Here is a 285,518-nt window from a genome sequence, read left to right on the forward strand (position 1 = left end):
TACCAGGCACCGTGCTAAGGGCACAGTGAATGAATCACTTTATTTAATCTTCACAAAGTGAAGTGGGTACTGTCCCCATTTTACAGAAGAGGAAACTGAGGCCCCAGGAGGTGAGATGACTTGCCCAGAGTCACTCAGCTGGGAACGGGCAGAGCCTGCGTTTGGGCCAGACGGTCTGATGGCAAAAGCAGCAGCGTGAGGCAGTGAGTAGGAAGGAGAGTGCTGACTTCTGGTAGACGTTCGGCCAATGGTGGTTATTGTTATTGATCCCACATGGCTATTCAGGATCAAACTCCTGACCCTCAAAAGATAGCTCTGGACTCTCTTTTCCCCTTTTAAATTTAAAGAGGGTGGAAGGAAAGCACCAGACTTGGGAGACCAAAGTTCAGACCCCGTCTCTATGTCTCATTCACTGCGCGACCTATACTGCTCACTGCCCCTCCCCCAGCCTGTTTTCCCCATCTGTAAAATGAAGACACTCATTTCCCACCTGCCACCAAGGATCAGATGTGTACAAAGGAGTTTGCTGCCCTGCATGAGCTGACTTGTGTCCTCCCCAAAAAGACACATCGAGTCCCAACACCCGGTGCCTCAGAATGTGACCTTTTTGCGAAATAGGGTCATTCCAGAGAAGGTCAAGGCAAAACAAGGTCTTAGGGTGGGCCCTATGCACTAAGACTGAGGTCCTTAGAAAAGGGGAAGTTTGCACACAGGGACAGGCAGGCACGGAGGGACACAGGGAGAACGCCCCCTGTAGGTTGGAGTTATGCTGCCCCAGCTGACGCACGTGCGTCAGAGGCAGTCAGAGCCTGGAAGAGGTGAGGCAAGGTGCCCCCCTGCAGGTGGCAGAGGGAGCACGGCCTGCTGACACTCGGATTTGGGTCTCTGGCCTCCGGAACTGTGAGAGAATACATTTCCGTTGTAAGCCACCCAGTTAGTGGTGCTTTGTTAAGGCAGCTGCAGGAAACGAATACACCTGTGACATAACATCCACAACGCCCATCAGTATTTCTGGGGATACAACCCCCCCCCCACATTGACCCCGTGAAGAGACGGAGGCCCAGCGAGGTGCAGTCAGCAGCCCCATCACACATCAAGGGGGCGTCGTGCCAGGACTCCAACGCAGGTCACCGCAACCCAAAGTCAGTCTGCTCTGACCCAGAGCAGGGCCCGAGGCTGGGTGAACCCAGGACTGCCCAGGAACCAGGGCCCAGATCTTCAGCTTTGCTCTTGGCCCTGGCCCCCTCCCTGTCCTCTGGCGGTTGCCCTGTCCTGCCTGTTTCCAGGCTGCTGGCTCATTGAGAGGGTTAGCTGGACACGCAAGCACACAGCACACAAGGGTCCAGTGGAAAACAAAGGCAGGTGGGACAGAGGCAGACACTACAGTTGGAGCAAGCCTCGTCACAGAAACCAACCAAGCAGGAATAACAAATTATTTTTAGACTGAAAGCGGGAGGCATGTGAAACTAGGGAGGGTCTGCAGCAGCAAGGTGTACTAATGCATAGAAACGGAAAGTTCAGGCCATTGCTGGGCAAGAACAATTGAGGGACTCAATCAGGTGGCAACACAGGTAGATACAGAGCAGGCTTGTAGCACGTATACACCCCTAGACCGACTAGCTTCCTGGGCAGCTTACTGGGCTCCCCTCCCCGTGTGGGGAGTCTGAATCTGCTTGTAAAAAATTTTCCACACTTTTTTTTTAATATATTTTATTGATTTTTTACAGAGAGGAAGGGAGAGAGACAGAGAGTCAGAAACATCGATCAGCCGCCTCCTGCACATCTCCCACCGGGGATGTGCCCGCAACCCAGGCACATGCCCCTGACCGGAATCGAACCTGGGACCCCTCAGTCCGCAGGCCGACGCTCCACCCACTGAGCCAAACCGGCCTCGGCATCCACACTTTTTCATAAATCTTCTGGTCTGAGGAGCTCATTCTTGGGCGTTGGGAGACACGACCCCGGGGGGAAAATAGACCTCGGCTCACCGTTCCGGTTATCATCATGGCTGGGGTTACTGGAACCCATAGAGTATCTCTGGCCTCATGGCATTTGTAGGGGAGGGGGGCAGTGGTGGCTTATCGGTCTCAGAGCCAGAGATTTGGGTTCAAGTTCTGACTCCATCACTGTCTGGTTATGTGACTTGAATGAGTCACCATCCCTCTCTCTGAGCCTTAGTTTCCTTGTCTGTGAAGTGGGACCATGACTGGAGCTCTGCCTTCCTTGTAGGTGGCTGTGAGAGTCCAGCAAGGGCAGAAGCTCAGGGGGGGCTGTAAGTGGGGACTGTTCCAGGCAGGGCTGAGGCCTAGGGCCAACAGGGCACCGTGTCCCAAACACTGGCTGATTGTTCTGATCTAACCAAGAGCAGAAGGCAGGTGGGCCAGGTTTGGGAAAATTCTAAAAGATCTAACTTCCCTCTTTAGCTCCCTTGACCGTGGCCATCTCTCAGCCCCAGGGTTACCATGGGGACAGGGAGATGGATTAGGACAATCACGATCATAATTTATCAAGTACTTGGTCTGTGCCTTGGTTTCGTTGTAAGGTAATTTTCACAACAGCTCTGCATAGTAGGTGACGCTGGTCCCGTTTTATAAATGAGGACACAGGCTCAGAGCGATGAAGTGACTTGCCTCAGGTCACACAGCCAGGCCAGGGCAAGGCCAGGTTTTGAGTCCCGGCCTAACTCAACACTCCAGCCTTCTCCCTCTTTCATAGCTGCTCCCCCGCACCATTTCAAACCTGACATGTGGTGGGAACCAAGGTGGGGCCCAGGGAGGGGAGGGGACTTGTCTAAGGTCACACAGAAGGGCAGGGGCCAGACCTCAGGGTAGAGGCAATCACACAATTAGCAAACCCCAAATTCAGGTCTGGAGCTTTCCCTGCCCTCCTGGTGTGGAGGAAGCCATGGTGCCATCAGGCAGCACCACAGGGCTGGCCGGAGGCACAGGCATTGTGGTCCAGGCTGGTGGTTGGTCTCTAAGAGCAGAAGGACTCCTGCTTAAAGCACGGAGCCACGGGGGGGCTCGGTCAGGGGAGGCCTGTGCTGGGCCCGGGAGCCCGCCAGCGGCTCTGGCCCAGGGGACTGCCTCTGAGCGTGGCCTTCAGCCCAGCCCTGCTGAGTCACCCCTGGGGAAGCCGAGGCCCTGTGCATCCTCGCTTCCACTTCCCGAGAAACATCAGGAGAGAATGTCTCGAATGCTGCTTTATTGCAATAAGTTTGTCGATTCAGCTCATTACATTTAATTAGAATTATTTAATTAGAATCTTAATAAAAGAGTAAAGCGGGAGGCGGCTGAGGCGTGGAGGTAAGGAAATCCGTGCTGAGCGTGTGAAGTGGACCCAGCTGTAGAGGCGGGTGGTGGAGGGGCTGCCACGACATTTGCCTGGAAGTTTGGGGAAAGGGGTCTGCAGGTGCCAGGATCGCCAGGGCCCAGGGCTGGGCTCTTACCCCCCCATTCTTTACCAGGTGGCCCCTATGTGCCTTCTGGGCCCTGGGTTGAGGACATTGGGCATATGGAGGTGAATGGGATCTATTTCCTGCCCTCAAGGGAAACAGACAAGAAGCTGATAGTTATAACATCTAGTGCCAGAGGCTGTGATGGAGGAGGCAGAGGGCACGGTGCCAGACACAGCCCAGCTAACCTGGCCTGGGGTGAGCAAGGCCTTCGGGGACAGAGGTGCCTGCAGTGACACCTCAGCATGGAGTTGGAGTTAGATGAGGAGGAAAGGGCTCCGTGGGTTTGGAGGGAAGGCGATGAGTCGAGGTGCCTGTGGGGCAGGGTGGAGTGAGGTACAGTGCAAGGACCTGGAGCCCGGTGGCTGGTTCCCTGTCCCAGCACCACCAGCGTGGGCTCTGGCGAGTCATGCCAACTCTCTGAGCCTCATCTTCCTCCTGTGTGAGTGGGGGCAGCAATGGACCCCCTCATGGGGCTGTTGTGTGTTTAGATGAGCTGACACAGTCAAGCACTTGCAACAGCGGCTGGTATGTGGTCAGTGCGATGTGCGTTAGCTATTAGGACTATTGCTCTATCCCCCAAGTGGAGATGTCCAGTGGGTGGTCAGTTACACAAGTCTGGGCGGGGACTAGTTCTGGTAGTGGTCAGTGAGACCACAGTGTGAGTGGGCACCCAAGAGAGTATGGGGGGCACATCACCTCTATTCCTCTTTCCTCATTCTCTGAAAGACTTGTTTTGTTCAGAGATCTGCCTCCCACAGAGTCCTTGCTCTTCAGGGCAGCTGGCCACACAGCCCGGCCCCAGTGGGATTCAGCCAGTCAGTTTAGGGCATCCCTGCCCCCACCCAGTGCGGGGGTCCCCTGAGGCTGGAGAGTGACCTGGTTCCCCAGTCAGGGGAGAGCTTCTCCTCCACCCCGCCCCCCAAACCTCCCTCTTTATTCCGGACGCCCTCTCCCCACTGCCTGCATTCACAATGAAGCAGGTGCCCCATCACCACCCCTTAGGGAACCAGACTTAGCGTGAAGCCCATGGTGTGTGGGTGGTATACCATCTCTCCAATTACAAAACAAAAACAGCACTGGTTTGTAGCATTTACTGATTTCCACGCTGTAAACATCCCCTCCATGGCCAATTTCAAGCTGCCGACACGCGCGTCACTGCACATGGAGACCGGATGCACACCATCGGCTCTGGCAAGCCAGTGTGAGCGGCTCCAGCACCCCTGGATGAGGCCAGCCCGGAGGATGCCGGACGAGTGAGAAGAGCACCAGCCCCCTGACAGCAGTGGGAGCTGCGGGGAGCCGGGCCATGCCAGGAGCCGCCTGCCCTGGACCTCCCCTCTCGCGGAGTTTTCTGTTGCTGGCAGCCGAATGCGTCCCACGTGCTGCAGGCATGCAGAGCGACAGGAGAAGAGGGCCCAGACCAGCCTTGACGAGCTGTCAGCTGTCATGCAGCGAGCAGAGGGAGAGGCGGCTGTGAGCCCACTGCCATGGCGATCTGGCGATGCGACGATCAGACTTCGCGTTTGGTTTTCCACAAACTTAATCCTGCTGCGGTGACCGATAAGAGAATTTTCAGCCCAGCTATAGAAAGTTCCTCAGCTCCAGTCTATGCCTTCAGCCAAGAATATAGTGATTGAAGCTTGTTATTCTTTCCCTTGTAATTGTCCAGTGTCACAGAAGCAGCCGCCCCATCTTTGAAATCTTCCTGCCATTCGTGTGTTCAGTGGCAGTGGCAACTCAGGCCTCAGAGTGTTGCCTTCAATGGCACTTTTTCCAGATGGCCATAGGCCATCGTGTAATTAATTAATTTAATGTAATTAGCGGTTTCCCCCCTACATACTGCAGGCTGCTAGAGTCTCATCCTTAGGTACGAGCTGGATTCTCACACCCTTCAGCCCTAACTAGGCCGGATCGCTGCTTCCCCCATTTCTTTCTGGGCGTCTTGTCCGAAACCCACCCGCTCAGCTCAGTTTCCAAACCAATCAGGTCTCCTGGTGGAAAACAATGGAAACGGATGCTCAGTGATTTAAGCAGAACAGGAATTTATTGGCAGGACACCAAGGAGCTTGCAGAATCGATTAGAGAACAGGATCAGGGAAGGGGCAGACGTGGAAGGGGGCTGGCATGAGGTCCCTCTAACGAGAAAGGGGGGGAGTGCTGATCAGGAAAAAAATCAAAACAGCAATGTTCTCCTTGGCGAGGCACCGTGCTAACATTTACCTGCATTGTCTCAGTTTCCTCTCTGCAATGATCTTTTCTCAAATCCGTTTTACAGCTGGGGAAACAAGATCTGAGTTTCATCAGGAACAACCCCAGGTGTGTGAGGTCCTGGGAGGGTCAGGCTGGGTCCCATGGATGCTGGACAGCTCCGAGCAGGTGTTTGGAGAGGTTGCCTCTCAGTCTAGGCCAGCCTTGGCCTTTGGGCCTCGCAGAGGCGGGAAGAGCCTGCCCAATCAGCACTTACTAATTCTAGACACCACCGCTGTCCCCCTGCTTGGGACAGGTCCCGGACCAGGAGGGCACCATCCCGGGGACTGGCAGCCACAGCTGAGCCAGAGAGCTTCTCACCAAAAGCAACCGGTGTAACAGGACTGAGCTTTCTGTGAGGCCTCAGCACCCGTCCATCTGTCCTGACCCTGGCTGCAGCCCACAGCCTCCGATGGGGCCCTGCTGTGGAAACAGAGATGCCGGGTTCCGAGATACAGAGGTGTGAGCCCTCCGCCCACATCTGGAGAGAGGAGAGGGCATGTGAAAAAGAGAGAGAAACCGACCAAAGCCCAAGCATTGGCATGGGGGCCTCCTACTGGACCAGGTCTCCCCGGTCAGACTGGGAGTTCCTGAAATCGGAGGGGGTCCCCCTCCTTAGCACGGAGGCACGGAGGCTCCTTCGAGTAGAGTGACATCTCTTCCGATGGGTCCAGAGGTCCTGTGTGCGAGGCTGTGCTCCCCACCTCACACTGGGGCTGCTAAAGGCGTCTCTTTCCTCAGATCGGGGCACCTAAGGGCAGGCAGAGCATCCTAGGTCAGTGCGGCAGGCGCCACACAGGGGGAGGCGTGGGACTAGCAGAGCTGACGGAACCTGATGACACTGAAGGGGAAATTGAGATCCAGAGGGGGCAGGGACCTGCTGAGTTCATCCCTGACCAGGACAGTCTCCCAGGACCCCCACCTCCCAGCCAGGAGGAATTGGGGTGACAGGGCGAGGTGTGGCCTTAGAAATGCAGCTCCCAGAGCCAGGCCGGAGGAGGCAGCCCTGCGGGGACCCCACTGCCAACCTGACCTTTGCAAGAGCCTTTGTTGTTCTGTCCCGGATGTCTGAATCCTTGGCCAGGCTTCCAGGCGATTGCCTCATCCTGCTAGGCTGACAGATGTGCACAGCTGGCAGAGGGGCTCTCTGTGGAATCCAGCCCAGCCCAACATGGGCCTGGGCCGTAGGAGGTTGACACCTCAGTTCGAGTCCTGGCCTCCACTCTTACCTGTTTGTGCGGCTCTGGGCAGGGCCATGGCTTCCCTGGGCCTCAGTTTCCTTTTCTCTCTAACGAGGAAGTTCTTCATTCTTTTGTCAGCCATTGACACGTGATGTGTCCGGCTTTGTGCTGAGCACAGTGTGAGCCAGTCCCAGCAGCCAGCCTGCAACAAGTTGACGCTCCATGCGGAGCCGACATCTGTAGCCAGTTTGCTGAGCCCTCTGAGTGCAGGGTCTTAACAGGGAACAGTTTCATTTTGCGGATTCACATCCCTGAGCCCCAGCCCATGTCTTAACCTTGACTCGGGCTCCAGGCTGCGATCGATCCTTGCCTTGGCTCCACTCTAAGCCCTGATCATAGTCCCAGACTGAGTCCTCGCCTTGTTCTAAAACTGAGCCCCTTTTTCTACACTATTCTTTGACCCTGGTTCCAGGTGGGTCCTTACTATAGATTAAGCTCTAAACCTACCCGCCAACTAAATCTTGACTCTGGTCAGAAATTCAGTCATGATCCGGCTCTAATTCAGTGCAGACCTCCATCCTTGACTGAACTGTGACTGTGGCCACAGGCTGACCGCTAATTTCCAAACAACCAACCAACCCTTGACCTGAAACCTAACCCAGCGGGAGCCCAGGGCCCTTCAAACGGCAGAATGTGTGCCAGAACCAGAAGGAATGCTAGTGCTTCATCGGGCAGAGCTGTGGGACCTGCAGGAAGCACGCAGGGGCACGGAGGGTGCGAGCGGCCGTTTCAAAGAAGAGAGCACAGTGGCCAATGCCTGGTATCCAGACTGTGAGGGGGCATGGAAGGACCCCGGGTCAGAGTTCATAGCTGTGGTTCTCATCCAGGCTCCCTTATTTACTGAAACCTGGCTTTGGATGAGTCCATTGTCTTGTTGCGGTTGTTTCTTTATCTTAAAATGCTTTCCTCCGGGGTTATGTGGCTCCTGAGAGTGACCTTTGCTCTGTTGCATCTAGGTCTTATATACTGTTCCCCTTGGCTCGACCACTGTTCTTTCCTTGTCCACCCTGCATCCCCAACGCAAGACACGCCTTCCTCTAGGTCTAGAGCACCGGTTCTCAACCTGGGGGTCGAACGACCCTTCCACAGGGGTCGCCTAAGACCATCGGAAAACACATATATAATTACATATTGTCTTTGTGATTAATCACTATGCTTTAATTATGTTCAATTTGTAACAATGAGAATACATCCTGCATATCAGATATTTACATTATGATTCATAACAGTAGCAAAATTACAGTTATGAAGTAGCAACGAAAATAATTTTGTGGTTGGGGGTCACCACAACATGAGGAACTGTATGAAAGGGTCGCGGTGTTAGGAAGGTTGAGAACCACTGGTCTAGAGTCTAGGAAGCCTCCCTGTAGCTCCTCGGGTGGACATTGGGGCGTCACCCAGATCTCCCTTCAGTGGAAGTCTTGGTGCCCCAGGTCTGCAGGCAGCCTTCACCCTGCAGCTGTCACCCCTCAGGGCTGCCCACATCCAGTGACCGACTGGTGAGTGATGGCGGGGAAGAGAACCAAAGACCCAGCCTTCTCCAACCAATTCAGGACAACTCTGAAGGGCTCTCCTAGCTCCGCAGGGCCAGCTGCGGCTGTCATTGGACCTGTACAGGGGCCTCCCCTCTCCCCACTCAGCTTCCTGCCCCTCCATTCCACAGGTGTCGATCTCAGAACACCCCTAAAACCACCTGCATGCTGACCTCCGTCTCAGATTCTGCCTCCAGAGTACCCAGCCGTGACGACATTCCCAGTCCAAGTCATAGGTTACTCCCATGCACTTGCTCATCTTTTTGTAACGTTCCTAATGACTTGGGGTACTTCCTTGTTTCCTGCCTACTTCCACTAGATTTATCATGCAAGGGGACGTGGACACACAGCACCAGCACGGGACACAGAAAGATGACAGGGTGAGGGTGGGGTGGGGTGGAGGAGGACTTAGAAGCAGAGAAGCAGTGGAGTGTCTGCAGTCCCTGGACTCCCGTCATCCTCATGAGCTCTCAGCCTGGCCAACGTGTCCTCCCACGGCCGGTGCCCCAGCAGAGGAGCCCGCCTCAGCCAGTGGGCTGGCTGTGCCCCAGGCTCCAGCAGGAAGGACCCACCCACGCTGCCGGCCGAAGAGAGGAGACAAGCAATTTCTCTAAGTAACAAGAAATTTATCAAGGGATGTCTGGGCGTGGGCGACACCAGGGAGCGTGCTTACTGAAGCCCAGGGCCGCACCCCGAGGACTCGGGAAGAGCTTTGAAGCATTTCTGTGCACGGGAACGCTGAGGTCCGCCAGAGCCGATGTCGGCTGGCTGTTCCCCACAGGCTGGCCTGGCCCAGCCCAGCCAGTTCTCTGCTAAGCTACCAAAGGCAAGCGGGGGAGGGGGGGTGCGCCTCCAGGGCCCTCCAGACTTGTCTTTCATCAAAAATATATGCTTCATGAGGGTAGGAGCTGAGCCTGCCTTGTTCCCTGCTCAATAAATTATGTGTGCTATGGATAAATAAACGAAAAGATCAAAAGATAAGGGCTAAAAAATCAATTTACAAATCTGAAACATTATGCAAGGCAGGGGATAATTGGGGAGACATGCTTCTTCTAGAAGTTATTCCTTACCAAGGGCCAAAAAAAAAAAAAAAGCTATTAATAGACCCGATTAATAAACATCAGCCAAGGTAAATGTTAACAGGAAGCACCTCTGCAAACGTTGGCAGTCTCTTAGGCAGGGCTGGGGCAAGCGGGCCGGCAGGCGAGCCTCCTCCCTCCTGTTTGCACACAGCACATTCTCAATCATAGGGGAGCCCCCTTCCCAAACCCCAGAGCAGGGGCGGGCACAGCCCCGGCTTTCTGCTTTCCAGAAGCTCCCCCGGGACCAGCCACCCCACCCCTCAGATGTTCCTTGTCCTGAGACCTTTCACTTGCAGGTCTGTCACTCTCAGAGTCTTCTGGGCTTGTCAACATTTGCTGTAGCTTCATCCTGTTTATTTGCTGGGCAGCGTTATGCCCCGCCCCCGGCCTTTTCACACAGGCGAACTCATCTTTGCTTAACATGATGCAGCTGCTAAACGGAGTGGGCTCCGGAGTCCGTCTGCCAGAGTTCAAATTCCAGGTCGCTCACTGCTTACTGGCTGCGTGCTCTTGGGCAAATTGCTGAATCTCTCTGGGCCTCAGCTTCCTCGCCTGTAAAAGGGAGATATAAAATAATAGGGAGATCAGAGAAGATACTTGTGCTAGGATCTGAAGAAAGAGGGGGAGAAGGGGAGAGGGAAAAGAGTCGTGGGGAGAGGGAACAGCACGTACAGAGGCCCTGTGGCAAGAGGAAGCAGAGAAATTACGAGGGACTGAGAGAGGGCCCAGGGCGGTGGAGCTACCGCAGCATGGCTTGCTCAGCGTCTTTCGTGTATTAGAGACACCAAGAAGCTAGACTTCTAAGTCAAAGTGTCCAGAGGTGATGTAGGTTCTATTAACCAGGTGCAACATGGACATAGCCTTGCAAGGCAAAGATCCTGATATTCAGGCAAGCAGAGTCATGGGGATATTTTAAAAAAATTTTAAATCCTCACCCAAGGACATGCTTAGAGAGAGGGAGAGAGGAAAAGAGAGAGAGAGAGAGAGAGAGAGAGAAACATTGACGGGTTGCCTTCTGTATGTGCCCCTCCTGGGAATCGAACCAGAACCTTTTGGTGCACAGGACAACACTTAACCACCTGAGCCATACCTGCTGGGACAGATTTGTTGTTGTTGTTGTTGTTTTGTTTTGTTTTGTTTTTTTTCCACCAGCCCCTTTGCTGTCTAAAGAGATTCAGATAGAAAAGCCTGCTTCAGGAAGGTTCCGGAACCTTAGCATGACCACCTTAGTACATGTGAATTAAGTGCGTCAGACAAGAGGATCCCAGCAAAAATCTGTTCCACGCGATCCCCCGTTGTCCCATTGTTTCTGGGGAGCCCTGCAAGAATTTGTTTCCCAAACATTTGCTCTTTCTCATCTACCTGTGTGCTGCCTACCTCCCCCGCCTTAGTCTAAAATGACACATGTACCTCATTTTGCCGAAGGGTCTTGGGACTTTTCATGTTTATGTGAATTCCCCATGCGCATACTAATAATTTGATTTTCTGCTGTTCCTCTGCTGTACGTTGCATACACTATTCAACCAGCCAGGAGAGCTAACAGGGGAAGAGGAAAGTTCCCCCAGCTCAACCCTTGACTCCTGGTGATAATTCAGGCAGATTCATGGTTTTCTGGTTCCTTTTGGTCAAAATAACAGTTTCATTTTGGTAATTAAAATTCACTTTCAGGAGGTAGGAAGTCCATTCTGACCCAATGAAATGTAAAATTTTGATTCACATCCAAGTTCAAAGTGCAAACAAATCCCTCCTCCAATGAACACTTGCTAAGTGCCAGGCCAGTGCTGGGGCAGATGAGTTGCCGGGTAAACGACAGACAGCCGCATTAACTTGGAACTCCAGGTGAATGATTGCTAATCTGTTACTATATGTATGTCCCTAATATTGCATGGAGCATACTTAAGAGTACAAGGTATTGGTTGTGTATCTGTAATTCGGATGTAGCTGGACTTCCTGTATTTTTATTCCCTGGTCCACGGTACTGGAATGCGCTGGCCCTGGCCCTGGGGGAGTATGAGCACTCCCTACCTCTGCTAAAGGCATTTGACGCTAGGTCAGTGGTTCTCAACCTTCCTAATGCCGCGACCCTTTCATACAGTTCCTCATGTGGTGACCCCCAACCATGAAATTATTTTTGTTGCTACTTCATAACTGTCATTTTGCTACTGTTATGAATCGTAATGTAAATATCTGATATGCAGGATGTATTTTCATTGTTACAAATTGAACATAATGAAAGCATAGTGATTAATCACAAAAACAATATGTAATTATATATGTGTTTTCTGATAGTCTTAGGCGACCCCTGTGAAAGGGTCCTTTGACCCCCAAAGGGGTCGCGACCCACAGGTTGAGAACCGCTGCTCTAGGCGAACACACAGGTCCGGGAACACCTCCCCCCTACACGATCTATAGAGCTGACCATCAGCAGGTGACATTTGAGCCACGCTCCTTTGTCCACCCGACGCCCGCCCGGCCTCCTTTTCTGGCTTTGATCTTTGGAAGCTTTTGCTTCTTTCCAAATGGCTGGGAAAGCTCATGCCTCTGAGAGGGTTGAAGCCGCATCAGCCAGCACTGGAGGTGACAGCTGATTAGGAGGCGGAGTTTCTGAGAACAAGATTCAGTGGTGATTTCCTGGAAGGGGGTGCAACCTCAAGGATCCTGGGCCCAGCTACAGGCTGAGCAGGATGCCCCCACACCCCTCTGAGCAAGGGCTGAAGAGAAAGCATCAGGCACAGGGCCTGCAGAGGCCGTTGTCTGCCTGGTGGAGGAGGAGGAGGCACAGAGAGAGCGGGGGCTGGGGAGGCTACAGAGTGTGGATTTGGGGCAAGGCCCAGTGCCCCCGTCTTAAAGTGGGCAGTTGGAGCAAACGCCTGTGTGGGGCTGCCCACCAGACCTCCCTGTCTCAGTCCCCTCTAACTCGCCATGCAGGCTGGCCTTCCTGCTGGGTCCTACAGCCTCCCTCCCACAGCTCCTGCTCTGTTTCTGAGTCTGCCTCCCCCCGTCCCACGCCCCCCCCCACACACACACATACCTGGGGCCCCAGGAGGAATTGCCTCTCTCACACCTGTCCTCAGGCCCAGGCCCCACCCTGGTTTTCTACCCAGAGGTGGTAACTGAGTACAGGGGAAGGCAGGAAGAGCAGGGACCCACTCCTGTTTTCAGTTCCCCCTCACCTTGACCTATAGATCATCGCTGAGCCTTTGGGGTGGGGGGTGGGGTTCTAAAGTATAAATCCGGTTACTTCTAGCTTTCCCCATTGGTGATACAGGGTTCAACTAAACTTCAGGATTCTCGGTTCCCCTAAGTTACAACCCACTGACTTGCATCTCTGCCTTTCCAGTCTTGTTATAGTTATTCGCTCGCCCGTGCTAATTGCCCTTGTGGCTTTATGCCGTTAGAAAAACCTCTTTCGCCTCACGTTGGTGGAGCACCAGGAGAGAGCAGAGCTTGGTGTGTGCGCTCGCTGTCTTCTTTAGCCAGGATTTACAGGCAGCCTCATTTAATCTCCACAGCATACCAAGGGGCCAGCATTATTATTCTCATTTCCCAAACGAGCAGACTGAGCTTAGGGAGGATGTCCATTGAGCTAATCAGTGGCAGGCCTGGCACCGCCGGGGCCTCCGTCTTTCACACGATCCCCCTCACACAGCTCTCCCCGCGAAGCTCAGAGAAGCTGTGCCCTCCTCTCCTCCACAGAAGCTGGTGTCCATGTGGTCAAACCCCACAAGGCCAGGAGGACGCCTTGGGGTGATCGCGCCTTTCTCTCTGAATATGTCCTCTGACCTGCTTTCTGTGGAACCAAAGGCAGGTGGAGAGCAATAAACTACTGTCAAATGCAATGGCCATCAGAAATGACCTTACCGTCCAGCAGGACTGGGCTGGGTGAATACAGTATGGTATATCCATTTGAAAAATACTTTGGGCTGTCAGAATGATGAAGTAGAAGAATATTTAGTTTCCTGGGGAAAAGCTCCTGACATATTGGTAAATTAAAGATACACATTTCCCCAGGAGTAGGTGCAGTGTAATCTCATTTTAACAATAACACACATACATAATCACAAATTGATAAGAAAATAATTAATATTTACCTGCAACCCGTAATCCTGTTGTATAGGTCCCAAGTCAACATCCCAAGTCAAAAGGAATTCCGTCTTCCCCAGGGTATGAGATCAAGTTGTACTTAATGCCTTAGTCTCACCCTCCTCCCACCCCATCCTCCATCCCTCAGGACCCGGAAGCCTGCAGTTCAGACCTTTTGAAGAAAGTGTAGGATGTCTCTCCTTTCCCCCTCCCCCCAGTCAACCTGCGACTGGCATCTAGTGGATAGTAGTCAAAGATGCTATTGAAGACCTTACAATGCACAGAACGGCTGCCCCCTCCTACCCCCCTACACACACACAACAAAGCATTGTCCAGCCCCAAATGTCAACAGCGCCAAGGGTGAGAAACCCTGGCTTAAGGCCAAGGCTTTGAAGTCCGAGAGGCCTGGGTTTGCATCCTGGCCTTGCCACACATTGGCTGCTTGACCTTGGCCAACTTATCTGATCTCTCAGAGCCTCGATTTCTTCACCTGTCAAATGGGGTCAATAGTAAATACACTCCTCATAGAGATGACGTGAGAATTAAACGAGATAACTGGCTATAAAGAGCCTGAAGGAAATGTTACACTCATCCTCCCAGTGAGCAGGGACTGGGTTCGACTTATTATTGGGATCTACCTCCCAAACCTGAGTCCTCTATGCTGGAATACTGTGGGTACTGAGAACATTTTAAATATCCATACTTTTCTCTTTATTTTCAGCCTAGACCTCTTAAAAGCTCTCCCCCCCCCCTTTTTTTAATTTGAGAGCGTGGAGGTGAGCGAATTGGCTAGAGGGAGGGAAATGGCAGCTAGTTGTAATGCAGGAAGGAACCCCCACTGCAGACTAAATGAGGAGAAATGGATCTGAAGTCTAGCCACAGCCTGTTTTAGGGAACACGGGATTTCCTTTTCTCAAGATCCGTGGGCCAAAGATAAAGATCTATTTATTCAGGATGCCTCAGGACAATGTGTTTCAAAATGAGGGTCATTTCCATGACAGCCTTGCTGCCCAGTTCCATAGCCACTAGCCACACAGGGGCTTCCGGCGCACTTGGGACGCGGCTGGTCTGAATTAGGAGGCGCTGTAAATGTAAAGTGGACCCTAGACCAGTGATGGCGAACCTATGACACGCGTGTCAGAGGTGACACGCAAACTCATTTTTTTGGTTGATTTTCTTTGTTAAATGGCATTTAAGTATATAAAATAAATATCAAAAATATAAGTCTTTGTTTTACTATGGTTGCAAATATTAAAAAATTTCTATATGTGACACGGCACCAGAGTTAAGTTAGGGTTTTTCAAAATGCTGACGCGCCGAGCTCAAAAGGTTCGCCATCACTGCCCTAGACCATGAAGATTGAGTATGCAAAAAAAAAAAAAAAAAAGTAACCTATCTTATAACTGGCTTTTAAGTTGAAGGCGTTTTTAAAGCCCCGTGGTCTCAGTGGCTTGACACAACTTGTATTAATTTCTCACGTAAGCTCCTCCATGCACTGCAGATGTGCAGAAGGTTCTGCTCGTCATAGTCACACAGGGGCCCTGGCCGCTGCCATCTCAATCCCTGTCAGTCACCGTGCTAGAAAGGAAGCTAGAGCTCTGGAGGATAGGCACTGGCAACTGAATGCTCTGGACTAGAAATGATGTCATTTCTGCTGGCAGCTCATTGGCCAGAATGAGTCACTTGGCTCTCTACTCAACCATGAGGGGGCGGGGCCACCCTGTCATGGGCCCCAAAGGCAGAGTTCCAGAAGCATTTGGCAAACAGTACAAAGGACTAGCTCGGTTTCTATCAGCTTTTTTGTTTTTTAAAAATACATATAATAGGATATTAGAGAAAAGTAGGATGGAATAAAATAGGAAATACATCAGGGGGCATCACAAAAACTGTTAAATCATGATTGAGTCTCAATAAATGTATGTGGAATGATGAAAATTATATTTTAACAGGGATCATAGCCACAAGGAACATGTTTCCTTTGCATTAATGCCAACAAAGTTACCCTACCCACTGGTTATCTCATTTAGGGTATTATGGGCACCCTTTATGGATGAAGAAACTGGCTCAGGCCGGTGAGTGATGTACCCATGTCACCCAATCAAATGGCGAGCTGGACTTGGGACAATAGGATAACTGAAACTCCCTCTTCAAGCTTCAATCTTTCTTCTCTTTCATTAATCAACCTGGAATCTTAAATTTGTTGGTTTTCTGTTTCTATATATATATATATATATATATATATATATATATATATATATATATTTGATTTCAAAGAGGAAGAGAGAGGGAGAGAGAGATAAAAACATCAATGATGAGAGAGAATTGTTGATCGGCTCCCTTCTGCATGCCCCCCACTGGGGATTGAGCCGGCAACCCAGGCATGCCTTGACCTCCTGGCTCATAGGTCAACGCTCAATCACTGAGTCATGGTGGCAAGGCTGCTGCTTTTTTGTTTTTTGAAATTAAAACTTATATTTTATTTATTTTAATAATTCTTTATTGTTGAAAGTATTACATATGTCCTTTCTCCCCCCCTCATTGATGCCCTCCAGCCTGCCTTCACCCTCCGCCCCCGCCCCAGGTCTTCACTACCCTGTTGTTTTTGGCCATGGGCTTTGCATATATGCATTCAAGGTCTTTGGTTTATTACCTCCCACTCACTGCCCCTCCCCCCCACCTTCCCTCCAAGATTCCACACACTGTCCCTTGCTTCCATGCCTCTGGATCCATTCTGTTCATCTGTTTGTTTTGTTACTTAGATTTCACATACAAGTGAGATTATGTGGTACTTGTCTTTCTCTGACTGACTGTCTCAAAGTGCTTCTTTTAATAACACTAACATTTGTCATATACTGAGTTTAGTAATAACATTATTGCTATTTTTATAGCCGAGGAAATGGGGGCTTAAACAGATGCAGTGACTTGCCCAGGGTTACACAGCCACCAAAAGGCAGGTCTGTGAGATTCAAGGCTCTGCCCACATTGCTCCTTTGAACCTCTGGCTTATGGATCTGGTTCTAGGAAATACTTGGATGGCATCAAGAATAAGGTTTGAGGGAATTTCCCACAATTGTTTGGTCCATGTGGTCTTCACCCAGCAACACCTGCCTGATGCCTTGGGCCCTTCTCACCAGCCTAATCCCCAGAGGGCAGACGCTCGGAGACCCTGCATAGAAGTTGGAGCTTCCATAGCCCATGCACATTAACAAACAGACCCACCAACAACCCAAAACCTCTTGCTATTAGCAAGTAGGACCAGATGACTAAATTATGCCAGGGTTACATTTCGAAGATACAATTTTATTTCTTGCTTTAGGGGGAATTGATGTAAGCTCTTAGAAATGTACTTTTATGAGATTCAAACTTTATGTGCCCTTTAAAATGTACCAGCACCGTAAATAATAATAACTAACATTTAGTTCATGCTTTGCAGGCACTCTGCTAGAACATTAACATGGGTTATTTCATTCAGTCCTCACCGTGTCAGCTAGGTCAGTGTGGCCTAGGACTGTGGGGGTGAGAAGAACCTTGACCCCTTAGTATACTTGAGGTAGTGGCCGCAGCTGGGACTCTCAAGTCCTGAGACCCAGCAGCCTGCTCTGCCACTACTGCAAGTTACTGATTTATACGCTCTGATCCTGAGATCCCACATCTGCAATAGTCTACCATTCAGCTGGATGATCTAGAGCAGTGGTTCTCAACGTTGGCTGCACATTAGAATCACCTGGGAATCTTTTTAAAATCCTGATTTCTGGGCCTCATCCTCCAGAAGTTCTGTTTCTTTGTTACTAATGTGGTGGCCCCGCCCAAGAGGTTCTGGGTTGGCAGGAGGTGCTCACTCTTACACCCCTGTCCTTGGTAGCTTCCTTGCCTGCTGCTGCTGTTGTAGCCCCACCCCATAACAAAGAAACAGAATTTCCGGAGGATGTGGCCCAGAAATCAGGGTTTTAAAAAGATTCCCAGGTGATTCTAATGTGCAGCCAAGGTTGAGAACCACTGATCTAGAAACTTCTGGGGAGGAGGGGCTTCCCCGAGTCGTGCTGAGCCTGGTGCTTACCACACCAGGACTTCATAAACACCATTATTATTGTTATCGAGACAGGGAGCATGTCCTCAGACATGAAAGATCAGTGTGTGCAGCCTGACAAATGAGAGTTCTCATAGGGACGATGGACAGAGTGCTTGAAATTGGAGCTTCCCTGGAAACTGAGTTACAAAGTTTTAGTTCAGATTGTTAGCTTGCTTGCCATTAAGAAATGAGGCAACACTGATTCTTCGATTAGATTGGTTCACATTTCCCCCAGTGCTCACTGCCTACAGACTCTGCGCGAAGACATTTACCTTTAGTCCCCATAACACCGTATGTGGTGGAAACTGTGACCATCCCCATTTCACAGATGGAAGGCTGGAGCTTCAAGAGGCGAGCAATTTGCCCAGGATCTCACTGCTGGTAGGGGATTGAGTCAAGACTCAAAGCGGGGACACTGGGGGTCCTCATTATTATCACCTTGCTTACCCTCCTCCAGCATCTGAGGACTTAGGTTTGGGGTGGGGTAGATCCAGAATAGTAAGTCAAACCCAGCCCCTGCTCACTGGGAGGATGAGTGTAACATTTGCTTCAGGCACTTTAATAGCCAGTTATCTCATTTAATTCTCACATCATCTTTATGAAGAGTGTGTTACTATTGACCCCATTTGACAGATGAAGAAATCAAGGCTCTGAGAGGTCAGATAAATTGGCCAAGGTCAAGTAGACGATTATGTGGCAAAGCCAGGCTGCAAACCCAGGCCTCTCAGACTTCAAAGCCTTGGCCTTAAGCCAGGGTTTCTCACCCTTGGCGCTGTTGACATCTGGGGCTGGACCATTCTTTGTTGTGGGGGGTGGGCTGTTCTGTGCGTTGTAAGATGCTTAATAGCATCTTTGACTGCTATCCACTAGATGCCAGTAGCACTCCTTCCCCAACTGTGACAACCAAAATCATCTCGAGACATGGCCAAATGTTCCCTGGGGGCTACATGGCTCCTGGTGGGGAACTCTGGCTCCTGGTTGACCAGGCCACCTCTGATGCAAGTCTGGGACTCTGGCAAAGAAGAATTGAAAGGAAACTTTCATGGTCTTTTAAGTGTCTGAGGGCAGGTGTTCTGGGCCCTGTAATCCTGAAATCAGCCTCAGTGCACAGAAAGGTATTGACTGCAGCCACTGGAGTGGGCCTAGCACAGCCGCGGGGCCTTTTATCTGGGGACTGACCTGGCGTGCTCTCAGCCAGCAGGTTCTGTCATCAGTGTCTCTCCTGCCTGGGGTTGAATTTGTCTGGAGGCCATTAAGGAAGCTGCCTGATGATTATCTCTTGGCTCGACCTTGGCTTCATTTCTAGTCTTTGATGCTAAATGGGACTAATGACCATTTGAGATTCAAATTCTGCACCGTCTAGCGCCTTCTGGGCAGACAGGAAGCCCTGCCTGGTTCGCTGCTCCCATCTCAACAAATGCCACGGCCCCCAGGTGAGTTAGAGACCTGGGAATCACTGCAGATGTCTCCCTCTATCAACATCTAATATCAAGCCATTACCAAGTCCTATCAATTTTGGATTCTAAGTCTGATTTGGATCTTGTGGTCCTGTCCAGCCTCACTTCCCCCGTCCAAGACCTACCACAGACTTGCAATACCCTTGGAAGGGCACCCACTTCATTCATGCCTGCTTTCCATTCTGTTTCCCACTGTAGCTAGAGTAGCCTTTTTAAAAATGTTAATATGAATCCACCCACCCACCTACCCCTGCACACATTCCTACTCCTGCCCGAAATCATCAGTGACATCTCCTGTCTTTCTCCATCATTCTCTCTACTGGCTTGTCTGTTCTCAAAAGCACCATGTTCCTCCCACCTCAGGGCCTTTGCATATGCTGTCCTCTCTGTCTGAGTGTTCTGACTACCCCTCTTTGCTCATCCTTAGGGGAAGTCTTCCCTGACACTGCTGGCTCAACCCGAGTCAGGGTCCAGATCCATTGCTACATATGATTATAGCAGCATTTCTTTCTCCTTCCTTTCTCTTTTCTCAGCTCGCATACTTATTTGAGGGTTGCTTATTTATTTTAACTCCTCTTCCCCATGAAACTGTAAGCTCCACAATGGGAATAATGTGTCTATTTTTGCTCACCATTATATCCCTAACGCCTACTATATTACATGGAATGTAGCAGGTCCTTTATACATACTTGTGGAATGACTGAATGAGCTCATACAATCCAACAAGCCTGTGATAATTTCGCCTGAGGCTAGTGACCTCTTTCTGCCATGCCCTTTGACAGCACCTGCTGTTGTTGCATCAAAAGATGCAGAGCAATAGACTCTGAAAGACAGAAGCGGGTCTGGAGCCTGACCACCTGGGTTCAGACTCCTCCCTCTGCCACTTCTCAACTGTGCGACATTAGACAAGTTCCATAATATCTCTGTGTTTTAGTTTCCTCTTCTGTAAAATGTTGGCAATAATAGTACCTGTCTATGGGTGGTTGTAAAGATCAAATAAGTGAGCTTCTATAACATGCTTTTATAAGGGCTTGCCACACAGTGAATGCCCCATTAATCATACCTATTATCAATACTAGAGGCCCGGTGCACGAATTTGTGCATGAGTGGGGCCCCTCGGCCTGGCCAGCGATCGGGGCTGATCAGAGCCTGCCGGCTGCAGGGGAAGGACTGCAAGAGGTTGGATATGGGATCACACAGACCACCAGGGGGCAGCTCCTGTGTTGAGCGTCTGCCCCCTGGTGGTCAGTGCACGTCATAGCTACTGGCCAGTTGTCCCGTAGTAAGAGTCCCTTAGGCTTTTATATATATAGATTACTAACAGAAAAAGAATAGGTTCTGGGACAAGTCTGGTTTTCTCTCATATTTACAAATTATTCCCTGTGTGACTTTGGACAGGTCATATCATACCCCTGAGCCTCAGTTTCCCTGTTGGTTAAAATGAGATCTCAAGGCCTACTTCAGAGAGGACCATTGTGAAGGTTGGATAGGATGAGAGTGAAGGACTTAGCCAGTGCCGAGTTCCTGGAATTCCCTTTCTAATGGGCTGAATTGGTCCTTGTTGCCTTTCAGACAAACATTCCCTGAAGATAGGCTTCATGCCTGCCATATTTAGGCTGATATGCCAAGCCCCTCTGTACCTGGCACATAATAAGTGTTCAATAAACAGTTCTCCACTAAAAGAATGAGTGAATCAGCAATGACAGGGACCATGCCTTGCTCATCTTTGTGTCCTCTCAAGACTAATGCAATACCTAGCATCTAATTTCAATAAATGTTTGTGGCCAGGATAAATAGATTTTTGAAATAGCTTTCATTTCTGTGCCCAATCCCACTTGATTTTCTAAATTAAACTGAGAAAGATACTTGTTAATTGACTCTCAATATGTCTAAGCCTTAGTATTCTTATCTGTAAAATGAGGCTATTAATAGTATCTACCTCATAAGATTGTCTTGAAAAGCAAATGAAGCAATATGTAATTGATACATAGAAAAGGTTAGTTCACTATTATTCTCTATCCTGAGCCTCAGTTTCCTCACCTGTGAAATGGGCATCCATCCATTCTTTCGTTCATTACTCAACAAACACAGTACCCATGTGCAAGACATTGTAGTTAACATCTAGGGCAGTTAGAGAGCTGAACAAGCCATGGTCCCTGCCGTGCAGACCTCAGTGTCTGCTATGGGACAGCATATCAATAGTAAAAAATCCAGTGAGAAAAGAGTGATGGTATGTGTAAGGTCTCTGGGGGCTAGAGGTTCGAGGGTGGGGGTGGGGGGTGGGATAGGGACCTCCAGAATTTCAGTGAGCTTGCTGGGGAGATTGTAAAGGTTATGGTATCACCAACTCAGTGTACTCACCAAATGACATTGGTTGGAAATGGAGTTGTCCCTGCTGGGCTCTGGTTTTTGTAGCCTGAGTCTGTGGAGGGCATGTCAGTCTTACTGCAGCCCCACGTTCTTTAAAAATTTTTTTTAAAAAAATACATATTTGTATTGGTTTCAGAGAGGAAGGGAGAGGGAGAGATAGATAGAAGCATCAATGATGAGAGAGAATCATTGAGTGGCTGCCTCCTGCATGCCTCCTACTGGGAATAAGCCCACAACCCAAGCATGTGCCCTGAATGGGAATCTAACTGTTATCTCCTGGTTCATAGTTGACGCTCAACCATTGAGCCACAACAGCCAGCCAGCAGCCCCATTTGATATCCTGGTTCGCCAGCATACCACAGACCTGTCCAGTGAGCATCGTTCAAACAGACATATCCTTCTGTGACTCAGCCTTGCCTTCCTCCCATTCTCCTGGGTCCTACCTTCTCAGGGGACTGAATAGTGATCCCTTTACTCTTTCATCATGGAATGTGGGGTACTTTCAAGGAAAGCTGGGTTCCTCCCTGGTTCTCCAGAGACAAGGCTGCCACTTCTGGAGGTCAGACCCAGTGAGGAGAGGTTTAGGCATGGGAATCAGGAGAGGCCAGGCCAGGTTTCCAACTGGATCACATCCTTGTCTCTGATGATTCCAGGGAACTGACTCCTGCCAATCAAACTCGGCAAAGACGGAAACATCTGAATTAGAATTTGTGGGGTTAGAAAAAACTGTTCAACCCCCTGGCCAAGTTATTTGTACCTGTTACCCAGACCAGCTTTTATTTTCAACTGAAAGAGATTCACATGGCAAGGGTATTTAAATATCAGGGGAGGGTCTGCTGTCAATGGCCTGGCCAGAGGTTCAAGGATGTCTGAGTCCCAAGAGCCCATCCATAGCAGGCCTCAGGGAAGAAGCAAGATTTAGGAGGTGAGAGTCTGCCTGGGCCAATTCTTCTGTCGGGAAAGGCCTCCCTGCAGTATTCTCTGTCTCGTCAACGCTGCATTTCATTTTAAATTGCAGCTGAAAGCAGATATTTTCCCTCTTGCCTATTACACCTCTTAATTTGTCTCTCCCTCTGCTGTTATTTGTCTCTATAGAGTGTTTTGCATGAAAGACCCACACAGCACAATGTTGCTTTGCCCTGGGTTAGGCTTAACAGGAAGGAAAGACACAGAGAGACTTAAGTCCAAGGAGGAAGGAGTGACGGCCTTGAGGTGGAGACACACATCTGGGCAGTGTGCACATGTGCTTGGACCTATGTGTTGCGCATCTGTGGGTATGTGAATGCACGTGTCAGTAGTTGTACTCATATGTCTATGTCTATGTCTATGTCTATGTATGCTTTGGTATAATCACTTGATGTCCACACCTAAATTGTTATGTTTGTGTGCAAATACACACACACACACACACACACGTGCTTGTAATCTATGCATAGGAACAAACCAATGCACATAAACACACACAGGCATCCAGGTACCCATGCACGCGTGTGTGGTCTTCTGTGCACATGACCAGGTAGGTCTCTTCCTTGCCCTTCTACCGCTGCGGTTAGCACCTCTCCCTGCCCCACCCTGGGGTCCTGGCCCGGCTTGGGGCTGAGGGAAAAGGCAGGCAGAGCAGTGGTCTGCAGGAGTCCAGTCTACACACGGCCTTCACCCGGCCCCACAGCAGCCACAGCTCCCGGCGTGGCCACCCCTTGCTCACAGCCGGCCACAGCAGCACCACCGCAGCTTCTGCGGAAGCTCTGGGGTCCCCGGGCAGGCCCCCAGCACCCTGCCAACCGGGACTGACCCTGAGGGGCGAGAGAGGTCACCTAAGGCTGGCCAGAGCCCTCCCGACCAGCCAGACCTCCTGCCCCCAGGGACCAACCACCCAGTGGTGGGGCGAAGCGGGGCGGTCTCGGTCGCTTCCAGGCCAGCGGACGCTGGGCACTAACCAATGGGCGACCGGGGATCCCTCCGAGGCAGCCAATGACCTCGCTGCGCTCGCCCCCGCCCCCGCCAGCCCCGCGCCGCTGGACCGTTGGTGCCGGGGGATGTGGGGTGTGCACGGCGCCGGCCACGGGAGGGGCGTGGCGTGGCTTGGAGGCCGGTCCCGCTCCCGCCCTCGCCGAGGCCCGCGCTCCCTGCCCCAGACTCGAGGCCCGCGGCCGGGCTGCGGCGCCGCGGCCGAGGTGGACCGTGGGCGCGCGCAGTGGGCGTGGCCGGAGGGCGTGGGCCGGAGGGAGGCGGGGCCTGGGCGCCGTCTCTGTGACAGCCGGGCTGCGGCGGCGGAGGCGGCGGGCTGGCCGTGCGCTCGCGTGGGGCGCAGGCTCGGCAGCGGCGGCTCAGCCTGCGGCGCGGCGGCTCGTGTGGAGCGGCCGCGGCTGGCACGCCAGCTGCAGCGGGGGAGGCGCGCTCCGCGGAGCCGGCGGGGACCGGGAACAGGTGATCCCCGCGGGAACCCGGCGCCCTCCCGAGTTGGCGGGGCGAGAGCCCCCACTCCCGGGCGCCGCTGCGGCCGCCGGACGGCGCCGGGCTCTGGACCTGGGCCCGGGCAGCCCCCGCCCGGCGGGCTCCGAAGTGTCGCCCCCGCGCCCGGCGCCGTCCGCGGAGGGCAAAGTTGTGGCCGCGCGCCGAGAGCCGCGCCGCGCGCTGTCGCCACCTGGCTGGTCGGCGCTCGGGGCGCCGCTGACCCTCCGGCCTCGCCCCGGGTTCGTGCTCTCGGGAAACTGCTTCTGAGGCTGAAACTTCGGACCGAGGGGCTCGGCGTGGGGACCAGGCCTGCGGGCGCCTCTGCGTCGACAGCGGGCACCGCGGACGGCATGTGACGGCCCCGGCGGCGGCCGCAGCGCGGGAAGGCGCGGGCCCGTGGGCTCCGGTCGCGGAGCGGGGGGCTGCGCGGCGCGAGGGGGCGGCGGCGGGCGGCGGCCCTCGCGGGCCCGGGCCCTGGGCCGTGCTGCCCGGCTCGCCCGGGCCCCGCCGAGGCCGCGGCGCCCCCGCCCCGGCGCGGGAAGACTCGCTCCAAACTCCCCGAACTTCCTTCGGAGGCGGCCCCGGCCAGAGACACGCGGCGCCCCCGCCCGGCGGCGCCCCTCGACGACCGCCCCGGCCGCCAAGTGCCGGGACTCGGAGCCCCGGGGCCGGCGGGAGCGGACGGTCGCCAGCCCCGCGCCCGGCCACGATGCTCGGGAGGAAAGTGCCCGGCTTCGCCCCGGCCTCGCCGTGGGCGCTGCGGCTGCCGCAGAAGTTCCTGTTCCTGCTCTTCCTCTCGGGCCTCTTCACGCTGTGCTTCGGGGCCCTCTTCCTGCTGCCCCACTCCTCTCGCTTCAAGCGCTTCTTCCTGGCCCCCCGGGCCCGGCAGCCGGGCCTGGAGGCGGTGCCCGAAGTCCCGGGGCTCCCCCTGGCCGGAGCGCGGGAGTCACCCCCCAACCCGGCCCCCGCCGCGCCGGCCCCGGGGGAGGAGGACCCCAGCAGCCTCGCCAGCCCCCGGCGGAGGAAGGGGTGGCCGCGGCGGACCCAGCCCACCCGGCCGCGGGAGGAGGCCACGGTGCCCCGCGGCGGAGGCGGCAGCCGCGGGGAGGGCCCCCAGGAGGGGAGCCCCCCGTTCAGCTTTGACTTCCACGCGTTCCGGAGCCGCCTGCGCCACCCGGTCCTGGGGACCCGGACCCGCGGCAGCGAGGAGTCTCAGAGCCTGGTTCAAACCCAGCGGGAGAAAATCAAGGAGGTAAGGACTCTCCTCCCCCCAAAAAGAGAAGATCCTCCTGGGCTTCCATCCACTTCCCGGCCCGTCGTCACGCCCGGTCCCTGGTCGGCTCTGGACTCGCCTGGCGCCCCCTGCACCCTCCTCTCTCCTCCCAAACTGCCCGCCTTGGGTCCCCTCAGTGATCCCTACCCCTGACCAGTGGCAGCTGAACCTTTGGACCGCCCCCCTCGCCCCCCCCCTCCCCTCCGGTCTTTCCAGCCCAGGCCCCAGCCCAGGTGGCTCCCTCCTGCCTGTAGAGTTGCTGGTAGAGTTTTGTGCGGTATCCGGTCAGGTTCTTTCATGGACATCCTATCTTCCTGCAGGAGTCAAGGACCCTGTTCTTTCTCACTGGAAATCCCGACTTCCCCAAACGCCTGTAGGATCTGCTACCTGGAAACCCAGGGTTTGGGGGGGCATTTGGTGCCCTGCAAATCTTTTGCAATCCCGTCAGTAACCTACAAACCAGAGTGTGTTGTGCATTCTTGCTAACTGCTGCTGCTATTGAGCCTTGGAACAGTTGCACATCATTGTATGTGATGCAGGAAGAAATGATCAGTAAGACCACGCTCCAGGATTGTTGGCTTAATGAAGCCGTTCTTGGACTTGTTCCCTTATAGGGATTGTACTAGGGGAGTGGTTGAGAAGGATCACTTTGATCGGAATCTTAGTCTTAGTTTAAGAAGCCACAAGCAAACGCAGCCTCACCAGGGCTTGAAGACCGTTGCCAAGCTGCCACTGGTACCTAAATAGTCTGCTCCGCCACTGTTAGAGCTGCCAGTGGGAGGTTTTTGCCCAGCAATGCATAGGGGGCTGCGGTGACACCCCAGGCCACCAGGGGGCCTTGGGCAAGCGGTGGGCCAGGGTCTTCTCCCTAGAAAGGAGAGGATAACACCCCCCCTCGCCCCCGTTCTGCTGTGATTTCCAGGGGGAGCAGGCAGCGAGGCCAGGACCTGCGGTGCTGAGACCTACTCAGCCAGTGGAGAGCCTAGTTGTCCCCCTCTCCTTGTCCAGACTATCCTCCCCAACGCCCACCTTTCCCCGACTCCTTCCTCTGCTGCTACTCAGCTCTTGCGCTCTAAGCCCTGTTTGGAGACTGTCTTCATTAGTATTCGCAGGACATTTTGTGACATCAAGATAGAAAGCCACAAAGATGAGCCGTTGTGTGTGTGTGTGTGTGTGTGTGTGTGCACTCTCAGCTTCCAAATTCTTGTTGAAATCTCAAAGGTGTATTAAAGGCTGGGACTTGCAGTAGTTAAGGAGGGGTTAAGAAACTTGTCCAATACTCACCTGGACCACATGCAGCCCCCTTTCTCAAAGCTGCCTCTGAGTTTCTGCCCTTTCAGACCTCCCCAAGAGGGCAGTAACCCCAGGGAAATGACATATAAGCTGCATGGATGCAATTTTTCATGGGGTGTCCAGAGCTGCCAGAGATTTTCAAAGGATTAACTATTAACTACCGTCCTCTTCAGAAGAGGTGCTTTCTGCATTTGTGTCTGGATGTGTGACCCATTTCTGAAAGCCCGGGGTTGGGAGTCATGGTGGCCTGGCTAGTGAGGACCTGGTTTTGCCCCTCTATACAAAGACAGCCTCCCTTGCGGGCAGAGGCTGTGGGCGTGACTTGCAGCAGCAGCTGGGGGTGGGTGGGAGTTGGGAGGTGCAGGGACTATGCTTCGCAGGTGGGTGTAAAATAACATGATGGGTGGAGGTCCATGTTGGGTGCCACATGTCTGGATCTTTCTATGTGGCATCTCTGTGTGCCCCAGTAGTAGCTGGAGGCCTACTTGCATTTGCCTGAAGTTGATGTTCAGTGAGCCCTCTCTTACTATCTTGAAGACCTTAAGCTCCTCAGAATGGAGGGGCCTGGACTATAGACACTATTATGTTTGGAAGCCTATTGCCTCTTCAGACTTCCTGAGTTTGGGCTCTCCCCGGGTCCCCACCCTTCCAAACAACCTGAATAATGTGGGGCTGAGTTTTTGGTTTGGCTCTTAACCCAGAGTGACCTTGTTCCCTGGTGTCCTGCCTGATGGGAATGCATGTGACTATTGCTGGAGAATGTCTTTATTTCCTCCTCATTTAAATTTCTATCTGTGCCATGCCCAGGGGTGGATCATTTCAGAAAGGTGCCTGTTTTCATAAAAGGTACTGTAGATTTTCTCTCTGGCTAGTTTATTTCCAGACATGGATTGATTAGACCCCAGGAGCAGAGGGGGAGCTAGCATCAGATAAAAAGGGCTCTGTTCTTATGAGGGTTTTTTTTTTAAGTGAAAGTAAACATCAAGAGAGTCAGAGAGGGTGATAAATGAGAGTAAATGAAGACTGGACACTGGGCTCTAGATCGATGAACTGTATTTATAAATATTCTGGTTTGAAAGATGGACATGGGCACAAGGTCTGTGCTGATAAGTTGGGTTGGAGCTGCATGCTCTGGTACATGCATCAGGAAACAATCTGTCACGCAAACCAACTATTTCTCCTTACTTTGCGATTTTGGAACCTTAGAGGAGGCAATGTGCTGTAAAGGGGAGACCCAGAGAACTTGGGGTTTGACAGTTTAGCTCAGCTGTCAGCTGTCTGACTCTGGGCAAGTCACTTCAGCTCCTTCCCGGACCTTATTTTTCCTTCTGTGAAATGGGGTGAGGGAGGGGACAATAGGCTGGCCACATACACTCTTGCTTCCGGACCTAGCCTCTAAGTAGACTGCCAGTCTTCTCTCTTAGCAGATGGGCTTTCCCCAGCTCAGTATTCAACATGTCTTAGTTCCATGAAGTCAGGGACAGAAGAGTGTTGCTGTTGATGGTGGTGGTGTTTATGTTGTATCCCTAACACCTAGTCGAGAGTAGATATTTATAGATTTGATTAAGTTAATTATTCCTGTCACCCATAACTTGAGGTTAAAGGTGAGATTGAACAGTGGCAGATCCTCAGCTTGGGATCATGAAGAGTAAAGGGTTGGCGAAAATGTAAAACGGCTTGCTAGCTGTCTTTCCTTTCAGATCTGATGGTAATCTAGGAAATTATTGTTAAAATTAGTATAGAGACCTCAGCTATAGGTGGGTTCCTGATGAATTTAAGTTCAACAGACTCTTCTTCTCACTCTTGACAAGAATTGGGGTTATATAGCTTGTCAGGGTTACATCCCAATGAAGGGATTCAAACTCTCTTGGCCCCTATTAATGAGGATTGGTGGCTGATCTGGGGAGCCTCAGTTGTCCCTTCCAGTGAAGGGGGCTTTTGTTAAAGGGAACTGAGCAGCCTGGGACAGTGAGTATTGGAGTGGGGCTGCCCTTAGCCCTATGAAGAATATGGGTTAAATTTCAGCCTCGTTCCCATCCCCTCTATCCTTACACACCACTGTATGTGGCAGTCCCACTAAGAATCCAACCTGTGTTCATGCCCTAGCCACACTATCACCCCAACCTAAGAGGAAAATCCCTATTTATCACTGTGCCTCAGTTTTCATGGTAAAATGAACAGACTGGCATTTAGAGGATTCTTATCTCTCCATCACTCCCACCTTTTTACTGTTTTGTTTATGGATCTGCCTAAGCACCTGGAGTAGGGTATGGTACCTAGTTGGCTCAGATACTTGAAAGAGTGGCTACAGCAAAAATCTGTAAACTAGCAGTTAAGGTTACTGGTGGCAGAGGCTGGCCCTTCTTCCTAAGGTTCTTGATTCTGAGACTCAGAGTAGGGGGCCACAGCCAGATTTGGGGCTTCTAAAAGACTCAAGAGATCTTATAGAAGTGCAGTAATTTTCCAAGTCCAAGTTTAACTCAAAGGGAGTGGGGAGGGGGCAGCCATGAGTGAAATCTTTCATGCCTGGATAGCAGGCATCTGCGGGATGCCCGAGTCTCCCTGGAATGCCTGCAACTTGGCAGGGAGCGCCCGGGCTCTTGCCGTCCGTGCCTGCTGCGTTAAGCCTCCAGGATATTGCTGGTTATGATATGTGGCTATGTCTGAGTAAGTCATCTTGGCAAATGATCTTTGCTCCCCATTAATGGGCTGGTTCGTTAGTCATGTGTGGTTTCTCTGTATGTCTGATTTATCACCGCCAGTGTCAGGGACAGGTAGGAAAATTAAAAGGCTTTGTGTTCTTTGTAGCATGTGAATCTGAGCCTGTGAGATGTTAGGATAATTAATACTAGGAACGCCTCAGATTTAAATAGCTTTCCTTTGAAGAGCTCTGTTTAAAGTGCAGATCCATCGAATGCTGGATGGATCCCTCCCCTGTCCTTCAGTTTCACTCTTGTCCTGCTCTATGATACATTTAATATAGATAGGAAGAGTGGCCTATAATAACTGGAAAGGTCCCCTGGGAGGCCCTTGCATCCTAAGCTCATTCACATGCCTTATCCTTCCTCCTTAGAGCTGAGTACTGCAAGGAAAGCTTAGAACTCGTCCCCTTAACAACTTAACACCTGCAGGTTGGGTGGATCTCACTTTCATTTTGAGTTGCACCATCCCTTGGGGGAATTAGGAGCAGACATTCCAGGAGCAATTGCTTCTTGGGCCTCAGATCCCTAACTTTCTTTAGTGTTTGGTTTAGAAACAAGTAATACAATGACTTTTAAAAGTCAGCTGCTTATTTCACATTGTAGTTAGCAGGGGGGTAAGAATATAGATCCCCCTGCAGTTTTCAGAGTGACTGATTTACATCCAAGCTCAAGAAATGCCTTTTCTCTAGCTTTTCCCGAAGACTGATCCATTACTCCACCAAAAATAAATATTGTGATAGGTATCAGGCATACTTTGCTCGAAGGGACTTACATCTTTTCTCTTATTGAAAAAAAACTAAATCAGGCGTGCAGATTGGAAGGGCCTGTGTAGGGAAGCTGTTTGGTATCTAGGTGGGCACCCAGCCTTGAGGTGGTGCCTCTGGCTGGGGGAGGGTGCCTGCCTCTGCATCCTAAGTTGAGTCTGTGTTAAGGGAGGAGGTGGGAGCTTTAGGAAATTCTCTCCCTACCTTGCTTTCATAGGTCAGGTCAGGAAAGCCTTAGCAAGGAAATGATGGGCAGGATTCAGGAGAGTAGTTGCCTCAGGTGAATTCATGGGCATTTATTACATTTCTTTAAAAGAAGGGCCATGCACAGGGCTGGGATGAATGTCATAAACCAAGGATTATTATTATTCCAGTCCTGTACACCTGCAGTCCAAACAAACAAACAAAAAAAAACCAAACCCACAAAAAACAGGCTCATCACACAATAAGCCCTGGCTCTTGATTTCCCATTACCCTGGGGCCAAGGCCTTATGCACAAGTGTTTGCATAATTTGGGGAAATTTCAGCTTTCTTAGTTCTGTATTTTCATGGCAGGTGATGGTAGGAAACAAATTGGATACTTCTCAAAGACTCAAAATTCACCCTCACTCAGCTCAGGGGACTAGTTAATAGGTGAGGCAGCATACTTGGTTCTCTCTCTCTCTCTCTCTCTAATCCTCAGCCAAGGATATTTTTCCATTAATTTTTAGAGAGAGAGAAGACAGAGAGAAGACAGAGAAATAATGATGTGAGAGAAACACATCAATTGGTTGCCTCTTGCAAGGGCCTTGACCAGGGCCCAGGCTGGGGAAGGAGCCTGCAACTGAGGTACGCACCCTTGACGGGAATCAAACCCGGGACCCTTCGGTCCACAGGCCAACACTCTGTCCACTGAGCCAAACCGGCTAGGGCTATCCTTGGTCCTTTTAAATGCAGAGATCATTGTACGCTACACTTGCTTTTTGGTGTCTCCGTTCCTGGAGAGCAGGAGCTGTAGAGATCACAGGGCCTTAGTGTGCTGGCCCGGCTGAAGCTGTTTCTCCCCCGAGAAAGCTGTTTTTGAAGATTTGGGTTGAGAGCTCCGCAAACTCAGCAGCAGAACAGCTAGACTACAGGGGTCTGAGTATGTCTCTTAACTCTGCCTTTTCATTAATTAAAGACCAGGCAGTTGTCCATCTGTGTTAGCCCAGCACTGTTAGTGGTCACTTTTACCAAGGAAACTTTGATATATGATTAGTGTCCTCCTTAATAGATAAGCAATATTTATGCTCTTATCTGGAATGTTCTGGGAGTCAGCTGCTCCACAGGTGAAACTTATAGGCAAACAGTTTTCACTCCATAGCAACCATTTTTGCTGACTGAAGAAGAGATTTTGCTCCTCTCCTTCCATCTCTGCCATGACGCGGTGGTCACATAAAATCCACTGTGCAATACAGCAATGTTTGTAGGGCCTGATGCGGTGCATAGGTAAGACTGTTAGCCTCTCAGTGCCTGTCCCTTGTGTTCTCATCTTTTTTTTTTTTTTTTTACAACAATCCTGTGATACAGGTACCATCTATTTATTTAAGTATAAGTTACATATAGCAAACTGCACAGGTCCTAAATAAACAGTTTGGTAAGTTTTAACAAATACAGAAAGCCATATAAACCACTCCCCTGTCAAGATATGGAGCATTTCCACCACCTCAGAAGGTTCCCTCTGCTCCCTCCCAGTCAGTCCCCTATCATCCACCCCCAACCACTGTTTTGATTTGTCACCAGAGATTAGTTTCACCTGTTCTAGAACTCCAGCTAAATGGAATAGCACAATACATATATGCCTTTTTGTATGAGGCTTCTCTCATGCATGTGATCAGTACTTCATTCCTTTTTACTGTGGAGATGTATCCTGTTGTATAAATATACCACAATTTGTTCATCTATTGACCTGTTGTTAGACTTCTTGGTTGTTTCCAGTGTTTGGCTATTATGAATAAGCTGCTATGAACATTGTATGTACAAGTCTTTGTGTAGGCATGTTTTCCTTTCTTTTGTGTAGTTATGTATTTTTAACTTTAAAAGAAACTGGGACACTTTCCCCAAGTAGTTAGACCATTTTATATTCCCACCAACAATGTGTGTATGAGGGTTTTGTGTCTTCAGTAACACTAAGTATTGTCCACCTTTTTAAGTTTAGCTATTCTGTGTGTTGTGTACTGATATTTCATGGTGATTTAAATTTTTGTTTCCCTGTTAATTATTGATAGTGAACATCTTTTCATGTGTTTTATTTGCCATTTCCGTATCTTCCTTTTATGTGCCTATTAAAATATATTGCCCTTTTTTGTTAAAAAAAAAAGCTCTGTTTATCATCTTATTGAATTCTAGAAATTCTTTACATATTCTAGATGTAAGTTCTTTGTTAGGTATATATGTATTTGCTCTCCTTCTATGGTTTATCTTTCCATTTTCTTAATGGTGTAACTCAGAGAGCAGAAGTTTTAAATTTTAATGAAGTCTAATGTATCAATATTTTTTATGGTGATTGTTTCTGTGTGTACTTAAAAAAATAGCTTTGCCTACCCTAAGGTCATGAAGATTGTCTCTTTTTAATTCTACAAGCTTGATCATATTAGTTTTTACAGTTACGTCTCTCATCTACTTCAAATTAATTTTTCTGTATGGTGTGAGGTAGGAGTTGCAGTTCATTATTTTCCACTTTAGATGGTCCAGTTGCTTAGTATTGTTTTCTTTTCCCCATTGAATTGCTTTGATGTCCTGTTAGATTAATTGACCATATATACATGTAGTACTGTTTCAGGACTCTTCTGTTCTATTGATTTATCTTAATGCCAATTCATACTATTTTCATGCTGGAGCTTTAGTAAGTGTTAAGAACTTAAGGTCATCTGATTCCTCCATCTTTGAACTTATTTTTCAAAATAGATTTGGCTATTACATAGGTCCTTTACATTTCTGCATATATTTGAGAACAAGCTAATCAGTTTCTGTGAAAATTCCTGTTAGGACTTTGGATTTTCCTTGAATTTATAAATCAACTTGGGGAGAATTGATATCTTAACAGTATTGGGTCCATGAATGTAGTATCTCTGTTAATTTAGATTTTCTTTAATTTCTCTGAACATGTTTTGTAGTTTTTAATGTAGACGGCTTGAATATCTTTTATTAGCCATATCTCTAAGTATTTTATATTTTTTATGCTGTTGTAAATGGTATTCTTTAAATTTTTATTTTTCAATTGTTTGTTGTTAGTATGTAGAAATACAGTAGATTGTTTTGTACATTGACTTTTCATCATGTGACCTTATTGAATTCATTTATTAATTTTTAAATATTTTTAGGATCTTTTATGCATATACTCATATTGTCTGCGAGTCAAGACAGTTTACCTTTTCCTTTCCAATGGCTATGCCTTTCATTTATTTTTCTTGCTTCATTGCACTGACTAGGCCAGGGGTCCTCAAACTACGGCCCGCTGGCCACATGCAAATACAAATATTGTATTTGTTCCCGTTTTGTTTTTTTACTTCAAAATAAGATATGTGCAGTGTGCATAGGAATTTGTTCATAGTTTTTTTTTTAACTATAGTCCGGCCCTCTAACCGTCTGAGGGACAGTGAACTGGCCCCCTGTTTAAAAAGTTTGAGGACCCCTGGACTAGGCTGTCCAGTTCAATGTTAAATAGATGTGAGAATTGACATCTTTGCCTTGTTCTTGATAGCAAGGGAAAAATGTCTTTCATCACTAAGTATGACGTTAGGTACAGGTTTTGATAGATGCCTTTTATCAGATTGAGGAAGCCCCCTTCTATTGCTAGTTTGCTGTGAGTTTTTATCAGGAATAGGGTTGAATTTTTTCAAATGCTTTTTTCCCTGTATTTATGTAGATGATCATCATATAATTTTCTTCTTTAGTTCTGTTATTATTGTGATTATAATGATTTTAACAGAATGTTAAGCCCAACATGCATTTGATTTTCTAGTATTTGATATTTTTGCTGGATATAGAATTTTAAGTTGACTTTTTTTCTTTTTATTTTTACGTAAAAGACCCATTGATTTGTAACTTGCATTGTTTCTGATGAGAGGTTAGGATATATTTCCTTGTGTGTAATCTTTCCCCCTTTCTTTCAATGCTGTTAAGATTTTCTCTTTATCTTTATTCTTCAATAATTTGACTATGTTGTGCTTAAGTGTGGATATCATTGTTTATCCTTCTTGGGGTTTGTTGAGTTTCTTTGGGTAATATTTTTTTCATCAAGTTTGGAAACATTTTGCCCATATTTCTTTTTTTTTCCCCATAAAGAAGAAATTGCATGATTTTTATTAATATATTCAATTTTCTCACTGTTACTAACAGAGCAAACCCAAAGTTTTTAGTATAACAATTATGTCCTTCCATCATTGATTGAGGTTTCTGTTTCATCTTTATTATATATATATATCCTATATAATAAAAGCCTAATATGCTAAGTGTCTGGCTGTTGGGTTGGCCGTTCAACCAATTAAAGCATAATATGCTAATGATATGCTAAGGCCGCTCAACTGCTGTTATGACGTGCACTGACCACCAGGGGGCAGATGCTCCAACCAGTAGGTTAGCTTGCTGCTGGGATCCAGCCAATTGGGATTGAGCAAGACAGGCTGGACACACCCTGGAGCCCTCCCGTGTCCCTCCCTGACCCCGATTGTGCACCGGTGGGGTCCCTTGGCCTGGCCTGCATGTCTTGTAATCTGGGACCCCTCGGGGGATGTCAGAGAGCCAGTTTTGGCCTGATCCCACAGGCCAGGCCAAGGGACCCCACTGGTGCACAAATTCGTGCACCGGGCCTCTAGAGTGTGTGTGTGTGTGTGTGTGTGTGTGTGTGTGCGCGCGCGCGTATGTGTGTATTTAATCTTTACTGTTGAGGTTATTACAGATGCCCCTCTTTTTTCCCCCCATTGCTTCGATTCTGGCCCCATCCCAGACCTTCCCCACCCTATTGTCTGTGTCCATAGGTAATGTATATATTCATATAAGATCTTTGTTTAATCTCTTCCTGCCCCCCAACCTCCTTCCCTCTGAGAATCATCAGTCTGTTCCATTTTCATGCCTCTGATTCTATTTTATTCACCAGTTTATTCTGTTCATTAGATTTCTTAGTCATTTATTTTGATTTTTAGATTCAATTGTTGATAGGTATGTATTTGTCGCTATTTTGTTGTTTATATTTTTGATCTTTTTATTCTTCATCCTATTCTTACAGAATATCCTTTAACATTTCATATAATCCTGGTTTGGTGGTGATGAACTCCTTTACCTTTTTCTTGTCTGTGAAGCTCTTTATCTGACTTTCAATTCTAAATGATAGCTTTTCTGGGTAGAGTAATCTTGGTTTTTGGTCCTTGCTATTCATCATTTTGACTATTTCTTGTCACTCCCTTTTGGCCTGCATAGTTTTTGTTGAGAAATCAGCTGACAGTCGTATGGGCATTCCCTTGCTTTTCTCTTGCTGCTTTTAAGACTCTCTCTTTGTCTTTACCCCTTGGTATTTTAATTATGATTTGTCTTGGGGTGGTCCTCTTTGGGTTCCTCTTGTTTGGGACTCTCTGTGCTTCCTGGACTTGTACTAGTAAGTCTATTTCTTTCACCAGGTAGGGGAAGTTTTCTGTCATTATTTCTTCAAATAGGTTTTCAATATCTTTCTCTTCTTCTGGCACCCCAATAATGTGAATGTTGGTATGCTTGAAGTTGTCCCAGAGGCTCCTTACATTATCTTCATATTTTTGGATTCTTATTTCTTTTGCTCTTCTGGTTGGGTTGTTTTTTGCTTCCTCATATTTCAAATTGTCGATTTGATTCTCAGAATTCTCTACTCTACTATTGAATGCCTGTATATTATTTTTTATTTCAGTCAGTGTATGCTTAATTTCTGACTGGTTCTTTCCATTTTTTTTGGAGGTTTTTAGAGGATTCTTGAATAACCTTATAACCGTGGTTTTGAACTCTATATCCAGTAGTTTGCTTTCTTCCATTTCTTTCATTTATGACATGTTTCTTTGTCTCCGCATTTTGGCTGCTTCCCTGTGTTTGTTTCTATGTATTGGGTAGAACTACTATGTCTCCTTGAGTTGGTAGAGTGGCCTTGTGTAGTAGGTGTTCTGTAGGGCCCAGTGGCTCAACCTCCCCAGTCACCTGAGCTGGGAGCTCTAGGTGCATCCCTTTGTGGGCTGTGAGCACAGTTTTGTTGTAGTTGAGACTTGATTGCTGTTGGTGTCACTGGGAGGAATTGACCTCCAGGCCAATTTGCTGTGAGGACTAGCTGTGACTACAGTGGGAGAGCTGCTGTGTAGGAGACACCCCTATGGAGCAGAACTTGCCTCAGTGGGGCTTTGGTGCTCACTGAGTCTGCCCCTTGAATGTGTCTCTTATGGTTGTATAGAGTTGTAATCTGCTATGGTCTGACACTGACCACTGGGTACACTGGCTTTTGGGTCTCCAGGGAGGTCCAAAGTCAGCCACTGCCTGGGCCCACCCAGCAGGATCTACAGAGAGATCTGCAGATTCTTCCCCTTTGTATTAGGTTTGGAAGTGCCCAGGCAAGGCCCAGCTATGAAGCAAGGCAGGCTGGTGCTAGTGCCGGATCTTGGGCCTTTTATTGATAGGTCTGGGGCTCCCTGATCCAGCTGCAGCTTGTTTGCCAGATTTTAGCCTGAGCAGGAACAGGCCATTGATATGAAAAAGCTGCTGCACACAGGTTGGTTGGGGTTGTAAATTGGATGAGGCAGGGTCTTAGGGAATCATCAGGACAGAGCAAACAGAAATGGCTGCCAGTCAGCCCTGTGACCTGGGAGGTCCCAGCATAGGAACAATGATCCCTGAGAACACCTCAGTCTGGGAGAAAACTGCCCCAAGTTCCTGCCCTGATGTCAGACAATCCAGTTCTTCCTCGTATGTGTCTGTGTCTTCCAAAGCCTTACCCTGGTGCTCGAAGTGGAACCTGGTAAGTTCTGTTTGTGGTGCCGGCCTTTTAAGAGGAACAGCTAGGTCTCCAGCAGCCTCTGTGTCACTGAGCGCCAAACAGCACTGGTTTTTACAGCTTGTAGTTACGGGAACTTCTCTTCCCAGCTCTAAGACCCTGGGCTGGGGGTTTGGTGTGGGGCTGGGACCCTTGCTCCTCACAGGCGGCCTCTGTAGAGACGATCTTCCTCCTGATTGAAAAAGCGACACATGTGGGTGTCGGACCAGCCCGTTCTGTGCCTCTGCACCTCCTACTAGTCTCAGTGTGCTGTCTTCTTTACCTCTCTAGTTTTAAGACTTCCATTCAGCCAGCTTCCGGCTCTGGATGATGGTTTCTGTATTTTGGTTGTAATTTTGATGTGGTTGTGGAAGGCAGTGAGTACAGGCATTACCTATGCAGCCATCTTGGTTCCTCTCCTGCCCATATTTCTTTAATACATTTTCTTACCCCAATCTAGCTCCTTTTCTTTTAGAACTCCAGTTACATATAAGTTAGATTTCTTAATATTTTCCTAGAGGTCACTGAGTCTCTATTCATTTTCTTTTCAGTCTTTCTTTCTCTCTGTGCTTTGGTGTAGATAATTTATATTAACCCACCTTCTAGTTTACTGAACTTTTCTTCTGTAGTGTCCAATCTGTTATTAAGCTCGCATCCAGTGAATTTTTTATTTCAAGTAATTTTTTTACTTCTAGAATTTTAATTTAGACCTTTTCTTTATGTTTTTGTTTCTCCAATATTCCCTCTCTATTCACTCATTGTTTTCAAAAAGTCTTTTCTATTTCCAACATCTTTGTCATCATCGGGTCTGTCCCTATTGACCATTTATCTCCTGGTTATTGCTCACGTTTTCCTACATGTGTCTACTCAGTTTTTAAATTTTATGACAAACATTGTGAATACTACTTTTTTTTAGATTCTAAATTGTCTTCTTTTAAGCAGTTTTTCTTCCCCTTTATGCCAGGCTATCAGCTGTCAGTGCTTTTAGCTGACAGGATACCTGCCTTTTGCTGCTTTATTCCCTACTCTTCCGATTTTGCTATTTTCTAATCTGCAGTTAGCTAGGAAACCATTCAATCTAGCTTGTTAGCATTATGTAAAGTACAAATAAGCAGACTTGAGTAGGTCTCTGAGGACTCCTGAATCAAGTGCAGGAACTTTAATGTACATATTTTAGTGTAGTTTAGATATTTAAAGATTCGTATTCATTTTTGGTAATTGGTATTAGATGCATGAAATACACTTTTGTGTTGAAACCATGCCCTGAATAGAGACAGTAGTTCTCAAAAGGGCTCCTAATTTCTGGTTGATGTCAACTTAAGTTATGTGTGCATATTTTTGCTTTTCTGCTTTTAGATGTTGGAAGAAATATTTGTTGATATTTGTGATGTTCCAGCAGCCTCCATTAGTGTGACTTTCCTCTTAGGATTTTTTTAATGCATCTAATATTTTCTCTGGCTCTTTGCCTTAAGTCTAATGACAGCATTTTAAAATTTGGTTTGTAAATCCTCACATTAAAAAAAGTACTGTTTGAGTAGGCCAAATAGCCGAATTATTGATCAGAAGGAAGCTAAATGTACATGGCTAAAGGATTTCCAAGGTGCATCTGTGAGATTTGATCCCGTATTTCCCCTTGTTCAGGAAAGCTCGGAATGAAATACATGTAGTATATTTTTGAAAAGGCTACCTTTAATTGCTTTTGTCTCATTGGGGTATGTGGGAGTTGAGAAAAAGTTATGTCTCTTACTTAAGATCCTTCTCCCCATTTGCATTCCTAGAATGAGCCTCTCAGAGGTTAATCCTACATTTTACCAAGTAAATGCTGGTTTCCTGGGAAGACATTTTGGCATCTTTTTGTTTTTCTGTACTTGTGTCCTTAACCTAAATTAGCAAGTCTTCCTCTTTTCCAACTCTTCCCGAAGACACTCTTCATGTCTTGTCCGTGTCATACCTGACAGAGTTCAGGTGTAGTCTTGGTTTTTAATTATAAGAATCATGGGAAAAGAAGACTTTAGTGTCTTGCTTTCAGAACTGGATCTTTTAGAGAACAGCCTATCAAATACAAGCAAGCTTGCTACTTTAGATGATAAGGAAACCCTCTATAAGAAAGGTTCATATATTGACAGAAAAATAGAAGCTTGGTCAGTTTCAGATACAGGCTTTCCTGGGTGTATAATATTATGTAAGGGGTAGAGACTTCACACTGCTGTCTCTCAAAGGTGGTCTTGTGTAACAGCCTCCCTATTTTCATTCTAGAAAGCCTATGTCTAATTATCCATCTTTAAGTAGTGACGAATGGCACCTGAGTGGCAAGAGTCCAGATGGGACTGAGGGAGACAAGCAATGTTAGACATTTCCTGTGATTAGGCTGGATTAGATCGAAGCATAATAAGATTTTCTGTGCTCTGAGTAAAGTGCTCTTAAACTTGGCACCAGTGGGAGCAGAATTCCAGTTTGTCAGCCATGGAATTTGAAGTCTTCTTGCATGTTAGAAGAAGGGTTTCGGGCTCTTTCGCCTCTGTATCACCCATTGTCTTTTAAATCCCCAGGAGAATCTCTAGGGGGCCTGCTTTGGAAGGAGTGGGGCCTGGGTTGGCCTGATGCCCACCCCCGTATGACAAATCAGATCAGTAATTCCTCCTGTGTGTGGTATTCGTAGTAGAGCCCTAGGTTCCCATTAAGAATTTAGCTGATCCCCACAACAGCCTCTGGCCTACAGGGCACGTACTATAATTCCATTTTATAGTGAACAGAACAAAGACCTTGAAAGGGAAGTGACTGGCTCCAGTCCCTGCCAGTTTAAATTGTGATGCACTGACTTAAACCTCTTCTCCTGACGCTTAGGTTGACATTCTTTCTGTTACATCATCTGAAAGCTAATGAGTGATAATTAGAGGAAGAGTTCACTTTGGGATGGAATAAAGCAGATATTTTCGGAGTCTTGGTAGATATTCAAAAGAACTGGTCTCATTAATCTTTAGAACAGGGATTTTAATCTTCATTGCAATCTGGAACCCCCTAGGATAGTGGTTGGCAAATTGCAGCTTGGCAAATGGCAGCTCACGAGCCACATGCGGCTCTTTGGCCCCTTGAGTGTGGCTCTTCCACAAAATACCGACTTCTGCGCATGGGCCACGAAGTTTCAATTGCACTGTACGTGCGCGCCCGTACGTGATATTTTGTGGAAGAGCCACACTCAAGGGGCCAAAGAGCCTCATGTGGCTTGTGAGCCGCTGTTTGCCGACCACGGCCCTAGGAGATCTTAGTAAATACTGAGGCCCCAGTTCCTCCCCACAGAGAGTCTGATTTAATTGGTCTGGGGTGAAGCCTAAGCATTAGAATTTTTAAAACCTTCCGAGGTGGTTCTATCGTGCACCATTAGACTCATCTATGCCAGTGCTGTCTTCACCTGGGCTGTATCTCCTTTCTGGCTAGATTTCCCTTTTGCCCACTTATGGAAGAGGTTGGACATTTTCTATATTTATTAAGACCTCAACCAGGATTGGGAAGAAAAAAATGAGCTGGAGAAAAGACTCCATTAAAATTGAGTTTTCTCTACAATAAAAACAACCCAAAATACTCAAACACCTGGAAGCTGAGTAGCATGCTATTAAATATTGATTGGGTTACCAATGAAATCAAAGAAGAAATTCGAAACATCCTGGAAACTAATGACAATGAAAACACAACAATCCAAAACCTATGGGACACAATGAAAGCAGTCCTGAGAGGGAAGTTTATAGCTCTACAGGCCTATCTCAAAAAACAAGAAAAAATGGTAGTAAATCATCTAACTCTACAACTCAAAGAATTAGAAAGAGAGCAACAAGAAAACCCCAGAGTGAGCAGAAGGAAGGAGATAATAAAGATTAGAGCAGAAATAAATGACATAGAGACCAAAAAAACAATACAGAAAATCAATGAAACCAAGAGCTGGTTCTTTGAAAGGATAAACAAGATTGACAAACCTCTAGCCAGACTCACCAAGAAGCAAAGAGAGAGGACCCAAATAAACAAAATCAGAAACGATAGAGGCGAAATAACAACAGACCCCACAGAAATACAAATGATTGTTAAAAAATACTATGGACAGCTCTACTCCAACAAACTAGACAACCTGGAGGAAATGGACAAATTCCTAGAAAAATACAACATTCCAAAACTCAATCAGGAAGAATCTAAAAATCTCAACAGGCCAATAACTATGGAAGAAATTGAAGCAGTCATCAAAAAGCTTCCAGCAAACAAAAGCCCAGGACCAGACGGCTTCACAGGGGAGTTTTACCAAACATTCAAGGAAGAACTAAAACCTATCCTCCTCAGACTACTACAAAAAATTCAAGAGGAAGGAACACTTCCAAGCTCATTCTATGAAGCCAGCATCACCCTAATACCAAAACCAGGTAAAGACAACACAATGAAAGAGAATTACAGGCCAATATCCCTCATGAACATAGATGCCAAAATCCTCAACAAAATCTTAGCAAATCGGATCCAGCAGTACATCAGAAAGATCATACACCATGACCAAGTAGGATTTATCCCAGGGATGCAAGGATGGTACAATATTCGCAAATCAATAAACGTGATACATCACATAAACAAATTGAAAGAAAAAAACCACATGGTCATATCAATTGATGCAGAAAAAGCATTTGACAAAATTCAACACCCATTTTTGATAAAAGCTCTCAGCAAGGTGGGAGTAGAAGGATCATACCTCAACATAATAAAAGCCATATATGACAGGCCCACAGCCAACATCATACTCAATGGACAAAAACTAACACCATTTCCCCTAAGAACAGGAACAAGACAGGGATGCCCCCTCTCACCACTCCTGTTCAACATAGTACTGGAAGTGTTAGCCATTGCAATTCGGCAAGAAGAAGAAATAAAAGGCATCCAAATTGGAAAAGAGGAAGTAAAACTGTCCTTATTTGCAGACGACATGATATTATACATACAAAACCCTAGAGACTCCATCAAAAAGCTACTGGACTTAATACATGAATTTGGCAATGTAGCAGGATACAAAATTAACCCCAAGAAATCCGAGGCATTTCTATACACCAATAGTGAACTTTCAGAAAGAGAGATTATAAAAACAATCCCGTTTACCATCGCACCAAAAAAATTAAGCTACCTAGGAATAAACTTAACTAAAGAGGTAAAAGACCTCTACTCAGAAAACTACAGGACGTTGAAAAAAGATATAGAGGAAGACATAAACAGATGGAAGAACATACCGTGTTCATGGATTGGTAGAATCAACATCATTAAAATGTCCATACTACCCAAAGCAATCTATAAATTCAACGCACTTCCCATTAAAATACCAACGGCATACTTCAGAGATCTAGAACGAACTCTCCAAAAATTCATCTGGAATAAAAAAAGACCTCGAATAGCTGCAGCAATCCTGAAAAAGACCAAAGTAGGTGGGATCTCAATACCAGATATCAAGATGTATTACAAAGCCACTGTTCTCAAAACTGCCTGGTACTGGCACAAGAATAGGCATATAGATCAATGGAATAGAATAGAGAGCCCAGAAATCGGCCCGAACCAATATGCTCAATTAATATTTGACAAAGGAGGCAAGAACATACAATGGAGCCAAGATAGTCTCTTCAATAAATGGTGCTGGGAAAATTGGACAGATATATGCAAGAAAATGAAACTAGACCACCAACTTACACCATACACAAAAATAAACTCAAAATGGATAAAGGACTTAAATGTACGACAGGAAACTATAAAAATTCTAGAAGAATCCAAAGGCAACAAAATCTCAGACATATGCCGAAGCAATTTCTTCACTGATACAGCTCCTAGGGCACTTGAAACTAAAGAGAAAATGAACAAATGGGACTACATCAAAATAAAAAGCTTCTGCACAGCAAAAGAAACCATCAACAAAACAACGAGAAAACCCACTGTGTGGGAAAACATATTTGCCAATGTCATATCCGATAAGGGCCTAATCTCCAAAATTTATAGGGAACTCATACAACTTAACAAAAGGAAGATAAACAATCCAATCAAAAAATGGGCAAAGGACCTAAATAGACACCTTTCAAAAGAGGACATTCAGAAAGCCAAGAGACATATGAAAACATGCTCAAAGTCACTAATCATCCGAGAGATGCAAATCAAAACAACAATGAGGTACCATCTCACACCTGTCAGACTGGCTATCATCAACAAATCAACAAACGACAAGTGCTGGAGAGGATGTGGAGAAAAAGGAACACTTGTGCACTGCTGGTGGGAATGCAGACTGGTGCAGCCACTATGGAAGACAGTATGGAGTTTCCTTAAAAAACTGAAAATGGAACTCCCATTTGACCCTGTGATCCCACTTCTAGGAATATATCCCAAGAAACCAGAAACACCAATCAGAAAGGATATATGCACCCCTATGTTCATAGCAGCACAATTCACCATAGCTAAGATCTGGAAACAGCCTAAGTGCCCATCAGTAGATGAATGGATTAGAAAACTGTGGTACATCTACACGATGGAATACTATGCTGCTCTAAAAAGGAAGGAACTCTTACCATTTGCAACGTCATGGATGGAACTGGAGAGCATTATGCTAAGTGAAATAAGCCAGTCAATGAAGGAAAAATACCACATGATCTCACTCATTCATGGATAATAGAGACCATTATAAACTTTTGAACAATAATAGATACAGAGGCAGAGCTGCCTCAAACAGATTGTCAAACTGCAGCAGGAAGGCCGGGGAGGGTTGCGGGGCAGGAGGTAGGGGGGTAAGAGATCAACTAAAGGACTTGTATGCATGCATAGAAGCATAACCAGTGGACATAAGACATTGGGGGATAGGGGAGGCTAGGGGACTGTCTAGGGCGGGGGGATAAAAATGGACACATATGTAATACCCTTTGTAATACTTTAAGCAATAAAAAAAAAAAAAAAAAAAAAAAAAAAAAGAAAAAAAAAAAAAAAAAAAACAAAACAAAAAAAAAAAAAAAAAAAAAAATAAAATTGAGTTTTCTAAAGTTAAGAGCACATGCTGTTAACATGATCAACAAAAGCCATGAATTTATTAAAACTGTAAGAAAAATATGGAAAACAACAACTAATTGAGCCCCAGTTTTACACTGAAAGCTATATGAGCTGAAGGAATAGCAAAGAAACCTCTGGCTTTAAGACATTTCATAGTGTAAAATTGTCGTGTGTCTGAGTCATTCCCACCACATACACATGTATGGAGGGAGAAGAACATTGGTTAGCTGCATAAATATTTGCCTGTTCCACCTAAATCTCTTTTGGGGAAGCAGGTGGGGCATAAACATCTGAAATGAAAATAGGTGCTTGCCCAGAAGTAGATTTCCCAAAAGGCCGTCACCCTCCCTCCCGTGGCTGCTGCCTCTGCTGCATTCAGGCTAACAGAGCAGCCTTTTCACATTGCTGCTTGGGCCTTAAAATCGAATAACAGGTGCTCAGGAAAAAAGGAGATATTGAAGGAGTAGAAGAGCCAAACCCAGTCCCCGGTGTTCAGATTCACAGCAGCTGCAATCATATCATCTCCACCTTGCCAGGAGCCACATGTGACTTAACCTGAGAATTGCTGTCCTGGGTTGATCAGATCAAATCTATCCAGGCCACTTCCGGGGGAAGCTGCAGAAGGTGAGAATACACTGTATGTGAGCGTGAGTGTCCTCCCCGCAGTTTAGTGATGGTCCCCTTGAGAGCTGTTTCCATGTGAGAAACCTTTGAATTCTCAACCAGTGCCAAGTTGCAATCTTTCTTCAATCTGTCCCCACTACTTCTAGCAAATTCTTTGGCTGATGTGGACTATAGAACAAGTCCTTTTTATCCTAAACTTATTTCATTCCAGCTTACAGGGCGTGGGCATTTAGAACTAATGGAGAGTCAGACTTCAGAGAAGAAATTTCCTTCTGTCGTTCAATCTTATGTTCGAGTGAGCTCACTCAGAGGCGCTGGCTGCAGGAGCAGTGACGAGGATGGAGCCTGGCAGATGGCTGTGGCTGCGGCTTCCTGCAGGCCTGTGTGGGGAGATGATTGTTTGTATATTGGTTTTCATTTATGTGTTGGTCTTATTTTCATCTTCCTAAGGTACCCAGATGCTATGGTGATAGATTGGTTGGAAACGACTCATTTGTCAGGGTTCCATGGGGGACGTGGCTTTCCTTCCCGTGTGCAGTGGAGTCTAAAATGTTTAATTAGATGCTGAGGCATTTCTGCAAGGGTCCATTTCTGCCAGTTCTCCCAGGTGGGTGCCAGTCCTTAGGTTGGAGAGGGTTTGGGGCTTTTCTGAGCCAAACCTTCTCTCCCCTCATTTCTGTCTTGATATAATCCTCATCCACCTCCTTTTAGCTGCTGGGGTTTTGTTCTCTATCATTTTTGTTCTAGCAACTGCCTTCATGTGACTGCCAGAATTTGCAGAGCTGATGCATGTTGGAAATCTAGTTGTCAAACAGGTTCAAACCAGACTTTATGAAATAATGTAGTTGAACTGATATGTAGTGAGAGGAATATTAACAACCTGCTGCTTATCTGTCTCATCCCAGTTCAACTTTTCCAGAGAACTTACCTTGCTCTGACTGTGTGCCAGGCAGTGCCCTGGAGGCCGAGGGTACAGAGATGGGGCTTCTGCCCTCAACGAGTGCAACATTGAGTCAGGGTGTGACAGACGCGTACGCAGTGTACAACGTGTGCACAGTTGTGACACCATGAAGGTGCCAAAATAAAGGAGTGAACAAAGGGCTGGGGAGTCATGTCAACGTGATGTGAGCTTTGGGGAAAGGATGGCATTTCAGGCAAATGTGGAGAGTAGTGGGGCAGCGGGCTTGCAAAAAAAGCAAGGAGTTCCATGTGCTGGGTCTGGGGAGGTGTCAGAGGGTGGGTGTGGGAGGGGAAGTTTGAAATGGCTAAGGTTTCCACCTGGGGTACATAGAGACATCAGGAATTGGGAACAGGGAGAAATCCAGGGAAGGGGACAAGAGTTGAATTCTAGACAAGATAAAAATGATGCGCTTGCAAAATCTAGGTGGTTGGAAATGTGGGTGTGGGGCTGATGGGGTGCTGGCACAGGAGATGCAGATTTAAAGTTGTCATATGGTGTGCCAGGGGTTGAGGCTTGAGCACAAAGCTATCCGAGGAAAACCTGGGCTGAAAGGCACAGGGTCACAGCCGTCAGGACAAGGGAGACTGGGTGGCAGAGGGACCAAGAGAGCCTGCCCACTCATCTTTTCCTGTCACCAGCTGGTCTGTCACACCTGGCTGCCCATGGAGCCCAGTGAGCAGTTCTCAGCCTAGAGGTTTGTCAATCTTGTTTATCCTTTCAAAGAACCAGCTCTTGGTTTCATTGATTTTCTGTATTGTTTTTTTGGTCTCTATGTCATTTATTTCTGCTCTAATCTTTATTATCTCCTTCCTTCTGCTCACTCTGGGGTTTTCTTGTTGCTCTCTTTCTAATTCTTTGAGTTGTAGAGTTAGATGATTTACTACCATTTTTTCTTGTTTGTTGAGATAGGCCTGTAGAGCTATAAACTTCCCTCTCAGGACTGCTTTCATTGTGTCCCATAGGTTTTGGATTGTTGTGTTTTCATTGTCATTAGTTTCCAGGATGTTTCGAATTTCTTCTTTGATTTCATTGGTAACCCAATCAATATTTAATAGCATGCTATTCAGCTTCCAGGTGTTTGAGTATTTTGGGTTGTTTTTATTGTAGTTTATTTCTAATATTATGCCATCGTGGTCTGCGAAGACGCTTTTTATGATTTCAATTTTCTTGAATTTGGGGATACTTTGCTTGTGACCCAATATATGGTCTATTTTTGAATATGTCCTATGAGCATTTGAGTAGAATGTATATTCCCTGGCTTTCGGGTGAAGTGTTCTGAAGATGTCTATTAAGTCCATCTGATCTAGTGAGTCATTTAGGATTGCTGTATCTTTGCTGATTATTTGTCTAGAGGACTTATCCAGTGCTGTCAGTGGTGTATTAAAGTCCCCTACTATGATTGTATTGTTGTCGATGTCTCCTTTGATATCTTCCAGGAGTTTTTTTATGAATTTGGGTGCTCCTGCATTGGGTGCATATATGTTTACCAGGATTATATCTTCTTGTTGTATTGATCCCTTTAGTATTATGAAGTGGCCTTCCTTATCTCTTGTTATGGCCTTCACTTTGAGGTCTATTTTGTCCGATATAAGTATTGCTACCCCAGCTTTCTTTTCCTTTCCATTTGCCTGAAAGATATTTTTCCATCCTTTCACTTTCAGTCTGTGTGAGTCCCTTCTAATGAGGTGGGTTTCTTGTAGACAGCAGATGTATGGGTCATGTTTTTTTATCCATTCAGCCACTCGATGTCTTTTGTTTGGAGCATTTAGTCCGTTTACGTTTAAAGTTATTATTGAAAGGTACTTGTTTGTAGGCATTTCTGTTTTTGTGTGGCTGTTTTCTTTCTGAGCTTTTTATTTCTTATTTTTATACCAGTCCCTTTAGCATTCCTTGCATTGCTGGCTTGGTGGTGATAAACTCCCTTAGCCTTTTTTTGTCTGTGAAGCTTCTTATTTCCCCTTCAAGTTTGAATGATAGCCTTGCTGGATAGAGTATTCTTGGATTCAGTCCTTTGCTTTGCATCACTTTGTAAATTTCCGTCCATTCTTTTCTGGCCTGATGTGTTTCTGTTGAGAAATCATTTGACAATCTAATGGGAGATCCCTTGTATGTAACTTTCCGTCTCTCTCTTGCAGCCTGTAAGATTCTCTCTTTGTCCTGAACATTTGCCATGGTAATTATGATGTGTCTTGGTGTGGGTCTTTTTGGGTTCACCTTGTTTGGGACTCTCTGGGCTTGTGTGACTTTTTTCTTCCCCACCTCAGGGAAGTTTTCTGATATTATTTCTTCTAATAGGTTTTCTAATCCTTGTTCATCCTTCTGTTGTTCTGGTACCCCTATTATTCGTATGTTGTTTCGTTTCATGTTGTCCCAAAGCTCCCTTAGGCTCTCCTCCTGTCTTTTCATTTTTTTCTCCAATTGCAGTACATTTTGGGTGTGTTTTGCTTCCTTGTCTTCTAAATCACTAATTCGGTCCTCCGCTTCTCCTAGTCTACTGTTGATACTTTCAATGGAGTTTTTCATTGCAGCTATATCACTCTTCATATCTTCTTGGGTCTTACTTAAGTTGTTGATTTTTTCATCTGTTTCTTCTAGCTTCTTCCATATGTTATCGATTTTTTCATCTGTTTCTTCTAGCTTCTTCCATATGTTATCGATTTTTTCATCTGTTTCTTCTTGCTTCTTGCTGAGGTTGTCGATTTTTTCCTCCATCCGGTTTATGCACTCTAGGACCCTTATTCTGAATTCTTTTTCTGTCATGTTGCATGCCTCTGTATTACTTAGCTGCTTTTCTGGAGAGTCCTCCTTCTCTTTCCTTTGGGGGTTTCTTTGTCTAACCATGTTTGATCTCACTGACATATCTAGACGTTGAGTCGTTCAGTGGCTGCTCCCTTGGTGGCAGTGACTCCTTGGTCTGCGGTTCCTCTTCGGGCGGTTGCGGTAGCAGCTGCTCTTCAGTTGGCAGCAGCTCCTCTGGTGGGTGCTGTTCACAGCTGTGGTGGCTCTTCTGGCTGGTGGGGCGAGGTTTCATGTACAGCTGCTGTTCCTCAGCAGAGGGTGTGGTGCTCAGGAGGTTGCTGTTGCTTGGATCTGCTGTGTTGATTTAAAGGCACAAAATACAACACAACAAGGCACCACGTACCAGGCACTATACACAAATATATTCACGATATTAATAACCCCAAATAAAGGTGACCACCTGAATTAAGAGAATTAGGGGATAAGGAAGAAGGAAGAGAAAAAGAGAAAAGAGAAAAAAGAAAAGAAAATTAGGGACCAAAAAAAGGAGTGCAAAAATGAAATTGGGAAAAAGGAGGGGGGAAAGTAAAAGCGAGAAAAGAAAGGAAAAGAAAAAAAAGAGCGAAAAGAGAGAATGAAGTGGAAGAGGGGAAGAGACTTTTTATATGAGGAGAATACTCCTATAGAACAGCCATTAATCCCAACAAATTCCAGCAACAGCTCCCTGGAGATGAATGCAAACTAGAAACAACCAATAATATAACGATGAAAATAGAATGGAGAACACTAATCCCAAAATAAAATAAAGAGAAAATAAAATGGCACTTTAAAAAAAAATGGTAAAATGGTAGCAGTAATACTACTGGTTAAAAATAAGAAGGTAGTAATTAAAAGGGTAAAATCAGGTGATGGAAAAAAGAAGAAAAAAAAAAGAAGAAGAGGAAAAGAAAAAAAAAAGAAAAAAAAAAGAAAAAAAAATTGGTTTCTTAGTTAAAAGGTGAAAACAGAAAAAAAAAATATTGCAGTAGTGAAGGTCCTTCGGTTCTTCTATTCTTCAGTGTGGCTCGCCTTAGACCTGCCAGGTATTCAGGAGAGTGTTGAGTTTCCCTGCGATACACTGTTCCTCTGTGTTGTAAACCACAGTCCTTATTTTAAAGCAAGCCGCATTTGTTTCCCAGACTGCCTTATTTTGTGTTTAGCAAAGAGTCAGTTTGTGGGTCAGCCTCTGGGTGGCAGTGTTCTGGGGTTGGCCTCTGAGGCTACAGGGCCTCTCTGTCCAGTGGAAGTTCACTGCCCAGAGCTGGCTGCGTAAGAGTTACCAGTGCTGTGTTGTTGCTGGGATTGAAAATCCCTCTATAGGCCAGACCCTGTTAACTCCCAGGGACTGATCAGGTTATTTTAATCCTTGATCTCCTACAGGGTGGAATCTGGGTGTGGCTGTGCTCCTTGCCTGGGGGCTGGGGGGAGGAGTCTCACTCTCCGGAGAGAATGGCTGCCTCAGTCCTGGGCTCAGGGGTGTCTCAGCACTCAATTCGCTGCCACCTCTCCCGGCCCCCCTTCTCTCCTCAGTCTCTCCCCAGATTCCACTCCTCCGCACACTCTCCCTCTCTTCAGCACAGGTGAGTGTCTGTATCCGAAATGTCCCATGAACAGGGTTCAGTGAAAACAAACAAACAAACGCTGGCCGCGGAAACGGGGAAGGCTTGGTTTCTGTAAGCTTCTTCTCTTACCGGGACTGCATGGTCTGATCAGCTCTTCAGGCTGCCCCCTTTAGGCTCAGTCCTCTGTGATCACAGACCCAGCTCTCAATTCCCCCGGCAGCGCCAGGAATCCCGCGGTTCTCCTTTCCCCTGTTAGGGGCTGTGCCTGTCCCAAGGGATGCGGCTGTCTGCCACGCGGTCTCCCTCCGACTCTCTGGGCTCAGAGGTCTGGCAAACTTTCCTGCCCAAATCCCTGGTTTTTTTACCTTTCCAGGGGAGTTCTGCTCTTCCCGGCTGTAAACCGTCTCGCCAGCTGAGGAATTTCGCCAATTCGGGGTGGATGTTACTAGTTTCAGCTGCTCACTCCATTTGCTCAGGGACAGGACCTGGGACGCGTCTGCCTATACCGCCGCCATCTTCCTGAATCAGTTCTCAGCCTCATGCAAGCTTGCACCCAGTGCTTCTCCTGGGCTGCCCTGAGGTTCCACTCCTCCCAGATTCAGATTCTTTTGATCCAAATTCTTTAGTTTCCCTGCCCTGCTGGCATCAGGACAGAGAGTCTCTCTCCCCTTTGTTTCGTGATGGAATATCAGGGCTCACCATCAGACTTCTGCTAGGAAGAGCTGGGTGCTCTGAGCTGTTTGCTCTGACCGAGCGCCCAGGAGCAGTTTGAGGATGGTGTGTGACTTCTCCTGGCTGATGCTGAGTGAGCTCAGCCTTGTAGCTCGCTTTCTCCTTGCCCAGCAGACACGCAGAGCCACCCTCCAGCTCCTTCCAGGAAGTGGGATGTGTGCCTCCCCGGCCGGGCCACTCACTGCAGTTCACAAGCCAGCTCCCCCATCAGTGGAAGAGGGGCCACTGTGGTGGGAGAAGGCAGAGTTATCTTCATTGCTGTTGAGGAAAGGAAGAGATTGTGGAATGGTGAGGATGCACGTTGTCTTTTCCTAATGACCACAGCTCAGGCAGTGGCCACATAGATACCACTACGTCCTTCTTGGGTTGTGGCCAGAATACTCCACTCAAATGGGCAGATTCTTTTGAAACCAAGCCCCTGACCATCGAAGGAAGGGTCATTTGGCAGAGCCCCCCGCTGAAACTGCCATCTAAGGAGTGTCTAAGTGGCATTCTCACCCTGACCAACCTCCCGGATTCTTTCCTGCCCTCACCTGAGAAGCCACCTGCTTCCTGGCCCCATCCTGGAATCAGAAACCGACTCCTCAGCTGGGCTGTGTGTGTCTAGAAGAAATCCAGAAAGCTCTGGTGCCAAAGCAGTCCCATCTGTGGCAACCAGGTAGTCTTAGCTTTTTCTGTCTTGCCCAAACCATTCTGACTTCTCCTGTAGCGGTTTGAGCATCCTGAAGTCTGAATGTTTAAGCCTGCTCGCCCCCTGAGTAACTGGTGAAACGCTGAGTGCTGGTCAGTTCTGGTTTATTGTCAGAGAACTGAGAAGCATGTGGTGCTTTTCTTCCTTGTGGCCAATATGTGTCCAGCAACAGCCTGTGTGGGGTTTGCTAGCCTCCTTGAAGGGGTGCTGAGAGTTAAAATGAGTTCCTGTTCCTTCATCCACGCCCATCCTCACCCAGTCTTTTTGTTGGCAGAAGATCTTGTTGCAGTTCCCAGCTGTGTTGAGAAGTGTTTGACTTCCTGATGCTGTACACACTTGCTTCCCGCTCTGGGCCCGAGCTTTAGGTCCTCGGTACTCCTCTCCAGTTCTGGAGCTCTCGAGACTCCACAATCTCACAGGAGTTAAGGCTGCAGAGCCTGCTATGTGACGCGGTCAACTTTTAAAAACAATATGTCATTCAACCACTTAAAAGCATACAATTCAGTAGCAATAAGGATATTCATGATGGTATGTGACCATCACCACTGTTTGCTTCCCAAACCTTCTCATCACTCCCAACAAAAACCCTATAACCATGGAGCACCACTCCATCCCGACCCTCCAGCCCCTGGCAACCACTATTTTGCTTTCTAAAGTCTCTATGGATTTTTCTATTCTGAATATTTTACATTTATAAATGGAATCATATACTATGTAGCCTTATAACACTTTCAGGGTTCATTTCATGGCGTAGCATGTGTCAGTTTCATTTCTTTTTATGCCTCAATAATGTTCCATTGTTTCTCCATTAACCTGTTGATGGACATTTGGGATATTTCTACCTTTTGGCTATTATGAGTAATGCTGCTATGAACATTCATATATACTTTTTTGGGTGGATATATGTTTTCAGTTTTTTTAAGTACATACCTAGGAGTGAACTTGTTGGGCCACGTGGTATTTCTGTGTTTAACTTATTGAGGAACTACCCAACTTCCACAATGGCTGCTCCATCTTCCATTCTCATCATCACCCTCAAGGGCAGTGGTGACCTTTGGAGCCAAGTGTGTCAGCCTCACTGGCATAAGCCAACATAGTTATCTGGGGTGAGCCTCAGTGTAGGGTAGCTGGGACCCGTGAGGAATGAGCAAGGAGGGAACACAGGGCCTGGGAAGCTCTGGTGGAGCTCAGGACCCAGCCCTCAGGAGTGGTTGAACCTCTCCAGTTTGATGTGAAGTGTAGGGGCAGGTGACTAGTTTAAGGGCCATATGGTGAGCTTCGGAGGGCTGATCCAGGTGGTGCCTGTTGTGTGAAGTATTAGACCCTGAGCCTGAGATGGTGGCAGAGTGGCCTCACCCTAGGGAAGACTGGTTACCAGCAGAAAGAGGAGGCAGGTCCAAGCCCTGGCCACACAGGAGGCTGATGGGGGGCAGGGAGAAGGAGCGCTGTGATGCAGGGTGGGGGTACTTCCTTGGGCTCCAGTATGGAGGTGCCATGTCTTACCGCAAAGCACAGCCCCCCTCCTGATGCTAAGACAACTGCCTCAAATCTGGGGTTAGTTTCTGAATTGGCATGTGATTGAAATCTAAGCATGTATGGTCAAAACTATCTTTAAAGATCTCTCATTGCCAGGATCCAGGCCTTTGGAGGTTCAATAGCCAAATTGTAGCTTTTTGTGTTTGCTTTTCAGGGGTAGTTTCTCTTCCTGGAGCAGAGGAAGCCAAGGTCTTGTTTGAGTGGGAAAAGGGTAATAGGGAGAATAAAGAGATCGAGTGGCAGAGAGGTAGAATTGATTGTGTGTGAGTTAAATGTATACATAATGTGACTCCCCCCTCCTTCTCTCTGCTGTACTGATGGCTTGGGACCTAGAGTAGGTGTGGGGCTGGGGAAGACCAGAAAGGCTGACATCGGAGGCTCTGGGGCTGTGGCACATGCTGCAGGGATGTCCTCTCACCCTGTATCATATCACTCATGGGGAGATGGAGTCGGGCCATCATAAACCCACAGCAGGGTTGAGGTGGGTCCCTTCACTGGAACCAGCCTCTGGGAGCCCAGCCTGCATCTGGCAGAGGCCTCCTCCGGGGCAGGTGAGCCAAGTCAGTGCCGCCTTGTAAGCAGTGTTACAGTTTAACAGCATTACAGTTTAATAGTGATGTGCCTACACTCACTGCCTCCTTGGAGCATCTGGTAATCAGGAAGCATATTCCCAGTTTACAGATTGTGGCTTAGAAAAAGAGTGGCTTTCACAGTTCCATGATGAGGAAGAGACAGAACTAGCATACACACCTGGGACTTCTGACTCTAAATTCAGCATTCTTTTTATTGTGTTCCACTTCCTGGGGAAGCTGTGTGATGGTGCTAATCTTTTTCTACATTCTCTTTGTTGGAATGGATCAGAGTTTTGGGGTCATGAGGTGCTAAGAACCTGGGGAAGGATCAGGGTCATGTCTGATTCTTACACAGGTGGCTTTTGCTCTACCTGGGCTCTGGTCAGATGTGAGATGGAGCTGCTTTCTCTGGCTCTGCCAAGGCTACCTTGCCCCCCTCTGCACCCCCAACCTTTCCCCCCATCTGTCTGTGTCCCTTTCTGGGCAGCAGCCTCCCAAAGAGACAGGTCTCATCAGAAGTTGGCTGATATTTTGGGGTCGAGCCTTGGTTCTGATGAGGCAGAGTTAGCATCTCCTGCGGCAGCCCCAGCTTTCAGCAAATGGTAAATGCTACTTGAGGGCAACATTCAATTATGAAAATCTATTTCTCTTGCCACATTCAAAAAGTCTCCTAATGTGCCTTTGTGCACACACAAATTTAGTGACACATCACTAAATGTGTATGTGGTTGCCATGGAAATGTCTCTCTTCTAACATGGCATTCCAAAAGCAAAGAGGAGGGAAGTTTTCTTTGTAAAGAGAAGCAGAGCAGAACTTGGCTAATTGTCATCGCACTAATCCCCAAACTGTCACTCTTCCCTGACTACCTGTCTCCTACTTCCTGTCAACGGTGGAAGCCGAATCAGCCTGCTACTGTGCTTCCTTAGGAATTTCACAAGCGTTGTTCCTAACTTTTATGCCAGGCACGTACCAGGAAGGACCCCAGGACTCTCAATTTCAGTTTTCACCTGACTTAGTGCACCTTCCTGGACTGCCTGGCACTTGAGCCTCATACACACTCAAGTCTCAGAAGAACTCTTGGCACCAGGTCTTCTGAAGATGCTTCTGAAGATGCTCTGAGCCTCAGTTTTAGTCTTTGTGACAAATGCATGGTATGATGGTGTACACAGTGTGCTAATACTCAGGCACTTTTTGAATGTCAGAAATCCCAGACATGTTCCTGGTGGCGGTACGAATCTGCAGAGGGTGGGAAAGAGGGAGGACTTCAAAGGCCTCAGTCTGACTGAATGCCCTCTGTCACTCTGGCCCACGCTTGCCCCGTTTTCAGCTCTGCCCTATTGACTGTCTTGACTGAGCCTCTCTTGGGCAAAGAAGTCCTTGCATTTCTGGATTTTACCAGCACCTTCTGGGAGATCCTTGGTCCGTATTGGCTGATCCTATGCCTACGTCATTGGGCTGTACCAGCTTCCCTAGTCTTGGAGCTAGGTAGCTGTTTTTTGTGGTTCTGAAGTTCAAGTTGATGGGTCGTTTTGCTACTATAGTTCACCAGTGGCAAGCTCTGAGGCAGAAACCTTAGCATCTTGCCCTGAATACCTGCCCTGGGAACCTGTCATTTCTATTCTCAGTGGCTCTGCATTTCTCTGCAGGCCCCTTTGGCCTGTGAGATGCCCCTGTCATTTCATAGTCAAGAGATGGTTTGTGGGGGGTCAGAGGCCAGTTCGTCTCTAGGTGCATGTTTCTGTCCCTGGAGTACAACACATGGGTGGCTTCTAGGCTGGAGTGTCCCAGCACACTGGACTCCCTGCCTCCAAGGGGACTTTTGTGGTTCCTGGGGTTCTGAGAGCCTGCCTGCTGCTCTTCTCCAGCTGCTCTGCCTCTGATGGAAGCATCTGGTCCCTGACAGTGCCACAGGGTGAACTCCAGAGGTTAAGTGTATTCCAGCCTTATTGCTTTCAATGCTTTTAAAACTCTAGATGCTCCATCTTGTTCATGGCAGTACTGGCTCCTAAAACGATCTTTGGCCACAGGCCATGCCGAGTTGCCAATGGTGTGGGACAGAGCTTCTGACTCTCAGAGCAGAGGGTATAAATGCTGGTGGACCCCGTGTACACAGATCTGCATCCCTGGTGGGGTCCTGTGCGTCTCCACTTACCATGGGCATGAGGTGGGTCTTTTCTACCAGAAGACAGATTGTTCTTCTTCCTTTTATAAATCAGGTCCTCAGCATTGTTTCTTATCCAATATTTATTTATTCTGCCCTAAAGGAATGAATAAGGAGGCATCTGGCTCATTGCTGGGCTGTGACCTTGTGGAACAAGTATAAGTGACCCGAGAGCCAGAGAGCCGAGGGGATTCCAACTAGCAACTGTGTAGGAGTTTGGAGCCTTTTATTTCCAAATCAGTGCCCAGTGCTCACCATACTGAGGCCTCTCGGAGACCTGTCAGCCTCTGCAAGCAACCACCGCTCCAGGCTACTTCCGTGTAGTTGCTGCTTCTGAGGTTGTACTGAGCTTATTTTCAGGTCTGTGTTGAGAGCTCATGACCTGCCCCGAGAGAGACTAAGTCCGACATTGCCTGCTTGACTGTGTTTTCTCAATGGCATAACCCAGGTCTCCCCTGCAGCCAGGAACAGGGGCTTTTTAACAACAGGAAACTCTATTTGGGACAATATAGAAGTTATCTCTGACATAATCATGTTCTGATTTCTCTCTCTGCCATTTTAGACGCTGATAAATCTGCCACACTTGGATGTATAAATAGCTGTTAGGAGAGCTGGCTGTCCCTTTTTGCTCTTGGCTTGTGCCAGTAAATGTCAATTTAGTCCTTATAGAAGAAAAATAATGGGGATTTGGTTGTTTTTCTAATCCACAAACCCTATAATTCTAACCTGGAAAATCTGGCTCTCCTATTTCAAATCAGTTTTAATGGCAAAGGCTAACAGAGGCTTTATTGTTCTTATCTGAGCTTATTTTTAAACTTTTTTCATTTGTTTGTTCAACAAATAAGAACCCCTCAAAGGAGAACTGGAGGAGACTGGCTTAAGAGAAAGAGAGTACATGACCAAGAAAGAGTTGGGTGAGGAGCTCGGTTCTGGAGAGATTCCCACCTGCTGTACACTCAGAACGGTGTTCACCAACTAGTGGACAAACTTTCTAGAAATCAATGAATGCCAAGAACCAGGGGCTGCCGGGCGGGCCACTGCTGAGCCCTGGAGTGCCAGTTGGAAACCCCCTCCCATTCTTTCTTGTGTCCCAGACGGGAAGTGCAGACTAGCTCTTGCTGGGGACTTCTGATGGTAACCGGGCCCACCTGGCCAGAAAGACAAACTGCCATGTTTGAGAGGAAGAGGGTTCTTGGTTCTTCACACCTGGCCCTGAGCTCGCTTAGCTTTTCAGCTGTACCTTAAGCCTCTCCCAGCTCACTGCCCTGTTCCTGGGGCTGGAGGGTTGCTTCAGGCTGCTCATGGTCCTGTATGAGCTGGACAGATTCCTGCTCCCATTCTGCCTGTGTCATTGTGAGCAGCTTCCCAGCGGGTGGGAAAAGACAGCCATGCCCAGCTATGTGACAAGACTCCACAAAGCAGTGACCTGCCCTTCTGTGTCCGTGGAGCTGTGACCCAAGGAACTCCATTTCTCCAAGTAAGATGCTCTCTGCAGGGAGAGACTAATGTGTGCGCCTCTCTCTGGCTCCTGTCACCGAGCAGGTCACACAGAATTAACGTGCTCCTCCTTTAACCACAAACTGATGCTCCTGGCCTGTTCGTGGGCATTCTAATCCCCGCCCTGGCGGAGGCCTGAGGTCAGCCGTCAGAAAGAAAGTCTCCCTGGGGAAAATGTGTGCTTTCTATCAGGCTTCTTTCAGGCATTTCCTCAGACTCCTGGGTGTGGGATTTAGAAAAGCAATGAAGTGTGTTCTATCTGAGGGGTGTTAGCAACACGGTCCCATATCAGTGTCACGGGGTCCTGAGTGGGAGGGAAGCCCCTGCAGCCTGCCAGCCACAGTGGCTTTAGACCAACCTGAGCAAGGATGGCTGAATAGTTTAGGGACTCAGCGGGCCTGTCCTGCTTCCCAGCAATGGTACCCAAGCCAAGTGCTTCGTTTTTCCAATTTCCCCCTTCATAGTAGCTCCCGACTGCTAGGAGTCTGACCAGCTGACCGCCAGGCCTCCAGGCCCTTCCCAAGGACAATGGTAGACACTCTACTCCTAGACTCCCAGATGAGGATCCTTTGCCCCAAGTGTCAGGGCTGGAAGGCTGTGTGGTCCCCGTCAGAGGCCTCCCTGACCGGAGGTCCAGGCAGGGCCCGTGACTCCTGCCACAGGAGGGCTGCCACCTTCCTGGCTGCTGTTGGGAAACAAATGGCTTCTCTAAGGGACACGGGGACTCCTGCGAGTACTATTTGCTGTCAAAGAAGAATACTCAGTGTGGTGAGATTGCGCTCTCCTGGGAAGTGAGACTCTGCTAATGTGTTCTCAACTTCTGTTCCAGCTGGCGCCAGCTGTTCCTGCCCCACCAGCTGGAAGGCCTCTAGCACCCACATGGGCACGGGGCTGAGCTGGTGGCAGCACTTGGCATGTGGATGTTTAGCAAAGATTGCTGCTGCCTCCAGTCATGCCATCTTTCCCCCCTACCTTAGTGGGTTTTTTGAGCTGGGGCCAGAGCCCCACAAGGCACTGTCATGAGGTTGTCTCCTCCTACAGTAGAGCTTGGGTGCACAGACATGCAGGATGAACAGGGGCCTCAAACAAGTTACTTAACTGCTGCCTCAGTTTCCTTCTCTGCACAATAGGTGATAACCTTGGGGTTAGAGTATTCATAAATTACTTAGCATAGTTCCTAGCACATAGAAGGTATTTAATCATTACTAGCTTCTATTGGAACATCTCTGCTGAGACCCCTAAACATTTCCTAGCACTGCTGGTCATGGCCCATCTCTCCAAGGGTTCCTTATAGGAAACCATCCTTTTGTGTTGTGATGTGACTGTGTGCCCCTAATTCAAATGCCTTCTAATCAGCTGTCCTGTCACCCCACCTTGGATGCTCTGCAGACTCCCTGATTTTTCTAAACCCTCTTGCATCTAGGAGGTGTCAGTATTCTGGGCTGAGGGGCCATGTTGGAGAGGGTATTGGTCTTAAGCTACTTTCCCCAGAATTAGGCTGCTCTTGCTGGCCTCAGCTTCCCTCAGCCTGACTTTTGCAGGAAACTTGCTGAGTGGCCCAACTGTTTCCTAGGGGTCAAGGCATGTTTGGGAGGACAATACAGGGGACTGCACTCTCTGAAATCTCCTGTCTTTTCAACTGGGGTAACTTTGCCCCCCCCCCCCCCGGGGACGGAGACATTGGCAATGTCCAGAGACATTTTGGGGTGTCACAACTAGGAATGCTATTGGCATCTAGTGGGTAGAGGCCAAGGATGCTGCTAAACATTGACAATGCACAGGATAGTCCCCTACAATGAAGAATTATCCAGCCCAAAATGTCAATAGTGATGAGGTTTAGAAACCCTGATCTATTCCTGGTTGACAGGGAGACAAGTTTGGGAACTCTAAGAATTGTAGGAGCTACGCCACCCAGATAATCAGCCTGAGCCCTTCATTCATTCCTGCCCCCCCCCCTGCCCAAAACCTAGAACTACTTATCTCTTACAAATGTGCTGTGCAACTGTAGACAAATTAATTAACCCCTCTGAGCCTTGTGTACAGTGATACTGGGGGTTGCCTTTCTAGATGAGGGTCTATCAAAGACTTCAAGTCTAGAGATTGTTGTCTTAGGAGACACTGTTATTTGGATTCATGAGGCACCTGACTCCTTCCAGAGGGTAAGGCTTTGTAAAAGAAAAGCAGTTCTGACTTTATGTTTTTGGGGGGAGTGTTGAGTTGGATCCAGTCTCTGAGTTAAGGAAGTTATGACCCACAGTTTGGGTGGACCTCTCCACCCTGCCCCCAGCTCTCCCAGGTCCCAGGACCTAGCCATTGCCGAAGCAGTTTTTCTCTTCTGCAAATAATTGTCCTTTCTTCATGCTTAGTGGAGCTTTCACCATAATCCGTGTATGGCCGCATTGGGAAGACTGACTTTATGGCAGCTGCTATGGAACGTAATCTGCTCACATTTAGGTTGTAAATTTTCCGTGGTTCCACAGTGCTGTGGACTTCACCGGAACACATGCTGTTCTCTGAAAATTGACGTGGCTTAGAACAAAGCAAGGCCTTATTGGTTTGAAATAAACATCTTGTGAGCTCGGCTATTTTAAAATAGAAACAAAACGTAGTGCCTATCTCTGATTGAGGGCTCCAGCCTGCTTCATCCCCAAAGGTTGTGGATTAAGGAATTCATTTACTGTGTGACCTTGGATCAGTCCTTTAGCATCTTCAGGTCTGAGTTTTATATGTAAAATATGGGGCCCAAACTAGTTCCATTCCTGCTGCAGCCTCTCACTCAGCTCCTGGAGGTTATGGAACTTGGGGAGGGAATCTGTTACCTGTGACTGCTCTTTCAGAGCAAAAATCACCCCTCTAATAAGTGTGGGCAGTGCTCTTGCCTCATCTCCATAATTACAATTCTCAGGTGCTCTCAAGAAACCAATCATGCCTGGCCGGTGTGGCTCAGTGGTTGAGTGTCAACCTATGAACCAGGTCACGGTTGGATTCACGGTTGGGTTCAGGGTACATGCCCTGGGTTGCGGGCTTGATCCCTAGTGGGGGACATACAAGAGGCAGCTGATTAATGATTCTCTCATCGTTGATGTTTCTATCTCTCTCTACCTCTTCCTTCCTCTCTGAAATCAATAAAAATATATTCAAAAAGAAAAAAGAAACCAATAACTAGTTTAGCTACACCAAATGGGCAACACTTATAGTTTAAATCTCTTTTCTTGGCTTCAAAGGAGTGAGCCAAGTTTGACAACTATAAATGGAAAACTGTCCTCTGGCCCTTGGGGACAGAAGATGATCGACTTGTGGGGCAGAGTGTAGCAGATTAGAAGGCAGGCTCTTCCTCTTGCATCCTTCCTCCACTCCTGGTTTCTCTCCTCGGGTCTATTGTTGGCCTCTACCAAGGGTACTGACTTCTAAGTCTGTTGGCTAAAATCTCTTCCTTTTACAGACTGTCTAGAAGAAGCCACTTTTCCCTCAGGGAATTGTGCCAGTGGTTAATAGGATAACGTCAGGAAGTTCACTCTTACCCTGAAACCTCAATTTTTCCTGTTGCAGTTTGACTTAAAGGAAAAAATCGCATCCTCGAGCCTGACAGTGTGAAATAGCTCCCCTGAGGCTGGGGTGGCCGGGGAGCCCGGGGCCTAGACTGGGGTCCTCAGGAGCTGCTTCCTCTTGGGGTGGGGTATCTGCAAATGGATTGTGTGCAAAGGACTCTCTACAAAGCTGATGTGGGTCTTAGGTTGACTCATCATGTCCTTTTAAAGACATCTTTTCATAATACGGCTTACAGGTACATTTGGCACCTTCTCCAGGGTTAGCGATTTGCTGGTTTTAGTAGTGATTTGCCAAAGTGTTAGCTGAAACACTTGCCTCAGTTTTATAGGGTCAGCTTCATATTTGGAACAAATAAGCATGAGTATTAAATTCCTTTTGGGTCTCTACCTTCTGCAGGCAATTCTGTGTGTGTTTCTCTGCTGTCCAGCTGTGCTTATGCCTGCCTAGTTGTAGTGGTTCTTTTGTGGGTGCTGTTAGAAGTAGAAAATTAAAGGACAAGACATTTTTTGATCATGCCCACACTGGCATCTTGCTCTCTTGTTTAGGTTCCTTGGCCAGGGAGGAGCCAGAGATGAGACAGGGGTTGAGATAGACCAGCTTGGGTTGTAACTAGGCAGAGGAAAGGTCTGAAATCTGGATGTAAAATGGATCCCAGGGCCTCAACCTTCTAAGCAAGAACCTGTCAGTGTCATGAAACTCTCTAGGAGTGAAGAACTTTCATTCTGAGAAAGCCACTCTCAATATTTGCCTTTTTCCAGAGATTGGAGAGAAGGAGGGACAGAGGTTATATGGATGGGGGTGAGGGTGTTTTTTTTTGGGGGGGGGGGCGCTTGAAAAATAGGAACAAAGCCATGAAGCAAGGCCCCGAGGCTCTAACTTCCTTTTTCAGTCAGAGTTGCTCACCTTCTAGTGAATCATCCATACACACAGCAATTTATGGTCTTCATTATTCTTTAGCAAGAAATAATTTCCTACTCATCTGTCACTTTGAGACTAAGGGCCTTACACTTCCTGTGCTGAGAATATAGTAGCTCTTTGTACATCAATTCTATTTATGTCCCATTTGGGGGCTTGGGGATGCCCTTTGACAAACATACAAAAAAGAGATTTAATACAGCAAGAGCCATAGAAAAACGAGAAGGCAGAACCAGGGAACTCAGTGACCTAACGTTAGACCCTGTTACCCACAGAGCTTTGGCCTCGGTAAGTTATCACCGGCCCCCACCCCGTCTTCCTTTTATATGTTATTCTTACTAGAATAAAAACATCCATGTAGCTTGCACAGCAAATCACTGCCCTGTAGTAGAGTCAGGGTAATGAACTCTAGGCCATGGCCTGCCTCTGGTTTTCGAAAACTACCTTCCAATTTAGGAAAGAATCTGCTCACATCGACAAACAAAATAAATTCTGGTATGTTTTTGTTATTTCATTTTTGTCTTAGTTTTTTTTTTTTTTTTAAATCCTCACCCCCGGAGTGAGGATATTATTTTCATTGATTTTTAGAGAGAGTGGAAGGGAGAGGGAAGGGGGTGAAAGAGAGAAACATTGATGTAAGAGAGACAGACACATTAATCTGGGGGGCAAGAATCAAACCTGTGATCCTCCAGTGTGCAGGCCTACACTCTAACCACTGAGCAGTGCCGGCCAGGGCCATTTTTGTCTTACTTTTTAAGATAAATGAAAATATCAACCAGTGCTCATGTGGGAACTACACCTTTGCCAGGACACCACTAGGTACAGCTTTGCTGCATGGCCCATCTGTGTTACCACTTCAGTGCCTTGACTGGCATGCCCAATTCCCCTTTCACTCACTGACTCATTTATTTAACAAATAAGTATTGAGTGTATATTATGTGCCAGGCACCAGAGATGCAGCAGGGGACAAAATAGACAGTAAGCATAATCAATATGTCAACCCCATCGTTTGCATTTTCAACCTCTTCCCTCCTTTGAGGCACAGGTGCCCCCTCCTCTCTCTGTGTCTTGATCATCCCCACCAAGGGCGAGCTCTGCCTCCACTGTGGTCACATCTGTCAGCTCTGCATTGATGGGGCTGAACCTGGGCTCAGCTCGAGGACAGAGCCTGAGCAGAGTCCTGTGTGCATGGCTTGGAGCTTGAATGAAGGCCCAGGATTGAATATTAAAGTAGTTTTGTGGAAGAAAGCCAGTAAGAGGGAAGCAAAGTCACAGTTTCTTTAGAGTTTGTGAAAATGGGATGCACCCTCTCAATCTAATGATTTGTTAGCTTTTCTCTGTGCTATGAGCTTGGAGGGCATCTAAACTGAGATCTTTGCACCTGAAAGGGCTTAAAAATATTTAATATAAGAAATATTACAGAGTAGCCTGCTGATTCACTCATCTATTTGTTCAGCAAATACAAATGCCTACCCGGAGCCAGGGGCTTGCAAGCTGTATGAGCTGCCAACCCAAATTATCCATGGTCTCTCCCTGTGAGGGATTTTCAGACTCATGGGGCAGTTTATAATCCAGATTGCTGGCCAGTGAGCAGAAGCCTTCCCTGTCTCTTTGGAATCAGGCCCCATGGGTAGTCTTTCTCTTCTTTCTCTGTTCTCCCCCTGCCTAGCATTAATCTCAGTGTGTACTTACATGTCTCTGTCCATGTTAGATGAATGTCTGTCTCTCTCACAAGAATGTTGGATCCAAAGGGCAGGGACCCGTGTCTGTCTTGTTGACAGGGTACAAATAGGCACTCACTCAGGAGAAACTTGTCGAATAAGCAAAAGGAGGGAGGAACAAGCATGGAGGGGGGAGATTGATGTGGGTGAGAGGCCCAAAGGGCATTGGAGGAAGAGGCTTGAGCTAGAAGAATGAGTCTTCATTCTTTGAGTTGGGCCAGGTGAAGCCAAACTCATGCACTTGTCAAAGTCCCGCCCAAGCATCACCTTTGTTGCATAGCTTTGTCTTATCGCTTCTCTGTGGCTAGATCTCTGGGACAGAACACAGCAATTTGCATTAAAGCTTTATGTGATTCTTAACCTTTCTTGAGTCACAGATTCCTGTGTTAATCAGATAAAAGCTATAAACCCTCTTCCCCAGACTAATGCTCATGGTGTGCACATGTGTGCACAAAAAAACACAGTTTTCCTTTAATTTCAAAGGATTCATAGGCTCCCCTTCCAACCAAAAACCCCAAATCAAGAACCCTGCTTTTAAAAATGTCACCTTGACATAGGCATGCATCCTGTTCCTCTGTAGCCCCAGTCTCAAGCATGGTTCTGGCATACAGGCAGTACTTAATGTGGAATAGTGGGTGGATGAATAGAAGGATGGATGGGTAGATGATTATGTTAAGAAGTGCCCTGATTTGCTATGACTTGTTTAGAATTGAGCTAATAATTCCATTGAGGTCATCAGGGGGAGACTTCAGCTTTGAGCAGAGAATGTAGCACTCTTTATACCACTGCTCTGTCCTTGCCCTAGGAGTGTGGTTCTGCCTACACCAGGGAGGCCCACCAATTCAATTTTCCAAATAAAAACTTAGGACATTGTGTCTGACATTGATAATGGGACAGAATATTTGAAATTTGGCCTATCTCAGAAAATCAGAGGTCGTGTGATTCTAAAGGAATATAACCTAGCCCTGGGGCCAATTGGCTTGCTCTTAAAGCTTCTTTAAACCCAGAAGGGGATGATCAGGGACTAGGCTGCACTCCCCATAGAGACCAGGTTAGTCCTCCAACTCTGGGTGGAGGGAACCAGCATGGCAGGCCATCTGTCCTCCAGATTCTTCTCCATGGTCCTGTGTTGAATAAGTGATCCCTAGAAGTACCTCTAAATGTTGCCCATCTTTTGCTCATTACTGTCCCACCCCCCAAAAGGCAGTATAAATCCCTGGCTTTAAAAATGTTCAACTCTAGAAGCTTGAACATTTCTGGCTTCTATTTTAATCCCTATTTTTCACATTAGGGCATTTGACAATGTTGATTTTTAGACATCAGAATAGTTGAAAACTATAGGGTAAAAAACCCCACAGTACTATCGTTTGCTTGTAAAACAGTTGTCAAGGGAATGGATTTTGCAAAAACACTTCCTCCCGGAGAGCTCTCTTTCCATGTATCCCCACATTGAACATTATTGGCCTGCGTGATATTGATAGGCAAAGGTACCGTTGGCAGGTAATTTGTCTAGCCAACATCTCATCATGAACTGAAGCCCTTGCTGGCACATTCTCAGGTCAGCAGCTGATGGTAGACGAAGTTCAAGTTCAATTTATAGTGCATCTGAAATGTTCTTGGACTTACAGGAATGACGGAAGAGTTCTTGGCCTTGGCTATAGACTGGGGAATAGGATTCTGTAAATTCTATTAGCAGACCATGGAGGTGCCTGATAAATGGAGCTGATATTGCAAAACATTGGTCAATTAAAAGAAAAGGTGAAGGCTCCTGGGGCAGGGGCTGTGACTCAAGGTGCTCACATAAGGAGATACTTATCTCATGATGAGTGTGCTGGAGCCCAGGCCCCAGCCAGTGGTACTTGAAGAATTCGTCACCGTTAGACATGCCAATGTATATATGTGCTGCTCAGTTGTGGTCAGACCTTGCAAGTGAGGCTGGCGGGTTTAATTATCACTGGAAAGAGCTTAGTCAAGGAAGTGCTGCCCCAGTTAAAGTTATGGCCACTGACGCTGACAGGTTAATACAGACCTCTCTAGTCCCATAGAAGTGCAAGGTCCATGTGTAGACAGGAGAGTTGCTGACAAAGAGGCAGAGAGATGGCTGTGTCTCCATTATTCCCATTTGTGTGGGGGTCTATTGTATTTGCAGTAATCTTTAATTATAAAAGCTATTACCATGGGATGGACTATCAATGTTATTCGTTTTTGTCATGTTGCCTGGTAACATCCCTTGGTGCCCAAGACACACGTTTCTGTAGTTACAGGCTGAAGAAGTGAAACCTTTCTTAGCCATTTTACCATCACAATATTATAAAAAGCTATTTTGAGAGATAGTTGAGTCCTATCTGGGTGGGTGAAAAATGGACCTGATGACAGCCTGAGTCTTTAAAATTCTTTAAAGACTTTTTTAAAGTTCCCATTTTCTGGAGACTGAATAGGAGAACCCCACTGCACCACTGGAGCTCCCCAAGGGCAGGGACCAAGGCTTAGTCTATCTTTTTAAAAAATTTTAGAGAGGGAGGGAGAGGGAGAGAGAAACATCTATGTGAGAGCAAAACATCAATTGGCTGCCTCCTGAGCCCACAACCTAGGAATCGAATCAGCAATATTTCAGTGCACAGTACAGCGCCCAACCAACTAAGCCACATTGGCCAGGGCCTAAGACTTCTTTTGAACCAGAGTAGTTCTTTGTGATGCAACATTCCCCAGTAGCAAGACAGAAAAAAACAAAACACACAAAACAAAAACAAAAACCCCTACTTCTAAACAGTTGACTGCATTCTGCTCTCCTCTTTAGGATAACATTCTGCCCCATTACAGACCGATCTCTACTGCGGGGCCCATTCTGCACACCCTTACAGACTGCATGAGAAGGAAGAAGTTGTGAATCTTTAGGTTTTTGATGATTTCCAACCTCAGAACTGTTCACCAATGGAGAAAATAGGAGATCAGATATTTCAAGTAGACTCTATTTGCACTCCTGTGAAGTCAGGTTATCTCCATCACCCTGCTGGTTCTGAAAATGCCCCATTAGTGGAAGAAATGGTGTCAGAGTTATCACCAGAAATACTCAAAATCATTCTCTTTAAAGGTCACACTGGTGGAATTTTCAGATAACACTTGGCATTGCTATTTTTCTTTTAAGTTGGAGGCAGCTGCTCTGGGCATAGGGAGAGGTCATCTGTTGGGTTTCAGATCTCTAAGGCTTAGCCCCCCAAACGTGGTTATCATGGTTATCGTTGAAAGATAATTACATTCTACATTTTCATGCTGAACTCTTGATATGGACTGATTGGCATATTTAAATCTCATCTCCTAGGCATTTTCTAATCATCATAGCCTCATTGGGGGGAAAAACACCTAATCAAGTAGCTGTTTAGAGATGCTTTGCATTTAAAAATTTTGCTGGGTTTATCTGATTTTCCTCTGGTTCTTTCCCTGACCTCAAGAAAGTTTAAACCTCTAATGGTTAAATAGCCACAGTGAACCACTCAGGAACTGTTTTTGCATTTACATTCTCTGTCTCTTTCGCATCATTTCCACCCCTGACCCCCTTTCATCACCCTGAATGAAGCTTTCTCACTTAGTGACTTCCCAGCCATGAGGGGGCTATGGAATTCCAGCGAATGAGGCTCAGCCTTTTTTTTTTTTCACTGTAAGTGGTTCCCGCCAGGTCTGGAATCGGATCTGAGAGTGAACAGTGATTCACATCTTTTTCAGGTTCATAAATGGGACACCAAGTCCACAGTAAAAGTAAGAGGACTTCCTTCCTCTTGCCCAGAAAAAGACAGACACAAAGAGCAACTTCTCAGTGCTGCAGGTTGAGTCGAAGCAACCTCCTTAGAAAAGGCGCCTGAGACTTGATGTTATTTTATTAACAGTAGCTGGAGAAGACCCCACCCCGCCAGCTGAACTGATATCATTTTATGCAATGTTTTCTCAGCATTGTGCTCAGAATTGAGAAAACAGGATGGTTTTCTTCCTTATACATGGCTGTCAGTGACAGAAATTTCACCAAGGCCTTTCTTTTGTCGGGAATGTCTGAAAGGGCCTGTCTTTGAGATTTATGAAAGAGCCCCAGTGAGCCACCACCACCCATAGCTGTACCTCAAAAGCAAGACAGGGAAGAGAAATTGTGCGAAAGCTCCATCACCTGTCATAGCCATCAGTCTGTCTGTCTGCCTTCTGTGAAAGGGTCTGTTTTGTCGGCTCTGCGGGAGCTGCCACCTTCCTGCCATAGGTTCACAGGCCCCAGCAGGAAGCTCAGATCTGGTGGCAGCTTCGTAAAGAGAAAATCCTGATTCCATTAGAAGCCACAGCAGCGGAGCTGGGGCTGGGAAATTCAGTTCTTTGGGAGTGGGATGTGTGCATTTGAGGGAGGTGGGAGGGGAAAGCAGAAAATCAAGCCAGGCCTGTCTGAGCTTTGATTCTGATCATTCAAACAATTCAAAAATCTGTGACACTTGAGCATCCGAGTCCTCTCTCTCCCTCTCTCTCTCTCTCTCTCTCTCTCTCTCTCTCTCTCTCTCTCTCTCTCTCTCCTAGTCTGTCCCATTCATTAGAGCCTTTTTGGTTTTCTTAGTTAATTATTCTGTGGTATTCTATTTCAGGGTTTTGGAATCAAATTACTTGAAATTTTACTCTCTCCAGTGTGATTAGGTGATCTTTGATAATAGAGCTGTAGAAATCCTTTCAAGATCATAGCACTTCAGCTCAGCACCACCAAGGCACGTGCCCCATGAAATTCAGTCTTATAGGAATGGGAAATCTCCCTCAGCCCGTGATTATGAAGCCAGAATATCTCTGCACATCGTCCATTTCCACAGACCTAGAAAAAATGAAAAGAAAACCTATGCTGAACTGTCTGATCAATGCAAAGTCAAGGAGCTTACAGGATGGCAGCTACTTGGCTTCCTAGGGCCAATGAGCTCCAAGACCTGAGTCACTTTAACAGTTTTTGTGGGGCTGAAGCGGGTCTGTTTGCTGCTTTGAATTCTCTCTTCTGGTGTGAATGGGTAACCTTATCAGTGGATTTTGTAAGCCTTTCTAGCCAAAAACAAAACAAAACAAAAACCAAAATATGTACTTTGAAATCTCTGCTGATGGGCACCTAGGAGGAATGAAGAGAAAAGTCAAATGTGTTTCTCAGTTACATGTGAGAAACAGAAGGAGCTTTTATTTCAGATACTAATTAAGATCTCAGTGCAGATGTTCTCTTGGAGGCCTTCCTTGGTCACCTCCACCCACTGTCATCCCGTATCCGCTTCCCTTGCTTGATTTTTCTTCGTAGAGCTTGTCACCATTCAGTTACCCTGCTCATTTGTTTCTTTCTTATTGTCTGTCTCCCACAGGAGGGAACACCAGCAATGAAGGCAGGTACTGCCTGTCTTATTTACTGCTGTAGGTACCAGAACATGGGGTACCAGTGAATGCTCAATATATATTTTCTTTTTTAAAATATATTTTTATTGATTTCAGGGAGGAAGGAAGAGGGAGAGAGATAGAAACATCAATGATGAGAGAGATGCCTCCTGCATGCCCCACACTGGGGATGAAGCCCGCAACCAGGGGCATATGGCCTGATCGGGAATCGAACCGTGACCTCCTGGTTCATAGGTCGACGCTCAACCACTGAACCATACCAGCTTGCTTTAATACATATTTTCTGAATGGATTTCAGATGAGGGGAGGTTGAGGAAAGAACAAAAAGAGGCAAAGGTTGGAACCAGACCTGGGTTTGAATCTAAACCTTCCACTTATTGGTTGTATGCCCTTGGAATAGTTTCAGAACCTCTCTTAACCTCAGTATCCTTATCTATAAAATGGGCATAATACCTGCTTCCCAGAGTAGCAATGGAGGATTAAATGAGATGTATGTGATGAACTCTGACACAGGGGCTGCTACATGGAGATGCTCTGTGGCTCATTCTCCAAGCTTTGATTGACACAAGTTTACTGGACAGGAGATAGGGCCTTTTCCTGCCCATGAGTGTCCAGAAATGGAATCTCCAAGGATTCTGTACCCAGAGCTGGTTCCTCAGAGATAGTGATGCTGACTGGAAAACGAGGCTCCTGTCAGCCTGAAACCTTTGTTCTCATCCTCAGCCAAGGGCTTCCCTGTGAACCCCAAAGGCCCAAAACAGGACACCCAGGCCGCTGACAGTCTAGAACAGCCGTGGGCAAACTACGGCCTGCGGGCCGGATCCGGCCCGTTTGAAATGAATAAAACTAAAAAAAAAAAAAAGACCATACCCTTTTATGTAATGATGTTTACTTTGAATTTATATTAGTTCACACAAGCACTCCATCCATGCTTTTGTTCTGGCCCTCTGGTCCAGTTTAAGAACCCACTGTGGCCCTCGAGTCAAAAAGTTTGCCCACCCCTAGTCTAGAAAGTGATTATCAAGTCTGACCTTCCATATTTCAAATAGCATTGCCTCCCTGGGAAACCTGGCAACAGAAATTACTCCTCTCCATGGTCCACTCAAGGTCTCTCTACCTCTTACTTTGGTATTTTCCTTGTTTTCACTTAAACCTGTGTTTATTTGTTTGTTCTCCTTAATTCTTGATGTTTAGGCAAAAGAACTGATTCTGCCTCTTTCTCATTTCCAGAGGCTCCAGGCTCAGCTGGGGCAGCTTTAAAGCAGGTCATCCATTCCTTCTAGCAGACTGAGCCTCTGGGAACAGGGAATTTGGACATGTCTTGTTTTCCAAGAGATGCAGAACCTCAGGATGGGCCAGTTGGCCCAGGCACAAGGCAGCAGCCGGTTCTCGTTTTGAGTCTCGGAGTGCCATGTGCTGTCCATAGGTGCTGGGTTGATGTTTTGTTCGTGCATTCATTAGACAGCGAAGCAGCCTGGTGGGATGGAAAGGATACCACAGGCTTTTGAATCTGCCAGACCCCAGCTTCAAACACTGGCCCATCCACTTGCCGGCTGCATAGCCCCACAAGTTGGGGAAAAGAGGCTTGGGAGGCAGTGTGCTGCCACAGTGAGAGTGCAGGTTCCCGACCCTCCTCCTGCATCCGTTGCCTGGCTCTGCCACCAATTGGTTCTGTGTCCTTTGCAGGTTATTTAACCCTCCAGGACTTGACTGCTTCATCCAGTAAAATAGGGGTAAGAATGGTAACCTGCCATGAGAAGTTTGGTGCAGGGCTTGGCTCAGTGCTCGGCGCACAGTAACTGCTCAACAGATGTCCACTACTGGATAACAGAGGAAACACACGTAGCCATTAATATACTATTTGACTTCCTCTGTTTGGCCAGGCTCTGTGCCAGGGGTTGGGTTGCAGAGACGAATAGGTCACAGAGCTAAAGGACACGGGAGGCAGACATGAAAGGAATTATCCTGCAGAAGGTTTAAGTATTATTGATGGAATCTTCGAGTAGAATGGTACCATCTTCTCTGGGCTCCAAGGAGGACCACCAGGGAATGTAGACGATGCTGATTCCGATCCTCCAGAATATCGGGATTTCCTGTGCACAGAAAGGGCTGTGGTGGAATGAAAGGCGCATGGGAGCTGTGGTCATTTATTCATTCAGTTTTTCGTTGGCAAATGCAAGGGCCTCAGGTGATAGTTAGTGTCCTATTGCTACAGTAACAAGTCACACAGACTGTGACTTAAAACAACATACATTTATTCTCTTATAGTTTTGAAGGTCAGAAGTCCAAAATGGGTCTCACTGGTTTAAAATCAAGGAGGACCTTCCACTTTGCAGTCAGGGAACCGATCTCAGTGCAGTGACAGAGCTCGAATTTGCTTGCGATTTTCTTCACCAGCTTCTTTTGTCCATTTGCGAACTCCATACCAAGATCCTAAAGATTCTCAGTAGGAAAGTGTCTCATCCGTTCTTGCTACCCCCTGTGGCCTCACAGTTGGAGCTGTTCCTTTGTTGAGCCTTTGGTAAATCCCTGTTGAGGCAAAGCCACTGGGCAGTGTGTTTCTGTCCCAGGCATCGCCATTTTCTCATGGTCCTCACAGCAGAAGATGGGGGTGGGGGGCAGGGGAGAGAGGGGACAGGGAGACTCCCCCTCTGTTGGGAATTTATTCAGCATATTTTCATGGAGGGCTTCTAAATGCGAGGCACTCTGCTAAGTGCTGGGGAACAATAGTGAGCAATGTAGTCTACATTCTGGTGGGGGAAATAGGTACTAATGAATCAATCACACAATTAATATAAAATTCTGACTTTAATATTCCCCCGTAATAGGGGCATTCAAATGACCTAGGAGGCCAGGCTTCACTAGGACATGGCAGCTAAGCCAAGATCTGAAAGATAAGTACTATTTGCCAGGCCAAACGAGGAGTGACGGATGGTTCAGGGAGTGGGGCTACGGTGTTAAGAGGCCCTGTAGCAGCAGGAGGAGTGGATTTTTGAGGAACTGAGAATGGAGCTAGTGGGCTGGGACAGAGACGGGGAGGACAAGCTGAGGCTGGAGGCATGAGTGGTGGGGCTCTGCAGCTCTTGGTGGGCTTTAATGAGTTTGATCTTTATAACTGATGAAAGTGTGTGAGTGTGTGCTGGGGGGGTGGGGTAAGATATGAATAAATTTGCATTTCAAATAATCTCCCGGACTCCTCCAAATCATTTACAGGCTGCTGCAGGAGTCCCATGGAGAAATGCCAGGGGCTTGGGTTAGAGTGCAGGGAGAAATGGATGGAAAGATACTTAGTAGGTAAATTATCTAGCAACCATCTTATGGCTGCCTTTTATTGAGCACTTATTATGTACCAGCTGCTGTGCTACACATTTCACATATGTTATCTTATTTACTCTCAGGGCTATTGTAAGGATTAAATGTTCCTGTCCTCCTTTTACAGATAAGGAAACTGAGTCTCAGAGAGGTTAGGTCACTCATTCAAGGCCACATAGCCAATAGGTCGCAGAGCCCTACAGCAGTGTCTAACTTTATTTTCTTATTGATCCTCACCAGAGGATATTTTTCCATTGATTGTATTTTATTTTATTTTTTTAGAGAGAGAGTGGAAGGGAGAGACAGAGAGAGAAACATCAATGTGAGAGAGGCACATCAATTGGTTGCCTTCCGTAAGTGCCCTGACGGGGCCAGGGACAGAGCCTGCAACCGAGGGACATGTCCTGGACCAGAATTGAACCTTCGACCCTTCGGTCTGAGGGCCGGTGCTCTAACCACTGAGGAAACCGGCTAGGGCAGCAGTGTCTAACCTTGATGTGCATTTGGGTCACCTGGGGATCTTGTTAAACTGCTGGCTCTCATTCTGCAGGTCTCAGGTGAGGCTCAGGATGCTGCATTTCTAATATGCTCCCTGGGTGTGCCCATCTGCTGGCCCCCAGACCACACTTTGAGTGGCAAAGGTCTGCCTGCCTCTAGGGCCCACACTAGCAACCATGGTGCCTCAGAACAGCTAGAGATGGGGTAAGATTTCCGAGACTGATCAAATCTGAATTTCCATAGGCAGGATGTGGGAGACCTTTGTGGACCTCAGCTCGGTAGGGAGTCATATCACATTTTCATTTTCTATATGTACCTTTTTCTTCTTTCTTTTTAATATACTTTATTGATTTGAGAGAGGAAAGGAAAGGGAGAGAGACAGAAACATCAATGATGAGAGAGAATCATCAATCAGTTGCCTCCTGCATGCCCCCCACTGGGGATCGAGCCCACAACCCGGGCATGTGCCTTGACCGGAATTGAACCTGGGACTCTTCAGTCCACAGGCCGATGCTCTATCCACTGAGCCAAACCAGTTAGGGCCCTACATATGCCTTTCAATAATTCATTGAAACCCGAAAGTGAGAGGGTTCTACTCCTCCCCCCACTCCCAGCATATAATCAAAGTCCATCTGCATCCAGCTTCTGAACTATAGATCGGGGGTTATGTCTCAGCAGGCACAAATAAGATCATTTTGTGGAGCACCCATAGATGGGGTGAATTAAGAAATCTAACAGATGATGTTCAGGTACCAAGCTGTCTGCTATTTCCCTGGGCTGTGCTAAAAGTGAAGGAAATATATCAACTCGATGTTCTGATCTCTCTATCTGTGTGGTCATTAGATCCCAGGATTATTAGAGACCAAATCCTTTCCCATTCTGCCCCTGCTAACAGGCCAGGTGTCTCTGCTGGGAGATGTAAATAAGGTGTGAGCACATCTTTAATGACTGGGGAAATCCATTTCCCTTCTTGGCAGCCTCTAGTTGTTGCAACTGTGGTTCTGGGCCAGACTTGATCTTGTCTGTGTGTTTGTTTTATGTTAAAAAGAGGAGCATAGCCCTATCTGGTTTGGCTCAGTGGATAGAGCGTCAGCCTGTGGACTGAAGGGTCCCGGGTTCAGTTCCAGTCAAGGGCATATATGTTGGTTGTCGGAAGGCAACCAATCGATGTGAAACTCTCACATCGATGTTTCTCTCTGTCTCTCCCCCTCCCTTCCACTCTCTTTAAAAATCAATGGGAAAATATCCTCAGGTGAGGATTAACAACAACAAAAAGAGCAGGCAATAAAAGGAGAATATCTCACTGTTTCCATGCTCACCTCCTTCCCCCCCCCCCCCCCAGGTGCCTACAGAGAACTTTCCAATGCAAACTTTCTATTAGTTTTCCCCTCTGGAGGTGGTCTGCGAATATCCCATTGCCTCCCTCCTCAAATGCAACCTTTCTCTCTTGGTTCCATTGTTCTGAGGCTCCCTGGCTGGGGTGGGCTTCTGTGCCTGGGCGACACACTGAATTCTAGTCACTTTTCTGCAGGAGAGAATCCTAGAGTTCCAAGACAGGTAGAAAGAGCATCTTAAATAAAATAATAATGTCTGCCTCACACTAGTAAACTATTTTTCACTTTAAGATTTCATGTCATTGTAATTTGTTCCGGTGGACAAGAAGAGCTTTCATTTGAGAAAGAACTGACAAGATGTCTTAGGACTCAGCTCCGATTGCTCTGCCTGTCTCCCCAGCATTGGAGCTTTGTTTGCTGCCTTCGCAGGACTTGGTGAAGGGAAGGCTTTGCAGGCTATTGTCAGGTGTTCTGTGAATCCATAAATCACAGACTGATGGAAGGAAGGGGCTTCCAGAGACCATCTAGAGCTGCCTTCTGTCTCTAGCATAGACATGTGCATACACAAATGATAGCAGCCTGTTGTGTAGTTCTAGAACCCAGTGGGAGCAGAGGTATAATTTCTCTTGGTATTTAGTCTCAGGTCTCTTGATTCTTACAGTCATATTCTTGATTCTGTCTCAAATTTCACGCCACAGCTCAGGCCGCCCTGGGCCCAGTCTGTTGCTTCACTGTCCTGGCCCATGGTTTGGAGACACCACCACTGTGCTAGTGACATCTGTGTCCTGGCCGCGACCAGTCACTTCCCCTGTGTGGGTCTCACACAGTCCTTGTACAGTGTGGCTCTGGGGCTAGATGATGTCTCTGGCACTCTCATTCTCTTTGACTCTGAGATTCTGGTTCTTGCTTCTACGTACGTTGTTTCCCTTGCTGATGGGCTTTCTCTCTCATCAAAACCCAGTTCTATCCCATCCACCCCATGGCCAGCCACCAAGCACTCCCTTCTGATTTAGGAGTAGCACCTTATCATTTATTCCTTATGTTTTTCACTTTAACAACATTTAGTTTTCACATTACAAACATTTCTAGATATTAACCATAGAAAACCTAGGTCAATAAGAAGAAAAAAAATAACTGCTGACAAACATAACCACTGTCAGCATTTTTGGTATATTTCCTTCCAGTCTTTTTTTTTTTTAATTTAATAAACGTATACATAGGCCAGTGAGTTTCATACTATATAGTTTAGTATCCTGCTTTTCCACTTAATATACAGTGAGCATTTTTTACATCCCTAACATTTGGAAACATCATTTTTTAAATTGATCTGAGAGAGAGAGAGACATCAATTGGTTGCCTCCTGTATGCACCTCAACCAAGGTTTGAACCCACAACCTGGGAATGTGCCCTGACTGGAAATCGAACCCACCACCTTTTGGTGCATGGGACGACACTCCAACCAACTGAGCCACACCGGCCAGAACTGGAAACATAATTTTTAATATCTGTTTAATACTTTACATCTCATATTTTATTTAGCCATTGCATGGTTATTTCTGAATGAGAGCAATACCTATCCTGTCAAGCCCACTGAACTATCCAGATAAAAAAAGATAAGCTTTTCTATGTGCCATCCTCTTCTTGTGCCCCTCGCAGTCCTACTTGGCCATCAGGACACTTGGGTACCCACAAAGCTCCCTTGAGATACAGGCTTACTCTTTTCTGAGCACCTCTGTTGCTCATAAGACCCTTCCCTCTGACCTGTTACTTATCCGGTGCCATGTATGGTTCACCTTGAGTCTCCCAGCCATATATTAAGCTCCAGAGCCAATTTTCTTGTGTGTTATTATATTCATTCAGCAAATATTTAATGAACACCAGTCGTATACCTGTGATGTCCCTGAGTGAGTTGCAGGGCTTGTGGCAATGAATAAGGGTAAGGGGACGGACCAAATAGTTGCAAGCATAAAAGCTTGGCTGCAGGTTGCCAAGGGACTGGGTATCAGGAATGTGGGGTAGGAGTAGGTCCTGACTTGGGCTTGGCTGGGGAGGAGGTCTTTCTGCAGAAGTGCCCTTTCAGCTGGGGTCTGGAGGAAGACAAGCAGTTGGCAGGGAAGTAGAGGGTGGGAATCGGAAGAGCACTCCCCACATAGCTGCAGTCCAAACTGCGGCCAAGCACAGACAGGACATCTGGTGAGTGCTGCTTTGGGTGCGTGAGAAAGAGAAATTAGGACTTCTTGGCTGGGGGTCTTTCCTGTTCCCTGCTCATCCAGTGCTTGGGCTGAGCCACTCACGACTCAAAGTAGAAGACCCAAGGTTTGCGGGTCTGTGTGTACTCTGTGTGTGTGTGTGCGCGCACGCATGCGATTGAGAGAAACTCTGATGGCCTTCTGAATCCAGTCCCCGGTGGCATGGGATCACTGGTGCCATCATTCCCCTTCATTGACGTGGATGGCTATGAGAACGGCCCATGTTCCGAACATCTCGGCATCCCTGCAGTGACAGCTTCTTTGAGAATATGTAGATACCCGTGATTTTCTTAATTACTCCTATACACCCACATCTCTCTCCCTCCCTTAAGCAGAGGGATATTGAGGATAGGGTACTGTCTTTCCCCCTCCAGACCTCTGCTCCTTTTTTCCTGCTGTCATTTATGTTTAACACCCTCCTGCTGCTCTTCCACCCACCACCGTCCTTCCCTCCCCTCACACTGACTTACTCAAGGGGCCCCGCATAAGAGAGACTGAGGGAGGAGACCAGACTTTCTCAAGCGCTCATACCCAGCAATTAGTTTCTGTATTGGCAATTCCAGATAAATAGAAAATAACAGAGGAATGGAACCAGGACCAAAGCCCATGCAAAGTGCTTGGCATGCATTATCATGACATTTACATGTGTGTCACGTGGGCCAGGCACAGGTTGGGGGAGGGGGAGTCAGGTCCGGTGGCCCAGGAGTTGAAAGAGCTAGAGTCCAGCCCTGCTGGCTGTGCCACCCTGAGCGTTTTCTGTTTGCGGGCCTCAGTTTCATCAACAGTGAAATGGAGAGGTACTAGGTTATTCTGCCATTTGATAGAGAGCACAGGTCGTAGATGTGTCACGGCTGCCCTCCTGGTCTGTGCAGCAAGCACAGCAGAAGTTACTGTCCTGATGTGCCTAGAAGAGATGGAGCTGCAGAACATAGAGGATGCAGGTGGAAATGTCCAGAAGGAGGGGGCCGAGGCAGGAAGGGAGGCCAGAGATAGAAGGAAAACAAAAGAAAGCCTGAAAGTGAGGTGACAAAAAATAAACACATATGCTAGATCAGTGGTTCTCAAGTGTGGCCCGTGGACCAGCAGTGTCACATGGGAACTTGTCAGAAAAACAAACTCTTGGGCCCACCCCAGGCTGCTGAATCAGAAACTCAGGAATGAGGCCCTTTTTACAAGCCCTCCAGGTGATTCTGGTGGGCGTTGAAGTTTGAGGACCTATAGGATGGATAGAAGGAGGGGTGGACAGAAGAGGCTAGGAGAACCAGATGGGTATGTTAAAGGCTGACCAACCAGTGTTTGTTGATCACTGGCATTTCATTTAAACCTTTCAGGATTGTGGTAAAGCAGACCTGTTATTCCCACTTCAAAGTTGAAGCAACTGAGGCTCAGAGATGTTTAGTCACTGGCCAAAGTCAAAGAGATAGTGACAGACATAGAATTCTTCCCACTATACCAAGCTGCTCCCCACCCATCTGTCCCTTAGCTCCCTGCCCTGGTTCCCTCCTCGGTCCCACAGTCACCCCAGAGCTCTGCTCTGCTCTCCTGCTCTGCAGCTGCCATGCAAAGGCAAAAAGGTGGCACCATAGAAGCAAATAAAGGAGACCCTGGGGAAGAGGGCTGAGCCCACTGTCACCTTGCATTCCTCCAGCTCAGTGCCAAATGCAGCCAGGGGGCCAAATTCCAGTGTAATGCTCCCAAGGAGCTGACATAGTTGCCTTCATGTAGTAACAGCTCACACACTCGGTGACAAAGTTGACAGATACTCACTGCTGCCTACGTGTGCCAAGCCCTGTGCTGGGTGCTGTGGGAGAACCTGAGGCAAGGTCCATGTAGTTTCTGACTTCAGGGAGTTTATAGTTCAGAGCCAGGAAAACGACAACAGTGACCAGCTGGGGTACCAGGGAGCCTGGGACAGCCAGGGTAGGTCCAGCCAAGTGTTGGAGGAGTTCAAAGAGACTCATGTAGGAACAGCACCAAGGCTTTGGGGACCGTCTTAATGCTTTGGAGCCAGAGGCATGAGTTCAATTCCCAGCACTGATTCACTGTGTAACGTGGGGCAAGTCACCTCATGTATGACCTGTCTCCTTTTCTACAGAATGGATTTCGCTATCCTTCGCTCGGGGATCATTCTATTTGATTATAACAGGCATCATTCAGTGAGTTGTTTCCTTCCTTCAGAGGATCGCCTGAGGCCAGAGCAAAGCAGAGGCGCCTTCCTGGACGAGGCGGGCCTCTGCGTTGGCTCCGGCTGTCTTCCCTAGGAAATCTGTGCCCAGGCTCTGGACATGTAGGGTTGTCCAAGGACAATGGCCTCTGGGCAGCTGTAACTAAGAATAAAATTATAGCGAGAGGAAGTCATTTTCCTCAATTTGGAAGATTATTTTTTGTGATCATGGTATCTCCCCTGCCAGGTAAGTATAGAAAGATTATTTTTTGAATGTGATTTCAAACCCTGTTGCAAAGGGCAAAGCTGGGAGGCCAGTCCGCACTCTTGGGAGTCGCCATGCTCATGTTGCCCACCTTTCCTTATAGATGATGCAGTTCGCCTGGCAGAGCTACAAGCGTTACGCGATGGGGAAAAACGAGCTCCAGCCCCTCACAAAGGACGGCTACCAGGGCAACATGTTCGGTGAGTGGCCGTCGGGGAGGCCCACTGCCCCCCTGGTGGCTGAGCTGAACTTATTCTTGTTGTTTTTTACCTCCTGAGCTGTGTCCCTATTTCTCCAAGTCTGGGTTCCTTCTGGACTGTTCAGGTTTCTGAGCCTTCTAGATCAAGGGCAACCCTTACTCTCCTCGCACACTTCTTTGTATGCCCTGATCACTTATTTCTTAGATCAAACAAACTTGGAAATGTAAGTGGGGACCGTGAGTGATGGAGACTCGTTTAACCCACCCTTCCAAGGATAGCTGTAAAACGACATTGGGTGTTTTCACAGAGAAACTGAACACATTTCCAATGAGATGGCCGCATACACTGCCTTTAGGTCCAGGGGGGTGTCTCTCGCTCTCTGACTCGGTGAAAATGTGAGGGAGTAGCACAGGTACTGCTATGTGTCGGTGACTTGTCTTTGGCCTGCGATCCTCCTAACCCAGCACCTCAAAAGCCTCCCTCAGCCAAAGAGACTGCAAGGTGCCTTATTGTGGGCAGGGCCTTGGGTTTCAAATTTAACACCCATCCAAGTTGCCAGCTCCCCTCTACGCAGGTCTCTTATGTGAAAAGATGCTGGAGGCAGCCTGACTCCCTTCTCCCCTGAGAGGCAAGAGCTAGCTGGGGCTGGAGTCGGGAAAATTCAGTACCTGTATTCCTCACCCCTTAGAGACATAGGCTCCTGAAATCGAGACCCAAAGAACCAAGTCAGATCACAAGTCCCAGGAAAATCTCAAAAGCAGGTTTACAAGGGGCAGCCCCCCAATGTATGGCCCTGGCAGAAGGACTTGTGTTATGGGAAAAGGGACCTCCCTGCCTTCCTCCCAGTGATTCTCAACCCGTGGGTCGCGACCCCTTTGGCGGTTGAACGACCCTTTCACAGGGGTCGCCTAAGACCATCCTGCATATCAGATATTCACATTACGATTCATAACAGTAGCAACATTACAGTTATGAAGTAGCAACAAAAATAATTTTATGGTTGGGTTACAACATGAGGAACTGTATTTAAAGGGCCAGAATGTTGAGAACCACTGCTTACCCATCCAGCTTCACAACTGTTTTGGCTGTTCAGACAATTCACTCCCCTTGTGAGGAGGGGGGGTGTATTTGAGTAGCTCCCCCACTCCCCAATTATTATAGGACTGTAGGGAATTGAGAATGTATCAAAAAAATGTAAAGCAGGCCAAAAAAATCTCTTTCTACCACATAGATGCAGCCTCTATTGACATCTTGGCTCGTATCCGTCCAATCTTTTCTTCTGTGTGCTTTTCTCTCCTTCTATATACAATTTTATGTCCTTTTTGCTTTCTTGACTTAATGTTATATCATAAGTATTTCCCTCACTCATTTAAATTTTTTCATAAAGAATGCTTTTAGTGGTTGCAATTATTGCCGGGATGTGCCATAATTCATTTAACCATCCACTAATGTTGGACAAAGGTTGTTTCCAATTTTTCGCTCTTAAAAATAATGCAGCAATTATCATCTTTGTGCATAAAATGTTGTCTTAGGATAAATGCCTAGAGAAGATTCCTGAGTGAGAGGGGAGGATGACAGATGTTTCTTTACTCTCAAATAGGCAATGTGTGGATTCCGGGTTAGGTGCACAGCTGCCTTGCCTGCCTAGAACACAGACTTTCCCCACAGCCCACATCCACACTGGGAAAGATGGCTGGTGTGGATCTCGGCTGTTGGAGCTTTGGCTTCTAGTTTAAGTCAGGGATGTGATCCAGGAGGCTTTTTCTCTCTTTCTTCCTAACCGTCTGCAGATTGTCAGGGAATTGGTGGGGGTTGGGGCAAGGCTATTGATTTCTGACCCTGCACAGCATGGGTGTAGCTATTAATCAGACTGTCAACCGGAGTAGAGGGAGCACCATGGGGAGCACTCTGGGAGGGATTAGGCTAAACCAAGTCCCATTTTGCAAAATTCCTCAAGGCCCCAGATGTAAACCTCAACCCTCCTGCCCCTTTCCAATCAGTGAGCATGGTGGGGAGTGGGAGCCTGGAATGGTGGAAAGACACTGGACCTGGAGTCAGAAGACCTGAGTACCAGTCCTCACTCTGCCTGAACTATCTGTGTGACTAAATTCAGGTCACAACCTCTCCGGGCCACTGTTCATTCCCTTCACACGGGGGCTGCTATGAAAGTGTGCCTGAAACTGCAAGTATTTGTAAGTGATTTACAATTTCCGTTGCAAGAAATGTGTTTGGCAGTTGCCCATGTGAGCCCATAGAGTAGTGGTTCTCAACCTTCTGGCGCTTTAAATACAGTTCCTCATGTTGTGACCCAATCATAAAATTATTTTCGTTGCTACTTCATAACTGTAATGTTGCTACTGTTATGAATCTTAATGGAAATATCTGATATGCAGGATGGTCTTAGGCGACCCCTGTGAAAGGGTCATTCGACCGCCAAAAGGGTCGTGACACACAGGTTGAGAACCACTGCCATAGAGCGTTCTGAGGTCCCATGGGTTATCTGTCTCCGAAGTGTGGCTTTGGCAGAGCCCTGGGTGCCTCAATACCCAGTGCCTACAGCAGTCCTGGCAGTGAGCAGAGCCTTCCTTCTGCAGTAGAAAACGAGCCACAGTGGGCCCGGCCCCTGGGAAAGGAGGGTGTGTAAGGACCCAGGCACCAGCCGGGAGAGCTGGGCTTGATTTACTCACTTTTTCACTCAACAGATGCTTATTGGGTGCCTTGCCCGATGCTGATTACTAGGGATATGGGGTAAATGGCACAGCAGAAACTCCACCAGTTCTGCCAAGACACACACTGGCAACCCCCCTGGATCCCTGGGATCCATCCAGGTGCTCTCAGAGCGAGGGACAAGTAGAAGGTGATCACAGGTGAGCACGTGAGCAGTCCTTCACTGGCTTTCCTAGTAGATTCTGTGCCTCAAACCAAACAGACCAGGGTTCAAATTCAGACTTCACAACTTCCTGGTGTGTGACCTTGGGCAAGCCATTTCTGTCTGAGCCTGAGTTTCTCTGTAAAGTAGAGCTAATAAAGACATCAACCCCCAGCCCAGGCCTGCCTGACACACAGCACCTGCTTAACCGGTAGGGTTATGATTACTGTTACCACAAATAGGTCTTGTGATGCAGAGAAGAGGGCTTAGGGGTAATCTAGGAGCCTGGGGGAGGCAAGTTTGGGGTAGACCCATGTGGGGCTTTGAAGCCAGGTGATTCCCAAAGATTAAAGGAGACGAACTGGCCTGAATTACACTGCTTGTCTTATCCCACTTCTTTTTCTGGACTCATGTGGGTGGCTGGGCAACATCATTCCTGGACCCTGGCTGTTGCCGTCATCAGTGACCTCCAATAAACTGGGTCCTTTGGGGAGTAATCAGCTGGTAGCAGTGCCCACCCTGCCCCACCTGGCTGATTCGATGTGCAGGGGACCCTGGGCTGCCCCTGGTGCTGTTTGGACACTTGCTCTTGCAGCCTCCTCTCCAGGCCTGCGGGGCCAGGAGGGCTGCATACGGGAAAGGGTAATGAGTTCACACCAGTGCCTGGCTTTGCAGGATTTACAGGAGCTGCAGCAAAGACATCAGATGACAGCCTGGTCTTCCTGTGTGGCATTGCACCAAATTGAATCCCCCTCCCAACCGATCATGTGCCCCTCCCTGAATATGTTCTTACTTTGTGTTAAGACCACTAGGTAAGGTGTCTCTCAAGCCAGTTCTTGTGTCCTAAGCAATTCAGCGTCAAAATGGCTTCCTTTTTACCAGCCTCCTGCTGAGCAGGCCCGGTCAGGAAATGTTCCCAAGACTCCAGAGGCTGTGAACAAAGAGGACACAGCATGCTGCTTACCTGGGCTCTGGCCCCTTTCCCTTTCCTCTGAGAGGTGGCCAGATGGGACAGTAAGTGTCCAGAGGGGGTGGAGAAGGTGGAAATAGCATGGACTGAGGACCCAGTGGGCCTGAGTGGAAGCTCTGAGTTGCCATTTAGCAGCTGAGTGGCCTCTGACTGCAGAGTGGGACAGAGGCCACTGCCTCCTGGGCTTGTGGTGACAATTAGAAGATGTGTACAGGGCCCACTCCCATGCCAGGCACAGAGCTGGCACTTGATGGCAGTGTTCTTATTACCATTAAGTCACAGAGGGGAGCCTGCCACTTGCAGAATGGAATCCAGGAGTGGAGAGTAGAGGCACCAGCCATAAGCAGCAGAGGCCCATCTTCCTCGCCTATAGGAAGGGGCTGCTGCTAGGATGTGGGGGAATTTCAAATAAGCTAAGTGAAGAGCATGGACTATTGGGGCCAGACAGCTTGGATTTGCATGCTGTTGTGCCACTTACTAGCTGTGTGATCTTGGGCAAGTTGTTTAACCTTTCTGGCCTTGGCATCCAGCTATAAAGTGGGGACAACAGTACCTACTCACAAGATTGTTTTAAGAACTAAATGAGTAAATACATGAGAAGTGCTCATATTTATGGCACATAGGCAGCAGCATTCTTCAAATGCAGCTGCTCTGAGGAGGATGTAAGGCTCTTGGGACAGTGTGCTTCTCCTGCTTTGACCAAGGTGTGCCCAAGCCCTCTGGACCCAGGGACCACATGAGGACTCCAGGATTTTGCCAGCCTGATCCCTCTTTCCATTCCCCCAGCCCTTGAGCGTCCATGGCAGAGATTGTGTATGGGCAGCCCACTGGTAGGCATTGTACCTCTCACCCCTTCATTTAAGCAGCTTACAATTGCATTTTTAACAGGAGAGAGGCAAAGGAAGATTAGGGTTCAAGGCCGTGAGATAAATCGGCCTCCTGCTAGCATTAGGGTTTCTGGGTGAGGAGTTAGTGACACCTCACACTGGGTGCCAGCTGCCAGCCTTGAAGCACTTAATGAGCATTCATGCTCCCAAGAAGCCAGAGCAATCTGTGAGAATTTCATCCTGCTTGGCAGTGGGGAAATCTTCCCAGGGCACAGAGTGCTAGGAGGTGGCCACTGAGAGGCCCTGCAAGGCAAGTCTGACTCCCTCATCTTAGAGTTGGGGTAATCAAGCTCAGAGAAGGGAAGGGTGGCACAGCATATTGATTCTAGGACTGGCACCACCCACTCTGAGATTGGTGAAATGTCCAAGGCCAGATTGTTGAAACATGGGCCTGTGGTCATGGCCAAGTCACCACCAGGAACTAGACAGTCTCAAAACTTGAGCAGGAGCAAGCTGTGGGGAAGTGTATGATTTGGGGGCCACGATGCTACCGCTCCCTGTACTGGGCACATCAGGCATTGTCGCTACACTCTCTTGTATTCTCCTCACAGCCCTTACCTATCTTATCCTCATTCCACAGATGAGGAAACGGAGACGTGGTGACTTTTGGGACTTGCTTGGTCACACAGTTATCAAGCAGGGACTTGATCACAGGTCTGTTGGATTCCAAAACCCAATTCAGCCACCATGCTGCCTGCCCCCAGCGATCACATACAGTGGCCATGGAGAAGGGAACTGGGCGGAGGGATGGCCTCAGGGTGAGTGGTATTGCATCTTTACTCCTCTGCCCTCCTGGGAGCCGGGTAAGATGTGTACTTCATGGCCAGGTTCTGCAGCCACCCATCTGTAGGCATCAGTATTTATTGGACATCTACTGAGTGTTCAGGGCTTGGAAAAAAGATTCAGGTTTCCCTCCTTTCTCCCAGCACAGGAAAATATTTTAACCCTGTCCAATAACCTAAAAACACCTCATGGAAAGCCGAGAGGTGCATGGATTTGGGAACCAGACAAGCCTGAGTTTGAATTCTGGCTCTGCCACTTACTAGTAATGTGGCCTGGGCAAGGTTCTTAACCTCTCTGCACTTCAGTTTCTCCATCTGTACAGTGAGGATAATACCTATTTCACCTAACAATTGTGAGGATTAGATAACGCGGATATTTGTAAACACCTGCCCATTTACACTCACTAGCTGTAAGCTGCTGCCATTGTTATATTTATTATAAAATAATTGTGAGAATAATTATATTCCAAGGAAAGGATCATAAGAGGCTTTTGGTAAGTTTTGTACAATGAAAGAATTGCCTCTTGCGGCCTCTGCCTGCCCCACGTCTTAGGTTTGGCTGGGGAAGGCTGGGCCCTGCTTTGCTCTCTCTTCCTATCATTCTCTTCGCTGCCTTGACCTCTTCCTCTGTCACAAAGTGCAGTTAGAATCGGACCCTGTAAGAGCAGCCATCCTGCCTGGTCAGCAGATGTGATCTCAGGCATCTTCTCTGTGGAGGACGGAGGTGCTTGCGTGGCCAAAAGCAACGCCCCCTCTCGAGCTGGCCCAGGATGACTCTGAGAGCCCCAAATTGGATTCTGCCTCTGCCCTGTGAATCCCTGATAGAACTGCCAACCAAATCCCTATTTCGAGGGATGATTTATGGCCCTGGGTGAGTTAAGAGGCAAAATGAACAGAGCATGATTTTCAGATCACGGGCTGGGAATGCTTGGCCTTGGCAGAGAGAAAAATCATCTTTGCCTTGTAAACGGAGCAAATATGATGTTGAAGAGGGAATAAATCCAGGCCCCAGGATGTCATTTTTACAATTGCTTTTTGGCGTGTGACTCAGTAGTGCCTTCTGCAAACTGTTCGCAGTCTGCTACACGTACATGCCAGTCTCACTGGGTCTTTTTGTGGGTGACAGTTTCTCTACCAGTGTGGCTGCCTGGGGAACTGCACACTTTGCCAGTTTGTGAAAACCACCTGCTTCCCCAATTTTCCTCAAATCTCCATGTTGTTTCCACGGATCTCTGACTTTGTTTCTAGGAGGCATCAGTTTTGACTTTGGATATATGCCCAGGTTCAAAGCCCCAGCATTTACCCACTGAATGAAATTGGGCAAGTCACCAAGTTCTCTGAACCTCAGTTTACTCACCTGTAAAAAGGGCAGGGGGCAGAGTTAGGTAGCCCCAGAACACTTTCTAGCACATAGTAAATCCTCACAGAACATGAGTTTGTGTGGTTTTTTTCTCTGCACACACACACATATCCTTCCTAATTTCCTTCCCTTCTCCCCTTTTATTGGGTAACAGCGTACTTTGACGCATCTGGCTGAAAATACTGCAACCTCTTTTTATGAGTTTTGTTTCATGAGCTCTTTTTCTTTTCTGAAGAAGAAAAACAAAACACCACGTGTCCACAGTCCTTGGGAAATCACTGCCAGGCCGTGGTGCACATTCCTGACCCAGGCCTCAAGTTTGTTTGGAGAAAGAGCTATCATCAGCCTTGGAAGTGGTGATGTTGCAATTCCTTGGATAGAATGGGTCAGTCTTAAGGGCAGCAGAAAAACCTTCCCGGGAGTCACATGTTTTTGGAGCCCTAGTTGCTCCATCTGGAGGCCAGAGACTGTCACATTGCAGAGCAAATGGATTAGAGGCACCTGGTCCCCAGCAGACGGGCCTTTAGCACAAGGAAGGGAACGGGATAAAACATGAGTCCCCCATATGGGAAGGAGAGGCAGAACTGGCAGTCACAGGTCAAATGCTGTCACCCAGGATGGTCTCCCTGTGGCCTTGAATGACACATCCATGAATCTTCAGCCACTTTCTGAAGACCAGGAGGTCCCCATGGGAGCACACTGGGGATTATCAAGCAAATCATTCACCTCCTAATTAGCCTGCTTATTTTCACACTCTGGTCCCGCTGACCACTCATGGCATGGTGCTCCACACCCTCCTGCCTCAAAGATTTTTTCCCCAAGCAGTTTCTAATTAAGATGCATCTTGGATGTTCTCTTTTACTTTTTGTTTAAAAGGCTTCCTACCAGCACAGAGCATAATTTATTTCTCTAGAAAATATAGTAGCAGGTTGTTGTAAAAAGAAAACTCGAGGTTAGGAGTCTTGGGTCCCCATCCCAGCACTGGCGCCAGCAGCCTCCTGAACCGGCGTCTTCCTTGGGGACTCGAACAAAGAGGACCATACTCTTGGCCCTCCCTGTCCTCTATGTGATTCCTGATTGATTTTTGTTGTTGGTTTTTCACCTCTGCGAGGCTATTTGGGCTGTGCTGGTTCTCCTGAACCTGAAATTTTAGTAGCAGGTCTTGTTCCTGTTGGGAAGGAGTGAGTCAGGGTATCTATTCCCAGAACAAGTTGCTGGGGATACATAAGATGATTCATATTGACACTGACATTCCCGGTGGCGACGTGTTCCCACCCACTTTCCATAGGCCTTTTCTCCCTTAGAAACAGGCTGAGCCCACAGCAGCCCCCTTTTCTTTGCATGGCATTGAGGCAAGCATTTGCCAAATTTCCCAGCAAACTCAGTGACAAATAGGTATGTGAATTCCCAAAATCTCAGACTGGCAGTGCCAGTTAGGTTCTTTGAAACCAGCTGGTCCAGTTGTCTGATGATGGGATAAAAGGCACTGAGAGGGACAGGGACTCGCAAAGGTCTGACAGCTAGGACTTGAACCCTGCTTTTTAACTTGAGCCTCTATCTTTTTCTTTTCCTTTTAATTACTTTTAAAAATTGAGATATAACTTTTAACTTGCAAACAGTAAAATGCAGAAATCTTAAGTGCACAGCAGAATGAATTTTACATACAGATTCATCCCCGTAACCAACCCGGCAGACAAGAGCATTTCTGTCACCACAGAAGGTTCCCTCAGACCTTCCTAGTCAGTAGCCCCCAAGAGTCACCACTGCTCTGACTTCTATCACCTTAGTTTTGTTTTATCTGCTTTAAAATTTCATATCATATTGTATATACTGTTTTATGGTTTACTTTTTTCACTCATAATTATATTCTAAACTGTAATTCATTTTTCAAGTTTACCCATCCTAGTCTTTCTGGACAGTTTTGTTTTCAGTATTTGGTAATTATGAGTAAAGCCGCTATAAACACTTTTATTGTTATTGTTTAAAATTTAGTGACTGGTTATTTTCATTAGCCCTCGGCCATTACTAATATACTTTCCATTCCTATATAGCTTTGTCTATTCTGAACATCTATAATAATAATCTATACTAATAAAAGAGTAATATGCTAAATAGACCGGACGTCCTTCCTGATAAAGCCAGGGCTGGAGGGAAGCCAGTGCCGGCAGCCAGGGGAAGGAAGGCCTACTCTTGTACAAATTTTCGTGCATCAGGCCTCTAGTTTCATATAAAAGGAATTATATCTGGCCTTTTGTGACTGCTTCTTTCACTTAGCATATGTTTCAAGGTTCATTCACATTGTAGCCAAGTATCAGGACTTCATTCCTCTTTATTGCCAAGTAATATTCCACTGTACGGATATACCACGTTTTATTTATCCATTCAGTAGTTTTGGACATTGGGATTGGATCTACTTTTTTTTGGCTATTATATATAACTAGAGGCCCAATACACGAAAATCATGCAGGGGCCTTGGTCCCGGCCCCCCGCCCGCTGCCGCTGCAGCCTCTCAGCCTCTGCCTGCCGCCGCCGTGGCCAGGGGGGCCTCTACTGCCTCTGCCGCAGACCCTGCCTGCTGCGGCTTTGTCTGGAAGGAAGGATGTCTGGAAGGATGTCTGGTCTAATTAGCATATTATGCTTTTATTATTATAGATGCTACTATGAATATTCATGTATAAGTTTTTATGTGGACATAGGTTTTCTCTTGGGCATTTGCCTAGGAATAGAATTGCTGGGTCACTTGGTAACACCATGTATATCCTTTTGAGGAACTGCTAGACTGTTTTCCAAAGTGGCTGCACATGCTTTTGAGAGTTATAAACACTTTTTGCACATGTTTTGGCAGAAATAAGCAATCATTTATGTGGAGACCCACTCAGGATTTGAATTGCTGGGTCATACTGTATTATAATATGTTGAGCTTAAGTTGAATGCTGCCAGTTTTCCAAAGTGAATAAACCGATCAGTAGTCCCACTAGCTGTGATGAGTTTTAGTTGCTCCATTATCCTTGCCAATGTTTGCTGTTGTCAGCATGCTTAATATTAGCCTCCTGCTGAATGCTGCCTCCCTCCTAATCAAACCTTCACCTCACCCCGTGTTCAAAGCTCCAGCTTCCTGGGCCTGTGCTCCCTGGAGCTGAGCTGCCCTGCACTGCCTGCTCAGTCCTGGTCTGGAGAGGGTCCCTGTTCTTCCTGCCTTAACTAAGTGTTGAGTCCCGGCTCCCAGGCCACCTGCTTCAAGTGCTCCTTGCAGAAGGAATGGTTGGCAATGTCTTCCTTCACTATCCCCACTCCACACTGTCTTCCCAGTGAAATAGGGTGGCCTCTATTTCCCAGCCCACCCCAGCTGAGATACACAGGCCCAAGAGGGCATGAACTGGAATTTCTCTAGTTTGGTTACTGTGCCTAGACAGGGGAGAAAATGTAGACCTGGGAGTCAGAAGACTTGAGTTCTCCAAATCTTGTTCTACCTATGACACTGGGTGAGTGTCATGTTTCCTTTCTGGGCCTCGATTTTCTCTCCTGTGGAATGGGGATGATGACACCTTCTCACAAGATTGTCACTGGGATCACATGAGAACATTTCTTTATCTGTCAAGGATTGTTCAGTGCCTACTGTGTGTCAGACACTGTTCTAGACACAGAGGAAGCAACAGGGATCCAGATGGACACCCACATGGGCCTCCCAGGCTAGTGGGGAAATGAAGGCATGAACTTACTTGTAACTTCAGTTAAGGCAGTGTGAATGCTGTGAGATACAAACTTACTGCATGGGCTCCTTAACTCATTCTGGGAGGGATTGGCTTCAAAAAGGTTGCCTGGGGAAGTGACCTCTACACTAGGGCCTGAAACATGAATGAAGAAGTATAAGAGGCCCTGGCTGGCTAGCTCAGTTGGTTAGAGCATCATCCCAATATGCCAGGGTTGCAGGTTCAATCCCTGGTCAGGGAAAATACAAGAATCAGCCAATGAATGCATAAGTAAGTGGAACAACAAATTGATGTTTCTTTCTCTTTAAAATTAATAAATAAAAACTATTTATAAAAAGATATAAACTTTTTTTTAAGAAGCACAAGAGAAGGGTGCACAGGCCTAGAGGGGTGATTGAGCAAAACCATGGCCCCTTGGGGTCTGAAAGATGTTTAGTGGGGCCGTGGTTGGTGTGGCTCAGTTGGTTGGGCATCATCCCATGCACTGAAAGGTTGCTGATTTGATTCCTGTTCAGGGCACATGGCCAGATTGGGGGCTCGATCCCTGGTAAGGCGTATGCTAATCAATGTTTCTTTCTCTCCCTCTAAATATCAATAAAATTTTTTTTAAAAGTGAAGTTTTCTCTGACTCATTATTCACCTTGGGCTCCCTTAAAAAAAAAATCTGTTTAGTGGGATGCAGGGGCAGGGGGCAGCATGGTAAGAGACCATCTGTGAGCACTGCTGGTATATAAATAGGGCCCCAGGAATGTAGCTCCCCAGTACTTTCTCCCCACCCCAGGCCCCAAGAACCAGGAGACCTGGCTTCTAATTGCTTCTTGGCCGTCTATCTGTTCTGTGACCCAGACAAGGCATGTCCCTCTCTGAGCTTCTCTCTCCACATACAGCGTGGGTGTCTGGCGTACGGTCTCTCATGTTACTTCTAGGTCCTAAAATAGGAGTGATTAGGCCACTTTTGGGTGTGTTTCTCCCTGGCTGGAGAGAGCCTGGTGCATCCGAGTGGGCAGCTAACTCAGTGATGGAGGCAGAGATGCCGCACTAGTCATGGTGGCACCACACAGGGTGAGGACCAAACTAGAACCACTTTTCTGGGGGGTGGGAGCCAGGACTTCATTCCCCCCACCCCATGGGGCCTCTCTGGCAGGCAGTTCGGATCCCTGCTCCACAGAGGGCTGCTCCACCAAGCATAAATGGTCGGATGAGAACCACACAGAGCTCAATGGGAATTGTTGAAAATTTCTGAAGAGAGCCTGGAGGAGAACAAAGAGACCCGGAAGTGTGTTGTCAGCACAATTTGGGGCTAATACTCAAGTTTGTTTTTCTTTTCATCAAGACTGCAAGGCGGGTTGAACTCCAAGGCTCTTGCTTTTTTTATTTTCAATCACTGGATAAAGCACAATTGCATTTTCTCCCCCAATAACTTTGAATTCTGGAAATAGACCATGTGGGGATAATTGCTGTTGTCTAATCCCACCGATGGCCAAGCAAATGATTAGGACGGGGAGGAAGGGAGCCACCGTGGCGGAGGCCGTCAGCCCGCTTCTTATCCAGCCGGCAGGGCTCAGCTCCCCAAATAATACTGTTCCCGAAATAGAAATCGCCCAGAAATGCATCTGCATATTGTTTTGCAACAAGTAACTGATAGCATGTGGGGACATGGAGCGTTTAAGTTATTTCTTAAGTTTTAATTTAATTCCACTACTTTGCATTGAGTACCTACTGTGTGCCAGATTCTGAGCTGGGTATGGAGCGGGAAAGAGGGTACAAAAATGAACAAAACACGATGAGCTCATTGGAGAGGAGACAGATAACATCTGGCTGTGCTGCCAGACAGCGCGCGTGCCTAAGACACACGTGCAGGAGAGACTGTGTCTCTCGGGACAGTTGCTGAGCTAGTTCCTGAGACTGTTTACCAAGTTTTCATAAAGTCCCCACATGTCATTGCAGGGGCGATCACAGAGATAGTGGCATTTGAGAGGCATCACATGGGAGAGGTTGGATTTTGACAAACATCAATGAAATGTTGTAGGTGGAGGGGCAGCACAGGCCGAGCCGAGGAGGTCAGGCTGGTGGAGTGTTTTCTCTCAGAGAGGGGGGTGCTTGGGGAGAGACAGAGGCTGCAGACCTGGAGTGAAGGGACTGAGCCTGAGCATCCGGCACCCAGCTAGGCACTCCCCAGCTGCCCTGCACCAGGCCAACATCTCCATTAGGCACAGTGCCCAGCGTTCACAAAAGTACTTTAATTTCTTTTAAAATCAGAAGAAAAATATGAATATAATAATGAACAGATAATAATGACTCCATCCTGAATTATATCCAACATCATATCAACGCAATTGTAAAAGATCGTTTTTAGTCTTTTTTATGGTGGTAGGGTCCATAGAAGTCAGAGGTCAGCCCTGCTCCTGCGTCCTCGTCCTCCTCGCCAGGTGAGGGGCCTAGCAGCCTATGACTGCTCAGACGTGAGGGGCAGGACTCCCTTCCTTCTCCTTGTGGTGCTTAAACTGGCAGATAGAGCCACCAGCAGCTCAGGTGCTTGGTCTCCGTTAGTGGCCGGTGGGAAGGGTGTCACCGCAGGTGCCAGCTGCTAGGACAGGCACCGTTTAGTGAGTTTCATTCATTCCTCACGGTGCCCTCTGAGGCAGGGGTTGTTATGACGAGGAAGCTGCGAGTCTGAGAGGAGGAGTAACTTGTCCGAGCCTGCAGAGTGGCCGTTCAAACCAGGCTTATCTACATCCAGAGCCCACAGTCCGGGTTCCTACCTTGTGCATCACTGGTGTGGCTTCGGGCCCAGGTGTTTTGGCGGGACCAGAGGTAACAGAGAATGGCAGAGCAGGGTCTTTGTGTGTATTGATTGAAAGGAGGCTGTGACGTTCTCTGCTGACCCTGCTCAGCCTTGGTCCATTGTCCCTCTCCCCTGCATTAGGCTGTAAAAACAAAGCCAGAGTTGTTACTTATCATCCCCAAACCAAGAAGGTAAAATCCCAAGCACCCCCGACAAGGCATGACCCTCTCCACGGTCTGAGGGGATGTCAGGGGACTGGGCTGGGAAATGCCATCTCTCCTGTTCTTCCCACTGTGACGTGGCTTCATCTGCAGGGCCAGAATTCCTGGGCCATGAATCACTCCCAGACCCAGACGTAAGTGCAAAAGCAGGTCCCTCGGCCAACAGCCAACGAGACCTACTGTCTAGGCTCCTCCAGGTTCCGAGGGTCAGGGCTGTGGCTCTGCCTCCTCCTTCAGGGTGCAAAGCTGGACAGCACCACAAAAATCATTTCTCCAGAAACATCCCAGAGTCTGCAGCTCAACTCACTGATAGGAGGAAGCAAAACCCCTGAGGGAGGATCCTGGTGATTTGAGGCAGTTACACCAACTGGTTAGGATCACAGGCTTTGGCACCGGGCTTCCTGGCCATCATTTCACCACTTTCTCACTGTGTGATCTTGGGCAATTGAATTAACCTCTCTGTGCTATCATTTTCTCCCATAGGGGAAAAAAAAAGGAATAACAATACCTACCTCATAGAGTGGTTGTGAGAATCCAATTAGTTAGTACATGTAAAGGCTTAGAGTAGTTCCGAGTATTAGAGCTGCTAATACCATCGTCTCCATCATCTGTTAATACTGTCAGAGCTGCCCAGAAGAGTTGTGTCCATCCCTGCTCTGCCAATGACTGCATGTGTGACCTTGGACATCACTCTTTCCCCACTCCTCCCTGGATGGTCTTGCTATCTATGAAATGAGTGGTTTGGACCAATCTGTGGCTCTTAACCAGGGGAAAGCATCAGAATTACCTGCAGAGCTTTTACAAACACAGACTTCTGGGTTCCACCCCATAAATTCTGATTCAATGGATCTGGAGCTTGCCCAGGATCTGTATTAAAAACAGAATCTCCATCAGTGGTTCTGATGCACAACACATTAGGAACCACAGGACCCTCCTCGTCTAAAGTCCATTGCTCCTGAAGTGATCAGGCCTGGGTTGGGGTCCCAGCAGGCTCCCAGGTCAGCAGGAAGGCTGTGTGGCCTGGAGAGCATCTGTATGGTGTGAGTGGGTGGAGTGTGTCCAGGGGTTTTCACTCAGCAGATGTTTGATGAACAAGCATTTGCAAATGGCAGCAGAACAGTTGTGAAATGGGGGTGCTTACTGGCACTTGGAACTTAGGGGCCAGCCCACCCGCAGGTAATCTTACCTAATAATAGACAAACATGGTAATTGACCATACCTTCGCTACGCCTCCCATTGACTAATCAGCAAGATATGCAAATTAACTGCCAACAAAGATGGCGGCCGGCAGCCACGGAGCTGGAGCAAGCAGGAGGCTTGCTTGCTCCAGTGATGAAGGAAGCCAGCCTGCCGCCGGCTCTGAGCTCCACTCAAAAAGCAACAAAGTTTCAATTATAGAAGGTAAATAAACCCAGATACCTGCTTCCAGTCACCATTGCCACGGAGCTGGAGCGAATAAAAAAACAAAACAAAAAGAAAGGCTGGGAGCTTCAGTTACCAGGGGGCTTGGTCAGTCTGAAAACAGCCATCAGCCCCTCACCCAGGCTGGCCAGGCACCCCAGTGGGGACCCCCGCCCTGAAGGGGGTTTGGGCAGCCTGAAAATAGCCATCAGCCCCTCACCCAGGCTGGCCAGGCACCCCAGCGGGGACCCCCACCCTGAAGGGGGTTTGGGAAGCCTGCAAACAGCCATTAGCCCTCACCCAGGCTGGCCAGGCACCCCAGCAGGATCCCCACCCTGATCCAGGACACCCTTCAGGGCAAACCAGTCGGCCCCCACCCATGCACCAGGCCTCTATTATATACAATAGCAGAATGACTGGGAATGACTGGTCACTATGACACACACTGACCACCAGGGGGCAGACATTCAATGCAGGAGCTTCCCCCTGGTGGTCAGTGCGCTCCCACAGGGGGAGCTCTGCTCAGCCACAAGCCAGGCTGACGGCTGCCAGTACAGTGGTGGTGGTGGGAGCCTCTCCTGCCTCCTCAGCAGCACTAAGGATATCTGACTGCAGCTTAGGCCTGCTCCCCGCTGGCAAGTGGACATCCCCCAAGGGCTCCCGGGCTACCAGAGTGATGTCTGACTGCCAGCTTAGGCCCGATCCCCCAGGGAGCAGGCCTAAGCCAGCAAGTGGACATCCTCCGAGGGGTCTCAGACTGCAAGAAGCCATAGGCCGGGCCGAGGGACACCCCCCCTCCCAAGTGCACAAATTTTTGTGCACCGGGCCTCTAGTGTAATATACTCTCCCTGTAACTTTGCACTGTTTCTGAAATGTGGCTGAGAAGGGCTGGTGGTGTGGATGTGTCAGCCCCACCTTCCTACATACCCAGAAAAAATATTTTGGATGCTTTTGATAAGAAAAGCTTCAAGGAGCTTTTTTATCATAAACTAGAGGCCCGGTGCATGAAATTCATGCACTGGGGGGAGAAGGGGTGTCCCTTAGCCCAGCCTGCACCCTCTCTAATCTGGGACCCCTCGAGGAATGTCCAACTGCCAGTTTAGGCCTGATCCCACAGGGGAGGGCAGTTGGGGGCAACCAGGCCTGCAGGGGAGGACAGTTGGGGGCATAAACCGGCAGTTGGACATCCCTCTCACAATCTGGGACTGCTGGCTCCCAACCTCTCACCTGCCTGCCTGCTGATTGGCCCTAATGGCTTCTGCCTGACAGCCTGATCACCCCCTACCCACTCCCCTGCCAGCCTGATCATGCCTAACTGCTCCCCTGCTGGCCCGGTTGCCCCTAAATGCCCTCCCCTGCAGGCCTGGTCCCCCCCAACTGCCCACCCTCCCCTGCAGGCCCAGTTTCCCCAACTGCCCTCCCCTGCCGTCTATCTTATGGCTGCCATCTTTGACCACATGGGGGCAGCCATCTTGTGTGAGGGTGTGATGGTCAATTTGCATATTACCTCTTTATTATATAGGATGGCCCATCTCCTTGGGACCTTCCTTCCCACCTTCCCCTGGCAGAGCTCATCCTGTTGCCCAGCCCACCTGCAGACCCCTGCCTGCCATTCTGACCTGGCTCCTTGCCACTTCAGCATATCTCTGCTCCCTTGTCTGACCAATAGGAGGGAAAGTAGGCAACTTTGGCCCCTTTGTCTCTCCTGAGGCTCAGTGGCAACAGCCTCTCCCTATCCCCTGTATCATCCTTCCTTCCTCCAGTCCTGTTCCTTTTGTGAGGTATGTTAAATTTGTGTTCCTCTCTTTGAAAAACAAGCTCTGTAGTAAAAACTGCTTCCTGAAGGCAGGCACCTCTTCTGACTGACCCTTACATCCCGTTCTGGCTCCAGCAGTCCAGATGCTGGAGGTGGGCAGGTGAATAAACCAAGCCGTTCCTGCCCTGAGTCCAGGGGTGGGGAGCCGAGACAAGCAGGCCGCTGGGCACGAGCTTGCTGAAGAAGCTCAGTAGTGACTATAGCTTACCCATCTAACCACTGCAATTTGGCATCTGTCTGAGGTGCTGGGTAAGCATCTTGTCAACTTCAACACAGCTGACAAAGTTATGACACGGAGATGTTTAGACTTCTCTGTTTCCCCCGACCTCCAGCTGAGCCTGTTAAAATGTCTCTCTTTCCAGAGAGCTGATTTATGCCCCCAAATTCCTCATCTCAGCGGGAAAGGTCTCTTTTTGGAGTCAAATAGAAATTTGCTGTCATCCTGATCCTCCGATGTTGAATTCCCCGGCGTGGAGGGCATGGTTCATATCTGGGTTGTTGCTGACTTTCAAGGTTGATGTCCCATGGGACGGGGCGATGGTGAAGGACATGTAAGGGTGCTGGAGACACTTTCATTTTGAAGCCACTCTTCACAGACACTAAACCTTGAAACGTGGATTTTCCCTCTTCTAAGGCTGCTGTTCGTCATGCCTCTTCTCAGTTGGAGAGTGATGAGTTTGAACAAATCCCTTTATTCGTGTTGGAATTATCTGAGTGTGAAAACCTTTTTCTACCCTTAAAATTACTTTATCTCTTTTTTTCCTTTAAAAAAATATTAAATGTAATATATGACCATTGTGGAGAAATTAGAAATTACAAGTAAGAACTAGAAAAAAGCCTCTGAAACCCCACCAGCCAGAGGTGGCCCATCGTTTCATGTGTCTCTCTAGATACATCCTGTGAAAATGAATAGATATAAACATGTATTTTTGCATCAATAGAATTATATGATAATACTGTCTTGTTTTACTTATCAGTATTTTGTGATTACCTTTTCAAGCTGTTAAATTCTAAACACCTATATTGTCAGACTTAATGGCTGTGTGGTATTCTGTTGTATGGATGGATTATATATGTATGTGTGTATGTATATGTATATATATTCACATATATATGTACACATTTTATATATTTTCTCATTCCTATTACTGCAAATTTATATTATTTTTGATTTTTTTTTTTACTGTTCTAACCAACGGTGAGATTAATTTCCTAATTCAGTTCACTAATCTTAATACTTATCCTAATGTTTTCTTAGGATAAATTTTTAGACCAGGACTAGCTAGCATGTCCAAGCATTTACCACATGCCACTCTGCCGAGTGCTTTAGATATATTATCTGTTAGAACTTACAAATGATTCTGTTCAGAAATGGCTGCATTTTACAGATGAAGCTACTGAGGGCCAGAGAGGTTATGTACCTTGGCCGGGTCACACAACCAGCAAATTGTAGAGTCAGGATTAGAACCCAAGCCCTTTAACCCAGAAGCTTCTGATACAAAAGGTTAGATCTGTTTCGCCTCCCACTGTGTGGTGTAAGGCTGCCTGTCCCCTACTCCTTCTCCAGCAGCTCTTTACTCAGTGATTGCCTGGCCTGAGACCTGGTCTCTCAAGTGTCCCCTCAGGCCCACAATTGCACAATGGGAGCACTTGTGCTGGGAGGATCTGAACATGCTCCTTGCAAACACTGGGCTCTCTGACTGCGGGATCCTTACAGGATACTCTGGGGAGAGTTGGGCATTCACAAGGCACCTGAACTCTCAGCAGGAAGTGCTGGGAAATGAAGGGTATGAGGGAGAGGCAGATTCCGGAATAAGGACTGTGGGCTGTGCTTGTGAGATACTGCTAGACTGGGCAAATCCAAGGTCAGAGCCAGAAGGTAAGACCTGTTTTGCAGGGACTTACCAGTGAACACTAGGACAGGCTTGTGGCCTGGAGGTGAGACCAGGACTCTCTTCTCATGACCTTCACTGGCCTGGCTCAGCAGCAGCAGCTCTGCCCTTCGAGGACAACAGAGGTCCCGCTGCCTTAGACCTTGGAGCTCTGCTGTGGAGCTGGGGCACGGAGTGTGACCAGCCCTGATATGTGGACATTACGAGGGAAAGCATCTCCGAGGATTCCACTTGGCAGGGAATGTATGTCTTGGCCCAGCAGAGGAGCTGGATGGGGAGGGCTTGCCCTCCACTCGGCCCAGTTTTCTCTTCCTGATTTATCCATAGATTGAGCTTGATGATCCAGACTCATATTCATTCAGCTAATCACGCGAGTTATTTCTGCAATTTAGGTCTTCAAATAAGTGCACTTGGTTGCTGAATATGTGATCAACCACAGATTTCTCATTCTTTAAAACCCAAGGAGCGGAAATGCCAACATAGAAAGCCATCGCACAAAGGCAGAGATTTCTGAAGCACTAAAATCAGGCTGTTCAATGACCTGGCCTCTGGACCTCCCATCATACTGCTTCTTGGCCCATCAGTGCTCCATGCAGAGGCAGGGGTGGGGAGCGTGGGGGGATACGGTGGGAAGGGGTGGCTGTTAATCTGTAAACCGCCCCCCCCCCCCGGGAAGTGGGGGGAATGACAATCAATAGATAATCTGCTCATATTCTCTTTACTTAACCAGAGCTGGGTGCCTCTGAAGTACTCTATCTTGAGAAAATGCATTTGAGAGCTTCCAAAGGGTATAGGCTGACTGGGAAAGCTACTGCAGGCTTTGAAGTTGGAAAGGTCAGCATCTGTTCTCCCTGCCCAGACGCTGTTCTTCTGCTATAACCTTGAACAATTTTACCTCTTCCTCCCTATGTCATCCTCACAGTCCTATCCAGCTGGGCCCCTGCTACAGCGAAGTAGTCACTAGACAAGACTTATCAGTTATTGATTCATTTGTCTATTCAATGAGCCATTGTTGAACTGCAGAGTTCCAAGTATTGGATTAGACACTGGAGATTTCAGAGAGAAATCAGACCTGGGCCCCCTTACATTGCTCGTAATCTCACAGGGAAGACAGCTGCAAACAGCTAAGATTCAGGTGGTGGGAGCAGAAGGGAGCAGGTCTCCAGCCCCTGTCCCAGGGCAGGAGCTCAGCTTCTGTTTCCTGTCCATGGGGGCCTGGGATGGATTGCGTCTGAAGTCTCAAACTGGCTATGGAGAAGCTGTTTCTGTTCATGTCTCTGTGAAGTGTTCAGATGCTGCAAACTGGAGTGGAGTGTTGATAGAAAAGGTGTTCCGAGAACTGGTGACAGCTCCACTGCCTACCTCAGTGGGAATCTTCCCATTCCCCGGGCCAGTAACACCCACAGCCCCAAAGCATGAAGGAGGTGAAGATCTCCTGCCAAAATAAGTATTTTGGGGCAAAATCCAAGAGCGTGGCCTGAGATAACAATTCGTACTGGAGCCATAATTCTGGGACCGCGCTTCTTCCTTCCAGACTGACAGTCTTTTATTTGACCTTAAAACTTATTGCTTTTAGCTTGGCAGGGGTGGCTCCATGTTGAGTGTTGACCTGTGAACCCAGAGGTCACGGTTCCATTCCCGGTCAGAGCACATGCCCAGATTGCGGGCTCAATCCCCAATGGGGGGTATGCAGGAGGCAGTCGATCAGATGATTCTCTCTCATCATTGATGTGTCTATCTCCCTCTCCCTTCCTCTCTGAAATTAATAAAAATATATTTTAAAAACATTGTTTTTAAAACAAACCTACTAGAATAACACAAGTGACTCATTTTTTTTCAAGGTGCTCCTTAAGAGGCTGGCTTACGAGTTCCCCGATGCCACCAGCCTCAAACAGCCCTACTCTCCCATCTGAGAGCTGCTTTCAGAAGTCAGCTCATGACCCACACGTTATTTTGTCCTACTGATTTCTTGTTACTCACGGACTGGGACCCCATTAACTCTGTTTCTAGAAAGTAGGTCTCTGCCTGCCATTGTGGAGATTCAAAACCTGGGTTTGAATTTTTTTGCTTTACCAATTGTTACTGTCATTACATTGGGCAAACCACTGAGCTTCCCTCATCTTGAAATGGGCACAATACCATCTAACCGGGGTGTGGTACCTAATGTGGTGCCGGGCGCACTAGAGTATTAACCCCTCTCTCCCTGTCTCTCTGTTCCCCACCCTGCCTTATTTACGAGAGGGCATGAGATGTTTAGTTGAAAGACGACTGGACTGAGCCAGGTAGGAAGACTATGTGATCCTAAGGAATTCACCTTCAGACCTCAGTTTCCTCATCTGTAAAATGGGAGATTATTTTCTAACTCTGGCCATACTCAAAGGTTAGGGTTAGAAGGATGAAACTAGAAGAATCATATGACAATATTTTTTAAATATAGAATGTTAGAAAACTACATATGTGATCTTAGAACCTGAGGTGGTGGTGAGTTCAATCCCAAGTTAGTACCAAAGGGCTGCTGCCTTGGAAAGTATTTGAGAAAGTCCCTGAAAAAATTACTCATTCAGTTCAAGCCGGGGCATAGGCACTTGCATCTTCCTGAGCCCAGGACCTGGGAATTCATAGGTCTGTCCAGATGAAACACAGCCAATGCCCACTGCCATGCAGGAGTCCAGGACCTGCTGAACTGAGTAACCCCAGGGCACTAAGCAAGGGAGAGCTGGAGGGGGTGGAAGATCATCTTGCCCCCACCAAACAGCATCTGTCCTAGTTAGCTGGGGCTGCTATATATAAAAATACCACAGATTCAGTGGCTTAAAGAACAAACAGTTATTTCTTACAATTCTAGAGGCTGGGAAGTCCAAGATCAAAGTACCAGCAGATTCATTGCCTGCTTGAGAGCTGGCTTCCTGGTTCAGAAATAACCATCTTCTTGCTGTGTTCTCACATAGCAGAAGGGGTGAGAGAGCCCTCTCTTTAAAAGGGCCCTAATCCCATTTATGAGGTTTTCACCCTTATGACCTCTAAAAGGCCTCACCTCCTAATACCATCACATTGGAAGTTAAGATTTCAACATATGAAAATTGATGGGACACAAAGATCCAGTCCATTGCAGCATCACCGTGTTCCAGGAGGGAACAGGTTTTCCTGCTTGAGAAATGAAAGGCAGGTATGGATGGCAATCCCTGTTGCTTCGGTTATTTCTAAGTTGGTGAGGCTTGGATTGTAGGTGATAATTCCTCCTCTCAAAGAGGAGGACACTCACCATAATTTTTTACAAGTTGGGAAAAGGCTACTGTGGTTTAAGTTTTATGGCAAGACACACGGTTTTAATATGTGGGTACCCAATGGCTTTCTAGGAGCATGATTCTAGATCTAGAACCTCATAGGTAGCAAGCTGGGAACTAGTGATGTACAGTTTGCTTCTTTACGACTGCTCAGCGACCTTCGAGTACCTGCTCCTGCCCTTTTGTTCAGAACTTGAGGGCTGATGACTTACAAAGATGAAAAAGGGGTTCTTGAAATAAGGTCAGCGTCCAGTATAGTTGAAAGAGCCCTGGGTGGGTGGTTCCCATACTTGGATTCTTGTCACTGGCAGATGTGTTTTTAGGGACTGTCTCTTCCCTGTATGGACCTCAGGGTACCCACCTGTTTGGAATGCTGAACTCAGTATATCCTGATGCTGTTGAACAAACCATCTCGAAATGTGACTGAAAACCATTTATTATTTCTCGTGAGTCTGTGGGTCTTGGCTGTGCTAACTCAAGTGTTTACAGTCAGCTGGTAGGTCACCTGGGGACCCATTGGTCTAGGACAGCCTTGCTTGGATGACTAGCTTTGCTACATGTAGACTTGGACTTCTTCTCACTGCAGAGACAGGTGGAAGCAGGCACAGCCTCTCAAGACCCAGGCTCAGAACTGCCACTGTCATTTCCTTCACATTTTGTTGGTCAAGCAAGTTAGAAGGCCAGACTAGACCTAGGAGTAAGGAGTAGATTCCAGGTCTTGATAGGAGCTGCTGCTAAGTCACGTTGCCAAAGTCATGGATACAGGGATGGGTGGAGAAACAGAAATATTTTTTCAAACCATCACACTGAGATTCCTTCCTACTCTAAAATCGGATAGCTCATGGATCAGAGTGAGAGAAAGAAGTTGAGGTTCCATCGTCTCAGGCCAAGGCTAGATATGCCTTTCCTGGAATTGGGATAAACTGACCAGGTTCCCAGTCGCTGTTGGTGCTGAGTTCAGCTCCAAATGGACAGAACTAAAGAACAGGTTTTCCCTCAGTACCTCACTCTGCGTTTATTGAGCACCAGGTAATGCGCTAAAGCCCTAAGGAGGCAGACTGGCCTCTGCTGGCAAGGCACCCTAACTCCTACAGGATCACAGACACAGAAGCATTATAATCAGCACACACAGGTGTTCATGGGGTCACGGAGAAGGCACTATCAGAGACCGCCCTATAGTTTGGCCTTCACGCTGAGGCAGATCCACAGGCCTCCTTTCAGAGGACTTACAAATTAGGAAGCCTTAGGGCCCAACAATTCCACTTAAACTCCCTGGCTCTGGAGTTAGCCCCATCCAAACCCTCCAGCCTGGGAAGCCAGGAAATAGGAAAAAGCACAAGGTGTCCAGAACCAGCGTGTGAACTTGATTAGCCTCCTCCTGTGCTCCAACACTGTCTCTGTCTGCTATTTGCAGCCGCAAGCCCAGGCTACAGGTTGGTTACTCATGCACTTGCAAGCAACAGGAGCTTCAGAGGGCGTTAGAGACCGAGGTTCCTCAGCCCCTCCTCAAATAAGACACCCCGCTGGCATTTTCCCTTAAATATCACTCATTTTTAAAGGGAGAGAGCTGTTGGAGGCATTGAAATAGATCACATTTTAAAACACAGAGAGTCCGTTCAAATTATTCTCTTAATAGAGTTTTTCAGAGTGAGGATGTGGCAAGGGCATATAACCGCTCGTTTGAGAAAATCTAAGGACTGCAATCCATTCGTCTGCAAATGTGTCTCTCTTAGGTACAAATTGCAGCAAGCAATCCATTCCCAGGGTAAATGGTCTTTAATTAAAGTCGGTCAGCTGTCCTTGGTGTTTGAGGGGAGGGGAAGGTTATTTGGAGCTGCCTTCCCTTCAAAAATGAAAAAGAATATATTTTTCAACTTATGTTTTTCCTTGATTTGAACATTAGGGAAAAGCTTGGTTTATGAATAAAACTATTCTGGCTGTCATTCATGAATAAAAACTTGGGTAGTAAGGCCTCAGGAAAACAGTAGAAGAATTTCCGTAGCCATCCTGGTAAAAATGCATCCTCCAGTATTGATTTTTGTGGCTGAAGTGCATTATGTGTTTTGCATGAGCTTTTGAAAGCTTAGATAAATGAGGTGGCTCAGAAAACAGATTTTAAAAATGGGAGGAAGTTATACCGATCCAAAAGAAGATAAATGTCCACTAATTCCCAGATTAACATTTTAGACTCCTGTATTTTTATAGGGGGATTTTTGCAATGCTGATAATGTGAGATTGGTTTACAATGTCACATACCAGTAGAATCAAGGAAGCCTTGTTTGAGTTCTGAGTCAGCTACACTCAAAAGGAAGTAGAGTTAATGCAACCTGGTGGTGCCCTGGCACCTGTGTTAGATGGCAACACTGCCCCCAAGATGACATATTTTAAGGGTGACATTAACCTCAAGGTCAGCTGTGTTAATGTGCACTCTCTGAGTTGCAAGAGGTGAAGACTCAAGCCCATTTGGTTTAAGCCCAAAATGAAATTACTAGATCGCTTATTTGAAACCACTAGGCACAGACTTAAGTCACAGCTCGATCCAGGCATCAAATGAAGTCACCACGACTCAGTTTCTCTGTCTCTGGCCCTACTCTCTCTGGGTTGGCTTCATCCTCAGATTGGTTCTTCCTTGACGATGTTACCGAATTAAAGGGGTTTGTTCACCTTCGTGCATCAAAGCCCAATCAAATGCAAACAGGAGTTTGCAGCCAAGAAAGTAAAGCTTCATTTAAAAAAAAAAAAAAAATCTTTTTTTTTTTATGTTTTATTGATTTTTTGACAGGAAGGGAGAGAGATAGTTAGAAACATCGATGAGAGAGAAACATCGATCAGCTGCCTCCTGCAACCCCCTACTGGGGATGCGCCCGCAACCAAGGTACATGCCCTTGACTGGAATCGAACCCAGGACCCTTCAGTCCGCAGGCCAACGCTCTATCCACTGAGCTAAAGCTTCATTTTTAAGGAAATGGCACCATGTCTAGAGTCACAAGTGAGTTTGTGCTCAAAGACCTGGCTCCCTAAAGGCTTCCAGGGAATGGGTTATATGGGGGAAATCATTAATCATGGTGGCTAAGGGAGTTAGAGTCATGGCCAGGGTCATGGTCTCTACTGATAGTTCGGTACTAGGGTAGGGGGTAGTCCGTCACTGCCTCTGGTCCTGATATCAGTCATGGCATCACTGTTTTCACAAGGGTGTGGTCAGTGGGGTCATCCCCATTTTCTGGAGCTGAAATGCAAATGAGGCCTAGATGTTCTCTCTAGTTTGACTAAAACTCTGTCTCTATGATCAACAGGCCCAAGGCTTTGTTCCTAGGATTATTTAATGCTGACCTCATTGTCCTGAGGGGTTCATGATTAAGGGAGTAGACATGCAAGGGAAAGGGAAGTGGGTGAGTCAGGGTGCTAGGTAAGGCCAGTTTTAATAAAAGGAAAGAACGGTGAAAAGTTCATATTATAGAAATGAAGTTTCTGTACAGTTACAATAACATGTTCCAGTTACTTTAGCTTCAATCTGTGTGTGGTATAAAATAGCTATTGTCACTTTCTTGATTATTTCCATTGAAATCCCAAGATTAGCTCTGACAAACTTTAATTAGGCCCATGGCTCTGTCTGTCTCTAACTAATTCTTATGTCCAGAGAGATGAAAGGTATGGATTGACTGAGGTCTAGTTTACCTGCACATTCCCATTGCTGAAGGTTTACAGTTCCACCCCAAGAAAGGCATGGACTAGGAGTGAGGGAGGAGAGAAGGTACCCCAGATGGCAATTTGGAGACCTGTTAACAAGAAGGATGGGTAGATGCTGGCCTTTAAAACCTCAGATTTCTGTGACATCAACCTTTCATTCTTCCTTCAACAAACACCTGAGGTCCCATAATAAGCCTTCCAGAGCTGGGTGCAAGGGTTATGGTGGGGAATGGGAGGTCCAGACTCTCCCCTCGGAGAGCAAGCACATAGTCTATCCTGTGTGTGTTTAGTCATCTCCGGCTGCCATAACAAAATACCATAGATTGGGTGGCTTAAACCACAGACATTTATTTCTCAAAGTTCTGGAAGCTGGAATTCCAAGAATAAGGTTCCAGCAAAGTGGGTTTCATCTGAGGCTTCTTCTCTTGGCTTGTAGGTGGCCACCCTCTCTCTATGTACTCATATCTCATATGACTTTGTGTACATGTGGGAGAGGGAGGGAGGGAAAGAGAGAAAGAGTAAGTGCTCTCTGGTATCTCTTCCCCTCCTCCTCCTCCTCCTCCTCCTCCTCACCCAAGGATATTTTTCCGTTGATTATTTTTAGAGAGAGTCAAGAGATGGGGAGAGACAGAGAGAAACATTGATGTGAGGGACATCAATTGGTTGCTTCTTGCACACCCCGACTGGGGCCAGGGATCAAGCCTGCAACCAAGATATGTGCCCTTGACCGGAATCAAACCCAGGATCCTTCAGTCCATGGGCTGATGCTCTATCCACTGATCCAAACTAGCCAGGGCTCATGTCTCTTCTTATAAGGACACTAACCCCATCAGAGGGTCCTACCCTTAGGATCTCATCTAAACCTTGTTATTTCCCAAAGACCCTATCTTCCAATATCATCTTATTGGGGGTTAGGGTTTCAACATATGAATTCTGGGGAGACACAGACATGAGTCCATGTCATCATGCTGGGGCTTGAGCCATGTTATGGTCTTCCAGGCAACTCAGTGTTTTTTCTGAGCACCTGCTGGGGCCAAGCCCTGGAAACAGAACCATGAACAACACCAGGGCCCTTCCCTCAAGCAATACATAGTCAAATCTTTTTGTTTGTTTGTTTGTTGTTTGTTTTTTCAATAGATTTTTATTGATATTTTGCAGAAAGGAAGGGAGAGGGATAGAGAATTAGAAACATCAATGACAGAGAAACATCGACCATCTGCCTCCTGCACACCCCATGTTGGGGATGTGCCACAACCAAGGTACGTGCCCTAGACCGGAATCAAACCCAGGACCCCTCAGTCCACAGGCCAACACTCTGTCCACTGAGCCAAACCAGTTAGGGCCATAATCAATTCTTAATGGTGGTGTCCAGGAGTCTATGGCACTGGGGGATTTTCACTTCACCTCTCTTTGCCTTTGCTCATTTTATTGCTTGGTGTTGGATTCTCCCAGAACTAACAGAAAACCCAAAAAAACAATAGCTTAAACAACAACAAAAGATGTTTATTTTTCTCTGTCACAAGCCCGGTAGTTAATTTAGGACTGGTAAGGTGACTCCACTCTCATCAGGGACTCAGGTTCCACCATTCAGTCTTAGTAGTGGCTTCTACCTTGTGGTCCAAGATGTCTGCTCTGGTTCCAGTCATCATGTCCACATTCCTTTTAAACATACTCTCCCGAGCATGTTTAAATTCTCTTATCAATTCTCCAGAGTTGGACACACCACTCCCAATTATATCTCATTAGCTGGAACTTGTGCACATGCCTACACCTAGCTGCAAGGGAGGCAGGGAGATGTAGTCTTTATTCTCATGGCCCTGAGCTCAGCTAAAATTATGGCTTCTGTTTCTGTAGAAATCAAGGAAGAATGAATATTAGGGGGCATCTAGCAGACACAGCCATGCTTACACTGTTTGCTCTACTTGACAAGTCCATGCCCTTTCTTCTGTATGTCTCTCAAATTCACTTTGTGGACATTTTCAGTTCTGGAAAATTTTCTTGAATTATTGCTTTAATTACAGTATTTTCCGTGTATAAGACACCTCCATGTAGAAGGCGACCCCCACTTTTCCAACCCACAATTAAGAAATCAATATTTTAAACATTTTGCTGATTTTCCTGTTAAGGCCTTCTTCTTTTTTGCCATCTTAAGGAGTTGTTCTTCCTGTTTTCTCCGCTGTCTGATCATACACTCAGTGGGAGGAGGTCCAAATTGTCTCTCTGCAGCTCTTTTTCCATGCTCTATTGCATAGCTGATTACATTCAGTTTGAATTTTGCAGAGTAAGACAATCGTTTGTCAGTATTTAACTTTTTATTTTTTGACATCTTTATGAGCTCAGAACACTCCGGTCCCTGTTGCATCTGTGCACTCTCCACCTCCACCTCCAATTACAGCATCAGCTGACATCAGTAACAATAAGGCTCGTGATTGGAGGAAGCCAATGTTTGATAAGATATGGGCAGCTACGCACCTGCGTGGCTCTCTCCTCGGCTAACTTGCACGGCTCCCTCCTCCACTGATTTCTGTGTATGAGACACCCCTCGATTTTCAGTCTAACGATATTAGAAAAAAATAGTGTCTTATACATGGAAAAATATGGTAATTATTTCCTCCATTTTCTCCATTCCTAGAATTTCTGCCATTTGAATATTAGACCTCATGAGCTGGTCTTCTAATTTTCTTATCCATTCTCTTCTATTTTCTCCCTCTCCCTCTTCTTTCCTCCCTCCCTCCCTCTCTCTTTGGTTCTATTCTGGGAAATTTCCTCAAGTTTATCTTCCAACTCTTGTATTGAGTTTTTCATTTCTGCTGTCAGAGGGTGTATTAATTCCGAGAGTTCTGTTTAATTTTATGAGTGTTCTTTTTTGAGCATCCTGTTCTTATCTCATAGATGCAACATTTTACTTTGTGTCTCTGAGGTATTTTTGTAGTTTTCATCTTCTTACAGAGCCTTCATGTCCTCTAAATTTACTTTTCCTGTTTGTTTCTTCCTTGCATGTTAGTATTTCTAAAATGTTTGGGGATTCTTGGCTGTGTGCTCATGTTAAATGTGAGAAAGAAAAAAAAAGATGGCTGGAGCTCCAGGGTGGTAAGTGGGTTCTGTTGGCCAATGCCCCACTGTGGGATGACGGGACAGGGGCACTCTTGATAATAGGTGTTTGCGATCTAGGGCTGGTCAGGTTCTGCATAGACATTGTTTTCATTCTCCTGTCTAGAGAGTGGACTCCTGGCTGCAGCTTGCTGAGAGCCAGGTGATCAGAAGGGCTGAGGGACACAGTGGGGCAAGGATGGTGCCCTCTGCCTCTGCCATGTGTCCCACAATCCAGAGGACCTTTGTTTTACTTCCTCCAAAGATTTAACCCCTAGTTTTCTGCTGGGATGAAGGGGACATTTTCTTAGCTGGGTAGAGGCAGGGAGGAGATCTATGGGTTTTACTTCCTTTCGTGCTGACTTTCAACAAATCCTCCTGTTATTCCACTTCCAGAGATGCCTTGTGTTGCCACCCATCCCAGAGCCTCTGTGGTTTTCTGGTATAGACCCAAGAGCCTGTTTGCTTTCGGTGTCATGGCTCAGATTCCTTCTTGGCTTTGCTAAGTCAGTACCACATGTCTTTCTCCTTTCCAGCTGCCAAGACTTTGTTGCTATTGTGTTTCCCCTGTTGCCTTAAAAAAACAAACATAAAACAAAACCTCATACTGATGTGTTAGCACTGTTTCTGTGGGGAAATAGACGTAATGCATTCCTTCAACCTACTCTCTTTAACCTCAATCTCTTGCTCTTCTAATTGCTTGGTTTCCTGAGCCTCATCATCATCAGTCAGATGGGGCAAATGATCCCTGTCTGACTACTTCCCAAAAGCCTTGGTGAGGATCAGATGAATTTTTGCAAAAGGATGTTCTGTTCAAACGCCAAGATATTTTGCTGAGGGTACAGGGTACCTTCTAGAGGCTGTGGCTGGAGAATGGGCCGCCCTGGGCTGAGGGATGCTATATCGTTTATCTGTTGTCACGGTGATACTGCAGTACAAACACCCACACACCTCACAGCATGCAACAGGAAGTGTTTACCTAGCATGGGAGTCTTCATGGCTCAGCTGCTCCAGGCTGGGTTGGCTAAGTGACTCTGCTGATCTTGAATGGGTTCACCCTCATGTCTGGGGGCAGCTGACTTGGGCCGTCCCCTGGTTGGACAACTGGGCAACACAGGTCTCCCCCATGGGTCTCTCCCTTTCAGGAGTCTAGTCCAGTCATATTCTCATGGTGATGGTAAGGGGCAAGAAAGCAAGTGGAAACATGCAAGTGCTTTTTCAAGCCTCTGCTTACATCACATTTGCTCTCATTGGCTAGTGTTAGCTACATGGCTGAGCCCAGAGTAAGAGGACAGGGCAGGACACCCTGCTTAGAGTTGCAAAGGGTGTGGACACAGGGGTATGCGGACGCTGGTGGCATTGATGCTGCCCCTCTGCCATGGTGCCCAGGCATGGCTCTGAAACAGAGCACTCCCCACCTTCGAGTTTCTTCTGTGAAACCCTGAATCCTTTGCCTAAACCAGTAACGTAGGGTCCTGCCACTCTGATGTATACTGTTGGAAGAGTCACTCTTTACTTACCACTCAGAAGAAACCGCTCTCCATCTCTAACACGATCAGAAATGCTCTCTCTGGCGGAGAAATGCACTCTCCAGGCTCGGGCTGGGGCTTGGCAACTGATGTAATCTGCTTAATTATTTGATTCAATCACAAGTTGGCTTAATTATTTTCTTGCTTCTCACCTCTTTTGAATCCATTCTGGAAACTAATCATGTCTTTAACACCAGCCCAGAGAGAAGCGTTTCAATTGGGAAATGTAATTAGCCAAGGAAAATGAACGTGGGCGCTGCCCTTTGTCCAAGCACCATTAAAACCCAACTCTGGTCAATACCAGTGTAGTCTGGAGACAAAGGCTCAGTTTGTTTCTCTCCTGACTGGAGAGGGAGGCCCAGCAGGAAGTGGGGAGTTAGGCATCTTGGGATCTTAGCATGAGGCTCATTCATTCATTCATTCATAAGGCATTTCTAGGCCAGTTCTGGGCTGCTGCCGGAGATGCAAAGGTGAGATAGCCATGTCCCTTGCCCCCAAAGAGTTCTTCTCCTAGAGAGAAGGATCCACATGTAGTTGAGAGATACAGAGTGCTGGGAACACAAAGGAAGGAGCCGCTGACTCTACCTCTGGAGCTTTATCAAACTGAGTCTCAAAGGATGAGCTGGAGCTGCCCATGCAGAGAAGAGCAGATTGCATTCAGGTAGAGGGCACAGCATGTGCCAGGGCCTGGCGCTGCGAGGCCCCAGGAGCTGTTAGAGGCGGACTGGAGCAAGGCTGCCCAGGGCCTCTGAGGTCATCCGGAGGCCTCCAGACCAGGTGTGCAGTGTCCTTGGGCCATCCCATCACACTTTTCAGTTCCTCTCTCCCCTTCTTAGTCCACTAGACAGCAATCTGAGCCAGGTTCAGCTGGCCCCATAACAATCATGGTCACTTATTCAGGACATCCTACATGCCATCCACTAAAGAGCATTTTATTCTTAATCCTCATAACACTCTACAGCATAGCAAATTCTATTATCTCCATTTCCAGATAACAGAACTGAGGTTCAAAGAGGTTAAGCAACTTGTCCAAGGTTACACAGCAAGTATGCACTTTGACTTTTAAAGTGTTTATAACAGAAGTTTAAGATATTTGACATTTAAGGGAGGCTCTAAACAATCTGAAAGGTGGAGGATGGATTCAAGGCAATTTGAACAACAGATGTGCATTCTAGAGATGAAGAATAATAGGAAGGCAGGCGAAGGGAGGGCTTTCTGGGTAGACGGTCAGCCTGAGCAAAGGCTTGGTGGTATGCTTTGTGGAATTGAGTGTGGCTGTAACCTGAAATGAAAGGTGAGTAATGAGCTGCCCAGGTGGGCAGGGGCTGAATCACAAAGTGCCTTTTACAGGGTAATTGGAGACCAGCTCCTTGGTCTTGGTGTCGGTGATAGGGGTACTGCAGACACGGGGCCTCTCTAACACTGCTTGGATTGTAGCTGCTGCTTCAGCCCCTCTCCTGCAAGTGTTCACTTTTCCTAAAGCCATGTGTCCCAGAGGAGTGGTCATTGGTTTGCTTTGATCTCTGAGACTGAAGCCTGTCTAGAATGTGGTGGGGTGGAGCAGTTACGTGGCCAGGTGGCGCTTGCACCTGGGGAGAGTGCTGCCACCATATCTGCACCCACTTGGTTCCTATTCACCTTCACCCCCAGCCATCCTTACAAAGAAAAATGCAGCCAAGGGAGACTATGAGCTAACATGTTGCCAGGCCCTGCCTCACTCTGAGACACACACCGCTGTCTACCATATCCCACCCATCTGACCTGTGCACACTCATGGTTTTAATGGAGTTCTGACCTGCATGTGTGCAGTGTTATATCCTGCTTTTTCACTTAATAGGATCTGGTAGTCTCTTTTCCTACCTTGGTTCCTGCTTACTTGCTGTGTAACCTTGGACAAGTTGCTTAACCTCTCTGAACCTCAGTTTTGTCTTCTGGAAATGGAGATAATAGAATTTGCTATGCTGTAGAGTAGGGGTCCTCAAACTTTTTAAACAGGGGGCCAGTTCACTGTCCCTCAGACCGTTGGAGGGCCGGACTATAGTTTAAAAAAAAACTATGAACAAATTCCTATGCACACTGCACATATCTTATTTTGAAGTAAAAAAACAAAACGGGAACAAATACAATATTTGTATTTGCCTGTGGCCCATGGGCCGTAGTTTGAGGACCCCTGCTGTAGAGTGTTATGAGGATTAAGAATAAAATGCTCAGTTTAGTGGATGGGATGTAGGATGTCCTAAACAAGTGACCATGATTGTTATGGGGCCTGCTGAACACAGCTCAGATTACTGCCTAGTGGACTTTCTGGGTGACCTTGGGCACCAGTAATTTAATCTCTATGAGCCCCAGTTTCCTCTTCAGTGAAATAGGGGTGATGGTACCCCTTGGGTGGGTATAAGAATCAAACATGTGCATTATTGTGTGTGAAAAGACTGTGGCATTGGATGCTTTTTGTCGTTGTTGTTGCTTCATAGAGTCTAGTTCAGGGTGTTGATGGTTTCACTCCATCAGGTGATTTGAGAGCTCCTCAAAGCTCCTAGCTAGAGCTGGCAAAGGGCAGCCGCCCAGGGTGGTGGGAAAAGGTGAGGGAGCACAGGAGGGAGGCCAGTGTCTGTACCTGCTCGCCCAAGAACAGGGCAGTGGGGCCAGGTATACAGAACGATGTGGCCTTGCCCCTGACTTCAGGCTTAAGAGGCTGGTATGGGGCATTCTCCATCCTCTGCCCTCAAGACACGGAAAAGGAAACCCCCAGCAAAAGGACATGTAATGACCAGGGTCCAGTTAGTTGCCCAGGGCCAGATCCAGCTCAGCACATCACACATTGCTCAGGCCTCGCTCCTGTCTTCCTTCCTACAGGGTCTCACACCATTCCGGGGCTGGGACTGCAGGACTCCTTAGGAGTGGGGTGCAGGGTGTGCCTCGCCACCCATACAGGCTTCCATCCGGAGCCCCTGCTCCCCACCAGACTGACAGAACACTCAACCACACAAGGTTCTTAAATCTCCAAAGGCAGCAAGTGTGTGCCCTGAGCAACAAGCCTGGCAGGAGGGCACCAGAGCAGAGAATGTGGGGGCTGTGCAGAGACAAGACAAGGTTTTGATAACAGTGTCTACCTGACATGTCTGAAGAATCAGGCGTGCCGCTTCCTGGCAGGGCATGCAGTTTCCTGGTAATGAGTTGTGAGAGGCTGGAGCAAGTTACCAGGGAGTCTGGGCTGACTCCACCAGGAGATGGAAGCCAGGCCCCAGGGGGTATGGAAGGCATCTCTGCAGAGGGCGGAACTTCAGCCTGGAGTGAGGATCCCAGGCGGGTCAGAATCTGCTGGGGGATCTCCACCCCTTGCTTCTCCCAGCCTGGGCTGCACTTCCCCTGCCTCAGCAGTGGCTGGCAAAGTTCCCCTCCTTCAAGCTCTCGGAGAAAACTAAGCCAATAACACTTCGATGAATGGCACCTCTGCAGTACTTCCCTGCTTGCAAAGCATCGCTCACATTTGTCGTTTGGGGCCTCACAAAAATATGCAGTAGAGAAGCTGAGGCTCAGAGAGGCAAAATAACATGCCGAAGGTCATTCCACTTAGTGGGTGTGTTTATTTAAGGTAATGATAGCTGCTGTAACAGATAGCCCCAGAGGTCTCAGGAGGTTGAGAAAACAGACATTTCTTTCTTGCTCATGTGAAGTCTAATTGGTGGGAGGAAGAGGGAGTCTGCTCCTCATGGTCACTCGGGGACCCAGGGTGATGGAGGCTCCATCTTCTTCAGATTATGACTCTCAAGGTTGTCTCAGCCTTAGAGGACCCCATAGCTGGTTCTAATGGACCAGGCCTCCAAGTGGTGTGTGTAACTCATGCCCACATTCCACTGACCAGAACTTGGTCATAGGGCCCCACTCAAATGCAAAGGGGGTGACGTGCAGTTCCTGCCTGGGCAGCAGTTTCCCCACAATGGCTGTGCCCTGAGGAAGGGGAGCATGTGCTTTGTTGGCCATCATAAAGGGTATTTTCCTCAAATAGAGCTGGGGACCTTGGATCAGAGTTTGATGGGTGGCAGTCACTTAAAAATCAATAAACCCCAACATGGACCGAGACCTGGAAGAAGACACAGGTGTCCCTGACCCTTTGAGGAGTCTGGATTGCACACCGTCCCAGCCTTCTCCACCTTCTCCACAGCCTTGTCATTGCCCCTAATTAGCTCCTGATCCACACAGCTGCTCACGGGCCTGGCACTGCTAACACACCCCCATGGCTCCCCAGTGCCCTCTCAGTAAGGCCCAAACTGCTTAGCCCGGCATCCACAGACCTTCACAGGACTCCAGCGTAGCTTGCAGCATTCCTCCCTCATTCCCCTTCCCACATGCCCTGTGCTGCTCCTCCTCCCTGACCAAACCTCCCCACTGGGCCTTTGCTGGAATGTCCTCCTTCTAGCTCTACCCCTGCAGACTCCTCCTCATCCTTCCTGATCCAAATCAAAGGTCGTCTATGGGGCCTCCTTCAGCTGTGTTAGCCGCTTAGCCAGCACTGAATGAGAACTTGGTATGTACCAGGCAGGGCCTGAAAGGCTTCATAAGAATTAACTCATTCTTAACCTCCCAAGCCTGTGAGACGGGCATCCCATTTTATAGGTGAGTCTCTGAGATATAAGAACTTGTAAGGTCGCATAGCCAGTGAGTGACAAAGACAAATTCCAAACCCAGGTCTGTGTGCTCACAGCTGAGACTTAACCACTGGGCAAACTTCTGCCTTTTATCAGCACCGGCCACAATTCATCATAACTACTCGTTCACTGAATAGTTTGCTATGAATTTGCTGTTTTTCTGAGAAAGCAGCTGCAGACTCCTCGAGGGCAGAAGTCACACTGATCCATCCTGGACTCCTCCTCCCCACCGCCCCCACCACCGCCACGCCAAGGCCTGGGTGTCGATTTTCTCTCAAATAAATCCCTCTCCTTCCTGAGAACCAGAACCAGAAATTCCTCAGATTATCATCTGTCATAATCCCCTCCCTGCTTGCCTGTCACGTTTTGAAAGTTAACCTGAAATGATTTGAAAATGATCTAAGAGGCATGGACCAGCCTTCCCTGAGCATGATTAAGTACGATGGCTTTTTAATGATTTGAGCAGTGCCTTCCTGGATTGACAGAAATGGATTACCATAAATTTCTGAACACTGCGCCGCCAAAATCAGATCTTTTTTCATTTTCTCAGTCATCCTCGCAAACCTTTGCTGAGAATGACAAATACTTGGACTTTAATTGTTTAGTCGCGTGAGGGCGGCGCCTCCTGAGTTCCGAGAACTGTTCTTGCTGGGAAAACCTTGAAAGGCTCCTGGGGCTCCATCTTCAGGAAATTGAACTGTGTTTTCTCTGAAGCAGAGAGAGCTGTCTCCTGGGCTGTGACACGTTTGCTGCATTTGTGAATTGCTTTGGCCCCGAGATCTAAAACAGAGGCAGTTCTCACCCAGCAAGCATGCTCAGGGCTGTCCCACCAGGGGTTGAGGACTGGGTGGGCATGACAAGTCAGGTAGGGCTCCTCCACCTCCGGCTCCTCCTTTCTGCCAGACTCTGTGCCTCATCCAAGCTGCCCACACCTTTAAGATATAAGCTCACAGCTCAGAGAGGTTAAGTAACTTGGTTGTGGTCACACAGCTGGCAATATGCAAAGCCAAGACTCAAACATTTTGACCAGAACCTCTTACTGCTGCCTCTAAAAGAAGTCAAATTAAATTGAATAAAAGGTGAATGACAGGCATCCCCAGAAGCCCATTTACATTTAAAGAAAAGAAAAAAACCTTTATTGTGCACCTTCTAGTGCCAGTCTCTCTAATAATATGCATTCTCTGACATTATCCCCATTTCACAGATGAGGATGCTAAGGTTCACATGGGTGAAATAGCTAACCAAAGGTTACACAGCTAGGAATAGCCAATGTAAGATTTTACACTATGTCTAAGGGCCATTGCCCAGCCCACGGGTAGGAGGCACTGCCAGGCCCTGAGGAGATGGCCAGGGGGTCTTGTGGCTGTGGGCACCTCCCTGGGACCCTCACGAACCCTCTGAACCTGGCCAAGTTCTCAGATATTGCACAGGAGCAGGATGTGACAGTAATGAAATTGCAGAGCCTCCCAGGCAGAGAGCGGAGTTGAATTCTGGCTTCCCCATTCAGCAGCTTTGAGAAATTTACACAACCTCTCTAAGCCTCAGTTTCTCCATCTGTAAAACGGACACTAAGCACTCTCCGCACAGGGCTGTTGAACTTAAAGAGGCTCTGCCTGTGGGGTGCTCAGCCGCACGGTGTCTGCCTCCCCATGCTGGTGGCCATTGCTGAGGTCTGCCTGGGGCAGCTGCCGCACCCCGTGGTTACTAGTACACACACTGTGTGCTCTCTAAGCCTCAAGATAGTTGTGCAAGGTGGAGGTGTTGTTGCTCCCATTGTACAGGTGAGGAAACTGAGGTAGCTAGGAAGTAACCTGGCTCCAGGGCTCAGCCCTTTCTGCCGTCCCATACTTTGCAGCTCAGCCATCTCAGTGCCTGGAAGGACCCTCGGCTGGGGCTTCGTTCTGTACCAGGTTCTCCCAGCACTGCCTCTGCCATCTCTTTGTTTCTTGGGTTGAATAGGGCCTCTTTGATTTCCTTTCCTTTCCCCTTTCCAATAATCATCATTCATCTTGTTATCAGAGCCACCCATCTGCGCCTCTTGGCTCTGACCCACAGGCTGAGTTTGCCATGATCAATGCATAACTCTGTGGGGCCGCAATGTATATCCAAGATGGCATTGTGGCCCTGGTGCCGTCAGAGGACAGCTGGCATCTCCCCTGATGGGGCCGAGATGAGGCAACTGCCCCGTGTTGCCCTGTGCTGCCCTGTGCTCTGGGCTGATTCATCTCGTTCCCTAAGTGGTAAACAGCTGCTTTCGAGGGGTCTCGGTGACAGGCCCAGGTGCTCCCTGCTCCCCCCTTCCCTCCATAAGTGACTAGTGGGCACTCAGCAACCCAGATCAACAGCTCCCTGAGTGACCCCACAGGGCGTCCTCTCTGAGCCACTCTTCACACAGCCTCAGGAGGATCATTTCAAAACACCCCTCAGAACAAGCTTCTAGGCCATCCCCACAGCCCCAGGCCCCCTGTGGCCCGGCCCCTCCTCTCCGCCCACGGCATGCCCTCTTTCTCACTGCCCGGGACCTCTCTGCTCCACAAACACAGCCAGACGGGACCTCTCTGCTCTACAAACACAGCCAGACGTCCCCACCTGAGGCTGTTCTGTTTGCTCCCATCCCCTCTCCTCCTGTGCTTCCTTCAGGAGGCAATGCTGCCGCCCCACCCTCCTGCCCCCCTGCTGCTTGCTCACTGTCCTTTATCACACACATTACTTTGTAGCCAGATGTCATCTGTGCGGCGCCTGATTGGTGTCTCTCTCCCAGCAGCTCTCTGAGGGTGGAGACCAGGACTGCCGTGCCCCACTGTGCCCTAGCATCAGGCGCAACCCCCCTCGATCCCCAGCACTCAGAAATGTTTGTGGTTAAATCTTGAGCAAGTGACTCAATTCCTTGAAGCCTCACTCTTCATCTGGGGGACAATAATGAGTTGTCATGAGGTTTAAAAAACAAGGTGCGTGTGACACGTAGCACAATGCCTGGCACCAAGCAAGTGTCTGGTCACTGCTAACCGCGATGGTTTCGATCAGCCTGTGATGGACAGGGGTGGGGACTGGCATTAGGAGAGTTCCACATCCCACCAGCAAGCCTTCGTGGGCTGTCTGCCTGGGCCAGGATCTTGGGGTTGACCTCTGCCCCCAGCACCTCACGCCACAAGGAGCAGCCTCTGGCAAGGGCACTGGCTCTCAGGGAGGCCTCCTTGTCTGGGTCTGAGGCAGTGGGAGGAGGCTGCCCAGCCCTTCAGTCAGCAGTTCGCAGTGCCGGCTTGGAGTGACCAGGCTTAGACTCAGCCTGCAGACACTCGCTGCCTGGGACGGACTTGAGAAACTGCAGGAATGACCCAGGTTACTCTATTGAAAGTTGGACAGCAGTTCTTTTAATAGAATTCAGAGGAAGAAGACCTCAGGTCCACTGGGAGAATCAGAGATGTCTGCATGGTCCTTGAAGAAGCAGCCTTTTCTCTAGGACTTAACATCGATGTGTAGCTTGGGACATGGTGGGGCCGTGTTGGGTTAGAGAAGGGCATTTGAAGCAGAGGGAACAGCTTCAGTAAAGGGCTGGATAGCTAGGAAGAGTGGCCACATAGAATCCGTTTTTTAGCTGCAGTATGAAAAGACTATTAAGAAATATGGCTAGAAGGGCATATTATATTAGCTGTTTCCAAAATAACTCGTGTAATAAATTACCTCACAGTGAGTGGCAGACAACAGTGAGCATTTATTTCTCATTTGTCCAGCAGTAGAGGCTGGGGTTTGGGTTATCTAGGCTCCGTGCAGTGGAACCCAGGTCTGCTCCACCTGTCTCTCATTCTTCCTGGACCAGTGGCCACCTGAGACTGACCTTCTCATGACGAGGAATAGGAGCACAGGAGGGGCATGTCCACTAATCCCATTGGCAAGTCTCGTGGCCAAGCCTAGGTCGGGCAGAGTTTAATACCCCACCAAAGGAGGCCAAAGCAAGTTACATGGGCAAGAGCGAGGCTGATGGGACAGGGCTGTTTACCCCTCCCATGGAGGTGGGGAGTACTGAGCAAGCAATCATCTGATTTACAGGTAGAAGCCAGAGCATGGAGTGACTCTAGGTCTGCCCTGAGGAGCTGCCAAGAGTAGCCATTGAGTCTTAGTGTCTCTTGGGGTGAGCAGCTAAGGGCTCCGACTCTGGCTCTTCTCCCCATTGAGGCAAGAAGAGTATTACAATGCCAGTGCCTTCCTGACAGCCCACACTTCCTGCCTGCCTGGCACAAAGGCTGTGTCGTCCTTCCTGCTGAGCCAACGATGGATCTGCAAAGGGTCCTAGCTTCGCCAGCCGTGGTGGGGCTCCTCGGCTGGAACTGAGCCTTATGATAACAGCCCCGTGCTTTGAGCACCTACTGTGTGTCTATCTTATATTGAGTGCCTGCTGAATGCTCTTTGTATACATTTGTCTGAACTGGCCATACTGTTCTAAAAAGGAGACCTCATTGTCCCATTTTCTGAGGCCCGGAAGGGTCAAGTCTGTCGGAAAGGATCACTCAGCTGGGAAGGGAGGAAGCTGGGATTAGAAGCACACCTGCAAGGTCGAGTGGTCCCAAAGGTGGTATCTGGTTACAGCTCTGCCCTGAGCAGCTGAGCCTCTGTGAGACTTTGGAGAATCACTGCAGCATCCTGGGCTCCAGTTTCTCTTTCTGCCTTGTCTCCTCTGAGATGTTCTGAGATAAAAGCCGTGCAGCGCTTGATCCACAGCACTGTCAGAGGGGGTTTTTAAGTACAAGTTTCCAGGGCAGACAGCACCCTCAGCTCTTTTTTAACAACAAGAAAATAAAACATTAACATTTAAAAAACAGACCCTTATTTCCAACAGAGGCCTGTTCAGTGGACTGGTTCAATGAACCATGTCCAGCCTTTCGTCACAGTGAACCTCATCCAGCAGTCGACCCCAGCAAGCATTCTCCAGGCGGCCGTGGCAGCCGAGTGCATCTGTTTGGGAAGGCTGGAGGAAGCCATTAGTTCCACCAGGGCCCCGATGTCTGCGACCGCCCATCTTGTCCCTCCAACAGTGTTTTCCGTGGAAAGCTGACCACTGCTGCCCGCGGCGTGTTTTCTCCGAGGCCACGAGGCCCTGTAAAAAGCATTTGGAGATCCCTAGGAAAGCAATGTAGGCGTTGCCACTAGCCGATCATTCATTCCACAGTCATTTGTTCCCATCTTCTCTGTGCCTGGCCTGGGGATGGATGCTGGGGATCTGGGGAGAGTCAGGTACCGTCCCTGCCCCGGGACTCACAGGCATGTCAGCACAGGGACAGGCAGCACTGTGATGGAGGCACCTGCAGCAGAGCAGGACGGTCTTGCAAAGGAGGCGTGGTTAGGTTTGCTCGGGGACTCAACATTCGAGCCAACGCCAGGCGATGAGTAGTTGTTTGTCTAGCTATCTCGTAAAAGGAAGGCCTGCAGGCATAAGGACCCATGTCAGCAGACAGTCCAGAGCTTTTGGGGAGCTTCTAGTGGTCTGATGTGGGTAGAGCATGGCACGCAGAGAGAGCAGTGGAGAGGCGAAGTCTGAGAGGTTGGCAAAGCCTAGGCTATAGGCATCCTGCTCGCTGTGCCCAGGACTTTGAACTTGGAGAACAGGGGCGTTGGCAACTTTTAAAAAGGGCAGTGACATGGTCAGATCTGATCATCTTTTATTAATCAGCCTCTAGTAAAAACATTCTGTTGGGTTCCAGAAATAGTTCCTAAAAAAATATCATTAGTCCTTCCAGAGGCTCCAAGAAACAAACCTTTGCCTGGAAACAGCCTCTGAACACAACTTTGTGACCCAGCAAATAGCCATTATGGGAGGATTCAAGAAAAGTTCCTACTGGGGGGGAAAAAACACAAAAACCAGACCTGATAGAAATGGAGAGGTCCAGAACCCTACATGAATTTCATGCAGCCAGAAGACCTCCCCATATACTAGTAAGATGATGTGGTTTTAAACAATGTACTTTGGGGTAGTGGGGCTATCACTTTAATTAATCTTCCTAGAAACCCACGTGGCAGAACATTCCAGTTGCTACTGCTGCATAACAAATTACTCACAATCTTAGTGGCTCAGAACACTTAGTTTGTTATGCTCACAGATTCAGTGAGTCAGGCACTCAGAAAGGACTCAACAGGGGCAGCTTATTTCTCTACCGCCATGTATGGGCCCTCGGCTGGAAGGGCTTAGAGCAGTGGTTCTCAACCTTGGCTGCACATTAGAATCATCTGGGAATCTTTTTAAAATCCTGTTTCCTGGGCCTCGTCTTCCGGAAATTCTGTTACTAATGTTGTGGCCGCAGCCCATAACAAATAAACAGAATTTCCGGAGGATGAGGCCCAGAAATCAGGATTTTAAAAAGATTCCCAGGTGATTCTAATGTGCAGCCAGGGTTGAGAACCACTGGCTTAGAGGCTGGGGGTGACGGGCAACTGGAACCTTTGTCACGCACATGTCTGAAACTGCTGCTGGCTGTTGGCTCAGAGCTCAGACGGGCTGTCAGTCTAAAAACCACACACATGGCCTCTCCCTGTGTTCTCTTCTGTGGCTACCTTGGGCTTCCCCGCAGTGTGGTGGCTGTTTCCAAGAGAAAGTGGAAGCTACCAGTTTCTTAAGGTCTGGGCCTGGAAAGTAGCATGTGATCCTTCTTCTCAATTCTGTTGTTCCAGGCAGTCCCACAGGTCGCCCAGGTTCAGGGAGGGGAGCCCCGGGAGGAGTTACTCTTGTGGGATGGGATGTATTTCCCATCTCTGGAAGCGGAGAAAAACAGTTGTGTTGTTTCTTTACAGATTAAGAAGTCTCTGTGGATTATATCATCAAGTTAAATGCAACCATTAGTATATGGCTCTGGGGATACTGTGGTAATAGGCTACGCCTTGGGTGATATTTTTTCTTCTAAATGTTCTTCCTGGAGCTTATGTTGCCCAGCCTGACCCATTTATCTTTGCTAATATAAAATCAAATTTAAAAAACAACATCATTGTCAGTAATATGGCAGAACCAGGAGAGGACAAACCACAGTCTAGCAGGGCAGGGTGGTTCCTGACCAGGCGGCCCTCAGAGAGGAAACTACAGGAGCTGGGCCAGTCCCTGCAGAGCTGGCACACGTCCAATAGCTTTGCACAGGGCAGTGGTGCCGAGCAGACAGTGAAGCTGCCCTGGACATGGTCCCCGCAGATGTCTGCACAGTGGGCTCAGTTTGTTCAACAGACATGTTTACCTTTAATGCCTCTGGGGACCACGCACTGAGAGATGTGAGTGGGCCACTGCTCCCTTGAAGCCTCCCCCGGGGGGAGTGGACCCTGTGTTCCCAAATACTTATGGGGCCCCTGTGATGGGCTGGAAAGGTTCTGGGCGGCGGAGGACAGCAGTGAACAGAGCAGAGCTCTTCCCCCAGCAGCATGTGCTGTCAGCAAACACGAAAGCAGATCCATGTGTACCGTCCCTGGATAGAGGGGCTGAGGAGGAAGAAAGAGGGTAGGGGAGATCAAGGGGGTGCTCTTTCGAGCCAAGGCCTAGGGAGGGAGCAGGCTTCAGGAGGGTTTCAGGAACAGCGTGTGACTGGAGGAAGACAAAGCCATGGGAGGATTTTGAACAGAGGAGTCGCATGATATGACTTGCATTTTCAAAGGTGGTAGCAGGAGGAGGTGAGAAGTGGGTGGAGTCTGGAAATAGTGAAGATAGAGCCAGGATGTGGGGGTTGGAGCCACAGCTCTTGGGAGGAGGGGGCTGGCATTAACCGAGGTGGGAAGACTGTGGAGCAGGTTGGGAGGGAGGAGCAGGACTTGCTTTCAGAGAAGTTGAATGTGAGATGCCTGTGGAGCTCCACATGGAAATGGCAGTGGGAGGGGAGTTGTTGGATAGGTGAGTCTGGGTTCAGGGACAAGGTCCTGGCAGGAAGTTTAAAGCTGAGTTCATCAGCATGTGGAGGGAATTTAAGCCGTGAATCACTAAGGAAATGAAGGAGGATAGAGAAGAGAAAAGGCCCAAACAGAGCCTTGGGCACCCCAGTCTTTAAAGGTCTAGAGATGAGGGAGAACCAGCAAAGACAGCTACAAAGAAGCAATCACAGGGTTCGAAGGAGGAGCAAGAGGAAGAGTGGTGCCCTGAAGGCCAAGATCCAGCAGAGAGCAAGTGTGATGCCGTGGGTCTGCCTTCCCACTTTCACTCTCAGATGTTTCTTGAGCTTGGAGATGACTCCAATGCGGACTAGAACTCCTGCTATTAGGGAGGGGCAGGGACAAGTAAATCGACGATTCCTGTACCGTGTGATAAGAATGGGGGAGCACTTGTGGGTTAGACAGCTTGGGGGCATCCAGTGTGGCCCCAGAGGCCCCAGGGAACAGTTCTCATGGAGGAGAGTCAGAGAGGCTGAGACTCCGTGTGGATCATGGGGTGGAGATCACAATGGCTTCATGGGCCAGGGGTGAGCTCTAGATTTCCACAGGAGAAGGTGGAGTGGGCAGGCAATCCCCTAGACATTTGTATAAATGTCACAGAGAATGGTGGGCAGCCCATTTGGGTTGGGGACTCTGGCCTTTGGGGTTGCTTGGAGACATGGAGGGGAAGAGGTGCAAGAGAGGCCATGAGAACCTTTGACCTCAAAGAGATAAAGCCTCACAGTGCAGGGTGGGAGGAGGTTGGCTGGGGAGGATCAGGGAAGGTTGCCAGGAGGAGGCGGACTTTGAGGAATGTGTGTGTATTGAGTATGCCCAGATGCATGGAGAAGCTTTCTTGGCAGTGGAGACCATACATGCAAAGGTATGGAGGCAGACGCTTGCAATATGTATCCAGGAAGCAGAGCCTGATGGCAGATGAGATTAGCCAGATCTTTTGGAGTCAGACCCAAAAGGTTTCACCTCCTTGTTGCATGGTTACTGGGAAGCCATTACAGGTACCTGAGCTGTGGAGGGACACAGTGGGATCTGGTTTTAGGAAGACAGGTCAGGCAACCATGTACAGGGTGAATTGGAAGAAAAGGGAGGGGCTCCCAGAGGTAGGAAGATACCCAGGCAGGTGCACACCCAGGTCAGGGGTGGTGATGACCTACCTCAGCAGTAGACACAGGTCGGTCCCATGTGACTCTTTTCCTTTAAGTTGGGCCAAGGGTTGGCAAATTGCAATCTCAAGACCAGACTGCCCTGCAGGGTGCGGACAGGCCAGAAATGCAGGAGTGCCACAGGCCACCACGACCCCAGAGGACTTTGTGTAGGAGCGGCCCAGGGCCAGTTGGAGGGAAGGAGGACCACACTTCTATTTACTTAAGCTCACATGGACCCAACATCTTGGGTACTTTCTGTCCACTGCCTCCACTTAACCCTCCCTGCAGCCTTAGGAGGCAGGTCCTGCTGTCATCCCATTTGCAGATGAGGCACATGAGGCTCAGAGAGGTACAAAGCTAGTATGTGATGGAGCCGTTTTGAACCTACGTCTCCCTGGTTAGAGCAAGGTTTCAAGATGAGCTAAGGGACCACAGAAATAACCAAGGAGCTGATTTTTTAAGTACTTGCTCTGTGCCAGGCACATACAAATGTCCGTATCAGGTGTATATGATGCATTTATCCAGGCTCAGGAAGCTGCAGTGTGTCCCCAGTACCCTAACCCAGTGGTCTAACTTCACTTACAGATGAGAACTTTGACACTTCGAACAGATGTGTTGCTGGCCTGAACTGAGATCTGAACCCAGAGCTATGTTCTTTTAAGACCCTCACTCCCTCCTGCCCTGGCAGGGAGGGGATGAGGAGGGGGTCCTTTGTGAGCAGCAAGTGTTCAGAGCTGGAGCTGGGGGAGTGAGCCATCCTGGGCCCACCCCAGGCTTAGGCCCAGTCCAACCTGGCTGCCTGACTTTTGTGCCCTGCTGGTTCTTTGCACATAAATCATGGGACTCCTTACTGAGTGGACATGTGTCTTTCCCCCACGGGAAGCTGCCCAGGCTGCCACAGGTACAGATAGAGTTGAACTCAGGATAGGGCCTTCTTTCCTGCCCAGCCTGGCCGCTGAGTGACTCTGGCCTGGAATGAAAGGCTTTCCAATAAGTGCCTTGCTGGCCCACAGCCCAGCTGTGTGGTAGGTGGGTGTGAGGGTGAGAGCTCTACCAAGAGAAGGATTCAGGAACCTGAGAGCAGGGGCAGAATCTTGCCAACAAATTTCTTAGCAAGCTGCCTTCTCAGCTGGTGCCTCTGGAGGGTTTGGGAATGAGAGCTGGTCACGAGGAGCCCTGGCCGCCTTCCTGGCCCAAGGGTCGGAGCCTTGGCTCAGGCTCAGGCTCAGCCCAGGGGAAGCAGGTCCCATGGGGTGAAAACACCAGGCAGCCCAGGGCAAGAATCAGAAATCAGATATTCTAGGCCACCTCTCCCTTGACCTTGCAGAATGCACAGCACACAGTGTGGGTTTCTCTCCAAGCCTCCCCTGCTCACAGCAGCCTCCTGCCCCTGCAAGGGTGGGGCAGGGTCAGCAGTCAGATCTGATACTGTTTTCACAGGGAGCTGAAAGGCATCCTTGTCATGAAAAACACATCACACTTGAGGGGGGCTGGGGCTCCACTGCGCCCTTTGTCTAAAGTCTCGTCTTGGGCCATCCCAGCCCTGCTCTGTGGCCCTCATCTATGACGTGAAGGGCTTGGGCAGCAGGATCTCGAAAACCCCTTCAGGCCCTTAAAAAATCAGCCTAAGGCTCTGTGACCTGGGCGTGTCTCGGACTGTCCATGTGTGTCTCATCAGTGTCCGTGACCACCTCAGGAGGGCCGAGAGTTCCCAGGAACCATGTTTAGCCTTTGACACCTACAGGGGAAGCAACTGGGATAAACCAGGAAAGGCTCGACTTTGTTTGGCTTTGGGTATGTTTTCCTACAAAATCCTTCAGTATAGGAGGGGTTGACATTCTAGAAATTCAGCCCAAAGCCCTCCCAAGTGACCCCGGATTGGAAAGCCCCTCTCTTCCCCAGCCCTCCCTTCCTTCTGCTCTTCCTTGCAAATCCTCCCTTCTGGAAATGGATTCTTTAACCTCCAGCCTTATCTGTCTCCCAACTTCTCCCTGATCTCCCTCTGGACATTTTCCAGGCGATGCCCTTTACCACCTGCCTCGGGAGGTGGTTAAGTGTTTGAGTTTCAGAAGGATTCTCTGCCTGCAAAGTCAACACAAGTGAGTAGTTAGGGAAGCACTAACTACGGAGATTAGATGCTAACTGAATGCAGAAGTGCCCACAAAGATGTCTGGAGATTCAAGTGGGGCTCAGCGCTGTCAGCGAGCTCTGGAATTCCACTGGGAAGGCCGAGCCTGCTATTCTCAGTGCTTTGAGCCCCTTGCAAGGAGGACATTGAAGGAACAATTACTTCTCATAAGCTACCCTCTGGTCCCTAAAGGAAATTGCTGCCTTCTGCAATGACTATAGTAGTAAGGAGTTGATGGGAGGCAGCAGCCACCTCTTCCAGGAAACCCTCCAGAAGACACCAGGTCATCCCTTTTACCCTCCCTTCCTCCGTCACAGTCCTCTACTCTTCAGTCTCTGGTTGTGCCACATGGGGAGGTCTTCCTCATCACTCTTCTCTCTAGTTTGTGGTGTGGAAAATTCATTTTTGCACAATTTTCTCAGCATTTATTCCCAGGACAAGATCAAAGTCCTGATGGCAAGGGTCAGGCCTCATAGCTCATGCGTGTGTACTCACTGCCCAGAGCAAGCATCACTATGAAAATCTTTGGTTTGTGCATTTGTGTGGTTTCTTTAGCCAAACTTTCTTTCCTTTTTTTTAATGGAAATAAATTTCTCATTATAAAAATAATTCATGATTGAAGAAATCAGAAAGCCTGTAATGCCAGCGCTGGGACTGACCACAGAATCATGTCCTGCCAGACAGTTCTGTGCAGACACATCCACATTTGACATACAATAAAAATATTATACTGCACTTTTAATTTGCTTATACAATCTACTTTTTAAAAATGTTTTTATTAATTTTTTTTAGAGAGAGAGAGAAGCATTGATGTGAGAGAGAAAAACACCAATTGGTTGCCTCCCTTACATGCCCCAACAAGGGACTGAACCCACAATCTACGCATGTGCCCTGACCTGAAATCGAACCTTTCGGTGTACGGGACAATGCTCCAACCAGCTGAGCCACACTAGCCAGGGCAAATACCTCTTTTATATTTGAGCCACAATTTATATAACTAATCCCATATTGTTGGACCTGGGATTTTCCCCCCATTATATATGACACTGCAATAAATACCTTCCTAAGTATATATTTATGAAGATCTTTATATTTTTTCTTAGATGGAATTGGAGAGCCAGAGGACTGGCATGTTTGTTAAGACTGTGTAAACAAATGTCAGTTCATCCCTACCCCTGCGTCACAGAGTGGTAGGTGCCCGACTGGCACTGATGGTGGACTTGCTGGCTCCTATCAGTGGCCTCAGGTCTAGGAAGTGGCTCAGCCCATGAACTCGGTCTCCCCGCCTGCTGCCTACCCTTTACTGCCCTGAGGAGGAGCAGCCCCTGGGGGACACTGGGTCCTGGGCTTGCCTTCCAAGGATGGTGGTACTGGGTTCTCCCTGGATTGTTCCTGAGCTGGCCTTGGCGACTGCCAGGCATTTAGAGGAGCCTGGGGAATGGTGGCTTGTGTGGCTGGATGGGAAGGGTAAGAATGACCCTGGGTCACGCCTTCGATCTTCTGTGCTGCAGGAGGCCTCAGCGGGGCAACAGTCATTGACTCCCTTGATACCCTCTACCTCATGGAGCTGAAGGAGGAGTTCCAGGAGGCCAAGACCTGGGTTGAAGAGAACTTCCACCTGAATGTGGTGAGTCAGAGCCCTTGGGGTGTTAGGGCCAGAAGCAGCTGGAGAAGTCATGGCTCCACCTTGTCATCTCTGAGACCCAGAGGTGTGGAGGCTCTGGCCCCAGGCTGCCTGCAGAGCAGTCCAGCTATGACCCTGCCTTCCCCTCCCTGGGGCTCCAGGCATGTTGCTCACACCCAGGAAGACCCTTCTAGGGCTGCATCTGTCACAACAGCAATAGGGGAAGTGACTGTGGAGAAGTGACTAATCTGCTCAGAGCGGCTCCTACCTGCCCCCCCCCGCCCCCCGCCCCCCACACCCTGCGGCCCTCCTGAGCTAGCTGAGAGGCCCATGACCTGGTCTGAACCCTCTTGGTTTCCAGCCTCGCAGGTATCCCTGGTCAGGGACCAGAACCTTGGGGAGGAGATGGTAATGTGTCTGGATGGCACAAAACCCTTAAATATCAGACTCCACCCCCACTGATCTCCCAGCCCAGACTAAAGTAACCGACCCATCCTGGAGGCCTCTGCTCAGCATGGGGAGAGGCTGCTTAGATGGATTTGGGGAGCAAGAAATTACGGCAGATAGGAGGGGGGACCCGTCAGGCTCCACGAGTGAGGGGTCCTGGGGGGAATGGGGACAGCCCCTGCAGCTTATGGCAGAAGTGAGGCCAGTATCAGCAGAGATACCAACAGGAGAGTCTGGGAGGGCAACGCTGCAGGGGTACTTCCCTGGCTCAGCAGGTGCCTCGGGGAGGCCAGCCTCCCTGGGCCTTCGTTTCCCCACTTTAAGACGGAAATGACACAACAGCAACAGTAATGATGCCCGGCGTGCAGGCTCGCGAGCTTTAACTATCATGGAGGTTGTAAAAAGCATTTTATAGCCATAAAGTCCAACACAGATGTAAGTGGTGCCGTTATCATCATCACCATCATGATTATTTTGAGGCTTGTTATGACTTCCGATGGTCTGTGTGAGGTGAGGAGTTTAGAATCCCATTTCCTACTGCATCGAATGGAAGAAAGGCAGAGGTAGAGGAGGGAGGTGTCTTCATAGACCCACCTTGTTCTCCGCAGATGGTGGGTAGAGAGTGAGCATCAGGCAGCTGCCCGAAGAGCCAGATGGGGACATTCGGGCAGGCTGGGCAGGTGAGGGGGTTTCCCTGGAAGAAAGCAAGACATGGTCACTGCCCCTCTCTGAGCCTTGGCTTTCTCATCTGAAAAATGGGAGTGATGGCATCACCATGCATTGTGAGGCTAAAGGAGAGCATGGCTTTGCAAGTGCTCCGTCAAGGGGAAAGCTCTCCCAGATAAAGGGATGATCACTGTTCTTGTCAGTAATAAAAGGCCATGACATGGGAAGTGCACCAAGGAGAGCCCTGGGGGAGGGGAGGCAACAGCGGGCACCTTTCTGAAGCCACTCCTGGCACTGGGCGGCACCATACCTGCACCACTCAGCCTCTCCCCTCTGCCCTGCTCAGGACGAAGGCACCGGGAAAGGAAAGGCTGAACATCTTGTTCAAAGTCCCAAAGCCAAGGAAGTGGCTCAGGCAGATTTTCACCCAGATCTGGTCCTTGGCATGATGCCCAACACCCCTGATTTACAGACAACATTTCAGAGAGAAAATAACAATGATTCTGGAAGCTTGGGCGTGCCCCAAGAGCTCCAGCTCCAGCAGAGAAATTGCTGTTTACCTACAAGCATCTGCTTGGCGCACCTCCCTCTGTCTCAGCCCTGCCCCGTCTGCCCCAGAACCTCCTCTGAGACCCCTCCTCTTGCCCTGCCACCTCAAGGAAGGGTCACACCATCTTCCTGCTAAGCCAAGGCTGCCGGGCGGGCGGGCTAGAGGAAGATTGCCTCCCCTCAGGCTAAACTACAGCCAGCAGCTCGCCATGTGGGTTCTTAAGCTCCTTGGAGAGCAGCCAGGCAGAACTTTGCTCTGATGGCCTCGGGCAAGGGCTGGGGAAGGAAGCCAAACCCGGTGTTTATTTGGGATGTTGTAAATGTGCAGTGGCCGCCCTGTAGGTGCCTTTGTTCTCAAAACCACCACCACTGCATCTGGAACCGGCCCAGGTGCAGCCAGATCAGCAGGGGGATGGGGCGTAGTGGAGTGTGACTGGTCTCAAGGGCCTGGCTGCCCCTGAGAGCCCAGCAGGCATCTCACAAGTGTCCCCACTGCCCTGCCCCTTCTTTCTGCCCTGCAGAGTGGAGAAGCATCTTTGTTTGAGGTCAACATCCGGTACATCGGAGGACTCCTCTCGGCCTTCTACCTGACAGGAGAGGATGTAAGTTGGTGCTTCCAGGCACCTGGACCATCCAGGCTGGAAAGGGCTTGGGAGAACATCCATCCCCTCCCCTCACTTCCCCACTCAGGAAACAAGGATCCAAGAGGAGTTGCCCAGGGCTACCCATGCCCCCCACCTCCGTGATGCCACCTGCAACCTCTTCTGTCTGGTGCTTCTATTCTACCCCGATGGTAATAAATTCTCTAAGGGCGATGACTAGGTCTGCTCACCATCCGTGCAGCTCCTTGCAGGGTGTGCAGCAGTACCTGGGCTCAGTGTGGGCTTGCAGAGTACTGGGCTGGTTATTGCAGGTGCTCATTCTCAGGATTGATGGAGCCAAGACCATTGTTTCGCCATTTCTACCCAGGGGCCCCTAGGTCTTGCTCTATACTCCACAACCACCCCTTGCCTTTCTTTCTGGGCCAGACACCAGCTCCAGGTCTCGGGGGCCGTAGGGGAAATGGAGCAGCCACATGTAAATACCAGGTGCACTGCGCTGCCTTCCAGAAGGCCGTGGGCACAGTCAGACGCTAGTACCCCCCCTCCCCCACCACCCCTGCCTGTGGCCTGGGCACAGTCAGACGCCAGTACCTCCTCCCCTCCCCTACCTGTGACCTTCAGCAAGTCCCTTTTCCCTTCCCTGGGCCTCACCTCCTTCCCCACCACGGGGATGGCCCTAAAACGCCCCCTGGAGGCAACAAGTCTTGTGAATGGGGCTGGTCCTTTGACCTGGGCTCTTTCCTTTCCTCACACTTTCCCCTCTCTGTCCACTCAGACATGAGTAATTAACCCTGTGGGGGGCCTTGGAGGTGAGGTCAGCCAAGTCCCACTTCACCTCTACAGATAGCTCTTGTCTGAGAGCCAGTTCCCCTTCACTTCATTTAAGGCACACGGGCTGAAGCCGAGAATTTAGAGGCGGCGGGCATGCGCTTTATCTCTCCAGTAGCTTTAGGCCTCTCTCCATCAAACATAATCTCCTCAGCGGAGATTACCGCTTGTACCAATTTGTCCCCAAATAATCGTAGATGGGAGCCCTGGGCTTGGAGCCACCCAAGGCCTGAATTTCATTTGAAAACCCCAGGACAGGAAATGACACATGGAGCAGAAAAAAGCATTCATGTTCTTCACGGGCCCTTGCCCACCTCTCGTCTAGGTTGTGGGAGGAGGAGGTGGGTGCAGGAAGGGGAGGCAGTGATTCAGGGGGCTCCCAGGGGCTGGTGTGGGGGCCAGCGGCTCAGGATGGAGCTGGTGCTCCCCAGACCTGCTGTCCCTCCCTCCCTGCTCTGAGGTGTCTGGGATTCTGAGAACTTGTTCTGAGGCCTCGGCTCCCTGGAAGGGACTGTCAGCCTGTCTTTCCAGGATGCAGACCAGACAGTGGGATGTGGCTAGGAGCACCTGTGACTTAGAAATAGTTTAAAAGGCCAAGGAGAAGCCACGTGGCTCCCAGTCCCTGAGCAGGCAGGCTCCTGCCTCCAGCCGCGCCTTCCTAGTCCCCCCTGTCCCCAGCACCTCCACACAGCAGCGATGGGGCGTGTGCACCGTGTCCTCGTTCCTCAAACAGCCCATGGGGTGATGTCTTCACCGACTCGCAGGTGCAGGATCTGAGACTTAGAAGTCACTTGCTCAGGTCACAGGGTCTGAGGCTATTTTGGGTCAACTTATGACCCTGTGACCTCTCTGCCATGGGCCCTCGTTCAGCCTGGCCCAGGGTCACCCTCCTCTCAGTCCTTAATTTCCCACACAGAAGTGCCTGTGGAGTGAGGTTTTCTTAAAATCCCCCATGAGTATTTGTGGAATGGATGGTGAAAGAGACCTCACCCACCCCCTCCTGGGCTGAGGCCTTTCTTTGCTTGAGGGAACCTGTGGGAGAAGAGGCCCCTGCTGGGTAGCCAGCCCTACAGACACTCCCACGGGAACCACAAGCACAGCCACAGCCACACCAGGTGGCACTGACATAGCGCTTTACAGTTTATATAGCACATTCACTATAACATCCTCTTATTTGATGTCTAGAAGGACCCTGTGAGCTGGAGTAGCAATACTTATATCTGATAAAATAGACCTCAAAGTAAAGGCCATAACAAGAGATAATGAAGGCCACTTCATAACACTAAAGGGATGGATACAAAAAGAGTATATAACTCTGGTAAACATATATGCACCCAATACAGGAGCATCCAAATACATAAAAAAACTTCTGGGCAATATCAAGGGAGAGAGCGACAGCAATACAATCATAGTAGGGGACTTTAATACCCTATTGACATCATTGGATAAATCTTCTAGACAAAAAAATCAACAAGGAAACAACAATCCTAAAGGACTCACTAGATCAGATGGAACTGACATCTTCAGAACATTTCACCCCAAAGCTACAGAATATACATTCTTCTCAAGTGCACATGGGCCATTTTCAAAGTTAGACCACATGTTAGGACATAGGCTAAGTCTCTACAAATTCAAGAAGGTTGAAATCATATCAAGCATCTTCTCAGATCACAATGGCATGAAATTAGAAATCAACTATAATAAAAAGTCAAAACAATAGAAGGACCCTGTGAAGCAGCCAGGGCCGTCACCATTCCATTGTGCAGATGAGGCTCAGAGACAGTGCATGGCTTACCCACAGTCACATGCCTGCTCAGTGACTCCCAGAACAGTGCCCATTTCACTCTACAGAATATAATTTGTGCTGGTTTCTTCCATCTCTGTCTGGAGCCTGTAAGCCACTGCCCATTGCTTACATGGCTGCCTGAGGCCTTTCTGTGTTGGAAAGACAGCTTGGTGTCCTGGAAAAGAGTCACTTCATAGCTCCTCATCTTGGGCAAATTGCTTTGCTGAGACTCAGTTTAGTCCTTCTCCAAGTGGGTCAACACCTTGCCCACGGCTGCTGCAAGGGATGAAGGCCCTGGAGATGAGACACCTGGCAGACTGTGATGTTGTGACTTATAAGAAATAGGTATTTGGTCTTCATCCTGTTTCTGGCACAGAGTTCCTAAAACCATAGGCATTTCCTAAGCGGTGACAATGATAAAAGTGCCTTTTGTTATGTTATTGAGGTGACTTTTGGCCCCAACTAGGATGGAAGCTGGTTGCCAGGAGTAACAGTCATGTGATTAGAAAGTTGGAGCTTTCAGGCCTTCAAGGAGGGGAGAGGGGCTAGGATGAATCAGTAGCCAGTGGCCAGTGGTTCCCTCAGTCGTGCCTGTGTCATGAAGTCTCCATGAACACCCAAAGCACTGGGTTCAGCAAGCTTCTGGTTGTGAGCAGGTGGGGAGCTGGGGAAAGTGGTACTCAGAGCACAGAGGCTCCGTGCCCTTCCCCATTTCTTGCCCTATGTACCTCTTCCATCTGGCTGTTCCTGAGTTATATCCTTTTATAATAAACTGGCACAGTAAGTAACATGTTTCTCTGAGTTCTGTGAGCCGCTCTAGAAAAATAATCAAACCCAAGGTGGGGTTCCTGGGTAACACCTGCTCTTCGTTGGCAGCTGAAGAATGGGGCGGGCGGTCTTGTAGGCCTGAACCCTTAACATATGGAACCTGATGCTCTCTCCATTGTGGACAGTGTCAGAGTTGAGTTGAATTCTTAGACATGGAGCCACTGTCTGGAGACTTGCTTGGTGGTGTGGGGGGACTTCCACACACACATGGAAATTGGGTTCTGAACCCCTTACACGCCCACTCACTTCCAAGATGACAAGGAGGAAAGTGGCCCCACTCTCTCACACACACTCATTCAGCATCCTCCCAGGGAGTGGAGACCTGCACTGCCAGCCGCAGCAAGACCTTCCGAAGGAGAAGACAGGGTTTGCTGGCTGAGGGGAGCGTCTAAGAGGAGTGAGCGCGGAGTCCTGCGGGCACAGGGCAGCAGACAGCAGCCTGGAGCCTGAGCCTTGGGCTCCGGCTCGGTGGGTCCCTGTGTGTCTCTGGCTCAGCCCCCTCAAGAGCCTCACAGGAGAGCTCCTAGTTGTTGCTAAGCCAGTGGGTCCTATAGTGACAGGAGACTGAAACCTGGATTCTAGACAAGCTCCCAGAAATTCTGACAGAGGTGTTCCCGTGCCCACTTCTAGGACCTACTGTCTGGCACTGACATTAGCATCTTCTCTTGCCCGGCACTGCCAGGCCTCATGGAGGCTGGTTGCCAGGAGTAACAGTTCTTTCCTCCGGCTCCTTCCTCCTACTCCCCTCCTTCACCCCTCCCTCCCCCTTCCTAAGCAAGCACCACACCCACCACTCGGCTCTGAGGCCTCTCACGCAATTCCCACTCAGTCCCTAAACAGCCGACTCAGCATTAGTGAACTGTGTGTGTTGGGGTTGGGGACCTCAAGATGACTTTGTTTCGCAATGACACGCAGGAGGTCAGCGACCTGGGCCACCCTCGAGCAGCAGAAGTAAAAGGGAACGTGTTGTCCCACTGGGAGCGGTTGCTTAGGGACTTGCATCTCATCTTTTAAAAGATACATGACGTTTAATGTGGGTTTGTTTTATGATAAAATGGCACAGAAAATAGCTAAGCCACAAGAAGGAGATAAATGTCCTCCGTGAGCCTACCCCTCCCAGGAGACACTTGCCAATATTCTAGTGCATTCCATCCTTTCCCCAAGTATCCATATGAATACAATTTTTACCAAAGTTGAATGACGCTATTTTGACAAACTTTTCTCTTAATACATTATAAACCCTTTCTTTGCTATTAAATATTCTCCTATAGCATCACTTCAGTGGCTGCACAGTGTTCCCTTGCAGGGATGAGCTGTCATTTAACCACTCCTGTATTGTTTGCTATTTAGAGTATTTCCATCTTCTCCTCTAACAATGCTGGAATAAACAGCCATAAGGTTAAATCTTCACAACATCCTCGATTATTTATTTCCTTAGAATAAATTCCTGTGAGGGACACTGCTGAGTCAGGAGGTCACAGATGCTTTTGAATTAATCAGAAGAACAGTTTGACAGGTCAGACCCTGAGGCCTGGGGCCTCCTCGCGGCTCCCCGGCCGTCATATGGGTGGTTCAGGATGAGCCGTTCTCCTTCTCCTTATTCCCGTCGATAAAGTGGAAGCAGGAGGCAGAATCCGAAGGGGAAAGGGAAAGGCCCTTCCCTGGTTTACAGGTGGAAATGTGTTGCGCAGGAGAAGGCCATGGTTCACCGAGAAGCACATAGATGCCAAAGCGGTGGGACACAGCCTGGAGCCGGGTGGGGCCTGGGCTCCCCATCCAGTGCTCTTTCTATTCTGTACACACTGTTTCCCACGAGCTCAGCCTGTGACAGCTGGCCCCACGGTGTGGGCAGGCATAGACCCTTTGACCCACTCCCCTGATTGCTTCATCTTCCCAAGGGCCACCCAAATCACAGTTATGGTCACTGAGCCTTCATCGTAGTCCTGACACCGTGAGTGCTTTGTAACTGTTACCTAATTTGTATTCCTCCCAATAACCCTCCGAGGAAGGCAATATTGCCGTTATTTTATGACGAATAAAACTGAGGCTCAGAGAGAGATGCCTCACCTCGGACCACAGAGCCAGGCTCACACCCCGGCCTGTCCCACCGCAGAGCCTGAGGCAGTGCCACCTCCGCTCTGGGGCTGGCAGCGTGGGCGGTTTATCCACCAGTGCACCCTCTTGCAGTGACTGCACCCCACCCAGCCCGGATTCACAGTGTCCTTTGGCCCTTCCAGGTGTTCCGAATGAAGGCCATCAAGCTGGGAGAGAAACTCCTGCCGGCCTTCAGCACCCCCACGGGAATCCCGAAAGGCGTCGTGAACTTCAAAAGGTAGGACACGTTTGGCTGTATCTTTATGGAAACTGAGGCACAGAGGGAGAGGGGACCAGACACGCCTCTGGAACCTCAGCCAGTCAGCGGCAGAGTGAACCCTGGCCTTCACAAGGCTCTTCTGGGCAGGTGTTTGTCACCAAGCCTGGTTCTTGGGGTTTAGGACACCCAAGGCCTGATCTTCAGGGCTGGGGAGGGACAGCTGTTCCTGTGATTGTCCCACAACTCTGCCTTGACTCCAACCTCCAGGTGCCCTCCCTCCCAGCCAGGGGCAGGGGCCAGTCAGGCACACCATCCCCTCCTGCCCTGAGAAGGTACCCAACGCTGCCAGGGGGGCCTCAGGACCCTGGGCAGAGGGACTCCTGGTCTGCCGCCCCCACCCTCAGGGCTGGGTCCCAGGAGCCCAGAGTCAGAACACAGAGGGGCTCAGAGGAGTGTCAGACCCTCCGAGGAGGCAGGTATGTGACTGACTGAGGTCACATGAGCCAGTAACTGACTGTCCCAAGACCCGAACTCAGGAGTTCATAATTTTTAATAATGGTATTGGGACTTCCCCTCTATAAAATAATAAATTCTCATTGCAGAACATGTGGCTTATATAAAAAATGCTGGATAAGACTGAAAAAATCACATGTGGTCCCACTAATGAAAGAATCCACCAGTAGTGTTTCTTTCCTTAGCTCCGTCTTAAAACATTGATTTTTATTGGCCGCTTTCATCATTTCCCCTCCTGATCTGTTTGAGCTCGTCATGTCAGCATTTTGGAAAACCCTAACTTAACTTTGGTGCCGTGTCACATAGAGAAATTTTTTGATCTTTGCAACCACAATAAAACAAAGACTTATATTTTGGATATTTATTTTACATATTTAAATGCCATTTAACAAAGAAAAATCAACCAAAAAAATGAGTTCGCGTGTCACCTCTGACACATGTGTCCTAGGTTCGCCATCACTGAACTAGGATCTCTCTGACCCATCACTAAGTCAGAGCCAGAGCGACACAGCCAGAGCGGGGGAAGCCAGGGCTGCAGCTCCATCCAGCTCACCTGTCCCCTCAGCGTTCCCCTCTCGTGGGCCAGGAGTGTATTTATATCCTCCCATTTTCCAGATGTGGCAACTGAGACCCAGAGAGGGAAAAGGACAGGGTCAGTCAAGAAAACTAGTGGCCCAGCCAGCTTTAAGATACATTGGGAAGCGTGAATCTTGCTCCTGAACACCTCAGATGTGTCCTGTCTTACCTTCTCTCACTCTGTTGCTTCCCTGGATTGCCCGTCTCTCACAGCTTCTCTGGCCATCAAAACCCAGCTCAGATGGCACCTTATCATTAAGCCAGAAGCGTCTGTGCCTGTCCTGGCCTCCAGGCACTTTATCACCATTCTCCTGGCCCTGGTCACACTTGTCTTCATGCCCCGCCCCCCCCCCCCCAGCCCCCCGCAGGAGCTTCTCAAGGGCAGGATCCACGTCCAATTCTTTGTGCCTTTGACAAATATTCCTGCTAGACAGTGTGTGGGGGGGTAAGAGATGAATAACAACAGTGGTCCTACCATTTATTGAGCACTTACTATGTGCCTAGCATTGTGCTGGGAGTCTCCACACATTGCCTCACCAAACTGACTGCTCACAGCAATCCTTTGAGGGTATTCATATTATCCCCATTATGAAAGCAGAGTCTCAGAGAGATGAAGTAACTTGCCCAAGTTCTCATAGCTAATAGATAATGGGGCTAAGATTTAAACTCATTTTGTTACGATTGATCGGAAAGCTCTGCTCTTGCGGCCTGCCAGCCCGCCTTCAGGCGGGAGCCTTGCTACCCCTGAGCTGCGTGGAGTGGACCCCTGGGAGACCTTGGAGACGCACCCAGAGAGCTCTCCAGGGCCCTCCTCGAGCCCCAGGCTGGGAGGAAGGCTATAGCATTTCCACCCACCAGACTTCCCCTCCCACCTCCCGCAGTGATTTACCTCAGGGCTCTCAACCCAGCAACGGCTTCAGCCAGCTGCCTGGGCAGCAAGGAGCACACTGGGGGTAGGGGGGCCCTGGGCCCTGGTGAGAGGCCTGCGGCTCCCTCTGGGTCCTGGGGAGGTCCTGCCTGCGGTCAGCCTGGGCCTTGCAGAGGAGACAAGACTTGGCGTCTTCTCTGACTGTCCTGTGGTCCGAAAGCTTTCTCAGGGTGCGACCTCACTTAGCTCTCACCAACATCTCTGAGGGCTGGGGAGGGGCCCTCAGGGCCAATGGAATCCCGTCTCGGGGCCAGGGTTGACTCCCCAGAACTAGACACTTGGATCTCTGCTCAGATTCCTTTCCACAAACACTAACCCTGAAGAAACGAGTCCAGCTGACGTGGAGCCGAGACACAAACACCCTTTCTTTCCAGCTCTCTCTCCATGCGCAGCTCCTGGGGCCTTGCTGTCTGGGGTCCCTAGGACCCTAGCTCAGGCACCCTCCCTCCTCTGTGCATGGCACTGCCAGCCCTACAAACCACAGCCCTGGCTATCTGCATTACCCAAGTCCCGCAGAGCCCGGACCTGATACACACAGAGCTGCCATTTCTGACGAAGAAAGCACACGTGTTTGGGGGCTGCTGCATGCTGCAGGGTGGTGCACACATGTACGCACGCGCTGGTCTCCTGGCAGCACCCCTTTCATTTTCTGGATCGGAGTCTGTTGCTAAAAGTGCGTCCTTGTTCCCCAGGGAGAACGTCAGGGATGTATGCGGCCCGAGTGGTGCTGACTCTGCTCTTTGGAGGGTGTCTGGGGAAGCTGGGCCGCATGCTACCCTGTTCTGGGCAGGGCTGGCGATGGGCCCCAGCAGGAGGGGGGACTGGCCCTGCCCCAAAACTGTCGGTCAGGGGGACCCTGAGGGGAAGTGGTCCCTAGTGAGCTTGGCTGCTCCTCCTCCCTAACGGGGAGGTGTGTCTTTGCAGCCTGGCCTGGGAGGTGGGGGCAAGAGTAACCAGGGCCTGTGGCCTGCAGGGACGCCTGGGCTATCTGGGAGAGCGGCAGAGGCCACTCGAAGGCCCTCTGCAGCTGACTCACTGGCTCTCACACACACATTACACTGCTGCCACCCATCCAGACACACAAGCTCGCCTTTGTCACACACACTCTCACATCCATAAATATGTGTGCACACGCACACACAAACATGCATTTTCATATGCATACGCACACTGAGGTGCACATCTTATATATACACTAGGGGCCCAGTGCACGTGTCCATGCACCTTGAAAGGAACTGTGGGCCGAGAGGCTGTGGTGGGCACAGGGGCGGGTCTTGGTCCATCTTCTACCTCCCCGCCTGGCCCCTCCCGCCACAGCCCCCAGTCCCCTGTCTCCCAGCAGCCCTGGTCCCGCAGCAGCTGCTCCCACACGCTGATGGCTCCGGCCCTGCTCACACCCGCAGATGGTGAGGAGCAATGCGGATCGCCCCTCAGGAGCAGGGGGAGGTGGAGAAGCCCTCCAGGGCCATCGGGCCAGCAGCCACTGCTCGTCCCACTGACGGCGTCGAGCTGTCGGGACGGCACTGGGCGCTGGCAGCAGGTGCGAGCGGTGGCTTCGACACCAGCCGTGGGTGCAAGCGGAGCCAGAGCCAGCAGCAAGTGCAAGGCCTGGCGGGACCATGGCGTGCAGGAGCAAAGAATTTTCAGTAACCACCAGAAGTACACCCTGATGACAGCAACTGGTGCCCCGCCTTGGTCTGGCACCTCTGCTCACAAGCCCACTGTGGCTGACTCCCTCCATGTTCCATGTGTGCCCCCTGGTGGTCAGTGCATGTCATAGTGACCAGTTGTTCGGTTGTTCCGCCATTCGGTCTATTTGCATATTAGGGTTTTATAGATATAGATATAGTATTGATTTCAGAGAGTAAGGGAGAGGGAGAGATAGAAACATTAATTATGAGAATCATTGATTGGCTGCCTCCTGCACTCCCTCTACTGGGGATGGAGCCAGCAACCGAGGCGTGTGCCACGGGTCAGGGAATCGGACCATGACCTCCTGGTTTGTGACTTCCTGGTTCATAGATTGACATTCAACCCCTGAACCACACTGGCCAGGGATACACATCTTAATAATTGCCACTGTTTATTGAGTTTTCACTGTGTGCCAGGCCCAAGATGAGCTGTGACATAGATTCTCTTTTGTCAATCTCGCAACCACCGCATGGATCCCATTTTACCAGTGAAGAAGCTGAGGCTCAGAGAGGTGAGGTATCTTACTCAAGGTCCCTCGGCAGCCAAGTGAAGTCAGAATCAGAATCCAGGTCTGATTGCAAAGTTAATGAGTACACTATACACAGGAGTGCACACAGGCACACACATAGACACTCTGCCAGGCTGGGGAGGGGCATTGTGGAGCGGCCCCTCCCACCAGGGGGCAGAACACAGGCTGCAGGCCCCCTTGCAGGCCTCACGGGGCTGACCAGAGGACCTCGGGGTCTGGATGCTGCTCAGAGAAGAGGCGTTTGCGGTTTGGATTTAGATTCAGCTCTGCCAGCTTTATCACTTCCTGTGTGGCCGTGGAGACGGTATCTCCCCTCTCGGAGCCTGAGTATCTCCACCTACGAAATAAGGATTATGGTATCTACCCTCCCAAGTTGGAGGTGAAGTTAAAATAAGATACCACAGCTGCCTGGCACATATCAGGAACTTAATAACTCTAGCAAACAACACATAATTTACATGTGCATAATTACATAATGATAAAATGACAGTAATTACATGCATAATTTATACCTCACAACGACTCCATGAGGTGTGGGTGCTGTCATTTAACGGATGAGGAAACTGAGATCTAGAGAAATTAACCGACCTGCCTGAGGTCAGCGGGGAGCCAGCATTTGGAGCCAGGCAGGAGAGGGAAGGCCCCTGCCCGCTGCCCGCTCTGCCCTGGCTGGCATGGCCTGCCTGCCAGCGGCTCCACTACAGAAAGCCCTCCAGGGAGGGTGAGCATTGGAGGGAGGAGGAGAGGAAGGCTCGTGTGGGGGGAATGAGAACAAAAGACGGCTGGTGGCTTTCTTTGTGCCTTGAATTTCTCTGCAAGGGCAGGAAGCACCGATTATTCAGGAAACCTGCCCCCTGAGATCACAAGCTGGAGAAGTCTCGCTTGTGCAGAGGGACAGAGTGGGGACAGCTGCCCCTTTCCTCTGGGCAGAGGTAGGGCCATCTGGGTGGGAGACCCCTTGGGAGTGCCCTGCAGTTCTCAGTGTGAATCCCACCTCCACCACCTACCAAGGTGGCCTTCCCTCTCTGAGCCTCAGTTTCCCCTTTTGCATATTGGAGTTAATGATGCTTTTCCTGTGAGCTGTAAATGAAATGATGCAGGCAGCTTGCCCCAGTGCCCGCTGTCTGTAGCAGCTCAATAAATGGAAGCTGTTTTATTTATTATCCAGGAACCAAGTGTCCCCTCTACGAACCCATCCCTCCCCACCTGCCCCCTGCCCCCAGGTCAGGGAACTGCCCCAGGAAATGGAGACAGGAAATGGGAACATAGAGGTGGTCTCCTCTGTGTTTATTGAGGTCACCTGCCCAAGAGATCCCGAAAGGAGTGTCCTCTCTTTCTAGAAGCTAGGAGACATGAGTTCCCTGACTTTCCTGGAAACCACATCCAGGCCAGAGATGGAGTTTAGAAAGGAGAAGGGGAGCCCCAGCCCCACCCCAGGAAAAGCTGCCACCTCAGGTGGCAAACTATGACCTCCCACACCTGCCTTCCTAGGCCTTACCCTGGGAGGCAGAGGGACAGACAGGGGCTGTCCCTGGGAGCCTGAGCTATCACAGCAAGGAAGCAAAGGGCTTCCCCCAGCCTGCCTCACGCTAACTGCACACTGGAGCCCCTGCAAATGGGGAGCTCACTCCCCCGCACTCTGTCCCCAACCCGCCTTCCACCTCTACAATCTCTTGCAGAGGGAGGTTGACCCCTGCCCCTCCCCTGCCCAAGTTGTCCTAAATGTCTCATAGGAGAGGTCATCATGATGCATATGAGGAAAGGAGGCACAGGGAGAGGAAGAAGCTGGCCCATGGCCACCCCCATTGTGCACCTTCCTCTTCTCTCTAAATCCCCCAAAAAGCCCCAGGGCGGAGACTGTGAGGCATTGTCCTTGCCTACTTTGTCCCGTGCAGAAACAAGCACACAGGAGGAATGGTTTACCCGAGGCCTCTGGCTAACACACTTGAACCTGTGCCTCCGGGCTGTGAACCCCTGGGAGGTTTTAAGCGAAAGCGCCTGGAAAGGCAGGTCCTTGCTTATTATTATGTCACTAAAAGCACAGGGATTAGGTGGTTAGGACATCAGCCCAGCCTTGGGTCCCAGCTGCTTCACTAGCCGTGTGATCTCCTCGGGTGACGTTACTGTCCTGTGCCTTGTTTTCCTCATCTGTTAAAGGGGCAGGTGGCAGGGTTACCCGAGGCCCTGCCTCTGCACTCCTCCAGAGAGGAAGGGAGAGGGAGAGAGAGAGAGAGAAACATCCATGATGAGAGAGAATCATTGATCGGCTGCCTCCTGCACACCCCCTACTGAGGATCGAGCCCACACTCCAGGCATGTGCCCTTCCCCGGAATCGAACCCGGGACCCTTCAGTCCACAGGCCGATGCTCTCTCCACTGAGCCAAATCAGCTAGGGCTGCACTCTTCCTCCTTGAAAGCACCCAGTGTGTGCAGAGTTCTTTGACAGCCTTGTCTGGCGAGGTGGCAGCATGCTAGTATGCCTCATTTACTTTATCTAAGGTGTTCTTGAGAGGTGTATGGCTCACCGGTGAGGAAATCTTTGCTCCAAGAGCCCCTGCTTCTCTTACTCCTAACCTCAGCTTCCCCAGGGTCTGGCTCCAGGTGTGTGGTTGCATCAGAGCTGCCTGCCCGTCAGGTGTGGGTTCCATGAAACTCCAAGAGGGGGCCATTGTGTGTCCTTGGGCAGCATTGGCAGTGAGGGGAGAGAAAAAGGGCCTGCTTTCCATCTGCCCCTGTTCAGACCCTCCCTCCACATGCAACGCCACTGACTGTGAGCAGTCGGGTTGCCTTCAGCCACAGGGTGGAAATGGAGTGTCTGTGAGTCTTTATGGTCTGTGACAGCATTACCGATATCACCTATAATTTAGCAAAGCACGTATGCCATGTTTTGGCCACCAAGACAGCTTTGCTATGGTCCTGCTCAAGCCCAGTCTTAAAGGGACAAAGACTATTGCAAGTCAGACAGGCCTGGGTTCAAATGACCTTCAGCTTCATCTCAGCCTCAGTGTCCTCATCAGCAAAATGGGTTTATTACTAGCACAGACCCCCGCGGGGAGTAACTGAGATTATGTGGCCAAAGCTCTTAGGACAGTGCCTGGCACAGAGTAGGTGTTCCCCTACTAAGCAGTGGAGTTACCCTCAGTAGAGGAGCCAGCCGGAGGCAGGGGGATGTGGGGTGGCAATGGCTACTTCTGTCTTTCCAGTGGCTCCAACAGGAGCTGGGGCTGGACCATGACCGGGAGCAGCAGCATCCTGGCAGAGTTTGGATCCCTGCACTTGGAGTTCTTACACCTCAGTGAGCTCTCCGGCAACCAGGTCTTCGCTGAAAAGGCAAGTCTTCTCCCTGCCCCCTCCCCAAACAGCCCCTCCGCCTTCTCCCCACAGAGAGCAGAAGGGTGGGCACTCAGCCCTGCACGGCCACAGGAAAGGCTCCCAGATGGGCAGGGTGGTGTATGGGGAACACAGAGCCCCCTAAGTTACGTTGGGAGACCTGACTGTACCCAATCCCAGGTGGCAGGGAAGACGAGCACAGGGAGTAGTCGGCACCCTACAGAGGGCAGGGAAGAGACAAAGCTGCCGGCATGTGTCAGCTTCTGGCGACCACCCATACGCGGGTCTGGGTCTGCAGAAAGCGCAGCGGCTGGAACCTAGGCACCAGCTCGAGTTGGCAGGAATGGGCCACTGGCTGCTAAAGCCGCCTTTCCAGAGACATTTAACTTTTTCCTGCGAGATCTGCCTAGCCTTTCCTTCCAGATGCCCATCTAGCTCATGCCATCAGCAGGCTGGCACAGCTATTTCCACTTCTGGGACAGGCACATGGCCGCTCCTTCTCACTGGTACCAGGCTGGCTAAGGCCACGGGGAAGCTGAGAGATGGCGTCCAGGCGGCCATCCATTCGGACAGCGGCCGGTCCTCTGGGAGGCCCTCCAGAAGGAGCAGTTTCTCCCAGCCTTGGCAGTCCCACTGTCTGGAAGTGTCACTGTGGGTCTAACCCTAAACCCTCAGATGGCACTCGGGCTCCATGGCAGGGAGGTGAAGCCCTGCCCTCCAAGAAGAACCCTCAGGAGGGCCCCACTCCCAAAGCCTTCTTTCCCCCTAATGGTTAGTTAGCCAGGGGCTGGGAGCTCCTAGCCACTCTCTACCCAGTGGCTCCCAGTGGCCGGTTAGCCCGCCAGCCTCAGAGCATCACCCAGCAGGCCCTGGCCCTGGGATCTGCATTTTTAACAAGCGCTCATGTACTTTTTGTCACGGGGTTTAGGAGCACTGCTTATTCAGCGTGGGAATCCACCCGCCTTCTTGAGAAAACGCTTAAGAAGAGCAATTCAAATCTTTGATCATTTCCTCTGTATTGGGTTCACTACCCCCCTTAAGTAGCCCATCACGTCGTCAGACCTTGTATCGAGAGGACTCTGCCTCCCTGTGACACTGCACCTCAAAAGGTCATGCCGTTACTTTAATCCCACTTCCCAATGAATCTTACTGGCTGGTCCTTTTTCCCACCTCCACATCCTCCCTCCCCCCAGCCTCCCTGTTGCCATTGCTCTTGAGCCAGCTCCGCCAGGAAGATTGTGGCCGGCTCAGGATGGAGCAGGACCAGCAGCTCCCTCTAGTCCAGCCGTGGGCAAACTACAGCCCGCGGGCCGAATCTGGCCCGTTTGAAATGAATAAAACTAAAAAAAAAAAAGACCGTACCCTTTTATGTAATGATGTTGACTTTGAATTTATATTAGTTCACACAAACACTCCATCCATGCTTTTGTTCCGGCCCTCCGGTCCAGTTTAAGAACCCACTGTGGCCCTCGAGTCAAAAAGTTTGCCCACCCCTGCTCTAGCCCCTGGCTAGTCTGGAGGTAATTAGCTACTACTGCCTGAGCACCTGCTGTGTGCTGGGCACTTAGCGTGTCTCTAACCCTCCCAACAGCCCTAGGAGTCAGGTCTTCCTGTCATCCCCATTTTACAGGGAAGGAAGCTGAGACTCAGAGGTTAAGGCACTTGTCCTGGATCATCCATCTGGGAAGTGCTAAAGCCAGGATTCAAATCCAGGACTTCCTGTCTCTGAAGCCCACGCTCGTTCAAGAGCAGATTAATACGACAGGCTTCAGGCTTTTCCTCCCGGGTCCGCGCTCCGTTTCTCTGTCTCCCTCTACATTTACATTCTCCAGCTTTGTGCATCCCCCAGCCATGCCTCCCACAGAGGCGATTATTGGCAGTCAACAAATTGGCCCAAATTCTAGAAGCGCCCGCACCCTCTGGGGGAGCTCATTTAGCCTGCTCCACTGCTTACCACCAGGACAGCCGCGAATAAGTCAGGTACAAGCACATTCCTGTCCCCGTAATGGACTGCATTAGCATAAATGGATGTGAGATCTGATGTGGCAGAGCAATGCCGTCCCCTGAAAAGAAAGGGCTGACAGTCAAAGGCTGCTTTCCCTCCTCCTTGCCCTGTAGGTGAGTCTGTGAGCAGACACAGTACGGACCCCGCAGGCCTTTCTCCCACAGGTCTGCACTGGGAGGGTTCGTGTATCCCTGAGGGATAAGGCCTTCCCACTCTTACAGCCCAAAGCCCCCTTACCCTTGGTATGCCCAAAGGTTGCAAATCTAGCTTCCTCTTGCTCAGGTGGGGCAGCCTCCGCTACAGGTCGCTGCATGGTCCCCGCCTGGTCTGTGTTGGACCCAGGGGCTGCTCCGTTTGGTCAGAAATTGTCCTGGCCCTGCCACTTACCTAGTGGGTACCCATGGGCAACCACTGACTCTCTCTAAGATTTGGGTGTCTTGTCTGTTAAACTGAGCTATTGATACCACATGGGTTGTTCCAGTGATTGGAGATGATATATGTAACAGTATGGCTCAGAGGAACTGAGAAATGTTATTACAACCTGAGGTGCCGCCCCAACCGGTTTGGCTCAGTGGATAGAGTGTTGGCCTGCGGACTGAAGGGTCCCAGGTTCAATTCCGGTCAAGGGCATGTACCTTGGTTGCGGGCAAATCCCCAGTAGGAGATGTGCAAGAGGCAGCTGATCGATGTTTCTCTCTCATGGATGTTTCTAACTCTCTATCCCTCTCCCTTCCTCTCTGTAAAAAATTAAAAAAAAATAAAAACCTGAGGTGCCTATGGTGTATTGAGCCCAGGCCTCCCCTCTGGAATGGTTCCTATGGTATCAGAAAAAAGAACATATTACCAGGCTAACCATATGAAATTGCCAATGTTTGACCATTTCTGACCTATTAAAAGACAGTTTTACCTGGTACTTAGAAAACAGCTACCATCCCTTATGTGAATCCTCCCTCCTATGAAGACCCTCCCCTCCAAAAGCAACATGCAATGAGGAAGGGGTGAGATGAGAGGGGTTTGGGGGGGCGGGGTAAGGAGCCTGGCAGACCCCAGGCAGAGTGGTCAGTGCAGACATGGTGAGCCAGGCCCCGCCCGCACAAGGGCACAGGTCAAGGCCATCCCCCCAGCTCTGGCTGGAGCCTGCTGTTGGCTTGACAGCTCCCCCTTCCTGCCTCCTCGGGGTCTGAACCAGCTGCCCGGTCCCTGGCGAGCTGGGAGGGGCTGGCTTCTTCGGAAAAGTGAGGGTGTGCCTGGTGTCCATCTCCCGGCAGGTCAGGCACATCCGCAAGTTCCTCAGGAAGATCGACAAGCCATTCGGCCTCTACCCCAACTTCATCAGTCCAGTGAGTGGGAACTGGATCCAACGTGAGTACAGAGACACGCCCCCGTCCTTAGCGGGTTCCTGGCCAGCTTCCCGGCGAGGCCCCTGCAGGGCACAGACCAGAGTCACTCGCTCAGCGCTCCTGGATGCCCCGCCCGCCGGGTAGCTGGGGGAGCTTTCACTATGGTTGTCATTGCTGTGGTGACGCCCTGCGCATCCCCCTCACGCCAGCTGTCGCCAGCCTCCATCAGGGCTACACCCTCCATCTCTGTGCCCGCTGACGCCTCCATCATCCCTCACCCTTCCGGGAGTGTTCCTCTCCTAGCCCCTTCGATTTTAGATTTTAAACTTAAGCAGAACCTACCTAATACAGCGATATAGAAACCACGAATCCGCTGCAGTGTCCTACACGTGCCGGAGCAGGTCCCAGGCTTCCTGCTGTTCTCCGTGCAGAGGCTTCTCAGCCAGAGATGTCGGTCACCTGGTCACCTGTGGAGCCTCGTTCACAGCCCCCAGCTTCACCTGCTGAAACAAAATGGGTCTTGGGGGGACACTCAGGCGAGAGTGTTGAAGTCTCCAGGCCCCTGGCACTGCCCCTGCTGAGAAGCCCTGCTCCACCTTGCCCTCCTGACCAAGGCCCCGGTCGTGTCTTGTGGTCATCGCACAAACTGGTGGCAGCAGGTTCCATGGGCCCTGCTCAAGGGCCTCCCCAGATCCCACGCCTCACTGCCTCTGCCCAAACAAGGGCCCCTCTCCCTCTCCCACCCCCTCTAGCCCCAGCTGTTATGGCATCAGCCAGGGCTGGCGTCAAAGGAGACATGGGTCTGATTACTGCATGGCTGGGAGTGAGGGGGGGTGTTCATTTTATCTCTTTGAGCCTTGGTTTCCTCTCCTGCAAAATGGGAGAAGAACTGGAGATATGTTCTTTGTGTGCTGTGGAGGGGGTTGGAGTAATGACCAAAAGCTGCAGGAAACAGATTTCAGTTCATCTGCTGGAGACGGGCCCGTGAGTAACAGTATGCAGGCAGGGCCTGTCCTTCCAGCCCCAGCCTCCCTGATCGCAGGTCTCGAGGCCCAGGAAGTTGGACCCAGGACGTTTCCCTGGTAATGACCTCACTCCCAAGTGGCCTCCTGCAAAAACCACTTCTAGAAACGCACAGTATTTTTAACCAAACATGCTATGAAATCCAAAAGTGCAGGAGAAAACGAAGGGTTGAATTAAGATTATGGCCACAGGAAGAGACCGTTCAGTAACTGTTACTGCTTTTAATTGCAAGACCTGACTGGACAGAGATAAACTGCCCGGCTGCTGGCCTCCGCTGCTCCGGGACGACGCAGCAAAGCCCACAAAAGGAGAGGGTGTGGCTTCCAGCTGGCAGCCACCTTGGCAAATTACCGGGGAGCCCCCACCGAGAAGCATAATTTTCTTTTCAGGCTGCGCCAGGGGTCACAGGGCTGGCCCAAGTCGGTCACGTGTGAAAATTTGTTTCATATTAATAAAATATGAATCCACAGCCTGCTAACGAGCAGAGGGGGTTACATCTGGCGCCTGCTTCCTCCTTCCCGGGCTCTGGCGCCTGGGGTCATCTCAGGTTTTCATCAGGGTGTTTTTTTTGTGATTGTGTATTTTTCCAGATGATAACATTCCCCACTTGCATAAGCTAAGTGTGTTCACATTCTTTTTTCTCCTTGAATCCTCTGTTTAGCCGATTTGCAACCGTAGAAATTGTAGCTTAGAGAGGCAAAGGAGGAACTGGGGTGCTCTTGGCAGCTCCCCACTCCTGCTTGAAGCTGAGCTTCAGGGAAACAGGGGAGACCAAGACCTCTGGCTGCTAGGATCTCAGCCGGAGAAGCCACCAGGCTCCTGCTGGCACCCATCACGGATGAGAGCTCAGAGAGCTGCCAGCCCTGGAGGGCTCGGCCTCCTTGTCCACTGCCAGAATCCCACTCTCTCCTCGGTGGGAAGGCAGTGGCAGGTCTAGATTCTTCCAAAAGGGAGCGTGAGCCCGGCGGCCTCCCCAGTGCGTGCTGTCTTCTGCCGGCAGGTTTCCCGGCTTGTTGGGTGCTGCTTCTTGCTGCCCAGATGATGAGATGTGATGTGATGAGAGGTTGACATGGTCAGGAAGCAGCAGAACCCACCTCTGCTCTAAGGCCTGTCTACACCAACTCGGGCTCCCCTTTGAAAAGCATTTTACTGGAGAAGACAGGACTGGCAGGGGAAATGGCTTGCCTGGAGCTAAGAGCAGATCCGGCCTCTGATTCCACCCAGGCCTAGGCTTCTCCCAGTGCATCACCCAGCACCGAGACGACCACACACACATACCACGCACACATACGTACACACGCACACACACGCACACGCACACACACGGCAGCTAGAAAGCAGTGGGACCTCCAAGTGAGAACTGTCCACTTCAGTCAAGGTCCCCTGAGAGACTATGCGCACCGCCCCACATGGGTGTCCGGTCTCCGTCGCCTATGGAGTCCTGGCGACCTGGCTCCCCTCTCCTGCACCACCGGCCAGGTGAAGCCTGCTCCAGACACACACGTGATAACATCCAAACTCTTTGGCTTGGCATCTGAGGCCCTTTCCAGCACAGCGCAAACCTGCCTTCCTTTCATTCATTCAGGGCGGCTGCTGTGCGCAGTAAAGGTCCTGAACATAACATGTGCATCCTACACAGTCCCTCTCCACAAAGAGCTCACAGCCTCGCCCGGGAGGCAGACCCCAAACAGGTTCTGACGACAGCATCAGGCACGCCCCCAGCAACGGGAGGGTAGCATCACTGGGTGCTCTTCCCGGGCCAGGCTGTGTGTGTGCGCGCGTATGCGTGTGTGTGTGTGTGTGTGTGTGTGTGTGTGTGTGTCTCACTCTCCCGCATGGTCACCCTGCAGGGAGGGAGGGGAGGGGAGGGGTCATGCGAGCACTGGGGAAAGCCTTTCTGAGGGGAGGAAGCTGAGGTTTCCGGTGAGGAAGCCCAGCCATACAAGGTGAGAAATAGCATGGGAGGCTGGGGGCCGGAGGTTGGGGGGTGGAGAAACAGTGAGGGGAGGCAGGACCAGGAGATGAGTGTGGAGATGGCAGTGCCCTGGCTGCCACCTGTGAGCCAGGGCTCCTCTGTGGGCTGTGAGCTTCAGCGGCTCGAGGCAGAGGCTGACTCAGTTTGCTTATAGCCTTCCCCCCATCCCTGCTCCACACAGACCTCCTACTCCAACAGGGACATGCCATCGCCACCCCTCCCCCCCCCCGCCCTTTGTGTGCCCTCCACCTAGGAATAGGGGTGAGGGGTGTGCTGTGCTGGTTCTCTCTTCCCTCTTCACTGGCAAAGTCCAGCCCACACCCACCCCCTTCCACTCCTCAAGGCTTAGGCTTTACCTGGTTGGTTCCAATTTTTGCGAGTGTTTGTTCCATTCCTGAAAACTCGCTGGCCAGGATCTGTTGGTGGAGGGGCCGAGGGCTGGTTTACTGTGGGGGCCTCCTCTCAGCCCCTCTCCCCGGCCCGGCTGCCCTCACCCTCTGCTCCTTCTCTGTGCACTGTCCTTTCTCTGTGCCTCTTTGGTTTCGTCCTCTGGTTGACTGTGTGAAGCTGCAGAGAGTGAGAGCTGCCAGCTTGGTGACCTCGGGTGAGCGGTTTAGGCTCGCTCTCCTTTTTCCCATCCGGTAAATGGGGTTGATAGTGCTCACCTTGCAAGGTTCTGGGGAAGATGTTATAAATAATACAACAAGCCCTGGCTGGTTTGGCTCAGTGGATAGAGCATCGGCCTGCGGACTGAGGGGTCCCAGGTTCGATTCCGGTCAAGGGCATGTACCTTGGTTGCGGGCACATCCCCAGTAGGGTGTGTGCGGGAGGCAGCTGATTGATGTTTCTCTCTCATCGATGTTTCTAACTCTCTATCCCTCTCCCTTCCTCTCTGTAAAAAAATCAATAAAATATATTTTTAAAAAATAATAATAATACAACAAAACCCCTAGCCCACCATCGACCTGGTAGCTGTCGGTGTATTCTCTATTTCTTTCTCTTTTTACCGTTTCTGCAAAGGAGCTGAAAATATTCTTCCCAATCCACCCACCCTACCTTAATCCATCCCCCATCCCCTCTCTCTGCTTTAGTGAATCCTAACAGGGAAGTGACGTTTGCTCTGCATTATGTTATTAAGTGCCTTTATGTTTCCCGTTGTTACTTTTTAAAGCATGTGAGTGTTTTCTGTCCGTGTCTTGCTTCTGTGGTTCCTTGGTCACCCCGTTTTTCTCCCAGGACAGCCCTGGGTGGAGATGCCTCCTCATTCAACCACAGCCTGGAGGTCCTGCTCCGTGGGGACTTCGGGTGACACCACCAGGCAAGAGGGGCGTCCTCAAATCCCATTTGTCCTCCCCCTGCTCCTTTGAACTCCATTCATCCCAATTCGCTAAATTTAAACTCAGTTTTTCCAGAAAGGCTCTGTACCCTGACCGCCTAAATCAAGCCTCTCCTTCCTCCTCTTCATGGCCTTTTAGGAACCTTCCCAGCATTAATTACCATGTTTGTCACCAGGTAATAAAAATCTCCACCCCCTGCCACCAGATTATCTTTTTAAAGAAATGCAGCTCATTTCCAGTTAATAACCAGAGGCCCTGCCGTCCTCGGCCTGCTATGGCGACATGATTTATAGCCCTGGCTGAGCCCCCGCACCTGTGTGCAGGGCCACTGCGCTGGAGAAGGCCTGGCTCCCCGAGTCGCAGGCTGTGTCTCTCTCTCAGCCGCTGTTCCGGGCTGGGGGGCTGCTGATGAAATGCTGCTCCACCCGCACGCTCCGCCCGCAGGCCACGAGCTCAGTGGGCAAGATGTGCGCTCCACCGGTCCTGCCGCGCCTCGGCGATGGAGATAATGTTCTGTCTGCTTTCCCCTCACAGACCACGTCTCGGTTGGAGGACTCGGGGACAGTTTTTATGAATATTTGATCAAATCCTGGTTGATGTCAGCCAAGACAGACACGGAGGCTAAAGACATGTACTACGAAGCCTTGACGGTAAGACAGCACCTTCACGGTCCTTCGCCCCCCGTGCTCACACAGGCCCGAGTGCCAGGGCCTTGTCTGTCCCTCCCCCACAGTGCGCTGGCTGGGGAACCACAGACAGCTCCTGCCCCATCGGTCACTGCACACCCGTCTCATAACTCTTCTCAGCGCCTTGAAATTAGGGCCATGTTAGCATCCTTGTTTCAGATAGAAACCCGGGCTCGAGGAGGTGCACTCATTTGTCTGAGGCCTCGCGGGAAGCGGGAGGCAGTCTCATTCAGAAACCTCGGTGTCTGTGCTTCAGCTGATGTGCCGGAGCCCAGATCGCAGCCAGGCGGTGTCTGGCAGCCCCCAGGCAGGAGGCAGCAAAACAAGACCCTCAGCCACCTTCCTGCCAAGCCAGAGGTGACAGCTAGTGCATCCAAGTGGGAGGGGCCTCTGTCAGTGGAGCATCCAGCTCTGTCCCTTCTCTTTATGTGGATGGAAACCAAGACCCAGAGAGGGGAAGCACTTACTCAGAGCCTCACAGCACGGCACTGGCAGAGCTGAAGCCAGAGCGGGTCTCCTGGCTCTGGGTAGATGGTGGAAGGATGGATGGTGGAGGGGTAGGGGTATATGGGTGGGTGGATGGATGATCTCTCACTGCCCTCCGATCACATGAATCTAGGCAGCAATGGCAGTGCTTAAAGGAAGCACATTGAAACAGGCCTGCAGGGCTGTGGACTCTAAGCTACGGCCTCACTAATGAGTTTTCCCTGCCCAGCGCCCAGGCACCAAGACTCAGTCATGAAGCAGCTCCTGGGACTCCAGTCCCAGCTCAGCCTGGCTCAGCCCCATCCACACAGCTTCTATGGCTGAGCCCAGCCCACGGCCAGTGTTTCCTGTCAGATCTGGTTCAGCCCTTCCTGCCACCCACATGCAGTTAACGAGCAGCCTAGTTCCCTGCCCTCAGGCGCACAGTAGTTGAGGCTTCGGGGAAGAAATGGCCACGAATTATTTAAGCAAACGGGGAGCTTTATGGAAACACTTGACTGAATAGGAGACAACTGGCTTTGCTCCTGTATTTGATCTTCCCCTGCAGTGTCTCCGACCCTGGTAAGGGCTGGGCCTGTGCCAAGTTGGGGGCTTTGAAGAGCGTTCTGGTGGTTGTCAACCTTGTTGGCCTGTTAAAAATCCTGATGGTCAGCCCTGGCTGGTGTGGCTCAGTTGGCTGGTGCTTCAACCTGTGCCCCAAAGGGTTGCTGGTTTGATTCCAGGTCAGAGCACATGCCCCAATTGCCGGCTTGATCCCCAGTAGGGCGTGCAGGAGGCAGCTGATTGCTGTTTCTCTTTCTCTCTCTGAAAAGTCCATTTTAAAAATATTTTTTTAAAGTCACACGTTAAAAATCTGATGGTCAGCCCTGGCCAGTGTGGCTCAGTTGGTTGGGGTGTCATCCCATGCACCAGAAGGTCCAGGGTTCGGTTCTGAGTCAGGGCACATACCTAGGTTTCAGGTTTGATCCCCGCATCAGGGCACATGCAAGAGGCAACTGATCAATGTATTTCTCCCACGCCTATGTTTCACTCTCTTTCCCTCACTTCCTCCCTCTCTAAAAATCGGTTTAAAAAAATGTTTATCCCAATGGCCAGTCTGTACCCCAACAAGGTTACAGGAGAACCTCTGGGTGGGACCCAAGCAACAGCCTGGAAAGCTGCTAGACTGGGGGCTGGGGGCAGTGTCAGTGTGCAGGTTAGACCAATATCTCGTGGGGTGGGCATGGGGGCTTCAGACAGGCTGACTGAGCAACCCCTGAAGGTCATGGGAGAAAGGACAAGAAGGACGGACTAGGCACTAAAGGTCACCTGGCCTTCTCTGGGCAGTACATTTAGTGCCTCAGCCCCCATCTTACAGGTGATGAAACAGGCTCAGAGAGGCTCACGATCACACATGTCAGAGCCAGGGTGCAAACAGGGTCCGGCTGCCTTGAGGTGCAGTTCTCCTGCCTCCGCTTACAGCTGCCAACTCACAGAGGAGCCTGGCTTGCCGAAGTCCCTCTCAGGCGGGCACAGGTGGGGTAGGGTCCCATCCAGGAGGCTAAGGAAGCCAGAGCCTCTGAATAGCCTCCCAGCCAGCACAGAAGTTAGTCTCATTTTACAGATGAAGGAAGGGAATCTTCACAAAAGTGAAATAAGTTGCCCAGAGTCGCCCAACACCCAGAATGCAGAGCTGGGGTTCAGGCCAGGCCTGCCTCTCAGTCCGCTCTTTGCTATGTCTCTTGCCAGGATTTAAGCCTCCTGGCCAGTCCATGGCCAGCCTGTGCTGTAAGCCTTGGTTTTTTTGTGTTGTTATTTTTATCTTTGCATCTGCTATCTCAGTTGTCCCTTCAAAGAGAAACTGCGTTATCGTTTCCTCTTTACCAAAGTTACTTAGCTTGGGTTAACCCCAAATAGAAATAACCTATGGGAGACTGTCTTGAAGATGAAGATTTTCGGCTGCAGTGTGAGACTTTCTGGGATCCCCTCCAACTCCTGTCTGTGTTCTCTCCCAAGCATTAACAATGGGTAACTGAACCATATTTCTGCACCTGGACTGGGCCTGCCATCCCGCCCCTGCACCTGCACGCTCAGGGATGCAGAGCAGCTGCCTGGACACAGCTCTGCCCAGCCGTGGCCAGCTGTCCACGCCTCCTCCCCTGTGAGCAGGTGCCCTGGCCTGGCCATCAACATTGCTTCCCCCTCTGCTGCTCAGGGAGGTTCCTGCAGCCAACCCACCAGCCCAGACCTTACAGAGAAGAAGGAAAAAACCCACAGGGAGCACATTGGGTTTGAGCACTTTCTGTATGCCAGGCCCTGGCTGGAGATTGCTGGTGGTGGCTTCTGCTGTCACACGGCAGTCCGAGTCCTGGGAGAGACACGTTCCACAGAAACATACATGAACATGTGTACACAAAGTGGGGATAGCACCACGTAGGGAGATAGTGGGATAGTAGAAGAACATGGCAGCAGTGGCGTGGGCTAAGCTGTCCTCTCCAAGGACGCACCCCAAAGAGGCCCCAAGGCCGGGCTGGAGTTAGTAGTGGGACGGAAGCAGCGGGAAAAGCCTGAGGCAGGAACCCTCATCTGCTTCACGCGCATTACCGTGGCAGAGACCTCTGACCTCACTGCAAAGCAGGACCCCCTCCCACATTTCCCTGGCCTGTCCCCTCAATTTGTTTCATTCAAAATGCTGGTCACAAATCGTGATATTGGTGTGTATTGATTTGGGGGGAAGTCACTGTGCTCATGGGTGAGCTCCCTAAGGCAGGGTCCAGGCCCATCTTCAGGGGCTGTATCCCCTGCACCTACACAGCCTGGCACAGAGGAGGTGCTCACAAAATACTCATCGGGGCTGGGGTGCATGAGTGAAGAGGCCAGTGGGGCAGAGGAGGGCGGGCAGGGGGCCAGCTGGAGAGGAATTGTTAAAGCCAACGTTGATGGAGGACTCTCCTGTGCTGGGAAATCGGCTGAGCTTACAACACATCTCATGTAGCCCTCATGACCCTATGAGGTGGCTCACGTTCTTACCTGCATTTTATACGCAAGGAAGTCACAGCATGGAGAGAACATAGAACCCGCCCAAAGTCACACAGCTCCAAACTGGTAGAGACGGGTTTGAACCCGAGGAGTCTTGGGCATCGAGGGGTCCTTGTCCCAGTCCTGGTCTGACTGCATGACTGGGGACAAGGCACTCGGCCTCTTGTGGAGAGCACTGCAGACTACGTACCCGCCTTGTCCTGGGCATTACATGGGAAGGCGTGTAATGAGGGGCTGTAGAGAGCACCTCTCAATTTTCTCTGTTTTTTGTTTTGTTTTGTTTTGTCTATTTTAGAATCTGATGAAATATATGGGCCCTTGTCCCATGAAAATGCACATACAGCTCTGGCCGGTGTGACTCAGTAGGTTCAGCGTCATCCTATGCACCAAAAGGTCACAACTCAGTTCCCAGCCAGGGCACATGCCTGGGTTGCGGACTCGATCCCCAGTAGGGGGCATGTAGGAGGCAGCTGATCGATGTTTTCCTCTCACATCGATGTTTCTCTCTCTCTCCCTCCCTCTCCTTTCCTCTCTCTCTAAAATCAGTAAAAACCAATTTTTAAGAAAAAGAAAATGCACATACACAAAAGTGTCGTGTACAATTTTAGGGGCATTTGTGACACCCTGAAGCCCATCCACAGGTTAAGATTCCCTAACCAAGGAGGGTAATAATTCTTAAAGATGTTTTGAAATTTTTTGTACGTAGATTTTCAAGTCTGTGTGAGACTCACCCTGGGGAGCTACCTTATGTCCGAGCCCCCAGCAGGCTCCAGGCCTTAGCTGGGCGAGCGGCAGAGCTCCCACGGGCCCCAGTGGGCCAGCAGCCGGCTGAGGTCAGTGGGCCCCCTTTGCCTGGGACAGAGGGCTCGGTAGAGCTGCATTTGCTGCTGTCTCCAAAATACTCACTTTCTGTCCTCTCCGCTCCTTCCCTGTGCCCTCCCACACCCCTCTCCCTGCCCAATTCCCACCTTGCTCCCAGGCAATCGAGACCCACTTGGTGAATGTGTCTCCCGGGGGGCTGACCTACATTGCCGAGTGGCGCGGGGGGAACCTGGACCACAAGATGGGGCACCTGGCCTGTTTCTCCGGGGGCATGATCGCCCTGGGCGCCGAGGACGCCGAGGAGGACAAGAGGGCCCACTACCGAGAGCTCGCAGCCCAGATCACTAAGACGTGCCACGAGTCGTACGACCGCTCAGGTAACCCGGCCAGGGGCCGGGCCAGCAGGACACACCGAGGCTAGACACCAGGAAGAGCTGGGAGTCCGGCAGAGTGGGGGAGTGCAGGGAACCGTGGTCTTAAGGAAGTCTCGCCCTCTGCAGTTAGGCAGAATTTGAACAAGGGATGCGCTGTCTGTGCACTGAGGTTGTAACTAAATTAAAGGGGAAATGGGGTGACGTATTAAGCCCTTTGTGTTTGCCAGGTATTGTTCAGCACTTCATACGTCATTGCTGAACCTCACAACACAGATGAGGAAACTGAGGCTCAGGGATGATGTGGCCACAGATCACATGACGTGGCCCCATGGGTGGGGCACAGAGCAGAGGGTCCTCCGGCCCCTGAGGCAGAAACATTGGCCTCCTGAGCCTAGAGAATTCCTTCTCCCTGACCCCCTACCCTCCAGCACCTCTGCTTTTCCTCCTCAAAACCCCTCCGTTTAGTGGGGCTGGGCACCTCCTGGCACCACCTTTCATCACCCTCTTTGATCCAAGCTTGAGCGCTTCTTGGCCATCCGCTCAGCACTCATGCAGAACGGTCAAATGCCAGAGTCAGCAGTCACGTTAGAGAACATGAACCCGACTTTCAATTTACACGGGGGGAAACTCAGTCAGTCCAGAGCCGAAGTCACACCACTGTGAGTGGCTAAGCCGGGCCAGAACCCAGGTCTCCTGATGCTCGGCTCCCCGCTGTGTGCTGCCTCTGAACAGCGGCCCTCAGAGCAATCCCCAGCCCCCCCAGGACCCCAGGAGGTGCCCACTACTCTGAGTTTAACCCCAGTCTTGGCTGGAGCAGATGACCCAAGATTTGCAGTAAAAAATTCCTGGTTCAGGTGCTACTCTGCCACTCACCAGCTGGTGGCCTCCGTTTTCTCGTCCGTTCAATGTGAACTATAACACAGGTCACCAGGATGGGGTCTCTCCCTGGTCCCAGAAAGCATGTAGCCAGCGCCCTCAGCCAGCAGCATGGGAGGGTTTGTTAGGTCCACTGAGATGTGTCTGTGACCACAGCAGCTGAGTCCTGACTGAGCTGTTCAGAAAACCAGCAATTCACAACGAGTCCTAAAACTGGTCTTCAAGTCGCCTCAAAGAGCTCTCTCTGCCAGCACCATAAACAAATAGGAAATCTCAGGAATAATAAAAAGCTTGCTATTTGTCTGGGACAATCAGCCCCGACCATAAAAGACGGTCCACGTAATAGAGCATATTGTTCCAGCCAGCCTGGCTCGTCCGCGGCGGCTGCAAGAGGCGCTCTCGCCCTCACCCCATTAGCAGCTGGGCAAGACGACTGTTTTCTGATGGTAGGAGTGTCTGCATCATCTGAGAGGATCAGAAGGGCCTGGGTCTGGCTAATTCCTCTCCCAGGAAGCCCTCCACGGAAGAGTAGGACATCCTGCAAAGCTCGTGTTTTGAGGAAAAACAACTCTGGGCCTCTAGGGTCCTGAACCATGGTGGGAGGAGGAAGGGCTCACAATAGAACCAGAACCAGGCCCTCGGCCAACCTGGACAGGACATGCAGGCATTAAAGGGAGGAAGACCCAACCCACATACCCTAAACTTGAGGCCTGGAGAGTCAGACTCAGAAGGGAAAGAGAGCGGACACAGCATAGGGAGGGGGCATCAGACAAATCCTGGGTAACGTCCCGCACAGCCACAGCACGCTGTGTTCCCCTGGACAGATTACTTAGCCTCTCTGATCCTCAGTTCCCACATGCATGGTAGAGGGATAGTAACACCTCCCTCACCAAGAACACATTCCTTTAAGGACTGAAGTAATGTGTAGCAAAGCACCCAGCACAGCCTTTGACATCACAAATGGTGGCTGTGGTAGTGGTTATATAATTGTGGTCATCCACAGAACAGGAACGGCAGTAAATTGTCCACAAACGAACAAAACAATGACAGCAGCAAAGCAGACCTCACCAGCCTGACTCAGTCGGCTCCCTCTGCCCGAGGATGAGTGTGCTTGTTCTGGGCAGTTCTTTCCCTCCTCTCCCAAACTGTCAAACCAGAAGGCTGGTTCTGAGAGGAGCTAAAAGCACCTTCCTACGGTCTGTGGAGAAGCTTCGTTGCATATTAGCACGTGAAAGGATCTGATAAGTCCTGCAGGAGTGAGACTGTTTTACTTTTTAACCCACTTCTCTCCAAATGTGTTGAAACCTGGAACCCTGTCTTGGCTGAACTCTGATGAACATCTTGCAGGGCTTATGTCTCAACACACACAGTTAGGGAACACCACCCCAACCTTTGTCTCCCCAGCCTGCTGGGTAGTTCATCTGGATTCTCAAATTCTAAAATTGCAAAATTTTGAGGCCTCGAGGGTCTTGCTTTGGCCAGTCTGGGCCAAGAGGGAAGTTGTATATCTGCCAGGCTCAGGCAATCCAGGCAGGCCCACCCACACCCTCCATCACCAACCATCACCCCCAGATCTATCCTGGGCAGCAGGTGAGTGGTCTGACCCAGGCCCTCTGGTCGGTCACTCCACAGATACCAAACTGGGGCCCGAGGCCTTCTGGTTTAACTCCGGCAAAGAGGCGGTGGCCACGCAGCTGAGCGAGAGCTACTACATCCTGAGACCCGAGGTGGTGGAGAGCTACATGTACTTATGGCGACAGACCCACAACCCCATCTACCGGGAGTGGGGCTGGGAAGTGGTGATGGTGAGTGGGCTGGGCTGGGCTGGGGGAAGGGTGGGTGGGGAGGCTTAAATGAGTGGCAGGTGCCCTTGAGAAGTCCCAGTCAGAGTCCAAAACCCCATGGCTCAGGCGCTGAGAGGAAGGTCAAGCCAGGTTGGCATCTGGCTGAAGTTCAGAAATCAAGGGTCAAGGTTATGGTTGCAGAACCAGGAGTCCCCAGCTGGGCACAGTCAAGCCAGGAACTTGAAGAGGGTTCTGAGGCCCGTAGCCTTGAGGCTCTGGCCCCGGTGCCAACAAACGTAGAGGGGCAAAGGCAGGGCAGCAGCCAAGAGGGCCAGAGCACATGTGGTCACTGCTTTCTGACCCTGAAGCTTGGACCAATGCTTCAGATGTCGCCTCTCAAACAGGAACAGCTGCTAGGCCAGCAGCTCCCCTCCCTCCTCTCCCCAGAGCCAGCCCAGCCCCTGGCCACCCGCTCCCTCTCTTGGACTCTGCTCACCCACCCACTCACCCCACCTGTCTCTCCTCTTGTCCGCAGCTACCTAGTGGGAAATCTCATGCCCACTTTAGGGCAAGTGTCAAAGGCAGGTGTGGGGACTCTGGAAGGTTCCTTCATGGATGCTGAGCCTTCTCTGTCCTCCCCTCCTTCCCCACCCACTGCTGTCAGAGGCAGGTACTGTCCTGGGAGAGCCACACCCTGAGCGTCATACTCAGGTGGGCACAGGCCTGCTCAGGATCATTGTCATGGCTTTCTGGTCAGTCTCTTGCTTCCCCAAGGCCTCGTTCTTGGCCTCTGAAGGCCAAGTGTCTGTGCTCCTGGGCCCCATCTGCAAACCCTCAGTGGGTGAGAAATGCATTTCTATGCAAAAGACAGAGAGTCCATGGCCTGCCCACCTGCAGCCCAGGGACCATATCTTCACGGAGAATCCTGGGATGACAGTCCCACAGCCCAGCCACGAACACCACCAGCGCCTTCCTCTGTCCCCACTGGGCAAGTCTGACATCAGTCTATTCCATGAGCGGCAGAGAGAAGCCTCCTCTCGGCTCACACCAGGTGGAGAGCCCGGGCACAGCTCTCCCGCTGGGACTGAGCTGGCGGCAAGCCCCCCAGCCTGGCAGCGGGCGCTGAACCTTGAGAATAGCTCAGCCTTCTGCTTCCACAAACGCCAGGGGTCCCCCGTCGAGGTGTCAGGGGCCTGCCTATTGAGAGCTTGGGGGGGTCCTCTCCTCTCGCCCTACCCAGGCCTTGGAGAAATACTGTCGGACAGAAGCCGGTTTCGCCGGGATCCAAGACGTGTACAGCAGCATCCCCAACCATGACAACAAGCAGCAGACCTTCTTCCTAGCGGAGACGCTGAAGTGAGCCGGGGCTTGGTCACTGTTCTTACCAGCAGACACGCAGCTTTCCTAGGGAGGCGGGCGGTCAGCAGTCTGTCCCTTCCCAGAGTCAGGGTCTGCAGTCACAGGAAGGGGGCCCAGGGGGTGGGGCTTGGCATAGTGTGAGACCCGCCCCGCCCATGGGTGAGCCTTGGGCCAGGCCAGTTTCTACTCAGAGTGAGGCTGGGTTGGACTCTACCCACTAGCATAGCTGAAGTATTAGCTGTGGGACAAGTCAGTTCTGTAACCTGTCTCCTCAGGTTCCTTAAGGTCCATAAAACTAAGCTCCTTCTGCAAAATAACAAGGGCGATGGTGTCGATATGCTGGTGACTTTCCTCTGCAGGGTTGCTACACTGTCCCCTGGGCTCCTTGCCGTTCCCCAGAGCAATGCCCTTGAGCCTTTAGGGTGAACTGGAATGGTCCATTCCTTCTAATAAAAACACACATGGCTTGGGAAGCTGGGGTTCTGGAGTCACCGCTCCCTGTTCATTTTAGTGCCCTCACATGTACTTTATAGAGTCTCCTGAGGGGCACATCGGGGAGAGCCCAGGGCTCAGGCCACCCTGCACAGAAGGAGAAGCTAGGCCACACGGCGCCCTGGCAGGACTCCCAGAGGCCAGGGGCAAAGGGCCTGAATGAAGCTGTTGGGTGTGAGGGCCGGGGCAGGGCCAGGATTAAACCAGGGCCGTCTGCCCCAAGCCCAGTGCGCTTCTCAGCGTCACAGCGTCTCCCCTGGGTCCAACCCTCTGAGTGGATTTGGGATCTTGCCCACCCTGTACCGTAGCCACAGGCCTGTGGCAGAGGCCCTGAGGTTCCTTCCCAGGGCCCCTGTTCCCAGAGCACTGACAGCTGTGTCTCGCCCCCTCCCTGCCTGGCACAGGTACCTCTATCTTCTGTTCTCTGAAGATGACATGCTGTCCCTGGAAGACTGGGTGTTCAACACGGAGGCCCACCCGCTGCCCGTGAACCACTCGGACAGCGCTGGCAGGGTCGGGGGCCAGCTCTGACCCCAGCTCCCTGCCGTCCCGAGCCGCAGGGACGCCTCGCCTTTTCAGGTTTGGGGACTGTTCTCAAAGGGATTGGGAACGCAGGCCCCGCTCCAGACAGATGTGCTGGACACGCCACTTCTCCTCTGTGAGGAGACAGGCCCGGAGACAGCGATGTCCCACCAGGCCCAGACATTCCTTTCTATGGAGAATTTCTATGAAACCCACTCAGTTGCCATTCCAGGGCCAAAGGACTGGAGGTTTGCATACCGACCCCGTGTATTTGGTTCACTTCCTTTCGTATTGGGGGTATTTTGGGTTTTGCTTGATTTTGCCTTTTCTCTACAGTTGTGTTTTATCACAAATTATGTTAGTTTTCAAAATCCCATGCTTTCAAAACAATCACCTTCATCAACTAAACCTTAAAGTATTTGTACGCGTACAAAAACCTTGACCTTATTTCTATATTTTAAATGCCTCTTGCCCAACATTTACTATTCGTTCAATTATGTGTCATTTACCTTATAATTTGAGGAGGGGTTCCCCTTTGGTTTGGGTTTAAGTGTTACGAATACTAGTGCTATTTTCATTATTGCAATGGAGAAATCTAAAAACTTACAATAAAAGAGTTTATTGAATAAGAAATACGATTGGATTCGTTGCACATCAGTGATTCCTGGGAAAACTATTGCAATGTTTTCAGAATAATCAACCAGCAGTTGGTTTAAAGTATAATTTAGTAAATGACTCCAACTTCTATTACCTTCCCTTAAATAAGACCTAATATATTCGAAAAGGGGGATATCTTTTGAAGAGTTGGACATTTCTGCTTAGGTCAAGGCTTGAAAGAGGCCCAGAGAGAGGCAGCAACTTGCCTGAGGTCACACAGCCAGTGAAGGCGGCGGTGACCCGGCCCCTGTGATTCGCCACCACCCAGGCCTGTGTTCATGGGCTCCATCCTTCAGCCGCTGCTCGGGGAGGGCCGCAGGGTCAGACAGGGGAGATGCCAGAGACACCGCCCTCAGGAAGCCCACAAGTCAAGGTGGCAGAAGCACAGTAAGTGACGTGCCTGCAAGTTGTATGAAATGCTGCAAAGGAGACAAACCGCTGAAGTACGAATGACCAGGGCCTATCTTAGCGGTCAAGGAGAGGCTCCCTGACCAGATAGCCTTCAAGCTGAGACCTAGAAGCTAAGAAGGACAGTGGGATGAGCACCCACAAATCCACTCTCCCCTGTGACCAGCTCCTGCTTCCCTGAAGCCCCCTGAAAGGAATCTAGGCCCCAGCAGTGAGGTGAGCGCTCATTTTCCCCTCCCCCCTTCCCTCTTCCCCTCCCCCCTCCCCTCTCCCCCTTCCCCCCTACCCCCTCCCTCCTCCCCCCTCTGCAGCTGTCCACACAGCTAACTTCGAAGGGACATTCTGAGCCCTGGGGTGTGGGGCCCAGGGCAGGGGACCTCACCTCTCTGGGCCATCTTTTCCTGCACCTCCCGTGGTTGCTGTGAGAGTAGGTGGGACGCCACTGGTGCCTGGGGGTGTGGGAAGTGGAGGACAGGGACTCTGGTGTTTCCAGCCGCTTCCACGCAGCAGCCAGAGCTGTCGGTGAGGTCACCTGTCGCAGAAGCCCTGGCACTGGGCGAATAAGTCACTGCCTGAGTCCAGCGAGTCACTTCACTCCTGAACCCGTGGCTTTGGTGACTCGCCTGTGCCCACAAGAAATAAACAAAAACTGCCAACTAGTTTAGTTCAGTGGATAGAGCATCGGACTGCGGACCAGAGGGTCCCGGGTTTGATTCTGGTCCAGGGCACTTACCGTACCCTGGTCGGGGCATGTGCAGGAGGCAACCAATCAATGTGTTTCTCTCACATTGCTGTTTCTCTGTCTTTCCCTCTCTCTTCCACTCGCTCTAAAAATCAATGGAAAAATATCCTCGGGTGAGGATTTAAAAAAAAAAAAGGAAGGAAAACAGAAGAACACGTTACCCAAACTCTATAGAAAGGCTAGTGAATAAAGATAATCTTAAAGAAAAAGCATTCACTGTCCAGCCCTCCAAAGTGAGTACCATTACAGTTTCTTCTAGACCTTTTTCTGTGAAATGTGCAGGATATATTTTTTTGTAAATACTATGCACCCTGTTTTATTACAATCTGCTTCTGTGCTAAACTATGCATATGAACATATTTTCATGTCAACAAATATATATTTATCTCATTGCACAGTATTCCCTCATGTGCTGTCTCATGCGGTGGGTCTAAGCCAGGGGTGGGCAAACTTTTTGACTCTAGGGCCACAATGGGTTCTTAAACTGGACCGGAGGGCCGGAACAAAAGCATGGATGGAGTGTTTGTGTGAACTAATATAAATTCAAAGTAAACATCATTACATAAAAGGGTATGGTCTTTTTTTTTTTTAGTTTTATTCATTTCAAACGGGCCGGATCCGGCCCGAGGGCCGTAGTTTGCCCACGGCTGGTCTAAGCCCTGATTGCTGGGCATTGGGGTTCTTTGCTGCAAACAGAAGCCAACTCCCTCTGACTTAAGCAATAACAATAAATAATAATAATAATAATAATAATAATAATAATGCCTTGAAATGCCTTGGGGAAGCTTGTGAAATCTCAAGAGAGTGAACAGCCAGACCTGAAGAAGGATGAGGACGAGGATTTGGCCGGGGATCCAGGCTGCGGGAGCCAGGGCAGCCTCCCCAGGCACGCTGCCAGGATAGGTGAATCCAAGTGCTTCCAGATCCTGCCTTTTCCCTTTAGGACATGAGCTTCCAATCAGCCTGAGTCATGTGCCCCAGCCAAGGGAGGGCAGGGCATCTTGACTGGAGAAAAAAATAAGGTTGCTACCAAAATAATAGACCTGCCTATGGGCTAGGCACCAACAGCTGACTATTCGAAGGTTTTGCTTCAGTTTTTCAGTATCGTAAAGAGAGTAACGAGATCATAGCTGGCCATTCCTTTCCCTCTATCCAACTCCTCAGAGTCAATTCCTGGACTATCTCCCGACTACAGAGTCATTTCCAAGTTCCCCGAGGCCCCAGGCTCCCCGCTGGGCTCGTGTCACTGTCCTCCTCTCCTCCCCCAGCATCTCGTCTTCTCCATCTTCTCTGGTACTGCTGGGAGCAAGTTGTAAAAATGAATATTTTAAAATTCATCCTCCAGGAGGGCCCTTGCAGGTGAAGAAACATCGTCCTTTAGGCAATTTAACTCCATTCCAGGGATAAAAATAAGTAAGAGCCAGGGTAGGCTGAGAGGAGAGAGGAATTAAAGGATGAATCATCCTCACTGAAGCAGAATCCAAGCTCCAGAACCAGGCCCTGAGCAGACCCTCCTTCGGAGCCGGGTCAGCGTGACGCTGGGCTCATTGAAGCCTCATTTTTGCCCTCGCTGTGACGGAACCCTTTGCACCTGTTCTCGTCATGTAACAGCTGGATGCTGGCTCCTTCCCAGAAAGCTTCACTAGCACCTGGCTCCAGGCACTGAGATGCCGGAAGCTGATCCATCCTTGCTGCTTGACACAGCCGCTTCAGGGAAGAAACATCTGCACAGCATATGTTTCACGGGACCTGGCATATATGGCATACTGTTCTTAATATGTTTGCTCCCCTTCTTGGCGCTATGTGTTTTAACCAAGGTCACCTCCCCGAGAAAGGTTGTTTCCCCAGGTAGGGATTTTCCCCTGAAGTTAGGGATGGAATAAAACCGCTTAACTAAGTGCCAGGCGGGTAGTTAATCACTTAACTACGAACAATCACGTTTAAGCTACATAATCTTTATTCCCTGGAGTGGAGATAAGAAACGCCCTAACCTTTGGAATAGAAATTGACAGGATTAAAATCAACTGGTATAAATACAGATGTAACAAGACAATAAAAGACAGAACTTGGCTGGAGATCCTGGCTAGAGATCCTGGCTAGGCTGCTGATCAACTAAACGCTGTCTCTGTGCCATTCCTTCTTCGCCGACTCCGTCCACACCTTTGGGAACCCCTAGACCTGCTGGGGCTGGACCCCAACACTGAGACCTGCAGAGCATCGCACCCCTGGGAAGAGGGGGACACGGTCCTTTTCCAGATGCCTCCCTTTAAGTTACTGTTTGCTTCTTCGGACTGGCTTCACGCACCACATTGTGTTTGGCAAGTTACAAAGTTCAATAGCCAAATGCATTGGAAGGAAAAGCAGAAACAGAACATCTGATTTAAAGACAACATCCCCGAGATCCAAAATGGGATTCTCGGTTCTGTTCCCTGTGCTTCGGGGAGGTCACCCTTCGTGGTTTGAGAAGGTGCTGGAAATGGGACATGGGCCAGCTCCCCACAGCTGCCCCTTTGGGGTCTATCCCTAAAAACACACTCCGAAGCCTTTTATTTTGTATCTAAAAATATCTGTTTAGTTTCCTCTATTTGGGACAATATTTTTATCCCACTCGGCCTGTCTCTTAAATCAGAACTTCTCAAACTTGAATGTGCACCTGAACCATCCGGGGATCTTGTTAACATGCAGGTTCATCCCTAGCCGGTTTGGCTCAGTGGACAGAGCATCAGCCTGCAGACCAAAAAGGGTCCTGGGTTCGATTCTGGTCAAGGGCATGTACCTAGGTTGCAGGCTCCTCCCCAGCCTGGGCCCTGGTTAGGGGAGTGCAGGAGGCAACCAATCAATGTGTTTCTCTCACATCGATGTCTCTGTCTTTCCCTCTCTCTTCCACACTCTCTGAAAATCAATGGAAAAATATCCTTGGGTGAGGATTTTTTTTTTTTAAATGCAGGTTTGTATTCAGTGGCTCTGACATGGAGCCTAAGACCCTGCACTTCGAACAGCCTGCCAGGAGATGCGGATGCTGTGGGTCCTAGGACCGCACTTGGAGTAGCAAGGCCTCAGTTAACGGCCGCTCCTTTGGTGTCTGCCTTATGTTTGCATCCTGGAGTTGTAACCTCTCCAGAGTAGACTAGAGGGACTTGGATGCTGGGATGGCATCTATAGGTACCTCGGCTGCAGAAGAAGCGACCTTGAAACAGGCGTGGCTATTGCCTGCCCAGCAGTGCCCCCTCCTCCAGGGCAGTCAGGATGAGAACGGAGCAGGCTTGCTGGTGGCTTGGAACCACACTGCCCAGTGAACTTTCTGTGACGATGGAAATGTCCCATATCTGTCCGTCCAGTAGGGTAGCCACATGTGGGTGTGGAGCGCTTAAATGTGGCCAGTGCAACTGAGGAACAAATTTTTTCTGTATTTTTATTGATTTCAGAGAGGAAGGGACGGGGAGAGAGATGGAAACATCAATGATGAGAGAGAATCATTGACCGGCTGCCTCCTGCATGCCCTACACTGGGAACTGAACCGTGACCTTCTGGTTCATAGGTCAGCGCTCAACCACTGAGCCACACTGGCCAGGCTGAGGAAGGAAATATTTGGTTTTGTTTCATTTTAATTAACTATGAATAGCCACGTGCGGTTCCTGGTCGCCGATCTGGACAGTGCAGTCTTAGAACTTAGAAAGCCTGTCCTCTGCTCATTGACTCCCTGGCCCTCCACCAATGGCATCATTACAAAAATAATCTTCCCTTGAACATACCTGGTTATTTTTATACTCATCCCAGCCTCTGATTGTTTTCTGCAAAAGCCTCTGGCTTTTATTTTGTTTCGTTTCGTTCTCACTCACTGTCTATCTGCAGACCACTGTGCTCACTGTGCTTTAGGGCAGGATGGAGATGAGAAAAGCAGGGTGGCAGGACGGAAGAGACCAAGAGCAGGGTGAAACCTTTCCCTGGGCTGTGTGACCTGAGGAGAGGCCCTTAACCTCTCTGAGCCTCCACTTCGCCATCTGTGGAAAAGAAGGGTGATTTCCAGGGCTGAGCTCCCCAGTGTAGAAATCCAATACATATCGTGATGATTGCTCTATGTGAATGTCCTTTGTAAACTATAAAGCCTTGTGAAAATATGAGGCAAAACATTGCTGTCAAAATTCTTTTTTTTTTTTTTATTAAACAAAATGCTCTGAAACTGAAGGAAGCTGCGTCAACCAGGCCCAGGAGACAGACCAAACTCTCAAAGCAATAAATCTGAACATTTTATGCCTTTCGCATTGAGCAAGCATCTTGTCGTTGGCCCTGAATCTATGAAATTGGGAGGAAGATTTGTTGACTGTCCCAGGGCTTCCAGGGGCCGGCCTGGCCTTGCGGGGTGCTCAGATCGGGGTGGAGGGTTGAAGGAAGATGCTGAGAGGTGTGTCTGCTCTGGGAGAAGGTTGAGGCCCAATTAATATTTCCTCTTCATGGAGTCTGGAGTCTTGACAAGTCCCGCAGGCAAAGGTTCACAGAGGAGGAAACCGAGGCCCAGAGAGGCCTGCTCAGGTCTAACAGCGGCTCTTGGCCTCTGGGCAGCTCTATGGAAGCCCAGAGCTGAGCCCCAGGGGTGACCCTTTCCCCAGAGGTTTGTAAACCCACCCGGTCCAGCACCCGCTGACCGTCCCAGTCCCAGCAGCGCATCTCTCCAGCCCTGGGTCCAGAGACCGGCAGGGTGTCTGTGTCTTTAACCAAAAGCAAGTGTAATAAATAAAAGTTATCTGGTAAAGAAAACTTCCCTCATTTGTTTTCCAGGGGCGTTGGCTCATCAATCTTCCCCTCCTAACCTGCTTTGTGCTCTGTTAGCTTTGCTTCCTGACAGAACGGAATTTGCTTTGCTAATGGCATCTGCCGTATGCTGGGTGTCCCCAAACATTAATGGTAACGAGCTGGAAATGGCACAGTTGGAAGCCAACACCAGATGTCAGGCCCTCAGCAGGTGCCACTGAGGCTGTGGGGCCAGAGCACTGGGCAAGGGCTGGGTCCAGGGCCCACAGCTCCTGGTCCCTGAGAGTCACTCATCCAAAAGACACTGGTGTGCCCACCATGTGCCAGGGGCCCTGCGTCATGGTGCTGTCATGGCTGGTGACCCATGAAGGACAGGAGTGGTGGGAGAGGCCAGCCCCTGCCCCACGCAGTCGGCTGGGTCATCCCCTGGGAGGTAAGCAAGGCAAGAGATTTGACTCTGATAAACCTAAGCGCCAGAACTCAGTCCCCTGCACTTTAAAAAGAGGCAAATCATCCTCACCTCACCCGGTGGCTTGAGGGCAAAATGAGATCACGTGGGGCACGCAACAGCCAGGGCCTTGCACAGCGGGTGCTTGGTGCCTGCTACCCGCTGACCTCCCACACCTGGCAGGTGCCCCAGCACAGGCTCGGCATCTCCAAGGACGGCGCTGCCCCCCTGGGCTCCGTTCCGTCCAGAGGCTGCCCTCTCCTGGGAAAGTGCAGACAGAGCTCCCAGCTCCTGGGGACCTTGACATGAATGAGGAAGAGAGCGCCGGCGGATCCGGGGTCCTGGGGACTTGACAGACAGAAAAATACTTCCTCCACCTCCATCCCCAGGTCACTCCCAAGCACGCCCAAAGCTGCTCTCCAGAAAAACCACACCAGTGCCACGCAGGCCAGCAGAGTGAGTGTGTGTGTGACCGGGAGGATGACTCACAGCCCAGCCCCCCAGGTGAGGGTGCCCTCCTCACCCCCCACAGAAAGGCTCTGGACTCCTCCTGGCGGCGGGGAGGCGGGGCCCTGACAGGTGAGGGTGCCGTGAACACGTGCTCTCCATCCCCGTCCATCCCAGAGGTGGCCTTCCGGCTGCACCATGACGGGGTACGCCTGACATGTTAGAAGTGAGCGGGATAGGAGTGGAGAGGGGCTGCTCATCTGCTGCTGGACGGGCAGGGCCAGGGAGGTGGACACGAGGCCGGGGCGCAGGACCCCGCTCCCCAGGAAGCCCGGGCGGTGCGGCTCCCCCCTGACCCCCCCAGCCCCTTCCTTCTCGGGGCCTCGGCCTGCGGGTGGGGTGGGGGCCGGTGGGGTGGGGGCCGGCCGGGCTTGGACACGGATGTGCAGGAAGGAGCGCGGCTCCAGGCGGCGCGGAGCTCGGAGCCCGTTCCCGCTCGCTCAGCCCTGCGCCCCGCGCTGCAGGAGGCGGCCCCCGAGGGTCGCGGCCCCGCCGCCCAGAGGCCGCCCGCCCCGCCCCGCCCCGCCGCCCGGGCGCCCCGCCCCGCCCCGCCCCGCCCCGCCGCCCGCCCGCATCCCCGCCGCCCGGAGCCGCCGCCATGGGCCGGTCCCGGCCGGACGAGCGCGGGCCCCCCAGCCCCGGCCCCGCCGCGCCCCCCGCGCCCCCCGCGCCCCCGCCGCGCTGCGCCCGCGCCCTGGCGCTGCTCGGGGCCCTGCTCGCCGCCGCCGCCGCGGCCGCCGCCGCCCGGGCCTTTGCCCGCTACACCGAGGCCCAGGCGGCCGCGCGGCAGGTCCGGCGGCGGGAGGGGCGCGGGGGCGCGGGCACCGGAGACGAGGCGGGGGGTGGGGGGGCGCGGGGCGGCGGGACTCGCAGAGGGTCCGGGCCGGCCGGGCGGGGGCGGGGAGCCCGCGGGAGGGGCGCTGGGCGGGGGCGGGCGGGCGGCCGGAGGGGGACGGGCGGGGGGGGGGGGGGGGCGGGCCGCGGGGCGGGGTGAACGGCCTGGAAGAGGGTCCCGGTGGGGCGCCTGGGGAGGCGGGTGGGGAGGGGCGGCAGGCGGGGCGCCCCGGGACGCGGCGGAGGGAAGCGGGAATCTGAGCGTCTGGGGGCGGGCGCACGGGGACAGCGGGGCGGGAGCAGGGCGGACGCAGTGGGGGGGTGGGGGGGGCAGGACGAAGGGATGGGGACGCGGCGCCCGAGTGGGTGAGGCGGGAGCAGAGCGGGGACCAGAGGAGGGGAAGGGGGGGGGGGTCGGGGGGCATTTAGACAGAGGACCTGGGGTGTGGAGCCCCGGGCTGGTGTCCGGCCGGTGCCCACCCGCCCTCCCCCGCAGGAGTCGGCGCTGAAGGCCCTGGGGACCGAAGGCCTCTTTCTCTTCTCCTCCTTGGACACCGACCGCGATCTGTACCTCAGCCCCGAGGAGTTCGGGCCCCTCGCCGAGAAGCTGACAGGTACCGGGCGGGCGGGAGGGGAGCCATGAGGAGGGAGCCAGGCACCCCCCTGCCCTGGCTGCGGTCTGCTCAGCCCCGGACCACCCGAAGCAGAGGGAGATGTGGGCCCTGGCAGCGCCCGTCACCCTGGCCCTGACACCTTCAGCCGCTGGTCGGGGCAAGCTGCTTGCTCACACTCACACACTCACACTCACACACACACACTCATACATTCACACACTCACACACACACACTCACACACACACGCTCACTCACATACACACTCACATACACACACACTCACACACACACACTCACACACACACACTCACACTCACATACTCACACACACACACTCACACACACACTCACACACTCACACTCACACACACACTCACACACACACTCACACTCACACACTCACACACACACTCACACACACACTCACACTCACACACTCACACACACACACTCACACACACACACTCACACACACACTCACACACACACACTCACACACACACTCACACACACACTCACACACACACTCACACACACTCACACACACACTCACACACACACACTCACACACGCGCACTCACATACACACACACATACACATACGCACTCACATACACACACACACACATACACACACACTCACACACACATACGCACACACACACTCACACACACTCACTCACACACACACTCACATACGCACACACTCACACACACTCACACACACACACAGTCACACACACACTCACACACACACACGCACTCACATACACTCACACACTCACACACACACTCACACACACGCACTCACATACACACACACTCACACACACACACACACACACACACTCACACACACACACACACACACACACACTCACACACCCACATGCACTCCAGTCTGTACTCCTCACTGCGAATTCCTAGCTAGCATCCCCTGGCCACTTCCTCGGGGCCAACATGGCTTCAAGCACCTCATGTGAGCTCTCTCTTACCCTTTGCAGTGCCCTGTGAGGCTGACACCGTCACATCCCCAGGGGTACAGGTTGGGAGCCTGGGGCACAGGGAGGCTCACTGGCCTGCCCAAGCTGGAAGGCGCAGAGCCAGGGACATCGGCTCCAGGTCCTGCCCCAGCTCACAGATTTCAGGATTAGGGAGAGTATCAGCCAGTGGCTGGTGAGCAGTAGATAGGCCATAGGAGCTATTCTGATTATTTTACTGAACATTAAAACTCTTAGGTGCTGCCAGATGCCTGTCCCATCTCGCTACCCATTTTTGCCTGGCTGTGACCAGTGGTTGTTGGGTTTTTGTTATTGTGTTTTGCAAAGATGAAGACCTGAAACATCTAATCTATATACATAGAAGCCTTCGCGACCGAATGACCAACGACCGGTTGCTATGATGCGCACTGACTACCAGGGGGCAGATGCTCAATGCAAGAGCTGCCCCCTGTTGGTCAGTGAGCTCCCACAGCCAATCTCCCACGGTCCCTCCCCCACAGCTGGCTGGCCCCAGGGGTCCTGATTGGGACTGGGCAACACCCCGATGGGCCCGATTGCCGGCCAGGCCAAGGGACCCCACGCATGCATGAATTCATGTACCAGGCTTCTAGTGAATTATAAAATGCTCTCTCACCACCACCCCAACCTCTGTGTCCATTTCTGGTGACATTTCTTGAACTTACGATCTTGGGCACCTACTTGTTACCCAAGTGGCCCAGTGTAAGGAGGTCAATTGATGGGAAAGGCAAGAGCGATGCCAGCTGCTCTCCGGCGAGTAGGCACCAAAGCCCGTGGTGAGCTTTCTGGGTCCCGGGGGCTGTGGTCACTGCCAGAGGAGAAGCGTCGGAGGAGAACTGCTAATTCGCGGGGCAGACGTGGGCCAGTGTCTTCGTGACAGTCAGTTCTGTGGTAAAAGCAGACGGCGGGTATGCGGGTCGGCCCCCTGCGGATTGGCTCCAACCTCTTAATTCTGCACGCAGCCACACGGCCACCTCCTCGTCCTTTTTTATGGCCAGTGAGCAAGAGCAATGACATGCTGGCCAAACCAATTTTTTTTCAAATGAATCCCCTTACCTCTGAGGCCACCGTGAGTGCAAAACTGGACCAAGTTTTGGGAAAACGAAATTAAAACAAAAACAAAAACACGAAACACCAACTCTAAGCAGTGACAAGGGGCCAACAGTCTCTCTAGTTGGTACATTTATGAGTGTTTAATTTTCTGCTTTATACCTTAAAAGTTTTACAAGCTGTCTAGAATGAGCAACTGTTACTTATAAGTCAGGAAATAAAACTTTTTATTAAAAAACGAAAGGGCCATAAAATGCTGGGCCTTATTATTAATAATAATCTGGGACAACAGTAAAATAAGCAAGAGACTAATAACCCTGCTCATTCCTACTGTCCCCGCCTCTGAGGTCCCCAGATTGCCAGTTTTCGGGAAGATTTGCCGCATGGACTTACAAATGCAGAAATAGCAGTGATTCTGTAGGACGGGGATTTGCATGGGGAGCCCTGGGAGTGCCAATTAAAGAGCAGTTTGCTGATTCCAGCCCCTTCGGATTCCTGCTCAGTAGGTCCGAGATGGGCCCTGGGCACCTGTAAGTGTAGAAGGCATCCTGGGGATTCTGATGATCCTGGTTAAGAACTGCTTCGAACGCACCCATGCAGTCTGTCAGCAGATGCCGGCACGGCCCCTCCCAGGATCCTGCCCTGGGAGAGCAGGTGTGACAGCCCCCCCGCTGCTTTATTCCACTCTGTGTCCTGGGGCCCTGCCCTTCTATTTGTCACCTCCTTTGAAATAGGCTTCCGTTCTCCCTTAAACCTCCATCATGACTCCTTCTACACTTGGAAGGTTACAGACTTAGTCGGCCCATCTCTGAGCAGGAAGAGATCTGGGAAATCAAGGCCAGCCACCGCCAGTCCAGCCAGCCCTCTTCAAACAAACGTGGAAATGATGCTACCCAGGGAATCAGGGGGAAGCGAGCCTCCTCACTGCCAGACCAGTGCTCCTTCTATGACACCGAAGTTGGCCTGATTCTGTTTCTTTGAGGAAACTGAGCTCTGAGATCTTAACTTCCCAAAAGAGGGTCGTGGTTAATCGTGGGTGTGGAGTGAAACAGGCCTGGGTTTGAATCCTGACTCTCCCACTACCTCGCTGTGTGACTTTGAAGAAGTGATATCACCTCTCTGAGCCTCCAGTTTCTCAATCATAAAATAGGAGTTGGTAGTAACGGTATCTGCCTCACAGGGCGACTCTGAAACTAAAATGTGACACATGTTGGTTCTTACTTGGGCGATTGTTAACTGTTACCCCCCAGCTCCAGGCCTAGTTCCCTTAGTCACTGGCCAGAGTGGATGCCTACGGGCAGGGCCTCTCCATCTGTGTCTTGTAGGGTCAACTCCTACAGCCAGCTACGAGGAGGAGGAGCTGCCCCCTGACCCCAGCGAGGAGACACTCACCATAGAAGCCCGATTCCAGCCTCTGCTCCCGGAGTCCATGACCAAGAGCAAAGATGGGTTCCTCGGGGTGAGTTGGAGTGGGGCAAGGGGTCCCCACAGGTGGGGCCTTAGATAGCAGGGCCATCTGTGTGCACTCGCCACCTGGGAATGGGGCTGTGTTCATCTCTCCTTCTCTTTCCATCTGCCTTTATCAGCTGCCCTCTGTGCAGCTGTGCCAGGCCCTGGGGGTCCAGAAACGGGTGTGATGCCATCCCTGTGGTCCAGGCACACAGCCTGGTGGGGGAGGCAGGAGGGATAAGCGTGAGCCTGGAACCCAGGTGGGGATCTGGGACGGCTTCCTGGGGCAGTGACACCTGACAGGATGCGGGAGGAGGAGGGTTGGCCAGGTGAGGCAGGGGCAGGAAGGACCTGGTTGGAGGACACAGCGAGTGCACTAGAGATTGTGGGTGCAGCCGCCTCACTAGATCATTGCTTTCTGCAGGGCGGTCTTTTCCCCGCAGGCGGTGCTTGCTGAGGGCCAGGCCTGTGTCCTCCACGTTTGCACCCCATCCCCAGACCCCTAGCACGATGCCCTGCACCTGACAGGTGCTCTGTTGAACTCTCATGACTCAGACCTGAGGTTCTACCCCTGGCAGGGGTGGTGGGTTGGGCAGGATGCCTGACAAACGCTTTGCTGACCAGCCCCGCTCGGGCCCGAGGCCCTGTGGACAAGGTCCAAGCCCATGATGGGACCTAAACATCCCGGATGAGAACCCTGGGAGCAGGTGATGGATGAAGGACAGCCTGGAGGCTGTGGGTGGGAAGGCGCAGGGCGGGGAGGCGCAGGGCGTGGCCACTAATGGGAAGTGACCGGGAGGATGACTCAGGCTTCTGGCTGGTGGCCAGGTGGATGGTGGCCGTTAGTCCCATGGACCAGAGGAAGGAAGCAGGTCTGGTGGAGACAGAATGGGGGCAGTTTGGACAGATTGAGGTTGAGGCACTTCGGGGATGTCAGGGGGGAGTCCAGTAAGTGGTTTGAAGCACAGGTTTGACCTTCCATGCCAAGTTCTGGGTGGAGATGGGTTTGGTGGTGATGAGCCTAGATTTGGGTTGAAGCTAAATGAGCAAATGACTCCCCTGCAGAGCAGTGAGAACCTGCACTTATGGGGGAGATGGGCGAGGAGCAGCACCCCAGCCCGCCCCGCTCGCAGAGTTAGCCCCTTTGGCAGGCAGCTCCCCTACAGGGCTTGCCAGCCAGTGAGCGGGACCCTGTGAGCAGGACCCAACGGGCGGGCAATGCCTGACCCTGCACAGCCAGTGCTGCTGTGAGGACCTGCCTGTCCGTCTCCCTCACTGGGAGCTCCCTGCCCCTCTCTTCCCAGTTCCGCTTCTCTCTGAGCCTGTGCCCCCACCCACCACCATCGCCATCGAGGTGGGGACAGGAAAGGGATCTGCTGCTGTCAAAGACAGAAGCAGCGCCTGACTGGTTTGGCTCAGTGGTTAGAGCGTCAGCCTGAGGACTGAAGGGTCCCAGGTTCGATTCCGGTCAAGGGCATGAACCTTGGTTGCGGGCACATCCCCAGTGGGGAGTGTGCAGGAGACAACTGATCAATGTTTCTCTCATCGATGTTTCTAACTCTATCCCTCTCCCTTCCTCTCTGTAAAAAATCAATAAAATATATATTTTTTTAAAAAAAAAGACAGAGGCAGCTTCCTGGTGGCTGAGTGTCCCAGGGGAGCCAGGCACTCACTGTCGTGGGCTGAGGCCTCGGTGGGAAGGGACAGCCCCCTGGAGCCCAGGGCAGGGAGGAGCAGCCAAAGCGGGTACTCGTCAGGGGGCCTGCATGCTCCACTCCAGGCCGGTGTGCGGACTGGCCTGCAGTCTCTGGCCCTCATTCTTGCTGCCTGTCGGCCCATCAGATAGAAGTGAGCCGGGTACCCAGCCAGGGTGGCCCAGGGCACTCTCTGGGGGGTGGCCTTTCCTCCCCCAAAAGGCGGTGACTGCCTCTCTCCCAGACTTGGCTCCAAACCCAAACTCTGACCTTCGCCTCCTCCACGCATGGGACAGGGACCCCAAAGTCATGGTGCCCGTGCCCCAGAACTTCGGCTTTCCCGCCCCAGGTCTCCCGCCTGGCCCTGTCTGGCCTCCGCAACTGGACAACCGCAGCCTCGCCGCGTGCACAGTTTGCCGCCCGCCACTTCCGGCCCTTCCTCCCCCCGCGGGGCCAGGCGGAGCTGGGCGAGCCCTGGTGGGTCATCCCCAGTGAGCTGAACGTCTTCACCGGCTATCTGTCCAACAACCGCTTCTACCCGCCGCCACCCAAGGGAAAGGAGGTGAGGGGAGCCCTGGGCCCTGCACCCGCCCAGTCTGCACCAGACCTTGTGCCAGGCCTACCCCCTGCTGTCCACCTCCCTCCGGACCCACCTCCACCCTGAACCCCAGGCCTGCAGGGCCCACAGCCACCGGGTCCCGCTGCGCTGCCCTAGGTCATCATCCACCGGCTGCTGAGCATGTTCCACCCGCGGCCCTTCGTGAAGACCCGCTTTGCCCCGCAGGGGGCAGTGGCCTGCGTGACAGCGGTCAGCGACTTCTACTACACCGTGATGTTCCGGTGAGCGGCCCTCGCAGCCCCCCTTCCCTCCCTCTCGGGACCTGGGCTCCGGCCGCACAGGGGCTCAGCACGCGGAAGGCAGGCCTGGCTCAGAGCCCCCCGCCCCCACTTAGCACCCTGGGTCTTGGGCCCTCTGAGCCTCAGCTTCCTCCTGTGAGGAGGAGGGAGGTGGTGACCTCCTCCCAGGAGGAAAGTGCGCAGAGCGCGCGTAGCACAGGGCTGGGGCTGTGGTTGTCACCCACACCGAAGAGGGGTGTATGGAGCTGTGACCCCGTCACACACACAGACCGTGTGAGCTCAGAGGAGGGTCAGGCAAGGCTTCCGAAGGCAGCATGTGAACCGGGCCCTGGGGATGGGCGGTGCTTGGAGACCCGTGCCTTCTCCCTGCCCCACACTCTCCTGGCCCCCTGCCCAGCCCTGTCCCCAGCACAGAGCCTGGGTCCCCGGCTTTGGGGCAGCTGTGGGAGGCCTGCTCCTTCCCCCCAGGATCCACGCCGAGTTCCAGCTCAGTGAGCCGCCCGACTTCCCCTTCTGGTTCTCGCCCGGCCAGTTCACCGGCCACATCGTCCTCTCCAAAGATGCCACCCACGTGCGTGACTTCCGGCTCTTCGTGCCCAACCACAGGTGGGAACGTGGGCCCAAGCCTCCAGCTCCAGGGTTGGAAGCAGGTGCCCAGAGGCCCCCTCAGTCTCTGCCCCTTTGCTCCCGGAGCCCCCTCTCTTGGGAGGGACCTGGAGCTGACCCAGAAGAGGCAGCTTGAGGAGGGTCATTTCATCACTTGACAAGCATGTCCCAGGTGCTGCATGGGCCTGGCCCACCAACTCTGTGCCCAGGACCCAGTGCAGCTGGAGCCGCCCCACCCTCATAATGCTGACCATAACCACAGCCTCTCTGACCACCCTCGGGGAGGCCAGCAGGTGGGCAGGGGCTCGGCTGGTTGAGGTCTAGAGGCTTCTCAGAGAAAGGGGCATCTAAGCAGAGACCCGGGGGGTAAGGAGGGTTTATGCAGGCAGAGGGAACAGCACAGGCAAAGGCCTGAGGACAGCAGGCCTCACTGCTAGTAGTTGTCACCACCAGGTCTCAGGGGGCTCCTGGGATGGCTCTGTGCCAGCCACTGCCAACCTGCCCAACTGGCTCAGGGTCACCCTCTTGTCGGGGGGGGGGGGGGGCAGGGGACCTGGAGACCCGGGTTTCAGGTCTTCCCTGATTCCCAAGTGGCTGCTTAGTGACTGTACAGGGACAGAATGTGGGCTGGGAGCAGGGAGGCCAGAGTTCAGTTTCAGCCGTGACACCAGCGGACTTCATGTCTGTGGGCAAGGCCCTGGCCCTCTTCAGGTCCCTCGTTCTCTCGACAGGAGGCTGGCAGGGTGAGGGGTGGTCAGGATAACCCGGGAAGAGAAAGTGGCCCCAAGGAGCAGAGTGGCTACCTCGCACTCCTTTTACCCTCCTCCTGCCGCTCAGCACTGTGTTCCACCCCAGGCTGAAGGTGGGGGCCCTGACTGGATGAAACAGAAGGAGGGGAGCGAATGACCCGGCCCAGGGACTGCTGGCCCCTTCCGAGGGCACCCAGCTCACTGTGCCCAAAGTGGTTGGTTGTCAGTCCTCGGGCGCCCCCATGTGGCAGACCTGCAGGTGGCACCTGGTCAGGCCAGACCTCCTGCTGGAGGCTGTGCCAGGTTTTCACTCCACTCCGCTGTGTCTGAGGGATGCACTGGTGACCTCTGCCTGGAGGGGTCGAGGGCAATACAAGAGTCACGGATGGGAAAGCCCTTGGTGAACGGTGAAGGCTGGGCCACTGGAGGGGGTGGGGTTGCCGTCTTAGGAAGAGCAGCCCAGGGAGAGGAAAGGGCCCCGGCTCTGCAGTCCGGGTCCCAGCAGCGCTGAGCCCTGGGTTCAGCTTGCCACGCCTCAGGGTCCTCATCTGTAAAACGGGCACAGCTGTGTGCTTCCAGCAACATGCTGTCTGGCATGTGGTTCGTGGGCCTGGCTAACAGTGCTCTGGCCACCCTCTCACCCGTCCCCAGGTCTCTGAATGTGGACATGGAGTGGCTGTATGGGGCCAGTGAGAACAGCAATATGGAGGTGGACATCGGCTACATACCCCAGGTGAGCGCACACCCGGTCCCTACCCGGCTAGGAAGGCAGGGCTCCTCTGCAAGGCTCTGTCGCAGGGCCTCTCAGCCTGGCTGCAGGGGGTGCCCAGCTGGCGAGGAGCCTCAGGGCGGTGCAGGGTGGAGGGCGGAGCTCCTGGCATCTGTTTCTGCACACAGAACCCAGCATCCGCCACAGCCCTCAGGCAGCTTCACGCAGTGAAGGAGCCCGGGCTGGACACGGGCCTGGGTTCACTACCCAGGCCCCCCTTCCCTGGGCCTCCGTTTCCCTGCCTCTGCAGTGAATGGGGTACCTTTGAGGGCCTCTCGGGTCCCCGTGAGGATCCTTTCCCATCTCTGAGACGTCCCTCACTGAGGCCATCCCTCACTGACCTCCGGCCTAGATGGAGCTGGAGGCCACAGGCCCCTCAGTACCCTCCGTGATCATGGATGAGGATGGCAACATGATTGACAGCCGCCTGCCCTCGGGGGAGCCCCTCCAGTTTGTGTTTGAGGAGATCCGGTGGCAGCAGGAGCTGAGCTGGGAGGAGGCTGCCCGGCGCCTGGAGGTGGCCATGTACCCCTTCAAGAAGGTGAGGCTGGGCATGCGTGAGGGCCGGGCTGGAGCTGTGGGAGCAGCAGGTGGGCACAGGCCACTGGGCTATGTGTAGGGCTTGCTACTTGGGCTTTCTCTCTGCAGGGCCCAGTGGTGCCCGGGGAGCCTCCCTTTGCCATTCAGAGCTTGGAGGAGGTATCCCCCATCTCAGCAGCACCCCTTCACACACACACACACGCACACGCACACGATACATGCATATACACACATACACATTACACACTCCGCACCTGAATGGGACCCTGGCTGCACACAGTAGCTTCTCTCTCGGCTTGGCCCAGGTCACCTACCTGCCATTCACCGAGGCCTTCGACCAAGCCAAGGCCAAGAACAAGCTGGTGCACTCGATCCTGCTGTGGGGGGCCCTGGACGACCAGTCCTGCTGAGGTGAGTGAGAGAGACCTGGCCATGCCCAGGGGGGGACAGGAGAAACTTCACACTTTGTGGGGTGCAGGAGGCTAAGACCTTGGGCCTCCCCTGTAGGAGCATGAGGGGACTGCAGGGGCAGGGGCAGGGGGTGAGGGCTTGGGAGGTTTCTGTGCTGAGCTCAGAGGAAGCTGCTGGATACAAGCTGAGCCCAGCTCAGCCATTTTCAGCTCAGAACCCTGGGCCAAGTGACTTCTCCCTGAGCCTCCGTTTTCTCAGCAGTCAAGGAGGGAAACACACTTACCGCCCGGAGTTATGAGAAATGGCCATGAACGTGCCTGTGCTTGGCACCGTGTGCACACACGTGAGATAACAAGAACAGTGCCAGAGGCAGGGCATGCATTCGCTTATGCAGAGCATTCACTGAAGGCCTCCTGGGCGCCAGATTCTTTGGGTGTCACCCAGTGGGTGACGATGAGTAAAACGACGAGCCTGTCCTCGCCCAGTCAATCAGCAAACATCCTGGGGGCCTCCTGGCCCCGCCCTAGGCTGGGTGCTGGGGGCCGTGCCGTGAGGAAGTCAGAGTGGTCCTTGTCCTCGGGGCCTGCACAGTGTAGAGCGGGAGGCAGACGCTGAGCGAATAAGTACAAGGCTGGTGATCGTGACACAGGCAGGCCCCGGGGGCATGCGGGTGTGTAACTGGGGCGCCAGGGGGGGCATTTTAGAGAGAGTGACATTTAAGAGGAGATCTGAAGGATGAGTAGGAGTTTGTCAAGTGACAGGAGGAAGAGATTTCAGTGGAAGAACAGTCTGTGCAAAGGCCTGGGGCACAGTTTTGTGGATTTGGGACCACACGTCCCTCGGTGGGGCTCACCCTAAGTCTCAGCCCAGATGCCAGGATGTTCTCGAGGTTACAGCTGCCATTTATTCAGCACCTACAGACTCTGTTATTTCACCCGATGCATAGTCCATGAGGTTATTTGCTGATGGAAGCCCAGTGAGGCGTGGGGTGGCCTCACTCTCCCGGCCTGGCCTCTCCCTGCACAGGTTCCGGGCGGACTCTCCGGGAGACGGTCCTGGAAAGTTCGCCCGTCCTTGCGCTCCTCAACGAGAGCTTCATTAGCACCTGGTCCCTGGTGAAGGAGCTGGAGGACCTGCGAGTGAGTGGAGGGTGGGTGGGAACAGCCTCTTGGGAGCCCCTAGGACCATGCCGGGGGCCAAGGCCTCAAGAGCGTGCCCCACTGTCCCCACAGAACAACCGGGAGAACCCCTCCCACAAGAAGCTGGCAGACCTGCACCTGGAGAAGTACAGCTTCCCCGTGGAGATGATGATCTGCCTGCCCAATGGCACCGTGGTAGGTCACCCCACCTCCACCAGCCCAGGCCTGGCACTGTGGCGAGAGGAAGCAGCTAGCCAGGGGCACAGGCTCACAGACCTCATCAGGCTTTGGCCTGGCTCCACCACTTCCTAGCTGGGCTCTTAGCCAGCCTGAGCCTCAGTGGTCATATCTATAAAATGGGGATCCTGATGCCCAGTCTGCCTGCCTTGTGCAGGGGTCAGGACGCTCCTATGGGAAGGGGGACCCCAACAGCACCTAGGGGTCCGGGAAGCCGTAGGCACAGTGTAGCAGCAGCGTGGAAAGGACCATGGCCTGGAGGGAAGGCTCACCTGGACCACTGCTGTCAGCCCTGGGATGGAAGGAGGAGGGACAGGCCAGGCCTTGTGACAGGTAGAGAGGACCAGGGACCCCCACCCCACCCCAGGCCCAGCCAAACATCAGCACCCTACCTCTCCCTGAGGGCCCGTCACAAGCACCCAAGCGCATCCTGTAGTTGGATTCTCACAGCAGCTCTGGGAGCTGGATGCTTACAAACACCCACTTTACAATCAAGGAATGCGAGCCTCAGAAGGTCCAGAGATTTGGAGACAGTTGCACAAGTAAGAAGTGTAGCTGGGCCCTGGCCGGGTGGCTTAGCTGGTTGGAGCACCGTCCCGTACACCCAAAGGCTGCAGGTTCAGTTCCAGGCCAGGGCACATGCCTGGGTTTTGGGTCCAGTCCCTGCTCGGAGTGCGTATGGGCAGGTATAGGAAGCAACTGATCAATGTTTCTCTCTCACATCGATGTTTCTCTCTCCCTCCCTCTCTCTAAGAAAAAGAAAAAGGAAAAAAAAAACCATATCCTCGGGTGAGAATTAAAACATAAAAAAGGAAAGCAGTGCAGCTGGCTTTGAAGTGAGGTCTGCCTGGGCCTCGGCGTCTCCTGCCCTTCCTGGCAGAGGGGAGCAGAGTTCAGGGTCACGGGAGCAGAGAAGGGGTGGGGCGAGGGACAGGTGAATCGAGGGGCATTAGGTTTCCTGCTAGTGGACGAGGTGTGTGAGCTCTGTGGTCGGAGGCCCCGTGTGAGCAGAGGCAGGAGAGGGAGGCAGCGGGCCGCGGGGTCGGTTCCGACAGGGTTCTGGCTGCCGCCCGCCTCAGCGAGGGCAGGTGAGGCCTGGGAGTGGCCACTTCTCCCACGAGAGGCCGAGCAGACGGAGCGGGGGCTCTGAGCCTGGGGGGCCCCGCACCTCACCCAGCCTTTCTCCCAGGTCCACCACATCAACGCCAACCACTTCTTGGACATCACCTCCTTGAGGCCAGAGGACGTGGAGAACAACGCCTTCAGCTTCGCGTCCACCTTTGAAGACCCGTCCACGGCCACCTACCTGCAGTTCCTGAAGGAGGGCCTCCAGCGCGGCCTGCCCCTCCTCCAGCCCTAGTGTGCCGCCCCGGGGCCCTGAGAAGGGGCTGGGCAGGAGCTGGGAAGAAAGGCCGCCAGCAAGGAGGGCCACATTTAAGCTCAGGCATCCCCACCCCACCCCTCCCAGGATGCCTGTGAGGTCAGAGGCCAACTCAGGTGGCTGTCCTCGCTTCGCATCCATTTGGGGGGATTTGGCAAGGAGCGCCTGGGCTGGCCTGTGGGTGAACCTCTGGCTCCAGCTGCCACCATCGGCCCTTTACTACCCACCTGGCTCCAGAAGCTGCTTGGGACCCCCCAAAACGGAGCCTGGGGCCATTTCCCTAGACCTCACCCTCTCGGACACACTGTCCAGGCCCTTGTGGGGTGAAGAATAGGGAGCAGTGGGCCACCCCGTTTACCCTACTGTCACCACTTCCCAAAAGGAACATCAAGAAGCCCTGGCGTGGGGTGGGGTGCCAGAGAAGTGCTCCTGTTTTTGTCCGGAGCCTTCTTCCTGGCCACAGCCCTGGCTGCCCTCCTGTGCCCGCTCCCCAGGGGGTCAGGCTCCCAAGAGACAGCCATCTGGAGGCTCTGGGCAGAACCCTCCTTCAGAAGCAGAAACCATACAGCACCCCAGGCCTTGGCTCGCCAGACCAGTGTAGTCTATTCGACTTAATGAGAGGACCCCAAACCTGTTTGGGGACTTGCTGGAGGCCAGCTGCCCTTAGGAAGGGGGCCCCTGAGGCCCAGACCCAAGGCACCACCCCGCCCACCTTAGCACAGGGTTGCAGGAGCACTGTTGGAACCAGAGCCCTGGTGTTGCTTTCTGCCCCTGAGACCTCAGTTCCACGGGGTGTAGCCCAGCCAAGGAGCAGCCGGCTGTCCGGCTGTCAGGGCAGCCCAGACCAGCTTGTCCGCCCTTGGACGGGTGTTGACACTCCTTGGCCAAGCTTGGGGCCTCAGTTCGCATCCCAAGCCACTGACCACGGCCAGTCTCTCTTTTATACACGCAGGAAAGTGTTTTTACATGAACTTTCTCACCATTTGTAGGTATTTTTTATAACCCCGCGCTAAGGAGAAGGAAGGGGCAAGGCTTCCTCAGCAGCTGCGCATGATGGCTGGGTCTGAAATCCTAGAAGGGCCCAGCTTGATGTCCCTGCAGTTGCCCCGGTGGGAAGAAACAGTCCTCTTTCCCTTCTCTTCTAGTTTTTTAAAAACAGTCAGAGGGTCTGACTGCCCCTGGTGGGGCACCAAGACAGCACCTACCACATCCAGGAAAGACAGCTAGAGTGGATTTGCACCCTTGCTCTCCACTCAGCCCATGAGGGCCCAGGCCTTTCACTAAGGCCTTGCAGCCAAGCCTGCTCCCCACCCTAAACCAGGAAGAGGAAGGCAGGCAGGCGCTTCCCCAGACACAGCCCCAGGCCTTCTCTAGCTGAGGCACTTTGTTAAGATTACATGTCTTTTCTCATGGAATCCTCACAGCAAGCCTGTGAGGTGGATATCAATTGTTCCCGTTTTGCAGATGAAGAAACCGAGTCTCAGGAAAACAGACTGACTTGCCCAGAGTCGCTCAGTGGCGGAGTTGAGATTCAGCCTGAGTCTTGATTGAAGGGTGTTTTGCACCCTTACCACGCCCCTGCCTGTTTTCACCGAGGTGAAAAAGAAAGCCTTTCAAAACAAAACGTCTCATTCCCTTCTGATCTCTAGACCAAATGAGGCATGCGTTAGCGAGCTCAGCCAAGTTCATGTCCTCTGGGAGGCACTCTTCCAAGCCCTTCACAGGGAGGGACGACCCGAAACCTTTCCCAGTGCTTCCAAGCACGGGAGGCAGTAAGGTACTGATTGTTCGGGCTTTCGGCACCCTCCTCAGATGCTTCTGCCTGACCCCCATGTGCCTCGAAGCTCATAGCGGGGGAGGGCCCCCAGCTGCCCTCTTGCCATACCTCTGCCACTTTCCTCCCTGTCCCCAACATGTCCTGTAATAAAATTGGAGATACGAGGGTGGTTTGAAGTGCCTCTCCTTTGAGTGGAATGTTAACAGTTCCGTTTTGTCCTTGGTATGCCTTGTGGGATTGGCTGGCCAGCAGGGTAGGGAACGCTGCTGGAATGCCTTTGGATCTATCTTACCTGTCACCATGGGCTTGAGTGACTTTGTGAAAATAATATTGTGATGGACCTCCAGTGGAACTTACTATATTTAGAATCTGATGCTGTGTTTATAAAGTTAAACCCATTGTCTTAAAAGCACAGCTCAAGACAGGCACTAGGTAATTTATTTTTTGAGGGAGTGCACTTCAGAAAAAAAACTATTAAAAAAAAGTGAAACAGAAGGGGGAAAGGACAAACGCTGGGCAGGGATAGAGTCGAAGCCTGGCCTTGGCCTGCTCACAGGGGAAGGCTCTGGAGCATAAACCACACCACAGAACTGAACCAGCTTTTTGTAACCTATGTCGGTCAGTCATTGGCTGGGAGGGTGGGGGGTGGAGTAACTTCCCAGGATGGGGCCTCCATTCTCCCTCCTGCAAGGGCAATTTTCCAGAAAAGGGGGCAGCTGAGTAGCTGACACAGCAGCTGGAGAATGGATTCACTGGCAGAGTAGAGCGAACCTGAGCGGGGCACCAAGACAGCATCTGCCACATCTGGGAAAGACAGCTAGGGTGGGTGGATTTGCAAGATCTGCCATTGCCCTGGAGAGTGAAATCAGTGATTAAGCAACAGTTTGCGATCCTGGAAAAAGGGCTGGACCTAGAAGTCAACATCATTTGAAATATGGTAAGGGCTCAGGGACAACCTCTGAGGTCTCTGGCCAAGGCCACCTCACATAATTTGCAGGATCCAGTGCAAAATGAAAATGCTTGTTTTAAATAAACAACAACCATAAATTTCAGGAGGGCAACAGCAGAACATTAAAGCAAGTGTGGACTCCTTACCCGAGGCCGTGTGTGACTGGCCTGTGCCTGGCAGCTGGGACTTGAGGGATTTGAGACCCAAAAACTGCAACCTGGTGTCAGGCACAGCCACGTGTTGAGGTCAGAGGAGGGCATGTGACCCAGGCCTGGATGCCATGGAGATCAGAATCCCGGTGAGTGGGCATGGAAGGAATGTGGGAATAGGGGTGGTTCTCTTTCCCAGTGCCTCTGGGATCTACCCTGCCCATGTGATAACCAAGTCCCTGAAAATAGCTTGAGTGTGTGTGTGTGTGTGTGTGTGTAAAATACATAAAGGCTAAAACAGGAGAAAGCTACAAAGCGCTGGAGGGCAGGAGTCAGAGAAGCCCATTCTTGCAGAGAGAAGGCTGTAGGGGTCTTGGGGGAAGTATGAGCTGTGAAGGGGACCAGGGCGATGTGCAAGGCAAAGGGCCTGGAACGCAGGGGCTCTCAATTTGCTGCCGGGGTGAGGACAGTAGACACCACCGAACTGGGGGCCCAGCAGCGACAGACCTCGGATTCCCGAGGCCGGACCGCCCCTAAGAGCCGACAGGAGACGGAGACCTGAAGGCTTGGCGACCAATCAGGCCTCTGACACCTCGGGCTCCGACAGGGGGCGTGGTCTGGGGGGGCGTGTCCTCCCCTAGAGTCCGCACGTGCGGCCGCCCTCCGCCCCGCCCACGCAGGAGCCGCGCTAGCCCCGCCTCCCGCGGGGCCGCTATCCGGGCGGGGGGGGGGCGGTTACGGCTCGGTGCGCAGGTGCGGAGGACCGCTTCCGGGGGCGGGCAGCGGAAGTGAGCGCCGTGGAGGCCGGGCGGCCGGCCGTGGTAGGAGGGGCTGTGAGGTGAGGGAGTCCGGGAGCCGGAGTCTTAGGTGAGAGACCAGGTCCGAGTGCAGCCCGGGAGGAGGGAGCGCGGCCTAGTGCGGGCGCCGTGCGGGCTTCGCAGCTGCTGCTCCCGCGCCGGCTCTCGCGGGAGCCGGTGTTGTCGGCCGCATTTGGCGAGGGGGAAACGGAGTCCCCACGGGGTAGCGGCTCGTCCGCGTCCCCAGCTTCGGTGGCCGAGCGACCCCGGAGGCTTCTCGCTTCGACCGCGGTCCTTGCGGGCCGGGCCGCCGCTGCCTCCTCGCTCCTTCTGGGCCTGGCCCGGCCTGTGGGTCCGGGACCGCCGGGCGGGCCGCGGGAACTTGGCCGACCTTGGCCCTGTCGGGTCGGCCGTGGCGGGGAGGGGAGGCGTGGCCGGGCAAGGTCCCCCGGCGGCCCCCGGCGCCGCTGTCCGCCCAGCAAAGTTCCGCCGAGCGCGGCGGCCCCCGTGGGGCGCCCGGGACCCAGGAGTGATGAGACCGGGCCCGGCCCGGCTCCCGGGAGACCGTGTGTAGACACGACCCCGGCCTCGAGAGGGGCTGCGGGGCGCAGAGGCGGTAAGAACCAGCCCTCGTTGCCGGTGGACGGGGGCAGGGTTCCGGTAGCCGGCGACCCGGGGACGGTGGGGGCGGGTGTGGCGGCCAGGTCGGTGCTCTCGTTCATTCATTTCTTAATCGGACGAATGCTTACGTGTGTGCGGTGCCGGGGACGGCCTGCCCGCGGGACAAGTGGCCGTCACAGTTCATTAGGGAGGAAACGGGGTGCCGGGGGGAGCAGTAAAGGGCAGTGATGCTGGAGCTGAGCTCGGAGGAGTCATGGAGAAGAGCTTTGGAAAGGGGATGGCGTGGACACGGCTCAGGTGGCGTCGGGGGCCGAAAGGAGGCGGGGTGGCCGGAGGGCGAGCACCAGGCGGGCGTGTGCGGGGCCAGGTGGGAGGCCTCGGGCTGTGGTGTTGGTCTGCTGGGCTGGGAGGCCTGCAGGAGTCAGTCTGCCGGGGTTTTAGGTGAAGGACCGATGTGACTAGCAGTGTGTCCCGGAGCGTCTCTGGCTGTTGTGCAGACTTGGGCCCCTGAGTCTCCGGAGGGTCGGTTCGGAGAGGAGCAGGGAAGCAGGCGTGTGCCCTGTCAGCGCTGCCGTCCGCACAGCCTGGCACCCCCGCAGGGCAGCAGGGCTGGGGCCAGACCTGAGGTGGCTTCTCCTGGCAGAGTGGCCTTAGACAAGCTCCTTCGTCCCTGCGTCCTTTCCCCGCGTGAAGGAGAATTCCTTCTTCCCAGCTTTCTTTCTCCATAAAGTGAGGGATAACTCCTTTCAGGGAGGAGAGACTCACGAGGGAGGTTTCCAGAAGAGCTGCGTGGGGTCCAGTCCCTCCCGTTCAGAGCCCCCCCCTGGCCCCCCGTTACTCTCACCTGGCCGTTCCTGGCCCTCTCAGTGACCCCGTGCATCTTTACCTGATGCTACTGCGCTCCTCTCGGACCTCACCTTCCTGTCCTGGGTCTGTGCTGCTGCTGCTGGTTGTACCTTCTTCCCCCTCCGAGCTCACAGGGGACCTTGAGGTCAGGACTGAGTTCACTGGCCACCGGCCTCTGTGCCTTTCTCCCGCAGCGACTGATCGTCACCCACGGCCAGAACTGCGTGTCCACGTGCTGCCTCTGTCCTAGATTGTGGTTCCTTGAGAGAGTGGCTGTCTGACTCCTCCATAGCCCCTCCAGTGTCCAACACAAGGTGGACATCGTTAGTGTTTGATGAACCAGGGAATGAGAGCTCACTGATTGCCTCTGCCCACCACACAAGGGCAGCTGTGACGAATCCAGGCAGGAGTGACCCACCCATCTGTCACATTTTAAGGGTTCATTTAAGCCCTGTAAAATTCCCTAGTTCACTGATGCATCCTTAGCAGGCTAGAGTGACACCTGTTCTTGTCCCCTTTTTACAGGTGGAGAAACCAACATTTGGAAAGGTTAAATGACTTGCCTATGACGGCTGAGCCAGGATAAAGAATTTGGCTCTTTTCCCTGTAGCCTAGTAGACTGATAGGCTAGAGCCGTGGTCAGCAAACGGCGGCTCGCGAGCCACATGCGGCTCTTTGGCCCCTTGAGTGTGGCTCTTCCACAAAATACCACGTGCGGGTGCACATGTACAGTGCGATTGAAACTTTGTGGCCCATGCGCAGAAGTCGGTATTTTGTGGAAGAGCCACACTCAAGGGGCCAAAGAGCCGCATGTGGCTCGCGAGCCGCCATTTGCCGACCACGGGGCTAGAGCATGCTGTTCATTCTGTTGTCTATTTTACCTCTCTCCCTGCGGGGCCCCGCAGTGCTAGGGGGGTGACACATGCTGGGCTTTTGCATCTCATCTTCAACAAGGAGTGTGGGGCTTGGGTGCTACCTACAGTTTGCCTTTCCCATGAACTTTTTAACTACCAAAGGGTTCTATTTCATCTTTAGAAGTTTTGCCTCAGGAAACCAAGGGCCCAGGAGGGCTTCCAGGGTTGTTCAAGCTCATGCAACAAGTCTGAAACAGAACCTTGGGTCTGGATTTGGAAGAGCCATTAGTGGGCGAGGGCAGTCTCTTGAGCTGGTTTTCTCCCCCATGAAATGTAAGAGAAGCCTTGGTGTTAGTCATTGCTCTGCAGGTTCTGTGGGGCTTGTGTGGGGGCCATCACGTCCCCACTGAGGGTTGTTTCACAGGAGGGGAACTCTGTTCCGCAAGATGGCCTGATATGAAGGAATCACGCCTCCCCAAGCTGCCCTGTCCTTCAAGTGCAGGAGCCGGTTGAAATGTCGGGAATGGAAGCCAATGCGGTAAGGGGCAGCCCGGGGCTGTGGTGTGTGGGGAAGGCGGAGCACGGGGCCTGTTGGGAGGTGGAGACTCCCCAGGTGATTGCTTTCCCCTGGAGGCCTGGAGCTGGAAGGAGGCCACCCTCCCACCCACTCCCCCACTTGGCAGAACCAGCTGTGACCTGGGGGCAGTTAAAGGGTCCATGTATCTCTGCCTTTCTGTACAGAGGAAAGGAGGGAAGCCTGGATGATCCTACACCCAGCTAATTCCTCAGGCCTTTACTGGACCCTCCCAGCAGGGACTGTGCCTTGGCAGCAGCAGGTATCCCTTAGGTGGCTTGCCAAGGTGAAGGCTAACAACGGGGAATCCTGCCCTCACTTACAGTTGAGACTTGACTTCTGCCCACAGGGTGCCCTCTCCCTGGGATTGAGGAGTCCAGGCTCCCTGGTAAAGGGGAGTGGGGGAGAGGATGGGAACGATGCTTGAACTCATCTCTGAGGTTGTGACTGTCCCTCTCTGCTCTAGACCATCCCGATCTGGCAAAATAAACCGCATGGGGCTGCTCGCAGTGTAGTGAGAAGAATTGGGACCAACCTGCCCCTGAAGCCATGTCCCCGGGCGTCCTTTGAGGTGAGTACACTGGAAGGGCCGGAGACTAGAGGCTTAGAGAGTATGGAAGGATGGTGCTGCTCTGTGCCCCAGTCTCCTGGGGTTTTTTTGTTGTTGTTTTCATTTTGTATATGTTTATTAATGGATCCTGATCATTGTGCCTTCCTGATTGCACACAAACCTTTGGCCACAACAGTCAGGTTCCCAATTTGCTCATAAATTCATAATCTTATATGTTTGATCACTCTGTTAAGTGGCTCAGATTTCATCAGACTCTAGAGTCGTTTCTCAGAACAGGCCAAAGGCCCTGGCTGAACCACATCGCCACACTAGCCAGGTCTGTGCTCTGAGGTGTTTGCCTACAACCCTGGCAGATCCCCACGTGGGACACTGAGTACTGTGTTGTGACTGCGTTGAACTCTGCTTTTCTTTACTAGCCCTGAGACTTGGCCACTTAGCCATCTATTTCTAGTTTCACTGAGGCCCAGCCTCTTCTTTCTGGGCAAGTCTGGCCTCTCCTTTACTAGGCTACTTCAATCTTACCTCTGGGTCTATGGGCCTCCCTCTAGCACCCACTCTGCAGTACAGATTCTTGCGTGGCCAATGTCGCTGAAACCCCCTTCTGCAATGGAAAACCAAGTAGCATTTATTAGTCCCAGCTGCCTCCCTAAGAACTAATGGTTAAGCACCAGCTTCAGGCTACTTGCTTAAGGTGTATCTGGGGAGCTGGGCCACAAAAGAATAACTTCAACTTTCTGCCTACACAGAAGAGGCAGAAATATAAGCCTGAAAAGACATATGGGATACATGGGCCCAGTGGTTACAGAAATGAAGGAGATGAATTTACATATTAGATGTTGACCTGTGAAGTCTGTGTAGGAGCTGGATCTGGAGTCAGAAGTAGTGTCAGGATTGGTATTAGAGTCAGGAATGGGGTTAGGAGTGTGTTACGGATGGAGGGGGACCATCCCATAGCCCAGATTATCCAGAATTGCCTAAAGGGCACGAGTGGGATGTGGCCCTAACTGCCTCAAGTATCAGAAACAAGGGGAGCACAGCTAGGGAGTATGGGGGACTTGGTGGGGGATGCTCCAACACTTGGTTATAATCTCCCCAGTCCTTTGGCTAAATGTTGCCTGACAGAGCTAATCAAGGGCACAGCTTTCCACAAGGTGGGGGGAGTATGTTAACTAGTACAAGCATACCTCAGAGGTATTTTCAGGTTTGCTTCCAGACCACCACAATAAAGCAAGTTGTATGTAATCTTTTTTACTCATGGTCTTTCCCTCAATTGTAAAAATGCAGTATCTGTGAGGCTCAATAAAGCAAGGTGTGCTTGTATCAGTAATACCAGCTAACCTTTACTGAACACATGCTGTATGCTAAGGCATTGTGCCCACTACTTTATGTTCTCATTTAATTGCCAGTAGTAGAGCGCTGCTCTAATCAAGGAAAGCTTCCCTAAATGGCCCACCTTAGCAGCAGCTCCTGAGTCAGTGGAAGACCACTTCACTCCTGTGAGACCCAGGATCCCTATCTAAAAGTGAGAGCCATCAATTCCTGATCCACCTACCAAACAATTGGTAGCAGGAACAGCTGAATTTAACTTATGTATAGGTGGCTTTTTGAGAAATTACCCCTGAATTTCTGTTGTAAATTACTCTAAAATATAATAAGGAAATCTTTATTTTTTTAAAAATTTACCCACATAAAAACATTAAGTTATGGAAAATAAAGAGAAAAGAGCCCAGAAAGGGTGGCTCGGTTGGAGTATCAACTAGTATGCCAAAAGGTTTGCAGGTTCAATCCCGGGTTGGGGCACGTACAGGAGGCAACTGATCTCTCTCTCTCTCAAATCAATAAACATATCCTAGGGTGAGGATTAAGAAGAAAAAGGAGAAAGGAAAATAAATTACCTCTAATAACATAGTCATGACAGTAACTATTGTTTTGGTATAGTTCTTTTTCTAGATGTATGTTTCTTTGTTTTTTTGTTTTCACACTCAACACGATTGAATACTAATTTTTTCATTTAATTTTAACAAGTGTCACTCAGACTCAGTTCCCCGGTTGTTGTTCATTTGGATTGAGGGTTTATTTTATGGAATCCTACTATATTCCTTTTATATAATTGTGTCTTTTTATTCAAGTCTAAATGTTCAAATTACCAAGTTGGCTTAAAACAATGTCATACCCTAGCCTGTTTGGCTCAGTGGATGTTGGCTTGTGGACTCAAGGGTCCCAGGTTTGATTCCGGTCAAAGGCATATGCCTGGGTTGCGGGCTTGGTCCCCAGTGGGGGGGTATAGGAGACAGCCAAGGAGATGATTCCCTCTCATCATTGATGTTGCTGTCTCTCTCTTCCTCTCTAAAATGAATAAAAAAAATATTTTTTTTAAATCTTAAAAAATAAATAAAACAGTGTTGCCATAACAGTGTAAATCCCAATTAGCTACAAAGGTGTGATCAAGAGCTAGCCAGAGGAAACTTCCTGTTAAAACTTCCTGTTGATATCAATAATCATGAGATTATTGATATCCTTGTACCTGTATTCTCACAACCAGAGGGCAAGACACTGGTAGGCAATAGCCCTTTCTGTTAAAAGGTAACTGGCCTGTTCCACTGAAGACCCCTTTTCCTGTAAAAGACAAGATTATAAACATTTAGGCTGTGGGCTATAACAGTGTTACAACTACTCACTTTTGCAGTTAAAACTTAAAAGCCATCACAGACAATACATAAATCAGTGAGTCCCGACTGGTGTGCTCAGTTGGTTGAGCATCATCCCAACCACCAAGAGGTCGCTGGTTGGATCCCAGGTCAGGGCACATGCCCAGGTTGCAGGCTCAATTCCCAGTAGGAGGCATGCAGGAGGTAGCCAATCAATGTTTCTCATCAATGCTTCTCTCTCTCCCTTCCTCTCTAAAATCAAAAACATATTCTTAAACACACACACACACAGAAATTGGTGAGACTGTTTTTCAAGTAAAACTTTATTAAAACAGAGCCCATCCCTCCTCTAGGCCACCTGTTTTGCTTGGATACAACAGCCTCATAACTGGTTTGTTCACCCTCCCATCCGTGTTCCACACAGCAGCAGAGTAATCTTCTAAAGCCTAAAATCGAATCCTTACTTAAAACTTCCAGTGGCTTACTATTGATCTTAGAATCAAAGTTCCTAATTTGTCCAACCTCTTACAACCTCCTCACCCCCATCCTCTGTTTTAGCCATGCAAAACTATTTGTAATCCCACAACTCGCTTCTGGCTGCTTATTCAAGCTGTTTCCAACCTGGAACCCTCTGAAAGAGAAAACAGTAGGCATGGATGAGGTCCAAGAAGCCTTTCTGACACCCCAGTGCTGAACTAGGTACCCTCCTATGTATTTTGCCCAGATTGATTATCTCATCATAATGTGTTTTTTGGTGAATTTTGCTTCCCTATAGACCCTGCCCAATGTCTCTGATCTGTGTCTGAGGGATGTGCCCCCAGTCCCTACTCTGGCTGATATCGCCTGGATTGCTGCAGATGAAGAGGAGACATACGCCCGGGTCAGGTAGGCGAGGCAATGGCCAGACTGTTGGGGAATGGGGAGCTCCTTCCCTGGTGAGGCAGGCAGCAGGGGGAGGGCTTGTGAGAGGCTGAGGGCAATAGGAATAAGATCTCTGGGCTCAGAATGGAAGCAGAACCTGGCTGTTAATCTTGTAGGGGTGGGTCAGCGGTTCTCAACCTGTGGGTTGCGACCCTTTCACAGGGGTCGCCTAAGACCATCGGAAAACATATTGTTTTTGTGATTAATCACTATGCTTTAATTATGTTCAATTTGTAACAATGAAAATACATCCTGCATATCAGATATTTACATGACGATTCATAACAGTAGCAAAATTACAGTTATGAAGTAGCAACGACAATAATTTTATGTTTGGGGGTCACCACAACATGAGGAACTGCATTAAAGGGTCGCGGCGTTAGGAAGGTTGAGAACCACTGGGGTGGGTGAAGGAATTTTAGAAGGGGCTAGTGGCCAGCTGACTCTGATATACCCATCTTTCCCTGGTCCAGGAGTGATACACGCCCCCTGAGGCACACTTGGAAGCCCAGCCCTCTGATTGTCATGCAGCGCAATGCCTCAGTGCCCAACCTGCGTGGGTCCGAGGAGAGGCTCCTGGCCTTGAAGAAGCCAGCCCTGCCGGCCCTGAGCCGCACCACAGAGCTGCAGGATGAGCTGAGCCACCTGCGCAGCCAGATTGCTAAGATAGTGGCAGCGGATACAGGTGGGAGGCTGAGTCAGGGCCAGAATATAGCAGGCTGTTCCTTTTCCCCTGGCTCTTGGACAGGATAGTGGTAAAGAAAATGAGGGTCCCTGGTTCAGGTGGACTTGGACCCAGCACTCGGTTGCTCTGAGGCCTGGTTAGTCTATCGTACTTCTTGGATGGTTTTTGGCAGTTATTTTGAGCTTGACTTGCTTGGTCAGGAACAAGATCTTCACTTAGCCTGTGACCCCAAGCAGGTTCTCTCCCGTGGCCACAAAACCAACACCCTCTGCCAAGTGTCTCTAAGATCGTGTCTTCCATGAGCCCTCAGCAGCTTTCCTTTTCCATATAAGAAATAAGCATCCCCTTTGAGCACCTGTCTTCTCTTCCCTTGTCCTGTCTACCAGAGACCACCTCTCCATCCCTCCACTTTTCTGTCTGCAGCTTAGACAGAACAATGGAAAAGGATGGGAGTCTGCCTTTACTGGTGGCATGAAATACCAATAGGTGTCTCTCCCAAGCAGCTCAGGGTTTATTCATCCCCATATTCCTTTTTTTTCCCCCCCCTCCTAGTTGAGCTCAGTCAGTTCCTAAAGCTTACCAGGTGGTAGAACATGAAAATTAGTGTTCTTTTTGAAATCGTTTGTTGTTTTTTTATAGAGGAATTGCATTTATTGGCAGCTAAGAGATAACCTAAAGTAGTTTATGAAAAACGAGTGTTTCTTAAAAATTGAGGAAATTTGTTAAAATTTGGGGAACTAGGAGGGTCACCATTCTATTGCTACAGAATGCTTCTTCCAGCCACAGACAGCATTTAAAGAGGGTAGTCAAAGCACTAGCCCAGTTAGAGAAAGAAACAAATTCAGGCCTTGGTCCTGTCGTTATTTCAGTCTAAACAGGCTGTTACTCCAGAGCTCAAGGCGGAATGGGAGCTTTTAGGAGCCAAGGTCTTTATGGGGTGAGGGGGGAGGTGCTGTGCTCTCCTGGAACATGGAGGAGCCCTGCTTCTACATCTTGAAATCCTGAGAGGGAAGCATAGTGGAGGAACCTTCCTCCGGCTTACAGAAACCACCCTGGGCTCTTCTGGGATATCAGCCCAGGAAATGAAGGAATGGTAGGCAGTGCTTATGAGCAGAAGATATTACTGCTGTACTCTAGCCCCAATGTCCATCCATGCCTATTGTTTTCTCTTTCAGCTTCGGCTTCATTAACGCCAGATTTCTTATCTCCAGGAAGTTCAAATGTCTCTTCTCCCTTACCTTGTTTTGGATCCTCATTCCACTCTACAACTTCCTTTGTCATTAGTGACATCACTGAGGAGACCGAGGTAGAGGTCCCCGAGCTTCCATCAGTCCCCCTGCTTTGTTCTGCCAGCCCTGAATGTTGCAAACCAGAACACAAAGCTACCTGCAGCTCATCTGAAGAGGATGACTGTGTCTCTCTGTCCAAGGCCAGCAGCTTTGCAGATATGATGGGGATCCTGAAGGACTTTCACCGGATGAAACAGAGTCAAGATCTGTAAGTATTTGATAATGAGCTCTGGTGATCTATTTACTATTTTAGTTACCTGTGGCCAATGATCTAATAAAGGGTACTTACATAGCAAGTCCTCAGTAGTTGCCATGTGTTAACTTCATTCACAAACCTTGCCACCTGCCTGCTAATCCCTGGGGCCCCAGTCTGAGGAGTAACACTTTACATTTGTTGGGGTGATCTAATCCAACCAAATGTTAGACTAGTGGAATTTTACAGGGTTCATCTAATCCCACTTCTGTCCCAGGGACTTTACCATTACCATACTGCTAATAAGTGTCCCCATGTCCCACCCTTCAAAGTTGGGTTGCCTAATAATTACTTTAGTATCTCAAATTGGTAGACTTTTTTGGTGGAAGAATTTCATCAGGTTGGGAGTTTCTGCTTTGAAAGAGTGGTGTTATGCAAACTAACCCTGCAATTTCAGAGACTTGAGAACAAGGATTTTTTGAGAAGTTTCTAAACCTGGCTGCCCATCAGAATGCTCATATTGGAGGGGTGACCACCTTGCAGTGTTCAGTGGGGTCTGAGCACCTGCATGGGACACACCGAAGGAGCTTATTTGCAGCTTTCTGGGCTTTAAAACAGTTCAGTTTGACATCCAGACTTCGAAGGCCAGGATGTGCAGCTGTATTTGTTAATGTAGATTAAAAGCTCTTGTGAGAGAAGAGGGCTCTCTCCCAAGTTCCTGTTGAAGGGAAGGTTACTCACCTTGTGCAAGGACCCCTTTGTGTGTCTGGCCATTTCTGTCTGAAAACCAGACAAGGCTGTGACTCCCTCATTGTTTCCTGGTAGTGGATCCTTTAGGGAAGTCACTTTCACCTTCCTTCTCTGGCCCTAGCCAGGTTGGTCTTGGTCATACCCACAGTTCTTCGGTCTCCTGCATTCCCAAATTCAGCTGCTGCTATGGAGCTGCCCTGAGTCCTTCTCTTCTGGTCATTGACTCTCAAACTTTTTTACTTGCTTCTTGCCCCATATGAGACCCAAGCCCCTCCTTCCCACTTGTGTCCTGGGATCTTTTGTCCCTTGTTCATTGGAGGAGATGGGTTAATGGCAAAGAGTGGGAAAGTAGCCCCATTAACAAAGGGGCAGAAATGTGACAGACTGAAGGCAATTACTCTTGTTTTTGCTTTCAAGGTTTAATAATCAATCTTGACCCTTATATCTAGCAAAACTTCATGAGGATGTATGTATATGGATATAAGTCCGTTAGGATTTCAAGCAACTATTTTCCAGATATCTAGGACATACTTTTATGATGTGTCAGGTAATTTGAACCTACGCCAATTTGGAGTGGGCTTTGTTCCCACAGGTCCCTTATGTGAACATTTTACTATAAATTCTAGATCTCATTTTAAAAAGCTCACAGACCCCTTGATGGGGAGACAGAATAGTAGGAAACTTTTTGAACACCATTTCCCTGGAACTAATAAAAGACAAAATGGACAAGAGATATGTCACTTTATCTGCTGATCTGGGGAAATGTTACTAAGAAAATATAGCACCAAAGGTGGGAGCAGAAGCTTGGCCATCACAGCCAATTCTAACTAGTTGATGGTCCTTTGTCCACATTTTATAGCCATCTCAGGAAATAGTAAAGCATTCTAGTTAAGAAATGAAATTTACAATCAGCTAGCTTGCTTTTGGACTCTAGATTCACCACTGGCTGACTTAGTAGCTTTGGGGAAATTGTATAACCTTTCTGTGCTTCAGTTTCCTCATTTGTAAAAGAGATTGTAATAGCACCTAACCTCGTAAGATTGTTGAGAATTAAATGAGATCATATTCAAAGACATGGAACACTGCCCAAGACAGAGCAAGTACTCAAATTATTAAATTATTATTAAGCTATTATTATGTCTCTAGGAACCGGAGTTTACTGAAGGAGGAGGACCCTGCTGTCCTTATCTCTGAGGTCCTAAGAAGGAAGTTTGCTCTGAAGGAAGAAGATTTCAGTAGAAAAGGAAACTGACAGCACTCAGCTCTGCACACTCAGTCTCCTGCTCCTGGAATTCCTTCAGTAGCTGCCTTCCTCACCGCAGATGTTTCTGTCTCTCCATCAGAAGTTTTCTGCAACAGTCTTGCCGAAAGCTAGAGCTTGGACTGAAAGAGCTGGATTATATGTTTCCCATCTTCAAACCTTAGCAGAAGCTAAGGCCTGTTGTGAGCTGAGAGACTTGTTACAGGTAAATGTATAGATTGGAATGTTTTGGTCTAAAGGCTGAGCTAGAAGTTTCTGGTTTTTCCTTGCCCCTGTGTGAAAATAGGTCCTGAATGACTTACTTCACTGCATAAGACCCTATAACTGGTCTTACCGGACACTTTGTGCCCAGCTGTCACTTACTCTTAGCAGCTTTCTTGCAGCAGAGAGAGCTATCAGTGTTTATGTACATGTTCACAGGGCAGGAAAAATCTTATGCTGCACCATCACAAACCAACACCAATGTCCAGCAATCACCCTCTTCCCATGTCTAACACCACCTAGATGTAGAGGTCGGCCCTCTGGACCAGCTGACATTTGGGCTGCTTCTGGGAGGCCTGGGCTGTTTTTTTCTTAAATATATTTTGTAATACTGTACAACCAAATATACCCTCCAAGGCCCCACTGACTGAACTCCTGCTCTTCCATGGACTTTAGTTCAAGCCCAGTAGGAAACAGAAATGGAGAGGGGAAAGAGAATAACATCTTTCTTTGAGGCCCTTGACTGCTTCTTTGCATTGGGCCAAGGAGGTTTGTATCCACACCATGCATGACTCAGATGCCCTCAGGTCCCTTTTCTGCAGTATGTATCCCGTGTGTGTTTGGGTTGAAGTACTACCTGACATTAAAGGATTTGGCAAGATACTGCATTTGCTGTGTCCATCTCTGAGTTACAATCACCTGATGTACCCAATGGGTATAGGATTCCTGTTAATTTTGTAGTATATGAACTTTCATAATAGGCTCCTGACGTACCCCTTTTCCTTTTAAAGTCCTGCTTTTTATTAAAAAAAAAAAAAAAAGGAGAGATTTTTGTCCTAAGCTCTTAAAGTTGTTCCATCTTACAACTTGCAAGCTTGCCCCCTAGGAGCCTCTTAGGTACTACACCTGCATCACAGAAAACTGCTACTTGATGGATAAAGTCTTGGATAGAACAAAGGTCAAATTAGACTCCTGTTCAGATCGGACCTACTGCAGTGACAGCATCTAATATTAAAAAGTTGCTTTTCGCCCTAACTGGTTTGGCTCAGTGGATAGAGCTTTAGCCTGTGGACTGAAGGGTCCCAGGTTCGATTCTGGCCAAGGGCACATGCTGATATTTCGGGCTCAATCCCCAGTAGGGGGTGTGTAGGAGGCAGCCAATCAATGATTCTCTCTCATCATTGATGTTTCTATCTCTCTCTCCCTTCCTCTCTGAGATCAATAAAAATAGTATTTTTTTAAAAGGTTGCTTTTTCAAAAATAAAACTGGTAATGTTTTAATTACAAGAGCCGCTTGGTAAACAGTCATTTATTTGGACTCAGTTTTACAAAGGGAGTTCTCACCCACTTTGTAATAGAGGAGTGTTACAGTCACATCTAGATTGCTATATAGCTCAGGAATTTTAAGGAAGAGAGATTTAAACAGAGACTATAACTTTAAAATGCTGTAAAGTCACCACAAGAATAAAATAACAACAAATAATACTGCTACAATTCTACCTTCTACCTATCTCTCTATCCCCCTGCTCCTGTTTACCACTCAAAAGTGTTAGGATTTAGTGGTCCCAAGCTTAGGTTGAGTAAGTATGATTACAACCAGAGATTAAAAGTATACACATCTCTAAGAAGCAATGTCCCAGCCCTAAGCGGTTTGGCTCAATGGATAGAGCGTTGGCCTGCAGACTGAAAGGTCCCAGGTTCGATTCCGGTCAAGTGCATGTACCTTGGTTGTGGGCACATCTCCAGTAGGAGGTGTGCAGGAAGCAGCTGATCAATGTGTCTCTCTCATTGATGTTTCTAACTCTATCCCTCTCTCTTCCTCTCTGTAAAAAAATCAATAAAATATATATTTTTAAAAAAAAGAAGAAGCAATGTCCCAGTTAGGCATCTAAGAGTTGCTTGAGTAATAGGTCCTTTAGTGGAGAGATGAATACCTCCCTTGCCTCCTCAGTGCTCACTGAATTCATACAAGGAATTTACTAGCTACCTGTTCTTCAGGGAAAGGCATGATGCCAACCATACTGTCTCAACAAGTATCACCACCAGCTTTATTTACACAAAATGTTCAACAACAATAGCTTCATTCCGTACCTCCCAAGTATTTTTAAAACCAAACCCTCAAAGATATTTAGACTTGGTGTCTGATAACTTGGTTACCTTCAGAGTCCTGGGTAAAGAGCAAATCAGGCTGCAGGTTTAACTGAGTAAGCCTATCCTGGCACTGAGCCCCAGGGCTGCTAAGAAACTGCCCTAAACCCTGATTCCAACTGTTGGTTACCTCTCGGAAAGGAACTCTGGAGTTGTGAGCAATGACCCGCTGGCCCTGAGAATCCTCAGTGAAAAGCTGACTCCAGGAGTCCCTGTCATCCTTCTCACTGTCCCAGGAGACCACAGGAACAGGACAAGACCTTTGTTTCACTGCCTCTGTGTTTTCTCCACTCCAGGACTCCCTGTAAGTTTGAAAGAGGACAGGGGCCTGCCTGTTTTCTTTGGCAGACCTCTTTTCCAATTTAGGCTTGTCCCAGGGCTGTAGGCCCTTGCCCCCAGGTGGTTTACTGCGTCTCTCCATACCCTGGCGATTCTTTTTCTTAGATCCATGAAGCCATTCCCTTTTCCAGGAAGAATCCTTCTCTCCCTCCTTTTGGTCCAGCAAGCAAGAACTCTCCACGTCCTGGGTGAAGGAACAAGCCAGTGAGTCTTGATTCTCTCCAGCACAGACTAAGTTAGTCTCAGGCTGGAACGAAGACAGCACAGTCAAGAATAGGGTTCCCAGTCTGTGGTGGCCAGAAGCCTGGAGGGACTGAGGAGGAAGTCCAGCTTCCTGGATGTCTGTAGGGGTTGAAGAGGCTAAAGGGGGTGCCATGAAATCATCGCCCAAGCCCTGGGTCAGATGGTCAGGCTGGGTCGCATCTTTCTTAGACTCTCTGTTGGTCTGACTTTCTATATATGATGAAACACTCCTCTGATCACCATTTTTCTTTCCTAGTGAAACAGACATGAACACATATTATTCTGCAGGGAAACTCTGCCCTGAGCAGGATTTAGCTGGTTCTTTCTGAAATCAGTATCAGCTATTATAACTACCTTGTGCAGGGGTCTTAGACTCTTCACATCCCTTGTGGCTGAGCTTCCAGCTTTCAATCTCTATTCTTGCCTGAATGATCTTTCTAAAACACAAAGCTTATATATCCCCCCTACTCAAATATATAGATGCTTCCCATGAGCTCCATAATAAAGTCAAACATTACATAATCTGACCACTTTTCCAGCTGAGTTTTCATATGTGAAGTTTATCACACTGCAGAAATTGTTTTGTGAAAGATTTGTCTATTTTGCCTAAAAATTCTATATAAACAGAATATACCAGAATTTTACAATTTGAAATGGAAAGTGTTTTGGGGGAAAGAAAAAAAAAGGGGGGTGGGGAGCCTGTCCTTGTTAAAGCAAAAGAGCTTAAGTTTTTGTTTGGGGTACGGAGAGTACATTTTGAAGATTTATGCAAAGCAATCCTGGGTACCGCACCAAGAGTTAGAGCTCTCCTTTCACCTGGCAGGAACCTTGCTCGGTAAGTCCCAGCCTGCTCTGAGTCAGCTGGTCCCCTGAAGTGGGACATGCAGGCAAAGAACCGTCAAAGGATGTTGAGACACAAGCCAACTTTATGCAAACTTTTCTAAGAAAAAAACTTGTTGCACCTTGGCTAATTTGAGACGCTTTATACAAAAATATCAATTATCAATTAATCATGCAGACTACTTGTGGCCAATCCAAGACATACCCCTAACTAAAGGTCAGCTCCCCTATATACCCTCAACTCCCAAGTATACCTGTCCTCACTGCTCTGACAGGGAATACAAATACTTAATATTAGACTGAGCAAAACAGAACCAGAAAAATATGTTTGTAAAAAGCATGTATATATTGCTTTTCAGAAGGCGATGATTTTGTTTTATAACCTCTTCTAATAGGTGAGCTATGCACTGGTGTCACTTATAAATGTTCCAGCATGAAAAAATGAATGCACCCCTTTTTGCTCCCTGGGTGCGCCCAGGCAGGTCACCATACCCGACTGCAACATGAAGAAGGAAGCAATGCTGGTCTGCCGAACGCCTGCAGGTGGAGTTCTTTGAGTAGCCTTTCTCTCTCTAGGCAAGAGTGGTAGCATTTTGGTGCTTGACTTGATTAAATGTGTCTGAAAATTAGGAGAAAAAGAATAGAAATTATTAATATCAAAACAGTTGCCAGTCAGGAGAAATTCAGTAAATGCCAGTGACTCCCCTCAGATCCTATTTCCCAGGTAGTTTTTGCTGTATATCATCTTCCATCATTTCCTGCAATACTGATGGTGTGTTTTTCTCAGGAATCACATATTCCAACTATAGCCCAATCTTTCTGCTTCCTCATGGAAATCAGGCTGACTAAACAAAAAGGGTTTGTTGAAGGGATTCCGAGGATGAATTTAACAGTTACAAACAATGATTCTCCATCAGCAGCAATTGATGCATTTCAAGTTTTCAAATAGTCACACGGTGGTTAAGAGCGTGGCTCCTGAGTCACACAGCTTGGGTTCAAATCAATTCCAATTCTGCCTCTGCCACTTAGCTATATGACCCTCTGCAAGTTGCTTAATCTCTGTGTCTCATTTTCATGTGAGAAATGGGGTCAAATAACATTACCTATCCCAATGGACAGTGAGGAGGATTTGGTGAGTTAATTCATGTAAGTCTTACACAGTTCCTGGCACTCAGTAGGAGTAAAGGCAATGAAACAACATCAGTCTTACCATACTTTCATTTCAGGCCCCTTTATACTTTACAAAAAAGTATGAATTGGAAGATGGACCAAAGAGGTTTTGGAAGTGTCAGCTTTTATAACCTCATCCTTATTTAGTGTGGTTTTTTATTTCTATTTGCTTGCTATGGAATGCCTGAGAACTAGTGAGAATAGGGTTATATTCAATTTAATTTGGCTATAAAAGTCAAAGAAGAAATGGGATTTACCAATATTCATGCAGCAAGTTAGAAGTAGGCGCGAAACCTGAACCCAAATTATTAATTCTAGCCCAAAGCTGACTTCATTTTATTTTTATATTTGGAAATTAAAAACTTAAGTGGTTGAAACGAAAAAAGAAATCCTGGATTTAAAATTCATACTTTGACTTATAATAGTGTATAGAACTCTCCCTTTTACCATACAAAAGTAGAAATCTGGATAAGTTACATGAAACAACTGGTTTTAGACAATGGATAACATTCAGTGCAGGATTGTGATCCCTGAAAAGGATTTTTAAGAAGGAAAACAAATAAGGTGAGCCCTGTGACCACCCTAGTTTTCTGTTTGAAAGAACTTGCCAGACTACAGTGTACAGAGTGGCAAGAGTACCACATCTTGCCCTAACCCAGTGGTCAGCAAACTGCGGCTTGCGAGCCACAGGCGGCTCTTTGGCCCCTTGAGTGTGGCTCTTCCACAAAATACCAACTTCTGCACATGGGCCATGAAGTTTCAATCTCACTGTACGTATGCACCCGCACGTGGTATTTTGTGGAAGAGCCACACTCAAGGGGCCAAAGAGCCACATGTGGCTCGCGAGCCGTGGTTTGCCGACCACGGCGCCTAACCGGTTTGGCTCAGTGGAGCGTCAGCCTGTGGACTGAAGGGTCCCAGGTTCGATTCTGGTCAAGGGCATGTACTTTGGTTGTGGGCACATCCCCAGTAGGGGTTGTGCAGGAGGCAGCTGACAGATGTTTCTCTCTCATCGATGTTTCTGACTATCCCTCTCCCTTCCTCTCTGTAAAAAAAATCAATAAAATATATATTTTTTTAAAAATTAAAAAAAAAAAGGTACCACATCTTGCTTGATGGAGTAAATTGTGATTAGAATTTGAGGAAGCTGAGGTGGCTGGGACTTGCAGCACAGAGAAATACATCCAGAAATCCATATAGAGATCCCTTGAGTCTATTACTGAATACTAACCTACCCATGTGTTAGGTGACAACCCATGGGGCCAAAGAAATGCCAGGATTGCAAACTGATTAATTCCCAGAGCTCACACAGGTCTGGGATAGTTTATAGCCACAGGAGAGGGACCTCCTTAAATTTGGTGGAGTTCTCAGAAGGATCACCCCTAGACTTAGAGCTAAACTAGCCCTAGAGCAAAAGCTATTCCAAAACAGCCTTAACAAAGCTTAAAAACAAACATTTACAGTAGCAAGCTGATTAGCAAGTAACTCTTTACCTAAACAAGTTTCAATATTCTTTCAAGACAACAAAATCTAGACACCTAAAAATGTAGCACCGAAGTTGCTAGTATACAATAAAAAATTACTAGACAAAGAAAAAAATTTACTAGATATGTGAAGACGCAGGAAAATATTTTATTTTTATATTTGGAAATTATAAAAATTTGGGGTAAGGGGAATCAGTTAATAGAAACAGACCCAGGGATGACAGAATTAGCAGACAAACCTTTAAACATATATATATATATATATATATATATATATATACACACACACACACACATATATATGTATATATATATGTATGTGTGTGTGTGTGTGTGTGTGTGTGTGTGTGTATATATATATATATATATATATATATATCCCTAATACGCAAATAGACCGAACGGGGTGGAACAACCGGTCACTATGATGTGCACTGACCACCAGGGGGTGCGCGCGCGGACCATGGCAGGCGTCAGCCGTGGCGGGATGGTGGAGCGGGTAAGTGGGGGAGCCAGACCAAGGCAGGGCACCGGTCACTATCATCGGGCGAGCCTCTGGTCGATACTGAAAATTCTTTGCTCCTACGCGCCACAGTCCCACTAGGTGCTCGCACCTGCTGCTGGCACCGGAGCCACTGCTCACACCCACTGCCGGCGCCCAGCAGTGGCCCCAATCGCCGCTCAGGGCTTCTCCACCTCCCCCTGCTCGTGAGGGGCAACTGGGGCAGCAGCCGCCACTCGTACCCACTGCTGGCGCCAGGCCCCAATTGTTCCGTGCCATCAGTGGGTGTGACCGGGGCCGGCGCCATCAGTGGGTGGGAATGGTGGCAGCGGGAGCAGGGCTGCCGGTAGACGGGACTGGGGGCCGCAGCAGGAGGATGGGCTGAGACCCACCCCTGTGCTCACCGCAGCCTCAAGACCCACAGGCCCTTTCAAGGTGCACGAATTCATGCACTGGGCCCCTAGTTTAATATAAATATGCTCAAAGGTTAGAGACTACTGAAGAACATAGCAGTGAACCTGAAGACAATATAAACTATTCAAAATGAAGAGAGAAAAAAAACTGAAAAGAATAAAAGTTTTAATGATCTATGGGCTATCAAGCATACATATAATTAGAATTCCAAAAACAAGGCAGATGAGAACAAAATATACTTGAAGAAATTATGGGTAAAATTGTTTTTTAATTTGATGAAAACTACAAACAACTGTAATTGACTGTCTTTGTCAAAGATGGCCAATACAAGATCTCCTATTTCACATGCTCTTATAATGTGAACTTGCCACTCCTCCCATCAAGTGGTGAGATCTCACCTTGAACTTGGTTCTGAAGAACTCTGTCACTACCTGACAAAGTATGACAGAAGTAACAGTACATGATTTCCCAAACAAGGTCACAAAAATGCCTTGCTTTCTTAAGATGCTCACTATTTGAACCTGGCTACCATGCTATGAGAAGTCTAAGCAGGCACATAAGTCTCTAGATTTTTATGAAACATACATCCTAGATATATGAAATAATGTGTTAGTATGTGAACAAGTATTTGAGCACCTATGTGATAACTACTGGGAATATAGTGATGAACAAAACAGACTGTTTCTGCCCTGGTAAAGCTTATAGCTTAAGGGGGGTGAGGGTGGGGGACAAACTAATAATAGCTTTTAAAATTACTACAACTAGCCCAGCTGGCGTGGCTCAGTGGTTAAGTACTGACCTATGAATCAGGAGGTCACAGTTCAATCCCCAGTGTGGGGCATGCAGGAGGCGGCTAATCAATGATTCTCTCTCATTATCGATGTTTCTATCTCTCTTTCCCTCTCCCTTCCTTTCTGGAATCAATAAAAATAAATATTTTTTAAATTTACTACAAGTATGCTAAGTCCCATTAAAAAAACAAAAACAAAAAACTACTGTTTATCAGATGACAAACAGTAAGACCTCAATTAGCAAAACATGTAGGAATAAAGCTTTTCAACAACATGACCATACTTAGCAGGAGTAAATGGGACGTTTATTCCTTAGGTCAGAGTGATGTCCTGAGTGATGTTGCCCCAATTGTAGATTTCTTAGAAGGATACACATTTATCTCAATGGAATGTTAAGACTGAGTAAGAACAGGTCATCTGGAACTGAGAGGGGCCCAGGCTCAAAGTCCCTCAGTAGATTATCCCCCACCTCAAAACAAAGGCAGCCCCAGTGTATACATTATGCCTGTCTAATAGGCATAGGGTTCCTATAGGATCAAACCCCCTTGGTGAGCCATAACCCAGGTGTTAACAATTCTTACCCTATAAGAATGCCCTAAACAATCCAATCTCAAGGAACATATTCCCTCCAAACCAAAGAATCTCTCGTTCTTTGGTATATCACATTCATGGTCCCATCAAGTTTTCTTCTTTCAGAGTGGTGGGAGGAAAAACTGACTTCCTACAATGACAGAGCTCCTGCTCTTCTTGTATTATAAGTATCCTCTGTGATATCTTCTTATAGAATGTGATGCTTATTTTATTTTTATTTTTTGGCTGCAAATCATCCCCAAATTGTGACCCTTTCTTATACTCCACAAAGTATCAAAGCAGATCTGGGATCATATACTTCACTCCTCTTCTCGTTAGAAAATGTTTTATTCTTCCACAGAATTTAATTTCACTTTAGCCTTCATTCTATCTTTTTCTCTTTTGATTATTTACCTATAAGCTTGTCTTCAAGTCCTGCTTTCAAACCAATTTAATTCCTTTATGATTCATGTGGCCTTCAGTACAAGTCTAGTACATAATTTGATCCAACTTCCTTTTTTATAATGGTCGCTCTGGTCTTGAATTTATATATAAGTCTCACTTCCCATATAAGCTAACATAGCTGTGAAATACATGAATGTGTGTATTTCATTCTTTTTGTCATACTACCGCCTTTATGCTACCCAGGGCTCGTACTGATTTCTTCCCGCTTCTAGTCACTGACAGCATCATCACCAAGTCCCCCCTTCCTCCTTAGTCTCTTATAGCATTAATTTGATGACATTTTGAACAAAAACCTTTTCCAACCAGTCACTATCATGCCTCATCAAATCAGGCTGAAAGGATGTGCTATCTAATAAGGAAAATTATTTAAGGAGTCTGACCAAGAAAAGCTATCAGGATTCTCATCTCTAGCAATATAAATAAGCTCTGTTGAATTAGTAACAAAGTTTTAAATCAAAACTTACTTCAACCTTTCCAAACCTGCAAAACAAGTAACACCCTACCCTAGTTCAGGATTTCATAAACTCTTGCCTAGTCCTAAACTATTACAACAATCTCTTAACCGGTCAGGTTCCCATTCACTACCTGTTCAATCAGTCCCACATATAGATCAATCTTCTTAAAGAACAACTGTGATCATACTGTCACAATGTTCTGTCAATAGCTTCTCTGCTACCTATAGCATAAAGGGTGGACTATTAGACTGCACACATTCATATTCCAGTTTACCTTTCCCTCCATTACCAAAAACCCTTCATGTACCATGTATCACAATATTGAGCTAGATGCCAGTTCCTATTATGGCTTCCACCTTCCTCACTTTTGTGCTTCACACAGAAGGGCCTTTTTCACACCCAACTCTGAAATGCTACATATTCTTCAGCTCATCCCCAAACATTTCTGATTCCTACAGCCATATGTGACCTCTTCCTCTTTTGAACTTCACATTTATCACTTGATATTTCAAGACTTCTCCTAGGATCAACATTTGACTCACTTTTCTTTCTATCCTCCACACAACTAGCTTAATATAGTAAGTACTCAATTCAATAAATATTTTACCAAGAGGATGGATATATAGGAAGGATACATTCCTGTTTCTGTTTTATATATACCTACTCATTACATTTTCAACATCAACAACGCTGTCAGAAAACACTAACTACAGCTTTTCTAATACTGTGAGCAAAGCTAAGATGAGCTCCTGTAACTGTAAAACTGATGTCACACATAAGGTCCAAAACACAGATAGGATGAAAGGGTATAGTCACTGACATTGTGAATGTTTACTCTAAAGGTAATTAACAAATTACCAAAGTAATCTAGAAACTGATATTTGAAAGAGAATAGAGCCCAGAAATAAACCCTCAGAGAAGATTCAATGTGAATTGATAGTCTTTTCAATAAAACCAAAGGCAACAAAAGAAAAAAATGAATTGGAATTTATCAAAAGTAAAAATCTTTTGTGCCTCAAAGGACACTATCAAGAAAGTGAAAAGAGCCCTAACCGGTTTGGCTCAGTGGATAGAGCATCAGCCTGTGGACTCAAGGGTCCCCGGGTTTGATTCTGGTCAAGGGCATGTACCTTGGTTGCGGACACATCCCCAGTGGGGAGTGTGCAGGAGGCGGCTGATCAATGTTTCTCTCTCATCGATGTTTCTACTCTCTACCCCTTTCCCTTCCTCTCTGTAAAAAAATCAATAAAATATATTTAAAAAAAAAAAAAAGAAAGTGAAAAGACAACATATAGAATGGGAGAAATATTTGCAAATCATATTATCTGATAAGGGATTAATATCCAATATATGTAAAGAACTCCTACCCTAGCCAGCTTGGCTCAGTGGTTGAGTGTCGACCTATGAACCAGGAGGTCACAGTTCTATTCCCAGTCAGGGCACATGCCTGGGGTTCGGTCCCCAGTAGGGGGCGTGCAGATGGCAGCCAATCAATGATTCTCTCTTATCACTGATGTTTCTATCTCTTCCTCTCCTTTCCTCTGAAATCAATAAAAATACATTTAAAAAAAAAACAAAACTCAAACAAACCTGTGTTTATTTCATAGCTACTTTAGGAAGCGGCAGGTTTCTACGTTGTGTAAAAGGGAGCCTTTAGTGTTTTGCTATGGGCTGGAAGTCTTAAAGTCAGAGAAACAGGAACTAGTGGGGGAACCAAAGTTTTAAACCGGACTCTTTGGGAATAAACTAACGAGGCAGGAAATGATATCAGTGACTGCGGTCATAAGGTTCAGGCCTCCAGAAATCAGAGGATGGTAAAGGCCTAGAGATCTTGGAGAGGATTCCCACCATACACTAGAGCAGCAGAACAAATGTTTTCATCATTAACACCATGAAAGAAAATGGAGCCCTGGCAGGTGTTGTTCAATGGTTAAAGCATCAATCAGTCTGTGGACCTAAGAGTTCCCAGTTCAATTCCTGGTTGCAGATTCTATCTCCAGCCTTGGTCGGGTGCAGATGAGAAGCAACCAATCGATGTGTCTCTCTCATATCAATGTATCTCTCTCTCTCTCCCCCCCTCCCTCCTTCAGGTGAGGATTAATAGGGGGGGGGGGGGAGGAGGGAAGGAGGAAGAAGGAAGGAAGGAAGGAAGGAAGGAAGGAAGGAAGGAAGGAAGGAAGGAAGGAAGGAAGGAAGGAAGGAAGGAAGGGGTATAATTTGGGGTGACAGAGTTGCAGACATAGAGACAAATTACTGGACTCCTCTGTGGGTTACTCCCTTTCTCTCTCCTGAACTCTTCCTAATTCTCTTCCATTTCTCTCCTCTTTCTAAATTAAACAAGTATACAAGTTTTCACTCAGCACATGTGTCATTCCAGAATGTATTCTAATAATAAAAGGCTTATTCCTAATTCAGGAGTAATAAATACCTATTGCACATTTTGATCATTTTTTATAAATATGTGTATTTTCCCACCAACCATAAATTAGTCTTTTCTTCTATATTTGGGGAAAAACAGTCACCATTCTACCTGTGCTATAATATGATACAGCTTATACTGTTTTGCTTGTTAACTCACAAACGAGAGAAGAACAAAAAGGTTACCAAGGAAGCAAGATAACTTTAAACTACTGATTTAACAAGCTTAGTTAACACAAGGTCTTCTCTCAGGAATTCCTGCATTGTAGAAAATATGTTTCAGGTTTCTGAAGTGATCCAAACTTTAACTATTGTATAGAAGGGAGAGACTTTTGTATTTACTAAACAAAATCATAGGTTTCATATTCTTAATTTTAAAAACAGATACATTCCACTACAGACCTAGTGATTCCATTTCTAGAAATTCATCCTACAGATACATTCATATATTAGTATATGCAAAATGATGTGTGTATAAATTTTTCATTACAGAAGTGTTTTTAATAACAAAAGATTGGAGATAACTTTTCGTCAGTAAAGGACTGGTAAACACACACACACACACACACACACACACACACACACACACACAATGCTATGGACTAAAATGTATCTTCCCAAAAGTCCTGTGTTGAAGCCCCAACCCCCATAAGTCAAGATCTGTCCATGTATGCCCTCTCACACCTTTTAGATCTCATTCACTCTTGTCTGCCTCATTCTGTTCAGCCATACTGGCCTTCTTCCCAAATATACACAAATCTCAGAGATATTGCAATTTGGTTTGACAAGAATATTCTGAAAAGTCCTAAATTAAATTGCAGCAGGCCAGAGAATGGAAGGAAGAGACAAGAAGGGGTTAATCAGTTAAAACTGCAGGCAAAAACCAACAAGACTGCTTACATTCCTGAGTGTGAGTTGGAACTTTTTTTTAATCCACACCAGAGAGAGAAGAGGAAAGGGAGGCAAGGGAGAAGGGGGGAAAAGGGGGAAAGAGAGGGAGAGAGAGACCAAGAGACCCAGATGTGCCTGACCAGGTGGGAATCAAACCAACAAACCTTCTGTGCATGGGAGGACGCTCACAGCCACCCATGTGTGTGTTGGAACTTTGAATTAACTTCCAGGTGGCTATTTCTGTCATTATCCAAGATAACAGCCAGGTGCAATTGAACCCTAGAGCCATCTCATCATGCATATGCATGAACTTTCTGGACCGTTGCCCATCCATCCAAAGAAGCAAACACTTCCTCCTTACAGATTGTGCTTATCCCAGAACTAGCTCCCCTTCCCCTTCTCCCTCTCCCTTTATCTATATAGCCAATGTAAATTCTTTCCAAACAACTTACATCTTTGTATGCGCCCCAACCAGAGTGGAACCCACAACCTAGGTTGTGCCCTGACAGGGAATCAAACCCAAAACCTTTTGGTGTATGGGATGACGCTCCAACCAACTAAGTCACCTGGCAGGACAACCCTTTTTTTTTTAAAGACGTTCAGCTGTGGAAGTTAAAATTTTTTTTTAATAGCTTCTAGACCACCTCAATAAAATGAGAATCAGAACTGTAATCTTTTTGCTAGCAGAGGATTTTGCCTTCAATTTATAAAAATTGCAACATCTAAGAAGAACAATTTGTATCTCTTTCTCTCCCCCATCTCTCCCCCACTTTACCCCTCTCACCCTGCAACATGCACCAAAAAAGGCCATGTGAGCACACAGTGAAAATGTGAGAATGTGGCCATCTGAAAGACAGGAAGAAAGTCCTCACCAGAAGAAAGTCCTCACCAGAACAGACTAAAACAATAAAGTCTCATTAATGGATACTGTTCCATGTAATGGAATGCTATATAGTCTTTAAAAAGAATGGAGCAGGTCGAACCAAGATGGCGGCATAGGTAAACACCGGAAATTGATGCCTCCCACAACAACTTCAAAAATACAACGAAAAGACAAAACGGACATCATCCAGAACTACAGGAAGGCTGGCCGAGTGGAAGTTCTACAACTGGAAGGAAAGAGAAAAGCACACTGAGACTCAGAGGAGCTGCAGAAGTAAAATGCAGAGGTACGGAGGCTCAAGCACACGCACGGAAAGGGGCGGGCACCTGAGGACGCGGCTGTCTTTTTGAATCGGGAGGGAGTCACAAGCTCCCGACTGCTCTGAACTCTGGTTCTGGGAAGTCTCTGGGGACCCAGGACTCATACGGGGAGAAACTGGACTGTCTGGCAGCAGGCAGAACTCGGAACTTGAGGGCGGCTTTCTCTCAAAGGTGCTTGCAGCAATTAATGGGACACTGAGACGCGGGGCCCCTTAGGGCAGGGCTGAGAATCAGCCATAGCTGCTTGCTCCACCCTGTTAATTCCCTGAGACCCCGCCCCACCCAGGCTGCAGCAGAGGCTTTTGCATATGAATGCCCTGGCCCTTTGCAACCTGAAAATTACCTAACAAATTGCAGCTGGGCCAGACAGACCCAGAACTTCCAGAGAAGGCCCAAGGCCCCACAGCAGCTTGCATTGCTTCACAGCTGGGCCTCATCTGGGCACCTCCAAACTCCAAACAAGTAAGGGGAATCTGCAGATCTCCTCGTAGCTCCTGCTGGGTAGCCTCAGGTGGAGGCTAAATTAGCACCTTCTTAGATCCAAGAGCCAGTGTACACAGTGGTCAGAGTGGGACCATCCAGATTACAACTCCTCAGATCCATAAGGAACACACTCAGGGGGCAGACTCTGTGAGCACCAAAGCCCCATTGAAGCAAGTCTTGCCCCGGAGGGGTGTCTCCAGCACAGAAGTTCTCCCACTGCAGACACAGCTGATTCTCACAGCCAATTGGCCTGGAGGTCAATTCCTCCCAGTGATACCAACAACAATCACGGCATAACTACAACAAGACTGTGCACAAAGCCCACAAGGGGGTGCACCAAGAGTGTCCACCTCAGGTAACTGGGGAGGCTGAGCCACTGGGCCCTATAGGACACCTAGCACACAAAACCACTCTACCAACACAGGGAAGCATAAAAAATGCGGAGACAAAGAAACAGGTCACAAATGACAGAAATGGAGGAAAGCAAACCACTGGATATAGAGTTCAAAACCATGTTTATAAGGTTTTTCAAGAATTTTCTGGAAACCACCGATAAATTTAGTGAGACCCTGGAGGATATGAAAAAAGACCAATTAGAAATTAAGCATACACTGACTGAAATAAAGAATAATATACAGAGATCCAACAGCAGACAAGAGGATCCCAAGAATCAAGTCAAAGATTTGAAATACGAAGAAACAAAAAATACCCAACCGAAAAAGCAAAAAGAATCCAAAAATATGAAGATAGTGTAAGGAGCCTCTGGGACAGCTTCAAGCGCACCAACATCAGAATTATAGGGGTGCCAAAAGAAGAGAGAGAGCAAGATATTGAAAACCTATTTGAAGAAATAATGACAGAAAACTTCCCCTACCTGGTGAAAGAAATAGACTTACAAGTCCAGGAAGCGCAGAGAATCCCAAACAAAAGGAATCCAAAGAGGACCACACCAAGACACATTATACTTAAAATGCCAAGAGCAAAAGACAAAGAGAGAATCTTAAAAGTAGCAAGAGAAAGAAACTCAGTTACCTACAAGGGAATACCCATACGACTGTCAGCTGATTTCTCAACAGAAACCATGCAGGCCAGAAGAGAGTGGCAAGAAATATTCAAAGTGATGAATAGCAAGAACCTACAACCAAGATTACTTTATCCAGCAAAGCTATCATTCAGAATTGAAGGTCAGATAAAGAGCTTCACAGATAAGAAAAAGCTAAAGGAGTTCATCACCACCAAACCAGCATTATATGAAATGCTGAAAGGTATTCTTTAAGAAGAGGAAGAAGAAAAAGGAACTCTTGCCATTTGCCACAGCATGGATGGAACTGGAGGTCATTATGCTAAGTGAAATAAGCCAGTCAGAGAAGGATAAATACCACATGATCTCACTCATTTGTGGAATATAATGAACAACATAAACTGATGAACAAGGACTGATCCAGAGATGGAGAGGCATTGATTGGACTGTTGGGCCTTGGAGGGAAGGTAGGGGAGGGTGGGGGTAAGGGGGAAAGATCAACCAAAGGACTTACATGCAAGCATATAGGCCTAACCAATGGACACAGACAAGGGGGGGGGGGGAGGGCATGGGGGGGGGGGTAACGTGGGGATAAGGACACATATGTAATATCTTAATCAATAAAAAATATAATTTAAAAAAATGGAGCAGCTCTTTATGAATGCATATGAAATGATCCATAATGTGCAATAAGTGAAAAAGCAAATTGCAGAACAATGAATAATATGATCCTACTTATAAGAAAGAAAATATGATTTGCTTGTAGATGCATAGAATAACTCTAGAACGATACATAAGAAAGTCATGGCCTTGGAGATGGGGAAGGATGGTTAGGACTATTAGAGAGATACTTTACTGTATATCCTGTACATTTTAAATTATGTACCATGTGACTGTATTACCTATCCCCAAAACTTTGTTTAAAAAAAATTAAAGGAGCAGGTGGCTCATTTGCTACTTCTTAAAAAACGGCTTTAGTTGTAAGATGTTTGGGTTTTTTTCCTCTTTTTAAAAATATATTTTTATTGATTTTCAGAGAGGAATGGAGATAGAGAGATAAAAACATCAATGAAGAGAATCATTGATTGGCTGCCTCCCACGCTGGGGATCAAGCCCACAACCGGACCCGTGTCCCGACCAGGAATAGAACTGGCGACCTCCTGGTTCATAGGTCCACACCCAACCACTGAGCCGAGCCGGCTGGACTTTTTTGTTTGTATTGAATTCAGAGAGAGGAAGGGAGAGGGAAAGAGACAGAAACATCAATGATGAGAGAGAATCATCTACCTCCTGCACACCCCCTACTGGGGATCCAGCCCACAACCCAGGCATGCAACCCAGGTATGAATCCAGACATGTGCCTGGACAGGAGAATCGAACTGTGACCTCCTGGTTCATAGGTCAGCGCTCAACCACTGAGCAACACCTGCTGGGCTGTAAGAGGTTTTTTTTAAACAATACTCAATTGTTTTTACTCAAGCAAGCTGAAGCCACACAAAGAAAAGACTGTCATTCATGGTTTAGATTAGGTTAACGGTCCAGTGGTTGGCAAACTCATTAGTCAACAGAGCCAAATCTCAACAGTACAACGACTGAAATTTCTTTTGGGAGCCAAATTTTTTAAACTTAAACTATATAGGTAGGTACACTGTTATTAACTTAATTAGGGTGCTCCTAAGGCTTAGGAAGAGCCACACTCAAGGGGGCAAAGAGCCGCATGTGGCTCGCGAGCCGCAGTTTGCTGACCACTGGGTGGTTAACCGTTAACCACCTGGTCTTGAGACTATTATCCAAACTATCCAGATTCAGCAAACCTGGCTAATCTCAAGTCCTGTTCAACCTGCTCAGTTAAATCTTCCTTGATAATCCCAAATCATGATCATCCCTCTCACCTCCAAAGTCCCCTTTCCCTTGAAACACCCACCTGGGCCAATACTCTGCCTTGTAGAAGAGTAAGAACACTGGCCTCCGCAGCAGTAAGAACGGGGCTTGAGCCCCTGCTTACGTGGGAATATTTCTTAACCTAAGCCTCGATTTTTTTCATCTTTAAAAAAAATAATGGCAGGATCTACATCACTGTTTTTGTGACTACCTACCATTAATGAGACAGGGGACACTTCAGCCAAGTGCACCTCCTTTCTTCCCACTTTAGAGCAAGAATCCTGCCCTCAGTGTGTTCTGAGCCTCAGTTTTCGCGTATAAAATGGGTATCATTAGTCTCCCTACCATATAAAGCTGCACCAACAAGATAACATGTCTGAAACACTCAGCGCCATGTCCAGCATAAAATGCTCAAAACATTGAAGATTACCTCACACTTTTGCTCCTTTGTAACGACTGACACAGAATCCTGAAAGTGTGGCAAACCCGGGTGTGATGTGCAACCTTCCCGGTTGGATGCCCCGGGCGGGCCGCCGCCTCGGGTCCGCGTGCCCCCAGGGCGATGGCGCCGACACCGATGGCGCATATTCAGTGTTTAGCACCGTGTCTGCACCCAGTAGGCGCTCAATAAGCGCGGGGCCGGCTCCCTTCCCCGTCTCTTCCATTCTTTCCCCCTGAAGTTCCTGGTCCTCTCAGGTAGACCGCCTGCAAGCTGGCGGCTACTCAGAATGAGAAGATCCCAATACTTCAGCCTTTTCTTTCCTTTTTTTCTTTTTCTTTCATTTTTAATATTGCCATTATTGCAGGTCCCCTCACCCCTCTTCAGCCTCTCCTCCGGCCGCCTCAGGGCTCCGAGTCCCTGAGGAGTCGCCCCACACCTCCCAAGTCCCAGTCTCTGCGAATCCCTCCCGTCCGCCTTCCTCCCGCCCTCCCCAGACTCCATGTTTCACCCTTTCTGCAGACTCCGCTCCCTCTCGCCTTTGAATTCCCAAAGCTGTTTCCTTCTCAGTCCCTGACTTTACCTTCATCACCTCCCGGTCCCCCAAAATGTCCCTCCCCCCTCCCCAAACACCTCTCGCTCCCCACCATCCCACCTGCACCTTCCGCCTCTTCAGCGCCGCCGCGTCCAGCCACACGCCGCAGGCCTCCTCCTCGGGGTCTGAGCGCCCCATGGCGGCTGAGGAGGCCTCGCTTGCCTCCCGCGGGTCGGGCTCCAGCCGCCTCAGGAACCCGCACCTCCACCTCCGCCAACGTTCGGATCTCGCGCCACCGCTGGGGGCGGGGCTACGTCGCCGTCCTGACGCAGGCACCGCCCCCAACGTCTGCGCCGGCCGGCCCAGGCTCCGCCCCCTCCTAAGCCCCGCCCCACGCCGAAACGACCACCGCCCATCTTCTCGTGTGCACGTGGAGCCCTTTTCTCTTTGTGAAGGACTTCGTGTTCTTCTCTCTTCATTCAAGGGCTGTATTCCAGGAAATATGCTGTGTGGACGCGTTTGCGACTCTGCACAAGAAACATGCATTTTCTCCTTGCTGAGTTAGTTGTACTTCCTTATTGCAAATACTAGAGGCCTGATGTACGAAAATTTGTGCAAGAGTAGGCCTTCCTTCCCCGGCTGCCAACACCGGCTTCCCTCTGGCACCCGAGACCAGGCTTCCCTCCGGCCACTGGCAGGCACCCGGGACCCGGGCTGGCTTCCCTAGGGCTGCTCACAGGCACCCGGGACCTGGGCCTCCCTCCTCCGGCCGCTGGCAGGCACCAGGGACCCGGGTGGCTTCGCTCCAGCCCTGGCTTCGTCAGATGTCCGGAAGCCCGGTCTAATTAGCATGTTACCCTTTTATTATCTATATATATACAAAAGCCTAAGCAACTGTTATAACAGGTTGACCGGTTGCTATGATGCGCACTGACCACCAGGGGGCAGACGCTCAACACAGGAGCTGCCCCCTGTTGGTCAGTGCGCTCCCATAGCCAACCTCCCGCAGTCCTTCCCCCCAACGGGCCAGCCCCTGAACAGGACTGGGAGAGATGGCCCCTATTGGCCCGATCACTGGTCAGGCCAAGGGACCCCACCTGTGCACAAATTTGTGCATGGGGCCTCTAGCTATAGATAATAACTACTCCTGCCCTCAGGGTTTTCTTTGTCTCAAAAAGGAAGAGTGGAGTCGAGGCTCAGGTCCACAGGCTCCAAATCCGGGGTCCACCACCCTACCCTTAAATGGTTAGCATGCCCTGGGGTTTATGAGTTACTGTTGTAATTCACAGGAAGGAAATCAAAGCTTGACTGTGAAGCCACATAGGAGAGGATTTAGAAAATGTTAAAATGAAAACTAAAAATTTGGAGCCAAGAACTAGCTTTCAGTTCTGCCTTCTGTGGCTTACTGTGGATTTTAGAGAAGATCGAGTGAAGTAACGTTTGTGAAAGCCTTAGACATGCAAAAATGATGGCATCCCATCCTGTCCTTCCATTCCTAACCACAATCTTCATAGATGTTACATATTTCTTAGGCATTTGGGGAGTTTGCTTACCTGTAACTTTCTAATTTTCCTTCACTGTACATATATTGCTTGTGTACTCTGAAGAAAGCATTATTATAAAAGTTAACCCATGGCCATACCATGAAAAATTGACATAAAATCCTCCTTGACTGAAGCCAAAAAATGAAATCTTTGGCAAATTATAAAATGGGATGATGTATTTTTTTTTTATGTATTTTTATTGATTTCAGGGAGGAAGGGAGAGGGAGAGAAACATCAATGATGAGAGAGAATCATCGATCGGCTGCCTCCTGCACATCCCCTACTGGGGATCGGGCCCGCAACTGGGCATGTGCCCTTGATGAGAATCGAACCCGGGACCCTTCAGTCCACAGGCAGACACTCTATCCACTGAGCCAAACCAGCTAAGATAGGATGATGTATATTTTTAAAACATTCTTTTAACTTCTAAATTTTACTTAATAAAACTGCCCCCCCACTTCCCTTCCAAAAAAATTAAAAAGTTCATACATATAGTACACAAGGCCCCAATGTCACCTCAGGCAAAGATAAAACAAACAAAACAAAACCACACCATGAGCAGGCCCATGGGTCTCCCTGGAACAGGAGACAAAAAACAAAGAGGCAGCTGTTATCACAGTAACTTTATTGCATCCAGGACATACCAAAGTCCAGCCCGCCCCTAGCTCCAGCCCCACTGAACTCTTTCCGTACCCCTTGGTCCTTGTACAGGTTTTCCCCTCTGCCCGGAATACCTTTCCTCTTCTCTGTCTGCAAACTCCTATTCACCCTTCTCAACCCAAAACCCTGAGGGTCCTGGGCCATACTGAATATTCCCTCCTCAGTGCTTTCCCTGACAGTCCATCCCAATATTAAAGTCTTTGATCCAGAGGGCCCAGTGGAAACCAGGAGAATGGCTGGGAACAGGACATTTGGAACATGGAGGCCAAAGCTAGGAGGGTGAGCTGCAGGGGACAGTGACTGAGGGATAGGGGGCACTGGATGGGATCCACCTGCACCTAGCACAGTCATTACCTTTGGGGACTCTGAAGCTCCAAAACTCCAGGCTGGGGTTCAGACAATGGTAAGATCCTGCACACACCTTGGTCCTGCCCCTTCCCCACCCACCAATGAAATCTGGTACATGGGTGTTGCTGAGGCCTCCTCTGCCTCTCAGCTCAAATCTAACTCTAGCCTAAATTCCACCTTCACCCCCTCTAGATAATCTGGAAGCCCCAAACCAGAGTCCTGGCCCCAGCTGACTCCCCTTCCCCCTCCCCATCCTCACCTGTAGTGAGAGGCAATGTGGGGAGGCAAACCAGGGTAGCCACATCTTTATCTCTTTCCCGCTCCCAAGTCAGGGAGTTAGGGCAGGCCCAGGAGTGGACCCCAGAACTCCAGGCCAACCCCAAACCCAAGGACTAGCCAATGCCATCCTAGGTAGCCGAGGCGTGCGCACAGAGACACTGCATTGCAGACACAAACAACTTTACCAGGCCTTGTTCCTATATGGAGCCAAGCCCGGACCCCTGGGCTCCCACTCTACCTCCCTCCCTACCAGCTGCCAACCTCCCTTCACTGGGTCTTCTGATCGAGTTTGCGCCGTACCAGCTGGCTCAGAAGGAATGCGGTGAGGACACTGCTGCCCACGGTAAGCAGGAAGAGGCCGGAGAAGTTGTGGGGCCAGCGGGTATGCAGTGGCTCATAGATGGGCCGCCGGGCCTCATAATCCAGTGCCACAGCCTCTAGCTGAGCCAGAGTGCAGAACACCAAGAAGACGTGGAAGAGCTGGTGGCCCTGCCCAAAGAGGTGGCAGCTGCCAGGAAACCAGCGCTCAGGCATGAGGGCCGAGAAGAAAGCAGCAGCCAACAGGAAGAAGACGACCTGGCACTTGTGGTAGAGAAGAGCAAGGTCATCGGTGGCAGGGTTGGGGGACACCAGGATGCGGTGCGCCACCGGGCTGATGTCCAGTGCATAAGCCAGCGCTGAGGGCACTTCCTGGCACGTGCGGCCCAGCAGGCCGGGCTTCTGGATGTACTTGTTGTAGCACGAGCCAGTGCAAGAAAGCCAGGCGAGAAAGGCGGCCGTGGGCAGGAAAATGGTCTGCACCTGGGCGTGCCAGGCAGGCTCAATGGCATAGTAGAAGTGTGCCAGGGCACTGCCAAATTGGTACACAGCCACACCCACGTAGTCCAGAAAGAAGAAGCTGTAATGCCAGAACTCGGACTTGGCCTGCAGGAGGTGAGCCAAGGCACTGAGGAAGAGGTAGGTGAAGGAGGCGAGGACAATGATGAAGAGGGGCAGTGCGTGGGGGTCTCCCCAGAAGTCCACGGTCCCCACAAAAATGGCCAGCCGCAGCAGCAGCACCAGGGCTGCCAGCAGGTGGGTCCAGACGTTCACCGCCTCGTTGTGCTGCTGGAACAGCGTGCGGAAGTAGAAGCGCCAGGTCTGATGCAGTGGCCGGTAACCCACATAGATGTATGGCTTCCAGTAGAGGGGTGGCACCTTGGCTCGGTCTACCGTGAAGACAGGCTCTGGCTGCACAGATGGCTGAGGCTCCTGGTAGGCCTGCCGAAAACTGGGCAGAAGGTGGATAAGCTTCTGGGCCACCAAGGTGGCCATGGCTGTGGACTGGGAAGGGAGCTGGGAGAGGGACCAGAGCAAAGTCAGGGGCTGGTGTCTTCACCCCCATGCCCAGTTCTCACTCCCTCCTGCCCGCCCCCTTATTCTACGCTGAGCTTCAGAAGAAAGGAGTCGTCCGGAGGGAGAGCTCAACTCTGATTCATGACTGTCCTGCTCCCTGATGTGTCCCAAATGCCTAGAACAGTGCCTGGCACTTAATAGGTGCTCAATAAATGTTTGAGGAATGCGTTCACTAATAAGGTTCACTACTTCAGCCACTTCCTTTGAGTCCAAGTTCCACACAAGAGCCCGTTGTTGTCTCCTGTGTTTAGGCTGCCATCAGCGTTCACCTGGTGGTGACAATGACCTTGCTAACAGACCAGCTGCCTCTGTTTTTAGCCCCTTTAGTCTCCCACTGACCCTCCATTACCCTATGTGATCTAGTCCCTGCTGTCATTTCCAGCCTAGTATTGCTCAACCACAATGTATTCAAATCCAGCCACAGCCTCACCAACCTCCTGGGCCTGTTTCACATATGTATAAGTTTGCATAAGCTGTTCCCTCCACCTGAGATATTTGCCTCCTCTTGCTTATCTGGCAAACTCATATTCATCCCTCAAAACCCATTTCATCTGTGATACTTTCCCTGGCCCCCTGAACCTCAGATGATGACCTCTCCATTTGAGTTCCTACCATCAGGTACGTATCCTTTGACCATATAACACTTCGCATGGGCATTAAACTTGTTAATGGGAGCTCATCGAGGCTGGGCAGTTTGTCTCATTATTTTGTGAACCCCTGGTGCTTAGCAGGTAGCTGACACTCAGTGGTTGTTGAGTCAAAGAACAACTAACTGCATTCTGATAATACTTCATGGCCTTTGAGACCCAACAAGCCACTTTTTTGCTGAAAGTTCCAGGAACTTATAAAAACAGCCCTTTCCCTCAGCCACACCCCCACACAAGAGTTCCCTCCTCCAGCCCTTCCATCCCAGCCATGGTTGCCAATTCCAAAAAAAAAAAAATCAAATCTAACCCCTCACCCTAGCCTTCAAGACTTTATGACCCGTTCCCACCCTCAATTCCCATCTAACCCGAATGTCACACCAACTTCCTTTCCCTCCACAAGCTGCCACCGCCCCCTGCCCACTTACTGCCCCCTGCCCACTTTCTCCTGTGGGAAACTTATAATGGGTTATACAATTTAGCATTTAAAACTCATTCATTCATTCATTCATTCATTCAGCAAGCACTGAGCTCTTCTGCCTCAGGTCCTGTGCTGGATCCAGGGGAGGGCAAAGTGAAAAAGGATTTGAGCCCTGCCCTCAGGAACTTCATGATATGGCAGAGATTATAGAAAGGAAAACAAATCATAGCAAAGGCTTACACTATACTTGCAATGTGCCAGACACTGTTTTAAGCATTTTAATGGACTCATTTACCCTTCATAATACCCTGGGAAGTTGATACTATGCCACTTTTCAGATAAGGAAACTGAGGCACAGAGACGTTAAGTACCCTATTATCCACCTAGCTAGGAAGCAGCAGAGGTACAATCTAAATCCTGTTTCCAATCTTTTATTTTAATATATTTTTATTGATTTCAGAGAAGAAGGGAGAGGGAGAGAAAGAAACAACAATGATGAGAGAGAATCATTGATCGGCTGCCTCCAGCATGCCTCACACTGGGGAATCAAGCTCAAAACCTGGGCTTATGCCCTGACCAGGAATCAAACTGTGACCTCCTGGTTCATCGATTGACGCTCACCCACTGAGCCACGCCAGCCAGGCCTGTTTCCAATCGTAACCATTATCCTAAACTGCTCTTTGCAAGATAAGGTGGCAAGTGCCATTAATCATTTCATAATTATATGCTATAGTTTTTTAATAGCATTTGCCGGTACCAGTTACTTTATTCAGGCTATCATTATTCAGCATGTCATTCATTAAATCAAATATCTATTGAAAAACTGGCACCTGCCAGACAACTCCCCTCCATCAAGTAAGTTCCCTCCAACAAGCTTACTGAACTCAGCATCCAGGTTTTCTGTCCATCATTCATCAGATTTATTACAACTACTCTTTGCATCAGATTTCATTACAACTACTCTTGTTCTGCAAGAGGTAAGAAGACCTGGGCAGGAAGGGCATTCATATTCTCTACCACCAGCAAATGGTCCAGGCAGCCCACCTGCCTCCTCGCTCCCCACCCCCACTCCCCCACCCCCGCCTGCTTCCCAGCCTAATTTGCATCTTTAAGCTCCTCCCACATGACACTCCTGGAGTCGCTCTGGGCTGTAGCCTTTCCTAGTCCAGTGGGGAGACAGGTGTGAAAGAAGTCATTACTCTACCGCATGAGAGATGCTACAACAGGGGAGTCCAGGACTCTTCCACTTCCTATTCCCCGGACAGAGCAGGTTTAGGAAGATGGACTAATGAATGGGACCTTGCTGATGGACTAATGAATGGGACCACTGCCATCCCAACCATGGAAACCCCTGTCCTGCCTTGCTGGCTGGGGAACCAATATTGGATCTTCTCCTCCTCAAGACAGTGGGCTTCCACCTCAACCATCTGGCCTCCATCCTTGTCTACAGCTTCTTCTTCCCAACTCAGAACCTCAGGGAGCCAAAAAGCCCTCTGAAAGCATCTCATGCAGCTCCTTTGTGAGGAAACAAGAGCCCAGAGGCAGAGAGGCCTTTCCCAGAGTTGCCCAATCCAGCAAGGGTTCCGTCCCACCACAAGGGCAAAGACCAGGGAAGGCTGACATGCTACGGTGGCCTCGTTCCTGGGTCTCTGTGATCCATTATGTCAGTCAAATGCTCCCTCCCCCACTCTTAGAACTTCCCCAGGCATCACAGTATATTAAAGGCTCTCAGAAGTGCCCTGACCGGTTTGGCTCGGTGGATAGAGCGTTGGCCTGCAGACCAAAGGGTTGCAGGTTTGATTCCAGTCAGGGGCATGTACCTTGGTTGTGGGCATATCTCCAGTAGGGGGATGTGTAGGAGGCAGCTGAATTGATGTTTCTAACTCTCTATCCCTCTCCCTTCTTTTCTGTAAAAAATAAATAAAATATATATATATATTTTTTTAATATATTTTATTGATTTTTTTACAGAGAGAGAAAGGGAGAGAGATAGAGAGTCAGAAACATCGATGAGAGAGAGACATCGATCAGCTGCCTCCTGCACACCTCCCACTGGGGATGTGCCCACAACCCAGGTACATGCCCTTGACCGGAATTGAACCCGGGACCTTTCAGTCCACAGGCCGACGCTCTATCCACTGAGCCAAACCGGTTTCGGCTATATATATATATTTTTTTAAAAAGGCTCTGAGAAGTCCTGCAGTAAAGAAGCCTGCTTCATTTTGTTATTGAACCTACATTTGCCGAGCTTATGTGACCGAGAATTCCTTTCTCAGTAATAATTATATTATAAAGCTAGCTGAAATGTAATAAGTGTTTATGCTGACTCTTTACAACCTTGTTGCAATTAATTCTCATAACTAGACTGTGAGGTAAATATTATTATGCCATTTTGTTCCAGATAGCGAAATTCAGAGGTTAGCTTCTTACCTGAGGTGACACAGACACACAGAGAGAGAGGTGGAGCCTGGATTGGACCCAGCTCTCTGACTGCAGAGCACAGACTCTTAGCCGCTTTGCTGCTGCCCCGCCTCCTGTCACACCTATCTGCATCCCACAGAACTACTCTGGAAAATACTGGTCTAAAGCAGGCAACCAAGTCCTTTACAGTAAATTATTCTCTTAGGCTTCTAGCAACTGGCTCACATCCAGGGACCTGTCTCCCCCAGTTAGCAGCTACCCACTGGCTCTGCACCAGTGAAACCCTGGCTCCCAGCTACCTTCTCATTCACAGCCTTCCCCTCCCCCAGGCACAGTGGGCCCTAAATACAGAACCCAGAGGCCACGCACTGAGATGGCAGAGGTCCCACTGCCCTACTTCCTTTAGACCTCAGCCAGAGGATGAGGGTGGGTACACCCTCAGGGCAATCTCTGAGGAGTGCCCACTAGGCTGCCAGGACCCACCTATTCCAGGCCCCCTTGCACTGCTTACCTAGGGGTTTCTCTAGAGCCTGGGGTTGATGACTTCTGTGGGACTAGGCAAATTCACCAGATGCCAAGCACTGGGTGGCACTTCCACAGGTCAGGGTCACTAGGGGCGGGGTTTCAAGGGACTGGAGGTGTCTTGTGTGATGTCACCAGAGGGTGGGGCTAAAAACAACCTCCACTCCTCTCCCCTCCCCCCTCACCACTCCTACACTGGTCAAATCCAGGCTAAACTCGGCCCTCCTAGATGGACCTAAGCTGCAGAAGGAAACTCGCCATTAACCTCTGCATGAAACATCCGGGGAAACCAAAAGCTGGCTGAAAAGCTGTGACTTACCCAAGACCACACAGCAAGGCAGGCAAAGTTGGGCTGAGACCAGGTGTCCAGGGCCTGGTTGATGGATATCAGGCAAACTTGATTGGCTCTTGTCCCTTATCCTAGATAATAAAAGGCTAATATGCAAATCGACCGAAAGGCAGAACAACCAGTAGCTATGACACACACTGACCACCAGGGGGCAGACGCTCAACGCAGGAGCTTCCCCCTGGTGGTCAGTGCACTCCCACAGGGGGAGCACTGCTCCGTCAGAAGCCGGGCTCACGGCTGGTGAGCACAGCGACAGTGGTGGGAGCCTCTCCCGCCTCTGTGGCAGCGCTAAAGATGTCTGACTGCTGTGGGCCTAAACTGTCAGTCGGACATCCCCCGAGGGCTCCCAGACTGCGAGAGGGCGGAGGCCAAGCTGAGGGACCCCCTTCCCCCGCCCCCGCCTCCGAGTGCACGAATTTCGAGCACTGGGCCTCTAATTCAGAATAAAAGGTATTAGGAATAAAAAACAGATGCTATAAAGGCTCATGAGTGAACTTCAGATTCAGACAAACCAAGTTTGACTCCTGATTCCACAACATAGTAACTGTGTGACCCAAGACAAGTGATTTACCTTCTCTGATCCTTAGCACCCTCATGGCAATTATAATATCTACCTTATAGGCTGCTGGAAAAATTAAATTTATTAGAACAAAGTTTTAGCACATTTTAGGAACTCAATAAATGACTGCTATTGTTATTAATTATTAATAGTATTAATTAATTATAATTAATAGCAGTTGCAAGCTCTGTCTTTCCCTCTCTCTTCCACTCTCTCTAAAAATCAATGGAAAAATATCCTCAGTGAAGACTGATAAAACAAAAAACTCAGTCCCCTTTTAGCTCTCAATTGCTGTTTCCACTGGATTCGGGGCCTTTAGAAAGTTAACTGTGTCTCTTTAAATATTTACCTTTCTCTGAGGGTACATTTAGAGACAGGGAAATTTGGCTGGAGTTTGAAATTTGGCTAGAGTTTGGACTTCTGGGACACTGACCTTATTAAATAAATTGTTCTCAGCAAAGACCATTCAGAGTAACCCCTCCGGATTCACAGAGGCCTGAAGACTTATATGTGGCCCACAGGCCCAAGAGGGGTGGCTGGGAAGTGCAACCCCCAGGGAACGGCTGCAGCCCCACAGCCCCGCAGCCCCATCCCTGAGCAAGTAGGGGAGAGAATCAAGGAGAGAAACCGTGCTAGCAGGTAATCCAAAAGGCATGTGGCCTGGCCGGGCATGTCTTGCAAGTTTGGGAGGCTTTCAGGTTGGCAGAGCCTCAGAACTGAAATCCCGGGGCCCTAGTGGAGTTCCTATCAGTCTGAGCAGCTCCTCCTGCCTCTTCCCTCCCACCTCCCAGCCCTCCCAATTCCCATTCCCCTTTTCCTAAACTGAAGGTCAATCTCCTCGCCTCGCTCCTCAACCAAGGCTTGCCACCCTCTGTTCCTTGGGTTTCTCCACCAGATACACCATCAAAGAGTCCGTTGAGGCCTCTGGGGACAAAAAGAGGACCAGGTTGTGGGAGGGGTAGTAAATGGGCATTGGAGGAGGAGAATGCCAGGTTATACCCATCCCACAGGTTTTACTCAGTGCCTGCTATACGCCAGGCACAAGGACCACCACCAGGGCTGGAGCATATGGTGAATGAAGCAGACAGCAGCCTGCCTGACAAACCCAAAGACCAAATGCCCAAGGGCCTAGGAAAATCCAGCCCAGACAGAAGCCACCCGGGTGGTGACTGAGAGAACTGCTGCCAAATGGAGGGTGGACACTCACCTGAGCAGACTAGTTCAAAAGAAGCCAGGCCCCCACTTTCGTGTGAAAACTGGGTCTCAAGACTGAACTCAGCAGCTGTGTGACTTGCCCCTCTGAGCCTGCTTTCCACATTTAGAACCAGAGACTAACAATTAACCACCTCAAGGGCTCTTGCAAAAGCAAAAGAGCGAAATAGTCACGGATGCTGGGTGTTGGCTCTGGCACAGCCTGGGCGCCACTGTTTTTGTTGGGTTCTACTCCTGGCCCGGCCACTCGATCCCTGTGTGACCTTGGACAAGTCCATTCCCCTCTTGGCTCTTTTTCTCCAAATGTCAAGGAGAGTGACTTCACCGGTAACTTCAAAAGGCCCTTCAATACCTGAGACATACCAAAAGTTGTTTTAGGTCTACTGTGTGCCAGGCCGGGAGCTTTCACATGAACAAAGCAGTTAAAATACCACCCTCATCGAATAATAGCCCAGCTAATTAACAGTTCAGGGCAACACCTAAGGATATTAATTTCTTGACCTTTTGGAGTTGAAGAGCCTACCTAAAAAACACCTATTCATAAATATTATTTGGTTATAATTCCACTTCTTCTTTTGCCTCCTGGTATGCAAAATGCAGTTGGCCCTTGAACAAGAAGGGTTGGCACTGTGCAGGTTCATTTATACAAGGGCTTTTTCAATAAATAAGTACAGTACGTACATGTATTTTCCTTATGATTTCCTTAATAACATTTTTGTTCCTCTAGCTTGTTATTATGAGAATACAGTATATAATACATATAACATAAAAAACACGTGCTAATCAACTGTTTATGTTATTGGTAGGCTATTAGTAGTTATAGCCTATTAGTAGGCTATTAGTAGTTAAATTTTGGGGGGAATCAAAAGTTTATAAGCAGCCATAACCAGTTTGGCTTAGTGGATAGAACGTTGGCCTACAGACTGAAGGGTCCCAGGTTCGATTCCGGTCAAGGGCATGTACCTTGGTTGCGGGCACATCCCCAGACGGGGGCATGTAGGAGGCAGCTGATCAGTGTTTCTAACTATCCCTCTCCATTCCTCTCTGTAAAAAATCAATAAAATATATTAAAAAAATGTTTAAAGAAAGTTTATAAGCAGATTTTTGACTGGGGTGGGCAATCCCCCAACCCCCTCCTTATTTGAGATTCAAAGGTATTGTTGCTTTTCTAGGCTCTGATTGTTCAGCACACTCCCTTAAAGACAACCTTAACTTGCCATGGAAAGCAAAGTTTAATCTCATTAAGTACAAATAACAGTAAGGCCAGAGCTGAGTTCACACTGGGGTTGTCAGAGGTGAACCCTCTTGAGCAGAGGTTCTCAACCTGTGGGTCGCGACCCCTTTGGCGGTCGAACGACCCTTTCACAGGGGTCGCCTAAGACCATCCTGCATATCAGATATTTACATGACGATTCATAACAGTAGCAACATTACAGTTATGAAGTAGCAATGAAAATAATTTTATGGTTGGGTCACAACATGAGGAACTGTAGTTAAAGGGCCAGAAGGTTGAGAGCCACTGCTTGCGGGACACTGACAAGGATGACATGGTATGACACAGCCTGAAATGTTAACACGGTTAGGCACTAGGATTAATAATTTACAGTCGTTCGCTGTTTACAAAGAACTTTAATAATTTACAGTCACTTGCTGTTTACAACCCTTTCAACCTGCATCTAAGCAGGTGTCACAGCTCGAGGATGGCAGAGCACAGCCCGGCCACCGAACTGGAAGCCCAGCTCTCCTGCGCTTCATCCGCTGTGGCCAACTCCCAGGCAGCCAGTGGGCGGCCACAGATTATACAAGGCAAGTTTCCATCCCTGGCTGGCAGCGACTGGGTCACCTCCCTGCATGCAAACCAGTTCCCCAACTCAGCCCAATGCAGTTAAAGAAAATATCTCCCCAAATCGAACAGAAACCATTTTTGTTTTGTTGTTTTTTGTAACTGCACTTGGGGCCTCCATTTGTGCTGAACAATGTAGTCAGAATGAAAGAAATAGCTTCAAGGAATTCTCCTGGAGCTCAGACTCATAAATGCTCTGGGCACAGGGAAGAGCCTGGAGGAGGAACGCAGAGCCAGGGGTTGGGTACGCGGCCACAGTCACTCCGCGCAGGAGACAGACACAGCGCGAGCTCCAGCACCGACCAGCCAGCAGCCCCTGCGCAGGGGACGGGGCTGGGGAGGGGCGGTCTCTCACCAAAGGCCCAGAGGTGGTCCACGCCCCGCGGCACCCCTCTCAGAGCGCGTGCTGGGCACCCCCCCAGGTGCCGCCAGGCTCGGGAACCCATCAAACTCAAACTCCCCAGCCTTGGCCTGACCTGGCCGCCATCCGGCCCGGCCTGCAGGGGTCGTCGCAGGGAAACTTCTGGGTCCTCAAAGCCTCTAGGCTTGAGGCGAACGCTGTGGGTGGTGAGGCCCCATCTTCCCCTCCCGCACTGGGTGCGGGAACCCCCTCGCTCTCCCGACCGCAAGGGAGGCTTCCCCACCGCAAGGGGCTCAGGCTCCGAGGCAGCAGGAGCCCCTCTGCGCCCCAGGCGAGAGCCCCGCACATGACCCAGCCCCGGCGACTCGCACCCCTTCCTGCCCCGCCTCCCTAGATCCCTAATCGGTGGGAGCAGCAGCCCTTCCTCCCGCCCCCGCCCCCTGGTCCCCGAGATGCTCCCCTCCCCCGGCAGGATCGCCGCTCCAGCGGGTTTCCCGGGGCGTCCCGAGGAGCCCCGGCTCCCGCAGCGCGGTCCTGCCTCCCCTCCCCGCCTCCCCTGTGACCCTCCCGCACCCGCGCCTCAAACTCCGGTCCTGGGCTGCCCGCCGCGCCCCGCGCCCCGCCCGCTCCTCCCACGCCCCCCAGCCGGGTACCTGCGCGGGCGGAGCGGGGAGGCGGCCGGGCGCGTCCGGGCCGCGAGCGCGCAGATAAAGCGGCGGCCCCACCCCGCGCCGGAGGAGGGCCCGGCGGCGGCCGGGAGCGAGCGGGGCAGCGCGGGGACTCGGCGGGCGGAGGCCGGGGCCTGGGCGCCTGCCCGCTGCCCCCTCCCCGCCCGCCCCGCCCGCCCCGCCCCCGGCGTCCACAAGCTGCGGGCGGCGGCGGCCAGGGCCACCCGCACCCTGATGGAGCCAGAGTTCCTGCGGTCCCTGTGCAGATGGGGAAACGGAGGCCCGAGTCCCAGGGCTCAGCGCGGCGGCCCCGCGGAGGCTGCAGGCGAGCGGCTCCCACCGCCCGCGGCCTTGAACCACCAGCTCCGGAGTCCGGGCCTGTTGGCTTGGTCCGGAGGGAGCCAGCTGCAGCAGGAGCCGGACCGGTTCCCAGCTAGAGCTCTCGGCAGCCCACACTCCCCACCCTCCTTAAACGACTTCTGCTTGAGGTGGTCTGGCCTTCCCCATCCTCATCTGTGCCTGGGGGGCTGCACCCCACCCCTGCCGTATTCAAGTGCCCCCCTAAAGCCCTGTCCTTGGGCAGCGGCTCCAGATCTGCCCGACCCCAGCCACTTCGTTGGAGCTGTATTAAAACAGCCACAAAATACTCCCTAGTGTAAGTGTACCTCTCCCAGGAGTGGGAGCACCTAAAGGGCGAGGGATCCCTACACAGAGTAGGGCCTCAGGAAATGTCTCATTAACTGGCAGGCATTGAGCCGTCCTCAGGTGTGCGAAGACTCGGACCAGGCAGAGTGGGGAGACACCCACTCCACCTTGGGAGCACACAGCTGAAGGATCCAAGTCCTTGCCCTACCCCCTAACTCGCCAGTGACCTTGGGCAAGTCTCTTTGTTCTCTCTGGGCCTCAGTTTTATTTCCTGTAAAATGGAGATAATACTGCCCTGGCCGGGTGGCTCAGTTGGTTCCAGCGTCCTCCCTACCAGGAAAGGCTGCGGGTTCCATTCACAGTCCAGGCACATCCCTGGGCTGCAGGTTCCTGCCCTGGTTAGGGTGCATACAGAAGGCAGCCAATCAATATTTCTCTCTCTCTCTCTCTCTCCTTTCCTCTCTCTCTCTGAAAATCAATTTTAAAAAAAACATATCCTCACGGGAGGATTAAAAACACTGGAGATAATACCAACCTGACTGCGTTGTTAAGAGGATTAAATAGCCCTGGCCGGTTTGGCTCAGTGGATAGAGCGGTGGCCTTTGGACTCAAGGGTCCCGGGTTCGATTCCGGCCAAGGGCATGTACCTGGGTTGCGCACACATGCCCAGTGGGGAGTGTGCAGGCGGCAGCTGATAGATATTTCTCTCTCCTTGGTGTTTCCAACTCTCTATCCCTTTCCCTTCCTCTCTGTAAAAAATCAATAAAACATATTTTAATAAAAAGTGGATATGAAGATTCTTTGTCAACTGCAATGTACTGGAGGAATGTATATTTCTTTACTATAATAAAATCTATATAATTATAGTATGATAAGATGAAACAGATCTCTACTTTAATAGGTTTAGACAAACCCATAGAAATTTATTAAATCTCCATTACGGGGATAGGAAAAGTGTCATAGAAAATCTAATTATTTAGAAAAGGTAGAGTATAGAAAATGAAAACAAGTAAGGACATTATGGAGATTGTATGCTCTAAGATGGAATATATTCTATCACAGTGAATAAAAATTTAAAACTTGGAAGGTTACTTGGATTCAGCTTCCATTTTTGAAATACCTGCTTTGTACTGGGCTTAATTTTATATTTTTAAAATGCATTTTCATTGATTTCAGAGAGGAAGAGGGAGAGAGAGAAGATAGAAACATCAATGATGAGAGAGAATCATTGATCGGCTGCCTCATGCACACCCCCACTAGGGATGGAGCCCACAACCCAGGCCTGATTAGCCACTCCTGTATCCCCAGGACTAGAACAGTAGGTGCTCACCAGAGATAAATGGAACAGCGATCAATGGAGGGAGGAAGGAAGGGGGTGGGGAGCAAAGATGTCTTCACATGTGGAGCAGGCCTAGGCGTGGGGAGTGAAAATCTTTGAATAGTCTGAAATTGTGCCTCTTATGATGTCAAAGTACTGAAACTGTTTTACGACTTAGTAATTGGAAACTTTTTTTTTTTAATCTGAGCTTGTCCAGTAGTATGGGGCGCGGCTACACTGTTTTGGACAGGTTCAAGCCTCGGACTAATGAGAGGGCACAGTCCCCTCGTGGCCACGTGCAAGTCCCAGCTGGAGGGCAGAGCCTTCCCAGCACAAATGCGGCCACCGGCTATAGCGGTAAGCTTGAACCTGTGGTCCGAACACGTGGCCCCAAGTGCTGTGTGCTAGAGTTCAGGTGCATGTAGTTGAGTAGGCTTGGAGCTCACGAGAATGCTGCAAACAACGTGATCACGCCCCTACTTTGCCTCGTGGCATCTGCTATAAAATAAAGACACAGCTTGTGGGCGCTGGCGCCTCATCAGCGAGCAGCGTCCCACCGAGACCCAGCTTTCATTCTCTTGTCCGTCTTTTCTTAATCCTTTCATCACCCCCACTCAGGATCACCCTTGGCTGTGCTGGCGCGGCACACAGTAGAGTGATGGGACCTGCTCCAGGTTTTAACCAAGGGACAAGAAGACCCCACCCACAGAAAGTGTCTACACAGGCAGCGGGGGTAAAAGACAAAGCTGTTTTCTTGCTATGACAGCCACATGTCCCCCCTTGTTCTATCTGCTGGGACCACATGCATATGTATGCCTCCCTTCCCTTTGCATAGATGTAGTTACCATTCAAATTTGCTGCCTCCCTTTTCTATTTAACTATTCTTGGCGATCATTCTTGTGTACACATAAAAGGCTTCTTCATTCCCATTAATGGCTGAATATCGTAGTTTCCATTGTGTGAATGGGTCATAATTTACTTAACCAATCTTCTGTTTATGAACATTTAAATAGTTTCCAGTTTTTTGCTTATAAACAATGCTGCGATGAGTAACCTCCCCTTCACCTACATCATTTTGCCCGTGTGCAAGGACATTTGTCAGATGCAGTCCTAGAAGCAGAATGACCAGGTCAAAGGGGATCTTTTTTTTTTTTTTTTTTAAATATATTTTATTGATTTTTTACAGAGAGGAAGGGAGAGAGATAGTTAGAAACATCGATGAGAGAGAAACACCGATCAGCTGCCTCCTGCACATCCCCCACTGGGGAAGTGCCTGCAACCCAGGTACATGCCCTTGACCGGAATCGAACCTGGGACCTTTCAGTCCGCAGGCCGACGCTCTATCCACTGAGCCAAACCGGCTTTGGCTGTCAAAGGGAAGCTTGGGAGATATTGCTAAGTTGTGCTCGCATTGGGCTAGTTTATAGTTTACACTCCTCCCAGCAACGTATAAAAGGGCCTGTTCCCCAACTTTTTGGTCTCTGCTAATTTGCTAAGTGAATAATGGAATCCGGGTTTTCTTTTACTTTGCATTTCTAATACTCTGGTTGCTTCCTGTAACACATGTGGTTTTGAATGCTGCAGAGTGGAAGAGTGTGTCTAGGTTAATGCAGGACCCACAGCTCCCTGGGGAACAGTCACAGGGGGCTGTACATGATCCCGGCACACAGGGCGTTATTCCCAAGGGCTCAGCCAGCATGGGAGACTGTCTGTCTTCCCCTATTCATGCCAAGTGGGCCACCCAAGATGAAGCAGCTGATATGCTTTGCATGCAAGCCATTCGGGACTGGCTTTATGATGACCGGATACTTACCTGCTGACTGTGCCCAGGACCCAGGTCATGGTAAATGTTGTAAAACAAACATTTGGTGGCCAACTCCAGTGGCCATCACACCGAGCATCTGGCTTGTGCCTGGCTCTCTGCTCAGTCCTGGGAAAAGGAAGGTGAATTAGATGTTGTCCCTACCCTCAACATTGGTTATGATCAGTGTGATTTTTCCAGGGAAAACACATAATCACTTTTTTAAAAACTTTGATTTGAGAGAGAGAGAAAGGGAAAGAGAAAAACATCGACTTGTTGTTCCACTTATTCATGCTTTCATTGGTTGCTTCCTGTATGTGCCCTGACGGGGATCAAACACACAACCTGGGCATATGGGGAGGATATTTTAACCAACTGATCTACCCAGCCAGGGATGATCTTAAAATTTATATGAAAATGCAAAGAATCTAAAATAGTCAAAACAATTCTGAAAAAGGAGAAGTAGAGGATTTTCACTTCCTGATTTCAGAAGATAATATCAAACTATGTAACTAAAACACTGAGTTACTGGCATAAGAATAGACATATAAATCAATGGAACAGAATTGAGAGTCCAGAAATAAACCCTTACATTTCTGATAAAGTAACTGAAAAAGGATAAATCAGACTTATATTTGCAAATATCACATATCTGCTAAAAGACTTGTATCTATTCTAGGATATAGAAAGAACTGTTACAACTCAATAAAAAGATAAACAATTTAATTTAAAATGCGCAAAGGATTTAAATAGACTTTTCACCAAAGAAGTGAAGTATGGTAGCAATCATCTCAGTGTTAACGTAAAAAAACCATCGAAACCTGTAAAGAATTTTTGTCAGTTTATTTGAGCCAAACTGTCGACATATGCCGGGAAGCAGAACCTCAACGAATTGAGATAATGCTCCGGAGAATGGCGGGGTTACAATTGTATTTATACATTGCAATCAAAGGAGGGACGTAGGTGGGTTACATGAAATTCATTGGTGATAGACTAAGGAGGAGGGATAAAGCAAAGCAGGGAAACCCTGAGATTGGATAAAAAGTAAAATGATGGACACATACTTAGGTGGGTACAGGAGCAAGTAACATGATGATGAAGGAATCTGTGGTATCTGTCCTGGGACCCAGCACATTTGGTTGTGCCCCAGGGGCTCCAGATACAGGGAAGTCACAAGGTACCCAGACATTTCAAGGATATGTTATCATAGATGCAAAAAGACAGATAGGCTCAGTTACGGTAAAGGTTGGCCTTGTCAGTGAAGATACTGGCCTAGGACGTAACTGCCCACCATAACTGCTTTTAGTTAAAGTTTAATTTCAGACCATCCTTTGTGATTACTTTAGGTCTCTGAGTTTGCAAAACTGCCATGCAGGCCTCTCCTGAGCTTGTCAGGTCAGCATGTGGCCCTTTTTGTCCACATCAGGTAGAAACTATAGTTTAACTTTAACCCTGCTGTTTGGCTTCTGTACTTATTTGCTTTCTTTAGCAATAGAAAAGTTATTTTGATTTTCTGAATTATATAAACCATCCCATTCGATTAAATACCCTATTGATTGTAATGTGAATATCCCATGGGTTATGGTCATACTGGTCTTAGAAAGCACATTTTCCTTTACCTGGGAAGGACAGCACAGTTATCCCAAGGTCAGAGGGCTCCAGTTAACATGTCCCTGTTGACTCAGTGACCCCGGGACCCAAAACTGTAATTTAGATAGCATGCTGCTTCTGCTTCTGTAAACCACTTTTTGCAAATCAGTTTCCTCATTCCAAACCTTGGGATATAATCAATACCTTTGTGATCTTTGCCTATATAAATCTGGTGTTGCGGCCATCTTATCACTATGAGATTTGGGGAATGGCCCCTCATAGCCCCGGATTGCAATAAATGTGACTCTTTAATTTGACTTCTTGAGACGTCCTTCTGTGATTCACGGGGTACATTACAGCAGAAGCTGTATGAGTGGCCAATAAACACATGAACAGATGTCTGTTCGGGGGCGTGTGCTCCCTTTTCCGCGACCCGCATGGGAAAGAGAGCGTGAACCAGTTCCTTCAAATGGAGGTGTATCGGGGATTGAGAAAATGAAAGACAGACACAAAATAGAAAGGAAACCTGGGCCTGGGTGGGCTTCTGTCCTCTTCTGGCAGAGAGGCAGAAAGACCAAGTCCCAAGACAGCGTGTTTATTTTATAGTCCCAATTCCCCAAAAGTATCAGGAGGTTTCACCAAAACTCAAGATAAGGTATTCCAGGTACTTGACTGAATTTACATAATAAAAACCCATTTTCCCCCCCTCCCCCCTCCCGCACCTGGGCTTTGAAGAGTCCAGCTGAAGGCATTCTCACCTTTTGGCCAAAAATGCCCCTAAGGTAGGGCTATGCCCAAGCCTTGGGTTCAGTCAACATAACTTAAAGAAAGCCATGGTGCCTTCCCTGGCAGGGGGCCTCCCACACTACATTCTCTGGCAAACAGTGGCACTCTCTAGCTGACAGCTTATGACCTCCAGCCCTTTGCTTCTGCACCTCTCCCATTGCCCTGTCCTAGGAGGAGGCCCCGGTGGGCGGGGTCCTTTTCAGAAGGTTCACAGCCACCTTCCTTCCTAAGGTTCTAGTTCCCACCATGGAAACAGTATCCATTCCCCACCACCAGCCTGTTCTCAGAGCAGCTGGTTTGTGAGCTGCTGGGCCCTCTCCATCTATTTGATCCTGGCAACAAACTACAAGTGGGCATTTTCACCTGCCCCACCCCCTTCACAGACAAGTAAACTGAGGCCCAGGCCCAGCAAGCAGAACTGGTTGGTATTAGAATCGAAGTTTGCCTGACCTCAAAGCCTTTTTCTTTCTTCCATGTCAAGGATCCTCTTGGCCAGACTGAGGTTATTGCCATCATTAACAGCACATTTTTTAAAAAAATATGGTTTTATTGCCCTGGCTGGTTTGCTGAGTGGTTAGAGGGTGAGCCTTTTGATCAAAGGGTTGCAGTTGCGATTCCCGGTCAAGGGCATGTAACTCCGGTGCAGGTTCTCCAGCCCGGTAGGGGTACATGCGAGAGACAACCAATAGATGTGTCTCTCTCAGGTCGACATTTCTCTCTCCCCCTTTCCTCCCTCCCTTCTACTCTCTCTAAAACTCATTGGGAAAAATATCCTCTGGTGAGGATTAAAAAAAATGTTTTATTGATTTTAGAGCGAGAGAGGAAGGGAAAGGGAGAGAGAGAAACATTGATGAGTGAGAACCATGGATCTACTGCCTCCTGCACACCTCCGACTGAGAACTGAGCCTGAAACGCAACCCAGGCATGTGCCTTGACCAGGAATCAAACCAGAGACTTCTCATTAGATGGGATGACGTTCAACTAATTGAGCCATGCCAGCCAGGGCAACAGAAAATATTTAATTACTACCTGGTGAAGGTCAGACCAGGCAATCTAAGCAGACTGGAGGCCTAGGGTGAGGCAAGAGGCAGGAGCAGGAAGGGGAAGGGGTTAAGAATAGGCCTCCCCAAGATGTACCCACACTTGGGCATGACAATTATCTTGAGCTAAAGACCCTGTGGGCTCAAGAGAAGCCTTCATCTCTCCCTTAAAGAGTGTAAATTGGAGTGAAGCATCCATCTTATATAAAAACTGCTGTTTGAAATTTTAACCCTGCTATTTCTGGCTTCTGTAAATACTTGCTGGCTTAAATAATAAGGAAAATAAGACTACTCCCATTTCAGAGAGGCCATTACACCTTCCCCAGACGAAATTATCAGTGCTGGCACCAGCCAAGCCTTTGGTCAAGGTCTCAAAGCCCCAGCACATAGGGGCTCTTTAAGAACTTGCAAAGGGGACCGGAAAACCCCATATTTGGGAGACAAAGAGGGTAAAATGGTATAAATACAGGAAACTTCCTGTGTGACTTTGCCCAGAATTCTAGAGACATTTTTCTCTGGGCCCGCGTGTAATAATAAATGAAACTCCATCTCTCTAAGCGTTGCTTGGTTCTTCTCCAGTTTTCTGTGACAGGAGGCCTTGCTGAGATTAAGAGTTATTGCCAGAAATAAATGTTATGACTGATCTGTAAATCGGAGCAAACATCTAATCACTTGAACATCTGCTATTATTGTCCTGTGAATTACCCTCCTCCCGTCTGAAGTCCCAAGACCCTATCCTATTCCTTGGCTCAAGACATTATATGCATGGTATAGAAACGTCATATTACTTTTCATCTTGGAACCTGTCACGTATGTGGGGTTCCCAAATGTACAAAATTAAATTTGTTTTTCTCCTGTTAATCTGTCTCATGTCAATGTAATTATTAGACCAGCTGAAATAACCTTTGTATTAGGGAAAAGTTCATACTCCCCAACAAAGAGAGAGGATTGCTCAGCCAAGGTCTGTCCTGGACCCAGGCTCATGTGTTCAGAAAGATCCGGGGGGAAAAAGTCAGCAGGTGATCTGCAGCCTGGGGTCCAAGGGACAGGCGGTGGAGGCGCCATTCATTAAAGCTAAAACAGTGGTTTCCAAACTTTGCTGCAAATAGAATCACCCTGAGATCTTTAAAATGCTGATGCCTGGACCCCACCCCAGACACTCTGACCCAATTGGTATGAGGAACAACTTGGGCTTCGGGATTTTTAAATATGTAGCAAAGTTTGTGGCAGGTACAGGGTGCGGGGAGGAGGGGCAGGCAGCTCCGGAGAGCTGAGGGGAGGCAGTGGCAGTGACCTCAGGGAGCCTGAGGTTTCAGGGCAGGGAGCTCCTCAGGGCCTGGGACACTGCCCTAGCCCAAAGTGGCACGTGGGAAAGATTAGTGGGAGGAGGGTGGAGGGGTAAGAGGGAGGGAACGGAGGAGAAGCAAAACCCCGGCAGTGCAGTGCGTTTGAGTCCATTGTCTGTCACAGACTTCCTGTGTGGCCTGGGACAAATTGCTTCCCCTCTCTGGGCCTCAGTTTCTCCATCTGGAAAAGGAGGAGATTGAACTTGATGATGTTGAAAGATCCTCTGGCTCCAGGGTGGAGGGTGCTCCAGGCCCCACAGGCTGGACACGCTCAGACGGAGTTCCTGATCTGCAGATGGTGAACAGACGCTGGCCTCCAGTCTGGGCAGGAGGCAGGCAGAGGTTCATGCACCACCATCACTCCCTTCCCCCCGCCATTCTGTCATCCTGCGAGACACAGTTCATGGAAATTTCCTCTTAGTCCCTCTAGCCCAGCCAGGGAGCATAGTTGTTTTTCCATCTTCAAGTGGAAATTTCCACTTTTCCCCGACAGCTGGTAGGAGACACATTGCCTTGGAGCTGGAGACGAGAGCATGGCAACGGCGGGAGAGACAGGCCGCAGAGCGTGCAACGGGTCCAGGCATCCTCCTTCCAAAATAATGTATGGAGCAGCTCGCCTGCCGTGTGCTGGGCCCTAATCCAGGTGTCAGGGACACAGGACAGGACAGACACGGTCTCTGCCCACAGGAAACCTATCTCCTAATGGGGAAGAGAATAGATACGAAGACTGTGAGTAAAATGAGGCAGGGTAAGGAAACAGGCATGATGCTGGGGCAGGAAAGGCCTTGATCGGATAAGGTGACACGTGCGCTTACAGGAGACAGCAAGTACAAAAGCCCTGAAGCGGGTCTTGGCTGGCATTCTGAGGGTGGCAGGGGAGGAGCAGAAGGTGATAAGATCAGAGTGTCCTTCAGGGGCTCCCGTGTAAGGACTTTGGCTTTGATGCTTAGTGCTACGGAGTCCCCACCACAGGCTTTTGAGCAGTGGGGTGGCAGCTCTGACTTATGTTAATTAACTGACTGACTTCACAACCCAGGGCTGCTATTTCTGTCGATATCAGGGCAGGCTTCTTCTCAGAGGCTTGCTCCAGGCTCACCAGGCCGGGGCAAATTACACTCGTGAATGAACTCAGGCAACAAGCACGGTGCAGTTGCATCATTTGGAGGCATTGCAGTGGACAGGGAACGGGCCCAACTCCTCCTCCTGCTTCTTGCTGACCCACATCTGCTGGACGGAGATTGTGCCATTGGCTCTGACGTCTTCCTGGCTTCTGCTGGCACCCCAATCATGTCGTGTGGGACGCACAGACCCTGTCAGATGTCAACATCACACTCCAGGACTGAGTTGAAAGCTGTGTCATGAAATGCCACCGGACTCCAAGGCCAGGAAGGAGGGCTCGAGGAGATGCTTTGGGCATCTGGACCTCTCTTGTTGCCAGGGGAGACCTGACCATCAGAAGCTCACAGCCCTTCTCCAGGGAGGACACAGGAGGGGCGTCTCCTGTTCCGGGTCCAGAGTGACGGAGCACAGCATCCCGTCCACGTCACACACCCACACACCGTTCCCTTGCAGCTGGGTGAAGCTTTAACCTCTTTTTGTCAGGGTCTCCGTGAGGTCCTCTCTCATGGCCAGCTGTGTACAGATGCTGGCATGGGCAGGACGTCACCCTCACTAATGGGCCCTGAGGGTGGCACCACAGCATCCTGGTGATGTGAACGGAGGCACACAGGGAGGCCAGGCCTGGGCAGCAGCCATGTGGGAGGTATTGAAGGTCTCAGGCCTGATCTGGGTCATCCTCTCCTTGTTGGCCTTAGAGTCCAGCAGAGCATTGGAAAAGAGAACAGGGTATTCCTCAGGCAGCTGTGGGGAGAGTATGATGCCAGATCTTTCTCCGTGTAGCCGAGTTCAGTGGGGCACTTCAGGGTCAAGATGCACCTCTTTTTTTAAAAAAATATTTGTATTGATTTCAGAGGGAAAGGGAGAGATAAAAACATCAATGATGAGAGCGAATCATTGATCGGCTGCCTCCTGCATGCCCCCTATTGTCGTGTTGGGTTGAGATCGAAACCCGGGCATGTGCCTTTGACTGGAATTGAACCCAGGACCCTTCAGTCCACAGGCTGATGCGGTATCCACTGAGCCGAACTGGCAAGGGCTAGGATGCTTCTCTTGCTCTGAGCTCCTCCCCCACATATCTGTCCCATCCCACATTTCTGACGACACTCTGGGGGCATCGTTCCCACTAGATCCAGCTTTGTCCATGCCAGAGCCAATGCGGGGGATGAGTGCAGCAATTTCTTCTTCCATTTGCTGTTTTTTGGTGTTTTTTTTTAAATTTTTTTTATTGATTTCAAAGAGGGAGAGGGAGAGAAACATCAATGAGTATCGAGAATCATTGATCAGCTGCACTGCCTCCTGCACAACCCCCAATGGGGATCGAGCCTATAACCCAGGCATGTGCCCTGACCGGGAATCAAACCATGACCTCCTGGTTCATAAGCCGACCTCAACCACTGAGCTACACCGGCCGGGCTCTTCTTCCACTGGATGTAGCTGAGGTGGCAAAGGCATTGGGCAGAGTGGGAGCCTGACTTCAGGTCCCCGGGTGGCTGAGACCACACACTGCAGAGGGGCCAGGACAGCAGGGGGGCTGGGGTGGAGGATCCCTTAAAGGTCCCAGTGAGTGATGGTGTGGCCCAGGCAGGGAGGTGGTGGTGAGGGAAGTGGTTGGCTGGTATCCAGGCATCTGCTCCCCTTGTCAGGTCATCTAACCAGCCCCTCCCTGTAGGACACATGCATGGAACCCCACAGTTATCATTCCTTTCATGTGTTCATTCCATCAAGTAGGGAGGGCCCAGACCTACCCTGCTCATCAGCCATTGGTGGCTCCCCAGTGCTTACCAAAACAAACCCAAACTCCTGTCCTGGCTGACAAGGTCATGCGTGACCTCCCAGCCTCATGCCCCCCTGCGCCCTCCTACTCCATAGTCCAGTCGCCCCACTTACTGTTACCTTGCCTCTCCCAGCCTTTTTTGTGCTGCTCCCTTTGTCTGAAATGTCCACCACAGCTTTGTTACCTGCCCGACTCCTGCTTCTCCTCTGGGACTCAGCTCAGGAGTTGACTCCTTCAGGAAGCCCTCCCTGACTGGTCCCCACCACTGTGGTCTGGCTTGGTTGCCCTTCTCTGTGCTTCTGTTGGCCTGATACCCGACCAGCACCCATCACACTGCGATGCCTGTTAATTGCCTGTCCGCCTCCTGGGCTGGGTGTGCTGTTCTGTAACTTGTCCTGTATTCCTAGCACTTAGTGCAGAAAAAGCTTCTTGAAAAGTGGGATGAATGAATGAAGGGTGTCAGGCCCTTGTTAGGTGCCTGGAAGAGAGAGATGAACAAGAGACCTAGTCCCTGTCCAGCAAGGAGAGAGGAGAAATCAGGAAGCAGTCTGCCAGACTGTTCTAATTAAGAGAATGGCCAAAAGGGGTGCAGGAAGGAGGGGCCAAGAGCCTACCCAGGGGGTCAGTGCAGTGGTGTTTCTGGAACCCGGAAGCCCCGAGTTCACGTTCCAGCACAGCCACTGTGTGAATGGGGCTAAGAATAGCATCTCCCTGCAAAATGGGGGTAACACACCTCCCTCATAGAGAGGAAGATAGCCCCAGGGTCGGCTCATAGAGAACCCGAGAGAAATATGCTGATCCTTATGATTTGCTAACATAATGGGTGGGTGAGGGGAACAGACATGCCACATTCCACCCCCATCTCACATTTATACTTCAACCCAGACCACCTTTGGATCAAATGGAGATGCACAGCCCAGAAGTCAGGTCTGGCTTCTAGATGACAGCAGAGTGTCAACTCCTCGAGGGCTGGCATTGTTGCCCGTTTCACTCGCTGCTGAATCCGCAGCACCTAGAGAGTAGGTGCTCAATAAATATTTCCTCAAGAAATGACTGCGTTCTGGTTCATCCTCCAAAAATCTCAAGCTCAACATGACTCCATCGCTAAAATTAACTGATTCAGCAGCAAGCAACGAAAAGCCACAGAACAGAGGCTTAAATAAGGATTAACTTGCCTCCTGCAACAGGAACCTAAAGAGGGGAAACCAAGTCTTTGGAGCCACCCCTGGAGCCAGAGCTGTCCTATCCCCGCCTCCCTCCGCTCTTCCACTTCCCGTTACAAACAGTAAAGGCCGTTCGTACTGTGAAGCAGCAAAGAGAAAAGGACTAGGCAAGCCAAGACCGGTGTGTCAGCTCAGTGGTATTACTGAGGAGGCGAAAAGGCTAATTCCAAAGTAACCCTGATATTTGGGGAGAGGGGGCCTAGCAATCTGAATCCATGCCAGCAAGCTCAGTGTACATTCTTGATAACCTATAATTAAGTCACTACCTCTTTCCCAGAAACTGGTCTTGCAGAACCTGTTACAGAGGCCATAAATCTGTGAACAGTGCACCGCCCCGAGGGAGGGTTATTAACGATGGCGCCAGGCCGGACCATCAGATATGGCCTGGAGACCCCCAACACCTGGGGGCCTTCTTGCAAGGCCCGTGCAAAGGACCTGAAGCATAATCCCATCTGTGGGACAAAGACCCCAGGAAGATATAAAAGAGAAGCCCCCTGCATGTTACTTTACTCAGATTTGGAAAGTTATTTCGAGTCCGCTGGCGTAAATAAACAGCGTCACTCCTTTTCTCTAAAAGCGTCGCTTGGTTTTTCTTTGGTCTTCTGCAACATTATCAAGGACCGAGCTTCATTTATCTCCCAGTTCCAGGCACATTATCATGTGGCTTTTAGCCTCGTGATCACAAGATGGCTGCTGTGCCTCTCATATCCTGTCTCCATGCAGGAAAGAGGAGGATGAGAAAAGAGCAAAAGGCAGAGAAGGGGCCAGACAGATCAATACTTAAACTAAAAATAAAATAAAAACACAAAACCTTCCAGCTTCTGTTCTAATGAAGGAGCGAACGGAGAAAGCAGGCTTCTTCATTTGAGTAGATGGCACCTCCATTCACTCAGCTGTCCAAGTGAAAAATCCCAGAGCCATCTCACCCCACAGCCCACAACCAGTTCATACGCATCCTATTGGCTTTGCTGTGGCACAGACCTTGAGTCTGACCTGGTCTCTCCATCCTGTTGACCCCACTCTGGTCCAAGCCACCCTCATCCCTTCCTCCCACACTCCTGCTCCTCTTACATCCATTCTCATCCTTTCCAAACATAATCTCATTATGTCACCCCCACGGTAAAGCCCCAAGGCTCCACATCACACACAGAGAATATAATGCAAGCCCTCGTCCTGGGCGATAGGCCTGCATTGCTTGGGCCCTCCTTGCTCACCTTTATCCAGCCATGGGGGCCTTGTTTGTGCTTCTTCCTCACCCCTGCTGGCACCTGCCTTTAGGTCTTTGTACCAGCTGTTCCCTCAGCCAGGAAAATACTGCCCCTACCACCTTGTCTGTAGAGACCTGTACAACTATTACATCACCCATTTTCATTTTCTCTTTTGCACGCATCATCATCTTTTTGTCTGCCTCCTCAACCAGAATGGAAGCTCATGAGGAAAGGGGCCTTATCTGCTGTGTGCACAGCTCTGTCCCCATGGCCTGAACTGTATCTGGCATGTAGGAGGACTCAGTATTTGTTCAATGAATGAGTGAATGAATGAATGGAGAGGTTTGTTTGGGATAATCCCTTACGAGACCTTTCTGCTCTTGGACATCTAAAGAGAAAGGAGAGAAAAAAAGGATTGGGAGGGAACGTAACACCTGAGATACAAGTCAGAAACTGGAACCAACAAGTGACCATCTTCCCACCAAGGGCCAAACCCTCCTCCCTGATGCCCAAGTGACCCTGCCAGTGGAGCATGTCCAGGATGGGAGTTGAGTCCATCTGGGGGAAACAGGAGGGAGGGGTGAGCACTGGCATATTAAACCTGCCAATTCAGGCCCAACCGGGACCTGACCGGCTGGGGATTGGTGTTAAGAACGCCGCCTGCTGCCTAGTGCCTTAACCTCTCAGAACCTGTTTCCTCCTCTGGAAAACGGGATAAGAATAGTATTGACTTCACAAAGATGGTTTAAGGATCCAATAACATGGATGATGTAAAATGCATATACAGCCTGTCCGGCTTGGCTCAGTGGTTGAGCATCAACAGGTGGTTACGGTTTGATTCCTGGTCAGGGCACATGCCCAAGTTGTGGGCTCGATTGCCAATGTGGGGCGTGCAGGAGGCAGCCAATCAATGATTCTCTCTCATCATTGATGTTTCCATCTCTCTCTCCCTCTCCCTTCCTCTCTGAAATAAATTTAAAAAAATTTTTAAGTGAAATGATAGACACATGCTTCTTTAAAAAAATAAAAATAAAATAGCATGCATAGACAGCGCACAGCAAATAGTAAGCACTCAGAACACCTCCGCCATAAGAGAGAGAAAGGAGGGAGCAAGAAAGTGCTGAGACGACAACAGAGAGAGGGACCAGTAACCCAGGGCCAGCCCAGTCGGTGCTGGGAGTTTGACTCCCAGAAAAGACACAGAACTTGAAAGCATCCACACTTTACCCACTTCCCAAGATGGACTTTTGAGTTCTGGTTCAACTCTCTCATTTTACAAATATATTCTGAGTACCAGAAAAGACAACAATTTCTCTAAGATGCTCAGAGAGTTGGCAGAGAGAGATGGCGCCTGCTCATGGGGGCTGGTGCGGTGGATTACGAGCCTCCCTGTCCCCTCGTCTGCAGTGAGGGCGATGGCAGACTGAGAAGCCCTGCAGTGGCAGGAGCAGCAATGGGCAGCGAGGTGCAGAGAAGGACACGGAGGGCAGGGGACTGACTTGTCCTGCCCATCCCCTGCGCGCCAGGCCCTGTGCTAGGCGCTTCATTAAAACCAGCACAGGCTCAATTCTCTTCAGCCTGTGAGGGACTGTCCCCATTTTTCAGATGAGGGTGTGGATGCCTAAGGCCCCCGAAGAGCTAGCGAATGGAGCTGGATCTTGAATCCCATTGTGTGTGACCCCAAAAACTGTCCTGCTTCTGCCTGGAAATGGAAAGGCCTGCACTTGGGACCGCCACGAACTGGCTGTAGCATTGGACAAGTCCTTTCTCTCTGGACTCAAGTTCTTTCTGTAAACAAGGAGGGTAGATACCAGGCCCTTCCAGCTGGAGCTGACATTCTTGGAATTCTCAACTAACCCCTCCCAGCATCCATCCGGGCTGAGTCAGAGGAAAGCCTGCCAGAACACCCCGGAAGCCTCTCATCCACCCTCATCCGCCCTCATCCGGCCTCTTGCCCCCCGGAGCCCTGCCCAGCGGAGGCCTCCACCTGCCGCAGCCCCGGGCAGTGCAATGCCTCCTGCCCTGCGCTCCAGGCTGGTGCCCATCCCCAGCCCACGCCACTCTCTGGGCAAATCTCAACTCAACAGTTTGAGGAAATGAAGCCAAACAATATAGCAAGACCTCAACGAGGTGGCTGTTCCCCCCCAAATCTCTGAGGCTTTGGGAAGCCCACAGGTCAAGATTTAGGCCAGTGCTTCTCAACCTAAATTTTAAAAATGTTTTTAATCTGCTAGGAATTATACTTTTGTAAAAATTAAATATAGTAGATCGTAGTAATGGTTACACAACATTGTGAAGGTACTTAATGCCACTGAATTGTACCCTTACAAAGGTTAAAATGACTCATTTTGTTACGTATATTTTACAATAACTTTCTGATGAAATTAAAAGATGCAGCTTTCACTGCCCACAGTGCTCTTGCAAACATGATGAATGTTCCTAAAATCAGCCGGACTTCCTGGAGGAAGTGTGGCAAGCGCCAAGCCCACAAAGCAACACAGAACAAGAAGGGCAGCATCCTCTCTGCGCAGGGAAAGCTGTGTTGTGACAGGAAGCAGAGCAGCTGTGGTGGGCAGACTAAGATGACTTTCTGCAAAAAAACTAAAACTGCAGAGAAGATTATGCTGAGGCTTGAATGCATTGCGCCCAACTGCAGATCTAAGGGAATGCTGGCCACTAAGAGATGCGAGCATTTTGAGCTGGGAGGACACAGGAAGAAAAAGGGCCAATTGATCCAGCTCTAAGCTTCCTATTTTGTCTTCTTATGTGGCAATAAAACCTTGAGGATATGTTCACTTAAAAAAAAAATGATGCAAAATACTAGCCTTTAATAGTATTCAACAGATTCTAAGTTTCCAAATGCTTAATCTCAGTTCCTGTACTTGTCTCCTTGCAGACCAGTACACTTGTGGGCCGGCCTCAGTCCGAAGACTGCTCTGTGACTGCACTGAAGTCAGCCTGCTGAGAGCTGGGCCCTGGCTTTCCAGAGCCCCTAGGGCAGCGGTTCTCAACCTGTGGGTCGCGACCCCTTTGGGGGTCGAACAACCCTTTCACAGGGGTCACCTAAGACCACAGGAAAACACATATATAATTACATATTGTTTTTGTGATTAATCACTATGCTTTAATTATGTTTAATTTGTAACAATGAAAATACATCCTGCATATCAGATTTTTACATTACGATTCATAACAGTAGCAAAATTACAGTTATGAGGTAGCAACGAAAATAATTTTATGGCTGGAGGACACCACAATATGAGGAACTGTATGAAAGGGTCGCGCCATCAGGAAGGTTGAGAACCACTGTCCTCGAGGACTTTCCAGAAGTAACAGTTCTCCTGCATCTCTGTTCCTCCAAGCAGGTGCTCTGGATGCCATGCAGCCTTGGGCGGACACACCAGTTCACATGAGGCTGGACCCCTCCTCCCACCCCAGTCCGTCCATCTCCCAGGCCTTCTTGATGTACTTGGTCAGTGTCCCCATCAATTGCCCCTGATAACTGTAGGGAGTTGTGGGTGGGTAAGCTGGGAGGGAGAAGTACCCGTAGAGGTGTGCCTTCTTTGCTTCTAACCCATATACCCAAACTTGGCCCGAGCATCACCTCCTACAGGAAGTCCTCCTGGGCCTGCAGGATGAGGAGCCTGCCTGTGCCCCCACCGCACAGCACAGATCTGCCTGTATTTGCACTGAATGGTGGATATGATACATTTGAAAGTGGTGCCTGCTCCTCTCGGGGGTGGGGCACTGTTACCATGTGCTTTGGTTCAAGGGGATGACCAGATTTCAGGCCTTGGCTGGGTGCCCCATGCAGCATACCATCTGCACAACTCTAAGCAGATGGTTGGAGCTCTGGGCCCGACTCCACCAGACTGTGGGGAACTGAAGAGCAGGAATTGGGTTTGGGACATCACATCTTGAGTACAGTAGTCTCTGCCTGGCTGAGCAACAAGAAACACTGCTGGCTTTAAAAAATAAAAAACTACAAAATAAATTGCCCAGTCAGTGGTTGAGCATTGACCCATTACCCAAGAGGTCCCCAGGTCAATTCCCAGTCAGGGCACATGCCCGGGCTGTGGGCTCGATCCCCAGCAGGGGGTGTGCAGGAGGCAGCTGATCAATGTTCTTTCTCGTCGATGTTTCTGTCTATCCCTCTCCCTTCCTCTCTCTCTAAAATCAATAAAATTAAGACACCTAGCTTCCAATTTTAGAAATTCTACCTTCAAAGGTGAGACGAGGGTCCTGAGTCTCTGAATTTTGATAAAGTGCCATGTGACTCTGGTGCCCAGGTGGGGTCTGGCCCGTGAGAGGTGACAATGACTGCAGCTCAGAGGTGCAGCGTGTCTGTGGAAGAGGAATTGGGGGTGTCAGAGGGAGGAGTCACTTATTATACTGTTTACTGTTTATTACATCTTTTCTACTGACTTTGGACCTAAAAATAGTTGGACTGACTGATGAAGTGGCTGCCATCTATGTCAGTTACTGCAAACTCTAGGCCTACAGCAGGGAGGCGCCCACAGTCCTTAAAGAACAGAAGTGGGTGGTCCAGAGGAATGGAGAGCTGTAGAGTGCACATCCCACCTCAAGGGGGCAGCAGCTGCCCAGCGCCTGCTGATTGTGTCCAGGTAGGAAAGTGAGCCCTGTGTTGCCAGATCTTCCGGTTTTTCAAGATAAGCCTGAAATTAGATTTTCAAGAGGAATTCATGATCAACTAATTCAAAAATGTAAAACACAACAGGAGCTGAACACAACATGCCGGTGGACTGACTCCGGCCGCAGGCCACCAGTTGGTGCCTTTAGATCTAGGTTGCCAGGACTGGGCACCTCCGAGGCAAGTCTGCAAAGCCAGAGCAGAGCCATCCTCCGCTTCCAGGAAAACGGGTTGACTCCCCATGAGGTCCACAAAGAACGAGGGCAAAGCCAGTGCCTAGAGGTGGACCACAGGGCTCACCCACCCACTCGGACATTTTGTTGGATACATATTTCTTAACCTCCCACCAAGTGCCAGATCCAGTGGTGAACGTGACAGGCACAGTCCCTGTTCTGGGGGACCCTCTGGTCCAGCTAGGGAGACACACTTCAAACCAGTAATTGCATAATAGTTCATTCATTTGTGATACGTGATGGGCGGCAGTATAGCATGGGAGTTACAAGTTTGGGTTTGACACAAAGACCCCAAATAGTCAAAGCAATCCTGAGGAAAAAAAGAACAAATCTGGAGGTAGCACACTCCCTGATTTCAAACTATACTACAAAGCTACAGTAGTCGAAACAGTATAGTATTGGCAGAAAAAGACACACAGGAATAGAACTGAGAACCCAGAAATAAACCCACACATATATGGGCAACTAACTTATGACAAAGGAGCCAAGAATATGCAATGGGGAAAGTCTCTTCAGTAAATGGTGTTGGGAGAATTGGAACGCCACATGCAAAAGAATAAAACTAGACTGCTATTTGACACCATATGCAAAAATTAACTCCATATGGACTAAAGATGTGAGCATAAGCCCTGAAACAATGCACGGAAGAAAACATATAGGCACTAAGCTTCTGGACCTTGGTCTCAATGTTGCTTTTGTGAATTTGACCCCAAAGGCAAGGGAAACAAAAGCAACAATAAACAAATGGGATTACATCAAACTCAAAAGCTTCTGCACAGCAAAGGAAACCATCAAAACGAGAAGGCAACCTACTGAATGAGAGATTTTTACAAATGATACTTACCATAAGGAATTAATATCCACAATATATAAAGAACTTACACAATTCAACAACAAAGCAATCTGATTTTAAAATGGCAGAGGATGTGAATAGACATTTTTCCAAGGAAGACATACAGAAGGCTAACATGCATGTGAAAAGATGCTCAACATCACTAATTATTAGGGAAATGCCAATCAAAACCACAATGAGATACCACCTCACACCTGTTAGAATGGCTATTATTAAAAAAGATAATAAATAAGTGCTGGAGAGAATGTGAAGGAAAGGGAGCCCTCAGGCACCATTGGGATGTAAATTAACGCAGTCACTCAGGAAAAGAGTATAGAGTTTCCTTTAAATAGTCGGAGGGGATGGGGTAAGGGTAGGGAAAATTGGAGAAAAGGGGTTAAATATGTGGTAACAGAAGGAAACTAGATTTTTGGTGGTCAGCATGCAATCGCGTATGCACATGCTGAATTATAATGCTGTAGAGAGCTGTGAGAGCACGTAAAAGGGGTGTCTAGCTTCGCTGGGAGCCCCAAGCCCGCCCCAATCCCAGGGATACTGGGGCTTCTTGCCAGTAAGGGGGGCGGAAGGCCACAGGATGGAAGCCTGGGCCCGAGGCCGCCTGCGCCCAGAGGCTCAGTGCCCCTCACACCCACCATTCTGCTGTGGCCGCGGGGATTTGGCTAATCTCCCACCTGTAGCTTCTTCACTTGGACCCATTTCACAGCCCACTTGTCCTCCTGGGCACTTGTCCTCGTTGGACTTGGTGCCCAAGGACAGGGAAGGTACCACTCTGGACCACGCTTGCTTTTCCCAGAGCGCTTTTCCCTTCTGAGTCCTCCCTTTTGGAGCTCACCAAATCCTACAGTTAAGTTTTTAAAATCTGGGTGTGCACAAAACAAGTCAGCACGCCCTCCCCGGCCCTTTCAGTGCACAATACCAGCTTCTGCTGGCAGAGGCCTCAGACGCAGGGACACTGTGGACCTTCTGTTTGACCTGAGAGAAGAGTGAGGAGGTGGCAGGAGACTGAAGTAGCAGCAGTTTCTGGGGCCTTGGAGTTCACCTCAGTGGGTGGATCCTGAATGGCCCCTGACCTCAGGGGTCTGCAATCTAACCAGGTAGAGAGGACCCAGAACTAGGCTTGGATTTGGAGGGGATCTTCAGGGCACCGAATGTAACCTCCTGCCCAAAGGGGGAGCCCTTTTCTGGGGAGCCAGGCCTTCACCTTCGTATTGCTCGTAAGTGAATGTTTAACAGGGACCCGGACAACTGCATTACGTAGTTGGGTAGCCAAATTGTTCCCGGAAGGACAGACGCACAAGGGGTGCTAAAACAGCCCTGGAAATCGGGACTCTCCGCTGGGAAAACAGCACCCAGAGCAGAGAGGAAACCTTCCTAAAGGTCTGGTGGGTCAGGGCCAAAACCTCTCTTCTCCAGAATAGCAGGTTACTCCCGCCACCAAACCACTAAAGCCCCTTGGTTAGTACGAGCACAGGGTCCAGAACAGTGTTCTTAGCTGCTGTAAACTCTCCTCCTTCCCGCAGAAGCACACCATACGCTGGGACCCCATTTCATCTCTCCATTGCTAGCACGTAGTCCAATGTGGTCCACATTCTAGGTGTTTGTTAAATGTAGATTTAAGGGCTTCTTCACATCCCTCAAACTTCTTGTCCACCGAGGTCACGCAACCACCATGTTCAAGTGCAAAAGCTTCAGAAAGAAGGAACAAGCCTTATTTTCCACTCAAACCAAAGGGAGAGGAGTGTGCTCCTCGGAGAGGCCCTGCTGGGAGAGAGGCACACGCTGAGGCCAGGAGAGAACCCCTGGGCACCCACCATTCCTCCTTCCCTCCAAATTATATGCAAAGAATTTTGGAGTGGAAGGTAGGTAACTAACCTAGCTCAACCTTCTGTTTTATCCAGGAGAAAACTAGGCCCAGGACTAAGTGTATCTCCAAGGTCAGAGTGAAACAGAAAAGCAGGGCTTCTGAGTTTGTGGGTAAGATGCACACCCTTTAGTCTGACATCATTGTCATGAGGTGGGAGCGGAGGACCACTTTCTGATACTGTCAGGGCCACCTCGGCTGGTTGCAACTAAAAGGATCCAGCTTGATCCCTTTCTTGCTTTTCCCTTCTGAGCCCTACATAAACAAAAGCTTACTGCCATCTACAGGACACCTTGTATCATTACTCCGAACTTCTACCTTTGGGCCATCTTTATATCCCAGCTACTCAGAATTTGTTCTAAAGGTTCCACCCACCATCTGACCCAGGCAAACCTCTAACACCTACTAAGTGCCAGAGACTGAGGATCCGCGTTCCTGCACACAAGCCTCACCTTGACCTCTATTTAGACACTGCCTGACCCACTGTGTTACTAAACTACACTTGATCTTGCTCCTTTTGGCTCTACATGGCCTTAACTCTTTAAATTCATTTTTATTTTGAATTTCTATAATTAATCATTTTGGTCTAAGTAAATATATAAGTCAGTACAAGGTACACAAAAGCTGCAGAATCATTTCTAATTCCAAGTATAAACTTAGCTTCACTCACTGGCCTCTGGACAAAAATAGTACTTTTTTATGAGTCGTGCTAAATATGTACTAAGTAGTTCTAAGCGTGCTCTCTTTACATATACCAACTCACTTAATCCTAACATAGAGGAAGACTGAGAGAAGCTGTTATCCTTCTAAGTTTGGTAAAACCCTCATCAAGATAAAGGCAGAGCTGCAGGGCACTCTTGGAGGCATGCAGACCTGACTGCAGCATTAGCCCTCCTCACCATAGGTGCTGGCTCCCAAGAGCTGGTGCACAGATGGCTGAGAAGCAAATAATCATATGGAATTAAGGCTCTTTCCCAAATACCCTGGGAAAGCTGCCAAAGGCTTTCCCTGAACTGAGAGGCAGTGCTCTGACAACAGTATCACACAGCCTCTGGATACAAGATGAAGTAACTGCCAATCTTAAGCACCCAAGTCAAATGCTGCTCCCGGGAATGCGGTTCCCTTTAATCACGTCACGGGAGTTGCCACAGGGGCACAGAAAGTTTTATGAATGTTCCAATTCTTGAGTCACAGGTTCCATAGCAGGAAACGGTTAATATGCACCCCATCCCCAACTGTAACACCAAGCAAACTGTCAAATACCTTTAACTAGGATCTAAAGATTTCCTCTAAACTATTCTCTAGAAACATCATTTATGGCTTGAAGTCTGCCTTTTTAACAGGGACACAGAAACAAAAAAACGCTTGTTTGCAAATAAACATCAGAAAGACTATGTAACAGCTGATCTGGGCCACAGCATGACAACAAAGTGACGATTGTGGAAGAAGACAATGCAAACAACTCTGGTGCAAAAGTCTCAGGGCAGAGAACTTGCAGGATGGGTATTCCCGCCAGCCCAAAGGCCCCACCCAGCACAACAGAAGCTAGGAGGGTCTCCATCACTGGACCATTTATTACCTGGGTCGAAATAAGTCACTGCCACTAACAGCACTGTGCAGTTTTATTAACCATTCAAGTACAGTAGCATCTGGTAAGATCGGGACAGAATTGGGATTTAAAAGTGAACAGATATTCAGCATCTAACAATTTAAAAGAAGCCACTACATACTCTTTTCACAAACATGTTTTCACAGAGCCAAAACAGTACTAGCCATTGACCCAGCACACCAAGTGTACTGAAGTAGAAAAGGTACAACAAGAAAAATAGCTACATTAGAAAGACCTCAACACTTTAGAAAAAGAGTAAAACACTTTCAGTTTCTCCCCTTTAACCCCTAAAACAACATCATACAATTTGGATCTACCTATGGTCCTACATCAGCTTCTAGAATATTTGTCAGGAGGGCAAAAATAAAATGACACTGGCCAGTACAGTCTTTGGATATTTAGGAAGGGGAGGGGGAGAAAATCAGTTCTCAAAACAAATTAGTCAGCTTCAGTCTCGTCAGCAGGATCTTTGGATTCTTTGTTCTTCCGCACTTCTTCAATGTGCTTGTCCTGTAAAGAAACAGTATATATCATCAGTCAAATAAAGCAGCCTGCCAAGTCACACCGCCTGAAGAGGCCCAACACAGTGTCAGTACGTTTATTATATAATAATATTATAAATATAGTAGTCACCCATTTCCTCGGTTTTGCTTTTCATGGTTTCAGTTAACTGCGGGCAACTGCAGTATGAAAATGTTAAATGGAAAACTCCAGAAATAAACATTTCATAAAGTTTTAAATTATATGTCCTTCTGAATGGCATGATGAATTCTCATGCTGTCTCGCTTGTCCTGCCAGGATAAAATCATCCCTTTGCCCAGTGTATTCACATTGTACTACCTGCCTATTAAGTCATTTAGTAGCTGTCTCAGTTATCAAATCAATTGTCACGATATCACAGTATCTATGTTCACGTAACCCTTCTTTTACTTAATGACCTGAAAATACAAGAGTAGTAATGCTGGCAATGTGGATATGCCAAAGAGAAGCCGTAAACGTTATCACAGGCAAGTATGCACAGGGAAAAACAGTGTATACATTCAGAGTTTGCTACTATCCGTGGTTTTAGGCATCCATTGGGGGTCTTGGAACACAGCCCACACAGATGAGGGAGGACTACTATATAATTATATTATGTGAATCACATAATTAAGAGTTCTAAGACATAATCTTCAAACTTCCTGGATCATCCGAGGAATCTAATGATTGAGCCTCCTACTGTTCTTCCAAAGAAAGTGCTATTATGCTGGAAATTGTTGAATATTCCATCTTATTTTTTTTAATTGATTTCATTTTTAAAAAATATATTTTTATTTCAGAGAGGAAGGGAGAGGGAGAGAGAGGGAAACATCAATGGCAGAGGTATTGCCATGCCTCTCTCCTGGGGATTGAGACCACAATCAGGCATGTTGCCCTTGACTGGAATCGAAACCTGGACCCTTCAGTCCTCAGGCTGATGCTCTACCCACTGAGCCAAACCAGCTAGGGCTATTCCATCTTATTTTGAAACAAGATACCTCTCATTTATGTTTTTATTTTATTTTATTTTTTTGGTAAAGAAGCATGAATTTATTAGGTCATCTGGAAAACCAGATGGGCTGAGCCCCCAAATGGCACCAGTGCAGGAAGGACACCTCTCATTTAACATGTTAAGCCCCCAAATTGATGACAAAGATGCCAAACACCTTTGATCAAGGCCATTAGTGGAAGCCAGTTCACTGGTACATGAAACTTCAAGCCTCCTTCAAGGCGGAGACACCCACCTTCTCTCGCAAACGCTCCAGTTTGGCAGCCATCTGTGCCTCGCGGTTCTCCTTGTTGGCTTCCATTTTGTGGGTCAGCTTCTCCTCTGCCATTTTACTGAAGTTGTTGTTCTCTTCGATTGCTTTCTGAAGCACTTCTTTCTCGTGCTCTCGTTTCTCAGCAAGCTGCTTCAAGACCTCAGCTTCATGGGACTAAAGGCAGAACATGAGATCTCTTCAGATAACACTGAAGCGGGCCCTGGATTATCTGTATCTAAATATTATGAACATCATTTTCTAGTGTTTGTGTTTACTTTGGCAAACTGTTTGCTCAGAGAACCTTATCCAATTACTCCTTAAGGAAATCCTTATAAAATTTACTGCTTAATGGTATCAAGATGACTTGAGTGAGATGCACTTAAAAATGGAACTTTATTTATTTATTTTTTAAAATATATTTTATTGATTTTTTACAGAGAGGAAGGGAGAGGGATAGAGAGTTAGAAACATAGATGAGAGAGAAACATCGATCAGTTGCCTCCTGCACACCCTCCACTGGGGATGTGCTTGCAACCAAGGTACATGCCCTTGACCGGAATCGAACCCGGGACCCTTGAGTCCGCAGGCTAATGCTCTATCCACTGAGCCAAACCAGTTAGGGCAAAAAAATGGAACTTTATTATAAAGAATTTTGTTCTTTAACTTCAAAGGCTATCCAGAGAAAATTAGCTCATTATAAAAAGTGTAACCATACTGATAAAATACATGAATGACAGAAATTTTAAGCCTCCAGATTACTATTTAAGCCAAAAGGATTTCTGTCTCAAAGAAAAGCTTTCCTCTGTGGAAGCTGCACTAACTTCCAGACCCCTGGAGCTTGACTACCATGGTGTGCCTCCTTCAACAGACTCAGAATAGCTTGTTACCAAACAGACTCCGATGTGTTTGGAAGCACTGACTTGCAGGAAAACTACAGAGCATCTGCCACTGGTTCTGTTAATTCTCTTTTGCAAAATCCCAATCATAAAACACAGGCTAATGGCTACAGGGCCACGGGGGATTTCTCAATGCTTCTCTGTCCAGCTTTAGGCTGCATTTCTTCCATGAACACAAACGACAGAGGAGAGCAGGTAGGGGGCGATGCATCACTGCACACACTGCCATCTTCCTGGGGAAAGGCTTTGCAGTGTTGATAGTGGGCTAGTGTACGTGCATTCAACTGTGGCACTGAAAAGTGCACAGCACATGCTACAGAAGCTTAAAAAGGGGCCTATATGTGGACGTGTGTGGTTACATGTATTGTATTGGACTTAAATTGCACTTGCTGTGTTGATGGGGGCAGGTTATTACTTTACCTTTTTCTGATTTAGTTTTCCTAATTTCAAAATTAAACCCATTAACCCCAATCAGGGTTATTGGTAAGGGGGACTAAATGAGAATTTATGTAAAATTCTCGATTAATAGAATAATGTTGAATGGAAGGAAATATTCCAACATGTTAATGGTTATTTCTAGGAAGTAAGATAATAAATAATCAATTTCGTATTTATAAACTTCTGGGTTTCCCAATTTTTCTATAACAAGCATATTAATGCTTATTGATTTTTCTGATTAGTTATTTTTAAAGATGTCTACTTTAAATAGAATAGCTTACATAAGAGAAAAGCTGCCACAATACCAGAATGCCAGCTGAGCAACAAAATCACACTACTAGCAATTTAAAATGTTTTTTCTTTTTCTTTCTTTCTTTTTTTTTTAATTGATTTCAGAGAGGAAGGGAGAGGGAAAAGAGAGACAGAAACATCAATGACAAGAGAGAATCATGGATCGGCTGCCTCCCACACGCCCCCCACTGGGGATTGAGCCTAAAACCTGGGCATGTGCCCTGACCGGTAATCGAACCTGGGACCCTTCAGTTCGCAGGCTGACGCTCTATCCACTGAGCCAAACCAGCCAGGGCTGAAGTTTTTATTGTATAGTTCTCAAGGAAACAAAAACAAAAATACTACACAGGCACACACACAAATCAAAAGAAACCCCCCAAATCTAAAAAGACAGAAAAAGAGTCATCCACCAATTCCTTTTCAAAGAAAAAGCATGAGAAGCATGAACTCTGGTTTCAGACAGACCTGGGCTTGAATTCTGGCTCCAATACTCACGGGCTATATGACTTAGGGAATGACAACATTCTCAAGACCATTTTCTAAGCTTGGTATCTATCACCTACCCTTTTAGAGTCACTGTATTAAAAGAGAAAAATATAAGTAAATAAGTTGGTGTATAATAGGAGCTCAATAAATGATGGTTGGTGTTTTCCTCCAGCCACTGGCATTACGTAATTTTCACGTAAGTATAACCACTGTCTAGCTACAATTCTGTTTTCCTCCTGTTGTGGAAATAAAACTGATTTGCCACATTACTTTAATAAATACCATTTTCTGTGAATTGTGATGTTTACCTTGCGTCTTTCTTCTGCAGCTTCTAATTTCTTCTGAATTTCCTCCAGGGAAAGATCCTTCTTCTTTGGAGGGGAAAGGGGGAATTCTGGGACGGATTCTTTTGATCGAGGGCTGAGAATCAGCTCAAAAGCCTGGCCTGAAGCACGCTTCTCCAATTCTTTCACCTGGATATCTGGATTTGATCGTATTTATAATGTATTCAGAAAAACAGGGCTTTCCTATTCTAATAAACTGTTCTATAATTTTCTAAAAGCCAAATCAATGTAATGAATAGAATTAGGGCTAATGAAGCTGTGTTTGCAAGCAAGAAATTATGTAAATACCACGTCCCCAAAAAACAAAGTTCAGCATTTTCTGATTAATAAATACCATTTTGCTATATCAGTATTGACAATCACTTTCATGAACAAAAGAAAGACTTGTGCAAAACTCCACATTTTGCTTCAGAGCAAGCCAAATCGTCTAATAATGAAACAATTAATTATAAGCTCTCCGTACGTTCAAATGATAGCCATTTTTTCTTCTTTAATTATTCTCCAATTTATAAAATATATTCTTTATAAAACCAAAACACAGGTACCAAATTAATGGCTAAGACTTAAGCCACCTCCTATTCTTAAACCATAAGCCCATCACAATTTCCGTTTTCCCAAATCGTTTACCTACCAGAAGAAGCCATGGTGAACAGAAGACAAGAGCCTGGCAATATATTCTACACAATCCACTGGCAAGGAAAGCCCTGAAAATGATTTTCAAAAGCATGCAATCAATTTCTTTGCATTTCTATATATCAGCAATCCCTTGGGGACCTCAAATCACATCCACATTAATCAATGTCAGAAAAAATCACTATCGTGGAATTAAGTAAGACATCATTAACTAGAAATTATGGAAATCTCAAAAAATACCAACCATTGGGAAATTTCAACTGAATAGAACGTTGGTTGTAGTTCACTCAACAGTAAGACCGGAGCCATCTTAATAGTGCCCACGACTCATTGTGCAAATGAAATACCCACCCCTGCTTTGTCTATGTCTGCCGTGGTGGAAAACAAAACGCCCAGGCTAATATTAGCCAGTAATGTTGAACTCCTATTGTTCTTGGGGCTTAAGCTCCTTGTCCAACAACGGGCAAAATTAGTTTTATCAATATCTACGTTTTACGTTCTATTTGTTGCCTTATGTCACGAAAAATTCTACATCCTATCTTGATTTTTTTAAGGTCATGATTCTTCTAGGCCCTACGCTAGTATCAAAAACCTAAGATTACAGGTCCCTACCGGCTGGAAATTAAAATCAGAGGCAGAGAAATGCTCTAACATTAGCAGAGCATTGAACGCAGCAGCGGCCCCCAGGATGGGCGTGGCCCTGGCCCGAAAGCGGCCCCCGACCAATCAGAACACGCTCAATGCTCCGGCCCCTGGCCCCGCCCCCTTCCTCCCCGCGCCTTTTCGAATCCGAACTCACAACACCCAGGAGCCCGCGAGCGTGGAAAGGGGAGGGGTGGGCGGGACTAACGGTCCTATCGGATGACTCCGCCCACCCCGGGCTTCTCCCCGTGGACGCCCCCCCCACTCCCGCCAAAATCACCTTGAAGCCACCCCCCACCCAGCCGCGGCTCGGGAGCGGGCCGTGGGCCAGCCTCCACACCCGCTCACCACCACCTCCCTGCGCTCCCACCCAACCCACTGCCACCCTGGCTGTCCGCGCCCCGCATCGCCAGGGCAGGAGTCTCCGTGGGGTGTTAGCCTCTCGGGCGCGGCCCCACAGTCGCTGGGTGAAGACCATCGCGGGGAGCGGGCGCAGCCCCAGCGTGGCGCAGTCTGGCCCTAAGGGCGCTGCTGCCAGGAGGCGCCTCCCTGGCCCTTCAGACAATGGGGACCCCAGCGGGGCCACGACTGGAGTAGGAGGGAGGGAGGCAAACGGGGACCCACGCCCCCTATTGTCTCCTCGACAGCACCCGGGGGCTAACGCCGGAGGCTTGCCCAGCTGGCCGCGCCCCTTCCCCACGGCAGCCGCGCCCCCAGATAGTGGGGACAATGCCCAGGCTCCGCCCGAGCCACACACAAAGCGCAGCGACCCCCACCCATCAGCCCCTCAGGGGCCCGCGGCCGCGCCCGCCGTCTCCCAGCTGGGAGCCGACTCGAAGACGCAGCCCATCCTGTCCATCCCGTCCCCCTGGCTGCCTGCAGGCTCCTCCAAGAAGCCCAGACCCACCTGCCCGGTCCGAGCCGCCTGGCCGCACTGAGCACCAACAGACCCGAGCGCGCACAAAAGCGCCAAACAGCGGCACGTGACCTCCCCGGAGGGCTCTGCATTGGCTGAGAGGGGCGGCACGTGCCGACCCCTTCCCCCGACAGCGCAGTGGACCCCGCCCCTGTGGGCCCCGGAGCACCTCGGGAAATGTAGTCCAGGCTGGCTTGGCAGGAGGACAATGCGAGGGGTGGGGGCGTTTAGGGGTCCCCCCAGGTGTAAACCGGGGACCCAGGCGGTTGTCTAGCGGCGGAAAAGGACATGGCCCTTGGTCTGGATCTGAACCAGCTCTCCCATCCCTGGGAAAAGGGCAGGACGGGGCGGGGCGGGGTGGGGCGGGGTCCCTCCGCACCTCTCCGAGGGTGGCTGCCTGGACTCCGCCTCGGTTGGGCTACTTGCTCCGCTTCGTCGAAAGGACAATACTCAGATGGCGCAGTGCCCCAACGGTGTCCCATCCGGTGCCTCTACCTAAGATGCCCAAGCCCTTGTGACAGGACAATGCCACTCTACGACCCTTGGAAAGGCCCCCTGCACCCGAGGCCGTACCTTGGCACCTGCGTATCACCTGTATTGTGACATCATCGTAATCCCTAAACCACTCCGCCCTAACAGATCACGGGCGTGGCCCTTTCCTCACTGTGTGCGTTCTCGCTACCATCCTACGGGTCCCCAAACTGGCGATCAGAGCTGAGGAGGGAGAGTGTGAGTGACTTAGACCAAAAGCTCTGGAATTTGATCTCCTTGGTCTAACAGTCACTTGGCTTAAATGCAGACTCCATCTGTTCTGCCTGCCTTTGGCCAGATGATAGAGAAGGAAGAGCAAAAGCAGTTACACAAACTGCCCTTACGTGTTGCTTTTGTTCTCGGAGCACGTGCTCCCCAGAGCGATGCAGGGCCTTTTTTTAAAAAAATTTAAAACAAAAGGAGCCACAAGGTCACTATTCCTCCACGCCCGGATAGATCCAAGCACAGCAGAGGTACAAAGGAAATTGGTCTGACCCTGGCTATCGGATTAGAATGATTGGCCTCCCTCTTCCCACAAAAAGGCCCGAGGGGAAAAAATAAAATGAATATGGTTCTCAGGCCCCTCCTCCCATTCCCCTGATCAAGGCTGTGTCCTCAGGTAGTGGTCATTACACTAATGCACCTGCTTTGACATCCTAACTGGGTAGAAGAATACCTTCATTTTATTAATCAATGGGCTCCCTTTCCCCAAACCCAGAAACAAATATGTCCAACTCTGCTGAAACAACAATCCTAATTTTAAAAGACTCTCCATGTCCTGCTAGTCACTAAAGATGTGCTAGAGATAAATGCAGTGAATCGGTGCCAAGACAAGGAAAACTGGATCATACAGGCAGCAGACACACCACACAAAGCAAACAGTAAGCAATGTACTGTGGCCTGAAATATGCTTGTTGCTGCATTTTCTACAACAATTGCCCTTCTGTGGGGTCAGCCTTTCCCCTGCCCCCAATCTAAGTGGTTTTCCCTTAGCATGTGAGCAGGACCAGAAATCACTCAGATTCTCAGCCCTGAAAGGCTTCTCCTTCTCAGACCAAACTTGGCCACGAAACAGCCAGGTGTTTCCATCTTTTTCAGTTTTCTGAGTGAAATTTCAGAAATCGTTAGAAAAGCTGGAGAGAGGTGAGGACTCGACCTCCCTGAAGCGACAGATTGGCAGGCAACACAACCGAGCAAGGAACCCAAGACCAAGAGTTCTATTATCCCCGGAACCACCCTTTATCTTGAAGTCTTTGTACTTGATCTGGAGGTTTCCAGAGGAAGGTCCCACCCATTTGCTGCATTAAAAAAGGAAAAGGAAAGAAATTGCCACGCAAAAAATCTCACATTTCTGACTATTAATGTTGTGACAGGAAAAAAATTAATCTTTCAAAACACTGATTATTTTAAAGCATTTACAACGCTTCCCCCCACCTTTTCTTTCTCCTTAGAGCAGATGTCTATTTCCATGGAAACCATAGCTAGCAAGAAGATGTCAGAACTCATGTAGATTTCTAATCCTTGTTAACGATGCCACTTAGCTTCTGGGTTTGTTGTTAGATGCCTGGTCCTGCCAGTTTGGTGACAAGGATTTCCGGAGAGCCTCGCTGTTGCTTGGGGACTGAGGAGGCTGGGATAAGGTTTTCCCTAGAATGATCCCAAGAATAAAAATGTGCTGGTGCAGTGGGACGATGCCTGTTTTTAGGGTAGGGTTGTCTTTCTGAGAGCCAGATCAGAGCTATCTATTGTTAGCTCTTAGGGGTGTTCATATATGAGCCCTGGAATAGGAAGGGCTGTCAACTATAAGGAGACAAAACAGTTTTGCCACTTCACCATGGAGAGGGACAGAGCTCCCTTCTTGGACGCTTCCTAAAACTAACTCAAAACCCAGTCCCCCCTGAAGTGGCAGCACAAAGTTAATGCTCACATCTTGGCTCTGTCTCTCCTTCCCCATGAGAATTGCTTTTGCCTCTGCTCAGATGGTTTGGTCGGATTGCACTGGAGCTGGCTGGAACTGGATCAGCACAGAGTGAAGTCAAGATAGGGCAGCCATCCAGCTTATTTGATCTGTGTAGACAGCTACAGGGGAGCACTTCAGGCTTCAAAGTCCAGAAGGGATGTCTACACGGATCAGTCGCGCCGGGGCGGTTGTCAGATCTCCTCTGTTCTTACGGAGCACCGGCAGCCTTTGTCCATTGTTGGTGCTGAGGCTGCAGGGGTTGTCTCCCACATAGGCACCCGCTCCACCTCGCTTACAGGGCCTGTCCTTGGCAGAAGGGTGCCGTGGGAGAGGCTTTCTCCTTGTCCCCAGCCTCTCTGTTCCCTTTGTCCCCTAACATTGTGCTCTAACACTCCCCTCCCTGTTCAGATGCTGTCTGTGAAGCTGCCGTTTCACACACTTGGCTCCCTCACTGGAGTAGTACGTCCAAGAAGGCAGGGGCTATATCTTTGTCGTGATATCCCTAGGGCCCAGATCCAGGCCTAGTCCAGGATGGCGGGGCCTGGACATTGCAGTTGACTTTAGACAAGAACAACTCTCACCCTCAGCTTCCTCTTCTGTGATGCCCGAGGATTATGATGAGACTGTGTACATGAAAATACTCAGCACAGTGCCTCTCAAAAGTACCTAATCTGGTCTGTGTAGACAGCTACAGGAGTGCCTAACGCTTGTTAACTATTAGGTACACAAGCAAATTTGTAGATATGTGTTCTTCCCTTCTAAAACACGAATGGTCGTCTACTGTAACTATTTTGCACTTAGGATTTTTTCACTCAACAATACATGTGAGGAATCTTTTCATACAGAGATCTGTTCATAGATCAAGCACTGCCTTGATCTGGGATTCACTGTATGAATGACTGTTCCATAATCTAACCCTGTCTATGATTTTTAAGTTGTTCCAAATTATTTGCTATTTCAAACAATGCAGTAATAAATATAACCTTGTATATAGAGCATTTTCCACATGGGTGAGTATATCTGCAAGATATAGTCCTACACTATATATATTGCAAGGTCAAAGGGCAAACGCATTTGTAATTTGAATAATGCTAAATTGCCTTCCATAGGAGTTGTACCAGTTCAACACCCACAATGAATTACCTCAATTCATTCAAAAATAATGGTTTGAAAGGCTTTGTCCCTAGACAGTTCAGGCATCAGGGAAAAGGAGGGGGAGGACTAGAAATCCCAAGAAAGAGGTGGCTGTCAGTTCTGTCTATATTAATAACTCCTATAAATACTTGACAAGCAGCTGCTGATCTCTGAACAGAGCTGGTGTCTGCACTGTAGCAGTTGTCTCCATCTGTCTGTTGGTTTAGAAGTGTCTGTAGGTGTTGCTATGAGATTGGAAGCTTTTTGAGGGCAGGGTCTTTCTCAGAGCTTTATCCCACTCCCTTCCTCCTGATGCCTGGTACAATGCCTGACATATAACTTAATTAATTCTAAGACATATTTCCCCCACATTTCTGTATCTTTGAAATCAGTTGTATCTCATAGTCAATAAATAACGTCATCATTATTGACAGCATATTTTCTTAGTGGTATATAAAACAATGGTATGACTTAAAATTCAATGTCATTTTGAGTCAGTGAAATATGGTAAACACATATTACATGTGTGAGTGGAATGAGGTCAAGATGTCACTGCCCCTGCCAGCCTTCCCACTCCATGTTCTAACCCTCATCCCTCTTATCAAAGTCCATGCCTTCTTCTGATGATTCTTTTTATGGGGATGACTCCCTTTTATTTCTTGGGTTCTTATTTCTCTCCTGAACTCCAAAACCACACTATTTCTAAATCCTAAAGGACATCTCCTCATGGATGTCCCTACCCCATAAGTCCCTCAAATTCCATATGAGTCACATTGAACTAACATCTTCCCACCAACAACATCTACGGTTTCCCATTCAGCTAGTGGCTTTGCTGGACTCTTGCCCTCCAGGTTTAAAACTTTGGTCAGACTCAACTCTTCCCTCTTTCTCACCCTCCATGCCTCCAATTATAGAAACTTAGCATTTTTCTAGTAGAATGGAACCTTTAAAATGATAATAGCTACAAGAAGAACAATGCTGGAGGACTCATACTTCCTGATTTCAAAACTTAATAAAATGCTGCAAGGATCAAAATAATGTGGTACTGGCATAAGACAGACATATAGATCAATGAATAAAATAGAAAGCCAAGAAAGAAACCCTTGCCTATATGGTCCAATAATTTTGACAAGGATGCCAATACCATTAAATGGGGAAAGGACAGTCTTTTCAACAAATGATATTGGGAAAACTGGATATCCTCATGTAAAAGAATGAAGTTGGCCTGGCTGGTATGGCTCAGCAGTTAACATTGAACCAGGAGGTCATGGTTCAATTCCTGGTCAGGGCGCATGCCCGGGTTGCAGGCTCAACCCCCAGTGGGGGGCATGCAGGAGGCAGTTGATTAATGATTCTCTCTACTCATTGATGTTTCTATTTCACTTTCCCTCTCCCCTCCTCTCTGAAATCAATATATATATATTTAAAAAGAAATTCCAATTCAAAAATGGGCAAAGGACTTGAATAGACATTTTCCAAAGAAGACATACAAATAGCTAATAAGTACATTAAAAGATACTCAGCATCACTAACATTAGGTAAATACAAATAAAAACCACAATGAGATAACACCTCACATCCATTAGGATGGCTATAAAAAAATATCAAGTGTTGTAGAGGCTGTGGAGAAATTGGAACCCTTGTGCACTGTTGGCAGGAATGTACAGCCAATGTGGAAAACTGTATGGCGAGTCCTCAAAAAATTGAAAATAGAATTACCATATGATCCCACAATTCCATGTCTGGGTATACAGCCAACATAACTGAAAGCAGAGTTTTGAAGAGACATTTGCACAACATGTTCACAGCGGCATTATTCACAACAGCTGAAATGTAGAAGTCACTTAAATATCATTGACAGATACACAGAGAAGCAAAATGTGGTAGATACATACAATGGAATATTACTCAGCCTTAAAAAGGAAGGAAATTCTGACACATGCTACAACATGCATGAATCTTGAGGATATTATGCTAAGTGAACTAAGCTAGTCACAAAAAGACAAATACTGTATGAGTCCACACATGTGAGATACTTAGTCAAAATCAGAGAGCCCTAGCTGGGTAGCTTAGTTGGTTAGAACATTGTCCTGATATGCCAAGGTTGTGGGTTCAATCTCCAGTCAGGTTCACATACAAGAAGCAACTAATGAATGCATAAATAAGTGGAACAACAAACCAATCTCTCTCTCTCTCTCTCTCTCTCTCTCTCAACAACAAATAAACATTTTAAAAAGTCACAGAAATAGAAAGTACGATAGTGGTTGCCAGGAGCTGGGGAGAGGGACAGATAGGAATTAGTGTTTAATGGGAATTGAGTTTTTAGTTTCACAAGATGAAAGTGTTATGGAGACGGATGGTGACTATTAAATACATTGTGAGTGTGTTTAATACCACTGGACTGAATACTTAAAAATGTTTTTTTTAAAAAGTAAAAATTTTGTTAAGATGGCATATTTTATTACAATAAAAATAATTGAAAAAAAGATAATAGCTAACATGCTAATACATGCTCATAGAATGTTTACCATGCAGCAGGCACTCCACATGTAATAACTCATTTAGTCCTCATTAACAATCTTATGAGCTATTATTAGCCTAATTATAAAGGTGAGGAAACGAGGGTGACCAACCGTCACAGTTTGCCTGGGGCTGAGGGCTTTTTCTGGGATGCGGGATTTCCAGTGCTAAAACTGGGAAAGTCCCAGGCAAACCCAGATGAGCTGGCCACCCTAATGGAAACTGAGGCACAGAGACAGTGTCTTCTGTAGACATGTCAAATAGGGTCCTGGCCCTAGACCCTGCACTTTGAAGGGCTGTGTTCTCTCTGCCCTTCCTCCTCCAGCTGTGCCCCTTCTCACAGGCAAGGCATCCCTCGAGGATCCAATTCAGGACGCCACCTTGCATGTGGCAGCTGTCTCCTTAACCAGTGACATTTATTTTAATGCGGAGGCTGAAGGTGATTGCTTCCTATTGTTTCTTCCAAGACACCTTTTCCAAATAATCAAAACGTGAGCAAGAAAAATGATGTGGGGGATGGTCAGGTTGGAGCACTCATCCTCTGCTGGGCTTCTGGGGGCTAGGAGGGTGGTTTTCATTTGAGATCTAGTCCTTTAATTTGAATGGGCACTGGTGGGCCTAAAAACAGCCCGGCTGGTGTGGCTCAGTGGTTGAGCATTGATCTATGAACCCAGAGGTCATGATTCGATTCCCCGTTAGGGCACATGCCCAGGTTGCAAGCTCAATCCTCAGTGGGGGCGTGCAGGAGGCAGCTGATCAATGATTTCTCTAATCATTGATCTCTCTTTCTCTCTCCCCCGCCGCCTTCCTCTCTGAAATGAATAAAAATAAAAATTAAAAAAAATCTATTTATTTAAAACAAAAATGAGGAGGGGTCTTATCAGTTACTTTTAATTCAATAACTTTCTGGGTCATTCCATAGCCCATTTTCCCATGGCCTGGCATGGGAACACATTCCCAGTACTCACAAAACTCCAAGCAGTTGGCACTCATCAACAATCTTAACAATTCAGTGAGAACAGAGGTTACAGCTATCACAGGAAGTCGAAACCAAGACTGCTGAAATCACACCCAGTCCGAGGCGGGGGGAAGTATACACTGAGTGGAATTCAAGCCTGGAAGGTGGGGGTGGCTGGGGTGTCAGGCAGAGAAAGGTGGGATGCTGTGTAAGGAAATACACGAGGGGAAGAAAAGATGTGTCACTGGACTTCAGGGTTCATTTACAGACCTTCGAGGGCTTATGGCTAAGCCCTTGCATCAGTTAGTATGCATCAGCACTGCAGGGCATTCGCAGACCCACTGGATTTCCACAGCAGCCTTCTAATTGGTCCCTTCCCTCCATTTCCAACATGGGCACCTGCCAACTCAAATCACTGGAGAGTGCAGGCCCCATTTAAGCAGGAGGAGGGGCTGGATTACTTTTTTTGGGCTGCCTTGATAAAGTACCACTAACTGGGTGGTTTAGCCGACAGAAATTTATTGTCTCCCAGTTCTGGGGGTCAGAAGTCCAAAACCAGGGTGACAGCAGGGCTGGCTCCTTCTGAGGGCTGTGAGGGAGAATCTGCCGTGCTTCCCTTCCAGCTTCCGGTAGCCTCATTGGTTCCTTGGCTTGCAGACTGCATTCACCCCACATCTTCTCATCGTCTCCCCTCTATGTGTGCCTGTCTCTGTGTCCAAACTTCCCCCTTTTATAACGACACCAGGCATATTGGATTAAGGCCCACCCTGACGATCTCACCTTAACTTGATCTCTGCAAAGATGCAATCTACCTATATAAAACCTTAATATGCAAATCGACCTAACAGCAGAAAGACAGGTTGAAAGACCGGTCACTATGATGAGCACTGACCACCAGGGGGCAGACGCTCAACGCAGGAGCTGCCCCCAGCTCGCAGGCCCCGACTGGCAGTGGTGGGCAGCACCAGGCGAGCCAAGGCGGGTGCGAGTGGGGGTTCCTTCCCGATCACCCCACCAGTCGCCCTACAGATCAGCCCTGATCGCCAGCCAGGCCTAGGGGCCCTACCCGTGCACAAATTTCATGCACTGGGCCTCTAGTTTACAAATAAGGTCATATTCATGGGTACAGGGGGTCAGGACTTCAGCATCTACTGGGAAGACACAATTCAATCCGTAGAAGGGGCTCCCACTTAGCTTTGTCTGATGGCTCTCAGGGAACAATGTGTGTCCAGAGAAGCTGGAATTTAGTATTTCCTATGAACTCTTCTGATTTTTAAATATTGGCATCTAGCATGGCACACAAGGCCCTCCATAATTCTTTTTATTTCCTTTTTAAATATATTTCTTATTGTTGATAGTATCATAGTGTATGCATTATTCTGCAACTTTCTGTGCTTGCTTAGTAGATTTTGAGCTCTATCCATGTCCCTGCATTTATAGATCTAACTTACTCCTTCTAACAGCGATATGGTGACCCACCATGAATATAAACGCTATTTTATTTAAACTTGCCCTGTTGATGGCCACTGAGCTGTTTTCAGTGGTGATTAGTTATGGTCCCGCAATGGCAGCCTCCTGTAATGCAGGTGCAAGTATTTCCCCAGGGTGGAAGCCGAGAGAATTGTCAGGGCACAGGGTATGAATGTCTTCAGCTTCCCTAGACAAGGACAAATTGAGAGCCTCCATTTCCCCACAACCTTACCAACGCTTGACGTGGTCTGATTTTACTGCTCCTTACATCTTTATATCTGAGAAGGCTGAGGTCTGCGGTTGTACCGCTTCATCACAGCCACAGAGCAGGTTCAGGGCCAAGTGTAAGCACCAGGTCAGCTGGTTCCCCAGAGCGCAGTCTTTGCACCACACCCTGTGGTCCCTGTAGCCCGCCCTGGAAAACCAAGGAAAGACCCGGTGAGTGCGAGGGGCTGGGGGCGGCGGCGAAGAGGGAGCGGCTGCAATTCTCCAATATGGTGATTACACTATGAGTGGAAACGACTCCAAATCCTCCCAGAAAATGGCTCCGCCGAGCCGCACAGATCTGCTCGCCCCCCCCCCCCCCAGGCAGTTTGCACCTGCAGCTTCCACAGCGACACGGGAGCTGATTGGCTCTTCCCGCCCCGACACGGCGGGGACACAATGGCGGCTCTGCCTGGGAGAAGGGGGACGCCGAGCCTCGCTGGGCTGTGGGTGCGGAGCGCACGGTGGCCAGGGCCACCCCCTGCCACTGGCCGGGCCCGGAGGGTGGGCTGCCCCTGGCCGGGCCCTGCAGCCAGAAAGCGGCGCTAAGATGTCAGGCGGACCTCCCCAGCAGCGCCCCCAGCCGCGCCCGCAGCTCGGGAACGCAGGCTGGACCACGGGAGGGAGAAATGGGAGGCCGGTCGGCGCTCCGCACATCCCAGCCTCCATCAGGGAGCAAGCTCCTCTGCCGGGGCCTCCGCGGAGGGCGAGGAGTGAACTCTGCTTGGGCTCCTCCAGGGGCATAAGGTGAATGAGGGTGAGGCCCTGACCCCCCGCCCCCCGCCCGGACCCCCGCAAGGGCCAGTCCTGGTGTGGAATGTTCTCCCCCAGGAGCTGGTGGCCAGCTTTCCATCTTCCTCTTCAAGGCAGGAAAGCCCGCGGGAGACTTTGGGGGGAAGAACAAAGCTGGCTCCCGCCAGCCTACCTTCCAGAGCCTAGAAGGCCGGCTCCCTTCCTCCCAGTTGGGATTACTTGGAGGGCCAGCATTTTTTTTCTTAAACATTTTTCTTTCTCAGCTACCACCTTTTGAGCCCTTGGTGTATGATCTCATTTCCTCCTCATGGCAACTCCAAGATATGACAGGCTCAGCAAGGACAAGCAATTCCCCAAGGTCACACATATATAGTGGCAAAAGTGGGTTAGGACATCCTCCCAGATGCTGTGTTTTATTTAAAAGTTGTTTTTTTAATTAACTATTTACTCACTTTTGGTAATCTTTCACAGATCCTTTTGATAAAATGACCATTGAGAACAAACACTGCAAACATCACCATATTATTTTTGAATCGTGGGAGGAGTAATTGGTGTATTGCTGGTGAGTGTAAGTAGGTAACACTTCTGGAAAGCAGTTTAACCATTTGAATCAAGAACAACAAAACTACCCATCCCCTTTAATGAGGAAATGGTCACCCTCTAAGGCAGCAGTTCTCAAGGTTCTCAACCTGTAGGTCGCAACCCCTTTGGGGGTTGAACGACCCTTTCACAGGGGTTGCCTAAGACCATCGGAAAACACATATATAATTACATATTGTTTTTGTGATTAATCACTATGCTTTAATTATGTTCCATTTGTAACAATGAAATTGGGGGTCACCACAACATGAGGAACTGTATTAAAGGGTCGCGGCATTAGGGAGGTTGAGAACCACTGCCTAAGGAGACAGCAGTAGCTACCGGCATGTGAAATGCACACTCCCTGGGGCCCAGCAATTCTACAGGAAGGAATCCTTTCTACAGATGGATGCCCTAGCACATGGACACAATGGTAAAGACACTCACCACTGCACTGCCCAAATAGCAAAGGTTGGGAAGCAACCTCAAAATGTATCAATAGGATTGATTACGATAAATCCACTTAAAGAAATTCTATTTTACATACACATATTTTTATTGATTTCAGAGAGGAGTGGAGAGAGAGGGAGAGAGACACAGAAACATCAATGATAAGAGAGACTCACTGATCTGCTGCCTCCTGCACACCCCACACTAGGGATCGAACTCGCAACCCAGGCATGTGCCCTGACCAGGAGTCAAACCGTGACCTCCTGGTTCATAGGTGGATGCTGGCTGGGCTATAGAAATTCTATATAAATATTTCTAGAAAATGAGGCAGTTCTATTTTTTTATATATGGAATAATCATCAAAAATATTAAAAGAGAAAAGTATAAAGTATGTATCTGATGTGCTACTATTTCTATATGAAAAAAGGAATGTATGTTTATGTATGTGTGTATTCATTTTTTGGTCTTTTTCCTAAGAAAAATACACAAGAAACCAAGCAATGGTGTTGCCTTTGAATCGCTTAACGCTTTGCTGCCTCCTGGATTAGTATTGGTCTTAAGGAGGAAAATCACAGCTAAGTCAGAGAAAGACATTTTTTTCATTTTATAACCTTTGGAATTTTGTACCCTGTGAACATATTAGCAATTTAAAAAAATAGATTCACTAAAATCCTACCTCTAGACCCAGTAACTCTCCTTTTTGGGAATCTAGCTTAAGGAAATTACAAAGATTTATACAAAAAAAATATTCACTGGGGTATAAGAGTGAAAAAATGTAGGCAACTTAAAAATCCAACAACAGGGGAATAGCTCAAGAAAATTATGGTAAGTACATATAATACCTATCATGAAATAATAAAACGGACACTTATAAAAATACCTTAGTAACATAGGAAAATGCTTATAACATTAAGTAAAAAAAAAAAAAAAAAGAGCTGGATAGAGAATTATCTGTGCATTATAATCCGAACACGGTGACAACAGCAGCATAGAGAATAATTGGAAGGGAACACGCCAAAGAGTACACGGTCACGGCCACTGGGTGCAGGGATTGTGAGTGATCTTATCTCCCCTGTATAGCTTTCTACACTTTGCACTTTTTATTTTTTTGTAATGGCCACCCATGTCTTGGACAATTTTTTAAAGAAAAAACTTAAAAATAAGTTCCTATGGTATTTAGACACATTAAAGATCTACAGACATATTAACTCAGCGATTCTACTTTCAGAAATAAACCCTGTATAAATAGATGCACAAGGGCTCCGAGCATTATTCATAACAAAAGGTTGTAAACGATTCAGGTGTCTATGAGAGGAAACCACTTATGTAAGTACAGAACACCCAAAAATGTAGACAATTAAGCAACAGTTATGGACAATGGGGTAGGTATGTCAACATGGAAAAAATCTACAGGGTAACATTATTGTGGTGAGAAAAGCTACCTGCAAAACAATGAGTATGTATGGTTGCATGTATGCTAAAGAAATGCCTGGAGGACATGAAACTGTTAACAATAGCTGTCTCTGGTGAAAGGGAAAGACTAGAAGACTACTTTTGCTTTTAACTACATTTATCTGTGGTGTTCCCATCGTTTATAAAAATTTGTTCTCATATCATTTGTGTAATTAAATTAATAATAATAATAATAATAATAATAATAATAATAATGGGGGAGTATAAGCCTAGAGGAAGATCTGAAAAGATTCACAACAATATTACCAGTAGTTCCAGCAGGAATGAGGGATTGGGACACTTTATCCATTTACTTTATATTAAATCATAATTAAAACAACATTAAAAGCCCGGCTGGTGGGCCGGAGCCTCTGCTTTTCCCCAGCTCCACTGTCCCTCTACGTTAGGGCTCTGTTCTCTTAGGTAACCATCTGCTCACGTGCACGGCCCAGGAGCGCAAAGCCCCAGACAGGACCGGCCTCGCTTCTCCTCTTACCAGAGAGGAGGAAGCCGAGATGCTGAGACAACCTCCTGGCTGCTCTGCTGGGAAAGTGGACTCAGGCGACCTGGATGCCAGGCCCCTTCTCTCCCACCTTCGGTTTCCAGAGATAACCCACAGGAGGGGAGGGGAGGGCTGTTGCCTCCAGGCCAGCGAGGACAGGGCTTGAAGCCACAAATGAATGGTATCAGTGTAGCATCAAATGAGAACACAATAAACCCCATCATTTGCCGAGTTCCCTCTGGGCTCAGCTTCCAGTTCCTTTCCCAGACAATGGCTGGTCACATCCCCACATGGCTTCTGCCAAGCTTTCCAGAGGGATGGGGAGAGCAAGGGGCCAAATTGGCCTCCAGTGGCCAACACTGCAAGATTCACCTCTAATGGCACGGAGGGAGCCTGGGAACCTCCCAGGGCCCAGGAGCTCATCGCTGGGAGATGTTTGCTCCAAAAACCGAGCAGCAGGCAGCTGTGGTCGGCGGGAGGACACTGGCCTAGAAGCAGAAAACCTGGGGTTTCAGGAGCCAGTGCTGCCGTGTCTCCCTGTGTGACCCTGGCAACTCACCAGATCCAGTGTCTGGGCGTCAGGGGCAGACAGGAGCTTCTGTGTCTGGGGGAGAAAGGGCGGTGTCAAGCCCCCTCCCCCATCATGGCTGCCTCAGAATCCTGGATGTCGGTGAAGCTGCTGGTCCCTCTTCCCTCGCAGCTGCTGCCTGTCTGTCTCCATGGCAACCAGGCCAAGAGACTGATTTGCCAGGGTCCAGGCTCTGCCGCTTACCTTGGAGCTGGGTTTTAACTTGTCTTTCTGGAAGCCGGTCCACCGCCACTCCCAGGAGCCTCTGACAGCATCCCCTTCGCCGCTGGGCCAGCCAGAAAAGACACACCACTTGTCCTTGATAACCATACCCACTTGTGGAGCAGAAAGACGGGCTCACACCCCATGGCTTTGTAATTACTAATGATTTGTGTTTCAAAGACCCCTGTCCCTCTGACTAGCTGCTCTGGCTGCTCTAGGGATCTGCAAGAACAGATGGCTTAGGGAACAGGCCACATGCAAGGAGGTCCCCAACCTCCCCCTTTCCATGCCCTCAGGCTCCTCACTGCTGTCTGTTGGCTTATGGCTGGGTCCAGAAGTCCTGCTGGAGCCTGTCTGGGTCTAACAAAACTAAAACATAAAAAATCACGATGATCATCTTTCTCAGAAGGTTGTGAGGGTCAGGTAGGCACTCAGAGCTTTACAGGTCTCTGCCTTGGACAGAGTAAAATTTACCTCAGGACCATTTTATTTATTTTTATTTGTTGTTTTTAATCCTCACCCAAGGATATTTTCCCACTGATTTTTAGGATGGAAAACCCTAAAAATCAGTGGGTAAATTAAAGGAGAAAAAAATGGAAGAGAGAGAAACATCGATTGGTTGCCTCCTGCACAAGCCCTGACCAGGGCCAGGGTAGGGGAGGAACCTGCAACCAAGGTACATGCCCTTGACCAGAACAGAACCCAGACCCTTTGGTCTGCAGGTCGAAGCTCTATCAGCTGAGCCAAACCGGCTAGGGCCCCGCAGGGCTGTTTTAAATGGGACAGCTATCTTTCTCTGTTTCTGCTCTGATACCCTGGCTGTAGCTCCCTAGGGGACAGGGATAACATGGCTGCCTCTTCCCAGGAGACGGCACACTGCCTTGTGCTCAGCGGGTGCCTTCACGATCACCTCCACAGCACAGAAGTACCTTTATCGACCAAAAATTCTGACTGAAGTTAGGAGGCCTGGTCCTGGGCCTAGCCCTGCAGCTAACTTGCTGAGCAACTTTGAGCAAGTCACCTTTTCTGGGCCTCAGTCTCCCCATCTGTAAAGTAAGTTGGACTGTGACCTCTAAAGGTTCCTTCTCAGCTCCCACTCTCTCTGGCCAAGGAAGAAGTCCACACAGTTCTCCACAGAAGAAACTGCATTAAACTCGGGGTACATTAAAGGGGAAAAAAATCATGAAATGGCAACTTTGGACCCTAATGTCCCAACTGAAAAGGGCTCAGAGAACAGACAACTAGGATGAAATGCCATCCAAGCGACGAGTTCTGGAAGCGAAGTACCTGCTCCACTCCCAGCCCCGTCTGAGGAAGGCGTCCTGAGTTCTCTCTGCATAAGGTCGCAGAGGGCTGTGATTAAAACCAATCCTGCTCGCACCTGGGATGGGATGGCCAGTGGCTGGCCAACTCCTACCGTGGTGGCTTGACAGAAACCCCTGCCTGATGGAGCAGGTTACACTGGCCAGCAGCCAACCAACACAAGCGGACCCTCTTTCTCTCAGGAACCACCAACAACCAACAAGAGGCGCCTGTGGAAAGGATGGGACGCTGGAGCTGCGACTGTAACCTGAATAGCGCTGCACTGTGTCACCTCATATAATCCTTATGACAACCCTACAGGGCAGAAATATTATTATTCCCATTTTACAGATGAGAAAACTGAGGCTCAGAAAGGCAAAGTGACTTGTTCAGGGTAACACGGCTAAAAAACAGCAGAGTCAGGATTCGCTAGAGGCCGACTCACTTCAGAGCATTTTCTTGCCCTTGTTGCAGCTGGCTCACAGCTCTCCACCTCCACTGCTGGGAAACCCTTCACGCGACAGAGCCATTTCTGAATGGCTCCAGCTGGGAGGCCAGCTGTCTCGCTCTCTCCCTGTGTTCCTCTTTCTGGGGCCCTTGCCCTTTGTTCCCCAGTTACTCTCAGTTTTCCCAGCAGCAGAATGGGGAGCTTACTTTTTCCCCTAGCCTCTTTCTTTTTATTTTCTATTTTTTATTCCCTAGTCCCTTTCATCATACGTGAGGTCCGCAATGGTGGGTGGCAAGGATTTCTTATCACAAGTGCACAGGGGCTAAGAGAAAAGGGAAAATTCAAAATGATTAAAATAATGAGACAGTCGAAGAACACCTCAGGCTCCAGCTGTCCTCAGGGGAGCCTCGGTCCGAATGGGGACCCAGCCACTGGCTCCCTCCCCAGCTGGGCTGACTCGATTGTCTGTAAAATGATGATAATAGTGTCAACCTTTCTCCTGGGAAGGAGAAGGAGAGCAGGTACGTGGGAGGAGCTAGGCTTGGATGGGAGAGGATTAGAGATGAAAAAGCATGAGTTTCAGGCTGAATTTAGAGCATGACATCATTCCTTTTAGGAGTCAAGAGTCTCTCTTTTTTAAAAAAATTATTTTTTAATCCTCACTCAAGGTTATTTTCCATTGATTTTTAGAGAGAATGGAAGAGAGAGGGAAAGACAGAAATATATTGATGTGAGAAAAACACATTGATTGGTTGCCTCCTGCACGAGCCCCGACCAGGGTCTGGGCCGGGGAAGAGCCTGCAACCAAAAGGTACGGTGCCCTTGACCTGAATCGAACCCGGGACCATTCGGTCTGCAGGCTGACGCTCTATCCATGGGTCAAACCGGCTAGGACAAGAGTCTCTTTTAACTCATGTTTATGGAACTGCTCTTCGGAGTTCCTTGAATTCCTCATTTCGCTAATTTTCTACCTCTTATAAAAAAGGGGAGACGTCAGCCCAGAGAGGGCTTAGAGTCAAGCCTTCGCAGGAGAAACTGGAGACTCCCAGGCTCCCAAACGCCCTGCTCCACCAAGGGCAGAGGATGGTGGGAACAGAAGGAGGGACTGTGACAGCGTGGAAGGTGGCTTTCGCTAGCGCTGGGTGTGGGAGGATTTTCAGCGGGGAACAAACAGGTCGTGGGGCTGGCTGCTCACTCTGAGCTAGGGAGGGGCCTCTCAACACCTTTCTGTTCCTTCACTCCCGAGCACGGGCTGCTAACGCAGACACCGTTGTCTGGCATGTGGGCTCCGCAAAGATAAAAATGATATTTAGCAGGAGAGAGAAAAATGTATTCAACTCCCAGCCCAGTTATGATTTAGACGCTGCCGTGGGCGGAATAGCAATGAGCTCCTTATTTTAAGCAAGTGGTGGAGAGATGAAAATAGATCAAGTGTGCTGAACCAATCCGGGTTTTTGCAACCAGTGAACTGGATTGAAGACCACATCGCTACCAGGCAGGGAGGAGAGGGGACCATGAGGGGTCTTTCTTAAAAACAAAAACCCTTTGTTTTCAGAGAGAGGTGTTCATGTTGCTGCAGAGTGACTTCCTTCTCAATACCGGGAGAGAAGGTTTAGACCTCATCTTGCTGCCAGACTCAGGGAAAGGAGGCGACTCCAGCCCCTCCCCTGGGGCCTCTGGATCCCAGTAAGACCCTCCAGAAATAAGGGAACGCTGGTTTGGATGGACCCTCAAGACAACTGTCCCCATCCTCAGAAGTAGGTACTTTCTCTACCTGCTGAGAATGGAGAAACTAAAGCTCAGTCTAAGAGTTTAGCCCAAGGCCACACAATTAAAAAAACAGTCAGGATTTGAACTTAGCCTGTCTGACCCTGAAACCTGTTTTCTCCACTCTGCCACAGAGGTCTCTGCTCAGTTGTCACTTCTGAGTGAGGCCTTCCCTTATCACTCGAGGTAAACATGCAACCCTCCATCCCTGGCACTCTCTATACCCCAACCCTATTTTATTTATCTCCTAGGCACTTCAAAGCATCTGATAGACTATATTTTATTTGTTTAATTTTTTTCCCTAAAACCTAGGCTCCACGAGGGCAAAGATTTTTATCCATATATATATTTTTATTGATTTCAGAGAGGAAGGGAGAGGGAGGGAGAGATAGAAACATCAATGATGAGAGAGAATCGTTGATAGGCTGCCTCCTCTGTATCCCGCACAGTGGGGATCGAGCCTGTAACCCAGGCATGTGGCCTGACCAGGAATCGAACTGGACCTCCTGGTTCATAGGTCGACGCTCAACCACTGAGCCATGCCGGTCGGGCTATCCATGTCCTTAATGCCTAGAATAGTATCTGGAAAACTGATGAGTATTCAGTGAATAACTTCGCCTGCTTTCTGTTGGAAAGCCAAGCACACCTCTTTTAATAAAAAGCAACCCCATGATCCTTGAGAAAACCTAAAGGTTCCAGACTCTGATGGAGTGAAAGCGGGGGCAGACAGACAGTCGACCTGCTTTTTGGTAGGAAGGTCATTTATAGAAGACGGCATCCAAGCTGTCAAAGTGGGTGAGAGGCCGATACGAGGTGCTAGTTCACAAGTGAATTTAGGTGCACAAAGCGATCTGTGAATGAGACAATAAAACAGGTAACCAGAGATGCCGGGGCAGACAGCAGCGCTCAGTCTCCAGGAAGGGCCCACAAAGCCAGTCCCCGGCTCCATCTGGCCGAATCGTGTGCGCCTGTTGGCAGCACCTTTTTCTTCATTGAGGAAGATAACAGAGGGGTGGGGAGATAACACTTCCCTGTAGCACAGGCATCGAATGTACCAGAGAAAAGATTTACAAAGCCTCTTTAAAGCAGTAGTTCTTCCACCTGCCCAAACGTTAACGTGGGGCAAGGTTCTTGACCTCAGTGAGAATTTAATGAGATAATGTATGTATGTAAAACCCTCAGGACAATGTATGTATATAAAACCCTCAGGCTGGGGAGGGTTGGGAGGCAGGAGGTGGGGTAAGAGATCAACCGAAGGACTTGTATGCATGCCTATAAGCATAACCAATGGACATAAGACACTGGGGGATAGGGGAAGCCAGGGGAATGTCAAGAAGGGGGAAAAAAAGGAGACATATATAATACTCTTTGTAATACTTTAAGCAATAAAACAAAATTAAAAAACAAACAAACAAACAAAAACCCCTCAGGACAAGATCTGGAACATGGGGGCCACATGATGTCACTATTAAATTGATATCCTCTTCTGAAAATCTGGTAAACATCGCAAACTCTCTCCAGGAAAATGGATATTTGACCATACATACAATTTCAGGGTGGCTCTTTTTTTAAAAAAAATCATTATTTAATTTTTTAATTACAGTTGACATACAGTACTATATTAGTTTCAGGTATACACCCCAGTGATTAGACATTATATAACTTACTAGGGAATCATCCCAATAAATTTCCCACCCATCTGACACCATACATGGTTATAGAATATTATTGACTATACTAGAGGCTCGGTGCACAAAATTTGTGCATGGGTGGGGTCCCTAGGCCTGGCCTGTGATCAGGGCCTATTGGGGGCAGTCTCACCCAGTCCCGTTGGGTGGAGCTGCTGGGGCTGCAGGCTGGGGCCTGGGGGCCTACCAGCTGCCAGACAGGGCCTGCTGGACGGGGCCAGAGGGACAGGGGAGAGACCGCGGGAGGTTTGCTGTGGGAGCACACTCACCATCAGGGGGCAGCTCTTGCATTGAGCATCTGCCCCCTGGTGGTCAGTGCACATCAGAGCGAGCGGTTGAGTGGCTTTAGCATATCATTATCATATTATGCTTTGATTGGTTGAACCGACAAACGGATGACCGGACACTTAACATATTAGGCTTTTATTATATAGGATTCTCAGGGGAACTCTTCTAGAACCTTCCAGAGGTCCACTGAACCAAAGGTTAGGAACAAGTGCTCTAATGAGGTCAGCTCCCAGCCAACAGGATTTGGCTATCACACACTTAAAGATACAATGTGCTGACTGGAACAGAGGTTAGTAAATCCTGGGAGAGTTACAGAAGCTGCCCCCATGCAAGCCCTAAGGGAAAGGTGCCGTGGCCCAAGAACCTGTCTGTCTACCCCGGGTGACAATGGTTTAGCTCTATGTGGAGATGTGTACAGCAGGCGTTAGCCTGATATTTTGAACATTTGGATTATGTCACTTAATTCCCTGCTCTGATTATATATGGCCTCTATCGGTGGAGGGCCCACAGGTCGCTTTACTGGGCAGGTTGGGGGAGGTCTGGTCTCCACTGACATTTTTCACTGTAAATTAGTACTCTGGCTTTCTGGCATACGGCTTCATAGGACAGTCTGTGAGTATGGCGAACCCCTCTTCCTCTGCTGACATATGCCCAAGGCTTCTCTAATGATAGCTAGTTCCCAATGTGCTAAGATGGAGAGCTTTTATTTCCTACTGAATTTTACTCAAAGGAAATAATTAGAAGTTGAGATGTACACATGTACCTAGAAAAGATGTCCACAAAAGTTTAAGGAACTTTTTGAGCCTGGCTGGCATGGCGCAGTGGTTGAGCATCGACCTATGAGCCAGGAGGTCATGGTTCGATTCCCCCGGTCAGGCACATGCCCAGGTTGTGGGCTCGATTCCCAGTGTGAGGTGTGCAGGAGGCAGCTGATCAATGATTCTCTCTCATCATTGATGTTTCTATCTCTCACTCCCTCTCCCTTTCTTTCTGAAATCATTGAAAATATATTTTTTAAAAAGTGAGAGCTTCCATATACCCTTCACCCAGTTTTCCCCAGTGCTAACTGTCTTAGTCCGTTCAGGCTGCAATAGCAAAAACACCATAAAACAAACATTTATTTTTCACAGTGTTGGAGTCTGGGAAGTCTAAGACTTACGTGCTGGCAGATGACGTGTCTGGTGAGGGCCCCTTTTCTGATGCGAAGATGGCAGTCTTCTCGCTGTGTCCTCACATGGCAGAAGGGGTGAGGGAACTCTCTGGGGCACCTTTTCTGAGGACTCCACCCTCATGACCTAGTCACCTCCTAAATGACCCCACCTCCAAATATTATCACATTGGAAAATAGGTTTCAACATATGAATTTTGAGGGGATACAAACCTATGGTCTATAGCAATAATATCTTATATAATCTTCATCAAGAAACTAACATTCATAGAAGCCACACACCTTACTCATATTTCACCATTTTATGCGCTTTCATTTGTGTGTGTATTTAGTTCTATGCAATTTTGTCACGTGTAGATTTGTGGGATTATCATAGTCAAGACAAAACAGTTCCACCACAAGGAATAATGTTAATTATTATTGTAAAAAAGTAAAAACAATCTCTGTGTCCAATACTAGGAGAACGTTCACATAACATGGTACAGTTATAGAGTAAAATATTACTCAATCATTTAATACAGCCCTAGCCGGTTTGCTCAGTGGATAGAGCGTTGGCCTGTGGACCAAAGGGTCCCGGGTTTGATTCTGGTCAAGGGCACATACCTTGGTTGCAGACTCCTTCCCGTCCCAGGCCCTGGTTGGGGCTTGTGCAGGAGGCAAGCAATCGATGTGTTTCTCTCTGTCTTTCCCTCTCTCTTCCATTTTCCCTAAAAAAATCAATGGAAAAATATCCTCGGGTGAGGATTAACAAAACAACAACAACAAATGGTGAATATATAAATAGATGTTAAAGACTGTTTAATACAGAAAAATGTTTATAAGATACAAAACTTTATGTATAATCTATAGTTTTAAAAGTAAGTGCTGAGGAATACTTGAAGCAAATATGCTAAAAGCTTAGCCCTAGCCAGTTTGGTTCAGTGGATAGAGCTTCAGCCTGTGGACTGAAGGATCCATGGTTCGATTCTGGTCAAGGGCACATGCCTGGGTTTCGGGCTCCCTCCTCATCTGAGGGTGTGTAGGAAGCAGCTGATCAATAATTCTCTCTTGTCATTGATGTTTCTTTCTCTCTCCCTTTACCTTCCCTTCTGAAATCAATAAAGATATTTTTTTTAAAAAGGTTATTCTTAAATATATATATATATATATATATATATATATATATATATGCTAAAAGTTTAAACATTACCTTTAGATGGTAGGATAGGTTGTGCTTTTCTTCTGTTTTACTTTCTGTATTTTTCAAAATTTTTACAATAAGCATCTATTATGGGCTGAATGTTTGCTTCTTCCCCACATGTATTTGTTGAAGCCCTAACTCCCAATGAGATGGCATTTGGAGGTGGGGCCTTTTGGAGGTTATTAGATTTATATGAGGTCATGAGAGTGGGCCCCCATGATGGGATTAGTGCCTTTGTAAGAGGAGGAAAAGAGACCATACCTTTCTCTCTCTCTCTCTCTCTCTCTCTCTCTCTCTCTCTCTCTCTCTCTCTCTCTCTCTCTCTCTCTCTCTCTCCCCTGTGAGAACACTGAGAGAGGGCAGCTGTCTGCAAGCCAGGAAGAGGGCCCTCACCAGAAACCAAGTCAGCTGGCACCTTCATCTTGGACTCCCCAGCATGGGAACTGTGAGAAATAAATGTTTGTTGCTTAAGCCTCCCAACTGGTGGTATTTTATGACAGCCTCAGCTGACTAAGACAGCATCTCTTACTCAAAGAATGGGGATGGTGGGGTGGGGGTGGGAGTCAAACACAGAGCAGGTGTGTGGGGCGGGGAGGAACAAAGAGAAATTAAAACAAACAAAAAATGAAATAAAAATAGCAACTCGAGGCTGAGACCTTAAAGTGAAGAGGGACTGGCTCCTGGGGAGTCAGCGGCCCTGTTGACAGCGGGGGCTGTGGATCTCTGCCCCAGCCACCCAGCAGGTGAGAGGAAGTCTCACAGGCTCTGCAGCTTTTGAACTCGGTGTTTTGAACTGGGTGGAGCAGGAAGATGAGGGCATCCTCTGGGGATAGTTTTATTTATGGAGGACAAGGAGGCTAGAGAGACTGAGTCGCGGAAGCTGGGGTGGGGGCTGTGGGTAGAAGCAGGCAGCTAGCTCACCCTTGCCCATTCCACCCTCACCTCCCTGATCTGCAACCCAGGAGGGAGAGGAAGGGGGTTGACGAAGGAAGACAGAGAATGGGTGGAGCATCTGCTCAAGCCAACTGCTCAGGCTGCTCATGGGAGACAAATGAGGGCAGATCTGGGCCTGGAACCTGTCCTGCCTGGACCCAGGCCCACTCTGCCCAGGACGGTGCCCTATCTGATAAGAGTATTGGCCTGGGAGTCAGCCATCTGAGTCTCAGTCTAACTGTGTCTCAAAGCAGGGCAGTTTGGCAAAGCCAATTTGATACGGGGGACATTTTGACACAGCAGAAATTTTGATAGAACTGAGTCAAAATATAAAATTCCTGTCTTAGTCCATTTTAAAATTATCAAGTAGCTTATGAAAGACATATCCAACCCTTTTTCTCTGATGCTCACCTTACCCCTAGCTTTCATTCCACCATTGACCTGGACTCTATTCCTGATTTCCATCGTGCCACTGACCCCTCTCCACTGTGGATCACTTCCAGTTTCCAGAGGTGAGAGTTGGCACTGGGTGGAGTGGAAGTGAGGATGTCTGCTTTGCATGTACCACTTGAAAGTAAAAATAAATAAAAGCTATAAATCTGATGATTTGGTTTCTAGGGTAAATGTCCTCATATGAGTAGTGCTGCATCAATGCGTCCATGGTTGAATGATTGCTTTAAAATCTTCTAAAGGTATTGGAAGTGCTTTCTAAAGTGAAAGACCTTAGGGAGGGTTCCCAAGTGAAAAAGCCAGAGGTCTCAGAGGGAGAGAAAGAGGCAGCTCTATCTGGGAATGAATACTCTAGGACAGAGGTCGCCAACCGGTCATCCGCGGACAACTGGTGGTCCATGAGGTCCGAAAGGTTGGCGACCGCTGCTCTAGGATCCTTATGAGGATATGGGTGGTCTGTCTGCCTGAATTCTTCCCTTTGGGGGGAGGCTGCCTGTCTTTATGCCATCCCCCACATTTCTGGTAAACCATCAGTCACAGGGTTGTGCCTGCCCTGGTGTAAGAGTTGGGCCTTGGCTCGGACCTGGACCATTTTAGTGCTGATCACCTGTCCACAGCGACCCTAGAGGTGCTCACAGGATTCAAGCAGAGTCAGCCTCCTTTCACGGGGACCGATAATATGGTCCCTGCAAAAGAACATCTCCAAGATCTTCCTTGGGGATTGTGGAGTCTGGGGCTGCTGGCCACTACCTTGGTAGCCATGCAGATAGCCAACAACCCCACTTCAAAGTTCCTAAGCCAATACGTTCTCTTTTTGCTTACGTTGGATCCAGTCTGCTTTCTGTCACTGGCAACTAACAGACCCCTAACACAGTGTTCCACTCCTTATGTTGGCACTTACGGGGACCCCACGATCACCTCAAGGGAAGCCTGCTAATTGACAGGCTCTGCCCACTTGTCAGATCCCACAGTCAGATATCCCATTCAGGAAAGAGATCCTCTGTGACAGAGCACCTCCCAGGCTTCAGAGGAAGCCTACAGCTATCTATCCATACTAATCACCAGCTCCTTTATTCATAAACTAGAGGCCTAATGCACGAAGATTCGTGCAAGAATAGGCCTTCCTTCCCCTGGCTTCCGGCACTGCCCTCACTCCGGCCTGGAGCTGCCTTTCCGCCTTTGCTCTGGCCAGAGCTGCCTTCCGCCTCTTGCCTTGTTGTGTCAATTTGCATATATTCCCTCCTTATTGGCTGTGGGTGCCACCGTCTTTGTCATGAAGTTACGGTCAATTTGCATATCCCATCTTTATTAGATAGGATGTCTTTCAATCAAAAAGGGATGCATATCTAGATGCGTATTAGTGAAGTGTCTGACCTTTGGGGATAAAAGTTGGCTTCCAAGGTTTCTAGAAATAAAGGACCAAGACTTCGACTGGCATCAGATCTCTTAACAGCAGTGCTGTATGCGCAAGACAAAGGAGTAAGGCCTCCCAAGTTCTGAGGGGAAAGACAGGCCCGAGAATTCTCTCCCCAGCTAAAGTAGCTACATCTCCAAGGTCCTCCAAGGACTCCAGGTTTCCCTCTCAGGCAAACCTTCCCAAAAAGTAGGCATCCTTGCCCTAACTAGTTTGGCTCAGTGGATAGGGCATCAGCCTGCGAACTGAAGGGTCCTAGGTTCGATTCCGGTCAAGGGCATGTACCTTGGTTGCGGGCACATCCCCAGTAGGGGGTGTACAGGAGGCAGCTGATCAATGGTTCTCTCTCATCGATGTTTCTAACTCTCTATCCCTCTCCCTTCCTCTCTGTAAAAAACCAATAAAATATATTTAAAACAACAAAAAAAGTAGGCATCCTCTAGGAAAATAAAAAAAGGAATCCCAGAAAGAAAATGGGATACAGGAAACAGAACAACTATCCCAAAAGACCTATGAAGGTAACATTTTATAAACTGCTTGAGTAAGAGTCTCCAAATTATCGGACCGAGATGGTGGACTACAGGTGTTCCTTGTATTATTATTTTTAGCTTTTCTCTATGTTTGCAGTTTTTCTTAATAAAAAGGTGGGAAACATAGACGTACAAAGATTAGAAAAAAGGCACATATCTTTTATGCCAAAAAGGAAAAAGAGGCCGTAAAATGCTACGATAAATGAAAACATTGGTTATTTAATGTTTTGTTAATGGCATGGGTGGTTTTGTTAATCACATAAGTGGTTACTGCTGTCCCACCAGAAGGGAATTGTTGTTCCCAACGTTCCGAATTTTTGCTGACGCTCATATTTTCTGACTTACACATTTTGGGTATGAAATCTGAGTTTTGTTCTTATGAGCAGAGGTGAGCAGTATGTGATTTGTCAGCCTGGCTTAATGATCAGGGCAGCACCCAACACCTGGTCCAGAGGTGACACCATCAGGTGTGGTGTTGGTTGAATTGATTGGCAGGGGCACTTGTCCTTCAGGAAGCCCTGGTGTCAGAGGGAACCAGGGTACACAACAGAGACCTGGCTAGGAGAGACATACCAGGAAAAGTGAAACTAACAAACCTGGGAATAGATCCAGTAGATGACAGGGGGCAGGAGAGAGAGGGGCTGGAGCAGGGTGGATTTCTCAGAGGAGAGTCGGTGATGCTGGAACAGAGGGGGTAACAGGACTTGGTGAAGAGAAGAGGTAAGGGCGCGCTTAAGAGAGTACAGCCTGTTGCAAAGTTCAAAGTCAGGAGACAATTCTTATGCATCGATGGGGAAGATGGGTGTTTGGCAGAAAGAATTCAAACTAGAGAATAACCAGGAAAACCAATGGGAAAGTGAAGTAAAGTTACTGAATTGGTCCATGCCTCAGTATCTTCACTTATAAAATCAGGATACTGATAGTACTTTCCTCCTAAAACTGTTGGGAAAGTTACATGGAATAATATTTCTAAGGCACTTGGCTTAATGCCTAGAATAAATTCAGTAATTGTTAGCTCTTTTTAAATAAGCCGTCTCAGATCACCCAGCGTGTAAGTGGGTGTCTAGGATTTTAATCGTTTTTCTGATTCCAGAGCCCAGACTCCTAACCAGTGCACCCTAGTGAATAATAACTACCATTGCCAGAGCACAGTGCTCCAGACTCTGCATCAGTTATCTCATTTAATTCTTATAACACCCCTGAGCTGGATATTACCATTTTATGGAAGAGGAAATTGAGCATCTTTTAACTCACTTGCCCCAGTTCACACAGTTGGTATAGCCTGGCCCAGTGCCCTGTTGCCAGCACCACATTGGGAGTCAGGAGGCTTGGGTCTCAGTCCCAGATAGGCCAGTGATCAACCTTCATCACTGAGCCTCAGCTATTTTTTAACTAGAGGCCCGATGCACGAAATTTGTGCAAGGGGCTCAGCCCTCGAAACCCTGGCTTTGTCCAGAAGGTCATTCAGAATATTGTCGGGAAGGTCGTTTGGCCATCTGGTCTAATTAGCATATTATGATTTTATTATTATAGATTAACAGGGGCTAGGTTAGAGAACAATCTTCAGGGTCCCTTATGTGCTATTTTCCGGGAAGGTGGAGTTGATGGTAGGAGGGAGGAGTATGTCTGAGTCAGACAGGATCCCCATCTCCGCCTGACTGCACAACATCAGCCAACAGAGACCCAGAGGCGCCAAAGATAAGTCCAGGTCTCCAAAGCATTAGTCCTTGTCTGCTCCCACTCCCCAGGAGACAAGCAGGGATGCTGCTCCAATTATACTGGATTGATGAGGAAACTCGAGGCTGATGAAAGGGTGGGAGAGATGTCAGAGGACACAATGGGAGATCTGAATCATTCAGGAGAGAAGGCAAGAGGGCCAGTCCTCAAGTCTCCAGTGAGTGTGGAGGCTGGGTGTCCTGGTGGAGGGAACATAGGTCAAGACTCAGGGGACCTGGGACCTGGGTCCAAGTCCTGGCTCTGCTACTAACAAGTAGTATGACTTTTGTTTGACAAGATACTTCACCTCTCCAATCTTTAGTTTCCAGAACTAAAGAAATTAGGGAAATAACTTTAAAAAATCCATCTCACCAATTTATACAAAGAAATGTATAATATAACTAAAAAGGATTAGAAATGACTTATATAGCCCCAGCTGGTTTGGCTCAGTGGATAGAGTGTTGGCCTGTGAACTGAAGGGTCCCAGGTTCGATTCCGGCCAAGGGCACATGCCCGGGTTGTGGGCTTGATCCCCAGTAGGGGGCGTGCAAGAGGCAGCCAATCAATGATTCTCTCTTATCATTGATGTTTCTATTTCTCTCCCTCTCCCTTCCTCTCTAAACTCAATAAAGAAATATGTTTTAAAAAAAAGAAAAAGAAAGAAATGGCTTATATAGTCTGGCAATGGGGAGAACTACTAGGCAGACCCAGGAGGTGGGGGGATGGGTGTTGCTGCAACAGAATATTAAATGCCTTTGGAATGTTGAATAACATTTATTGAACACTAACTATGTGCACTGGGTAGAGGTCTTTTTTGGGGGGGAGGGGGAGCAGAGGTCTTGGCATGCATAGTCTCATTTCATATCCTTGAGCATCTTCTGAGGTAGGTATTTTTTTTTAATATTTTTTTATTGACTTCAGAGAGAACGGGAGAGGAAGAGAGAGATAGAAACATCAACGATGAGAGAGAATCACCAGTCGGCTGTCTCTTGCATGCCCCACACAGGGGATCAAGACCACAGCCCGGGCATGTGCCCTGACCAGGAATCAAACCATGACCTCCTGGTTCTTAGGTCGATGCTTAATGACAGCCACCCTGGCTGGGCGGTATTTTTTTTTTTTTTAAAGGAAGCACTAACATTTTATTTTATTATATTTATTTATTTTTAATCCTCACCTCAGGATATTTTTCCATTGATTTTTAGAGAGAGAGGAAGGGAAGGGGGAGAGACAGAGAGAGAGACACATCAGTTGGTTGCCTTCAGTACATGCTCCGACCAGTACAGGGCTAGGGATTGAGCCTGCAACCAAGGTACGTGCCCTTGACCGGAATGAAATCGGAGACCCTTCAGTCCATGGGCCCACATTCTATCCACTGAGCCAAACAGGCTAGGGCCTGAGGTAGGTATTATAGCCATTTTTTAAAGATGTTAGCTGAGACCCTGAGAAGTTAAGTCACCCGACCAGTTAATAAATGATGACATCAGGACTCAGGTCCAGAGGTCCACCCGACTCTGAAGGCCATGCCCTAACCTTTACACCCTACTGCCTCGGAGAGTTGCATGTGAGGACCATGCACAAACAGAGAAATGCATGTATGAAAGTGGGGAAGACCCTCGAAAGTGGTTATGTTGATATTAGAATGTTGGCATCAACCCTGGGCTTGGAAATTTAAATAGGTAATTTAGGATGCTGGGAACTTACTTGGGGCTGCTAGAGTTTAAATGTTTCTGCTCAATTTTTGGTAGTAGAAATGATGAAACATAACACCTAAGTGAGGAGGTGAGCGTGGATGACAGGGCCTTTCTAGTTCTAATATGTACTTTCCTAGGGGAGCCGAGAAGGAAGGTATAGCTGTACTTTCAGGAGAAGAGACCGAACATCTGATCACATGACTCTCCTGTTTCAAGCTTTCCCTTACTCCACGTTGCCTGCACCACTGGTTCTCAGCCTTGGAATCAACTGAGAAACTTTAAAAAGGACAGATAACCAGGCCCTGGCCAATGTAGCTCAGTGAATAGAGCATCAGCTTGTGGACTGAAGGACCCCAGGTTCGATTCCGGTCAGAGCACATGCCTGGGTTGTGGGCTCCACCCCTGGTGGGGAGGGGGGGCGGCGTGCAGGAGGCTGCTGATTAATGATTCTCTCTCATCACTGAT

The 285,518-nt window shown here is 49.3% G+C and overlaps 6 protein-coding genes and 1 long non-coding RNA gene across 14 annotated transcripts; 3 read left to right on the forward strand and 4 right to left on the reverse strand.

Annotated features, from left to right (window-relative positions):
* Positions 1-24,446: 24,446 nt before the first annotated feature.
* Positions 24,447-161,439, forward strand: MAN1C1 (mannosidase alpha class 1C member 1). Its single transcript, XM_036349106.1, has 12 exons — positions 24,447-25,244; positions 78,663-78,759; positions 126,363-126,478; positions 128,659-128,739; positions 134,419-134,513; positions 141,937-142,063; positions 145,337-145,430; positions 150,278-150,393; positions 154,913-155,132; positions 157,638-157,810; positions 159,030-159,145; positions 160,045-161,439. Exons 1-12 carry the CDS (start codon positions 24,702-24,704, stop codon positions 160,169-160,171), a joined length of 1,905 nt encoding a protein of 634 aa, XP_036204999.1. The 5' UTR covers positions 24,447-24,701; the 3' UTR covers positions 160,172-161,439.
* On the reverse strand, positions 127,314-128,340 carry LOC118675982. The gene is made up of 2 exons (XR_004973988.1): positions 127,899-128,340; positions 127,314-127,616 (listed from the first exon to the last, which is right to left on the reverse strand). It is a non-coding gene; the product is annotated as an uncharacterized LOC118675982 (long non-coding RNA).
* Positions 161,440-168,271: 6,832 nt separating the features above from the next.
* Positions 168,272-182,967, forward strand: SELENON (selenoprotein N). Of its 3 annotated transcripts, none has more exons than XM_036347115.1 (12): positions 168,272-168,463; positions 169,004-169,121; positions 172,517-172,650; positions 174,684-174,896; positions 175,050-175,174; positions 175,661-175,798; positions 177,199-177,280; positions 177,669-177,857; positions 178,162-178,267; positions 179,294-179,406; positions 179,500-179,601; positions 180,833-182,967. In XM_036347115.1, the coding sequence occupies exons 1-12, from the start codon at positions 168,272-168,274 to the stop codon at positions 181,001-181,003; spliced, it is 1,683 nt and encodes a 560-aa protein (XP_036203008.1). In that variant the 3' UTR covers positions 181,004-182,967. The 3 variants fall into 3 exon arrangements, with proteins under 3 accessions (XP_036203008.1, XP_036203009.1, XP_036203010.1); XM_036347116.1 differs by having other exon boundaries at positions 175,119-175,174; XM_036347117.1 differs by lacking the exon at positions 179,294-179,406.
* A 1,652-nt stretch (positions 182,968-184,619) lies between these two features.
* MTFR1L (mitochondrial fission regulator 1 like) lies at positions 184,620-196,931 on the forward strand. Of its 5 annotated transcripts, XM_036347120.1 has the most exons (8): positions 184,773-185,312; positions 187,199-187,350; positions 187,442-187,555; positions 188,058-188,162; positions 191,586-191,695; positions 192,205-192,416; positions 193,592-193,913; positions 195,795-196,931. In XM_036347120.1, the coding sequence occupies exons 3-8, from the start codon at positions 187,532-187,534 to the stop codon at positions 195,898-195,900; spliced, it is 879 nt and encodes a 292-aa protein (XP_036203013.1). In that variant the 5' UTR covers positions 184,773-185,312; positions 187,199-187,350; positions 187,442-187,531; the 3' UTR covers positions 195,901-196,931. The 5 variants fall into 5 exon arrangements, with proteins under 5 accessions (XP_036203017.1, XP_036203012.1, XP_036203016.1 ...); XM_036347124.1 differs by lacking the exons at positions 184,773-185,312; positions 187,199-187,350 and adding an exon at positions 184,620-184,766 and having other exon boundaries at positions 193,628-193,913; XM_036347119.1 differs by lacking the exons at positions 184,773-185,312; positions 187,199-187,350 and adding an exon at positions 184,621-184,766.
* Positions 195,962-214,688, reverse strand: LOC118675002 (aurora kinase A and ninein interacting protein). Its single transcript, XM_036347125.1, is given in 5 exon segments — positions 195,962-196,017; positions 196,020-196,031; positions 198,268-199,092; positions 200,173-200,299; positions 214,523-214,688. Coding segments are annotated over 5 exon segments (1,098 nt in total). The 5' UTR covers positions 214,601-214,688.
* A 1,866-nt stretch (positions 214,689-216,554) lies between these two features.
* PAQR7 (progestin and adipoQ receptor family member 7) lies at positions 216,555-227,726 on the reverse strand. The gene is made up of 3 exons (XM_036347118.1): positions 227,614-227,726; positions 222,956-223,056; positions 216,555-218,568 (listed from the first exon to the last, which is right to left on the reverse strand). Exon 3 carries the CDS (start codon positions 218,545-218,547, stop codon positions 217,501-217,503), a length of 1,047 nt encoding a protein of 348 aa, XP_036203011.1. The 5' UTR covers positions 218,548-218,568; positions 222,956-223,056; positions 227,614-227,726; the 3' UTR covers positions 216,555-217,500.
* A 22,954-nt stretch (positions 227,727-250,680) lies between these two features.
* STMN1 (stathmin 1) lies at positions 250,681-257,225 on the reverse strand. 2 transcript variants are annotated; one of them, XM_036352156.1, is made up of 5 exons: positions 257,104-257,225; positions 255,553-255,625; positions 254,886-255,058; positions 252,449-252,640; positions 250,681-251,195 (listed from the first exon to the last, which is right to left on the reverse strand). In XM_036352156.1, exons 2-5 carry the CDS (start codon positions 255,563-255,565, stop codon positions 251,124-251,126), a joined length of 450 nt encoding a protein of 149 aa, XP_036208049.1. In that variant the 5' UTR covers positions 255,566-255,625; positions 257,104-257,225; the 3' UTR covers positions 250,681-251,123. The 2 variants fall into 2 exon arrangements, with proteins under 2 accessions (XP_036208049.1, XP_036208050.1); XM_036352157.1 differs by lacking the exon at positions 257,104-257,225 and adding an exon at positions 255,799-256,086.
* Between the last annotated feature and the right edge of the window lie 28,293 nt (positions 257,226-285,518).

Source organism: Myotis myotis, unplaced genomic scaffold (assembly GCF_014108235.1).
Source record: "Myotis myotis isolate mMyoMyo1 unplaced genomic scaffold, mMyoMyo1.p scaffold_m19_p_2, whole genome shotgun sequence".
Classification (NCBI taxonomy): domain Eukaryota; kingdom Metazoa; phylum Chordata; class Mammalia; order Chiroptera; family Vespertilionidae; genus Myotis; species Myotis myotis.

Bases quoted from the DNA above. Each gene is read 5' to 3' on its own strand.
- MAN1C1 (XM_036349106.1), top strand. From the start codon at position 24,702: ATGCTCGGGAGGAAAGTGCCCGGCTTCGCCCCGGCCTCGCCGTGGGCG. The intron at 25,245-78,662 runs GTAAGGACTCTC...CTTTCCTTATAG, and splicing joins AGCGGGAGAAAATCAAGGAG to ATGATGCAGTTCGCCTGGCA. The intron at 126,479-128,658 runs GTGAGTCAGAGC...TCTGCCCTGCAG, and splicing joins AGAACTTCCACCTGAATGTG to AGTGGAGAAGCATCTTTGTT.
- MTFR1L (XM_036347119.1), top strand. From the start codon at position 187,532: ATGTCGGGAATGGAAGCCAATGCG. The intron at 187,556-188,057 runs GTAAGGGGCAGC...TCTCTGCTCTAG, and splicing joins CGGGAATGGAAGCCAATGCG to ACCATCCCGATCTGGCAAAA. The intron at 191,696-192,204 runs GTAGGCGAGGCA...TCCCTGGTCCAG, and splicing joins GAGACATACGCCCGGGTCAG to GAGTGATACACGCCCCCTGA.
- PAQR7 (XM_036347118.1), bottom strand. From the start codon at position 218,547: ATGGCCACCTTGGTGGCCCAGAAGCTTATCCACCTTCTGCCCAGTTTT.
- STMN1 (XM_036352156.1), bottom strand. The intron at 252,641-254,885 runs GTAAACATCACA...TTCTGCCTTTAG, and splicing joins CTGCAGAAGAAAGACGCAAG to TCCCATGAAGCTGAGGTCTT. The intron at 251,196-252,448 runs GTGGGTGTCTCC...GTTTCTTTACAG, and splicing joins TGGAGCGTTTGCGAGAGAAG to GACAAGCACATTGAAGAAGT.